At 43.1% G+C, this 226509-nt stretch overlaps 1 protein-coding gene across 2 annotated transcripts; it reads right to left on the reverse strand.

Annotated features, from left to right (window-relative positions):
* Window positions 1-35820: 35820 nt before the first annotated feature.
* Window positions 35821-164742, reverse strand: INTU (inturned planar cell polarity protein). 2 transcript variants are annotated; one of them, XM_068270205.1, is made up of 16 exons: window positions 164522-164742; window positions 103519-104072; window positions 86217-86302; window positions 80547-80750; window positions 64475-64593; window positions 63301-63390; window positions 60242-60319; window positions 59764-59953; window positions 51942-51995; window positions 51789-51851; window positions 47952-48170; window positions 44573-45076; window positions 43333-43433; window positions 42195-42384; window positions 40803-40948; window positions 35821-36343 (listed from the first exon to the last, which is right to left on the reverse strand). In XM_068270205.1, exons 1-16 carry the CDS (start codon window positions 164608-164610, stop codon window positions 36232-36234), a joined length of 2799 nt encoding a protein of 932 aa, XP_068126306.1. In that variant the 5' UTR covers window positions 164611-164742; the 3' UTR covers window positions 35821-36231. The 2 variants fall into 2 exon arrangements, with proteins under 2 accessions (XP_068126306.1, XP_068126295.1); XM_068270194.1 differs by lacking the exon at window positions 164522-164742 and adding an exon at window positions 143970-144242.
* Between the last annotated feature and the right edge of the window lie 61767 nt (window positions 164743-226509).

Genomic DNA, 226509 nt, shown 5'->3' on the forward strand with positions numbered 1-226509 from the left:
TCTCCTCAAATCTGCAGTGTCATCTCTGGCTTGCTTTCTAAACACGTGTGAGCACAGGATTAGGTTTCAGCCTCAGCCTGTCACACTGAACTGCTCTCAGCCAATCAGCGAGGAGCAAGAATGTGGGAGGGGAGATGACAAGCTTTCTCCCCAGCGATGGTGAGAGAATAGAGCCTAGTTGACTGAGATAAGATTTATTACTAAACAAACATTTCTGAATAGATTGGAATGCTTGCACTGCAGGGCAAGATTCCTGGCAGCATAATAAACACAGTGCAGTGGGTAAATGGAATTTGATTTTGTGGTTAACAATCCCTCAAAATGACACCTGAACTAAGAAGGATATGGAGGCGGCCATATTTATTATTTTGTTTATTTAACCACTTCCCGACCGCCCACTACACAGGGGCGGCGGGGAAGTGGAGCCCTACAGGACGGCCTCACCCACAGAGGCGGCGGTCCATTTAAGGGCATGGGCGGAGCGATCGCGTCATCCGTGACGCGATCCTCCGCCGGCGCCTGTCACCGCTCGCTCGCCGCAACATCCCGCCGGCTATACGGAAGCGCCGGCGGGATGTTAACCCCGCGATCGCCGCATACAAAGTGTATAATACACTTTGTAATGTTTACAAAGTGTATTATACATGCTGCCTCCTGCCCTGGTGGTCCCAGTGTCCGAGGGACCACCAGGGCAGGCTGCAGCCACCCTAGTCTGCACCCAAGCACACTGATTTCTCCCCCCCCTGCCCCAGATCGCCCACAGCACCCCTCAGACCCCCCCCCTGCCCACCCCCCAGACCCCTGTTTGCACCCAATCACCCCCCTAATCACCCATCAATCACTCCCTGTCACTATCTGTCAACGCTATTTTTTTTTTATCCCCCCCCCCTGCTCCCTGCCCCCTCCTGATCACCCCCCACCCCTCAGATTCTCCCCAGACCCCCCCCCCAGACCACCCCCCCCCCTGTTTACTGTATGCATCTATCCCCCTGATCACCTGTCAATCACCTGTCAATCACCTGTCAATCACCCGTCAATCACCCATCAATCACCCGTCAATCACCCCCTGTCACTGCCACCCATCAATCAGCCCCTAACCTGCCCCTTGCGGGCAATCTGATCACCCCCCCACACCAATAGATCGCCCACAGATCCGACATCAGATCACCTCCCAAATCCATTGTTTACATCTATTCTCTCCTCTAAACACCCACTAATTACCCATCAATCACCCATCAATCACCCCCTATCACCACTTGTCACTTTTACCTATCAGATCAGACCCTAATCTGCCCCTTGCGGGCACCCAATCACCCGCCCACACGCTCAGATTGCCCTCTGACCCCCCCTTATCAATTCACCAGTGCATTAATTACATCTGTTCTTCCCTGTAATAACCCACTGATCACCTGTCAATCACCTGCCAATCACCTATCACCCATCAATCACCCCCTGTCACTGCCACCCATCAATCAGCCCCTAACCTGCCCCTTGCGGGCAATCTGATCACCCACCCACACCATTAGATCGCCCGCAAACCCGCCGTCAGATTACCTCCCAAATGTATCGTTTACATCTGTTATCTTCTCTAAACACCCACTAATTACCCATCAATCACCCCCTATCACCACCTGTCACTGTTACCTATCAGATCAGACCCTAATCTGCCCCTTGCGGGCACCCAATCACCCGCCCACACGCTCAGATTGCCCTCTGACCCCCCCTTATCAATTCACCAGTGCATTAATTACATCTGTTCTTCCCTGTAATAACCCACTGATCACCTGTCAATCACCTGCCAATCACCTATCACCCATCAATCACCCCCTGTCACCCCCTGTCACTGCCACCCATCAATCAGCCCCTAACCTGCCCCTTGCGGGCAATCTGATCACCCACCCACACCATTAGATCGCCCGCAAACCCGCCGTCAGATTACCTCCCAAATGTATCGTTTACATCTGTTATCTTCTCTAAACACCCACTAATTACCCATCAATCACCCCCTATCACCACCTGTCACTGTTACCTATCAGATCAGACCCTAATCTGCCCCTTGCGGGCACCCAATCACCCGCCCACACGCTCAGATTGCCCTCAGACGACCCCCCCCCCCCCCTTATCAATTCGCCAGTGCATTAATTACATCTGTCCTTCCTTGTAATAACCCACTGATCACCTGTCAATCACCTGCCTATCACCCATCAATCACCCCCTGTCACTGCCACCCAACAATCAGCCCCTAACCTGCCCCTTGCGGGCAATCTGATCACCCACCCACACCAATAGATCGCCCGCAGATCCGACATCAGATCACCACCCAAGCGCAGTGTTTCCATCTATTCTCTCCTCTAAACACCCACTAATTACCCATCAATCACCCATCAATCACTCCCTATCACCACCTGTCACTGTTACCTATCAGATCAGACCCTAATCTGCCCCTTGCGGGCACCCAATCGCCCGCCTACACGCTCAGATTGCCCTCAGACCCCCCCTTATCAATTCGCCAGTGCAATATTTACATCTGTTCTCCCCTGTAATAACCCACTGATTACCTGTCAATCACCTATCAATCACCCATCAATCACCCCCTGTCACTGCCACCCATCAATCACCCCCTGTCACTGCCACCCATCAATCACCCGCTGTCACTGCCACCCATCAATCAGCCCCTAACCTGCCCCTTGCGGGCAAACTGATCACCCACCCACACCAATAGATCGCCCGCAGATCCGACATCAGATCACCACCCAAGCGCAGTGTTTCCATCTATTCTCTACCCTAAACACCCACTAATTACCCATCAATCACCCCCTGTCACTGCTACCTATCAGATTAGACCCCTATCTGCCCCTAGGGCACTCAATCACCCGCCCACACCCTCAGAATGCCCTCAGACCCCAGCCCTGATCACCTCGCCAGTGCATTGCTTGCATCCATTCCCCCCTCTAATCACACCTTGACACCCATCAATCACCTCCTGTCACCCCCTAGCACACCTACCCATCAGATCAGGCCCCAATTTGCCCCGTGTGGGCTCCTGATCACTCGGCCAAACCCTCAGACCCCCTTCCGATCACCTCCCCAGTGCATGGATTGCATCTATTTTCCCCTCTAACCACCCCCTGAGACACCCATCAATCACCTCCTGTCACCCCCCTAGCACTCCTATCCATCAGATCAGGCCCAATACAACCTGTCATCTAAAAGGCCACCCTGCTTATGACCGGTTCCACAAAATTCGCCCCCTCATAGACCACCTGTCATCAAAATTTGCAGATGCTTATACCCCTGAACAGTCATTTTGAGACATTTGGTTTCCAGACTACTCACGGTTTTGGGCCTGTAAAATGCCAGGGCGGTATAGGAACCCCACAAGTGACCCCATTTTAGAAAAAAAGACACCCCAAGGTATTATGTTAGGTGTATGACGAGTTCATAGAAGATTTAATTTTTTGTCAAAAGTTAGCGGAAATTAATTTTTATTGGTTTTTTTTCACAAAGTGTCATTTTTCACTAACTTGTGACAAAAAATAAAATCTTCTATGAACTCGCCATACACCTAACGGAATACCTTGGGGTGTCTTCTTTCTAAAATGGGGTCACTTGTGGGGTTCCTATACTGCCCTGGCATTTTAGGGGCCCTAAACCGCGAGGAGTAGTCTAGAAAACAAATGCTTCAAAATGACCTGTGAATAGGACGTTGGGCCCCTTAGCGCACCTAGGCTGCAAAAAAGTGTCACACATGTGGTACCGCCGTACTCAGGAAAAGTAGTATAATGTGTTTTGGGGTGTATTTTTACACATACCCATGCTGGGTGGGAGAAATTTCTATGTAAATGGACAATTGTGTGTAAAAAAATCAAACAATTGTCATTTACAGAGATATTTCTCCCACTTAGCATGGGTATGTGTAAAAATACACCCCAAAACGCATTATACTACTTCTCCTGAGTACAGCGGTACCACATGTGTGGCACTTTTTTACACCCTAAGTACGCTAAGGGGCCCAAAGTCCAATGAGTACCTTTAGGATTTCACAGGTCATTTTGCGACATTTGGTTTCAAGACTACTCCTCACGGTTTAGGGCCCCTAAAATGCCAGGGCAGTATAGGAACCCCACAAATGACCCCATTCTAGAAAGAAGACACCCAAAGGTATTCCGTACGGAGTATGGTGAGTTCATAGAAGATTTTATTTTTTGTCACAAGTTAGCGGAAAATGACACTTTGTGAAAAAAAACTATTAAAATCAATTTCCGCTAACTTGTGACAAAAAAATAAAAACTTCTATGAACTCACCATACTCCTAACGGAATACCTTGGGGTGTCTTCTTTCTAAAATGGGGTCATTAGTGGGGTTCCTATACTGCCCTGGCATTTTAGGGGCCCTAAACCTTGAGGAGTAGTCTTGAAACAAAAATGACCTGTGAAATCCTAAAGGTACTCATTGGACTTTGGGCCCCTTAGTGCAGTTAGGGTGCAAAAAAGTGCCACACATGTGGTATCGCCGTACTCGGGAGAAGTAGTACAATGTGTTTTGGGGTGTATTTTTACACATACCCATGCTGGGTGGGAGAAATACCTCTGTAAATGACAATCTTTTGATTTTTTTACACACAATTGTCCATTTACAGAGGTATTTCTCCCACCCAGCATGGGTATGTGTAAAAATACACCACAAAACACATTATACTACTTCTCCTGAGTACGGCGATACCACATGTGTGGCACTTTTTTGCACCCTAACTGCGCTAAAGGGCCCAAAGTCCAATGAGTACCTTTAGGATTTCACAGGTCATTTTGCGACATTTGGTTTCAAGACTACTCCTCACGGTTTAGGGCCCCTAAAATGCCAGGGCAGTATAGGAACCCCACAAATGACCCCATTTTAGAAAGAAGACACCCCAAGGTATTCCGTTAGGAGTATGGTGAGTTCATAGAAGATTTTATTTTTTGTCAAAAGTTAGCGGAAATTGATTTTAATTGTGTTTTTTCACAAAGTGTCATTTTCCGCTAACTTGTGACAAAAAATAAAATCTTCTATGAACTCGCCATACTACTAACGGAATACCTTGGGGTGTCTTCTTTCTAAAATGGGGTCATTTGTGGGGTTCCTATACTGCCCTGGCATTTTAGGGGCCCTAAACCGTGAGGAGTAGTCTTGAAACGAAATTTCTCAAAATGACCTGTGAAATCCTAAAGGTACTCATTGGACTTTGGGCCCTTTAGCGCAGTTAGGGTGCAAAAAAGTGCCACACATGTGGTATTGCCGTACTCAGGAGAAGTAGTATAATGTGTTTTGTGGTGTATTTTTACACATACCCATGCTGAGTGGGAGAAATATCTCTGTAAATGGACAATTGTGTGTAAAAAAAATTAACAAATTGTCATTTACAGAGATATTTCTCCCACCCAGCATGGGTATGTGTAAAAATACACCCCAAAACACATTATACTACTTCTCCTGAGTACGGCAATACCACATGTGTGGCACTTTTTTGCAGCCTAACTGCGCTAAGGGGTCCAAAGTCCAATGAGCACCTTTAGGCTTTACAGGGGTGCTTACAATTTAGCACCCCCCAAAATGTCAGGACAGTAAACACACCCCACAAATGATCCCATTTTGGAAAGTAGACCCTTCAAGGTATTCAGAGAGGGGCATGGTGAGTCCGTGGCAGATTTCATTTTTTTTTGTCGCAAGTTAGAAGAAATGGAAACTTTTTTTTTTTTTTTTTTTCCTCACAAAGTGTCATTTTCCGCTTACTTGTGACAAAAAATAATATCTTCTATGAACTCACTATGCCTCTCAGTGAATACTTTGGGATGTCTTCTTTCCAAAATGGGGTCATTTGGGGGGTATTTATACTATCCTGGAATTCTAGCCCCTCATGAAACATGACAGGGGGTCAGAAAAGTCAGAGATGCTTGAAAATGGGAAAATTCACTTTTGGCACCATAGTTTGTAAACGCTATAACTTTTACCCAAACCAATAAATATACACTGAATGGTTTTTTTTTTATCAAAAACATGTTTGTCCACATTTTTCGCGCTGCATGTATACAGAAATTTTACTTTATTTGAAAACTGTCAGCACAGAAAGTTAAAAAAATCATTTTTTTGCCAAAATTCATGTCTTTTTTGATGAATATAATAAAAAGTAAAAATCACAGGAGCAATCAAATAGCATCAAAAGAAAGCTTTATTAGTGACAAGAAAAGGAGCCAAAATTCATTTAGGTGGTAGGTTGTATGAGCGAGCAATAAACCGTGAAAGCTGCAGTGGTCTGAATGGAAAAAAAGTGGCCGGTCCTTAAGGGGGGTAAAGCCCTAGGTCCTCAAGTGGTTAAACAATAGCAGTTGCCTGGTATTCCAGCTCATCTCTAGCTGCAGCAGTATCTGGATTGCAAACCTAAAACAAGCATCCATCAAAGGTCAGCGCAGGTTTAGAAAGTCATTGTATGTAGGGAATGATAAATTCTTCACCACAATATATCAAATGCTCAGAGGTAGGTATCTGCCAAACATCAAAACTAGAAAAGGCTTACCAGCTCCCAACAACCCACATTATAAGGTTGTGAAATGGCTCAGGTCACAGATAACGTCCAGGGAACATCAGACGTCATGAAGATCCAGTGCACATCCGTATGGAGGTAAAGTTTCAGGAATTTATATAGGAAAACAAAAACGGCAATATCTAAGCATAACCCGTTTATTTAGATAAAACCTAAAACAAGCATGGAATAATCCAGTCAGACTTCAGTCAGAAACATCTGATCTGCATGCATGTTCAGGGCCTATGGCTAGACGTATTAGAGGCAGAGGATCAGCAGGACAGCCTGGCAACTGGTATTGTTTAAAAGGAAATAAATATGGCATATTCCATAACACTCACAAGGTCAGTTGTCCTTTAAGGATAAACAAGATCTAACCCAAAATGCAACAAGCTTGAAATATTAATGATATCACACTACCGAATAAATTGTACAGGGAAATAAGCAATAAAACACTGTGCCTTCAGAGGCCTGACCGTTTATGTACACAAACAAAGGGGATTAAATTAGCCCTTTTCCCCCTGTATTAAGGTGCGTACACACGCACTACAGAAGCAAACGACGGGTCCGTCAGACCCTCCCGCTGGGCGGACTTTCAGCAGACTGTAGTGCGTGTGTACGCACTGTCAGCGGACTGATAAGGCTGTTCCTGAACGATCCGCCCGGCAGTTGTATGGGGTGTAGCTGTCTCGCATATGTTTGCATCAGAAATGTCCTGATGGGCAGTGTGCTTGACCAAAAGAAGCCGTTTTTCTTGACTGTTTACATATATAGAACACCTGCCCACTAGGGGAGGTATACCATGTGGGTAAAGTCTGCCACTGATACTATTAGATCAGTTATAAACCCCATAGGGGTCAGGTATTAATACATCTTCATAGAAGGTAGCTGGGTATGGACATGAACCAAGAGTGTGTAAGTGAGACATAGGAGTACAAATAGGGTGCCACTCAAGATTACATTCAAAGAGGTGTGGGGAGGGGTTAGGTACCACCAGAGGGATTTGAGGGTCAGGCACCACCAGGGGGGATCTTAGGGTTAGGGGAGGGTTGTGTGTGAGAGTAGGGTTAGGTTTAGCAATAGTAAAATATCGGTACATAATACCAAAATTCTACTATAGAGATTTAGTAATAGAATATTGCTAACTTTAGCGAGATTCTACTACCAGCAAACCCAGCGCCCTTTTTTCGCAAGCTTTTTTTTTTTTTTTTCATGTATGCGTTTAACCACTTGCCGACCGCGCACTCATAACGCGCGTCGGCAAGGTGGCAGCTGCAGGACCAGCGACGCAGACTTGCGTCGCCGGCTGCAGCCTAATTAACGAGCGATCGCGCGGCTGTAGCCGCGCGATCGCTACGTCATACTATTCGGCCCCCATGTGACTTCAGCCCGCCGGCCAATCAGCAGCGCCGGCGGGCTGTAAAAATTCAAAACCACCAATAGAACGCGTATAATACAGTTTGTTTAGGTAACAAACTGTATTATACTGCCTGCCTCCCGCTGGTGGTCACACTTAGCGATCGACCACCAGCGAGGAGTGCAGGCATAGTATCAGCACACACACACACACATTAGGAGCCCCACAGACCCCCCGATCACCCGCAGCACCCATCAGACACCCCCCTGTACCCCCCTGCAGCACGCAGATCAGACCTAACCAACCCCCATATCACCCATCAATCAATCCCTGTCACCACCTGTCACTCCTATTGATCAGATCAGACCCCTAACTACCCCTTAGGGTTATCTGATCACCCCCCACCCCTTCAGATCTCCCCCCCGACCCCCCCCCCCCCTGTATACTGAACCTATCTATCTCCCCTGCATCTGTCTATCTCCCCAGTGATCAGCTGCCAATCACCTATCAGTCACCTGTCAATCATCCCTTGTCACCACCTGTCACTGCCCCCCATTAGATCAGACCCCCCAACTGCCCCTTAGGGGTATCTGATCACCCCCCACCCCTTCAGATCTCCCCCCCCCCCGTATACTGCATCTATCTATCTTCCCTGTAATTGCCCGCTGATCAGCTGTCAATCACCTATCCGTCACCTGTCAATCATCCCTTGTCACCACCTGCCACTGCCCCCCATCAGATCAGACCCCCAACTGCCCATTAGGGGCTTCTGATCACCCACCCACCCTTTCAGATCCCTCCGAGACACCCCCCCTGATCACATCAGCAGTCCATTGTTTACATCTGTTTTTCCCTGTAAACACCCACTTATCACCTGTCAATAACCCATCTATCACCCCCTGTCACCACCTGTCACTCCTATCCATCAGATTAGACCCCCAACTACCCCTTAGGGGTATCTGATCACCCCCCCACCCCTTCCGATCCTCCCCACACCGTCCTAGTTCATTGATTGCGTATATTCTCCCCCCTGCCATTGTGTATCTTATCTCCTGTCTGTAAGGCTTGATTGTGCTTTGTTTGGCTACAATTGTCTCAATTGCACTGTGATTGGCATCGATTGTCGTGTGATTGGCTTCGATTGTCACGTAATTGGGCTTCGATTGTCGCGTGATTGGCTTCAATTGCCCGTAATTGGTTTTGATTGTGCCAATTGCCCACTGATTGGCTGTTTTGCCCTGTGATTAGCATCGATTGTCGTGTGATTGGCTTCAATTGTCACGTAATTGGTTTTTGATTGTCACGTTATTGGATTCAATTGGTCCGTGATTGGCTTTGATTGCGCCGATTGCTGTAATTGTGTTGTAATTGTCTCGTGATTGTTTTTAAATATTTGTGATTGCTCTCTGATCCCCAACCCCCCCCCCCCTCACCATCACTATCACTATCCTAGTGATCTAAAAACTTTTTTAGTATCACTAGTGGTAACAAACAGTTAGGCCAGTTAGCTAAGCAAAAGGGTTGTTAGTGTCAGTTAGTGCTCAGCCCACTGCACCACAGTCACTAATTAGCGTCATCACTGTCGCTAATCAGCATTGGTACTATATAGTATCTGTAAGTGATTATTAGTGATCACAGTCAGATCTATATTAGGGTCTCTAGGATCCACAAAAAAACGCAGTGTTTGCCCGATCAGACCTGATCGTTCGCCTGCACTGCGTTCAGCCCGCCCCACCACAGTGACAGAAATTTCTTTTTTCTGATCACTGCAAAAAACACTGTACACAAGCTGTGGCACTGTAAACATCAGTTTTGATTTTTTTTATCTAAACTCAGTGACCACAGCTTTCTACCTCTCAAGTACTCCCTTTCGCTAGGTAGGTGCTCTTTTCCTGGGTAGTCTCAGAGGAATACCTCCTAAATTTAGCAGGCCACCATGGCAAAAAAGAGGTTTTCCAATGAAGACATCTACAGGTACATGGACCAGTCGGATGAGGATGATTGGGTCGACTTATTCGACGAATCTTCGGGTTCAGAGTACGATCCTGTAGACAGCAGTGGCTCTCTGACCGATAGTTCCGATGACGAGGTTGAGGTCCCGGCTAGAGCCAGGCGTACCACACCCCATGTCACTGGACTGCAGGTGGCGGAAGATCAGTCTCAAGGGCAGCAGAGTGGCGTTGATCTGATTTTTCTTGGTGAGGCATGCACCAGCAGCGCAGCATCTCCTGGACCTATCAACACCAGTACTTCCGCAGAAGACCCTGATGAAGTGGCGGACACCATCCTGGAAGTAGAAACTGGTTCGGTGGTACGTGAATTAAGATCCGATCCGCAGCCACCAAGTAGACGGGCCCGTACTCCCATTGGTTTTCCAGAGGTGCTGGCAAACCCTGATTGGCATTCCCCTGATCCCGCCGCACCCATACTGCCCCCTTTCACCGCCCAGTCTGGAGTCCAGGTGGAGACAGTTGAACTAGGATCGGCCCTAGACTTTTTTGAACTGTTCCTCACCCAGGATCTCCTTGACTTAATTGTGGCTGAGACCAACCTATATGCCACACAATTTATAACCGCCCATCCGGAAAGCTGCCACGCCCAGCCTTTTCGGTGGAAACCACTCCAAGTTTCCGAACTTAAAATTTTTTTGGGCCTTCTCCTCAACATGGGTATTACTAAAAAAAATGTATTGCGCTCTTATTGGTCTACACGCCAAATACATAACATGCCCGTGTTCTCTGCTGCCATGTCCAGGACGCGATTTGAGATCATCCTGCGCTTCCTGCATTTCAATGACAACGACACCTGTCATGAAAGAGACCACCCAGCTTATGACCGGCTCCACAAAATTCGGCCCCTCATAGACCACCTGTCATCCACATTTGCAGATGCTTATACCCCTGAACAGAACATCTGTGTAGATGAGTCCCTCGTACATTTTACCGGGCGCCTTGGCATCAAACAGTACATCCCAAGCAAGCGCGCCCGGTATGGGGTGAAACTGTATAAGCTCTGTGATAGGGCCACAGGCTATACATCTCGTTTTAGGGTCTATGAGGGAAAAGACTCAAAATTGGAGCCGGTCGGATGTCCTGACTACCTGGGGAGCAGTGGAAAGATTGTGTGGGACTTGGTGTCACCCTTGTTCCAGAAGGGGTACCATCTTTATGTGGACAACTTTTACACAAGTGTGGCCCTCTTTCAGCACTTAAAGTTAGAAGGAATCCGATGCTGTGGCACCGTGCGGCCTAGTCGCCGGGGCTTCCCCCAACAGCTCGTTAACACCAGACTTCAACGGGGGGAGAGGGCCGCCTTGTGTACCGATGACTTGCTCTCGGTGAAATGGAAGGACAAGAGGGACGTTTACCTTCTGTCTACCATTCACACAGACACGACAGTACAAATTACACGGGCAACAGAGGTCATTGAAAAGCCCCTCGCCGTCCACAGCTATAATGCCAACATGGGAGGGGTGGACTTCAATGACCAGATGTTAGGGCCCTATTTAATTTCCCGGAAAACCAGACGCTGGTATAAGAAAGTGTCTGTGTATTTAATTCAATTGGCGATGTACAACAGCTTTGTTCTCTACAGTAAGGCTGGGAGAACTGGATCTTTCCTTCAATTCCAGGAAGACATTGTTTCGGCACTCCTCTATCCAGAAGGTGACAGAGCCCAACCCCCAAATGCAACTAGCCGGCTGCATGGAAGGCATTACGCCTACCCGATTCCCAGTACCCCAACTCAACGCAACCCCAGAAAAAGATGTCGTGTCTGCAGCAAGGCTGGAATAAGGCGTGACACCCCCGTTTACTGTCCCCGCTGTCCTGACCAGCCTGGCCTATGCCTAGGGGAGTGTTATGAGAGGTACCACGAGAAGGCACACTTTTAGAACCTAGGGAAATACAGACACAGCAGTAGGCACACAAGGGTCTCTCAGTGCTATTTCACACTGGCGCGATGCGTTAGGGCAAATTGCCTAGCAAAAGTCACACTTTGCGGTCCCCCCCTACGCCGGAAGTGCTTGACTTAACGCTAGTGCATGCCTACGTTACTGCGTGGCTTCTGCGGCAATTTGGGTCGGCCCGGAAGTCATGTTAGTCTACGGCGACGCAGTTAATTACTAGGCCGAATGCTACTCTTGTGGTATTCCCTGAAGATCTATTTTGGGCGAGACGGTGCGGCGGGCTCGACCGACCGGATAGGCCAGTATGCAGTGTGAACCCAAACATCAGGTTTTGAGAGATCCAAATACACTGGCCTGCCAGAAACCTCTCCTTTCACTTGGGACAGAATGCATAATGTACTTCGCCACATATCTGTGCGATTTGCACTTTGCACATTGACCCATGGGGGAGGAGAAGTTTATCCTCAGCTCGCAGGTAAAAAAAAAACAAAAAAAAAAAAAACAGGTAAGCAAAAAAGTTAATATTTGGTTACCAATGTTATTGTTTGGTTTGAACATATTTAATAAAGTTTAAAAAGTTAATGTTATTGAAGTGCTTTGCTGCTTGCTTGCTTTTTTTTTTTTTTTTTTTTTTTTTTTTTTTTTTTTTTTTTTCCTTCTTCTCTCTTTTTTTCCAACCGACCAATCAGCTGCAGCACTGATGATGCATCCTGACAGAAGCATTGCGCTTCTGTCAGGTTACACAAAATCGGTGCATGCAGCGCTGTAGGACGAGATTTCTCCTCCACAGTAAAAAAGATACGTTTGCCGAGGCATATGGGCCAAGGTGTGGTGTTGGGGATTCATATGCTTTGGCAAGCACTTTGTATCAAAAAAGAACTCAAGCAATGATTTCTCCATTCACATCGATCAATGTGGATGAATAAATCAGGATTGCCTGGGCATACGAGCTGGTGGGTTTGGATTTTTGGGGTGGCAGCTCCTATGTCCCTCTTTCTTTTCTTTTTGTTTCACATTTTTTGGCAGATATTTGTTCATCCACATTGATCGATGCGAATGAAGGGATGTTTGCCGTTCATTTTTCCTTTCAGCCCAGAATGCACTACCTGTATGCCCAATATAAGGAGTATAGCAGAAATACTGGCCATACATGTAATGATTGCAGAGGCCCTAAAATGCCAGGACAGACCCCACAAATGACCCCATTTTGGAAAGAGGACACCCCAAAGTATTCCGTGAGGTGCATGGTGAGTTCATAGAAGATTTAGTTTTTTGTCACAAGTTAGCATAAATTGTTGTTTTTTGTTTTTTTTCACAAAGTATCCTTTTCTGCTAACTTGTGACAAAAAAAGAATTTTTTTTATAAACTCACCATGCCCCTCATGGAATACTTTGTGGTGTCTTATTTTTAAAATGGGGTCATTTGTGGGGTTTGTTAACTGTCCTGTCATGTGGGGGGGGGGGGGGGGGCTAAATTGTGAGCACCCCTGTAAAGCCCAAAGGTAGTCATTGCACGTTGGGCCCCTTAGCGCAGTTAGGCTGCAAAAAAGTGCCACACGTGCTATCGCCGTACCCGGGTGAAGTAGACCAATGTGTTTTAGGGTGTATTTTTACACATACCCATGATGGGTAGAAGAAATCACTTTGTAAATGACAATTTTTTGATTTTTTTTACACACCTTTGTCCATTTACAGAGATATTTCTCCCACCCAATATGGGTATGTGTAAAAATACACCCCAAAACACATTGTACTACTTCTCCCGAGTACGGCAATACCACATGTGTGGCACTTTTTTGCACCCTAACTGCGCTAAGGGGCCCAGAGTCCAATGAGTACCGTTAGCATTTCACAGGTCATTTTGAGAAATTTGGTTTCAAGACTACTCCTCACGGTTTAGGGCCCCTAAAATGCCAGAGCAGTATAGGAACCCCACAAATGACCCCATTTTAGAAAGAAGACACCCCAAGGTACTCAATTAGGAGTATGGTGAGTTCATAGAAGATTTTACTTTTTGTCACAAGTTAGCGGAAAATGATTGTTATTGGGTTTTTTTACCAAGTGTCATTTTCCGCTAACTTGTGACAAAAAATAAAATCTTCTATGAACTCACCATACTCCTAACGGAATACCTTGGGATGTCCTCTTTGTAAAATGGGGTCATTTGTGGGGTTCCTATACTGCTCTGGCATTTTAGGGGCCCTAAACCGTGAGGAGTAGTCTTGAAACCAAATTTCTCAAAATGACCTGTGAAATGCTAACGGTACTCATTGGACTCTGGGCCCCTTAGCGCAGTTAGGGTGCAAAAAAGTGCCACATATGTGGTATTGCTGTACTCGGGAGAAGTAGTACAATGTGTTTTGGGGTGTATTTTTACACATACCCATATTGGGTGGGAGAAATATCTCTGTAAATGGACAATTGTGTGTAAAGAAATCAAAAAATTGTCATTTACAGAGATATTTCTCCCACCCAATATGGGTATGTGTAAAAATACACCCCAAAACACATTGTACTACTTCTCCCGAGTACGGCGATACCACATGTGTGGCCCTTTTTTGCACCCTAACTGCGCTAAGGGGCCCAGAGTCCAATGAGTACCTTTAGCATTTCACAGGTCATTTTGAAACATTTGGTTTCAAGACTACTCCTCACGGTTTAGGGCCCCTAAAATGCCAGAGCAGTATAGGAACCCCACAAATGACCCCATTTTAGAAAGAAGACACCCCAAGGTACTCAATTAGGAGTATGGTGAGTTCATAGAAGATTTAGCTTTTTGTCACAAGTTAGCGGAAAATGATTTTTATTGGGTTTTTTTTACCAAGTGTCATTTTCCACTAACTTGTGACAAAAAAAAAAATCTTCTATGAACTCACCATACTCCTAACGGAATACCTTAGGATGTCCTCTTTGTAAAATGGGGTCATTTGTGGGGTTCCTATACTGTCCTGGCATTTTAGGGGCCCTAAACCGTGAGGAGTAGTCTTGAAACCAAATTTCTCAAAATGACCTGTGAAATGCTAACGGTACTCATTGGACTCTGGGCCCCTTAGCGCAGTTAGGATGCAAAAAAGTGCCACACATGTGGTACCGCCGTACTCAGGAGAAGTAGTATTATGTGTTTTGGGGTGTATTTTTACACATACCCATATTGGGTGGGAGAAATATCTCTGTAAATTGACAATTGTGTGTAAAGAAATCAAAAAATTGTCATTTACAGAGATATTTCTCCCACCCAATATGGGTATGTGTAAAAATACACCCCAAAACACATTGTACTACTTCTCCCGAGTACGGCGATACCACGTGTGGCACTTTTTTGCACCCTAACTGCGCTAAGGGGCCCAGAGTCCAATGAGTACCGTTAGCATTTCACAGGTCATTTTGAGAAATTTGGTTTCAAGACTACTCCTCACGGTTTAGGGCCCCTAAAATGCCAGAGCAGTATAGGAACCCCACAAATGACCCCATTTTACAAAGAGGACATCCCAAGGTATTCCGTTAGGAGTATGGTGAGTTCATAGAAGATTTTATTTTTTGTCACAAGTTAGCGGAAAATGACACTTGGTAAAAAAAACCAATAACAATCATTTTCCGCTAACTTGTGACAAAAAGTAAAATCTTCTATGAACTCACCATACTCCTAATTGAGTACCTTGGGGTGTCTTCTTTGTAAAATGGGGTCATTTGTGGGGTTCCTATACTGCCCTGGCATTTTAGGGGCCCTAAACCGTGAGGAGTAGTCTTGAAACCAAATTTCTCAAAATGACCTGTGAAATCCTAAAGGTACTCATTGGACTTTGGGCCCCTTAGCGCAGTTAGGGTGCAAAAAAGTGCCACACATGTGGTATCGCCGTACTCAGGAGAAGTAGTACAATGTGTTTTGGGGTGTATTTTTATACATACCCATGCTGAGTGGGAGAAATAACTCTGTAAATGGACAATTGTGTGTAAAAAAAATCAAAAAATTGTCATTTGCAGAGATATTTCTCCCACCCAGCATGGGTATGTGTAAAAATACACCCCAAAACACATTGTACTACTTCTCCCGAGTATGGCGATACCATATGTGTGACACTTTTTTGCAGCCAAACTGCGCTAAGAGGCCCACAGTGCAATGACTACTTTTAGGCTTTACAGGGGTGCTTACAATTCCGCACCCCCCAAAATGCCAGGACAGTAAACACACCCCATAAATGACCCCATTTTGAAAAATAGACACTTCAAGGTATTCATTGAGGGGCATGTTGAGTCCATGGCAGATTTCATTTTTTTTTGTTACAAGTTAGCAGAAATGGAAACCTTTTTTTTTTTCTTCTATGAACTCACTATGCCTCTCAGTGAATACTTTGGGATGTCTTCTTTCCAAAATGGGGTTATTTGTGGGGTATTTATACTATCCTGGAATTTTAGCACCTCATGAAACATGACAGGTAGTCAGGAAAGTCAGAGATGCTTAAAAATGGGAAAATTCACTTTTTGCACCATAGTTTGTAAACGCTATAACTTTTACCCAAACCAATAAATATACACTGAATGGGTTTTTTTTCATCAAAAACATGTTTGTCCACATTTTTCGCGCTGCATGTATACAGAAATTTTACTTTATTTGAAAAATGTCAGCACAGAAAGTTAAAAAAATCATTTTTTTGCCAAAATTCATGTCTTTTTTGATGAATATAATAAAAAGTAAAACTCGCAGCAGCAATCAAATAGCATCAAAAGAAAGCTGTATTAGTGAGAAGAAAAGGAGCCAAAATTCATTTAGGTGGTAGGTTGTATGACCGAGCAGTAAACCGTTAAAGCTGCAGTGGTCTGAATGGAAAAAACAGCGCTGGTCCTTAAGGGGGGGTAAAGGCTGAGTCCTCAAGTGGTTAAATTACCCATGTAAGTAAAAAAAATAATTACTCGTGTAAATCAATGTCATTTACAATGAGAAAATAAATACTGCCTAGAATTATGACCCTCGTAGAATATTTTGTTAGATGGAGCTGAGCAATATGGAGAAAAATAAAATCTAATGTAAACTGATAAATGTGTCATCACCACTTATTTGCATCTTTGTCAGAGAGTGATGTATGCTATTGGTAAAGCTATATGTAGTTAGGTTGGATAGCACTGGTTATGGGCTCTGCCTCTGACACAGTAGACCAGGGTTCGAATCTCAACTCTTCCTGTTCAGTAATCCAACACCTATTCAGTAGGGAGACCTTGGGCAAGACTCCCTAAAACTGCTTCTGCCTACTGAGCGCACCCTAGTGGCTGCAGCTCTGGCACTTTGAGTTTGCCAGGAGAAAAGCACAATATAAATGTTCTCTTCCTTGTCTTGTCTAGAATATGTACTTTTCATGGTAGTTGTAAAGTCAAAGGTCAGGCACCGAATTTTAATGTGCATTTAAAAAGAACATTGCATTGTATGGATTACGCATAAGATGTATGTAAAGCAAAACTGAAGCAAAAAATAAATAAAGTTTTTATATGTACCTATGTAGAGGGAAGGCTCTGGATACCATACAGCCTTCCCAGTACTTGCGCCGTCCAGTTGTTCCCGCAGCATCCATGTTTGTTCAAGTTAATCGTTCTTCTGGTCCTCTGCAGTGTCTGCATAGCCTTCGGAAGTACTCATGTCCCCAAGTACTTCCAAAGAGTAGCACATTCTTACCGCGCATGCGTGAGCTTTGACTTACAGGTGCACAGTACAGATGCGCTAGTCTTTGAAAGTACTCAGACTCGCGAGTACTTCCGAAGGCTGCATAGAGGGTGTCCAAGAGCTATTCCACCTAGCAGGTGAAATAGCTTCCACCAGGAACGGTGCAGGAAGGACAGGACAGAGTGAGGACTGGGGAGGCTCTGTGCTATGCAGACGGTTCCCATTACTTAAAGCAGACCAACTTCTCTGTTTTAAAAGATAAGCAACAGCATAATAACCATTAAAGAAAAAATGTATTTATTACGTCTAGAACTCCTACAATAACCCTGCAGTGTTTACTTTCTCAAATTCCTGGGAGCACAGAAAGAGTCAACTGCTGGTGTTTACATACTGTATTAGCACAGAACAGCAGCACACTGCAGCACAGCTGACAGCTATGATTTACACTTGCTGATTACTTTCTGATAAGGGGTAATTAGACAGGCTCTTCTCTCGAAACGCACACAGAGTGACTTTTCTCAGTAGCTTAATTTATTTTCCCTGTCTAGGTATGAGTCTAGGTACGCTTTAAGTATAGCTTTGATAACATTGCAGCTTTTGCAATATAAACGAGAAAAGTAGCTGCTAATTTACAACTTTGCCTCCTCAGCAATCTCCACCAGCCTGCACACTTGCCACTCAGTCTAGGATGATAGGCTGTCATTCTGCAGGGGGGGAGGATGCCTTCAGCTGACCAATCAACCCCTTCATTGACCCCATGTAACTGAAGGGAAGTGTTTCAGACTGGCTGGTTAAGTGGAGCAGGCAGCTGTCAGTCTCAGATTCTCTAACTTTTTTAGCTTAATTGTTTAACATAATTATAGAGCCAGAACAGTTTGATATAGTGCAATACAGGATGTTGCTGTTGAGAAAAAATGAAAACTGTAATATACAAAAAATACCTCCAGAGGGCAGTAAAGTAGCAGAACACCTGTATAGCCTTTGCAGTGCTGTACACTGAAGAATCCTACTGTAACTTCATGATTCATAATAAAAGTAATAAGGGTAAAAGTGAATTTGAGCTAATAAGAGTATGATGATTGCGCATAATAATTTGGAATCAGGCAGTTACAGCAGAGTGAAGATAATAAATAAGTTGCAGTGTTTTTTTCAGACTTGTGAATTTTGTTGGCGTTTGAATGCAAGATGTAATTGAGCCAAAGCAAAAAATTTGATTGGTCCAACCTTACAATTTGCATCAGGTCAGAAATAAATCGCATCTCCTTCATTATCTACAACAGAGTGTCGGTACCTTTTATATTGTGGAAGAGATCCTGGACAAACATACCAGCCACATATATTAAAGTAGATCTCTAGGGGTTATGCCAAAAATGCTTAAACAATATATTGATAATTATGAACAAACTGTGTATATCTTTTTAGCTTCCGGGAAATAGCAGTTCTTTTCTGCACTCCTTTTACTCCTCCTATTTCTGGCTCGTGTGGGTGAGCACACATGTCCAATGTTAAAGAGGAACTTTAACCTCAGATTAAACTTCATCTCAATCAGTATCTGATACCCCCCTTCCCATGAGAAATCTTTAGCTTTTCTCAAACAGATCACCCAGAGAGATCTGTATGGCTGAGATTGTGGTGAAACCCCTCCCACAGTACGATGTCAGGACCATGGTCTTGACAGTTTCCAATCTGTGAACCTCATTGCACTGTGGTAAATAACAGCTGTTTCCAACTGCCAAACATACGGCATCTTCCTTGAATGTTCCTCTACTGAGAGTTCTATGCACAGACATCACCCTGACAGGACTAAAGATTTTGCCACCTGTGATAAATTTCAGAACGTGAATGAGGGAGAGGAAAGATTTTACAATGGGCAAACACTGACTAAATCTAAAAGTGAAAAAGTAATCAATTTTATCAAGTTTTATTAAGTTATTGTCACTATATTTCTTCTTTAGTTCCTCTATAGACTCCATATGTCTTCACCAAGTACTGGGATAGGGACGTGTCCAGACAAAAAATCTTTACTTAGTGTGGAAGTCTTAAAGGGAACCTGAAGATAGAGGGGGGAAAAAAAGTTTCACTACCTGGGGCTTCTGTCATCCCCCTGCAGCCACCCTGTGCCTGTGCCGGTCCAAAATGATCCTCCGGTCCCCTGCCGTGGCTCAGTTTCGCTTTGTTGAGTCGCAGTCCCACTGGTTAGTAGATTTTTGGACATTACTGGTCCCAAACGATTATTTCCGATAATTCATACAAAGAATAGCTTGTAAATGTTTGTTCAGCAAATTGTATCATTAGTGGCCACCTTTAGACCAAAGGAGAAGAGGTTCAATCAGTACTGCTGTGTCTCTGAAGCTAAAGATTTTTTACGTGCTTTTCAAAAATGAAAGACCATGCTCACTTGGTAGTGTGAGAACATTCTGTCATACATGCACCGGAAAACCTTTTCAGATTCTACAACAGTGTGTGTATTTAGTCAATTTCCTGTGCTGAAGCGAATAGCTAACTTTGCCAACTTCTATAGTCGCTACTTGCTTAAAAATCACTCCACGCAGGATAGAATAAGGATTCCTTTGTACAAACAAGTGGTAGCTATTGACTATTCCAGATGAAAGACTGATGTGCATCAGCAAAGAAGGCAGCTGTGAATTCTCCCTGTTCTGTACAAAGTGGTATCACCAGCAAGAAGGCAGCTCCCATTTAGGCAAGTATGGGAAAGACGTAACAGTGGAAACATACTATGGTAGACCTCATACTTTAAAGAGCAGATAATAGCACACTCACTTGAAGCTTGTTGAAGTGATGGTTTGCGTTAAGTAGTTAAAGCGGACCGAAACTAAGAACTTCCTCTCTGCTCTAAAAGATTAATGTAACCTTTAGGGTAAAAAAATAAAATAAAAAAAATCTTCTTTACAATTTATGAAAATCCTAAAAAACCCTGAACATTTAACTTCGTATAACTTTCCTGGGAACACTGAAAGGGTTAAGCCTCAGTGTTTTCTGTATGGTCGGAGAGATGCAGTGCTATGATTCACAGCTGGTGGTAAGAGCTAATTGCACTATTTGATCTAGCTAAACCTAGAGCAGTGAATTTCTTTAGCAACTCTATTGAGAATAAAGACGTTTCATTGTGTGCTGTGCAAGATTTCTGGTCGCTTTATGGTTGGTACAGACATTGGGCCATTGTCTCATCCCTGCTCAGATTTTCCTGACCGATTGCAACTAAAATCCCCATCAGCAGGAAGCCCACTTACCTCCTCCATGGCAATGTGTATACAGATTCAGCTGAGCCTGGCTTTATGTCTGCATATGGATTAAAGTGGACCCAAATTAAAAATACAAGATTTCAGAAATAAAATCTATTTTCTAAATTATAATAATAAATAGCAGCCTTTTTTCAGCTGCATGATGACAAATATAACATATTTTACATTTAGTGGAGGAACCCCTCCCTTCCTTTCAAATTGCCAGGACAAAATCCGGCAAACTGGTGGAGTAGATGGTGTCCAGCAATGGAGGAATTGCTAATGGCTGCCACCAGTATAATCCTAGTTATGAAAAGAGAAGGGTGAAAAGCATGCACTGAAATGCTCATAGGCTTGAAGGAGTGTTTATTTATCTTTGTATGTATCAGAGTGGTGCAACTAAATATTTTTAATTAAAAAAAATGTTTGGTTTGGGTCCGCTTTAAGTGGTTGTATCATTTTGGTTGTCAGATCTTCACTTATCCAATAAGGTGCGTCCAGACTTTTCCAGCAGGTCAGCAGTCTCTTTCACACCACTGTATGTAGTGTACTCTCCAGAAAGAATCACACTTAAGAAGACAGAACTGATAATAGCCCACAACAGTATGGAAAGTATTTAGCTTTTCTGTCATTATTGCAGATGCTGCTTAAAGAGGAACTGTCGCAAAAATCTTAAAATTTAAAACACATACAAATAAGAAGTACATTTCTTCCAGAGTATAATGACTTTTATCCTAGGTTGCTGTCATTTACAGTAGGTAGTAGATATCTGACATTACTAACAGGTTTTGGGTTAGTCCATCTCTTCATGGGGGACTCAGCATGGCTTTTATTCTTTATAAAGACATTTTCTGAAAAAGATTTATACAATGATGCTGGACAGCCTCCCTGCTTACCATACACTTTTTAAAAAGAAAACCCTAAGAACCCCCCCCCCCCCTGTGAGAAGATGGACTAATCCAAAATCTGTCGGTAATGTCAGATTTCTACTACTTACTGTAAGTGACAGCAACATAGGAGAAAAGTAATTTATGGCTTATTTAACTCCGGAAGAAACGTACGTCTTATTTGTATATGTTAACATGCATTTTAACCACTTGAGGACCCACCCTTTACCCTCACTTAACGACCAGCGCTGTTGTAGCTGATCTGTGCTGGGTGGGCTCTGCAGCCCCCAGCACAGATCAGCGTGCAGGCAGAGCGACCAGATCGCCCCCCTTTTTTCCCCACTAGGGGGATGATGTGCTGGGGGGGTCTGATCGCTCCTGCCTGCGGGTGTTGCGGGGGGGGGGCACCTCAAAGCCCCCCTCCGCGGCGAAATCCTCCCCCTCCCTCTCCTACCTGGCCCCCCCTGGTAAGCTGGGCTGCACAGGACGCTATCCGTCCTGTGCAGCCAGTGACAGGCTGTCTCCAGTCACATGGCGGCGATCCCCGGCCGCTGATTGGCCGGGGATCGCCGATCTGCCTTACGGCGCTGCTGCGCAGCAGCGCCGTACAAATGTAAACAAAGCGGATTATTTCCGCTTGTGTTTACATTTAGCCTGCGAGCCGCCATCGGCGGCCCGCAGGCTATTCACGGAGCCCCCCGCCGTGAATTGACAGGAAGCAGCGACGCAATACTGCGTCGCTGGTCCTGCAGCTGCCACTTTGCCGACGCGCGTTATGAGTGCGCGGTCGGCAAGTGGTTAAAGGTCCTTTAAAGAGCAACTGTAACCAAGGATTGAACTTCATCCAAACCAGTAGCTGATACCCCTTTTCCCACAAGAAAGCTTTACCTAGGTCCTGACATCACACTATGGGAGCCTTGTTGCATTGTGGGAAGTAACGGCTGTTTTCAACTGTCAAGCAACCAGCATCTCCCTTTGTACATATGTATATCTATATAAAAACAGCCTTTTAGCCTATGCTTGTTAGGGGGTATGGTTATAAATAATGGCACTTGGTGCAGTCCGTTTTATTCCATGTCTGCCAGCAGTAAAAAGGATTATGTGCAGGCTGCTTGTGGATCAAACAACAAACAAATTACATGGCATAAATCAATCCATTCTTGATCTCTCTTCCATTTTTTTTACTTCTGGCTTTGCAATGTATTGATTTATTTCCCCACTTTTCACTACAATTCCCCTTAAAATACACATAGTAGAATTAAACAAGCATTCTTTACATAAATATCTGAAAATGAATCTAACAACTTAATTTGAAATGTTCAGATCCAATATTCTCAGCATATGCTGGACCAACCCAGTATATTCATAGGAGACATAAAAATCTAGGAGAACTTCAAGTGCTTCTTAGTTGGGAAACATTTCGCTGTGATTTTAGTACAGTAAGCATTGCCGTGCAAACTTAATACATGGTAGAGGTTTGCCAACGCTCAAATCAGCAATTTGTGGGAAGAGAAAATGGCTCTTTCCGCCAAACACACTGCCAACTTGGGAGCAACCAAAGTAAAAAATTACTGCATGGAACTACTAGAAGAGAGAGGTGCATAATTGCCAGAAAATATAGTTTCCAAATAAGAAAGTCTTAAAACAGACCTGAACTCAGAACTTCCTCTCTGCTCTAAAAGATAAGCAACAGCATGATAACATTGAAAGAAAAGCATTTGTTACAGCTTACAGCACTCCTGCAATAAATCTGCAGTGTGTCTACTTCCTGCTTTCACACAAGCAGACAAAGTGTTAACATCATGTGTTTACATATTAGGTGTGCCTGCCTAGGACTGCCACATTTCTGTGCTGACACAGCTGAGAGATCAAATTACACATGTGATTACTAACAGATTAGGGGGAACTATGCTCTTCTCTCTAAAAACACACACAGTGCATTTTTCTCTGTTATCTTTGTGTCTTGTGCAAGAGTTCAGGTCCACTTAAAAAAAAAAAAGGAAAGGATTCTTATTTTGCATAAAAATTATTAGTAATCTGAGCATCACTGCTTAGTTTTAATGTGACATGTATAACTGGTGGCTACAAGTTAGTTCACAGTGCTGATCTTCAGTTTCCTAGGCTGTTCGATATCCAAAAATGAAGGTCAATGCAGATTTTTAATAGTAAACATGAGCAAAGGTTCACTTTATAGCTCAACTCCAGGTAAACAACTAAACACCCCGTGAAAGGTTTTATCTAACAAAAGCTTAGTCTATCATTGAGATGCATCTGCAACACCGTTTAGCCAGTAATATTGTCACACGTTTTAATTAGTGAAGCTGGAAATAGAGGCGTGCGTGCAGATCCCATAGCTGAAGTCTTTAACTGAAAACAGTACATGGTACAGAAACTTAAGGTGCGTACACACGCACTACTTCTGCCAACGACGGGTCCGTCAGACCCTCCGGCTGGGCGGACGTTCAGCCGACAGTAGCACGTGTGTATGCGCCGTCGGCGGACTGATGAGGCTGTTTCCGAACGATCCGCTGAGCGGGATGGTCTGACGGACCGTCGTTGGCGGAAGTAGTGCGTGTGTACGCACCTTTACACCCTAAGCTGAGATACCAACGTTGGCAACCACGCTAGATTCTTGGACATCAGCAATATCTCCTATTGCAAATCATCTCTGTGGCCTAGTGGACACCGGAGCGTTTCCGCTGCGGTTTGCGATCCGCTTGCGGGTGCGGATCCGCTTGGGTAATGTGCACCAGGCCTTTGTGCTTTTAAGTAACTGTCAAGCATAAAATCAATTCTTTATTTTTATCTGGTAAACAAGTAATAAAGATGCTAACCAGGCAATCCAAAAGTTAAAATCACTATTACTTTTCTTGTTGATAAATGATCACTCCCCAGTTTACCTGACTCTTATTTGGTACACACAAAAAGGAAGTTGCTGGGCATGCTGGGTTGCTTTTTTTTTTCTTCTCTACTTCCCCTCAGACTTAACCTCTTGCCGACCGCGTCATGCCGATGGGCGTGGCCGCAGCCCCAGAACCGCCTAACGCCAATTGGCGTAAAGTCCTGGGCTCTGTTTTGCAGATTGCGCGCGCATCTCCTGCTTGGGGGGCAAAGCTCCGCCCCGCCTCCAGTCTCGGGAGACTAATAGACGGCGTGATCGCCATCTATTTGCATGTACAGCGCTGCGATCGGCTGCAGCACTGTACTGGGGACAGCCTTGTCACACGGCTGTCCCCCTGGGGGACAAGAGAGCGATCGGCTCTCATAGGCAGAAGCCTATGACAGCCAATCGCCATAATTGGCTGGCTGTGGGGAGGGAGGGAACATTTTTAAAGAAACTTTTTTTTTTTTTAAAGCGAACAACAATATTTATTTAAAAAAAAAATAAACATGGGGGGAGCGATCAGACCCCACCAACAGAGAGCTCTGTTGGTGGGGAGAAAAAGGGGGGGGGGGGAATCACTTGTGTGATGTGTTGTGCGACCCTGCAGCTTAGCCTTAAAGCTGCAGTGGGCTATTTTACTAAAATACTGGTCACTAGGCGGATTCAGCACTGCGGTCCTCAAGAGGTTAACTAATCCAGCCAGATTGGCTGAAGCCTCTATCCCTCCTGTTTTCCCCTTCCTCACCTCTGTTCCTCTCTGATTGCCAATATTTCTCATGCTGAGACAATGCACTTTCTATAATGAAGGGCCAGTAAATCAGGCAGAGGAGCGTAAGGGAGGAAATTACATCAGGATTGGCTTCAAAATAACAACACTTAAAACGGGAAATGCCAAGAAGGATTTTCTCTTTTTTTTACTGTAGAATCACCACTAAAATCAAAACGTGGACAGTGCAATACATATGTTATGCAAGTATAAATAGTATTTATCTACTTACAGATGTGTGTTTTCTGAGATAGTATGGCTGACAGCTCCTCTTTAAAGGGACTCCGAGCAGTGCAGAAACTATGGAAAGATGCACATCATTTTAAAGCTCTCTTTCTCCTCTTTCCAATGGTATATAAACCTCCGCCCTACGCCTTTTAGTTTTCGCTATTTTCGTGATTGAAATTGCCGCGGCCGCGATTTCGATCGCGAAAATAGAGAAAACTAAAAGGCGTAGGGCGACGATGTAGGTGTCGTCAGAAAGAGAGCTTTAAAATGATATCCATCTTGCCATAGTTACATTGTATTACACAGGGTGACTTTTTGTCAAAGTCAGCAGCTGCATTCAGCAGAATGGAGCTGCTGACACTGGGGAAAGTGTCGGCCTGTGTAATACAATATAACTATGGCTTGATGGATATCATTTTAAAGCTCTCTTTCTCCTCTTTCTGGCGACACCTAAATCGTTGCCCTACACCTTTTAGTTTTCTCTATTTTCGCGATCGAAATCGCGGCCGCGACAATTTCAATAGCGAAAACTAAAAGGCGTAGGGTGGCGGTTTATATATCATTGGAAAGAGGAGAAAGAGAGCTTTGAAATGATATGCATCTTTCCATAGTTTCTGCACTGCTCGGAGTCCCTTTAACCTCTTGAGGACCGCGGTCTTAAACCCTCCAAGTGACCAGGCCATTTTTTACAAAATAGGCCACTGCAAATTTAAGGGCTCAGTGCAGGGCCGTACAACTCAGCACACAACTGATCCCCCCTCCCTTTTCTAACCACCAACAGAGCTTTCTGTTGGTGGGCTATGATTGCTCCCAGGATGGTTTTGTTTTTTTTAAATATAAATATTTGTTTTTTTCATTAAATAATACTATTCCCCCCCCCCCCCCCCCCACCTATGACAGCAATCGGCTGTCATAAGCTTTATCCCATGACAGCGGATCGCTCCTGTCTTCCCCAGGAGAGCAGCCGTGTAACATTGCTGTCCCCAGTACAGCGCTGCCTTAGATCACATCACTGTACATAGTAAATAGACGGCAGTTTTGCCGTCTAACAGTCTCCTAGCGGTGATTGCCGCTGGGAGGCTGATGATGGAGCGGAGCTCCGACATTCAAGCGGGTATGCGTGCGCATGATCCCCTGCAATCTCCACCCCCAGCCATTCACACCAATTGGCGTGAAGCAGTCGTTAAGCAGTTAAAGGAAACATCAGGAAATTTCAGGAACATGAAAGCTACTGGCTTCCTCCAGCCCCTGAAAGGCTATTTGTCCCTCGCCACAGCTCCATTTCAGGCCAGTGCCCCGTGGTCCCCTCCGTAGCAGTCGCTGACCTGGCAAGGTTGGCGGCTACTGTGCAGACGAATGAGCGCCACTCGCGATTGCACTAACGTGGCCAGGAGCTTTGTGCCCAGGCGCAGTACTTTTGCCTCTGCTCACAAAGCTCCCAGCTACATCAGCGCGAGACACATAGCCTTCCCTGGGCTGGAGAAAGCCCTAGGTAAGTAGAGCTCATGTTCCTGAAATTCCCCGATGTTTCCTTTAAAGCGGATCCGAGATAAAAAACTAACTATAACAAGTAACTTGTCTATATCTTATCTAAAGTTTAGATAGGTTACACCGCACATCTAGCTGCAAACAGCTTCAAAAGTTTATGATTATTTATTCCTGTGATACAATGAGGGTAGCCATGTTCTGTTTGTCACATTGTCACAGGCTGAGGGCTGGAGATGTGATCAGCTTGCCTGTGTGTAAATTCAGTCCCCTCTCCTCCTCCCCTCTGCCTCTGAAATCTCTGGCTAGTAACCTCCTCCTCCTCAATGCTGGCAGCCTGCACATTAGGTCTTAAAGAGAATCTGTATTGTTAAAATCGCACAAAAGTAAACATACCAATGCGTTAGGGGACATCTCCTATTACCCTCTGTCACAATTTCGCCGCTCCTCGTCGCATTAAAAGTGGTTAAAAACAGTTTTAAAAAGTTTGTTTATAAACAAACAAAATGGCCACCAAAACAGGAAGTAGGTTGATGTACAGTATGTCCACACATAGAAAATACATCCATACACAAGCAGGCTGTATACACCCTTCCTTTTGAATCTCAAGAGATCATTTGTGTGTTTCTTTCCCCCTTCTGCTCTCATGCACTGAAGTTTCAGGCTGCTCTTTTCTTCCTGCAAACAGCTTTGCCCTTGTCTATAATTCCTCAGTATGTGAAAGCCCAGCCAGCTCAGAGGAAGATTTATCCAGCTTGTAAAAGATAAGAGAGAAGCTGCTCTAATCTAAATAATACACAGGCAGTGTGCATAGAGGGGCCTGGAGGGGGGAGTTCATAGCAGAACCACAACACTGAAGAACTTGGCAGCCTTCCAGACACAGGCCGACAAGTCTGACAGGGGGAAAGATACATTGATTTATTACAGAGACTGTTATAGTAGAAAGTGCTGCAGTAAGCCAGAACACATTAGAATAGCTTTTGGAACTTGTAGGATGATAAAAAACAGGATGCAATTTTTGTTACGGAGTCTCTTTAATGACACCAACACCACAACAAGCATTCACATCAACATACCTCTTCCTCTTTACCACATCATCACTGCTACCTGCATCTCAAATACTAGAGTGCATTGCCCCCCACATTCTCTGGCTCCTCTGGCAGAGGATTTCCTGGCAGCAAAAGAACATTATGGTTGTAAGCCTGGCATGAAGAAGGCACTAAGATGCTTGGTGAATGAGCCCTTATACACCAGGTGGTGGCAATGAAAAGCTTCATTATCTCCCTACTAATGGCTCAACACAAAAGGAAAAGTAGACAAAGAATAGCCATAAACAAAGTATATTTATTACAGATTATATTTTGTTTTCTTCTCATCAAAAGTAAGGTCACATCTTGAGCTCCACAACACCTTGTACATTTGTTTAAACATAGTACCGTATTCAAAACAACAATATCCGCTTTCAGTCTGTTAAATATGCATCATATAAGACATGTCCAGGAATAAAACCAGTATGAAAATAAACCTAAAATCTTGTGTATAAAATTATTCACATTTACAAGTGCAAAATTAGTTAAATATTTTCAGTCAAATCTACTGTACAGCTTAAGTAGGAAACAAAGTTACCATTTTAATCATTAGAAAAAAATGCAATACAATTTGTAAACATCAAAATATTAATTACATATTCTTTTAAATAAAAGAAAATTAATTTCACTCCATTGCAATCTCCAGATCCATTTTACTGGAGGATATTAAGCTATAGTGTCCCCTCTCCTGCAGTCCTGCACTGTTCTATAGTGTCCCCTCTCCTGCAGTCCTGCACTGTTCTATAGTGTCCCCTCTCCTGCAGTCCTGCACTGTTCTATAGTGTCCCCTCTCCTGCAGTCCTGCACGGTTCTATAGTGTCCCCTCTCCTGCAGTCCTGCACTGTTCAGCGCTCTATTTTGTTGCACTGGTGTTGAATATTGTGCAGCTACCGACAGATGACTGCTGTGGTTCACAATAACCCTTTTGAGTGACAGTCTATGTGTGCCTCTTCAGAAATCTGCCATGTTGGCCTTATTCATCGAGTTATAGCCCAGCAAGCATGTCTGTACAGGAATCGTTCCCACAGTGTCATGTGCAGATTGTTTTAAAGAAACAGAAATTACAAGTTTGCAAAAGTGGAGTCAGCATGGCTAAAGTTTAATATTTACACGTACCATTCGTATTGGCCGTTAGGGGATCAAGCTAAATTCTGCAGCAGCACTGCAGGGATAAAACACCATAGACAGAGTGATGCAAATTGTTGCTATGAGGAGGAATAAAGGCGTAGCGCACCATGGAGCAGCTTCTGGTAGACAGGGTAGGGGAAAGGAACATCGACCTCGAGGGTCACTCCAAAAGGTTAAACAAGCTGAATTTAACCCTTAAAATGCACTTGACTCTCGGCCACGTTTGTGTATAGCTTGTGAGCAAACTGAGCATGGTAGTGCTCAAAACAGGACCCAAAAACTCAGCATGACATAAAAGGACCACAGAAAGGAGATACAGCCATTGATGTGATGGGCCCAAGTAATTCCATGGCCCAAAATGTAAACGTTTATTTACAGTACAGATTTTCCTTATGGTCATTTAGCTGTATATTACTGCTCTAAAACCAGGAGAACAACTGTAATTGCAGTTATGTGAAATGTCTGGATGCACTATAAAGCTGCACTGTGATGGTTTTCACAGAGCTACCACAGGGGGGCATGGGACCCGACTTACTAAAGTTACTATGTGATGACAGGCAACATTAATCAGCAACAAGCCTGAAAAATTGTAGAATGCATACTTAAATATTATAATTCCTAATACACTTGATGCAAAAAAAAAAAAAAAAGTCCAAAATTATACTCATGGCACATGTGCATAAGCACACATGCAAGTCATTTGTGTTGCTTTTTTTGGATTCAACTGACTTTTTTCACAGTTTTTCCTTTTTTATAGTAGTGTAATTCTGGTGCTCTATAAAGTTTTCATGTCTGTTCATACATCATTTCTACAACACTACATGCATTTCTGTATGCACACATGTGGATGCAGACGTGTAGGTTTCCACTCGCCAAGTTTGGGAATCATATTACTACATGAAGATGGAAAATTCAAATGATAGAAACACCTGAACCTGAACACAAATAGCAACATTATTTAAATGTAGCGCTTAAAGGGACACTTAAGTCAAACAAAAAAAATGAGTTTTACTCACCTAGGGCTTCCAATAGCCCCCTGCAGCTGTCTGGTACCCTCGCCGTCTCCCTCCGATCCTCCTGGCCCCGCCGGCAGCCACTTCCTGTTTTGGTGACAGGAGCTGACAGGCTGGGGACGCGAGTGATTCTTCGCGTTCCCAGACACATTAGCACCCTCTATGCTGCTATATGGTATATGATATATGCTATAGCAGCTTAGATGGCGCTATTGTGGCCAGGAATGCGAAGAATCACTCACGTCCCCAGCCTGTCAGCTCCTGTCACCGAAACAGGAAGTGGCTGCCGGCAGGGCCAGGAGGATCGGAGGGAGCTGGCGAGGGCACCGGACAGCTGCAGGGGGCTATTGGAAGCCCTAGGTGAGTAAAACTCATTTTTTTTGTTTGACTTAAGTGTCCCTTTAAAGGAGTTATCAGGCAAAAAAAAAAAAAATTACATGAGTTTCACTTACCTGGGGCCTCTACCAGCCCCATGCAGCCATCCTGTGCCCTCGTAGTCACTCACTGCTGCTCTGGTCCCCCTCCGTCAGCTAGTTTAGTTTTTGCCGACCTCGGGGGTCGGTGGGCCGCATTGTGTACATTTTTACGCATTCCCACGGGCGCAGGAACATTAACACATACATTTTTACGAGATAGTGGTTCAACGCGTAAAATTTACGCGTTGAACCACTAACGCGTAAAAATGTATGTGTTAATGTTCCTGCACCAGCAGGAATTCATAAAAATGTACACAATGCGGCCCACCGACCCCGAGGTCGGCAAAAACTAAACTAGCTGACGGAGGGGGACCAGAGCAGCAGTGAGTGACTACGAGGGCACAGGATGGCTGCATGGGGCTGGTAGAAGCCGCAGGTAAGTGAAACTCATGTAATTTTTTTTTTTGCCTGATAACTCCTTTAACCACTTGAGGACCTAGGGCTTTCTACCCCTTAAAGGGAACCAGAGAGGATTCAATATACATACCTGGGGCTTCCTCCAGCCCCATACGCACGGATCGCTCCCACGCCGCCGTCCTCCGCTGCCTGGATCCGCCGCCACCGGGTCCCGTCATTGCCGCGAGTCGGCAAGTCGGCCGGCGGACGCGGCCAATTCTCCGCATTACAGGGTGCTCTCTCTCCATACAGATACGCATGTGGCTGCTTACTGCGCTGCCGCATGCGTACATGTATGGAGGGAGCCCCTGTGATGCGGACAATTGGCCGCGTCCGCCGGAAGTGACGGGCCCGGTACCGGCGGATCCAGGAAGCTGAGGACGGCGGCGTGGGAGCGATCCAGGCTTATGGAGCTGGAAGAAGCCCCAGGTATGTATAAAATCATTTTCTTTTTTCAACCCCCCGTTCCTCTCTGGTTCCCTTTAAGGACCGGCCACTTTTTTTTCCATTCAGACCACTGCAGCTTTCACGGTTTATTGCTCGCTCATACAACCTACCACCTAAATGAATTTTGGCTCCTTTTCTTGTCACTAATAAAGCTTTCTTTTGGTGCTATTTGATTGCTCCTGCGATTTTTACTTTTTATTATATTCAGCAAAAAAGACATGAATTTTGGCAAAAAAATGATTTTTTTAACTTTCTGTGCTGACAGTTTTCAAATAAAGTAAAATTTCTGTATACATGCAGCGCGAAAAATGTGGACAAACATGTTTTTGATAAAAAAAACCCCATTCAGTGTATATTTATTGGTTTGGGTAAAAGTTATAGCGTTTACAAACTATGGTGCAAAAAGTGAATTTTCCCATTTTCAAGCATCTCTGACTTTTCTGACCCCCTGTCATGTTTCATGAGGGGCTAGAATTCCAGGATAGTATAAATACCCCCCAAATGACCCCATTTTGGAAAGAAGACATCCCAAAGTATTCACTGAGAGGCATAGTGAGTTCATAGAAGATATTATTTTTTGTCACAAGTAAGCGGAAAATGACACTTTGTGAAAAAAAAAAAAAAAAAAAAGTTTCCATTTCTTCTAACTTGCGACAAAAAAAAAAAATGAAATCTGCCACGGACTCACCATGCCCCTCTCTGAATACCTTGAAGTGTCTACTTTCCAAAATGGGGTCATTTGTGGGGTGTGTTTACTGTCCTGACATTTTGGGGGGTGCTAAATTGTAAGCACCCCTGTAAAGCCTAAAGGTGCTCATTGGACTTTGGACCCCTTAGCGCAGTTAGGCTGCAAAAAAGTGCCACACATGTGGTATTGCCGTACTCAGGAGAAGTAGTATAATGTGTTTTGGGGTGTATTTTTACACATACCCATGCTAAGTGGGAGAAATATCTCTGTAAATGACAATTGTTTGATTTTTTTACACACAATTGTCCATTTACATAGAAATTTCTCCCATCCAGCATGGGTATGTGTAAAAATACACCCCAAAACACATTATACTACTTCTCCTGAGTACGGCGGTACCACATGTGTGGCACTTTTTTACACCCTAAGTACGCTGACGGCGGGTTTGCGGGCGATCTAATGGTGTGGGTGGGTGATCAGATTGCCCGCAAGGGGCAGGTTAGGGGCTGATTGATGGGTGGCAGTGACAGGGGGTGACAGGGGGTGATTGATGGGTGATAGGTGATTGGCAGGTGATTGACAGGTGATCAGTGGGTTATTACAGGGAAGAACAGATGTAATTAATGCACTGGTGAATTGATAAGGGGGGGTCAGAGGGCAATCTGAGCGTGTGGGCGGGTGATTGGGTGCCCGCAAGGGGCAGATTAGGGTCTGATCTGATAGGTAAAAGTGACAGGTGGTGATAGGGGGTGATTGATGGGTGATTGATGAGTAATTAGTGGGTGTTTAGAGGAGAGAATAGATGTAAACAATGGATTTGGGAGGTGATCTGATGTCGGATCTGCGGGCGATCTATTGGTGTGGGGGGGTGATCAGATTGCCCGCAAGGGGCAGGTTAGGGGCTGGCTGATGGGTGGCAGTGACAGGGGGTGATTGACGGGTGATTGACAGGTGATTGACAGGTGATCAGGGGGATATATGCATACAGTAAACAGGGGTGGTGGTCTGGGGGGGGGGGGTCTGGGGAGAATCTGAGGGGTGGGGGGTGATCAGGAGGGGGCAGGGAGCAGGGTGGGGGATAAAAAAAAAATAGCGTTGACAGATAGTGACAGGGAGTGATTGATGGGTGATTAGGGGGGTGATTGGGTGCAAACAGGGGTCTGGGGGGTGGGCAGGGGGGGGTCTGATGGGTGCTGTGGGCGATCTGGGGCAGGGGGGGGGGGGAAATCAGTGTGCTTGGTGCAGACTAGGGTGGCTGCAGCCTGCCCTGGTGGTCCCTCGGACACTGGGACCACCAGGGCAGGAGACAGCCTGTATAATACACTTTGTAAACATTACAAAGTGTATTATACACTTTGTATGCGGCGATCGCGGGGTTAACATCCCGCCGGCGCTTCCGTATAGCCGGCGGGATGTTGCGGCGGGTGAGCGGCGCCAGGCGGAGGATCGCGTCACTGATGACGCGATCGCTCCGCCCATGCCCCTACAAGGACCGCCGCCAATTGTCAATACGGCGGTCCTTGCGGGGTGCACTTCCCGGCCGCCAATTGTACATACGGCGGTCGGGAAGTGGTTAAATCACGTACAGTAGAATCATGCACAAATCTCCAAACCATTTCTATGTCAAAAGCATATATTGAAGCAATAGTGATAAAAATTAGGTTCCATGGTTGAGCTACCTGGATGCTACATGTAGTCCATGTAAACAGGGCAAATGGTTAGCAGTGGCTTTTTGAGTGTGATACAAAACTGATTTTTTCACCCTCATGTATAGATACATATCTATCTATCTATCTATCTATCTATCTATCTATCTATCTATCTATCTATCTATCTATCTAATAGAGTAAGTGCCTCAACCTTCAAGCAAGGAGAAGAAGTAGTAGCGCCCCGCCCTCAGGGCCGGTCCAAGCAAGACGAAGGGGTCGGTCCAAGCAAGAAGAAGAAGTAGTGCCCTGCCCCCATGGGCGGTCCTGGACTTGCCGCCGAGCTGGAGGGGGGAGCGGGCAGGAAGCAGGTATTGGGCACAGCGGTGGGGAGGGGGGTCGGACACCCCCCTCCCTCACCTAGGTCCCCCCATCTGTGCTCCACCTCTAGCTTAAGATCAGCAGCAGCCGCCACTATTAGTAAGAGGCAGTGGGCGGGGATGACTCACCTCTTCCGCGTTCCAGCGTGCATTCCACTGTCCTCACTCCCTGCAATGCCGTCCACTTAAAATACAGTGGGCGGCATTGCAGGAAGTGACAACAGTGGAACGCACGCTGGAACGTGGAAGAGGTGAGTCATCCCCGCCCGCTGCCTCTTACTAATAGCGGTGGCTGCTGCTGAGCTTAAGCTGGAGCGCACATGGGGGACCCAGGTGAGGGAGGGGGATCCTGCTGAGCTTAAACTGCAGGGGGAGCGCACATGGGGGATCCAGGTGAGGGAAGGGGGGGGTTCTGCTGAGCTTAAGCTGGAGGAGCACATGGGGACCCAGGTGAGGGAGGGAGGGGGTCCGACCCTCCTTCCTGCCGCTGTGCCCAATACCCCCTTATGCGGCATATGCTACGCCGCAGGTCGGCTAGTTTTTAATTTTAAGGCATGTACAGAAAATGAATAATGATTTAGGATGACTGTTTTAGGAAAGACTGCTGTACAGAAATGCAGCTCAGCTAGACCAGAAAAGTCCATTGTTTTATGCAGAGGGTGGAGAGCTATGGAAAAGTGGTAGGTGCCAAACAATAGAAAGGTGTAAATAGTTTGGTGATCACAATCGTCTCAGGTGACAAAATTCTATCATCTGTAAGGCGTCTGACTACTGTAAAGGCCCACACACGCGTCCGTTTTTTGCGAATGACGAGTCGTTTGAACGACAGCCTGTACACACGCCCAATTTAGCGGGCGAACGACTGAACGACGGGACGTTCAAACGACCCGTCGTTCACAAAAAACGGACGTGTGTATGGGCCTTTAATCTCCATGAACCAAATACTTAAGGTGCATACACACATCAGACTATAGTCTTTGGAAAATGAAAGATCACAGACCAATCTTACCACCCTTCATGTAGTATGAGAGCCATATTCTACACAGTCTTTTCTATGGAGCTGAACTCCACATCAGAAAAAAATCTTTGCAAGATGCTGCACACACAGATGCTGTGCAGACACAAAAGATCAGTATCTGCAAAAGATCTGTTCCTGCCAAAAATCCATTCCTGCAAAATGCAATGATAGTCTATGGGATCTGCAGATCATCATACACACATGATTTAACTGACATTCATCTGCAGATCAAGCAATCATCCGCAGATCTGAAAATCCATCCTGGTGGATCTGATCTGCAGATGAATGTCAGTTAAATCATGTGTGTATGAGGATCTGCAGATCCCATAGACTATCATTGCAATTTGCAGGAATGGATTTTTGGCAGGAACAGATCTTTTGCAGATACTGATCTTTTGAGTCTGTACAGCATCTGTGTGTGCAGCATCTTGCAAAGATTTTTTTCTGATGGGGAGTTCAGCTCCATAGAATAGACTGTGAAGGTATGGCTCTCATACTACATGAAGGGTGGTAAGATTGTTCTGTGATCTTTCATTTTCCAAAGACTATAGTCTGATGTGTGTATGCACCTTTAGGCCAAGTTATATGAGCAATAAAGTGCTAGGGACAAATCACTACCAAACTGCTTACTAGTGATTTCTTGCTTCTAAGGTTCTTCTACAGAAAACAACAATCAGCCATAACCAGCTCTATTAATAGTGATTTGAAGTAAAATTACATATCAACCATCACTTGCAGCAGAAAATCCATCTGCAGCAAAAATATTGTGGGGATTAAGCATTTAACAGCAGCAATTTATTGCTCTTGTGATAAAGACTGTAATCAGACTCACTAAGTAACAAAATCATTAACCAACCAGTCAAGGAACACAAACAGTCTTTGGTCATTCAACAGTAGAATCAGAAAGGACACTGGCAACATTGGTCTTTGTGCTGATACAAACATTGTACATGATGTAACAAAGTTATGTGCAGTGCAGTAGACATCACTAAACTGCCATCCCGAACGACAGCTTAAAGGCCAGTTCAACAGCTACTTCTGTCACTGAATCGTGGAAGCAAACATAGAACTCCTGAGGCTGCGGCTGAAGAAAGAGTCTCCTGTAATAAAAAATAATGGTCACTTTGAGGGAAGAGTCAGTGAAACATTCACATACTGGGCAGTGATTCAACATACAGCCTATAGATCCTGATGTCATCCACATAAGTGATATTCCATGCATCACTCCTCATTGTGCAGCAGAATTTCATTAACATTTTACTTTATTAGTCATTATTATTTTAACGGGAAAATTATGGTACCCACTACCCTTCCTGTCATAGCAACCAGGACATGGCTATTACATGAAGCTGCCTTTCTTTATGGATAATGACCTGCCTATACAGAAGTGTGGGATATTTTATGTACAAACCTGTCCATGCAAAACTGGTAAAAGTGACTATTACATGTGGACATTAAAATTATCAGCTTTTATAAAAGCTGCCAACAGCCAACTATGATAAATGAAAAAGAGTGGAAAACCAGTAAAAAAAAATAATAAGACATTTACTATATTGCTTTTACAGCAGTTGTGAACTTGTACAAAAATAATCTCCTGGAATATACTGCCAGGTGTGACTAATATTTACCTATTGTGATGCCTCCAGCTGGCCCAGTAGGGCTTTAACTTTAATATTTTCATCTCAAAACCTCGGTCAGGGGTGTCAAACTCCAATACAGTGGGCCAAAATTGAACAGTGGGACCAAGTCACAGGCCAACCTTAAAGGACAACTGAAGCAAGAGGGATATTGAGGCTGCAATATTTATTTCCTTTTAAGCAATACCTGTTGTCTGGTTGTCCTGCTGATCATCTGCCCATCTGCCTCTAATGCTTTTAGCCATACACCTTGAACAAGCATGCAGATGATCAGGTGTTTCTGTCATTGTCAGATCTGACGAGATTAGCTGCATGCTATTTCTGGTTTTATTTAGACACTACTGCAGCTGAATAGATCAGCAGGGCCGCCAGGCAACTGGTATTGTTTATAAGGAAATAAATATGACAGCCTCCATATACCTCTTGCTTCAGTTGTCCTTTAATGTCTAGTGTCCCCCTGCCGCTCCTATACAGCTCTCTGGAGTGTAGTGGCCCTCTTCCTTACCCGATACAGTTCCCTGGAGTTTAGTGGTACCCACCTCTCCTCCTATACAGTTCCCTGGTGTCTAGTGCCACCTCCCTCCCTTATATAGTTCCCTGGTGCCTAGTGGCGCCCCCTCCTTCCCTCTGATACGGTCTACAGTTTCCTGGTGTCTAGTGTCCGGCTCCCTCCCTTATATAGCTCCCTGGTGCCTAGTAGCACCCCCCTCCCTCTGATATATTTTCCTGGTGTCTAGTGGCCCTCCTTCCCCTATACAGTTTATTGGTGTCCAGTGGGTGGCCCTTTTCCTTACCCTACAGTTCCCTGGTGTTTAGTGGTCCTCCCTCCTTCTCCTATACAGTTTTCTGGTGTCTAGTGCTCCCCTCTCTCCCTTATACAGCTCCCTGGTGCCTCCTCCTTCCCTCCCCTATACAATTTCCTTGTGTCTAGTGGTTCTCCTCCCACTCCTAAGTAATGCCCTGAATTCTATTGCCCCCCCCCCCCCCTCGCACCCCTAAACCGATCCCTGGTGACTAGTGACCCCCTCTCCCTCATATGGCTTCCCTGGTGATCCAGTACTTCACCTACAATATAGCTTACCTTGTGGTCTAGAGTTGGCCAAACATATCAAATTTGATTGCTCTGCGAGCCAGTTTGACATGTACAGTGGAGGAAATAATTATTTGACCCCTCACTGATTTTGTAAGTTTGTCCAATGACAAAGAAATGAAAAGTATCAGAACAGTATAATTTCAATGGTAGGTTTATTTTAACAGTGGCAGATAGCACATCAAAAGGAAAATCGAAAAAATAACCTTAAATAAAAGATAGCAACTGATCTGCATTTCATTGAGTGAAATAAGTTTTTGAACCCCTACCAACCATTAAGAGTTCTGGCTCCCACAGAGTGGTTAGACACTTCTACTCAATTAGTCACCCTCATTAAGGACACCTGTCTTAACTAGTCACCTGTATAAAAGACACCTGTCCACAGAATCAATCAATCAAGCAGACTCCAAACTCTCCAACATGGGAAAGACCAAAGAGCTGTCCAAGGATGTCAGAGACAAAATTGTAGACCTGCACAAGGCTGGAATGGGCTACAAAACCATTAGCAAGAAGCTGGGAGAGAAGGTGACAACTGTTGGTGCGATTGTTCGAAAATGGAAGGAGCACAAAATGACCATCAATCGACCTCGCTCTGGGGCTCCACGCAAGATCTCACCTCGTGGGGTGTCAATGGTTCTGAGAAAGGTGAAAAAGCATCCTAGAACTACACGGGAGGAGTTAGTGAATGACCTCAAATTAGCAGGGACCACAGTCACCAAGAAAACCATTGGAAACACATTACACCGCAATGGATTAAAATCCTGCAGGGCTCGCAAGGTCCCCCTGCTCAAGAAGGCACATGTGCAGGCCCGTCTGAAGTTTGCCAATGAACACCTGAATGATTCTGTGAGTGACTGGGAGAAGGTGCTGTGGTCTGATGAGACCAAAATAGAGCTCTTTGGCATTAACTCAACTCACTGTGTTTGGAGGAAGAAAAATGCTGCCTATGACCCCCAAAACACCATCCCCACCGTCAAGCATGGTGGTGGAAAAATTTTGCTTTGGGGGTGTTTTTCTGCTAAGGGCACAGGACAACTTAATCTTATTAACGGGAAAATGGACGGAGCCATGTATCGTGAAATCCTGAACGACAACCTCCTTCCCTCTGCCAGGAAACTGAAAATGGGTCGTGGATGGGTGTTCCAGCATGACAATGACCCAAAACATACAGCAAAGGCAACAAAGGAGTGGCTCAAGAAGAAGCACATTAAGGTCATGGAGTGGCCTAGTCAGTCTCCGGACCTTAAAGTGAACCTTAAGTGAGAAAAAAAAATTGAGTTTTACTCACGTGGGGCTTACCTCAGCCCCCTGCAGCTGATCGGTGCCCACGACGAGTCGCTCTGATGCTCCGGGTCCCGCTGGCGGCCACTTCCGGTTTCGCCGTCAGGACCCGTCAGGCTGGGGAACGCGGCTGATACTACGCGTTCCCAGCCAAAATAGCACCCCTATGCGGCCATATGTCCGCATACGGGTGCCTATGCGGACATATGGCCGCATAGGGGTGCTATTTTGGCTGGAAACGCGTAGTATCAGCCGCGTTCCCCAGCCTGACGGGTCCTGACGGCGAAACCGGAAGTGGCCGCCAGCGGGACCCGGAGCATCAGAGCGACTCGTCGTGGGCACCGATCAGCTGCAGGGGGCTGAGGTAAGCCCCAGGTGAGTAAAACTCAATTTTTTTTTCTCACTTAAGGTTCACTTTAATCCAATAAAAACCTATGGAGGGAGCTCAAGCTCAGAGTTGCACAGAGACAGCCTCGAAAGCTTAGGGATTTAGAGATGATCTGCAAAGAGGAGTGGACCAACATTCCTCCTAAAATGTGTGCAAACTTGGTCATCAATTACAAGAAACGTTTGACCTCTGTGCTTGCAAACAAGGGTTTTTCCACTAAGTATTAAGTCTTTTATTGTTAGAGGGTTCAAAAACTTATTTCACTCAATGAAATGCAAATCAGTTGCTATCTTTTATTTAAGGTTATTTTTTCGATTTTCCTTTTGATGTGCTATCTGCCACTGTTAAAATAAACCTACCATTGAAATGATACTGTTCTGAGACTTTTTATTTCTTTGTCATTGGACAAACTTACAAAATCAGTGAGGGGTCAAATAATTATTTCCTCCACTGTATATACTAGGTCTCAAAATTAGCATGTTCATGTTGCCCTCACATGATAAAGCTTGGGCCTAGAGATTGGATGCATAGACCAATAGCTTCTGGATGAGGGGTGGGGCTTGCTGCTCACAGGCATAAAACCTCATAACTACAGTCCTGCTGATATATTTGGCTGAAGTAGTGTCTGAATCACACATCTGAAACACGCATGTGGGTAATTCAGTCAGACTTCAGTCAGAAACATCTGATCTGCATGCTTGTTCAGGGTCTATGGCTAGAGGTATCAGACAGCGGATCAGTTGAGCACCCAGGAAATGAGCATTGTGTAAAAGGAAATAAATAATCTGTTCTTAAAAATCAAGAAGATTATATACAAATCCCATGGCTAAGATAATATGGTTATATGATACAGTGCTATTGTATTTCTCTTTGGGAAATATCTAGCTATTTATATAAATGTTTTCGCTTATGAACTACTGTATGTTTCAATCATTCAGGCCAGAAACCCACTAGGAGCGATTTCTAAGCGCTAGCGATTTGAAAAAGCTCTTGCTAATAGAATGTTATGGGGAATTTTTATAAAATCACATCGCTCAAGTGGGATCACACTTATAGCATTACATTAGCAAGAGTTTGCTAATCACAAAGCGCTCAGAAAATCGGTTTCTGACCTGTCTGACTCAGACTAAAAGAAGAATAGATCTGCCAAAGCTGCATCTTACCCTATTGTCCAGTATGACATGGTGGGTGGGGCCTTCTTCTGGTCTGTCCAGTTCTCAGGGGAACATTCAAATAAAATGCCGTGTTCCTTGACTGGACCCAATCCTGAAAAATCTTTGCATGCATCCATTTTGGAAGGCTTCTGCTTCTATTGTTAAAGCAAAAAAAAAACAAAAAACAATTCAACATTCAGCACTCTTCTTACAACAGACTGGTAAATAAACCAAGCAATGCACAGTCCACACATTTAGAGTGGACCTGTCTGGTCTCACTGCTAAAGTGGAGTCTCTTTATACCGTAGTTCCTTAAAGTACCTGGAACAATCCAAAATATGGTTTCCTAAACCTGGAGGGCTTTGGAGTTGTCGGTGTAGCCATAAATCTAGACACCACATATCAACAATACATTCAAAAGGACACAGTGGCGACTGCCTGCAACTTACACTATCTGGACCTTGTGATGTCTGCTCTCCAGGGACCTGCAAAGCTGCTGCTGCTCAGGACACAGAACTTCCTGCTACACACATGCACCAGAAGCAGGTAATAGAACAACTGTGGGGGAGGGGCTTAGTCAGGGCTTAATCCAGGGACAAGGCGTCCCCCAGGACCAATGGCACACCAGGCAATGGTCTGTAATGCCTAAAAAGTCCCGGGTGAATTACTGTATATTCTGGCGTATAAGACTACTTTTTAAACCTTGAAAATCTTCTGAAAAGTTGGGGTCGTCTTATTCGCTGGGTGTCATTGATGCCGGATGATACGAGACGCTGATACCTGGTGCGCATATGCGACATGCTGATGTTTAATTACCAGGTGCTGGAGATTCACGCCGCATATGCTGGGGGAAGCTCATCGCTCATGCTGCAAGGTCTGGGATGCCTGGGTATGGAAGAAAGATTGCACTGTGCCCATAAAACACTCCTCTTCCACCAGTCTGGCCTGCCCTATCCTGTTACCGCAAGTGCGAGATCTGAGAGGCAGAGAAGGTGGTAAATAGGATACAAGGATAAGCCAGACCAGTGAAAGAGGCGTGATTTATTGGCACAGCGCAATCTATTCTTCCATACCGCTCTGATAAACAGGGAGAGCTGACCAATGCACTTGGAGACCGGTAGAGCTGGCCAATCAGCTTAGGGAGAGTTGACCAATCCAACCAGTCAATCACCTACATACTTTTATATACTGGGTACCACATACAGTGCAGCACCAGTATCTGTTCATCCATAGCACCAGTATATGATTTTTTTTTTAAATTCGTGTGCGTTGGAAGAGGGGTAGCCTTATCCGGCGAGTAATATACCAAACTCCATATTTTGACTGGAAAAGTTGGGGGGGGGGGGGGGGGGGGGGTGTTGTCTTATACGCCGGAAAATACGGTATATAAAACATTCCTACCTCGTCCATTAGAGTCTGCTGAAATAGAGAACGTATAGATAAGCAGCAACGATGGAAGTTCTTAATTAGCTGTGGATGAATGGATCCACTGAGCTCCTCCACCTCTCGATGTGTTGGTGATATGAAGACTCCTTGAATAGTTTCCAAGTATATGTAATGAAAGAGTGTGTTTTCTGGACCTGAGGTTAATCTGCAACACAGAGGAAAATATATAAACTACAACAGCCACAGCATTGAGGGACAGGGTAGCAAGACTAAGATAATGCCCCAGTTTTCATAAATCCTGCTAGGTACACGCATCCCCCTTGAGCTCACTGTTCCAGCACTGGGACACTCTGGACCTATTTGACGCATTGCTGTCAGTGTACGAGCGCAGCCATACTGCGCAAGATGGCCTGTGCAGGAGCATGAGGCGTATGACTTTTTCCTCTGTGCATGAGCAGCTCCGTGCTATTGTGCAAAAGCACTGAAGGCTGGTGCCTACACAGTAGAACAGAGCCGCTCATGGACAGAGGAAATAGCAATGCTGCCACACCCATTCATGAAGGGGTGCACGGCCCCAGACAAAGAGGGACTTGGCAAGGACTAGATTTACTTTGTGAGAGGCAAGCCTCAGGGTCCCAATGCTTCCCCATGCCACAATTTGGCGCTGCCTTTCCCGAATCCTCCCCCAACAAGCCTAACAAGAGAGGGATTTATTTATCTCTCCGGGTTCCAGCGCAGGCGCAGTAGCGGCTCTTCGTTCAAGCTAGGTGGAAATAGCCGAGCCTGATCGTATTCCCTCTACTGCGTAGGCACAAAGGGACTTGCGTCTGCGCAGTAGAGCAGATCGATCAGGTTTGGCTACTTCCGCCTTAACCTAAAAGAAGAGCAGCTACAGCGCAAGATCGCGGTAGGTAAATATTTACCTTGCAGCACTTCGGGGGACCCAGGCAGGCTAACAGAGGGATGGAGGAGGACGGTGGAAGCCTCGTTAGGATCCAGAGGCTTCCACCCCCCCCCCCCCCCTCCTGAGGCTAGACTTTTTCTTTTTAAGAATCACAGGTTTGCTTTAAACAATGTATTAGAAGCTGAAAAGCAGGATATATTTATTCTACACATACCTTTGTTGCTGTAATGTAAAGAATTAGATACTCACTTCACAGTGTTATACAGATCTTCAGCTTCTCGTTCTGAAAGATTCCGTTTTGAACTTCCTAAATGAAAAGGGTTTGGAAGAGTATATTTCTTCTTACTTATCTGAAAAGATAATTAAGATAACACTTAAGCAACTCAGGACTGTATAAAAAAGCACATTAAAGTGGTATTATCAAATTTTATCTAAAGTCTTAGGACCCGTTTCAACTGGCCCGAAAACCGGGCCGAATCCGCAGAAACTTCCTCTGCGGGGGACCAGAGCATCATTCCAGGATGGCGGGGCACAGGGCAACTGCAGGAGGCTGGTAGAAGCTCCAGGTAAGTGAAACTCCTTTTTTTAGTTGACTTAAAGGGACTCTGAACACCTCTCAGGGGTATGCCTTTAAGACTCTGACCAGTACTGCTAAGATGCATACCTTTCTGTAGCTTGTGCTCTACTTTTTCATTTGACGCATGAATCGCCGTTCTACACCAAATAGTTTTCGTTCGATTTCAATTTAAAAATCCCGGCTGCCATCTTGGCTCTGTTACAACTTCCGGGTCACCCCTGTCTTCTCTGTTAGAGAAGTGCATCACTGAATGAATGAAGCAGGAAGAGGAGGTGACACGCATGGCATGGCCATTGCAAGAGGCTTCTCCAGAGGGGTCATAGCACGAATTTGTTGTAAGTCGTCTGGCTTAAAGGCATGCCCATGAGAGGTGCTCGGAGTCCCTTTAAGGTTCCCTTTACCAGTTAAAACCATCTGACTAAGTTTCAAGGGTTAAAAAACTCATGCAGTTTACACACGATACGTTTTTCCACTCGATTTTACATCCGATCATTTTTTCCACTTGATTCTCTTATCTTCCGCTCATTTTTCTCATCTTTTTCTATTCACTTCTATGCAAAATCGCCCCAAAAAACGATCGGAAGGAATATCGAACATGTTGGAGATTATCTACTGAACCCACCTATCGAGCTGAAAAATGTATTGTGTATTCCCAGCATTATGCTGTAGAACTTTATCTCCTTTATTTGTACACCAATTACTTCTCAAGGCGTACATCGGAAAATGTGTCCTGCAGCTAACAAAGATATCAGTCAGCTTCAGTGAGGTGCAAATTAATCAGAGCAGTCTTATAGTGTTTTATATTCATTTTTTACGGTGCTTAATATTTTTGGAGGAAAAACATTTTTTTGATGGCAATACCAAAAATAAATGTACCAAATGTAAAGGAAGTAGCACACAAGCTCATCTCACCTTAAGAACATTCCCACTTCCTCCACTCCCTTCTGAGCCCCCAGATCCTTGTGATTCTCTCCTCCCAATCTTTCGGCTCATATCAGGGGTAGACTGGCAGAGGAAGTTTGTATTTTCCAAGACACCATCACTGCCATTATCCGATCCCCCGCTACTTCTGGAAGGGCTTGGCTTTCGAATCCTTAGAGAAGATGGGGAGTCTGCAGTCAGACCCTTTCTGCTCAAGCTATAATTTGCCTTCTTGGGAGTTGATAGTTTGTTCATCATAACAGAATTCACTACACTCTGGAATCTGTCTCGTGCAGAGGGAAGAAACCAGTCAGCACAGGATAGGCATGGGTTAGCGGAAGCATTTAGCCTTTCCTCTATACTGGTGTCCAGCATTTCCAGCTGCAGAAGAGATGCCTTTAACTGATCCACATATATGTAATCAGGGCCTGGATTTCCAACAGCCTTGGATGTACAACCTCCAGCCTCCAGCACAGAGCACAGCATGAAGTGTTTCTGTCAAAGGAAAACCAAGGGTTATAAATGAGCCAAAGCTACATTTTCAAATTGAAGTTCTCAATACAAACTGTACAGAGAACACACACACACACACACACACACACACACACACACACACACACACACACACACACACTGCAGGATGCCAGTAAGGGCCCATTACCACTAGGGCTGTCTGTCCAAATTCACGTGCATGAATACGGGGGATTGGGGGGGGGGCATGGTATAGGGTCTGGAATCTCAGCTTATTGAAATCAATAGGCTGCTTCTGAATTTGTGCGCATGAACATTTTTGAAAGCACTACTTCAGAATCATGGACAATCCATCCAAATCCCCATAGCCGTGCATGGCACAGCTACAGGGATGCGAATGGGTAATTGGCATGCGAGACGGCCAGCGGTCGTGGAAACCCACCCTTACTGTAAGTTCAGCAGCATCAAACATGAAATTCACTCTCCCTATCCCCAATCCCTCCAACTCATAGGTGGAAAGTGTGAGAATACTACAACAAAGGGATTGAAAACCTTGCAAAAAGATATGATAAAAGGTTAAAGGCTCATACAAACGTCGGATTTTTCCAAACGACCGGTCGTTTGGATGTCAAATCGGGCGTGTGTACAGTTGGTCATTCAGCTGATAATGCTGGTTTTGATGAATCCGCTTGGCGGAACGGTCAAAACCAGCGTTATCAGCTGAACGACCAACTGTACACACGCCCGATTGGACATCCAAAAATCCGACATGTTTATGTACCTATAAGAGAACCCCAGGTGGGTTTGAAAAATCCTATTAGGACACAGAGGCATATTCTGCATACAATACCCAGCATCTGTGTCTGTACAGTGTCCCCCCAGTCTCCCCCCCGTGCTCTGCTGTCCCCCATAAAAAAAACGCCAGGCTAGGGACACGTAGATTGTCGCTAGCCGGCTGTTTACCTAAAGGCTGTATGTTACCGCCGCTCCCCCGCCTCCTCTATAGCGTGGTTTCCCGCCTGTGTCCCTTCCCTCCCCACCTCCGTAAGCTTCCTCCAATCTGCTTACGGAGGCGGGGAGGGAACGGACACAGGCAGGGAGTCGGGCTATAGAGGAGGCGGGGGAGCAGCGGTGACAAGACAACCTTCAGGTAAACAGCCAGCTAGCGACAATCTGTGTGTCGGTAGCCCGGCGAATTTTTTGTTTTTGTTTTATGTGGGACAGCAGAGCACTGCTGGGGGGACACTGTACGGACACAGAGGCTGGGCATTGTATGCAGAATGTGCCTCTGTGTCCTAATAGGATTCTTCAAACCCACCTCGGGTTCTCGTTAAATAATGGAGGTGATTATGTGGAGAAATAAATCAGAAGATACACTTCCCTTCAGTTAATTAACCTTTTCTCCTGAATTTTTATATTGGAGATATTCTTTGATCTTCTCTTGAAATGAACTTTTCAACACTTTGCAATTTCAAAGGGAATAAAAAGCAGGTGAAAAACTACTATCAAAATTATTTTGAGTATTTTCTTGCTTGCTGATGGCAATTAATTGGCAAGCTATTAAAAAAAAAAAAAAAAAAAAAAAACACTGGAGAAAAAGATTAATTGCATACAGACTTTGCTCAATGGCGTGGGGAGGGGAGCCCAACACCGCCATCCTCTTCCTCCCTCTTTATGGGCATTTACCTCCTGTTGGAGAGTGTAGCAGTGTGGCATGAGTGATATATAGTCTCACCGGCTCATGATGTCCTCCCTGTCCATCCTCGTCAGTTCTGGACGGCTGCTCACCACTTCCTGCTCTCCTGCATGTTGTGATTACCCAGGACATGCAGAAAACAGCCAGCTGGAACGGACAAGGATGGATGGAGACACAGCAGATGAGACTATAGATCACCCAAGCCACATCAGACAACGCTGTGCTCTGCAACAGGAGGGGGTCTATGTGTCAGAGGTAACGTTTTCTGCAAATATTGTATAATTGCCTTCACGGTGACTTTGCCTAGCCATGGAAGAAAGTTGGGATTTGCATTAGTTAGCCATGCCCACATCCTGTCATGATTATGCCCATTTTCACCATGGCACGCTTTGCGCACCACACTCCTTTCCCCCTAAATGTGGCCACAACACAGCAACCCCTCAGAATTACCGTATATTCCGGCGTATAAGACGACTGGGTGTATAAGACGACTCCCCAACTTTTCCAGTTAAAATATAGAGTTTGGGATATACTCGCCGTATATGGCTACCCCTCTTCCAACGCACACCAAATTAAAATAAAAATAAAAAAATCGTATACTGGTGCTGTGTATGAACAGAAACTGGTGCTGTACAGTATGTCTTACCCAGTACATAACAGTATATAGTCAATTGACTTGTTGCATTGGTCAACTCTCCTTAAGTAGACTGGTCAGCTCTCCTTGTCTACCTGTTTATCAGAGCGGTATGGAAGAATAGATTGCACTCCCTCAGCAGGGAGATCTGAGAGGCGGTAACAGGATAGGGCGTATCACCCGGCATAAATGACACCCGGCGTATAAGACGACCCAAGATTTTCAAGGGTTAAAAAGTAGTCTTATATGCAGGAATATACAGTATATATTATTATTGGGGGGAGGGGGTGTCTAAATAATCAGCACCGGTTGTCAAATGCCCTATGTACGCCACTGATTTAATGTTTCCTTAACTGATTATCCAAAAATACGAAATATGTATGAGGGTCATCCAAAAAGTAACAGACATTTTTATTCAGATTGCTGCAGTGTCCTCCACAGTGGTCCTCTGTATAGGATTTTCTGCTATTATAGTTTTTCTTCTATGTGTGCTTTGTAACATTACAGAATCCAGCTACAATGTAATAAACACTTCATGCGCTAATCAGCGGGTCAGAAGAGCTCCTTACCAGGCCTACGATGAGAAGGAAGTACCTGGCCTCAGGTTCACTGTATTCCTCTTTACTTGGAAGCCTGGACTTCTCCACATGGCAAGGTGGATACACCTCCCTCCACACCACAAGCTGTCCAATCCGCTCAGATGACAATGGCAGAAGACAATAGTGCCGACAATACAGAGCGATGTCAAGGAGGTCTTCCTTTGGCAAGTGACTGGCCAACAGATATCCCTTTAAATAGCAAGCAAGATGCATTGTATAGTAATTGTACACTATTGCGCTATAATGGCCATTGCCCTCCATAATCACAATTAATAAAGTTCAATACACACTGGGAAGTCAAATGAGCTTGTGGGATGTATATCTCAAGGTCCACCACAAGTAGTATGTGCATACAATTTAAGTAAAAGTGAAGCCAGTTGTGTGTGGTCCGGTTTTAGTCATGGAGAGAATCCGAAGACATAACAAAAGTTGTTTAGGTGATACCTTTAATGACTAACTGTACAAGATTCCGTTGCAAGCTTTCAAAACTAAGTTTCTTCTCCAGGCATGTTTCAGAGCTGGATCAGAACCATACAAAGCACTGTTACATACACAGGCTTTATATATGATATTGTAGAGTGTCGTGCAATCTGATCTCATGTGAGTCTTCCTTTTTTTTTTAAATGTAAATGATCTCAAAGCAAAGATCTATTCACTGTTGGGCATAAAGGGTCTTGAAGTGCTGTAGGACTGCACTTCAAGACATCTGCCCACAGAATGGATGACTGGCTGGTTCAGACGGACGCTTGTGCAGCGTTTACCGCCAGCGTTCAGGGCTTGGCGTTAAACGCTCCCATTCAAGTGAATGGGAGCGTTTGTACCAAGCTTTTACGCACGTTTACACGAACGCGGCGTTCGGGTCACGATTTTCCTTGGCGTTTAAGGAGCCCCTGGAAGCTACATGTAGCTTCCAGGGGAGGATAACCGCGACGGGTAATGTCCCCCTAGGGTAAGAAAAAATGCGACCGCATCCGAACGCTGCTGAAAGTTCGACCGCATCACCACTACGAAGCCAACGAACGCAACGCCTCTGAACGTCTATCTGAACCAGCCCTTAAGAGTCACCATATTAAAGGAGGGATTCAAGTCAGGTAATGAAAGAAGGACATGCGAATATGAATTTATGAAACTGTTTGGGACTTTGAATCATGGACTTAATATCAAACCTGGGTTCATGGTGAATTATGAGCATTAGAAAGGCTGGTCCTGCCTGACAGGAAAGTAATTTGAACTTTCACAAATACCTATCTCCTGCAGCCCTCAGACCTGCCAATACATATGGTAATTGATGACGTTTTTCATTGTTTGATGCTTCCACTGGAAACAGGCACCCAATTTGTACATCACATGGTCCTGCTGGCAAACTTCCCAACCTTTTATGCCCTGTTGTATCACCTGTTACCACCTGTTGTTCTTTAACAGCTAATTTAATTAGAGCTTGTACAGGGAGGAGACTGCCAGCGCATACCACTAAGGCTGCATCTGAAATGACCACCAGCTCAGTGTGAAGTGCAACAGGTCTAGGGATGCGCAGCCATTCCCCCCACCTTTCCTTAACTTTGTAACTATTTAACTGTCAGGTTAGCTGCTCCCAGCCCCTCCTCTTGAGTTTCCTGTTTGCATGATAAGTAGTAGCAGATTTGCATATGATTTGCATCTGAATTGAATGCGAAGTGTGCAGAAAATCTATTTAGGTGCTTCACACTGAGCTGGTGGTCATTTCAGATGCAGCCTTAGTGGTATGCGCTGGCAGTCTCCTCGCTGTTCAACCAAATGTAAGTTACACTTTTTTTGCTTAGCTGCTCCCAAGGTTTTGAATTTAGGTTAGGTCACTTGCCCGGAGGTTTGCCTCACCGTGGCGCAAGTGTCTAGTATAATATACTTTGCATGCAAACCATATTGGAAGCTAAAGTTCCTCCTAGTTTAACCTTCCTGGCGGTAACCCTGAGGTTAGTTCGGGGTAAGCTGCGCAGGAGGTTCTCTCAGGCCCTGCAGGGCCGATTTGCGTAATTTTTTTTGCTGAACGCAGCTAGCACCTTGCTAGCTGCGTCAGCACACCGATCGCCGTCGCCCCGCGCCGATTCGCCACTATCCGCCGCGCCGCAGAGCCCCCCCCTAGACCCCGTGCGCTGCCTGGCCTATCAGCGCCAGGCAGCGCTGAGGGGTGGATCGGTACGCCCTTAGACGTCACGACGTCGGTGACGTCATCCCGCCCCGTCGCCATGGCGATGGGGGAAGCACTCCAGGAAATCCCGTTCATTGAACGGGATTTCCTGATCGCCTATCGCCGGAGGCGATCGGAGGGGCTGGGGGGATGCTGCTGAGCAGCGGCTATCATGTAGTGAGCCCTAGGCTCGCTACATGATTAAAAAAAAAAAAAAAAAAAAAAACCGCTGCGCTGCCCCCTGGCGGTTTTTAATAGACCGCCAGGAGGGTTAATAAACGTTAGCACTTGTCTTGGATGCAGGGCATGAATTTTTCAGTCTAGCAGAGGCGGTGTATGCCTGTGCGATTAACCATTTAATTGCAACATGTTTAGGGATGCGCAGCCTTTCCCCCCACCTTTCCTTAATTAGAGTTTGTGTATACCTGTGGTTAGGTGCTGGCAATTAGCTAATTTGTTTAACTTGTGTATAGGTGCGTACGCACTACAGACGCCAACGACGGGTCCGTCGGACCCCCCGCTGGGCGGACTTTTAGCAGACAGTAGTGCGCGTGTATGCACTGTCGGCGGCGAACAATCCGCTCAGCGAATCGTTCAGGAACAGCCTTATCAGTCCGCCGACAGTGTGTACACACGTACTAATGTCTGCTGAAAGTCCGCCCAGCAGGAGGGTCCGAACAGACCAGTCGTTGGCTTCTGTAGTGCGTATGTACGCACCTTATGTCTCTACCTATTGTACAGAGCCTTTAAGCCCAATCTACACGATACGATTCTTTGTGCGATTCAATTACGATTCTATTTACGTTCCGATTAAATCCAACATGTACGATCAGGATTTGATTCAATTCGCTTTGCCATTGCAAAACAATAGCAAATCGAACTGAATCAAATCGAATCACGATCGGACATGTCGGATTTAATCGGATCATAAATAGAATCGTACAAAGAATCGTATTGTGTAGAGCCTTTATGCCTAAAGAGTGAATAGCTCTAAGCTCTAAGCTTTGATGAGATCATTTACATTTCAAAAAAAGAGGAAGACTCGCATGAGATCAGATTGCAGGACACTCTACAATATCATATATAAAGCCTGTGTATGTAACAGTACTTTGTATGGTTCTGATCCAGCTCTGAAACATGCCTGAAGAAAAAACTTCGTTTTGAAAGCTTGCAACGGAATCTTGTACAGTTAGTCATTAAAGGTATCACCTAAACAAAGTTTGTTATGTCTTCGGATAAGTAAAAGTGGTCAGACATTCATTCCATGAAATATTACAAAAAGCAGCCAGCCTAAGGGTGTCCTGAATAGAGACTCTTGTGGCTTGTTTATGCAGGGCAGCTTTACACTCCGGTAAGACACCACTGTAATAAATCTTACGTCATAATCTCAGCTTCTGATTTCTTCATCTAAACCCAGATATTTTTTTTTTTTTAATGGTGCCCATACATGGTACAATTTTTTTCATCCAATCTTACCATTTCTATGTAATATAAAGGGAACTGCCTAAATTATCAATTCAATATAGTCACTTAATTTACCCTTATACTACATGGGAATGGTAAGATTAGATGAAAAAAAAAATGGTACCATGTGTGGGCACCTTTAGTGTGAGGTTTCAGGGATCTGAATAGTAAACGCTTACTTTGTAAAACAGACAGGTTCCCAAGATCATGTAGAGGCGCCTCATCTCATAGTAGTCTTCAGACTGGAAACACAGTGATGAGAGGCAATTCAATGACTTCATCTTAAAATGACAACCAATTTTATAATATTTTCAGGAATTTAACGTTCTTACCAACTCTGCAAAGTCAAGTGCCTCCAAGTCACTCAGAATAGTGTCAATCTCCATCTAAAATAAAAAGCCAATCAACATCTAGATAAGACCTTTTGTACCTGCGACTGAAAAAAACAAATCCTTTTTTAAAGTGAACGTGAGGTGAAAATAAACTGAGATAAACAATTGGATCTGTCTTCCTACTCCTAAAACTTACCTTTTTATGATGATATCCCATAGTTTTATTTTATATTTACTTACAAAGTAGATTGAATGTTTTGTTGTCTCTGCTCAACGGCAGTCTGTTAAAAGTCCCAGACTTACAATATATGAACTATGGACCTCTTTCTATCTCTCTCCAGCCCTCAGAAGTTGTATTCTGCCAGGAAACCCTATGGCTGTATGTCACTTGTATCAACTCTTTCAGGCAGCAAACTAAAAACACTTAAAAGCCTGGTTATTAAAGGGAACCAGAGACTAAGCACCCTCATGTATTTTACCATATAGATCAGTGGGAACATTAGAGAAAACACCTACCCTGCTCTCTGTTACATTCTGCACTGCACAGCTTGCTTCTAATCAGCCCTGATAAAATCCCTGACTCAGCATTCAGTCTGGCTTTGCTCAGGAATATTTATAGCTCAGTCTGTGTTCTCTGTGTCTTTTCAAGCCCAATCCTGCCCCCTAGTGACTCTGCTTAGTAATCATTATAGCTGAGTCATTATAGCAAAGCCAGACTGAATGCACAGTCAGGGATTTTATCAGGTCTGATAAGAAACAAGCTGTGCAGTGCAGAATGTAACAGAGAGCAGGGTAGGTGTTTTCTCTAATGTTCCCACTGATCTATATGGTAAAATACATGAGGGTGCTTTGTCCCTGGTTCACTTTAATACATTTTGCACTGTTCTTACCCATGTTTATCTTATGTCACATGTCACCTCAGGTACACTTTAAATGTAGTAGAAAACTTCAGTGAAGGCGTCATTTTTTAAATTTACACACACAAGTGTTGCAATAAATCTTTTTAAAAAGCAAAACAAACAAACCAAAAATCACAATCTACTACTATACAAGAGCACTGCCCATATGTATGAACCTATACTGGATAAGTAGTGATGAGACACACTATGCATGAATCTTATGGTTGCATGCCGTTGATCAAGTATTCACCTATGTCTTAGCCTCTATTGGCTGGGTGAATCCTAAGTTTCCATTGTACTGAGTTGATCTTTGAGGGGGAGCTTGCCTAAATGAGAACTACTAATAAGAGCCGTTAAAGTGCGCAAGTGGAGATGTGTTATTTAACTGTTCTTAAAGCGGTATCGTCACCATAAAAATCAAATTTCAACAGCAACTGGTCTGAGTGTATTAAGTGATAAAGATGCTAATCCTGCATTCAAAACTTTTTCTGCTGTTATGATTTGGAGTTATCACATACTTAAGGAACACTGGCCCTTTAGTAGTCGTGCCAAATAATTGCATGCTGGGGGTTCTTTTTATCTATAATCTATTCCTCCTTTTCCCTTTATTTCCCTGCCAGCTTCTTATCTGAAACCAAATCCCCTACTCACTTGTGTTTACAAGCAAGGCTGAGGTGACTCAGCGATTGGAGGAGACAAGAAAAAAAGTAAAGGGCAGAAATGACATCACGAGTTAGCCTTAACTGTGGGCAAAAGACATGGCCCCCACTAGGAACAGAATTCTCGTAATTTACTATACAACATTCACTGAAATCCAAACGTGGACAGTATAATACATGTGTTATGTAAGTAGATCAAGTATTTATCTACTTATATGTGTTTCTTTTTCCCTGGCATAGTATGGCTGATCCTACTGCTTTAATATACATTATAATGGCGGCATATATCTTCAGTTACAGTATGAAATACAAGTGTAATAAACCTTTCTAAGACCTATATGAAACTTAAGAGCAGTAATACTGTACATAGTGTGTACTGTTAGAGGAGAAAAGTAGAAAGAACAGCAGGAAGGAGTAGAGAGAATGGTAGAGAAGGGAAAAGAAGTCAAGGAGGTGTGAGATGCTCATGCTACTTCACTTTTAATTTGTATTCACATTGTTGACCTCTCACACTAAGATTAGTAAAGGTAGGGTGACCATATTTTGATTTCCAAAAAAGAGGACGATCACAACAGCATGTGGGCGTGATCATGGGTGGGGCCAAATATACAAGATCTTAGCAGTGTGCTGTCCAACTTCGTGGGCATGGAGGGACGTTTTTTTTTTCCAGACCACATTGTGGAGGGCCGGCCAACCACAAATGCAATCAGATTCGCAGAAGATTACCCCACAAAATGCAATGAGATTGGCAACAGATTTCCCCACAAATGGAATCAGATTGGCAGCATATTTCCCTACAAATGCAATGAGATTGGCAGCACATTTCCCCACAAATGCAATCTTATTGGCAGCACATTTCCCCACAAAATGCTCTTTCCCCCATGCTGCGTGCGGCTGCCTAAATATACCTCCCTCGTTCTCCCCTGCGGTGCAGCTGCCACCGCTAACACACCTCAGATCGGCGGTAAGCAGGAGATAGGAGTCAGCCACACCAGCCACGCGCCGGTGAATTTAAATGCAGGAAGTGACATCATCGGTCACGTCCAGCATTTAAAGTCCACCGTGCGGCTGCTATGCGCCGGTCTGGCTGGTTCCCAATTCTTATTCACTGCTGATCTGATGTGCGTTAGCGGTGATGAAGAGCCGTTTGGGAGCCGAACAAGCCAGTTCTTTGGGAACAGAGCGGCCGAGCCAGAAGAGCCGATGCTTAAAGAGCCGGACTTCCCATCACTAGACTGAGACTCAGTGTAGTGATGGGAATTCCGGCTCTTTAGAAAGCATCGGCTCTTCTAGCTTGGCCGCTCAGCTCCCTTTAAAGAGCCGGCTCGATCGGCTCCCAAACGGCTCTTCACTTACCCGGACATTTCTAAAACCCGCCAGGACGCCCCGGACAGGTCGGAAAAAGTGGACGCCTGGTCACCCTAGTAAAGGGCCTTCCAAATTCTCTACTAGTGGCTGCCAAACTTTCTGAGAAAATTCTACCTTATTCTACCTTATTAGTAAGAAGGTCATACTCTATTTCAGTTGTTGTGTAAATTGTACAGAATGTCTAAACATTCACCAGGAACGTTGTCGCCCGGAAAAGCGCATGCGCAGCAGACCGAAACCCAGATGGATCACAGACTTCACAACAGCACAGTAGATCAGATCGGGGGGACCTAGAGTCAGGGCCGGAGCTACCATAAAGGCAAAGAGGGCAATCGCCCCAGAGCCTGTAGGGCCCACCAAGGTATCTTCTCCCATCTTAACTGTTGCTCCCCGGGGCCTCTGCAGAGTTTTTGGCAGAGTAGCATCTCACCTGTGCTGGTGGGCAAGTGAGACACTACACTGCCTAAGACTCTGCAGGGGTCCCAGGGAGCACATTTAAGTTGGGAGGTGACTGGGAAGAAGGGTCAGCAGCCAGCTGAGGGTCCAAAGAGGGAAATTTGACTGCAACAAAGGGCCCCTAGTGCCGCTTTTTGGTTGCGGTGTCTGTTGGGGGGGGCCAGGATAATTTTGCCCTGAGGCCCAATTGTTGCTAGAACCGGCCCTACCTAGAGTGAGCTACAGGGGTCTGAAAGAAGCCCCAAGTAAATACTCCAGTTCCCTTCGTTACAGGTTTACTTTAATATGAGTCTTTAAAATCTCTAGCATGGTATAAGTAGAATGGGATAGGAGCTACCCTATGGAAAGAAAAAAAAAGTGGGAAGATCTCTGCATGCTCAGATATGAAACTACATACAATAGCAGCATTTTGGAAAAAGAAGGGGGAATGGAGTTCAAAGTGATGTTCTTTTAGTAATAAACATGATTTATTATATATGTGTCTCCCAGGATCCAGAATTAAATCTCTCCAACCTACTAGTTACTTGGAAAGATATTACTTTCCATTTCTTCACTAGGTATCAACTCCCACTCAAGGATTTTCACTCTGAACATTACAGTAAGGATGATAAAATACATCACAGAAGAAACTTGATACTCTTTCAAGGTGGGCTAAGAAGACAGGACATACTCCATGTCAAATAAGACCTTATGGTTTGTGCTTTTATGCAATATTTACTTGACAGTACAAAATATATGTTGAAGATACAACACACTTCAATGCTATTTTGTGGAGCGTCACCCCACTTAAACTGACAGTGCTCCCCAGGAGCCCCAGCACAGTAGCAGCAGCTGGTGTAATGTAATGTGCTGCTTTCTCTCATAATCGAAGTGCAGCATGTTATGACACTGGCACCAGGTCTCCACCCGCCACCCCTCCCCCCTAGAGTATAACCACAGCAGAGCGCACTCACCACTGCAGCCAGCACACTCCTGGTCCCTCTGTCTTATGCCCTATACTCATCGGTGGAGGAACCCACCTTCCATGACTCCGGCACACATGTGCAATTGTCCGCCATGTTTCTGAAGCTCTGTGGCCACCCTCACCTGTTGTCCCAAGCTGGGAATAACTTTCACAGCGGTTTACATTAAAGGTTTTACAACCTTGGTCCTCTAATAAATGTTATGTTGTAGTACTTATTGCAGATTACAGATCTACATTAACCTCCTTAACGGTAACCCCGTGTGTGACACGGGGTAAGCCGCCGGAGGGTGCCGCTCAGGCCCTGCTGGGCCGATTTACTTAATTTTTTTTTTGCTGGACGCAGCTAGCACTTTGCTAGCTGCGCCAGCACCCCGATCGCCACCGCCGCGCGCCCGATCGCCGCTATCCGGTGCTGCGCGCGGCCCCCCCCAGACCCCGAGTGCTGCCTGGCCAATCAGTGCCAGGCAGCGCCGAGGGGTGGATCGGGTCTCCCAATGACGTCCCGACTTTGAACGGGATTTCCTGATCGGTGATCGCCGAAGGCGATCGAAGCGGGCGGGGGGATGCCGCTGAGCAGCGGCTATCATGTAGCGAGCCCTCGGCTCGCTACATGATACAAAAAACAAAACAAAAAAAAAAACCTGTTGCGCTTCCCCCTGGCGGTATTTTTCATACCGCCAAGGGGGTTAAACACATTATTGGGCTATATTTGGCCATTTTCCTTGCATAGCCTAAAAAAGACTGATTGCATGTTTGGAGATACTAATGGAAGAAAACAAACAGCTAGTTTAAAAAGTCACTCTCACCCAATTTTTTATGATCTTTTCTAGGGGTACCAACAAATGTGTGCAGGCCATATTAAAATATATTTGAAGAATAAAAAACAGAAGTTTGACTTATTAAAACAGAAGTTATTTGCGATAATTCAGGTTGGAGTGAGTTGTGGTTCACCATGAGCTTTCTGGGCAACCTGTAACTTTGTAGAATATTTTTAAATGCAGACATGTTGTGCAGTTTGTCATTTAACTTGCCCGCATCATATTTTATGTGAGTTGGTTGCCTAGTTGGTTGGCGTGTGCGTACGTACTTGTCAGGTAAACAGCTTTTTGTGTAGTAGGTCATGCAGCATTAAGTTGGACATGTGTATGAGCCATACACACGACTAAGATTTAAAAAGTTGGAAAGTTACATCTTGGCGTACAAACAAGTGTTATACACACATAATGACTTGACGGACAACTTGACGAAAAACTACAAATTTACATATTGTTACTCAACTGATGAACTACTTATGTTATGTTCTAGTTAGTAATGGAAGTCATTGAAAGGTCATAGCGGACTTCTGTATACATTGCCATGTTGGACATAACTTCTCTCAGTTGTTCATCAAGTCAATCCAATGGACTTGAGCTGCGTCTTATCAGTTGTTGGTCGCCTCTTATCAGTGATAACGCCTTGACAAAACTTGCCCAATTTCTTCAAGTTGTTTGATAATTGTGCATTTAAAAGACTTTTGTTGAGCGTGTGCATGAGCCAGAATAGGTTGACAGATCAATGACATGCAGATATACGTGAGATAATTGATTTGCAAATCATCATTTAAAAAGAATTCTAGGAGCTGTAAATTTGTCCAGTGCACAGATAAGGTCCCATTGGCAGAACTACTACACAAAGCAGACAAAGGCCATGTCTGCAGGTAATAAATCCATTTCTAGTGTGAAATTCATCTGCTACCTTTTAACAACTTCAATTACTTAACAAATTGCAATAGAAGTTTTGGCACTTTTAACTTGATTTGAGATGAAATTTCATATTAGGGTTTACCAGAGAATGCCAAGAACATTAATCAACAACAGATGGCTTGAAAAGCAAAGAGAAAATATTTCCGCTTCAGCAGTAATGACAGGATAGAAGTGAAAATTCCGCAAGGCAAAGGCTTTCTATTTTTGATCAAACACAATGGCTTATCTGCTGGCTCCCGCTATGCAACCATACACGTATATGCAACTAAAATTAACATGGATTAGATCTTGCTTCCAAAGCAACAAGAAAAGGATGGAATTTGTAAAGCACTCATCCAGCACGGCCACCCCTCAGCTTTAATTAAGATCCTAAATCCCAGGAGGCCAAAGTGTTTTAAGAATAAGCTTGTGATTTCAGCCACAGTGATCAAGTTATAGAAGAGGTCTTTCTGTTTCCACTAGACGTGCAGGAAACACACTGGCTGCCAAACACAGGGAAAAGCAGCCAAACACATTCTGCACAAGGACAGGGATTTGCAGCTCGGCTGCACAGAACTTTTATGGTTTCATGTACACTTCTAATGCAAGATAAAGTCGTACTCAAAGCCCAGGACTACCAAGTGAATTCAACACTCCTTAGGCACAGATTTATTTTAATTGTTTGAGTTCCAAATGTTCTAATAAGCAAGATATTATTTCCAAATGTAAAAATGGAAATATTAAATATAGGAATTTGCAGAAAAAAGGCCTGTTATTTATAGAAGACCTCAATGTGTACATGCATAGCTATGTGTATCAAAAATTGTTGAGTAGTGAAGCAATTGCTTATCTTGAAGAGTGAAGTGAGAAGACAACCTGTTTAGAGACCAGTCTACTATTGTGCCACATAACACATTTTAAAATGTGTACAATGTTAATTTACAGGTTGTTTATTTTATTCTGGGTCACTAATGGTCTGCACACACTCACAAAAAAGTTTCCCATACATCCTGTGATTTTGGCAGCCTATTGACCAAAAGACAGACCTCTCTCCAATCAGAGAGATCTGTTGGCCGCCATAAACCACAGGTCAATTCCCAATTCAGGGCTGATAACAAGCAGGCTAAGCAGTGAATAATGAAACAGAGAGCAGGGTAGGTGTTTTCTCTAATGTTCCTGCTATATATATATGGTAAAATACAAGAGGGTGCTTCGTCTCTGGTGCACTTTAAAAGATTACACAGCGAAGATCTTGGCAGATGATATTGATTGGGCAAGGAAAGGAGACTGAGCTTGGGGAATGACAGTTGGTTCTTTAAAGAACACTAAGAGTTCCTCAAAAACGGATAGCAACGCAATATAGTGTGAACGGGCCCTTAAACCCCAACAGTAATCAGTAGTATGTGACTGGGATTTTATTTCACCACATTATCATTTTTAAATCATTATTAAGCTTTTATCAACCCAACTTGGACAAACATTAAGCCTCATTAGAAGGACAACACCTTGACAGATCCACTGAAGCTGTATGTACTGTAGGTTTTTAGCAAGAAGAGTACAGTGGTGGGATTACAACAGCAATGTATACAGTTCTCTGAACCTTTTGGACAACAGTTACTACCATATGCAGCACTTGCAAAAGGGGCAGAAAAATATGGAATGTGATGGAGAAAGGACAGGAAATCTATATGGATTACTAGAATGGTCACTCTGGAGACTGCATTTAGTGAAATCTGTATTGATTCGAGCATGTACCTTCACATCTTCAGGTAAGGAAAGCCACCACACTCCGGGTAGGTTATCCACAATGTGGGAGCTGCAGGCTTCATAATACTGAGGTCCATGGCTTGGATTTGCATTTAAGATAGAAAGCCTGACCACTCGCTGGAATACCAGGCTAAAGAAATGATCAAGACGAGGCACGTTTTCCGCCTGACAGAAAGCCCTGTAATACATACAAATGAAAACTTGAATCAAAGATTATACACATAAAGCTGGAACGGGGAAAGGGAAATTCAGGATGAAAAAAAACCTCCTCTTGGATATATCCCACACAGCACTCACAAAAACCCTGTAGGAGGGATGGAGGTCTTTTACCATCAGCCAAAAACTGCCTTGGTAATGAATCACAATCTTTACATATTTAGCATCACATTATGCACTTGCTTTTCACCACACACACACTTTAGTATAAAGCACATCTTGTTAAAAGGGGAAGACTTGGTATACTTACTTATCGAGAGAACTATACATGAACTTCAGTGTTCTGACCAGATCCGCAGTCATGTTCTTCAAATGTAAAAGAGAAGCTCTGAAAAATAACAGTAATGCATTTCAAAGTGACTCAATTCAAGCTTCTCAATTGAACCTAAAAGTTCTCTCCTATGTGGTCCTCCATGGCCATTATTTTTCACTTTAATGCTAGGTACACACTATGAGATTTTCTGGCAGATTTACTGTCAGACCAATTAGTTCCAACATGTTCAATCTGATTTTCGATAGACGTGAACAGAAAACAGTCAGAAATCGATCTGAAATTAGATCGGACATGTTGGAAATAATCAATCTGACAGTAAATCTTCCAGAAAATCTCATAGTGTGTACCTAGTATAATACCTGACATAATGACATTTTAACTTATTTGGGCGCCAGCCTCATCAGATTGTTCAAATGTAAAAATGGAAATATAAACGTAGGCATTTGCAGGGGAAAAAAACCCTGATATGTATAGAATACCTCAAAGGTATACCAAGGCTAAGGCATGAAAGACCCCAGGAGTGCCCTAAGAACCCAAGCTAACATTAACCACTTCAGCACCACAGGGTTTTTTGCTTAAAAACCAGAGCAATTTTCACATTTCAGCGCTCCTCCCATTCATTCACCAATAACTTTATTGCTACTCATCAGATGTAAATGATCTAAATCTTGTTTTTTTTGCCACAAATTATGCTTTGTGAGGGTGATATTTGCTTTTAGTAATTATGTTATTATCTGTGCATTTTAAAGGGAAAAATGAGGAAAAAAAAAAAAGAAAAAATACACTATTTCTCCATTTCCATCCACTAGTTTTTAAATAAAATCTTACCATAGGTAAAACCCACACATTGTATTTGCTAATTTGTCCTGGTTATCTCAACATTTAAATAATGTTCCTAGTACAAGGTATGGCGATAATATATTAGTTTCTGGTTTGTGTTTTTTGTTTTCTCATTGTACTCTATCAGTAATTAAAAGCCCTTATCTTCATGATTAACAGTAATACACTCTCATGGCATACATATTTTAAAAGCTAAGTCCCTAGGGTAACTATGTATTCTCTTTTCAATGCTTTCACTTTTGTTTTTTTTTTACAAGTATTTATTCAGGGGTATAGAGTACATGAAAACAACAGTTTTATTGCTTTTCATTCAGTTTTCCGGTAAAAAAAAAAAAAAAATCACATGACTTAGCCCTCAGTTGTCAAACAACACAAAATCTATTCTCTCACTTGTCACGGTTAAAATGATACCCTATATACATAATCAGATAGCTTATTGGGCATACAGCACACTGTTTACCACAAGTACGCCTATCTACTCCCCTGAGCTTCAGATAAAGTTTTGTGGGGAGTAGAGAAGCGTAGCAAGGGAGGTGAAGTGGTTAAGAAACCCACTAGGATTGGCATAGCACAGTTGCAGGTATGATTCGAAAACTATATTCCTTCTAAATTAGAGTTCATTAAAGACTACCTGGATAAGTCAAAAGGATACCGGAAGCATAATGGTTTTGGTCTCATGTTTAGATTAGGATCTTATTATCTACTTTGTTTTTGCTTTTTTTGTAAAAACAGATCATGCTTTAGTTATATCTGTACAGAATATTGAAAATTCAAGAGTTCACAAACTTTTAGGCTGGATTCACAGTGGTTAGTTGCATAATGCACACGTTATAGTGCATTAAAACGTATGTGAACTACAATTGAGACTGGGCATAGACTTTGATGCAAAGCCTGCACGCAGCGAGTTAGTAAAACATGATCAGTTACACCACTTTGCTGTGAACGGCCCCATAGAATTGTATGGGCAGTGAGTTAGTATGCAGATTTATTCTGCAACACAACTGAGCACTGTGAACCTAGCCTAAAGTACCACTGTACATATGCAAGATTAAAGTCAGCTAAGGCGACAGATAAGAACCGCCTCAGCAGATAAAAAGTGTTCTGCTGCCCAGAAAGTGATCTGCCAGCTGACACCTTTGTATCGCCGCATGAGGTCATGTCTTCACCGCTCAGTCTGCCCTCTGCCTCCCCACATTACAAAAGAACACGTCGCCAGCTGTACAGCTGATTCCATGTCTGTACAGCCTCGGCCAAGTCTCATCGCAAGAGGGATCAGATCCCTGTTGGGTGGCATCAGTCATGCATGTGTACGGGCCCTTTAGACTATACAACCAGATCATGTGGCAAGTTTTAGAACTAAGAGAAGCAGAGAATGCAATTTTAGCATATCTAGGACTTTTTATAGTAATCTTTACACTATTTGGGAAAGGAAGATTACAATGATATGCTAAAATGCCAGAATACAATTTTCTTTAGAACCATGGCACTGATTCCGGAACGCTCTCCCCCATTCGAAGGTAACATCAGCAATAAAGCATGCTAAATCCCTGCAAAGTCTTGAGGGTTGGAAAGACTCGCTCCCATTTACCATACTAATTGTTCACACGCATGAAAAACAACGATTAATTATTCTACAAAATAAAATAAATTGGCTAGGAGATTTAAATTATTAAGGCCATCATTCATAAAGCATTCCCGCATGCGGAAATGCTGAAAACAGCCGACTTTACCGAGCACATAGCAAAATGTGTATTCATAAAGGCTGTTTCCGCATGAAAAGCTGACATTCCCAAGCAGAGCGATAAATCACCGCCTTGTGTGGTGACTATCGTAACAAATGTAACAAAATGTTAATTCATAAAGAACACATGCGGTAGGAGGACAGGAAATACCGCTCCCTTGGATGTGGCGATAACCATGTTAAGTTAATGGAGACACAGACCTCCCAAGTAGCTGCAGTAGAGCGGAACACGGAGAAATGTATCAACTCTGCAGCTTCCTGTGTTTCCGCAGGCCTACCGCCTGCCTAGTTCGGGAAATCTCCGCACTGCTATTGCACCTGTACACCTTTTTTGTATGAATGACCACACAGAAGTGTATAATACCGAAAGCGGTGTTTTCCCGCACTGATTTTCAATACCGACCACACTTTTATGAATGCTAGCCTAAATGTCAAATAATTCATTCTTGTTTACCTTTCTGCTGGAAGTGAAATCAGGAATAAACGATCAGACTCTTTCCAGTATGATACATGAACCAGCTGCTTGTTTAAAATAAGGGATGAGCTAAAATAAAGACAAAAAAGAAAAAGAAAAAAAAAAAAAAAAAAAACTTATTCGGTTTCAAGATTTTGAATTCTCAATGGAGATTTTGTATTCCCAGTACAAGCATAACCCATCTACGAACTGCCCAATCATTGCTCAGGCCTGTCGTTTTAATTGTGTTACCAGGTGTTATCAAGAGTACAAATTTGTATAATTTTTCTGAAGAAATGACACTGGGAGGCATACATTCATGCTAGCTGCAAAGGAATTTAGTGCAAACTCTGCCGATAGTTCCAATATTGGTAACATACAATGAAATATCGCAGCCTTAATATCCCTCTCACTTCAGATGTTCTTTAAAGGGAACCCAAGGTGAGAGCGATATGGAGGCTGCCATAGTCATTTGCTTTTAAACAATACCAGACGTCTGGCTGTCCTCATAATCCTGTGTCTCTAATACTTTAGCCATAGACCCTGAACAAGCATGTAGCAGATCAGGTAGTCCGACTCAACTGACTCAGGCTTTACTGGATTAGCCATATGCTTGTTCCAGGGTTTTGACTCAGACACTACTTATGCCAGAAGATCAACAGGGCTGCCAGGCAACTGGCATGGTTTACAAGGAAATAAATATGGCAGCCTCCATTCATCCTCTCACCTCACGTTCCCTTTAAGGCAAAATGGTCAGATGTGACCTTGAAATTGGGAGGATCTCGTGTCGGCCCAGCCTGCAGGCTCCTTTCCATCTCACTCTAGACATGGCTCATTTCTACATTCTCTTTTTTTTACCTCCTTCCTAACCCATTTTTTTTACTCCCTCTACAAACGCACTCCCCAATATTCTATATAACCGCCTTTTGTCTTTAAAACGTTCTCCCAGGTATACTTGTACAAAATTAAATATTTTGCAGATGTACAATATAGTGCATAATTAAACTATTGCACCAAACAGGTGCTAATAATCAACAGGATAACCTGTAAGTTAAACACATTTATTATTATCTTTATGCTAGACATAGCATGACCTGGTCTTACATACACACAGTAAAGTGATTGTCATACATTTGAGATTGCTTAGTGTGACATTTAAGAAAGATGAAATTACCTAACAATGCGGGATCCAGACACATTTTGCAGCATATCGCTCAATGTCAAAAACAACCCTCTTATACTCTTCAGCTTGTGTGAGGCTTCAGACACTGGGTACTGATAGAGAATTTCCTGCTGTAGAAGAAACAAATTACAACATTAAAGTGTATTCCAGGTGACGTGACATAATGATATAGACATCTGTACAGTGCAAAGCATATGAAGACCTAGGCTGTGCTGCTTTTTGTCTTTTCCTGCCTAAAAGAATTAACCAGGTATGCAATTGACAGTTTCTCACTGACTGGACTATAACATAGCCCTTACTGGTAAAGAACTACAGCCATAAAACATTTTTCCTGGAAGAGAAGAGCTTCTGCATGCACGGGATAGATAAAAAAGTCAATATTTTAATCTCTGGGACATGGATATTATGTGAGACTGTCAAAAGAGACAATGGAACATTAAACATTCCTTTTTAAAAAGAAAATACATCTGGTATTCTAAAGAGTAAATTTCAGGAATAGGAGGATAGAAACAATTGTTTTCAGTTTAATTTTCACCTCCGGTTTCCTTTAATGAAAACAGAACACAACTATTACATGAAAGGCTTGACCTCTAGGTTTTGACACTTAGTGTCGGATGCTTTGCATATTTAGAGCAGAACAGGACCCACATCTTATAGTTTTTAAGTTTGTATTGGTACTCTACTGTAGAACATTTAAATTGGCTACTCCAGATATCCTATCCTCAGTAATAGAAAAAAAATGTTCAACGATGCTCCTCACAAGTATAATGTACTGTACATTTGCAGGTCCTACTTGCATAGAAATCCTACGTTGAACAAATTGGGTTATAATAAAAAGCAGAGTGTATTTTTAAAATAAAAGTGATTTTAGTGAAAACAGTATCACGCTATGTAAGGTTTTGTCCTGAGGTTCCTGTAAGGGAAAAGGAAAGAATCTAGTATCTGAAAGTGGTGACACCAGCATCCTGAAGTTCCCAGGCTTCCTGGACTTGTGCATGATTGGCCAGTCTAATAGTGGCCAATACGTCTGGCGAGTCTGTTTAACTTTGGGTGTCTATGGTGGAGGCTGCTGCTGGAAAGTTTTGCAAGACTCAGTGGTTTTTGAAGATTTTAATGAAAGTATGTGCACTGGACATTTATGTGTTAACTAACTTCGATTGATTATATCGCTTGTAAATGTGCTTTTTATTAGTTAGGTGAAAAATAAGTCATTTATGAGAAGTTTTTTTGATCCCAATACGGTGTTTGGAATACCAGGGTGGCTGTCCTAATTAGTATACACTGCTTAGAACAATGCAAATGCACTTTTGAGTGCAAATCATACAGCACTTTCTTATCTCTATGGACACTCCATTAGTGGGTCTATATCTCCATTATTCTCCAACAAGTAATTCATGCAGTTAGACTATTTGATATATCTTAATTGTGGAGAATACCGTATATACTCGCAAGCAAGCCGAATTTTTGACACCCAAAAAGTGGGTCAAAAGTTGGGGGGGGGGGGGGGGGGTCGGCTTGCTTGCGAGTCATGTGATAGAAATGAAGCTCCCCCGCGGCCGCTGCTGCTATTACCTTAGCTCGGCGCCGCTTCTATTCCCATGTCCTGCTCGTAATCCACAGCAGCGCGCCCCACGGCGACTGCTGTGATGAGGGAGTGAGCCGTAGAGAGAGAGAGCGGTTCCCATAGTAACGGCGATACACATCGCCGCTACAGGAAGCCGCTCTCTCTACGGCTTCCTCCCTCATCACATCACCCGCCGTGGGGCGCGCTGCTGTAGATTACGTGCAGGACAGGGGAATAGAAGCAGCGCCGAGCTAAGGTAATAGCAGCAATGGCCGTGGGGGGAGCGGGGGTGCACTATACTACCTACACTGGGCACTATACTAGCTATACTGAGCACCATACTAGCCATACTGGGGCACCATACTAGCCATACTGGGGCACTATACTAGCCATATTAAGCACTTCACTACCTACACTGGGCACTATACATACTAGCGATACTGGGGCACTACCTACCCATACTGGGCACTATACTAGCTATACTGGGGCACTACCTACCCATACTGGGCACTAGACTAGCTATACTGAGCACCATACTAGCCATACTGGGGCACCATACTAGCCATACTGGGGCACTATACTAGCCATATTAAGCACTTCACTACCTACACTGGGCACTATACATACTAGCGATACTGGGGCACTATACATACTAGCTATACTGGGGCACTACCTACCCATACTGGGCACTATACTAGCTATACTGGGGCACTACCTACCCATACTGGGCACTAGACTAGCTATACTGGGGCACTACCTACCCATTGTATGGTGAGTGGCAACCATAACTGGTTCTGGACCGACTCAGTACGAATCTATGTCCAGCAGGTGGTGCTGCGGCTCTGACTGGATGTAGATTCAACGTCGCAATGAACCGCGCGTCCCCGCCGATCTAGCGGCTTTGCATCCGCCACAATTCGCTTGCTCTGCTGTCTATAAGATGGCAGTGCTCCGTAAGCAGGTCAGGAGCCGCTTTCATTGGCTCCTGACCGCGTAATCACGGAGAGCCAATCACATTTGCTTCCATTGATAGACAGCCAATGAAAGCGGCTCCTGACCGGCTGACAGCACTCCGCAGTCAGAGACGGCAGAGAGAGGAGCCTGTGGCGATGGGGCAAAGTTGTGACCGGTGAGAGTGGCAGGTATGTGCGGCGATTCATCAGGAGGCAGCGTTTTACCGTACCAGCAGTCTCTAGTCCTAAGGGGGCAGAGACTGCTGGTACAGAAATGGTTAAGGATATGATCATTTGTTGATTAAATGAAATGGAAGACATCAATCAGAAACATCCTTTTTTACCCTCATCTAATCCTTTTGCAAGTACTGTTATTTGCTTTTCCGTAACTCAAACTTAAAAACTAAGTTACTTAATTAGCAGGGTTTCGGAATCAGCACTTACAAAGCGTACGAGTGGAATTGGCGCGGGAGACTTGGGCGCAGGAGAGGAATCGGCGGGGGAGACTTGAGCGCTGGATACAGCTGGTATAGCTTATTCTGCTGCTGCACAAGCCCCGGCCGTATTTACTACTATTCCCCCTCCAGGCCGCCATGGATAGTGGGGAATGAAATAATTCCGCTTCCAGCAATTGCTGGAGGCTGAACTAGTCTTTTAAAAGCAACTTCAGCTCAGTCTTCTGATGGCGCGGGAATTAACTCCCTGTGCGCCCCTATTGCCATCATTCTTATTACGGTATATGGTGGCGCCGGCTGCGCCCAAGTCTCATGCGCTGGATTCGGCGTGTTCGCTTACAAATCGGTCAGGAGCGACAATGGCAGCAGAGGGTGGGCAGGGCTTAACCTGTGATAAAGATCTGAGCGCTCCCTACCAGCAACAACCACCTGCTAGAAGAAACCTTTGCCCTGTGTGTAAGCGAGCAGCCGCCCCTGCCGCGGACGCGTGGCTGGGATGAGCGGCAAGCTCTGGAGGACGCCGAGATCATGAGATGTCATGAACTGGACTGACAGTGCCTAGGATTGGTGAGAAACTGGCAAGTCCGGTCACATTACAAAGGCTGACTTGGCTACCTCTTGAGGGCATCAGTGCATGGCAGACTTTTGTTGAGCTGTGTCAGCAGAACCTGGCTACCTCTGTCTCTTCACGCTGTGGAATATCGGGTGCGGTACCGGTACCAGTGTGATTGAGGAGTGTATGGTGGCTGGATTATGCGAGTGAAGCGCTCCACAGGTTTTACATTCTAAGCGATTTTATGGGCGAGCATGCCTAAATTTGCACATGAATTTGATACAATAAAGTAATTCTAAATGGTATCCCCTGGGCTATCGCACTCTGTTTTTGAGCAGCAGAGGGTATTGGGCCTGTAGCATGAATCACAGGGTAAATTTGCAGTGCACAAGCAGTGCACGGCAATTTTAATTAAACTAACGCTGGGGAGTAGTGTATTATGCAATTAGCGTAACTACTGGTACTCACCATGTGTTTGCTATGAGAATATGCAGTACGCTACTTGCGTAAGCAGCACACCTTACCTTACCATAGCAATGCACACTGTGCTAATTGTGTGCGTCAGGCAAATTATGCACATGCACCAGGCCTATTGTGTCATAAAAAATAACCTTATGGAGCCAGGTTTAACACTCCAGATTTTCTGCACTTTAACAGATTAAAACAAATTATGACTTGCAGATAAAGGGACAAAAAGGGTATCAAAATTTGCTGGACAATCTGCATTACATCTAAAGTTTAAAGTCTTCTCTCAAATGTTTACATTTGTACATATAGTTCCTATGCAATAGTCTGCAACTTCCATAAATACAGAAATGTACATACATCTTTAGTCTTCATTTTAACGTCTCTTGGAACTAGTTTAAAGTTATCAAAATAAACCCCGCAATTGTGGACTGTTCCAGATCCAAACAGCTATTTCGCAGTATGACATGGATTGAAATGAAATAAAAATAAAACAAAATGGAGATGATTCAAACCAGATCTTCAGGCAAGGACAAGACTGCTACTGGGTTAGTTCTACAGTCTATTTTGTGTGCTCAGCACAAATTCAGGCTTTAGTACATCTTTGAAACTAAAAATAATGTTAAATCAGGGGCACATGTCCCAATTCAGGGCTTCTGCTACCACAACTAACTAGTATCAGTACACCACTTCCTAACTAGCATTAGTACATTGTATGTGGCTCTGCAGTGTGCTGGACATACATATGGGCTAGCAAAGGTTTCTGAAAAAATTCTGCCAGTGGAACATATAGCTGGGAAACAAAAACACAAAACATTTTCCATACCAAAGTTACACTGCACTACAGACACACATTCATCAATTTCCAAGCGCCACAGCAATAACATGCCATCACCATAAACCTAAACCTGCTGCTTTATTCAATGGTTAACCATACAATATTCTGCTCCACTGGATTTAAATGCATGGTCGGTTTGTAAAATTATTTAGAACTCTGCTATCCCACTCTTTTTTCACATGGAAAATATAATGCACATTGACCAATCTTACAAAAGCTGGCATACCATGGTGGCATAGTGGTTAGCACTCTCGCCTTGGAGTGGTTCAAATCCCTATCTGCAAGGTGTTTGTATGTTCTTCCCCTGTCTGCGTGGGTTTCCTCCAACATCCCCAAAACATACAGATAAGTTAATTGGCTTCCCCCTAAATTGGCCCTAGACTAATACATACACTGCACTGTACATATGACTATAGCAACAAGAAACTTTGAATCAGGATGATACCATTTATTGGCGAACTTATAAGAATAGGAGTAAACTTTCGTCTGTGCAGCCTTCCTCAGACTTCAAACTTATTTGCTTATAAGATGTAGGAACAAAGAGCTATTTATATGCAACATAAAAAGGGGATACATAGATTTTTTTGCAAGCATAAATACGTGTCATTAAAGGACTTATGAGGCCAGATAGCCAAAAATAGATCAGTACCTGTCAGCTTTTTGATTCCATAGAGGACGCCATCCTCAGCCTCCGTTTGTTCTGCCACCATTATACTCCTTGTACTGGCCCTAGGTCTGGTCCCGACCCCAACCGTATGGGTCGTCTTATCACTCCCCTCCTAAGATGGCCGCTGAGCTGAACCGCGACTGCGCAGTGCGCATGGACGTGAGTGCGGCTAAGCAGCTCTCAGCCCTCCTCTAGGAGGAGGAGGGAAGCAAGTACACGGCTGAAGGAGGGCTGAGAGCTGCGCTGCCACACTCGTGTCCGTACGCACTGCGCAGCCGCGGTTCAGCTCGGCGGCCATCTTAGGAGGGGAGTGATAAGACGACCTGTATGGTGGGGTCGAGACCCGACCTGGGGCCAGTATAAGGAGTATAATCACGGCGGAATGAAACAGAGGGCGACGATGGCATACTCTATGGAATCAAAAAGCTGACAAGTAATTAACTATTTTTTGCGGTCTGGCCTCGAAAGTCCTTTAAGATGCCTTAAATGAAACAGAACATCTAAATTGTATGTGTTAGCTGATTTATGACTAATAGATAAGACTCCTTGTTTAGGGCCCGCTTTCACTACACGCGGATTCTGGATGCAGAAAAACTGACACCAATGAACGTCTATGGGCCTGTTACCACTAAACGCAATTTTTCTGATGCAGATTTCCCATAGGCATGCATTGGCATCCGTTTTCTGCATCCAGAATCTGCGTGTAGTGGAAATGGGGCCTTACTCAGTCCACACACAATTGGGACTAAGACTGTCACAGAGGCATCGTAAATTCCAAGTTTACAAGTTTTAGCTGCACGCAGAGTGCATACAATATTTGTCTAGCCTGGGAAAGAGTTACGGCATTAAATATCATCAACCTTATACAAAGATTTTTTTTTTTTTGTCCTTATTCAAGCCTTTGTCCCATATTTCCTCCAGCCCACCTGTGGTTGTTCCTAGTCATCATGTTCAGTACAAAGGATGAGAATCTGAAGATATTACTATACTTAAAGCAAGCCCTCCAAATCCTTTAAAGTAAGCAAATAAATGGTATCATCTTTAATAAAAAAACTTCTGCCATAAGGGCAGCGCTGCGTAATATGTTGGCGCTTTATAAATACAATAAACAAATAAAGGGTCGGTTTCCACTGCATCTTGCAGGATGCAAACCGGCACTTGTAGTCATTCGAGCGTGCAATGGAATCGTTTAGCCATGCCATGCACTGCTACAGGAATCTGGGTGCAGCATGCCCTCCATAATTGCTTGTGCAATGCAGTTCGGATGGTAACCCATTACAGGTATAGGCAGCGTTTCCCACCCAACTCGCCTGTGGGGAAATGCTGAAGATTCGGGCTGGATTAAGCCCTACTGGAAATAGGTCCTAACTGATGGCTACAAATGCAATACCCTACTACTGCAATATGAGTACTATTTTGCTTCTACTCCATCATGTTATCTCCTTCTGTTGGCACTTGACAGAAATGACTCAGCAGCAGCCCATTGTGTTTACAGAGGTCATCAGTACTCGATTAGAGATGATGCTGATTCAATTTAACTCCGTAGAGACCGTTAGGAAATTTTGAGACAGCAACTCAAGCAGAGACTGGTTTATGTACTACTACTGACCTAAGCCCGTTTAAAAACGGGCTCTAGGTCTGTCACCGCTACGTGAGCACACCCGCCGTGCGCGCACACATGCCCGTCCGCTCGCTGCGTCCTGTCCCAACGGCTGTCACTGCAGGACATGCGCAGTAGCACTAAACCACTTACACACGGATAGGACGCAGGGACACATTATTAGGTAGGATTTGTACAAGCACAGCGTAACAACTTCTAATAAACACATAGGCTATCATTCATAAAGCATTTCCGCATGCGGAAATGCTGAAAACCGCTGACTTTACCGACCACTAAGCAAAATCTACATTCATAAAGGCTCTTTCCGCATGAAAAGCTGACATTCCCGTGCAGAGTGATAAATTTCCACCTTGTGCGGCGATTTTCTAGATTTATCTAGAAAAAATAACAAAATGTCCATTCATAAAGATTACAGCACAGTGGTATACGGACGGGGATTACTGCTCCCTCGGCAGCAACGATAACCATGCGGAATACATGTAACTAAATGGGACAGACCTCCCAAGCAGCAGCAGAGAGAGCAGCGCAAGGAGGGACTCTGCCAGCTTCTGTTTCCGCAAGCTTACCGCCAGCCTTTTTCAGGAAATCACCGCACTTCTTTTGCAACTGGCAACATTTTTATGAATGACCACCCAGAAGTCTAAAATACAGACAGCAGTGTTTTCCCGCACTGATTCTCCTTACCGACAGCACTTTTATGAATGATAGCCATAGGGGTTGACAGGTCTCTATCTTAAAAAAAAAAAAATGTGAAAAACAAAGAATAATAGACTATTATAATCAGGGCCTCATTTGAAGTTATTTTAAGCACAATTAGTTAAAAAAAACCACATCCACTTTAAGTTGACCCCATGGTGAAATACCTAGGCTACAAATCGCAACACCTCCCTTGTAATCAGTGTGCCACTACTCTATCACTATAAAGCAGCTCTATGATAGCCATGGGGCTGGGGCTTCAGTATCCACAGCTGAATCATCCCTTAAGCAGCTGCTAAACTCATTGTGTGATGACAGCCCCAATGCCAAGCACCTGCTCACCACATGGAAGCCATTCCTAGCAGCATCAGGCTGATTACTTGAGTTTGGGCACAGATTTATTTCATGCGGATTTGTCTGGTCCTTCTAGTATATATGCACCATCAACACAGGCTACTGAAGCTGTACAGAGCCCTGATGGGTGACTAGACCGTTCTGGAAATAGCCATTATAGTTTGCAGAAGATGTGGTGTGTAGTCAGCCATAGCTGCAAACAGAAGTTTCTTTATTCTAAAACATTAGCCATCCTGAACATTCAAGAAACAAAATACTTTCTATGCAAAAAATAAAAAATAGGTTTAGGGCTTCCTTTATTATGGCATTATATTAGCTCCTCCATACATGAAAGGTCAAGCAGCTATGTGCATGCCTTTGGATTGAATTTTGATTATGGACAAGGTTTGTCTTACTATTCACACCATCAGCAAGACTTGGTCAAGAATGTGAGGAAAATTTCAGTTCAAACAGAAGCAGAGAGCAACGCCCCCGTTTATTAAGAAGATTGTCAAGGCCAATTCTAACAGTCTAAATTAACTAGCCCTTTCACTTTCAGTTCAATGCAACAGGGCCACATTACATCAGACCCTCGACGGAGAAAATCCTTACCAAACAACTGGAAGAACAATACAGACTTATCCGCTCAAGGAAAACTGTGCTAATCAGATTCCCAAGCAAAAAAAGTAGAGAATCTTCAAGCTAAAAACACAGAAAAAAACGAAATCATTTTAACTTGCAGGAACTGGAAATAAAACAATGTTACACAGAATATACCTCTGCTGTGAAAGAATTAATCAAGCAACATTCTGTTTTCAAGCAAAATTCATGAAACAGAAATGCTTAATTTTCAGATATTCCTTACTAGCTTCTAGATCTAGAATTGCTGCCCATTAGAGAAATACTGTCCCCATTATCAGGTATTTCTCATGCTTGTTCTGCATTAAATGGAACCTATCGGAAAATCATATGAAACTAACCATAAAGCCATACTGTACACGCTACTGCCTTTTAATAAGTGGTGTTGTCCGAATTAGGCATTATAATGTTCGGGACCCAAACACACGCATTAAGACCCGAACAGCAGGACGGGGTGCTTTTCATTTATCTCTGCTACTTCCTCCTTCCAGAATGGGCATAAAATATATATATATATATATATATATATATATATATATATATATATATATATATATATATATATATATATATATATATATATACACACAAAAGTGGGTGGGCGTGGGGGATGCTTTTGCAACTAATAGTAACCAGTCTATTCCATTCGTTTTCAATGGAAACTAGTTTTGGGCAGCACAGTGGCGTAGTGGCTAGCTCTGCCGACTTGCAGCACTGGGCCCCTGGTTCAAATCCCAGCTAGGGCAATATCTGCAAGTGTATGCGTGGGTTTCCTGTGGGTAATCCAGCTCCCTCCCACTTCCCAAAAACATACAGATAAGTTAATTAGCTTCCCCCTACATTGGTCCTAGACTTTGATACATACACTACACAATATAGACATGTGACTATGGTAGGGATTGGATTGTGAGCCCCTTTGAGTGGCAAGACTACATATACTCTGTACAGTGCTGTGGAAGATGTCGACGCTATATAAATACTAAAAAATAATAAATCCAGTACTATAAAAATGATAGTCGGAAACTAATAGGAATCCATAAGTTACATTTTTTTAACCATTTTTTGCGTGTGAAACGGTTGCTTCTAAATAAACATTGTACAAAAGAAAAGAAAAAAAAAAAAAAAAAAAGGACAGAACATAATAGACCAAAAGATTCCACAGAACTACTAATCCATTAACACAAACACATTTACCACAGACACAAAGTCAAATTCTAGATTGTAATCCCTGTGACCATGCATTCAGGTAAGAAATTTTAAATATATTTATAAAAAAAACACACCACAAAATATAGAAAGCAGGCAAGTCCTTATAATATTTAATATCAGTAGACTACATTTATTCAACTTATTAGGCATACATTAAAACAAATAAGAGCTGTGCTATATCCATGGGAGAACCCTTCACTGGCAGCAAATAAATGGAGGATGGTAATACCAGGTACATGGCTGTTAGCGCTTTGGGAAGATGCATTTGCTGTGGATCCCACGCTTCTGTTCTTCAGAAAACACCTCGAGGGTTATGTAACAAAACCATTCATTTTATGTTTAGCGAGGTGTTTATTATTTATGTTTAATCTGGAAAATATGAAAAATTGTTTCTACACGTTTTATATTTACTACTTGAAGCCAGCAGGCAGTGACCTACAAGCAAGTGCCTCAACTCTGTACAGATCTGTGCGACTGCTTGTGCTCCGAGTTTATATTAGCTCACACTGCAGACTCGCTCCCACAGCAGGGACCCCACCTCCTCCTCAGGGCTAGAAAAGTAAATCACAGAATTACATGGTTTACTCATTTATATGCAGTCTCCAGGCATGTAGGCAGTCCCAGGCTCTTCAACAGTTTCTAACTAGTTGTTTTTTTTAACTAGTAATTTTTTTCTAACAGAGTTTTCTGATATAAGATGTATGAGACTATTCAGGAAATTAATATTTTTATACAATTAGGCAGGATTGTAATAGTAATTTTATTAACTTCCAAAAGTAAATTTACATTACACTTGCCTTTACCACATATAAAATACAAATATAATTAAACATAATCTATTGAATATATGCATTTATTAATCCATGTACTAAAAATTTGAACTTTTGGATTTTCCCATTTGTTAATTTTAATGAGATTGCAATAAACTGGTCTAAATTTTGAGGTTTGGTTTATAATTGATGCATTTTCCCTGTCAAGATGATCGCTTCTTCATAAAACATGTTAACCAGACTATACAGCTAAAATGAGACATTACATGGATCCCCATCTGGTAACAAAAACAAAACTTGCCGGGCCTTTAGCTTTCAAGTCTCCCCACGAGCCCTGGAAACTTGCACTTCTGGAGTATAGACATCAAACAAATCACAGCGCTCATAGGCTGCAACTGAAATGAAGACCAACAGAGGCATGCAGAGCCCCACAGGGACTAAATACACACCTTGATTGCAAATCAGATGCAAATTATGTACTAGTCCCTAATCTAAAATTTGAATGCAAATTGAAGCACATGGATGCAGCTAGCCATCCATAAGAATACTCACAGTTTTGTACAGGAGTCATTGCCAGTGCTTCCAAATAGAAGCTGCAGACAAATTAACTACCTGCAATAGAGCTTCAGAGCTCTACAATATGGACAAAATTACACAACTTGCATTCAAAACAGGTATAGCAAAGGAAGGTATTAACTTCAGTATAAATATGTGCACAAATTATTCAAATAATTTGTGCACATATTATTTGTACTGAAGCTAACAACCTCCTTTTTTTTGTCCATAATGTGGAGCTCTGCACATTTATTGCAAGTAGTTAATTCGGGTGCAGTCTCTGTTTGGAAGCGCTGCCAATGTCTCCTGCTGTACAAAACTCATGTAAGTATACTTATGGCTAGCTGCATCCATGTGCTTCAATTTGCATTCAAGTTCTAGATTAGGGACTAGTACATAATTTGCATCGGATTTGCATTCAAGGCATGTATTTAGCCCCTGTAGGGCTCTGCATGCCTCTGTTGGTGTTTATTTCAGTTGCGGCCTAGGAGTGCTGCGATTTGTTTGAGGTCTGTGAAGAAATGTGTATACCATTTTATGGCTAGCAGCACTAGGAAAAAAAATTATATTTCAACGTGGAACAGAGGCGCCAGCAGGATAAAACCCTACCCTTGCTCTCTTCATGCTCTCCCACAATAAGAGTATACCCATGCTCACCCCACGCTTTCCCCCATTATTTCCTTAAACAACACATCACACATGTATGACCATATTCAGAATGTCATTAATGGTGTTTTATTTCATCTAGTAACTGTAGCTCTGCAGTGACTGTTTAGCCTTCCTCATTGCAGCCATTACTGTTTATTTATTGTTTTGTCTTTTACTTTTGTTCAGTTGTCCCCAATTTTGCCTGATGAAGCGGGCTTGACCTGCGAAACGCGTTGCATTTTTGTCTGGGGTACCATATAATAAATGTGTTATTTTGTATGAAAACAGGATGTCTTGTCTGCTTTTGTGAGGCAAGTCCACCACTTCCTCCAAGCATTTTTAAAGGTTTTAAGAATTTTTATCCTGCTGGCGCCTCTGTTCCATGTTGAAATATACTGTGTCCACTCCTGGTGGAGGGGAGTGCTACCCCCTATCTTGTTTCCTTTCTACAGAGAGCGACTTCTTAGCCCTGAGTGAGGACAGGCTTAGTCTCCTCACCTGCCGTTATAGTGGTTGCCTGTATGGTAACCCATATTTGTGAGTATAATTACCCTCACTTAACCATTTAACCAATTATAACTTACTACACCATATTGGGCTCTCGGTTTTCCCTTTTATATAGGAAAAAATTATGTTTTTATAGTTAGACTAGTGGTAGGTCTTCCCCGAGAGGGCCCGTCAACGCCGAGAGAAAGTCTTGTAGGGAATAATTTGTGCACATATTATTTATACTGAAGCTAACGCCCTTCTTTGCTGTACCTGTTTTGAATGAAAGTTGTGTAATTTTGTCCATATTGTGGTGCTCTGCACATCTATTGCAGGTAGTTAATTTGGGTGCAGCCTTTGTTTGGAAGCACTGCCAATGTCTCCTGCTGTACAAAACTTCCGGAGTATAGCTCCGTCCATTTGCAGCCAAGCAACATAGTGCTTCCGTGGCACTCTATCTCCAATACAGAAAACACCAGAGCACTCGCGGCTACACCTGTGTGTGGTTAAAAACGTTACACCTGTGTTTGGTTTAGAAAGATATGCAATACAACCATGAACAGGAAGAATATTTTAATGGTAGAGTTATGACACAGATTAAGAGCCAATAAACATGAAAATTCACACAACAGATTACCTGATGGTGAATACTTCCAGTCTCAAAATGCCTGATAAAATGGCTTTATTTATACTCTCCCTACTCCTGGCTCACATCTGCACAGCAGATTGCCCTTCTCAGGGCTACATCCAGACCTGATATTATGGAAGATTTCAGCTCAATATGAAAAACATTTAATACATCACTATCAGATGACTCTTAGTATGTCAGGTACATGCAAATAAAATGTGAAACAGTATCTGCAACTCGAGGAAAATCTGTTATTTACAGCATGATACAAATGGCAGCCAGTAGGCAGATGGGATGTATTATGAGATATGTGGTTGTAGTTAGTGGAAAATGTCTATACTTAAAAAGTGCATATCTGAATGCCTGCAATAAAGGAATCCATTGTACTGTCACTATATATAGGCCTGTCTTTGGCCACCGTTTATGGCTATCACATGTGGAGTACATTTTGACTGGTAAACTGCTGAACCTATTCAAAACCTAATACATGCAACACTGCTCAGGGTTTTCCCTGTATTCATCCATATCCAAATAAGTGCCATGGTGGAACGCTCCCATATACGCTGTCATTGCATCCACCAACCTCATACTCTAGTATCAGTAACAATTGTATCAATAGTTGCCCAAAGTCTTCAGAGAGGGAGGGGATGAAGCAAGATGCAACAGATGTGGATGGTATAAGTATGCAGCGGGTTAGCAGAGACAGTAGGTTGTCAAACTTGTAGAGCTGGATTGGACCTGCATGCCCCATCTTGGTGTTGCATGGGGATTTAGGGGTCCTGGGCGGTGGCAGAGCCCGGGGCCCCCATTTGTCATGTGCACCAGTGTTTGCGTTTTTAAATTTCTTTTGTGCAGCTTCCAGTATGCAGAATAGGGAATGTGGTTAGGGAGGGGGGCATTGAGAGGGTATACCTGCACATGGTGCCCCCTGCTGGTGACTGTCTACAATTATGTCCCACGAACCCTCTCACCTGAATTTTGCTGAATTTATGTAATTACTGCTAGATTTGGTACTGCAGACACGGGTGTATACCATTAGACTTAATTGGCTGACGGGCCGTTTGTGTTTTTGTAGACCATTTAAAATGGCAGATTGCTGGCTGGGAGTGAGCATTGGCTTCTCGTGTGTATTGCATTCAGCATTTACATAGAGGCAGTGTGGATGAATCCCCTGGTAGTGTGAGTACCGGGGCTTATTTACACTCCCCCTCTTGCTGTCGCATGGGGATTTGGGGGTCTTGGGCGGTGGCAGAGCCCGGTGCCCCCCGTCTGCCATGCGCACCAGTGTTTGTGGTTTTTAAAAAGCTGGAATGTGTCAGAAGACAGTCTTAACCATATGCAGTAACACCCAGGACTATCAGCAAGCTGATCATCAGAGGATAGGAGTTGGTTGTCATAAATCCAGTGCAGCTCTAGATGATTTCGGTTTGTCTGCGGGCTGCACGCTGTCACGATGGATCAACTTACACCATGCTTCATTGGCCAGTGCAGAGATGTAATCCCGCCCACCTACTCATTGCATCCACTCGAAGCAAGCTTCATTAGGGTACGCATGGGAGGGGATAGGTCAGATGTCTTTTCAATCAGAGCGGTGCCAGCATGGGGCGGCTACCTCAACACAAAGCTCACTTATTTCGCACGGCGTATAATCGGCTGAACAATGTCACTCATTTGCTGATAATTCCACCCAGTGGCTAGTGTATAGGCCCCCCATTGGTTACAAGCCAGATCACACACACACACTTCTTATATCAATACTATATAATATAATTTTGTAGACAAATATAAGAGGTGCATGAGTGGTCAGGGCACACAGCAAAACTGCTGAACCTATCCTAAAACTAAAGGAGCATAAGCTGTGTGTGTATGTGGGGGTGGGATGAAATAATTAATAAGCAGTTTCCTTATACTGTGTATTACAGCCCTCTCTTCTTCAGCCAGTAGAGCAAACAAATGAAATTGTGTCACATGCCAAGTTATTTTTGCTTGTTTTTCAACAGCTAGGCTTCTGTAGTGTGCAGAAGGTGCTGTATGCACTATAGGGGGGGGGGGGGGGATTATTATGCAAATCACATGACTGGAGACTATGGAAAAACAGAAAATGGGTTAATTTTTAAAAATCATTACACTGCCCTTTATGGCACATACATACATACATACATACATACATACATACATACATACATAGGAAGAGGGGGGGATTGTTCATGGAAATAGGGGTTTAAAGTGGTCTGAAAGCCAGCATTTCTACTTTGCTCTAAAAGATTCCTCACAGCTTGAAAAATTACTATCGCAGAAAAAAAAGATTCTAGCAGAACATCACTGAAATGGTTAAACAAAGCACTTTCTCCTGCTATTCAGCTTCACATTTGCATCCAAACTGAAGATAACAGTATCTTTACTTGTTAAACACAAATGTATCAACACTAGAATGCAAACAAACACTCTCTGAAAAACTGTCTGTGCTTCAGGCACACACAGTGTTCAGAATAGCTCATTAGAAGATTTTACTATATAATAAAAAGCAGTTATAATAGAAAAAGAATAAAATGCAATGCCAGCTTTCAGGGCAAGAAAAACTACACTTTGGAAACTTTTAATTTGTAAACAGGCAATATTAGGTGTGCACAAATGCAAATATGATAACTGTATGAATAATAAAAAGTAGGAAAACATTTTTATTGAATGTTAAGTCAGAGTTTCAGACCACTTTAAATATTGTAAACAGAAGTTGCATTTATAAGTCTTTAGAAACACTGCTGGAGAGCAGACAGGAAGATTCAGGGATTTCTAAGCGTAGGAGGTGACAATTGTAACTTTAGAGGCACCTTGGATACCAGACTCTAAAATGTATGCTGAACACCTTATATATTTACATCTGACAAATAACAGAGCCAAAGCAGTACTTTAGTGAGCCTCTACAGACATAACAGTGACTACTAGATTTAGCATGAGATCATGTAAGACGAACAGTATCTCTTACCTCTTCTTTAGAAGTATCAGATTCCAGTTTCAGAGTGAGGTACATTACTATGTGAGGCATGTCTTGCAGCACCTGAAGATGGTTGGCATGTTCTTCACCCCAGATAAGCTTTGACAGGTGGTTCATGGGTGGCTGCGTCTCATAATTTAACCTTAGAGGTGGGATTTGTGCATCAAAGACAGGTGTTTCAAATGTCAGTTTCACCTGGGAGAACAAAAAATCCATAGTATACTGGACTCCACATCTTAATCAGAATCAGTTTTAATCACCAAGTGCAACAGTTGTCACACAATGATGCATTTGTCATAGCGCAATTAACAGATAGTGAGTGACATACATAATAGACAGCCATATAGATTCAAGGCATAGGTACAAAGGAAACAAAGCTAATTAAGGCATAGGTACTATCTGTAGGGCAAGGATAACAGGGAGGCAAGGTAGAGGAAGCTAGGAGAATTTGCTGGGAAGGGGACTGATGTTTAGGATGATGACTGCTTCCTATGACTATGGTAGGTATTAGGATATGAGCTCTAGAGAGACAGCGACATGACTATATACCTTGTAAAGCATTGTGTAAGAGGTCAGTGCTAGATCATTGCACAAAAATAATAATGTACTTCGTTGTCATAATCAAGCTACGGTAAGTATCCAGCAGCCATTGGTCAGTGAAAAAAGGGCATCAATTTGTTACAAGCCCACTTATGGAAAACAGAATTGCGTACAACTATGAAAAAGCAGAGATGACCAGTAATAAACATGAGAAACAACAGAGATAAAATAATAGAGCATGTTATGAAAGTGAAAAAGTTGATAGCAAACTTCTTTGGGGCTATGCTTGGGGGCCTCACAAAACCTATTTTCAGACTGAACACATTATAATGCTCACTAAAAGAGAGAAAACTAAAGAAAGTGATGGGACTGAATGTTACAAGCAAAACATTAACATTACATTTCAAACAGGGGGATTAATTTGTTAGTCAGAAGACATTACTAGAATGCAATGTGGAAAGATTAGGGGTTACACAAATGCTAGGTTAACTTGTCTCCCTAAACACGTGTGCCTTTGCTGGCTTCCAGAACAATAAAGCCTCTGTGCTAAGAGTTTTACAGCTAATAACTTAAAGATATACATTAGAAACACCCAAAGGGACCATCACAGAAATCAGTCAGATTTCTGGCCAGAACTGGGGCTGATTCAGCAACTAGGAATACATTTTACTTCAGTAGAATGTTTTTTCTGCAAAGACAAAGCCGAGACATAGTTATAAATCTCAAAGTCTTCCTGTCAATGTGACTGTTCTACTGACAGAAGGAATTTTAATGCACCAGCTATAAGGGCAGTCACTGTTCAAACCAGAGTCTAGCAACACACCATAAACCTAATGTCTACTGCCACATGTAACTACACAGAGGGAATGCACTACATTAGTGTACATAAGCATTTAACAGCAAATCCAGCAGCCTACGTATAGAATTTTTCATCAACACTTTGCATGAAGTTTTGTTACTCTGCTTTAAAGAGACACTGAAGCGAAAAATTTTTTAATGATATAATGAACTGATTGTGTAATACGGATAGTTACTAGAAATATAAAAATATTATATATATAAAAAAAAATATATATATATATATATATACTGCACACCTGGGCGGAGCTACAAATAGCAAATCAGATTTCACCCATTCATGTCATTGGAAAAGGCTGCCATTCTCACAGTAATAAAGCCAGCGTCCCCACACTTGGCACAGTTGGTCACTTGGTGACCATGTTTTCAAACCCAGGAAAAGTGGGTGGAGCATAAAACATCAAAATCAAATTGCAGCCATTTATTTTAATTGGGAATATGTAAACTGCAGCCAATCTTAGACTGTTAATCGCAGGGTTTTCAAACTTGGCACACTTGGTCACTGGGTGAATGAGATTAAGATTCAGGAAAGTGGGTGGAGTCTACAACAGCCAATCAAAATTCACCTATTGATTTTCAAGGGGAATATTTACATTGCTACCATTCTTACTCTGTTAATTGCAGAGGCCTCAAACCTGATATAATCAATAATTGGCTGACTGGGGTCCAAATTCACTAAAGGGGTGGAGCCACAAACAGCCAATCAGATTTGTTAGATTGATTTCAGCCATTCTGTTACTGGCAGGGTTCTCAAACTTGACGCAGTTGGCCACTGGGTGACTGGGATTAATATTCAGGAAAGTGGGTGGAGCCTACAGCAGCCAATCAAAATTCACCTTTTGATTTTCAAGGGGAATATTTACATTGCTGCCATTCATACGCTTAACGGCAGAGGCCTCAAATCTGGTACAGTCAGTCACTGGGAGACTGGGATGCTGAAAACGCGGCGCGGACCAAAAACAGATTTGTTTAATTGCAATGGTAAATGCAACTTATTGGTGCCAAAGACCCCACATCTCATAAACTTGGTCATTGAGTGACTGCATGTGAAGGTCAGACACAGCCAAACACCTAACTTTTTACATGGGAAAATATAAACTGCAGCTATTCTTACACTGTTAGTAGCAGGGTTCTCAAACTTGGCACAGTTGGTCACTGAGTGACTGGGATTAATATTCAGAAAAGTAGGTGGAGCCTACAAGAGCCAATCAAAATTCACCTATTGATTTTCAAGGGGAATATTGAAACTGCAGCCATTCTTACACGGTTAATGGCAGAGGCCTCAAACCTGCTACAGTCGGTCATTAAATGACTGGGGTTCAAATTCACTAAAGGGGCAGAGCCACAAACATTCACATTTCTTTTCTGGATAAACTGCTTCCATTAGCACAATTTTGATGCCAGGAACCCGAAAGCTCACAAACTTGGTCATTGAGTGACTGTGTGTCAAGGTTACAAAAACTGGGTGGAGTCAAAAACAGATTTCCCCGGTAAAATATAAACTGCAGCCCTTCTTCACTGTTAATGGCAGGGTTCTCAAACTTTGCACAGCTGATTACTGGGTGACTCAGGTTATTACTCAGAAAAGTGGGTGGAGCCTAAAGGGGAATATTAAAATTGCTGCCATTCTTGCACTGTTGATCATTGGGTTACTGGGGTTCAAATTCAGAAAAGGGGACAGAGCCACAAACAGCCAATCAGATTTGTTTCATTTCACTGGGAAAATACAAATTGGTCATTGAGTGACTGTGTCCAGGTTACAAAAAGCAGGCGGAGCCAAAAACAAATTTCACTGGGAAAATATAAACTGCATCCATTCTTACACCGTTAATGGCAGGGTCATTAACTGGGAAAATGTAAACTGCAGCCCTTCTTCACTGTTAATGGCAGGGATCTCAAACTTTGCCCAGATGGTCACTGGGTGACTGAGATTAATATTCAGGGAAGTGGGTGGAGCCTATAATAGCCAATCAAAATTCACCTGTTGATTTTCAAGGGGAATATTTAAATTGCTGCCATTTTTACACTGGTAATAGCAGATGCCTCAAACCTGCTACAGTTGGTTATTGGGTGACTGGGGTTCAAATGCTGGAGAGGGGCGCAGCCACAAACAGCCAATCTGATTATATTATATATATTTTCATTCAAGTTCTAACATTACAACTGCATGTGTATGGCAGCCCCCGCTACCCCCTGATGCTTTGGCCAGAAATAAGCCCGGTGGATCAATTTGGCTGCACCCCTTCCTTTCCAATCTCCAGAGGCGCCAGTGAACAGATGCTCCACTAACTTACCTTGAGGAAGTGGGTATGCCCGCAAAAGGCATTGCAGTGGAATTTATGTTGATGTCACTTTTTTCTTATTGAATAAAGAATCGCTTTTGAATACTGACAGAGTGTCTGACTACTTGGAGGTAAGTCCACCACTACTTCCCTTTCAAACGGTTTTTAATACATTTACTCTGAATTGGCGCCTCTGTTTCACCTATGTTTACTGCTGCTACTGTCCACCCTTGGTGGAGGGGTGTATCCCCAATACCCTTCAGCTACAGAGAGTGACTTTATAACCTGAGTTAGGACAGGTTTATGACCCCCATCTGATCATTCAGTGGTTGCTTACGTGGTAACCCACCTTGTTGAGTATTTCTCCTATTCTTAAATATTTATTTTGTCCTGACTCTCCCCAATTTTTGTCTTACAAATTTCCCATGCAAGTTTGCTTCACCGATTGATTGGGCAGCTAACAAGCTGTGGATGAATAGCTTTACACAGCTCAGCCAAACCAGCAAATGAAGCACTAAACAAACATTTTCAACTGTGATATTTAATATTTTCCTTATTAAAACACTGTTTTATACTGAAAAATGTAATAACCTGAAGGAAAATACATCACAAAAAGATCAATACATGCAGTCATGAGACAAAGAAAGCACATCCTCTTTCAATATTAAGGTTTTATCAAAGAAAGAGCCAAGAGCTCAAAGCAAACGAGATTGTAATATCCTTATGCTGTGTTCAACTATAGGTATATTTTCTCTCCACACTATTTGTATTTGGGCTTGTTCACACTTCGAGCGATTTTGCTTTTTTAAGCACGGGCGATCTTTAAAATCGCCTTTAACGCGCTTATGCAATGTTGCTCTATGCGAGTGTTCTCACATGAGTGATGAACTTTCTTTTTATCCAAATCGTGGGTCCTGCACCATTTTCTGAGCGTTTGCGATTCAATAGAAGGGATAGGAAAATCAATAAGCGATTGAAAAAGCGATTTAAAAAAAAAGTTATTTTCCGAGTGCTTTTAACGAATAAATACATTGTATTTATTCATCTCTGGGGCAAAGAGTTCACTTCCTGACTTAAAGGGATACTGTAGGGGGGTCATGGAAAAATGAGTTGAACTTACCCGGGGCTTCTAACGGTCCCCCGCAGACATCCTGTGTTGGCGCAGCCGCTCACCGATGCTCCGGCCCCGCCTCCGGTTCACTTCTGGAATTTCAGACTTTAAAGTCTGAAAACCACTGCGCCTGCGTTGCAGTGTCCTCGATCCCGCTGAGGTCATCAAGAGCGCACAGCGCAGGCCCAGTATGGTCTGTGTCTGCGCAGTACACTCTTGGTGACATCAGCGGGAGCGAGGACACGGGCGTGCAGGCGCAGTGGTTTTCTGACTTTAAAGTCAGAAATTCCAGAAGTGAACTGGAGGCGGGGCCGGAGCATTGGTGAGTGGCTGCGCCAACACAGGATGTCTGCGGGGGACCATTAGAAGCCCCGGGTAAGTTCAGCTCATTTTCCCCCGACCCCTCTACAGTATCCCTTTAAGTCAGGAAGTGAAAAAAACATCGCTACACAAAAGTGCTTAGAAAACAGCTTTTCTAAGTGAAAATCGCTCTGAAAGCGCTTAGAAAAGCGATTTCAAAACCACTCACTAGATCGCTCAGTGCTTGCGAATTATAATGTGAACAAGGCCTTTTAGTTTTGGTTTCAAGGTGGATGCTAGAAAAGTGAACAGCCTGTTTATTTCTTCATGGACATAACTGACACTATTTCCCCAGCAAAGTTTTCACTAAGCAATCCCAATTACAAAGAAAAACATTGACATCTCAGAACTCAGTACTATTCATGTTAGATGGGTGAAGCCAGGGACTGTGAAGAGGTAGGATGACTATTTGATCACCAAGAAAAAAATAGTGGATAGTTCAAGCTGCAAACATCCTACCAAAAGTGAATTGGCACAAAAAAATAAATAAATAGATGGATGGAATTATACCTGCATGGGCCCAGGAACACAGGACAATACTCTCTCTATGTTTTCTGCATGGACTTCCACATCATTAACAGCAGCAAGAGCATCGCCTGTTAAAAGGAAAACAACCAACAGTTAGCAATAAACTCTTCCTTAGGCAAATTAATAGTTTAATAGTTAGTTAAAGGGAACCTGAACTGATCTAAAATCAATAGCCTTTCTTACTTACTTGAGGCTTTATCCAGCCCCCCGTAATTCGGCATCCTCTTTGTCCCCTCCGTTCTCCTGCTGGCATCTCCTTTACATCTGCGACCCAAACACGGGGCGTGGAGGCTGCACCTGAGTGCCACCTTCCATACACCCAGCTCGTTTGCACTCCCGGGCTAAGCCGGGTGCGCGGATGGCGCAGTTGCCTCAACCGTGCAGAAGAAAAGGATCATGAATACTTCCAACAGTCCTGGTGCAGGCTTACTTCCGTCTATTCTGAGTTGATATGGTCACATTTTCCATGTCTATAGTAAAGAAGATTTCCTGAAACCACTCGCTAATGTAGGGAATGGAGGTATTCTACCAATATCCTAGCTGCATTGATTGGATGAATAATAAGACTTTTTTCGTATGATTACATTGTTCTAACAATGAAATAAGACAAAAATGGGGACCTCAGTCGAGATGGTCAGTGGCATGCATTCACAATTTCACACAAAAATGTATATGCACCTTGAAAATTTAATCCAATCAAAATTGCCAGGAAGTCATTTTAAATTTATCCAATTTCAAGCAATTTTCATGAAATTTGAATGCAAGGTGAAATTACCACCACCACCACAGATGGTGATCGGTTTCATGCTGAAAATCGATTCACAATCTGTTTGCAGTAAAGGCAGCCATACGATCCCTCTCTGATCAGATTCGATCAGAGAGGGATCTATCTGTTGGTCAAATCTGATGGCAAATCGACCAGTTGGCTACTCTAAAGCCCCGTCTACACTATGAGAGATTGCAGCGATCCGGCGGCTCGATTAGCCGCCGGATCGCCTCTTTGGCGTGCCCGCCGCGTCCCCGCTCGCCGCGCGTGCGCCGCATTCGATTCCCCGCTCGTCCCCGCTTATCTTCCGCTCGATTCCCTGCCATTGTCCCCTAGCGGGGAGCGAGCAGGGAATCGGCGGTGCGGAGATCCGTCCTGTCGGATCTTATCAATCGAGCCGCTGATTGATAAGGAGCATCGCGGCCGCATCTACTCGTGTAGATGCGGCTTTAGGGTTTAGATTATTGAATTTAATTCCAGCATGTTCATCAGGTCAAGGTCAAATTGATGACAGCACACTCCAAATACTCATTATACAGATCACAAAAGAAAAGAAAATAGAAAGCCAGTACGGTAACCCTCCTTTGCATTCCATTTCTGCTGGATTACTGTGCAAAAAGTGGTTCAATTTATTTTCATGAAATTTTTGAATGTAACTTGCAAAATGTGTCAAGCAAGGTTCTAGAAAGCCTTTTAACATAATAAAGGTTTCAAGCACAAAATCATTTAAAAAAAATTAATTTTCCCGAACACTTCAGCTTTCTGGCGGAAAACAGGCAGTTTTTTGCATGCATATTTTCACATTAACATTCGCATTTTCACATGCATGTTTCCAGAGCATAAGAAAATTTGCATGCAAACGCAAATTTTTATGTGAAAAATACATGCAAAAAATGTAACCCTGCCTTAGAAATGCTGGATAAGCTTGACTGATGTTAAAAGACAAACTGGAGGGCGACCAAACTTCTCTTCTCCATTCAATACTAATGTAGATGTTAGTCAAAGTAAAAATAAGCAAAAAATAGATATGCTTAAAGGGAACCTGAAGCGAGTAAAATTATTTAAAATAAACACATGATGTAGCTGCAAATGAATATTTCATACTTGCCTCACTGTCAGTTCCTCTCAGAGGCTCACCATTTTCTTCTTACAGTGATCCTTTCTAGTTCTGACAATATTTTGTCAGAACTGAAACATACCAGTTGCTGTCAGTTATATATCAGCAGCTGTCAGTTACAACTGAATGTGCAAGGTAATGTCCATGTTTCCCTATGGCTCAAGTGGGTGATATTACAGTTTAACAGTGTGCTGACTAGGAAGCGGTTATGGGGTAATGGCCATTTTTAAGATGGAGGATGGAGAATTCCATTGATCACAGTGGACAATGGTATGCAGGAGAGGAGAAAGAGATTGAGTAGCAGACTACACATGAAATAAGTATGACCGATGTATGGTTATTTTGACACTTTATTTTCAGTTCAGGTTCTCTTTAAGTTAAAGATTTTTACAGAAGATTTCTTTAAAAAAGGGAAGGCATATTCATAATGAATGTCTTTCACACCTATAATCTCATAAAAACTTATGATTCACCATGTATTATAACTCCACTGACATCAAAGTTTACAAGTAAAAAAGGTGTCACATTAAAGTAACCATTCTTGGCATGGTTTGTGGCACATTTTTTTGTTTCAGATGCCATAGGTAAGCAAGTTCTACTGTCGATTATACATTTGTATTTTATTTGTGATTACTCAATCCCTAATGATGCAAGGCCATTGTGCTAGAAGGTGGATTGCTGCTATGTAGTAAACAAAAGCAAATGCTGGTAAAAGCCTGGTGATACAGTGCTTGTGCTCCTCTATAAGCTTTGTCTCATCCAGCTTTCTAGTGCTTTCTTTTGCAATCTATTGATCAATGCTTTCTAATGTATGAGTTAATAAACTGGCAATTTGTATTTTTTTCTAAAGGGGCCCATACACTGGTCGATTTCAGCCATCGATCGATTCTATCGATCATACAACGATTCAATCAAATCTACTCGATTTGTGGCAGATTTCGATTGATTTGATCTATCCAATAGGATGGAAAATCTAGGTCGATCTGATCGCGGCAGCAGATCGATGGCCCATAGAGTTGCACTGGCTGTAATAGTCCAATAATGCATTTAGATTGATTTCCAATAGATTTCATACTGAAATCTATTGGAAATCTGTTCCTAGTGTGTGGCACACATCAGATGGATTCCTGTCTGATTCGATTTGACAGGCATCTGACAGGAATCTATCCGATGGTCGAATCTGCTGCAAATCTATAAGTGTATGGCCACCTTTAGGCATATGGGCAGCACGGTGGCGTAGTGGTTAGCTCTCTCGCCTTGCAGCGCTGGGTCCCGGGTTCGTATCCCAGCCAGGGCACTATCTGCAAAAGAGTTTGTATGTTCTCTCCGTGTCTGCGTGGGTTTCCTCCGGGCACTCCGGTTTCCGCCCACATTCCAAAAACATACAGATAAGTTAATTGGCTCCCACTAAAAATTGGCCCTAGACTACAGTACTTACACTACATAATATAGACATATGGCAATGGTAGGGATTAGATTGTGAGCTCCTTTGAGGGACAGTTAGTGACAAGATATATATATATATACTCTGTACAGCGCTGCGTAATATGTCGGCGCTATATAAATACTAAATAATAATAATAATAATAATAATATGGGTCAAACAAGGCCCATACAGCTACCCTCCTCATCTGTTGTGATGGTAAGCATTTAAAAAGCATGGCGTCTTCGCCCTTCCTGCGCATACTGCCAAAAGCTGGGAGCAAGCATTTTTAAGGGAGAGCTACCATACTTTTCACTACAACTCCATCCACTGGCCTGGGTTTCCCGCAATACACATGTAACATCTAGTTTGCTGTGAGCAGATTTGTGGAATACACTATAAAGCAACATCTGCTGCTCTCCATTGCGCCTTTTAGGGGGCCCACATGTTACGAACAATGTGGCCTGAAACTAAGACCAGGTTTCAGATTTTGGCTCCATGCTTTTGACACCCCTGTTCTAAGGCAATTGTTTCTGCTAAGGAGTTCATCACATGCCTGGAAAGGTTAAGTATATTGGAGCTTTTAGTATTCTAAATTTCTATCCTACATCTCATTTCTTTAAAGAGGAGCTGTCAGCCATACTATCTCAGGAAAAAAACAAATATATAATAATAATAATAATAATGGCAGTATTTGTATAGCGCCTTTCTCCTGTCGGACTCAAAGCGCTTGCGAGGCAGCCACTAGAGCGCACTCAGTAGGCAGTAGCAGTGTTAGGGAGTCTTGCCCAATGAACTCCATACTGAATTACTGGCTTACTGAACAGGCAGAGCCAAGATTCGAACCCTGGTCTCCCATGTCAGAGGCAGAGCCCTTAACCAGTACACCATCCAGCCACTATATAAGTAGATAAATACTTGCTCTACTTACATAACAGATGTATTGCACTGTCCACATTCTGATTCCTGCGAATTTTATAAAGGAAAAGTAGAGAATACTATTCTAGACAGTTTCCATATTTACTGTGGCTATTTTGAAGCCAGTCGTGATGTAATATCCGCCCTAAAGGCTCATACACACATCAGACTATAGTCTTTGGAAAATGAAAGATCACAGACCAATCTTACCACCCTTCATGTAGTATGAGAGCCATACCTTCCCAGTCTTTTCTATGGAGCTGAACTCCCCATCAGAAAAAAATCTTTGCAAGATGCTGCACACACAGATGCGGTACAGACACAAAAGATCAGTATCTGCAAAAGATCTGTTCCTGCCAAAGATCCGTTCCTGCAAATTGCATTCCTAGTCTATGAGATCTGCAGATCCTCATACACACCTTGTTTAACTGACATTCATCTGCAGATCAGACAATCATCTGCAGATCTGAAAATCCATCCTGGTGGATCTGATCTGCAGATGAATGTCTGTTAAACAAGGTGTGTATGCTGATCTGCAGATCTCATAGACTATGAATGCAATTTGCAGGAACGGATCTTTTGCAGGAACAGATCTTTTGCAGATACTGATCTTGTGTGTCTGTACAGCATCTGTGTGTGCAGCATCTTGCAAAGATTTCTGTCTCATGGAGAGTTCAGCTCCATAGAATAGACTGTGCAGGTATGGCCCTCATACTACATGGAAGGGGGTAAAATTGGTCTGTGATCTTTCATTTTCCAAAGACTATGGTCTGATGTGTGTATGAGCCTTTAGTCTCCTCTGCCTGATTTATAATGTGAAAGAAGCCTTAGCCAATAATCTAGCATATTCATTACTGAAGGTTCATTTCTATCTTCTGGCAGCATTTAACCTTCTGAAGAAACATGTTCTTTAACCTATTTTGGTTCCTGGACGTAGTTTCTACGTCCAGGAACCATGCGCACTACCGCGGACGATCGCGCGCGTGCACGCGCACTCCCGGCCGCGGATTCGGTAGCCAGGGAATCAATGTATCGGGCTATGGTGCCCGATCATTGATTCCTCTCCCCCGCTGAAAAAGCGACAGCTTCTCTCGGAAGCTGCGCCTTTTCTGGCCGCTCCCTCTCCGATGAGTCACTCTAAGCGTGTTACGCTTAGAGTGACGTCATGTAAACAAACTCATGGCCGCCATCTTGTGGCCAAAAAGTAATACTACACCTGTAAGGAAAAAAAAATACAAATTAACAGACATTTACATTATAAATCTATTGTTTACCTCCCACCCTCCCAAAACTACCCAAATAAAATGTTTACTATAAAAAAAAACAAAAAACATTACAATAAAAAAAAAAAAAAAACATGTAAATATTTACCTAAGGGTCTAAACTTTTTAAATATCAATGTAAAGATGAAATATTTTTATTTTTTTTATTTTAAACTTGTAAATAGTGATAGATGCAAAATGGAAAAAATGCACCTTTATTTCCAAATAAAATATTGTCGACCATACATTGTGATAGGGAAATAATTTTAACGGTGTAATAACCGGACATATGGGCAAATACAATACGTGAGTTTTAATTATGGAGGCATGTATTATTTTAAAACTATAATGGCTAAAAACTGATAAATAATGAATTTTTCCATTTTTTTTCTTATTCTTCCTGTTAAAATGCATTTACAGTAAAGTGGCTCTTAGCAAAATGTACCCCCCAAAGAAAGCCTAATTGGTGGCGGAAAAAACAAGATATAGATCAGTGCATTGTGATAAGTAGTGATAAAGTTATAGGCTAATGAATGGGAGGTGAACATTTCTCACGTGAAAACGACAGAACCTGAATGGGTTAAGCTTTTCTCTGGCAACTGTGAAGCAAACCACCTGTCTTCAGTGGCAGCCATGCACCTCCCACTTCCCTGACCAATCACAGTCTGCCCAGGCAGAGGTTACATGCAGTGGAGAAGTATGCAGTAGCGTAGCAATAGGGGGTGCAGAGGTAGCGACCGCATCGGGGCCCTTGGGCTAGAGGGGCCCCGAAGGGTCCACCTTATATCACAGTATTAGCTCTCTATGGATTCTGTGCTTGTAATAATCACTTCTATAGATGCCTTGAATAGTAGTAATCCTTAACACAGTTTTCCATCCCCTACCTGCTCCTCTGACACTGCGATTGTCCTTGGCAAGTTTTGGTGTGCCGTGTCAATTGTTATGTATAGAGAGTGGGTTTTGGGGGGGGGGGGGGGCTCATGTAAAACTTGCACTGGGGCCCATAGCTCCTTAGCTATGCCACTGTAAGTATGATATGGATTCGAACTTTATGTGTCTGCTGGGGCTCAGAAGAGAGCCAAATGGAGGCAGCAGGCAGTGTTGAGTAAGCGCAAATAATATGCAGCTTTTATAGAAGTTTCATTTACAGCAATTCATTGGCGGATAGCTAAAGCTTCTTCAACACTTGCCAGATTAAACATGTGCCTTAGCTTGTCAAAAGCATTGTCAGCTTGCTCAACCTGATCCCCTCAGTGCATTCAGAGGATGCTTGATCTGAGCATTACAGAACACCATCTATGCATCATCAGCAATGAAATGTTTTCTGTGTGTCAGCTGGGTTACTGAGGCAGAAAGCGTGCAAGTTACCAGGGTGCAGTGAAGCCAAACATTTGCTCATAGGAATGTACTGTTTAAAAGGAGATGATTTTACTGAGTACACAAATACAAACATTTTTCTTCATCTTTATTACAAAGTTACAGAGGCTGTTAATATACTACAGCAAATATAATGTACATAAAATATGTACTAAATATGCCTTGGAACTCTGCAAGAGTAACAGCGCAGCGACCTTAACCACTTTGAATCCCTTGCTACGCTTATCTACTCCCCACAAAACTTCATCTGAAGCTCAGGGGAGTAAATATGCGTACTTGTGGTAAACAGTGTGCTGTATGCCCAATAAGCTATCTGATTATGTATATAGGGTATCATTTTAACCGTGACAAGTGAGAGAAAAGATTTTGTGTTTGACAACTGAGAGCTAAGTCATGTGATTGTTTTTTACCGGAAAACTGAATGAAAAGCAATAAAACTGTTATTTTCATGTACTCTATACCCCTAAATAAATACTTGTAAAAAAAAAAAAAAAGTGACAGGATTGAAAAGAGAATACATAGTTACCCTAGGGACTTAGCTTTTAAAATATGTATGCCATGAGAGTGTATTAGGCCAGAAACCCACTGGGAGTGCTTTCTAAGTGTGAGTGATTTGAAAAAGCTCTTGCTAATGCAATGCTATGGTTTTTTTTTTATAAAATCACATCACTCTAGTGGGATCACACCCATAGCATTACATTAGCTAGAGCTTTTCAAATCACAAAGCGCTCAGAAAAGCTCTCCTAGTGGGTTTCTAGCCTTACTGTTAATCATGAAGATAAGGGCTTTTAATTACTGATAGAGTACAATGAGAAAACAAAAAACACAAACCAGAAACTAATATATTATCGCCATACATTGTACTAGGAACATTATTTAAATGTTGAGATAACCAGGACAAATTAGCAAATACAATATGTGGGTTTTACCTATGGTAACATTGTTTATTTAAAAACTATAGTGGATGGAAATGGAGAAATAGTGTATTTTTTTCTTTTTTTTCTAATTTTTCGCTTTAAAATGCACAGATAATAACATAATTACTAAAAGCAAATACCACCCTCACAAAGCATAATTTGTGGCAAAAAAACAAGATATAGATCATTTACATCTGATGAGTAGCAATAAAGTTATTGGTGAATGAATGGGAGGAGCGCTGAAATGTGAAAATTGCTCTGGTTTTTAAGCAAAAAACCCTGTGGTGCTGAAGTGGTTAAAGCATACCAACCAACTTTTTGAAACCAGAAAGAGGAACATGTTCAGTGCAAAAATACGGTAGTAAGGCAAGAACACAACAGAATACTGTATATACTGTACACACTTATATAAAAGTCAAATATAAACTAACCCCCCAATTTTCCCTCCTATTGATGACCACAATACCCACAACTGAATATGTATATAGTCAAATTGTGTAATATAGTGTAAGTGTAATATAGTTAAAATCGTATAAAACCAAGACCTCATTTTTATCTGAGAACAGAAAAAAATGTGGGGTGCTGCTATAATGTCAGAACATGGGGCTTATGAGTGGACACAGGGCTTGGTAGACTCAAACAGCTTTAAAGTGATCCAGATAGAGATTTTCCCAAAGCCATTATTTCACAAATAAAGATACAATCTTAGGAAAAGTTGGCTAATCATCACGGAGATATTTTATACAATAATTAAAAGTTACGTTTTAATATTCAGTAAAGGATCAATACTGTGTTTTCTAATCCCTTAAGTCATATATGCAAAACTGAACAAATGTATAGATTATAGGGTGGAGACACCACAAGGAAGGTCAGATGTTGAATAGTTTTGAGTTATTACAGACACATGGAGGGTGACTTGCACCCTGGACATTACCACCAAACAGGAGTGGACACAGCTGCCATGACAATGAGAACTTGAGGTTTCAATTTAGTTACTGAAGAAGGGTTGAGAAGTGTTGACCTTGAGCTCTTTCATTTAATTCTAAGAAAAAGATCCCAAAGACTATATTTCAGGCACAGACAGCCCATATCCTATTCTTGCAAGAGCTCAATGATAAAGGAAGGTTATACCCTGCACAAGCTCTCGTTTACACTACTCCTCAAACTGGAATTTAAATAACTGTCCTGTCTACAAGATATGGTCCAAGTTGAAAGGGGTTGCTATAGGTCCTACCTGACTAGAAATGACAGAGAACAGAAATTTACAGTGAAATATACCCAATGGTAAACTCGTACCTACTGAACCAATAGATGGCTGAATTAAAAATTTAAGCAATCAGTTTAGAAGAGAGATCTTAAGGAGCCTATACACTCAGCCAATTAGCGGCCGATCGATAGCAAACCGATTGCCCGATCATACTGAAATCTATTGGAAATCGGTTCCTAGTAAAAAAATGTTCCTAAACATCAGATAGATCAGAAAATCTAACTGATAATCTATCTGCTGCTAATCTAACGAGTGTATGGCCACCTTTAGGGAACCAGTGTGTCTACTGGAGCAAAATGTCAACAGCGACTCTGTGTGCATCCCTAACAATTTTTCTGACGGTTGGTCTATCTGACCGTGCTTTGGTTTCAACAGAACCCATAATTTTCCACTTCAAAGGGTCCCATGCATTAAGCCGATTAGCGGCCGATCGATCTAAATCGATCGATTGCAAATCGATTGACCAGCCGATCGATTTGCGGCTGATTTAAATCGGTCTGACATGCTGGAAAATCTAGGTCGATCTGTTGAGATTAGGTGGGGGGGAAAGGCTGCGCGTCCCTAAACACATGCTGCAATTGAATGGTTAATCGCACAGGCATACACCGCCTCTGCTAGACTGAAAAATGCATGCCCTGCATCCAAGACAAGTGCTAACATTTATTAAACTACGAGGAACTTTAGCTTCCAACATAGTTTGCATGCAAAGTATATTATACTAGACACTTGCGCCATGGTGAGGCAAACCTCCGGGCAAGTGACCTAACCTAAATTTAAAACTTTGGGAGCAGCTAAGCAAAAAAATGTGTAACTTACATTTGGTTGAACAGCGAGGAGAACGCCAGTGCATACCACTAAGGCTGCATCTGAAATGACCACCAGCTCAGTGTGCAGCACCTAAATAGATTTTCTACACACTTTGCATTCAATTCAGATGCAAATCATATGCAAATCTGCTACTACTTATTGTGCAAACAGGAAACTCAGGAGCAGGGTCTGGGAGCAGCTAACCTGACAGTTACAAAGTTAAGAAAAGGTGAGGGGAAAGGCTGCGCCTCCCTACACACATGCTGCAATTTAATGGTTAATCGCACAGGCATACACCGCCTCTGCTAGACTGAAAAATGCATGCCCTGCATCCAAGACAAGTGCTAACATTTATTAAACTAGGAGGAACTTTAGCTTCCAATATGGTTTGCATGCAAAGTATATTATACAAGACACTTGCGCTGAGTTTCCTGTTTGCATAATAAGTAGTAGCAGATTTGAATATGATTTGCAACTGAATTGAATGCAAAGTGTGCAGAAAATCTATTTAGGTGCTGCACACTGAGCTGGTGCTCATTTTGGATGCAGCCTTAGTGGTATGCGCTGGCGTTCTTCTCGCCGATCTGTTGAGATTGCTTATCATTTTGCATTGGACCTAATGGAAATCTGATGGCAAAAAATGCCACCAGATCGATTTTCAACACATTTCATACTGAAATCTATTGGAAATCTGGTCCTAGTAAAAAAAAAAAAAAAAAAAAAAAAAAAAAAGTTCCTAAACACATCAGATAGATCAGAAATCTATCTTATGATCTATCTGCTGCTAATCTAACGAGTGTATGGCCACTTGAGTTTCAACAATGCCAATTGGCATTCTCAATTCCTTGAATATTTTCTTATATCCTGTCCTGTTTTATAGAGTTCAGCTACCTTTTACTGTAGATCCTTTGACATTTCTTTTGCTTTCCCTTTGACTTAGAACAGGGGTCCCCAACCTTTTTCGTCCCAGGGACCGGTATCCAGATCAAACTCTCTCTGGGGCCCAGGGGGAAGGGATTAGGGGGTGGTGTTGCTCGGATGGTCGTGGCGGTTTCCTGGGGGCGGGGGGGGAATTCTCAGGTCGGGTGCGGCGGCCAAATGATTTGAAGTGCATAAGTATGTAGGTAGCCAGGTACAGGTAGGGTATCTAGGTATAGCTGCCCCTGTATAGGCAGTATAGATGCCCAGTATAGGCAGTATAGATGCCCAGTATAGGCAGTATAGATGCCCAGTATAGGCAGTATAGATGCCCAGTATAGGCAGTATAGATGCCCAGTATAGCTACAGTAGTATAGATGCCCAGTATAGCTACAGTAGTAAAGATGCCCCTGTATAGGCAGTGTAGATGCCCCTGTATATAGTTTCCCGCAGCCGCCGCTGTGTCACCTTAGCTGGCGGCCGCTTCCTCTATTATAAATGCCTGGTCAGCCCCTCTCGTTCATGCCCCGTCTCCTTACACAGCAGCGTGTCTCCCGGCTGCTGTGAAAAGGCAGAAGCAGGAAAGCGGCTTCCTGCAGCGGCTATGTATTTCACCGTTACCAGGGGAACCGCTGCCCTGCTTCCTGCTTATTCACAGCAGTCGGGATACGCGGGGGGGGGGGGGGGGCACGAGAGGCCAGACAGACTCGCAGTCCAGCTGCAAACGACCCACGGACCAGCAGTGGGCCACGGACCAAGGGGGGTTGGGGACCCCTGACTTAGAATCCAAAAAGCTTTAAGGTGCGTACACACGCACTACAAAAGGAAACGACGGGTCCGCAGGACCCTCCCGCTGGGCGGTCTTTAGCTGACAGTATGCGCGTGTGTACTAGCTGTCGGCAGACTGATAAGGCTGTTTCTGATCGATCCGCTGAGCGGATCTCATTATGTCTCTCACATCAGGTTCACATTAAAGAAAAGCTAAACATTTGTTAAAAAAACTGATACATCAAAGAATTGACAGATTACTGGGTGGGGCTGGGGAAGACCCGGCTGTCATGGTACACATTGGCACCAATGACAAAGTTAGTGGGAGATGGAAGGTCCTCAAAAATGATTTTCAGGTACTTGGAGATAAACTTAAAGCAAGGACCTCCAAGGTGGTGTTTTCTGAAATACTGCCAGTGCCACGTGCTACATCTGAGAGACAGAGGGAGCTTAGGGAGTTAAATAAGTGGCTGAGAAATTGGTGTAGGAAGGAAGGGTTTGGGTTCCTGGAAAACTGGGCAGACTTTGCAGTCGGCTACAGGTTCTACAGCAGGGATGGGCTGCACCTTAATGGGGAGGGTGCAGCTGCATTGGGGGAGAAGATGGCTAAACGGTTGGAGGAGATTTTAAACTAGGATCTGGGGGGAGGCGGGAGGATAAAGTCTCAATACGTAGACAAGATGAGGTAAAAAGACAGTGGGAACCTATCATCATGGAGGGTGGAGAGGGGGGTGGGGACAGTGTAAAGATTAAGGAGGTTGGTAAAAATTCAAGTAGCCCAATTCATGTAAACAAAATTGGTAAATGTGGTGGTAAAAATATAAAGTGCATGGTAACCAATGCTCGGAGCCTTGCAAATAAAATAGACGAACTAGAGTTCATTCTGAATGACAAAGGCTATGACATTGTGGGAATAACCGAGACATGGATGGATGAAAGCCATGACTGGATAGCTAATTTAGAAGGATACAATGTGTTTAGGAGGGAGAGAACAGGGAAAAAAGGTGGAGGGGTTTGTCTCTTTGTTAAGAATTCTCTTACAGCTGTCCTCAACGATGAGATGGAGGAAGACTGCGAAGATGTGGAGTCCGTTTGGGTAAATATTCATGGTGGAAATAAAAGTTGCCAATTGCTTATTGGGGTATGCTACAGGCCACCTCTTATTAATGAAGCTGCAGAACTGCGATTACTACAGCAGATTGTAAAAGCTGCAAGTAAAAATGAGGTCATAATTATGGGCGACTTCAACTTTCCAGACATTGACTGGAGTATTGAGGCTACCCATTCTGGTAAAAGCAGCAGATTTCTGGCAGCACTACAGGACAATTACTTGACTCAAATGGTAACGGAACCAACTAGGGGGAATGCGTTACTGGATCTGATCATTTCTAATAGACCAGATAATGTATCAAATGTGCAGGTTCAAGAACATTTGGGAAATAGTGATCACAACATGATAACGTTTGATCTGGTGACTGATAGGCCACGGGGCAGCGGAACCACTAAAACTATGAATTTTAGAAAAGCAAAGTTCAATCAAATTAGGCAGGCACTAAGTTTGGTGAACTGGGATAATGTACTACAAGGGGAAGACACTGAAGGGAATTGGCAAGCTTTTAAACTTATACTCAATCAATATTGTAGTATGTATATCCCATATGGAAACAAAATGTCTAGGAATAAAAAAAGGCCTCTATGGATGAATAGAAAGGTTAAAGATAAAATGAAGAGGAAAAAGAATGCCTATAAGGTCTTAAAACAGGAGGGGACCGAGGCTGCACTAAGCAATTATAAGGAGTGCAATAAAAATTGTAAAAAAGAAATTAGGCAGGCAAAGATTGAAGCTGAAAAACAAATCGCCAAGGATATCAAATCTAACCCAAAAAAGTTTTACAAGTACATTAACTCTAAAAAAAGAAAGGTTGACTGTATAGGACTCCTAAAGGATGAGGATGGGAACTCAATGGTGGATGACCAAGGTAAGGCAGAGTTATTAAATGCTTTCTTTGCTTCTGTCTTCACAAAAGAAACAGCACTGTTGCAAACTACAGAGGCGGAAGAGTCTCAATCTTCTAACTGTAATATTAAATACTTAACGCAGGAAGAAGTGGAGGCAAGACTAAATAAATTAAAAATAGACAAGGCACCTGGCCCGGATGGCATGCATCCTCGGGTCCTAAGGGAATTAAGTTCAGTTATAGCTAAACCCCTTAATCTTATCTTTTGTGACTCTCTTGCAACTGGCAGAGTCCCAGTGGATTGGCGTACAGCCCACGTTTTCCCATTATTAAAGAAGGGCAAAAAATCTGATCCAGGAAATTATAGACCTGTAATCTTAACATCAGTTGTATGCAAACTATTTGAGGGGTTACTAAGAGATACTATACATGACTTCATAGTAGAAAATAATCTTATTTCTCAGCATCAACATGGGTTTACTAAAGACAGGTCCTGTTTGACTAACATGCTCAGCTTTTATGAGGTAGTGAATGCTAATATGGATATTGGGAATGCTGTAGATGTGATATACTTGGACTTTGCAAAGGCCTTCGACACTGTTCCCCACAAAAGTCTGGTGCAAAAGTTGAGGATGCAAGGACTGGGGAAGAGTCTGTGTTCATGGATAGGGAACTGGCTAATGGACAGAAAACAAAGAGTTGTGGTCAATGGATCATACTCAAAATGGGAGACTGTTGGCAGTGGGGTCCCACAGGGGTCTGTTCTGGGTCCAGTGCTCTTCAATTTATTTATTAATGACCTAGTAGATGCAGTAGTGAGCAATGTTGCTATTTTTGCAGATGATACAAAATTGTGCAGAATCATCAACTCTCAGGAAGATAGTGTCATATTGCAACAGGATCTGGATAGGATGGCTATATGGGCACATACATGGCAGATGAAATTCAACGTTGACAAATGTAAAGTCATGCATTTTGGACGTACTAATGGACTAGCACCATACAAAATAAATGGGATACAGTTGGGGACATCAAACTTGGAGAAGGACTTAGGAGTACTCATTGACAACAAGTTAAATAATCGTACTCAATGCCAAGCAGCTGCAGCTAAAGCTAACAAAATTTTGGGATGCATTAAAAGGGAAATAAAAACTCGAGATGCTAGCATAATATTGCCCCTGTTTAACTCTCTAGTAAGGCCACATCTGAAATATGGAATTCAGTTCTGGGCACCACATTACAAAAAAGATATTGCAGTTTTAGAGCAGGTGCAGAGATGAGCAACAAAATTGATACGTGGGATGGAAGGTCTCACTTATCAAGAAAGGTTAGATAAACTGGGTTTATTTAGTCTAGAGAAAAGACGCCTTAGAGGGGATCTAATTAACATGTATAAATACATCAGAGGGCAATATAATAGCTTGGCGGATGAGCTTTTTGTCCCTAGGCCTTCTCAAAGGACTAGAGGACATGATCTGCGCATGGAGGAAAAAAGTTTTAGCCATTTATTTAGGAAAGGGTTCTTTACAGTTAGAGTGATTAAGATGTGGAATGCATTGCCACAGGAAGTCGTTATGGCAAACTCTATACCTGCATTTAAAGGGGGCTTAGATGCTTTCCTTGCGTTGAGGGCTTGTTTCCACTGTTGCGACGCGATTTCGCCGGCATTCCGACGCTTGTAAAAACGCATGCGGATGCGTTTCCGCATGCGTTTTTACCCGCGATTTCGCATGGCAGGGTGCCATGCGAAATTAACCATGACACTGCCAGGGCAAAATAAAATTGAAAAAGGGGCGAAATCGCACGCGAAATCGCGGGTAAAAACGCATGTAACAAACGCATGCGTTTTTACTATTAAATACATTAGCGGCGATTCGCATGCATTCCACTCGCAGGCGAATTCGTTGGCTCTTTTGTGCGTTTTTTTACCGCTGAAAAAAACGCACCTCAACAACGCTACAGTGGAAACAGGCCCATCCACTTGCATTACATGTGCGAATCTGCATGCGTTGGACGCATGCAGATTCGCGATAGTGGAAACGAGCCCTGAAAGACATCCATGGCTACAATTACTAGGTACTGCCTAATGATGTTGATCCAGGGATTTTATCTGATTGCCATCTGGAGTCGGGAAGGAATTTTCCCCTTTAGGGGCTAATTGGACCATGCCTTGTAAGGGTTTTTTCGCCTTCCTCTGGATCAACAGGGATATGTGAGGGAGCAGGCTGGTGTTGTACTTTATACTGGTTGAACTCGATGGACGTATGTCTTTTTTCAACCAAAATAACTATGTAAGAGTTACATCACATTTCCAGACATAGGAAATTATTCAAAACAAGCTTGCTTGCAGACACAATAAGCCCACACTGTAGAAAGACACACCACCTTGCAGAGTCTAAGCAATTAATCTGCAAAAATGCACAATACAGCTTTTTGTAGTCACCTAGTCAGCCTAAAGGTGCATACACACATCAGACTATAGTCTTTGGAAAATGAAAGATAACAGACCAATCTTACCACCCTTCATGTAGTATGAGAGCCATACTCTACACAGGCTTTTCTATGGAGCTGAACTCCACATCAGAAAAAAATCTTTGCAAGATGCTGCACACACAGATGCTGTACAGACACAAAAGATCAGTATCTGCAAAAGATCTGTTCCTGCCAAAAATCCATTCCTGCAAATTGCAATGATAGTCTATGAGATCTGCAGATCAGCATACACACATGATTTAACTGACATTCATCTGCAGATCAGATCCACCAGGATGGATTTTCAGATCTGCAGATGATTGCTTGATCTGCAGATGAATGTCAGTTAAATCATGTGTGTATGATGATCTGCAGATATCATAGACTATCATTGCAATTTGCAGGAATGGATTTTTGGCAGGAACAGATCTTTTGCAGATACTGATCTTTTGTGTCTGTACAGCATCTGTGTGTGCAGCAGCCTGCAGAGATTTTTTTCTGATGGGGAGTTCAGCTCCATAGAAAAGACTGTGTAGAGTATGGCTCTCATACTACATGAAGGGTGGTAAGATTGGTCTGTGATCTTTCATTTTCCAAAGATTATAGTCTGATGTGTGTATGCACCTTTAGGAGGGATCTTTTTTTTCATAAAAGTTTAGTATTTCTTTCTGAATGAAACTCCACAAAAGGAAAAAACGAAACAAAAACATTCTTATGGTTCCCTACTTCTAAAGTAGTTACCTGCCACAAGGTAGAGTAGAGTCCAGGTGGCCAGTTTAGTGGAATTTCCTGTTTCCAGCTCTGTCCCCTATTTGATGTGATTGGTATGATCACGTGACTTGGAGAGCTTAGACTGGCTGCTCTCCCTGAAGCTATGGAACTTGTAGGTCTGCAAAGATGAACTGAGTGGGTCTGTACATGCCAACTCATGCAATTCCTGCCATCCCAATAGCAACTGTCTGCAATACTAGGCAGCTACAGTGGTGAAGATGTTTACCGTTCAAGAACAGTCGCCAAACAAGTGCTGTATGTGTCTTTCATTTAGGGATGATTTCACCTAGATTGATTTTAAGCAAAGAAAAAACTAGAGATACACTTTAACAGCTTTTGTTATTGGACGTCAAATTATTTTCAGCAGTGATGCACTGGGAGACATCTCAAGCTCATTCCAACCTGAATTATATCAAATTATTTCTGTTTTAAGAAAGCAAACTTTTGTTTTTCAAATTATTTTCCAAAACTGCATATCAGCATTAAATACTGTAATAAAAAAAAAAAAAACCATTAAAAAAAATAAATAAATTCTGTTCTTACCAATAAAGATTTGTTGGCATCTGGAAGCTGGGCTATCAGGGATAAAACCATGAACAACGAGTTTCTCCTGGCTTGTCCATTTATGAACAGGCTTGCCTTGCTTTTCCATTCGCTTACTGGTCCTTGAAGACTGATGCACAATGCCAACTAGTGCCTGCAGTAGGCTGAGCTTCTCATATGGTCCATTTTCAAGTAAACTGTTTGGATTTACATACAAAAAGATATCCTTGTAGTGCTGATGTACAGTCATCCCAGTTTTATGGCTTGACTGGTGTTTAAGGATAGATGTGGGCCCTGCTTGGCCATTTAATCTTGTAGATCCTTTCTTGCCAATGTGTCTACTTTTTAATATTTTTGCAAGCCTTTTAAACCGTGGCTCAGTCTTCTTGTCTTTCTTCATTCCTTCCGAGATCACTTGTGCTTCATTTTCAGAAAACCGGACATGGTTCACAGCTTGTGAATTAAGGAGAGATTCTTCCTCACCTTCACTCAGTTCAAGATAGAAGAGTTCCCCGTTTCTCTGCACGCTCTCCAGCCACTCTGGCTCTAGGTCACTGAAAGAAAGAGAAAGATCATATTTAATTAGAATAAATAAACTTGGGAAGAAAGAACACTTGATTTCATGAACACAGAAATAAGTGGCGAGTCACCCTGGACTTCAAGGACAGCTATTATGAAAAATTGTAAAATTTAAAATACATGCATATAAAGTTTACATTTCTACCAAAGTAAAATCAGTATAAACTATTATATATTTTTCATATGTTGCCGTCCCTTACAGTAGGTAGTGATCTACAAAAGCACTTCCTGAATGGCGGTAGCTCAATCCAACTGCCAAAATAGTGTGCAAACTAGTAGGCAAGCTGGCTGAAATATTCGCATGGATCTTTACAAAGTGCTTTTGTAAACATCAAAATACCATGATCTGCCATGAGGAGGTGGACTAGTCCAAAATCTCTCAAATCTGTCAGTATTTTACTACATACTCTATGTGACTGCCACATAGGGAAAAAAGGTAATTTATAGTGCAGGTTACTCTGCGAGAAATGTATATTTTTGATTAATGCATTTTTAAATTTTACAATTTTTCACTGCAGAAATGGTATGCTAGCAATAGTTTCTCACCTTCAGTAACAGCAGGAAACCACTTTTTGCCCAACTAGTTACAGTACTACTAATTACTTGACGTGTGTTAAAGAGGATGTGTGTTAAAGCAAAACTGCTTTTTTTAATAATAATATTTATTTATAAATTTAGTCTGTGTTTGCCCATTGTAAAATATTTCTTTACCCCGATTTATATTCTTAAAGTAAACCTAGAGGGACTAAAAAGAGCCCAATTTGAGTATGTATCTCAGGAGTGAAAAGTCTCTGGATCCTTCAGAGGCTTCCCCCGTTGCCCTCACTGTTCCAACACAGAGACTCTTCCCACAAGCCCATGGAGAAGGGGCTTGTTGATGGAGCTTTATGGCACTGTATGGAATGGGCTCGGCTATTTCCAGCAAGCCCGAGGGGCAGCTGCGTGCTACTGGGTAGGTGCAAGCTATCTGTGCCTGTGCAATGCGGGTGAGCTCCATGGAGCTTTGGGGGTCCCAGCAATGGAATAGTGAGACGCGAGGGAAGCCTCTGTAGGATCCAGAGGCTTCCCTCTCCCAAGGCAAGTATCCAAATTTTCTACCTAAGGAACTCCCAGCTTTCCTTTAACTCCATCACAGGTGGCAACATCTTTACTGCTGTCAAGGTGCATCACTGTGGTGTGTGATTGTGGTGTGTTCAGAAGCGAGAAGTCTCCCAGACTGCACTGGGAGGAGACGGCATGACATCATTGCCTTAGACTGATGATAACTGGGAGGGTGGGAATATTTTTCAACAATCTATAGATATATTAATATTCTAGATATTGTTTCTGATGCTGAAACCAGGATAATTAAAGCAAAATTGTGCATCCTAAAAATGAAGAACATTCTACTATAGGTCATTACTCAGAACTTCCTCTCTGCTCTAAAAGATAACACCATAACATTTATTTTTGTTACAGCTGATACAAATCCTGCAACACATTTGCAGCATGTCTACTTCCTGCTTTCAAAGAAGCAGACATGTTAAAATCCTGTGTTTACAGATTAGCTGCTCTGCCAAGGCAGCCAGCTGACACAGCTGAGAGATCAAATTATGACACTGTGCTTAGTCACACATGAAGGGGAATTAGACAGGCTAAACTCTCTAAATAAACACAGGGTGCATTTCCTTCTGTCCTGGGCAAGAGTTCAGGTCTAAGTCATTAAGATTCATTGTCAGAGAACATATGGTTACACTGACAGTAACGGATCGTGCTCAAACACCTTATACGCCAGCTGAATAGGTTTAGCTCTACTGGCCTGTCAGCTCCTGGGAATTGGGCAGTCTTGCAATGAGGAATGGTAAAAAGAAAACCTGGAAGAACAAATATGTGTCGCTGACAATTACACACTGAGAAATCTATGTAGAAAAAAGGCTGCTCCTGCACATTAGAATCCAAACACAGACTGGTGCTCATTGTAACACAGTCAAGCTGAGAAGACTACTTGTGGTCTAATTGTCTGAATGTGCCGTACTTCTGTACTGTAAATTAGAATTTTGTCATCTATGAAAGACCCTGCATGAGCATGACTGGCTTTTCACTCCTGTGTACATAGCATTTCATTACATCCTTGTACAGTTGATTTGAGGCTTCTGCCACTCAACACTTCCTCAGTACTCAGCTTCACAGAGAGGGGACGAATTATACAGCATGAAGATTTGGCTTACTTTTTTTTTTTTTTTTTAAATAAACCATGGGAATGAAAAACAGATGCCCCCTCCAGAGACAGAAATAGCTCATATAAGCGTTTTAGTATGCAACCACTGCTAGGGCAGCGTTTACACAGCGCAGCCTCATTCATTTGTGGCTTTCAGATCGGAGACTGAATAAACAAGCATATCCACAAGGGCTGGAGTTTTCTTTTCAAATGTAGGACATGAATGACAGCTCTCTAATTCTATTGCTGCTTTCTACTTTACAATTGGTAGACAGGATCCCGCTGAAAAAAGAACCTCAGCCTGTGTCTTAGGGCACGAAGACCAAGTATATTCAGGGTTTTGTACTAAGCTTATCCGTTTTGACATCACAAATAGTTTAAAGAACTGGATACCGCTTATTATATATTCAAAGACATGGGATGTACATAAACTGTGCATCTGTTTTAAAAGTCCTGTACTAATCACAGTTTTTTATTGAATTAAACAAAGTTGCTGCAGATGAAATCCTGCATTTTACTGAAAACAATGTACAAATACATATGTTGCAGTTTTGCCAACAGCGCTCATCTCCGGTCTCCCCGACCCTCCTCATACGGACCAAGCATCAGTATAGATGTGAAACAGCCAGTTCCAATCGCACCATAGCACCCACCCTCCATACACTGCACACCAGCATATTGAGTCAAGCATGCAATGTTTAACCATGGTATTAACACAGCCTGAATTCTCCAAACCAGCAAATGCCAAAACTTCCGCTTTTATAGAGGTAATGACTGGTGAAATCGTCACACCTGTTGACAATGACAAAATCAAGTACATTTGATCAGCACCTGGCTGCCACTTCTACTGTCAATGCCCATGGTAGTGGCAAAGGTGTACAATGCCAAGCATTGTTCATCTGAGGCTGTATGCATCTAACTGTAAGGCTTGGGTTCCCATTAAAGGACACTCGAGGTGAAAATAAACTAATTAAACAATTGTATCTATGCTCCTTTTCCTAAAAATGACTTAAGATATTCCACAGTTTTTAATTTAAAATTTAAATCTACTTTTTACATTTTTACTGTTTTATTGTTTTTGCTCAATGACACATTCATTGAAGTATGCCAGAGCTAAAATCTAAGAACTATTGACCCTTTTTTTTCCCCTCTTTTCTGCTCTCAGAAGCAATTTTCGCCTTGGAAAGTATATAATAGTTGTAATTTGTTATCAGTGAGGGTCACACTGTAGTCTCACACAGTCCTGACAGGAACTGCCACTTACATACCTGATATTTAACTCTTTTAGACAGAGAAAGGAAAAAAGGAACACGGCATAGTTATTTGTGTGCTAGGCACTGTATATACACAGGTCTATCTCATCAAGTTACATATCACCTCGGGTATCCTTTAAGAACACAACTGTTGGGCACAGAGGGAAGCGGACCAGTTCAGCTTCCGCTCAGCTCAATTTTAACATTGTGTTTGCATCAGGGCAGATGCATTGCACCATAGGTGGTTCTGGGCAATGCATCTGCTCAGCAGGAAAATTGTAGCCATCGGGACTCTGCAGTTTTTCTTTAACAATTGGAAGCAGACCCTGCATTGAGCAGATGTGTAGAAAACGTACACAACAGGTACATTTTCTACACAAGTGTAAACAGAGCCCAAGAGCTGCTAAAAATGTCATCTGGTGCCTAACATTTAGGTTTTTCTCTAATTGTCAATGCTGATGGCTTATACACATTTCACTTTGGCTGGTAAACCAGAACTCCTAGTAGTGTGTAAGGGGCTACAAAAGACCAAAAAGCCCTCTAACTAAAATGTTTTGCAAAACAGAAGTTTTCCTTCTTAAAACAGAAGGTATTTGCGATGATTCAGATTGGAGTAAGCATATGATGTCTCACACGATGCTTCACAGCTGAATATGCCAATCATCCTTTGTTGTCCTTGATAACTAAAACCGCCAGAACCGCTGGAATGCAATGATGTGTTAATTGTACAGAGCCACAATAATCCAACACGCATACAAGCTAGTGAGACAAACGAACACACGGCCACCGGGAGCCCGATATGAGAGTCTAGGCAAAGCTAAAATGTATACTCACAATTGTGGGTTGCTACTAGATGCAACCACTCATACGTGCATGTGGAGAGGCACCCCACTCGGCCTCTGGTATTCGGCTGATGGTCGCAATGTCCAAAGATTTTCGTGCTCGACTGAAGTGTAGCAATGAACCCCACAAAAGGACCTTGGGGTAACAGACTAAAAACACATGCAGGAGGCGCTCCAAATGTTATATTGAAAAACGGTTCAGTAGTAGAGGTGATTGGCACAAGATGCTAAAGTCCACAGACACATAGGGGGTAGCAGGTTGAAGCAGTCATGCCTTCAGATCAAATAGCCATCAATAGTAAGTAGTAAAATAAAAGTATCCGGGCACCAGTCGCAGCAATTGATGCTAAACAACCTTTAATTCATCCCCAGTGGTAATGACATACAGCGTGTGGAGGCCTTCCCTAGTGGTAATGACATACAGCGGGTGGAGGCCTCCATACTCTGTATGTCATTACCACTGGGGATGAATTAAAGGTTTAGCATCAATTGCTGTGACTGGTGCCCGGATACTTTTCTTTAACTACCTATTATATTAAAAACAAAATAAGATAAGAATTTCAGGTCTTACCTGATAGAAAGATTCACAGGTCCTTCATTTTTAAAAGGGTATTGTCATTTATTAATCACATAAGACAAGGTCGCTTCATCAGCTCAAATAGTGTGCCCAGAACCCTGCGATCTCTGCCCATGCGCAGTCACCTCTGATCTCACACTCAGTCTCATGCATACAGACTGTTTGGCTCTATGGGGTTGGACTTGAAGCACCCAGAGTAATGCTGCGTACACACTGGCGACTATGGTCGTTTGAAACAGCTCATTAATGATCGTTCCGCCGAAAATCGGGGAAAGAACTTTACCCAACGATCATTAACACGAACGACAAAAGAACGACATCGGGGAGATGGAAATATCCAACCTGATGGATCATATCTTCCGACAATCGTTACAAAACTATAGTGTGTACAGACATCGGCCGAGAACGATCGTTACAAGGGCCAATGCGCCTGCGTTGAATTCTGCCCGGCTTCAGTACTTCCTTTGTAGCGCAGCCGTAAAGATTGTTACATTGTCAGATTGTCAGAAAAGCACTCAGAAAGCGTGCACATTGTGTCTACAGCCTTACAGCTCACAGTGTTGCTGGATTAAAACGACATTAGTGGACCAAACAGAAAAAAAAAAAAAAAAAACATCCTGCTTACATTACATAAAAATAAATGAATCCTTCATTGATTACGGTAACCCTTTGCCCCTCCCCCCCACACACATACACATACATACATACATACATACATACATACATACATATATATATATATATATATATATATATATACACACACATACATATACTATATACACGTGTGTGTGTGTGTGTGTGCGTGCGTGCGTGCGTGCGTGCGTGCGCACACACAGTGGTGTGAAAAACTATTTGCCTTCTTCCTGATTTCTTATTCTTTTGCATGTTTGTCACTCTTAAATGTTTCTGCTCATCAAACACCGTTAACTATTAGTCAAAGATAACATAATTGAACACAAAATGCAGTTTTAAATGATGATTTTTATTATTTAGTGAGAAAAAAAAAAAAAACAACCTCAAAACCTACATGGCCCTGTGTGAAAAAGAAATTGCCCCCTGAACCTAATAACTGGTTGGGCCACCCTTAGCAGCAATAACTGCAATCAAGCGTTTGCGACAACTTGCAACAAGTCTTTTACAGCGCTCTGGAGGAATTTTGGCCCACTCATCTTTGCAGAATTGTTGTAATTCAGCTTTATTTGAGGGTTTTCTAGCATGAACCACCTTTTTAAGTTCATGCCACAACATCTCAATAGGATTCAGGTCAGGACTTTGACTAGGCCACTCCAAAGTCTTCATTTTGTTTTTCTTCAGCCATTCAGAGGTGGATTTGCTGGTGTGTTTTGGGTCATTGTCCTGCTGCAGCACCCAAGATCGCTTCAGCTTGAGTTGACGAACAGATGGCCGGACATTATCCTTCAGGATTTTTTGGTAGACTGTAGAATTCATGGTTCCATCTATCACAGCAAGCCTTCCAGGTCCTGAAGCAGCAAAACAACCCCAGACCGGACTTCCGGTTCCGGCGCTGAGAGGGATGGAAGCTTAACTGCTGAGCTCCGTCCGTGAACCTCCTGAAAAGCCTCCCCGACCGAGTTTTCAAGTCATTAGAACCATGACAGAGGCTGTGGAATACCAGACAATGGACCGGTACCTTACCAGATCCACCAAGGACAAAGAAAAACGTCCGCCGAAAGTACAGCGCGGTAACCCCCGCGACTCCAAGATGGCGGCGGCAGGATCAGACCACGAGGCCTCGGACACAGACACTGATAGTGTCGCCCGTAAGCCAGCGGACTTGGACTACCGACAACTGGCCACGGAGGTAGTGACTCTCCTACGCCCTGAATTATCAGCTATGATCTCGGAGGCCCTCGGGCAACAAATGCGTAGGCTTCAGGAAGAGATCGTGGCACAACAGGCCGCAACAAAACACCTTGAGACACGAGTAGACGCCTTAACTGAGAAATGTGAGGAGGCCCAAACCCTGGCGCAGACGACATCCAACAAACAAGTTATAATATTTGACCGGATCGATGATTTGGAGAACCGTTCGCGGAGAAATAATCTAAGGGTTATCGGGCTTCCGGAATCAGTAAAGTCAGCGGAATTGCCAGAGATCTGCGCCACGGAGATCCCGAAGGCCTTGGGACTGAACACTGCCCTTAAAGTCGAACGAGCACATCGGATCGGGCAACTGCGCCCTGAAAGAAAGTCTCCCAGACCGGTGATAGTAAGGTACCTTGATTACTCAGAGAAAGTGGCTTTATTAAGAGCATATCGCAATCAGAAGGTTTTAGAAATACAAGGACGTAAACTGCTTTTGTTTGCGGATTACTCCGCAGAAGTCAATAAAGCAAGAAAGGCGTTTAATCCAGTTTGTCAGACTCTGGTAAGGCGGAAGATTAGATTCTTTCTGAACTACCCAGCTACTTTATTCATACATGCTGATGATGGAAAACCAGTGTCATTTACCTCACCCTCTGATGCGGAAGCTCATGTTCGCCTCCTAACAACTGACATTCCGAGCTCACAAACATCAGAATCTCAACGCCAACAAGAGATGACAAGCTTAGAGCGACCGACTACACCTAGGTTGGGAGAACCTGGTTCAAGCCAAGACTCTGCTCCTTGGGAAGATTGAAACTTACAAGCCTCGGCTTTTCTGAGGGTAATGTTCTTTTTAAAAAACAACCTGGAGTCTATTCCAAGGTCGGGGACATTAAGCACATTAAGTATACTAAGTATCCTAACTATGCTATCTTTTACAGTTTCTTATTCTGTTTAGAAATCTATTTTATGCTTAATGCTATTTCTGCTTAATGACATGTACATGTTAGGGAATCTTATAAGAGGGAGGGATATTTGCGGACCAGCTTAGCAGGATTGGGGGAACTACCCCTCTATTGCAACCTGGCGGAGAAACGGTGCTGGGCTAGATTGTTGCCCTGCATCGTTTTTCTGATCAATCTGATTACTTGCACACTTTCAGAAAAAAGGAAGTCAGTAAAAAGAAGAGATGCACACAACAAAAAATTTGATGGTGCACTCACCTTAAGGTACTCATATAAGTGCCTAGAAGGAAACTGTTTTCTTACTCGGTTAATTTGTTCTTCATTAATGTTTCAATATTATGATGAATGTTTGATGATAATTGCTCTCCATTTGATCTCCTTGCCATATAGGCCCTGTTCCTCAATTGTAGGGATCCCTACCCCCCCTCAAGCTATGCGAGTGATGTGGTGCTGCTGGGACACCCATCACTCGATCAACGATATGCGTATTTACTTCAAACACCCATTTCTTGAAAAGTTATTCCAACCACCATGAAAATTGTGACATGGAATGTGAAAGGTTTAAGAACTCCCCAAAAACGCACGCAGGTATTAAGACATTTGCACAAAATGAAGGTTGATTTGGCAGTCCTCCAGGAAACACACCTCCGGAAGGAGGACCTAAATTTAATGACAAAATTCTGGGTAGGTCAAGTGATAGCAGCACCATCGGAAGGTCGTAGGGCAGGGGTATTGGTCTTGGTTAACAGGAAATTTAGGGGGGAAGTCTTGCTTCATGATTATGATAGTATTAATGGCAGATGGGTGAAAGTCGAGATAAAAGCTGATGGAAAATCACTGTTCCTATGGGGAATATATGCTCCAAACACAGATAACACAGAATTTCTCCAAGATTTGGAGGAAGATATTAATTCTATTCCATCAGCATCTAGAGTAATGATTATTGGAGATTTTAATTCCGTCATAGTCCCTCAATTGGATAGATCTGCATACTCACAAGATAGCACATCTGCTAGAAAACAGGATAAAAATTTAAAAACTTTTTGCAGACACTACTGGGCTAATTGATATATGGAGGCACCTTCATCCTTTTGATAAAGATTTTACACATTATTCCCAGGTCCATGCTTCCCACTCTAGAATAGACAATATATTAGTCTCTGCCAACATAGTAACATCCTTCTCAACAGTAGAAATCAAGGCTTTAGTGATATCAGATCATGCCCCTTTGCTAACAAATATCACTTTCCCTCCTATAACACGAGGAAGTGAGTGGAGATTCCCCACATTTTTGTATACGGATGAACAGTTTGCACCAGAATTAATCAACTGGTGGCGGGATTATTGCTCTAATAACAAGCAGCATTGGCAGACTCCCACACTTTTTTGGGAAGCAGCTAAAGCTGTATTAAGAGGACAGATCATGGCATACGCCAGCTCTTCTAGGAAAAAAACCTCAACCAGATATCAAGAGACATGCGATCAGGCACGTCAGGCTTACGTTCAGTACCTACAAAACCCTAACCTGGAGACCAAACAAAAGTGGATAGCTACTAAAAAGGAGGCAGATGTCTGGCTGGAAAAATACGATAAAACATTCAGATCTTTTTGGGCAGCAAGATTCTACAAGCTAGGTAATAAATCGGGGAGGATCTTAGCCAATCTCTCAAAACCAAGATGGACATGTTCGAATATTTTGCAGATCAAAAATACTTCTGGGAAGATTATTACAAAACAACAGGAGGTCCTTGACATCTTTCACTCCTATTACAGGCAACTATATGAATCTAAAATGCCTCCAAGTACAGATTTTGCTCAGTACTTGTCTTCAATTAACCTCCCTACACTCTCCGATCAAGATATTATCTCCCTTAATGCCCCTATATCACCTCAAGAAGTAACCCATGTGATTAAGAAAATAGCCTTAGGGAAGGCCCCAGGACCAGATGGTCTTTCTGCTGAATTTTTTAAATTACTTAAAACAGAACTCCCCAAAACACTAGCAGCCCTATATAACCGTATATTAAAAGACAAAACCTTTCTACCCACAGCAAATGACGCCCGTATAAAATTAATTCCGAAGCCTGGAAAAGACCCATTAGATCCCTCATCTTTCAGACCCATTTCTTTACTAAATTTAGATTTTAAAATCATGTCTAAAATAATGGCTGAGAGATTGGCGGAGGTCCTCCCAGATCTCATACTTGAAAATCAAGTGGGATTTGTAAAGCAGAGAAGTGCAGTAACTAATGTAAGAAAAACATTGGCAGCTCTTGAACATTTCAGGTTACAGGGAAAAGCTACTGGAAGGGAGGCCTTCTTGGCACTTGATGCCGAGAAGGCCTTCGATAGTATTGAATGGCCCTGGTTGTTTGCGGTTCTCAAAGCATATGGTTTCACTGGCAATTTCTTTATATATATTCAATTAATGTATTCTTCTCCGGTGGCTCGTATTTCTATTCCGGGGGGTCTGGGTTCCTCCTTCTCCCTGGGGAGGGGTACGCGACAGGGATGCCCTTTATCTCCATTATTATTCAATTTGGCTATTGAGCCCCTGTCGCGTGCCCTTGCTCTTTCGGATATTTTCGAGGGATTGCAGATTGGAACCCAGATCCTTCGAACATCCTTATTTGCGGATGATATATTATTATACATGGCTAATCCAGTAAGGGATTTGACAGGGGTAATCCAGTATATAAATGACTTTGGTAGATTTTCAGGCCTAGTAATTAATTACCATAAGAGTGAACTTTTATTCTTAGATCATAGGAGATCTACGAGAGAGACGGCTCAACTCCCAATTAAGATTGCTTCTTCTTACATTACTTATCTGGGAATTAAGATCCCAAGGGAGATTAGCCAACTTTACAATTTGAATTTCTCCCCAGTGGTTGCTCGTGTAGTCAAGGAACTACAGGAATGGATTTCCTTACCAATTTCATTGATGGGTAGAATTCACTTGATCAAAATGATGAGTTTTGGCCGTTTATTATACCAAATCCAAACGTTACCCCTTCTGATTAAACATGCAGACATTAAACGACTGGAATCTGCTTTTACCAAATTTATATGGAATTCCAAAAAACCACGTATTGCTTTAACTAAATTAAAGCTTCCGCTGACCCATCTAGGCCTTAACTTCCCTGACGTCCGATTATACAACCTAGCAGCTATCTTTCGCCATATTAGGGACTGGTTGGGAAACACCTCCTATGTGACTAACACTCCATTAGATGTAGAACTAATAGCTCCTTACTCTTTCTTGGGAATCTTACATACCAAATTGGGGGCTCTCCCAGGGTATATCAAGCAAAATATATTAATAAGAGACACAATAATTTGTTGGAGAGAGATAAGGAAAAAAATGGGAATGATAGGACATCTTTCAGCCAGAATGCCTTTCTTGGCCAACCCGGCTTTTATCCCAGGTCTTCTGCATAAAACATATGAAAAGTGGGCTGACCAAGGAATACTCCAGTTAGCAGACCTTCTTTCTCCTGACTATACACTTCTATCCTTCACTGAACTAAAAACAAAATTTTTCATACCAGAATCCCACAATTTTTATTATAACCAAGTAAAATCATATATAACCCAGACTTTGGGTAGAGAGCGGAGTTTGCTTTCAAGCAAAATATTTGAGGACATTTTAAATCAACCTCAGGAGCAACGCTCACTCTCATGGTTGTATGCGGTTGTCAGGGAATCAGCCAAAGTCTTAAGTAAACACACAATTTATATAAAAAAGTGGTCTGAGAAACTCTCAATTTCTGAGGAGGAATTCAAGGAAGCCGCATGTAGTGGTTGGCTGGCAGTCAGAAAGGCTATGCCGAGCGAAAACTGGAGAGAGATGCACCTCAAAGTCGTACATAGGGCTTATATCCCCATTAAGGGCCCATTTATACATGAAGCAGAACCCAAGCAAGCAACTCCAGTATGCCCTAAATGTTCTAGTGACCTTCCAGACTTAAATCACCTCCTATGGGACTGTGGGGAAATACAACGATTCTGGGAAAATTCCTTAAGGGAAATGAACAGAATTTCAGGTAAAAAACGAAATTTAGATCTCATGTTATGTTTATTTCACGCCCAAGATCTTCAGGAAGATCAGGATGCCCCTCCTATCACAAAATTTGAACACCTATTTTTATTGGCTACCCAGAAAGCCATTCTAACTCACTGGATAAACCCGGAACCTCCCACAGTCTCTTTAGTCCTTGAATTATTAAATAAAATAATGCTAATGGAGCAATTAAATCTAGAAAAAGAAGCCAAAAACAAAACGGCTAATTATTTTAAGACATGGCGCATCTACATAGAAAAAACCCTTACAGATACTCAAATATTTCATATAATGAAGGCCTTTGAGAATACTACATGGTATTTAAAAAGTAAAATAGCAGGTACCTTGGGGAGATTGGAGATCAGGGCATAATATATTGGAGCGGAAGGGGGGGGGGGGATCCAGAGGAGCGGGACTGATTGAGGGCACAGGGAGAGAGTAGAATAGGATAGGTGGTAGTTTATAGTAGACTAATATAGTCATGAGGTTTATTCTTAGTACATAAATAATCTGTAGAGAGACGAAATGTTTTCTAAAGAATATGTATGTTTATTATTATTCTAATGCATGCTTTTCAAAAATTATATGCACACAAAATGTATATGCACTTTTTCAATATGTGTTAAAATTTCTCCTTGAGTGCTTCAATAAAAATTACTTGAAAAAAAACAACCCCAGACCATCACACTACCACCACCATATCTTTCTGTTGGTATGATGTTCTTTTGCTGAAATGCTGTGTTACTTCTACGCCAGATGTAACGGGACATGCACCTTCCAAAAAGTTCAAATTTTGGCTCATCGGTCCACAAGGTATTTTCCCAAAAGTCTTGGCAATCATTGAGATGTTTTTTTGCAAAATTGAGACAAGCCTTAATATTGTTTTTGCTTAAAAGTGGTTTGCGCCTTGGATATCTGCCATGCAGGCTGTTTTTGCCCAGTCTCTTTCTTATGGTGGAGTCGTGGACACTGACCTTAATTGAGGCAAGTGAGGCCTGCAGCTCTTTAGATGTTGTCCTGGGGTCTTTTGTGGCCTCTCGGATGAGTTTTCTCTGCGCTCTTGGGGTAATTTTGGTCGGCCGGCCCAGTGTTGCCAACTCATCCCTTTAATTACTGACACATCTAAGTTATACAGGTTCTGGGGCTATTTGTACAGAATCAGTGCCTTAGCTGCATCTACCTAGCCACAAAACCTGTATAATTCATATGTGTCAGTAATTAAAGGGATGAGTTGGCAACACTGGGCCGGCCACTCCTGGGAAGGTTCATCACTGTTCCATGTTTTTGCATTTGTGGATAATGGCTCTCACTGTGGTTTGCTGGAGTCCCAAAGCTTTAGAAATGGCTTTATAACCTTTACCAGACTGATAGATCTCAATTACAGTACTTTTGTTCTCATTTGTTCCTGAATTTCTTTGGATCTTGGCATGATGTCTAGCTTTTGAGGTGCTTTTGGTCTACTTCTCTGTGTCGGATAGCTCCTATTTAAGTGATTTCTTGATTGAAACAGGTGTGGCAGTAATCAGGCCTGGGGGTGACTACAGAAATTGAACTCAGGTGTGATAAACCACAGTTAAGTTATTTTTTTAACAAGGGGGGCAATCACTTTTTCACACAGGGACATGTAGATTTGGAGTTTTTCTCCTCACTAAATAATAAAAACCATCATTTAAAACTGCATTTTGTGTTAAATGATGTTATCTTTGACTAATAGTTAACGGTTTTTGATGAGCAGAAACATTTAAGTGTGACAAACATGCAAAAGAATAAGAAATCAGGAAGGGGGCAAATAGTTTTTCACACCACATAGTTACCTTAGGGACTCAACTCAGCCTCAAGGGTGCCCTTAGAGGGGCTCACCATAGTTTAGGGACACTTTTACCAATCTGCCTAAAAGTAGGACTGTGGGATGTCGATTAAAATCAACGTGTTTGGAAAAAACCCACACAAATGTAAAGTACTAGCCCCTTAGCTACAATGCTTACAAAATATATATATTTATAAACAAAAAAAACCAAAACAAAACAAAACAAGACAAAACAAAACAAAACAAAAAATCTTACTGGCTTTCTACTTCTAACTGTGATAATTTCTACTGCACAAAAAGGCCTATTCACTGTGCAGTTTGGGTGAGGAAGTGGTGTCTCATCTCAGTCCAGGATATTGCCATTAATAGCAACATGGCAGGGATCACAGACAGCAGCGAGAGTCTTGTGGCATTTTATTTTGATTACAGGTTTTTGTGCCCATAGCCCAAAACATGCAGCAATAAAGAAACTAAGCCGCAAGACAACTCCATTCTCCATATGCCTCTGGATCATTGCTTCATTATAAATAGCTAGACTACACTACATCTGTGACAAAATAGTTTGTAAGGTGAGACATTCTTTGTACCGGCAGCTGAAAGGTACCCATGTATATCAGATATTTGATACATGCAATTTCAGTAACCTTGTCCACACGCCAAGACCCGAGTGTCTGAATTCACAAATACGCCCATACTCCTAAGATGAATGCTCTAATAATATGTAGAGAGCCTGAAAGTTTTAGTATGTAAATGACTACAAATACCTAAAATTGCTATTAACGCATAGCGTATGTCCGCTGATCAGTGGATATAGAAGTAATCAGAATCTACATCAAGGCATGATATCCTGATTGACCGATCACTACATTTAGGGTTCTCTGTTAGGGCTGGTGCACACCGAGCGGCTTTTTCAGCGTTTCTGCAGCCGCTTGCGGCTGCGGATACGCTTGGCCAATGTATCTCAATGGGGTGGTTCACACCAGAGCGGGAGGCGTTTTGCAGAAACGCATACTCCCGGGGTGAGGCGTTTTTTGGATTGTGGATGCTTTTCTGCTTCAATGTTAAAGAGAATCTGTATTGTTAAAAATCGCACAAAAGTAAACATACCAGTGTGTTAGGGGACATCTCCTATTCCCCTCTGTCATAATTTCGCCGCTCCTCCCCGCATTAAAAGTGGTTGAAAACAGTTTTAAAAAGTGTATTTATAAACAAACAAAATGGCCACCAAAACAGGAAGTAGGTTGATGTACAGTATGTCCACACATAGAAAATACCAGGGCTGTGGAGTCGGTCCAAAAATCCATCGACTCCGACTCCTCAGTTTAGGATTCCACCGACTCCGACTCCACGACTCTGACTCCTCTAATTTGCATATTACAATTTTGTTGATTAAAAGTATGTAACATGAAATTCGTCTCTTAACTGCCAACGCTTAGGAATTTTACAAGACAACTGAAGTGAGAAGGATATGTAGACTACTATATTTATTCCCTTTAGACTAAAACTAGTCCTTGGTAAGAGTACTTGTAAAAGGTACAAACCGGAACAAAGAACATCTATCAGGACCTAGGCAATGTAAGTGTGGGTACATGTAAGAATGATGTGCAGGTACTCTGCAGGGGAATGAGGAGATTGTAAACAGACAACACCTCTGTGTTCAATGTGCACAGCATTCTCAGTGGATCCCCTGCAGCTCTGTGGAGAGTGCATATGTAGAGTATAGTACTACTGTATAACAAAGTAAACCTGAGACAGATGAAATTAAAGTTTTATACATACCTGGGGCTTCCTCCAAGGCTCCAGCCGCCTTCAGGATAATCAGTCCCTCGTTGTCCTCCTCCACCACCTGGATCTTCTGCTATGAATCCAGGTACTTGAGCCAGTCAGGCGTAGTGCGCATGCACACACTCTGCCGCCAGGAGCATACTACACCTGTGCAGCACTATTGCGCAGGTGCAGAATGTTCCTGGCTGTGGGAGCGGCATGCGGCCGGACAGCACTGACTGGCTGAATTACCAGGACTCATAGCAGAAGATCCGGGTGGTGGAGGACAGTGAGGGACTGATTAGCCTGAAGGGGGCTGGAGGAAGCCCCAGGTATGTATAAAACTTTACTTTTCATCCGTCTCCGATACCCTTTAATTTGTAGTCACCAAACCAAATTTTAATAACATATCAAATTATTTTATTTCATCAGCAAAGGGAGTGCATACATTTGCATAAATCAGCATCAATGCAGAATTATTTCCATCTCGTTGACCATCTCCATTAGTGACATAGCTACACATCAGGCTTTATTCTTACAGCATAGATGTTATTTAGTATATATAAGAGATTCCTGTGTACACATATGTACAGTCACAATCAGATATGTATATCTGACCTTAAAAATACGGGTACTGCTTTATTAAAGCAGCACAAGTAACTAATTTTGATTGGTTTATTTCATTTTTGTGGACTAAGCACAGCTATTACTGTATATATACACTGTATATATACACATTATTTTTAATGACTATTATCTGAGAAATAGAACATTTTATCATATTTTCTATTTTAATCACAGTTACAAATTCATTAGGATTCGGAGTCGGTGCATTTTTTCCCGACTCCAACTCCAGGCACCCAAAATTGCCCGACTCCACGACTCCGACTCCACGACTCCGACTCCACAGCCCTGGAAAATACATCCATACACAAGCAGGCTGTATACAGCCTTCCTTTTGAATCTCAAGAGATCATTTGTGTGTTTCTTTCCCCCTGTTCTCATGCACTGAAGTTTCAGGCTGCTTGTTTCTTCCTGCAAACAGCTTTGCCCTTGTCTGTAATTCTTCAGTATGTGAAAGCCCAGCCAGCTCAGAGGACGATTTATCCAGCTTGTAAAAGATAAGAGAGAAGAGAGAAGCTGCCCTAATCTAAATAATACACAGGCAGTGTGCATAGAGGGGCCTGGAAGGGGGAGTTCATAGCAGAACCACAACACTGAAGAACTTGGCAGCCTTCCAGACACAGGCCGACAAGTCTGACAGGGGAAAGATACATTGATTTATTACAGAGACTGTGATAGTAGAAAGTGCTGCAGTAAGCTAGAACACATTAGAATAGCTTTTGGAACTTGTAGGATGATAAAAAACAGGATGCAATTTTTGTTACGGAGTGTCTTTAAGTATAGGAAAAACGCAAACCGCTCTGAAAAACACCTGTTCAGAGCGGTTTTGCCGGCGTTTTTGTTACAGAAGCTATTCAGTAACAGCTTTACTGTAACTATATATGAAATCTACTACACCAAAACCGCTACACAAAACGCTAGCTGAAACGCTACAGAGAAAGAAGAAAAAGCGTTTCAAAATCTGCTAGCATTTTGCGGATCTGCTAGTGGTTTTTGGTGTGCACCAGGCCGTAGAGTGTATAATACCAGTACACTGTGCACACTGCTGACAATACATTTCTATCCCCATATGCAGGAGAAATTTGGAGCCCCCATGTTTGAGGCTCTATCTCCTGGAGCAGTACAAACCATAAATAGTCTATAACATGAAGGGGATCCTTACAAAAGGTTGAGGCTAGGTTCACAGTGGGATGTTATTGTCCTGTGTGAATAAAATCTTATAACACAGTTTGGCGTCAATTCACCAGAGGTTACCAACCTATTTATCTCTTGGGAGGTAATTTACCTCCTGTGATATCTCCAGATAGCAATTCTCCAGAAGTATAGGGGAAAATATCGACAGAGAGAAATGCAAGAGATAAATGTGAGATAAGTATGAGATAAATAAGTGATAGTAGTTTTTCTCCAAATCACAATTCACCAGGGAAGAAAGGGGGTGTGGCCATTCGTTATTTTTTCATCTCTTTATCCCCTGAATGAACCTGGAGATATCGTGGTTTTCACACAGCAGCTGCTGCTGTGGAAGATGGAGCCTTTTGAGCTTACTCTGTTAGGCCTGGTGCACACCAAAAACCGCTAGCAGATCCGCAAAATGCTAGCAGATTTTGAAACGCTTTTTCTTATTTTTCTGTAGCATTTCAGCTAGCATTTTGCGGTTTTGTGAAGCATTTTTGGTGTAGTAGATTTCATGTATTGTTACAGTAAAGCTGTTACTGAACAGCTACTGTAACAAAAACCGCCTGGCAAACCGCTCTGAAGTGCCGTTTTTCAGAGCGGTTTGCGTTTTTCCTATACTTAACATTGAGGCAGAAACGCCTCCGCAATCCAAAATCTGCAGCAGCCCGGGAGAATGCGTTTCTGCAAAACGCCTCCCGCTCTGGTGTGCACCAGCCCATTGAAATACATTACCCAAGCGTATCCGCAGCCGCAAGCGGATCGCAAAACGCAGCCGAACCGCTCTGGTGTACAATAGGCCTTAGAGCTTGCTTCTATTATGAGGAGACGAAGGCGCAGGAGGAGGGTCTGTTTAATCGTATTTTTCGTGAGAGAACAGTTCTTGATAATTTTACTGAGACAGAGGTGGTGAAGAAGTTCAGACTCACTCGTGATATGATTTAGGATATGATCCGGCAGTAAAAGGCGGGAATACTCTGGTCAGGTAGTGGTAAAACTCCGCCTCCTACCCACAATGCTTCACTTTCAAGCTTACAGAGAGGAAAAGTATCCCATGTAAATCATTAATACCGATTACCTAACTCTCTGCTTTCTCACACTTTCCTCATACATATCTCTCCATTATCCCCTGCTATCGAACACTTTTCTCTCTGCCCTCTCACACTGGTGAATTGACTCCAGAGTGTTAAAATACCTCATGAGATAAACTACCTACCTTTTTTCTCTTAGTAAATCCTCTCTGGTGAATTGACGCCATTATCGCACTGCAATGTTAACCCTATTGGACGTTCACAGTTCGACATTGAAGTGTCACATTTAAATGTTGCGTTATAGTAACGCAATTCTGCAGTGTCAGTGTTCTCCCCAGAATTTTTTTTCCAGCCGGGCGGCATGAAAAAGTAGCCGGGTGATGCAAGATGAGAATGCAGGGCCAGTGCTTCTGTGAGCAACTCTGCTTACAGCATAGGAGGAGGTGAGCCGATAACAGCCGGGTGGTCACTAAAAAAAGCTGGGTGGAGCACCCGGCTAAAAGAGCCTGGGGAGAACACTGAGTGTGTTACCTCTAAACGCACACGTTAACAGATACAGGAAAGCATATTTTTCATTGTCTGCATGCTCCACTGTAGCTACTATATGTGACGGTAACACAGCATTAGTGTGCGTTACCACTTTTTTTTGCATTGCAATGCTTTGCTGCAACTTTAACGTTGCATCACAACGCAACATCCCACTGTGAACCTAGTCTGACAAATGCTTCCCCTTTGTAAAGCACCATGATCCAGTGTAAAGGACAGTAGACTCATCCCCACTTCAGTTTGTCCCGATGCATTTGGTAAAGCCACCACTACCAAATGATATTAGCAACAACTAAAAAAAATAAAAATAAATAAATCTTAAAATGTGCAGTGTCAGAGCCCAACCACGTATCTACCCAAATGTATGTACTTTATTCTACAGCGTGTGTGGAGGCAAGTGCAAGTATGTGAACCATTCACACTGGCCTGGTGGCCATTAGAATATATACACAAATGACAATGGGGGGACCCAGAAGACACAGAGAGGCCTCAAAGACCATGGGGGGGGGGGCGCTGGAAGAAGCCCCAAGGAAGCAATAGTCAACTTATTTGCTTGAGTTTAGGATCCTGAAGCTCTGCATACGGGGCAATGACAAAACGGAACGTTTCTTCACACTAGTGAAGAGACGGACTATTCTAAGCAGAAAAATCCACTTTGGGAATGGGGGGGGGAAGGGTTGGTTGGGATGTGGGGAAACAGAATGGAAGCAGCTAAAAAAAAGTTAACAGAGTGAAAATGGATCCGTTTGACCGGTAATCAGATCAGTTATCATGGATCCGTTTGCCACTTAATCGCAAGTGTGAACCAGGGCAAACTCTTGCACAGGAAATCAGGAAAACATAGAAACATGCACCCTGTATGTATTTAGAGAGTTTAGCCTGTATAATCACCCCTCATTTGTGTCTAATCACGAGTTGTAATTTGATCTCTCCCCTGTGTCACGACTGCCATGGCAGAGTTGACAGATAAGCTCATTTCAAAGCACAGGCTGTTAACAATTGGTCTGCTTCCATGAATCAGGAAGTAGAAACTTTGCAGATTTATTTTAGGATTTGTATCAGCTGTAACAAAGAAACAGTTTTTGTTTAAAAGGTTATTCTGTTGTGCATCTTTTAGAGCAGAGAGGAGTTCGGAGTTCAGATACCCTTTAATCCTAATCTCAGCTGTGAGCTTCTTCCTAAAGTTCACTGGAAAAGCCATTTCTACTTATTTTACAGAGGTGGAAGTGACTGCTCTCAACTGCTGCTTACACATGCCAGCACACCTTCCTCAAGTACTGTATAGTCTACTTTTTAACCCTTAAAAATCATCTGAAAAGTAAAGGGTCGTCTTATACGCCGGGTGTCATTGATACCGGGCGATACTCCCTATCCTGTTACCGACTCTAAGATCTTGCTGCTGAGGACTGTAGCGGAGCAGTGCAGGCGCACATGTGTGAGATCTGAGAGGCAGAGGAGGTAAATGGGATACAAAGGTGGGCCAGAAGGGTGAAAGAGGCGTGTTTTATGGGGACAGCGCAATCTATTCTTCTATACCACTCTGATAATCAGATAGACAAGGAGAGCTGACCAATCCAACCATTCAATCGCCTATATACTGTTATATACTGGGTACCACATACAGTACAGCACCAGTATAATGTTTTTCTAATTTGTATTTGGTGTGCGTTGGAAGAGGGGTAGTCTTATATGGCGAGTATATCCCAAACTCTATATTTTAACTGGAAAAGTTGGGGGGGTCGTCTTATACGCCGGAATATACGGTAAAATGAAAGTGTAGAGGGAGCAAAACATTTGACTTCCTACTGTGCAGAAACTTATGCACATCTAACACTATGCCATTGTTTCCAGCAAATGTCCTAGCTGTAGACTGAAACCAAAATATTTAAAAGCATTCAGTTATAAAATGAATAGCATAGTGATGGTATAGGTTATACAGATATCTGCATTACAGTGAAGTGTAAGGCAAGTGCATGCCACCACCAACCATGCATAACAACGGCATAGTGAGAGATCTTCCAAAGTACTAAAACTTTGCAAATCTGCTACAATGAGATTTTCACTATTTACACAGACCGCATTTGCTACCGTGATTTGCGACGGGAGTAAAGACCACTGAATGCAAGTAAAATGTAGCATGCAACGTTTTTTTTTTTTGTTTGCGGAAAAAGTGCACCAGTGGAAAAAGGGGACCACGATTACCATGTTATCACGGTGCCCTTGCAATTGGCGGCGTTCCAAAAACAAAAAGGCACTAAAGGCTTATACACAGACTGTCACATAGCAGGGATCGACCCTTCGAGCGACAGTTCGGGGCCGATGCTCTGCTATTACTATGGAGAGGTGTGAAAGGATGAAGTGCAGCACACAACAGAGGCGGTTGCAGTGGGTAGGGTGAGCTTTAGAACAAAATGCAAAATGCTGGGGGGGGGGGGGGGGGGGGGAGGGGTGATACAACTTAATAAAAATGGGAATGGTTGGTGATATTAACTACCTGTTTGTGGCACATTAGTATAAGTGAGGGGGGGGGGGGGACTTTTCAAGATGGGTGGTGACCATGACGGCCATTTTGAATCCAACCTTTGTTTTTTCAACAGGAAGAGGGTCACGGGACATCAAACTTACTTGTTTACAGCCATTGACATGTCGCCGAGGTTAACACGTGAGGAGCGGATAGAAATTTTTCTGATGTCTGGTGAACGCAGTAACCGGGTCATTGCAGCAGATTTCAATGCAAGACACCCTACGAGACCACCCATCTCCCATGCTGCAGTTAGCAAACTGCTTGCTAAATTTCATGAAACTGGTTCAGTGTTGGATTTGCCAAAGTGTGGACGCATGAAATTTGTCACTAATGAAGAAACATCAGTGGCTGTCCTGGCTTCATTCAGCAAGAGCCCACAGCGTAGCACTCGCCACATGTCACTGGAGAGTAGCATTAGTCGAACATCCTCTTCGGCGGATATTAGCTACTCACAAATGGCACCCTTACAAACTCCAGCTACTGCAGCATCTCAACGGGGATGACCCAGATCGGCACACTGAATTTGCAGAATGGGCAAAACAAAAATTGGAACAGGACCCTCACTTTACGCAGAAGATTTGGTTCAGTGATGAGGCAAACTTTTATGTGAATGGTGAAGGTAACAAACAAAACCACCGCTATTGGTCTAACACTAACCTACATTGGATAGATCCCTCCAAGACTGTTGGAACAAAAAAAATGGATGGTATAGTGTGGTATATGGGTAAAACGATAGTGGGGCCATTCTTCATCAATGGAAACCTCAAGGCCACTGGATATGCAAAATTGTTACAGGATGATGTGTTTCTCTCTTTATGCACTGAAGCTGGCACGTTACCCGAGTTTTTCCAGAAAGATGGTGCACCACCACATTATGGGTGTCAGGTCAGAGCATTCCTAGATGAACAGTTTCCTGGAAAGTGGATTAGTCGTCATGGGCCAGTTGAATGGCCTCCAAGGTCTCCCGATCTGACCCCATTAGAATTTTATCTTTGGGGTCATCTGAAGGCAATTGTCTATGCTGTGAAGATACAAGATGTGCAGCACCTGAAACGACGGATACTGGAAACCAGTGCTAGCATTTCTCCTGCGGTGTTGCTATCTGTGTGTGAAGAGTGGGAGAAGAGGGTTGCATTGACAATCCAACACAACGGGCAGCACATTGAACACATTTTATAAGTGGTCAGAAACTTGTAAATAACTCATGAAAGAATAAAGTTACATTAAAACCAAGCACATCATTTTTTTCTTGAGAAATTCCCAATAAGTTTGATGTGTTATATTATTATTATTATTTTTTTATTTATATAGCGCCAGCATCTTCCGTAGCGCTGTACATAATACAAACAAATAATGGGGAACAAATATACATAAGAAATACAAGACACTGTACAGTCATGACATTGAATAGAATAAATATAGATACATACATAGTTGATATGTAGTTGGTACATGTACATATGTTAAAATAACATCAGTATGAGAAAACACTTGCGGGCTTACAATCTAGAGGGTAGTGGGGAGGAAACAAGGGAAGGAAACACAAGGATTAGTGGGTGAGCCAGTGTGCCTTCAGTGCTGCCTATAGCAAATTATAGGCTTGTCTGAACAAGTGTGTTTTCAGAGTACGTTTGAAGGTTTCCAGGTTATATGACCCTCTTCCTATTGAAAAAACAAAAGTTGGATTCAAAATGTCCGACTTCAAAATGACCACCCATCTTGAAAAGTTTTCCCCTTCACATATACTAATGTGCCACAAAAAGGAAGTTATCACCAACTATTCCCATTTTATTAAGGTGTATCCATATAAATGGCTCACCCTGTATAATTCTTTCCATGAGTTTAGTGCTATTACATGCCCTGGCTGTATTTACATTCAGATACACAAAGGCTATACAGTAGGACAACAAACAGCAAAGAAGGACACCATCTATACATCGAGTTCTCAGAGGTTGCAGAGCATCGGTAGATATCCTGGTTGTGCTCATTCCCACACAAGCATGTGCAGCACAGTGAAGGGAGAGGTGAAGTTTACAAGATTGTGGAGGGTTTTCAAAGCTTGAGATACAACAAAACTGAGCAAAGATGAGGTACAGAGCCTCAAAATCGAGTCGGGAAACACAGACAGATGTACAAACCCAGGGAGAAAAGACAATGCCAACACTGAGCAGAAGACCCTCAAAGATAAGAATCACTTCCTGCTGCACTGCCCCAAGTATACTGCAGAATCAGAATCGCATTTATTTCGCCAAGCATGACTGGGTCATGCCCGGAATTGGGCTTGGCACATGAGTACAGGGCACGTACATAGAAACATAAGAGGCAGCATAGCATAGAGCATAGTGGCATCACTACATATTAACAAACATATACAAAAAAAAAAACTTTCCAAACAACTGGATCCAAACATAGAAATATCCATATACTTTTACTTTTCAAAACACATCTGTCCCATGGTTTGCATGCAGAAAGTCAAGGGGGAAGGGGGGGGGGGGGGAGAGCATGGGCAGAGTTAATGGAGTTCAGTGAAATTACAGCCGAGGGGAAGAAGCTGTTTTTGTGTCTCGTGGTCTTTGTTGAGATGGACACATGGTACCTCAGATACCTCCGCCCCAAGGGTAGCTGGTTGAAAAACTGGTGGCCAGGGTGGGAGGGATCCTTGGCAATCTTCAGTGCTCTGGAGCGTAGTCTGGCATTGTAGAGGAAGTCTAGGGCAGGGAGTGTGTTCCCGATGATCCTTTTCACTGACCTGATGGACCCTCTGTAGCTTGCGTCTGTCGCCTTCGGTGGAGCCAGCGTACCAGACAAGGATGGAAGAGCAGAGGACGGATTCGATGGTTGCGGTATAGAAGTGTGTCAGGAGTTTACATGACATGCCAAAATTCTTCAGTTGGCGAAGGAAGTAAAGCCTCTGCTGGGCTTTCCTCTGGATGGAGACAGTGTTTGCCTTCCATTTCAGTGTGTTGGAGATGGTGGTGCCCAGGAGGCGGACACAGGGCACTTTCTCCACCTCCGTTCCTCCATTGTGCAGTGGAGGTGGGGAGGAGGCATGTTTTCTAAAGTCTAAAGATTATCTAAATGATAAATCTCCACGGTTTTTGCATTGTTGAGGACCAGCTTGTTCTCTTTGCACCAGTGGCAAATCCTGTCCACTTGCTGGCGGTATGCCTGCTCGTAGATTATTTGAGATCAGGCCGACTATGGTGGTGTCGTCTGCAAATTTGATTACCTTGACAGAGCTTGCTGAGGATCTGCAATTGTTTGTGTACAGGGAGAACAGGAATGGTGACAAGACGCAGCCTTGTGGGGCCCCCGTGTTGGTGGTCTTTGGTTGCGAGGAGGTGGGGCCCAGCTTAACCACCTGGGATCTGTTTGTAAGGAAGTCACTGATCCACAGTTGGAGTGTGGGGTGGACCCCAAGCTCAGCCAGATTTTCTTGTAGTATATGGGGGCTAATGGTGTTAAAAGCCGAGCTGAAGTCGAGGAGGAGGACCCTGGCGTATGAGTTTGGTTTGTCAAGGTGATTGTTGACAAGCTCCAGACAGATGTTAATGGCGTCGTCAGTCGACCTATTTGCCCTGTATGCAAATTGATACGGGTCTAGCTGGGTTTGTTTTGTGTTTAAGGAGAGGCAACCAGGGAAACCACCTTTAAGAAATTGATGGAATTATCTCCAGACTTTCACTTGCTACAGTATGAGAGAAACTACATTCTACTAGGAGAAGGGAACCCACAGGGACACTGAGAGAAGCATAAATGAACTGTAAACCAAAAAAGTCCACAGACTGCTTCATTACCCATTGTACCCCTAGCCAGGGGTGTAGCACCGAAGGCCCCCCCCCCAACTACAGTATTAGCTCTCTATTGGTCCTGTGCTCATAATAATCACTTCTATAGATACTTTGAATATTGGTAATCATTAAACTTTTCCCCACCCCCTTCTTGCACCTCTGACACTGTAGTTGCCATTGGCAGGTTTTGGTGCGCCATATCAATTGTTATGTTTAGAGTGCTTGGGGGGGGGGGCATTGTAAAACTTGCATACGCCACTGCCCCTAGCCCACCCCTCTTCCATGTCCACCATTTCCCCTTACTTTGGCAATGACTGTATGAATCTTGGTCATGCCAGTAAAGCTATTTTCGATTTGATTTGTGTGGCTGTCTTTGGAAGTGAAGGTAAAGCACCACTGCAAGAGGTCAAAGAAGGAGGTAAGTGAAAGAAGTTTAGTGAATGTGGTGTCTATAGGATAATACTTAAGTCTCCAATAATAGAAAAGAAAAAGTAATATCAGTGGAAAGTAACTGGAGAAGCCATGCAGAGAAGCTGTGTGTAAACAGAGACTGGGCTAGTAGGACAGTAGATTAATACAATCTAGAAATGATAAGAAGAGTAGACACAGAGACAGTGTTCACCTACTGTAACAAGCTGAGAGAGGAAGACATGAGCTCTAAAAGCCCATACACACGTCGGATTTCCGTGGACGGGTCGTTTGAACGTCCCGTCGTTCGCCCGCTAAATCGGGCGTGTGTACAGACTGTCGTTCACTTAATAAGGGTGGGTTTGAGCGATCCGCCGACAGTCTGTACACACGCCCGATTTAGCGGGCGAACGACGGGACGTTCAAATGACCCGTCGTTCGCGGAAATCCGACGTGTGTATGGGCCTTTATGGGCACTGGATAGAGAATAACTGGGAAGAAGAGGAACGTTAATCAGCTTATTCAGGTTACAGGAACATGGAAGCTGAAATTTACTTCCTATTAAAAGGATACATGAGGCCCCCCCAAAAAAAAAAAAAAAAACACCCCCCCCCCAAAAAAAAAACCCCCCAAACAAACAATACTGTGCCTGCACAGAACGCGACTGGGGCGTGGGTGTACCCGTGCATACACAGAAGTCGGCGGTTTCTATGGAGGCGACAAAAGAAGACCTGGTGAAAGTGGAACTGCAGTGAGGGACACACAGCTTTTTAGGAGTTAGATAGAGGAAGCCCCAGGTAAGTAAAAATGCGTTCATTTTTTGGCCTCATGTATCCTTTAAGAAATGCAAAGTGCCTGATTGTCCTAATTAATACTTTTAGCCATAGACCCTGAATGAGAATGCAGATTACAATTTCTGACTGGATTAGCTGCATGCTGTCCCACTGGAAATCAGTTCACCGCACAAACAACAGTGCGAAAGCCCCCATTTGAAAAACATTTGCAGCAATTATTTCCTCCATTGCACCACAACCCAAAGGACACAGTGTGAAAGGAGCCTAAGGCCATGTTCACAGTGGCCGTTGTGCTCCCTGTAATAGCAGGAAAACAATGCGCTGCACATTATGCTTGTGTTGCATCGGGTACAGTGAAACATACAGTTAAAGAAAAGTATGTTTCCCGTTTACTGCTAACATGTGCGTTTAGCAGTAACACACTGCATGCTGTGAATGTGGCCTAAAGCTGGGTCTACACGGAGCGATCCGGCGGCTCGATTAGCCGCCGGATGGACTCTGCCGCATCCCCGCTCGTGCGTCAGATTCGACCCCCCCTCGTCCCCGCTTATCTTCCGCTCGATTCCCCGCTATTGTTCGCTCGCGGGGAATCGGCCGCGGCGAGATCGGACCTGTCGGATCTTATCAATCGAGCCGAAAAGACACATCGTGCCGTGTAGACCAGGCTTTATGCCGGGCATACACGGCTGCAATTATGCGACGGATCGAGCCGCTGGCTCGATGCCGGCACATCCCCACGCGTGCGCGCGGATCGATCCCCGCTCATCCCCGCGGGCGGCTGCTAATCAGCCGCTCGTTTATTCTATTGTTCTCCCCGCCGGTATCGAGCAAGGTATCAATCCGGCGGGGTATCGGACACGTCGGATATCAATCGAGGCCATCAGGCTTGATTGATAATCCTCCTCAGCAGCCGTGAATGCCCAGCATAAGGGAAAGTGGTGAAAGTGCGTGCTGGCTGTAGAGATGACCAGAAGAGAGCGAGGTGTGAGCAAAAGCCCCAATTGTATGATTTGATGCCAGCAGCAAGAAGTAAGCAGCGAAAGGAGGAGTGGGATGTGCAAGTGACATGGGGGGGGGGAGGGGGTGTATGAATGGTGAATGTGACAGTGGGCCTCTCATATTCAGCAGCCTTCTACTGTACTAGTTTCCTAGCTATCAACCTGGGACAGCAGAATTAATGTAAAGTGCACACGCAATCTTTGCTCAGCTCTTTAGAAAGATTCAGAGCAGAATAAGACACAAAACACAAGATGTGCCATTTCCATGTTAACTGTATTGGGAAACACCACTGGCCCTAACAGTAGACACTGCTAAACAGAAGCCCTTTAACATTGCCAGCACAGGTCAAATTACTGCATACTACTATATCTCAGTGAATCTCTAGAATAAAACACTGTAGGGTCACGAGAGACAAAACTGTCATTCCAGGTGCATACAGTGAGTCTCCTCACATTCCAGTATGATCAATATACCTGGCAACCTTCTGCAATGCCAACAAAACATCCAACCATACTAATACAAACTAAACACTATGCAATCCTCCTGCCATCAGCAAGTATAATTCTATTATATTTTGTATCTGTTGCAAAACAAAACCTTCCCTTTGGTAAAGTAAATACTTGTATTGATTTGAGCTCAAGCTTATGCATGCTGCGTGTACTCTCTCTAGAACACAGTCTAATAATTTTAGCTTTACAGGCCCATTCGCACTTAAAAAGCACCAAATGTTTTGCGCAAGTTTACTGTGCTTAGCACGATAAAATAAATCACTGGACACTTCCATAATTTCACAGCGATCGCAGTCAGCGCTTTATAAGCACTGTACCGCAATCGCTCCAGAATCACTTCAAAACTGCTGCAGGTAACGCATTTGCAATTGGCACTAATCGCAAAATGCCCGCGATCCGCGCCGATCGCGGCAGTGAGAACACTGCTATAGGGTAACAAAGCACTAGCACTTGAACCCGAGGTGGGTTTGAAGAATATTATCTGCATACAGAGGCTGGATCTGCCTATACAGCCCAGCCTCTGTTGCTTATCCCAAACCCCCCTAAGGTCCCCCTGCACTCTGCAATCCCTCATAAATCACAGCCACGCTGCTGACAAACAGCTTGTCAGAGCTGGCTGTGTTTATCTCTATAGTGTCAGTCTGCTGGTCTCCCCGCCTCCTGCAGAACTCCAGTCCCCGCCTGCATCCCTTCCCTCTATGCTGATTGGAGGGAAGGGACGGGGGCAGGGACCGGAGCTATGCAAGAGGTGGGGGAGCAGCTGAGACTGACACTACAGATGTAAACACAGCCTCACAGCACGGCTGTGATTTATGAGGGATTGCAGAGTGCAGGGGGACCTTAGTGGGGTTTGGGATAGCAACAGAGGCTGGGCTGTATAGGCAGATCCAGCCTCTGTATGCAGATAACATTTTTTAAACACACCTCGGGTTCTCTTTAAGCAATTAGTGGGAATCGCCCGCTAATCGCTTAGGTGTGAATGGGCCCAATCAAAATAATTTGCAACTAAATTACAGATTTGCAGCAGCATGTTTTCTGAGGTATGTGTATGAAAGTTTGCACGTTGTCTTCATATTGATCCCCTTTTACTGGACTTGCTATGTAATGTTACTAAGATTTTATAATGTTGCATTTAGTATAGTCTTAATATGTCGAATTTCAGCTTCATTTTTGTCCCAAAAGCCTACCGGTTCTGGTTTGCCAATTGCCACTAGTTACTCTTTGCCAACCAAATGGTGCTCTGACTGCCAAAAAAGCCAGAGAAATCTCTAAGGGCCCGATACCACTAGCGTGTAAAACAGGACGATTCTGCAGTTTTCCCGCAGGCAAATCACGCAGGGAAACTCTGCCATAGGGAATAATGGTGCCGCCGGCCAATTCGCTTGCCACAGAGATTCAGCTGACAGTGCTGTGCAAGTGGCAGCGAATTCCATAGCCGTGCATGGAACGGCTTACAGGATCCTGCTGTGCACTCACAGAACAGGAAATACTGCCGTGTGTCTTGTAGGACATGGGGCAGCTAGTGGAAATACAAGTGTGCAATGCACTAATCTGACACTCTGAAAATTCCCTATCATGTATGCACACGTGTGCAGGACATTAGACTGTAAAGACATTTGAAAGAATACACTTTAATACCTCTGATAAAAAATAAAATAAAAAAATTTAGTGTTATGCAAATGCGTTTGATGGTCACATACTGATAACTTTGCCACAAAGTGGTCTTGTCTTGTAGTAGTCTTGATGGATACTTCTGCCAAATAAAGACAAGACAAATAACATTTATATCGCGCTTTTCTTCTGGTGGACACAAAGCACCAGAGCAGCAGCAGCCACTAGGACGTGCCCTATAGGCAGTAGCAGTGTTAGGGAGACTTGCCAAAAGTCTCCTACTGAATAGGTGCTGGCTTACTGAACAGGCAGAGCCGAGTTCAGTAAGCCGAGGTAGCGTGCTATAGGTGACCAAGTATAGATAGCTAAGTACAGGTGGTGCCCCAGTATAGATTTGCCAGGTGCCACCAAGGGTGTCTTTCTTTACAATCAGGGTGTTGGATACCACACACAAAAAAAAGTAAGACCAGATGATAAAATAAAATATTACAAGAAAGTACTTACTGTATTCCGCTATTTGGAGGCAAGTGACCTCCTTCCAGAGTAATGATACAAGAACACAGCCAATCAATCGTTTCCAATAATTATTATGATCAATTGGAAATGGGCAGTCATGCCCACTAAAGGCACGTACACACGCCATATTTTTACAAACGACGGGTCCATCGGACCCTCCCGCGGGGCGGTTTTCCTGCCGACAGCAGCACGTGTGTACAAGCTGTCGGCAGACTGATAAGACTGTTTTTGACTGATCCGCCCTGCTGGAGGGTCTGACGGACCGTCGTTTGTAAAAAAAAATACGGCGTGTGTACGCGGCTTAACAGCCAAAAACCCGCTAACCAATCTGATCGGATTGCTGGGATTGATCCGAAAAACATTGATTCCATTAAGCTGATCAAATTTTTTTCTGATAAATCATAACTATGATTGGAAATGATTGATTGCCTGTAGGAGTGTATCGTTAATGGTCACCTTTAATTTTAGTTCATACAGCAAAACACAATTGTTTAGTGACTGCCGTTTTGCAAGGTGATTTTTAAAGGAATGTGCATTTTTTGCACAATACTTTAACAAAACCGCTTTAAAAAGTTGTACAGTTGGCAGCAAGATTTTGATTTTCTAAAAATTTAAACGTTGCTGTGAGAACACCCTCATAGGGTGCACTAGGGTTTTTCAAATCGCTGGAGATCGGCAAGAGCAGCCCTTATTCCAGCTTTGGATGAAAATACAGTGACAGCACTATGTAAGAAAATGACAACACAGTATGCCTGTAACCCATATTGATATAGCAGGTCAAAGATGCGAGTGATGCTGAAGTGCTCTCATCACAATGGCGAGATGTAAAATGATTTGAGGATTTTTGTTCAATTGCAGAACGCTAGAATGCAAAAAATGCAAAGAAAATTTTAGTGCTATTTAAAATAAATTATATTTGACAGAGAAGTTGATGGCAAAACCAAATTTTAAAAGGTTGTTGCTACTTTAGTACTTAAAGGCATGTTACCAAGTACAGAAAAACAGAACACGCAGCAAAAAGGTAAAACATTTACTGCATAAAGCATTGATGCCGCTTACATCAAACACTTAAAAATACACTAACTAGTATGGCAATGCTGAATCAATAGCAACTATTGCCTAGTTCTTTTGCACAGGAGATCAAGTACATGCATAAAAAGTCACTGAGACTAATTGTGCATATATTCTTTTTACTAATCCTCTATATTTAAACTGACTGCTTCAAAGGATTCTTGTTACAGCCATTACAGGACATCAGAGGTGAAAATAAACTAATGAGATAAAGAATTGTATCTGTCCTTCCATCTAAAAATGACTTTTTTTAGCTATACCACAGTTATATTTTATAGTTAAATCTCCTTTTTTAAGTTTTTACTGTTTCATAGCCTCTTCTCAATGACACATTCATTGAAGTATACCAGAGCTAAAATCTATGAACAATTGATCCCTTTCATCTCTTTCCTGCTCTCAGAAGCTTTTATGGCTGCAATTCACTATCAGGACTCATTCACACTAGGGGTGTTTTTGGCCTTTTTTCAAGACCAGGTGATTTTTAAAACCATTTTTGCTATAACGCAGGTATAGGAAGAGCGCTAAACGCTCACAAATCCGCTTTATGCGGCGATTGCATTTGTGTTTTTTATAATAAATACATTGTATTTATTCTTTTCCGGGTCAAAGAGTTCACTTACTGAGTTGCATCAGGGTGTGAATGACAAAACCACTCTGGAGAAGCACTTAGAAAAGAGCTTTTATCAAAAACGCAGCGCGCAGGGGAGCGCCGGGTGGGGTAAAAAGAAAACCGCGCACAAACTGCTTGTTTTTAGGTTTGAATGAGGCCTCAGTAAGGGTTAGGTTATAGTCCAACCCAGGCAGAAACTGTCAATTGCATACCTGATTTTTAACTCTTTGAAGCAGGGAAAGAAAAAAAAGCAACATAGCATAATTATTTGTGAACTTGGCACTGTACATACACGTGTATCTCATGTCACTTCGGATGTCCTTTAAGTAAAATGGTCACTGATACAAGGAGTCTGAAGTGCTTGCACAGTTTGATTCCTGCAAGGGAGGTTTCGCACATGCACGTTATTTTCCCACACACCATGCACATTGTCACAGGAGCCCTAGTGGTCGGAACGCGAAATGCCTTCCAAACGGTGCCAGCGCACGGATCGTGCGGACTCTGGTCGCAGTCAATGCGTAGGAACCGTTGGGAATTGGCCGCAGACAAACCAGAAGGGAGCCTGTGAGGTACGGTAATTACAACTTACACACGATTTCAGGGTATAACTGCCACCACCACTGGTATGGGCCAGTGGACCCGACTGACTGACTAGTCCTGCGAATAAAAAAAACGGTTAAACACACTCTATTCTGTCTAGATATCAACAATAGTAGTAGCGTCTCTCCAGAGACCGGGGATCAGTTTCTGTGTATGGCTGAAAAGCAGGGTAGCGGACAGTGAATGACTTTGATAAAGTCTTTTATTCACGGCAATATAAATAATTAATATATACAGACAATTAATTATTAAAACAGTAATAGCCAGTATGAAATAAAAAAAGGAGAAAATACTTAGGGTTTGTGGAAATACGTCCATTCTGGGAAAAAAAACTTGTAGAGTTCCTTTTGTTCAGTTTCAGCAAAGTTTAAAATCCAAGCAAAATGGAAAATGTCCTTTGTTTCAGTTCAGACAAGATGGCCGCTAGCCATGTGTCCTTTGTTTCAGTTCAGACAAGATGGCCGATCAAGATGGCAGCTAGCCATGAGTCCTCTGGCTAGCACCAGACAGCTCTCATATAGATGGAATGTGGAGGACTGCAGGAGTGGTCCCTTGCAAACACTTTTGAACAATGCCCACCTTTGGGTGGAGCCTCAAGTACAGCCCAGGGGTTGGACAGGGGCGGTGAGCTCCCTGGAGGGGTGCTCTATGCCCACCAAATATGACATTTGCCATATCTCGGCTTACGCTTTCCGCACACACATGACCATCACATATTCAATTTTCTCACACTAGGACAGTTCATATGATACCAAACTTGGGCATGTTTGCATGCCCGGTTAAAAACCGGTGGAATCCCCCGAGTTCTGGTTATGCCAGTGGCCCCAATTTAATATCAAAATACTCACAAGATCCGGACCAGCAGAATGATATAACTTTCACATTTCTCACCTGAACGGTATTGCTTAAACATGCTCAAAATCCTAAACGCCATGTTTTCTTATTCTGCCTATATGGCTCCGGCCAGTCTGGGGGGAAAGCAGGTTTTGAATAGCACCCTGCTGGGATTAGCTTCCTGAACACAAGGGTTTGTTCCTGCTCATTAGCATTTCAAAAGAGCCATCCTGAAGTTAAGCTGATACTATCTCTCTGCTGAGAAAAGACTGCAGATGCTCCTACACAATCAATCCAGATTCAATTGATCTGAAGCGCAATCGATGCAGAGAATCGAGTGCGATCGCTTTTTCTTCACGGGCGGTTCCAGGACGCGTCTGCGGCCCCGCAACCGTCCGTGACACACATCTTTTGTCTGTTACAGCAAGCAGGGTTTGGAGGGCAGAAAAATGCTGCATGTTGTAATTTTTTTTCTTTAAACCTGAAAGCAGAAATTTAATTAAATGTGATTGAACTCATTAACCCTTTCCAATCAAATCCTTTTTTTTTCCATAGGTGGGTGATCGTGAGAATGCTTTGTGGCAGGGATCTCGTAAGATTTCTACCTCTTCACATTATAGTGAGGAGGCGACCAAGCATCAGCAGGGGGAAAGGGGGTGGCCATAGCTAGCGAACTATAGATGCCCCAGTATAGGTAGCCAAGTACAGGTGCCACAGTATAGGTGGCGAGCTATGAGTGCCCCAGTATAAGTAGCCAGGTACAGGTAGTGCCCCATTAAAGATTAGCAGATGCCAGAGTATAGGTAGCAAGCTATAGGTGGCCCAGTATAGCCAGGTACAGGTATAATATCCAGCCACAGTATAGGTAGCGAGCGATAGGCATAGATAGCCAGATGCAGGTGATGCCCCAGTATAGATTTGGCAGGTGCCAAAGTAGAGGTAGCGTGCTATAGGTGACCAAGTATAGATAGCCAGGTACAGGTGGTGCCCCAGTATAGGTTAGCCAGGTGCCACCCTAACTGGTGCCCTAGTATAGATAGCCAGGTACAGGTGGTGCCCTTAGTGTAGGTTAGGACTCTAACCGACTTACATAGCCCTGTTCCAGCGTGGATTCCTCTCGCCGGGTTCTCCTCCTCTCCCTGCGGCGTCCTACCACTACGGTTACATCTGGTGGCACCTCTGACGTCACGAGAGGCGCCGCCAGGTAACCAAGGAAAAAGGATGTGGCGAGGAGAGCGAGGTGAGATGAGTCCGCACTGGAACGGCAGGTGCACAATCCATTATGAATTCACACTTTACAGCATGTCAGACTTTCTGCTCACTATAATTTTCAGTTTGTAAACAGAGATGAGAGAGAGAGTGAGAAATAGGAGAGAGATGTAAAGAGCATGAGTGAGAGATACAGAGAAAGTGTTTTGTCTAAAAACCATCAGCAACCATCAGCAAGAGGTGCAAGAAGCTACTCTATTCTGAATTTGCGGCTCTGCCCTGTATTTACTTGTAGCAAAAACATTTTTAAATTCAGAACCACCAACAACTATTAAAAAAAAAAAAATGTTTCCACTGTAGGTTAGTTCATATGCCTAAAATGACACAACTGCTCAGGTGGCTGCAGTAATCATCACCATGACCTGATATCATCCTGGCAAGTGAAGGGATGTAAACATTTGCCCCCCAAAAGTTACCAACTGCCAATAAACCCAGGCCATGATCTATTCTCAGGAGAATCTTACACCAGGTACACAGGGCTGTGGAGTCGGAGTCGAAGTAGAGGAGTCTGAGTCAGAGTAAATTTTGGGTACCTGGAGTCTGAGGTGTCGTAAACTGAGGAGTCCGAGTCGGGAGTCGGATCATTTTTGTACCAAATCCACAGCCCTGGTAAGTGTTAGACTACAGAGTCAAAGTCGAGGAGTCTGAGCCATTTTGGGTAAGTGGAGTCGGAGGTTTCATAAACTGAGTTGCCGGAGTTGGAATCCGTTGATTTTTGTACTGACTCCATGGCCCAGCAGGGCACATTCAAGATTTTTACAGTCATGAGAGTGTTAAGTGACAATCTAGCGTTTGTACAGGCATGCCAATGTGCCCGCACTTTGATAACCAAATTTTAACCACTTTGTCCTCCTTGACGTATAAAAACGTCAAGGAGGACAGGCGCGCTCCCGCGGCCGATCGCGCGCGTGCACGCGCACTCCCGGCCACGGAGTCGGTAGCCACGGAATCAATGTATCGGGCTGGGGAGCCCGATCATTGATTCCTCTCCCCCGCTGAAAAAGCGACAGCTTCTCTCGGAAGCTTCGCTCTTTCTGAAGCTGTGCCCCTCTAAGCGTACATTGTACGCTTAGAGTGACGTCATGTAAAAAAAAAAAATAAAAAAAATCGAGATTGCCATCTTGTGGCCAAAAAGTAAAACTACATGTAAATGCCCAAAAACTATACAATACACCAATATTTCCCCAAATAAAACACTTTTAAAACTCACCCTCCCAAAAATGCCCACATAAAATGTTAAATAAAAAAAACAAAAAAAAACATTACTATAAAAAAAACAAAAAACACATAAATATTTACCTAAGGGTCTAAACTTTTTAAATATCTATGTAAAGATGAAATATTTCTCTCTATTTTTTTTTTTTATAAGCTTGCAAATAGTGATGTATGCAAAACAGAAAAAATGCTCTTTTATTTCCAAATAAAATATTGTCGCGATACATTGTGATAGGGACATAATTTAAATGGTGAAATAACCGTGACAAATGGGCAATAACAATACGTGGGTTTTAATTATGGAGGCATGTATTATTTTAAAACTATAATGGCCGAAAACTGACAAAATGAATTTTTTCATTTTTTTTCTTATTCTTTCTGTTAAAATGCATTTACAGTAAAGTGGCTCTTAGCAAAATGTACCCCCCAAAGAAAGCCTAATTGGTGGCGGAAAAAAACAAGATATAGATCAGTTCATTGTGATAAGTAGTGATAAAGTTATAGGCTAATGAATGGGAGGTGAACATTGCTCGGATGCATAAGCTGAAAACGACTGAGATGTTAAGTGGTTAATATAGGTTTAATATTTTCTTATAAGTTTCACACTGCCAGGGCTGGCCTTAGGTTTCACAGCGCCCTGAGCGAAACCTGATTTTGGTGCCGCCCCCCCCCCCCCCTTCATACTCTTCTTGCGTGCGTACACACACATGCACGCACACCCACACAGGCCCATATGAAATTCAACTTTTTTGCTGAGTTCAGTGGGACAGTTACCCCCCTCCCCAAATTTGTAATGATAGCACAGCACTGACAATTTGCACCGCGCGTTATACCTGCAGTGCGCCCCCCTCAAAAAACAAAAACTGCCCTCAGACTGAGTATAGGTAGGTAGATAGCCAGGTACAGGTTCCCAAAGTATATAATCTCATGTGTAAGGTAGGTAACCAAGCATCGGTGCCCCCAGTATAGGAAGTCAGGTGTAGATCTCCTCCCATAGGTAGCCAGGCGTAGGTGCCCCCAGTATAGGAAGTCAGGTGTAGGCGTCCTCTGTATAGGTAACCAAGTATAGGTGCCTCCAGTATAGGAAGTCAGGTGTAAGTGTTCTCAGTATAGGTAGCCAAGCATGGGTTCCCCAAGCATAGGAAGTCAAGTACAGGTGGATCAGTATAGATATCCAAGCATAGGTTCCCTCAGTACACAGGGCTGGTTTAAGGGGACCCAGAGCCCTGGAGCAAACTGAAGTGTGGGGGCCCCTCTGCCTGAGACACAACCCCTCCCTCCCACCCCCCCCACCCGCAAGTCCCGGCTGGTGGGAGGGCAGCGGCTGCACAATGCATGCACTCTGAGGCACGCTGTCTCCCTCCTTCTCTATGGCCCGGTGCCTTGTGTGTAAACACGCGCCGGGTCATAGAGAAGGAGGAAGACAGCATGCCTCAGAGTGCACGGATTGTGTAGCTGCTGCTGCCCTCCCGCCCGCTGGGACAGATAATTGCCGCAGCTATTACACTCGCAGGGACCCGGGGACTCGCACTGACTGTGAGGGGAGCACAGCATTTGACAGAGTTGGCGGTGCGGAGCCCCTGCAGAGGTCGGGGCCCTGGGGCAATTGCACTCTTTGCCTCTATGGCAGTGCCGGCCCTGCCAGTATAGGAAGTCAGGTGTAGGTGGGTGAGTATAGGTAAGCAAGCATAGGTGACCCCAGTATAGGTAGCCAGCTCTAGGTGCCTCCAGTACAGGTAGCCAGCTGTAGGAGCATTCAGTATAGGTAGTCAGCTAAAGGTTCCCGTCAGACAGGGCATGTGCTGGCGGCAGATCACTCACCATCTCCTCACGTTCCAGTGCCGACATCACTCTTCTCTCCCCGCCTCTGCTCCATCTGTAGTTAGTGCAGGGCTAAGAAAAAATGGCAGCCAATGTTCGCACTTGTGGACATCGGTGGCCATTTTCTTGTAGCTCTGCTCTAATTACAGATGGAGCAGAGCTGCGGAGGAAGGGAGAGACCGAGCGGGGCAGCGAGCAGCGCCACGAGCAGTGACACTGTGCTGTGCACGTACGCCCTTGGAAGCCGGCGCAGTGAGCGACTGCTCTGGTCGCTCAGGTCACTCAGGTCAAAGGCTGGCTATGCACACTGCCACAGAAGTGGCTGATACTGGAGTGCCAGTTATTCCACCCACTTTCAACCCTAGTATCCTGTCACATGAGTGTGTGCTCAGTCAATGCAGAGAAGGCTACCAGTCCCAATTATATCATTCTATGTATGCACAAGCATCAAAGACTCAAGGACCACAAGTCTTGTGAGGAAGGGAGCGATCAATATTATTGAGGCAGATGATGTAGATCCACTTTTTACGTCACAGGAAATAAGACCCAGCAAGACTTTTTATAGAGAGCATGAAGGAACCCAAACTTAAAAAGCAATGCCACATACAGTTCTGCCTTCTTAATTTAATCACTTCAGGTCTGCTTTAAAGGAATACTGTAAGGGGGGGGGGGGGGAGAGGGGGAAAATGAGTGGAACTTACCCAGGGCTTCTAATGGTCCCCCGCAGACATCCTGTGTTAGCGCAGCCACTCACTGATGCTTCGGCCCCGCCTCCGGTTCACTTCTGGAATTTCAGACTTTAAAGTCTGAAAACCACTGCGCCTGCGTTGCCGTGACCTCGATCCCGCTGATGTCACCAGGAGCGTACTGCGCAGGCACAGACCGCGGGAGCGAGGACACGGCAACGCAGGCGCAGTGGTTTTCAGACTTTAAAGTCTGAAATTCCAGAAGTGAACCGGAGGCGGGGCTGGAGCATCAGTGAGTGGCTACGTGGGCACAAGATGTATGCGGGGGACCATTAGAAGCCCCGGGTAAATTCAACTCATTTTCCCCTGACCCCCCTACAGTATTCCTTTAAAATCAAACAGAACTGGAAATTGTCCTTTTCACAGGCTCTAAATGCAACAAAGAATCCTAAAGGTTCTGAAACTAAATACAGTTAAATTGGAATTGCATATGCATAGTATACAAATGTGAATTATTGATAAAGCATTGACATCTTCCACGGCACTGTACAAAATATATTGACCAGTCACAATCTGATCCCTACCATAGTCATATGTCTATATTTGTACCATGCTGTATATAAAATGTATACTTACCTTATTCTTTCCTTTGCACCCCCCCCCCCCCTGTATAAAATTAGAAAAGTGGGTTTGACAGCGTGGCACTATTCAAAACTTATGCAGGGCCTCATCTGGCCATCTATGCTGTAGGGGTGGGGGGTCATGTGGCCACTTACACTCTAGGCTGGGGGGGGGGGGTCGTGCAGCCACCTATACCGTGGGGGCATCCATCCACCTATACTGCAGAGGGTTTGGTATCCGGACCCCTACACTGCAGAGGGTTTGGTATCCGGACCCCTACACTGCAGAGGGTTTGGTATCCGGACCCCTACACTGCAGAGGGTTTGGTATCCGGACCCCTACACTGCAGAGGGTTTGGTATCCGGACCCCTACACTGCAGAGGGTTTGGTATCCGGACACCTACACTGCAGAGGGTTTGGTATCCGGACCCCTACACTGCAGAGGGTTTGGTATCCGGACACCTATACTGCGGGGGTCCAAAAGTTTTAGGGCCGGTTCACACTTGCGGTTTTGCAAAAACCGCACCGGATGTCCGGACCGCACCGGAGCCGGATCGGACCTGAACCGTACGGTTCCTGTCCGGATCCGGTCCGGTTGCATACGGTTTCCGTGCGGTATGAACACGGTTGCGGTCCGGATCCGGATTCTTAAAGAGTAACAACCTGTAAAAAAATGTTGGGGTCTGGGAGGTCAGCAGAAGGGGGACCTGTGGAATCAGGCCCTCTGCTGTTTAGCACTCACCTCCACCTCCGACATGCTGCCAACATCTCCGGATCCGGATCCAGCTGTGCTGCTCCACTCCAAAATGCTTGCCCATGTGTCCCCAGCCAATATCGCCGCAAAAATCCGCATAGGAAGTGGGGTAGAACATCCGGATTTTTTGCCAGTGTGTTGTGCGCTCTCCGGTTCTCATTGGTTTCCATTGGCCGGATGGTGCAGTCCGGCTCCGCCCCGGATACGGCTGCCGGAGGAGCCGGACCAAAAAATAGCGCATGTTGGAACGGACACCGGAGTCCGGATCCGGTCCGGCTCCGGTCCGGACGAAACGGACACATCTGAACCCTGGCATAGATTTATATTGCTATGCCGTGCGTCCGTTTCGTCCGGCCAGCATGCGGTGCGGCTCCGGCACGGCTATTCCGGATAGCCACCGCTAATGTGAACCGGGCCTTACACTTGCGCTGAATGATACATGGTACTTTAAGTATTGCAAAGCTTACACATGACTCTTTATAAAAAAATAAAAATTACACCATAGAAAGTTCGCACATTTTTTTTCGGAAAGTAATGCAAGTTTCAGGACTAGGAAAACTATGTTACCTTGAGCAGCAGCTACTGCAGTCAGTGAAGGATGATGAGTGGCTGTCCCATCCTCCTGCTTCCTCATCTTCCTCCTCCTGAGGAAGGGTCCTGTCCCTCACTCCCTCCATACCCAGCAGCACGCTACACCCGGACACTGCTCATCCTCACCACACACACACACACAGGCAGCTACCATACACACTCACAGAGCCATCAGACTACACATGAGCACCAGCCACCGTCACTCCGCGCAGCACACCACAAACCACCCGCCTAACAAGCGTTTGTAGCAACAGTTTACAGGTAAGAGAGTAACTCCGCCTCCCTCGGACTGCTATACCAAAGACTGGTGTAGCAGAGCGTATGACCCTACTGCAGGAAGCTTTGTGGGAGTTGCAGTGCACTTTCCGCAGCTTGTAAACACATGAGGCCCCATCAAACTACACTTCCCAGAATTCCGTGCACGTGCTTTCCATATACGGTACAGCGCTGCTTACATCTGTTTCGACACGTAAAGTACCTCCACCTCTACATTGTTATGTCATAAAGTAAAAAATATGAAAACACGGCAACCTGTGATTAGCAGTTGGTAACATTCAAGGGAACCATCCAATAGCTGAAATGTGTGTTTGCCAGCTATTTATGGACAGACAGTTGTTAGGAAAAGCAAGCCATCAAAGAAGTACCTGGACAAATGGAGATGCGTTGCATTCCTTGCAAAAACGGGAGTGGAAGGGTCACATTGCATGTTATGTCACCGTTGCATTGCATGCATACAGTCAATGAGAAGTATGTCACTGCCACTGTTAGGGCTTATTCTCGTTCACATTGCATTTCGTTCACGTGACTGTCCACGTTGGCCAGTTTTTGATACAATTCCCCCCCCCCCCCATTACTGTGCGTTTGCCGTTTTTGTGAAGCACTTTTCTAAGCGCTTTTGCAGAGTTATTGCATTTTTTCACTTCCTCACGACAGTCAGAGAGTGATCTCTTTGATCCGGAAAAGAATAAATACAATATATTTATACCTAAAAACGCGATCGCTGCACAAATCGAATTTGTGAGCATTTTGCATTTTCCTATACCTTCCATTGAGGAGGAATCGCCTCAAAAATTGCCCATGCACCGCTTATCTGAGCGGATCGGAAACGAACCGCTCAGATGTGAACTTTCTCATAGAGAATATTGCACAAACGCTTTCAGGGCGATTTTGAAAATCGCCAGCGCTTAAAAAATGCCCAAAACGCCCCTAGTGTGAACGAGCCCTCAAGAGCTCATTTCCATTCTAATGCAGGTGGTCGTGCATTAGCGCGACTCTGTGTTGCATCATGGAATTCCCAGAGGCGGCGCTTGCAATCCTCTTTCATGATAATGAATGGGATCGCGGGCACAATCGCCCCAAAATGCGTGCAACCATGCGCTGTGATTCCGTTGTGAATCGCAGTGCATGTATGGAAAAATCAAACAGTGCAGTCTATGCGCTCTCTGATGTCCCTGTGATCGCATTTCCATAAGCACGGCTAAATGCGCGCATATGGAAACAAGCCCTAAAGCATATGTTATATTTAACACGCGCTACGTTGGGCAACTGTAGTCCTTTTGACATCATCGTACATAGTGCACTCTGAACGTCGTATTGAGAACCAGTACACTTTTTTTTATTACAATGAACCTCCCCATAAGGTACAGTGACCAGATGTCCCAGTTTACATGGGATAGTCAGGTCTCAGAATTAAAGTCCCCTGACTAAGACGCAGATATGTCCCAGGTGGGCCACCGGTCGTCCTAGCCGCTGCACCTTTTGAAAACATTGGCATGCCCGTAAATCAGAGACGCAGCTGGAGGGCGGGGGGGGGGAGGGGTTGGACAGTGGAAAGGAGTGGATTAGTGGGTGGCGCAGGAAAGGCTGGTCACTAGAGGGTCTTTGTCGATCCTTCCTCCTCCAATGATGTGCGGCAAGTGGCTGCAAACCCTAGCAAATCACCTGGGCACAGCAGGGCAACAAGCCTTGCTGTTTGTTGCCCGCTGTGCCACATTAGTGTGGCTCTGTAAAATTAACAAGCTGACATATCACTTCATTCCATACTTCATTTGCATATTCAGCAGGGATGCATTGATTATCATGTGACGCTTGGTGTAATGGAGCGCACACACAGCCCAGAGTAGAAGCAGGGGACAGCTTGCTTCTGAGCCGATAGCTATGCGCCGGCCAAAAGTGAAGAGAGGAAGATTTATATCTAGGTCAAGGGTCAAGCAAGTCGCCGGGACACCGGCATGAATAGTCCACGAACGGCAGCAGACGGAAGGGGCAGGAGGAGGTCACAGTATGTACTTTTAACCCCCTACACACTGGATCTTTCTGTTTGTTCAGCTGTGGTATCCGTTAAGGGCCCTTCTCCCATGCCTAATTTGCTGATATTTTTTGGTACCACTATATGCAGCAATGTTAATAGCAAGCACAGAAGCCATCTACTACGCAAACTGCAGCTACAAATAGTACTATTGGTAGCAGCAATTTGCATAGCGGTGATCTCAGTGCTTGCTAATTTATCATGCGTCTGAGGCACCCAAATTACCGCTAATAGATTGCTGCCTTTAATGGCTTCCTTTCTACCTTTTTGGCTCCCACGCCTTATTGCATACAGTGTATTTAATTGGCTGAACAGCCCTATATCATGCAGGTGCGGCCTGGTTTCAGAGGGCTTTAGTTCTTACTGTACTCAGGATGATTTTCGATTCTAGATGCGCAACTAATAGGATCAGTTTCCATGGGCTAGATGTAGTAAACAACTGTTATAAACTGTTCTAATCACCTTTTTTCCGGCACCAGCAACTCATCAGCAAGAGTTGCACACACGACTCATCACAGCAAGCAGGAGATAGACTTTCTCAGGCTTCTTCAATATTCACGTTATTTATTCAGGAAACAGAAATACAGATAGATACAGTTCATCATATCCTAGCCACGCCAATCTTCATGTTGCGTTACAAGCTTCTTGATTAAACTTCCCGCTGAAGTCAATCAGGTACCTTCTTTCTAAACTATGTTACACTAGACTACCTATGTACAGCATACATTATATCAGATTACATATAGAATGAAAATACTTAGAGGTCCTAGTCAGCATTTAGAGCTAGCGTGAAAGTAAGAAGCAGAGTGAGCTCTGATCGCCCACCTGGGTTTTAATACCGACTAGGAAAGAGTCAAATGTGACATCATCTTCGCCATCCCCTAGACCAGACTATTGATGGGCCCCCTCGTGGTGTCATAATACCCACCTACTCGATTAATATTCAATGTCACCTTTCCTTTACTTACTGGAATTTGGGTATTTTGGTAAACATGGCCTATGTTGATTGTTCCTGTGGTGTACGTGTTGAGGTCAGAGTAGGCCTGTGGCCTTCTTTCAGGAACATGTTCTCAGTATCTGCGTGTATCCTCTGCTACACGCAGACCCTGAGATGCCTCTGCCTGCATCACAAGAACTCTATTTATTTTAAAGGCATACACTGCGGACAAGCCTTTTACCTAAACTCAGGCCAAATAACTGAGGCCTACTTAAATTATAACAACAACGTCAAGTTGCCGTGTGCAAGGACAAATCGGATGCAGTATCTGTTCTCACTAGGCTTGTCGCTGCATACTTTCTTGCTCTACCCACTTCTGTGTCTTTGGTCATCTGGTGTCTTCCACCACTGCTGCCACACTGCTTGGCTCCACTGCACGGGGCACTCTACCGGTATAAAGATCAAAGTCTCAGCAGAAGCAGGCTCCCATTGGACTGCAATGAACAATGAGAATCCTGCTTAGCAACAGGGAGGATTCTCATTGGTTCACTAAATGGTGGATCAATGAGAATCCTCCCTGTTGCTAGGCAGAATTCTCATTGCAATCAAATCAGAGCCTGCTTCTGCTGTGACTCCTAAAGTGGAAGCTAGATTATAATACCAATTATGGAAGTAATTGAAACAGTTACAGAACAAACAGCTGTTGGTATGGAACTAACAGATACAGACAATTACAGTAAATGTATTACTGGCTTATTGGCTGGATGAATGCAAGTCCGCCTTGGCTCTTCTGATGACTAATTAGCTACCCATTAGCTACCTACCTGACGAGTGATGACAGAAGATATCCACAGCGTTGCAGGGATAGTCTGTGGCATAGAAAGGGGGCATGGGAAAATGGGAAAAATGTCTGCTTACAAGGGTAAGGCAATACGCTGAAACACATGAGTCCAGAATAGCCTGGAATTAAGGTCTGGTTACTTATTACCAAGTCTGCACTTCCAATAATCAACCATGTTTTAGCTTAATTATTTTAGTCAAACTCTGGCTCATGGACCCAAGAACGTGCAAACTGAACAGCAAAGCATATGAAGCAAGGATGATTATTTAACTGTCTACATTCTCTATATGTGTCTAAAAGCTTCAAGCTGCATTATAAGTCCCTCTAAAGATGTGCAGACACACACTGACTATAAGCTGATTTGCTAAGTGGAATGATCCCTCCTTTTTTAAAGAGAATATTTATTGGTGTTTTAAAGACCAAAAACAGTTACAAACAGTAAATAAGCATCAAATACAGAGTCATATATGCAGTAAAAAGAAAAAGGAACAAGATATTAGTCCATATATTGTTGATACAACATTATGTCAAATAAAGCAGGTAGCAAACAATATAGTATATAGCTTATCCAGAAGAATTAACTAAGTGTAGGTTACACAAGATGATGAGTAGCAGATCAGATTTATTGGGTTCAAGAAACCCAGAAACATGTAGCTAGTAGGGCTGATACAGGTCTTGTACCGCTACATTAATGTCAAGATTAGGAATTGTGGTTTTCGAAGCATCTATACACTTATGCCATATTCTATCAATTTTTTTAACTGGTTGCGAGATTGATATGCAATTTTGTATAAGGGAAGAGCTAAATTGACAAGTTTCCGCTAATCTAATAAAGTGGGGAGCGTGGGTAATTTCCATTTAAGGACTAATGATTTTCTAGTGTAATATAAAAGGATACGCAGTAAAAGTATTTGATTTATGTTACATGCTATGTCACCCACTATTCCCAACAAAGTTTTAGATCAAGTGTAACTGGCAGATTTAGAAAGTCCCTCATAAAATGTATCACAGACTTCCAATATTTATGTACCAATGGACATAGCCATACACAGTGAATAACGTCAGCTTTGGAAATTTTACATTTGAAACAATTAGCTAACATCTTAGCTAATTTTACAGGTGTAAGATAGGCTTGATGGTACCACTTGATATTTGTAAGTTTATCACATGAGGCAATAACAATTTTGTCAAAAAACTCTGAGTGTTCTTTCCAATGTTCCGGGTTTAAATCTGGAGCAACTGCCTGCCATTTTTCTCTAGGTAGGTGGACTTTTTGTGTGTTGCTGCTTGTCATTAAAAACTTGTAAAAAGTAGAGACCTGTTTTGTTTTGTCTTTTTTTTAGGAGCATTTGTTCTAGTTCTGAAGGTACCAGAGATATTAGTTAATCCTAACTACCGTTTTTAGAGCATGGCTCAACTGGAAATAGTGGAATAAAGCTTGTTTAGGGAGGCCAAATTCTGATCGTAAGGTTAAGAAATCTTTGAAACTACCCCCTGTGTAAAGTTGTGATATATATTTGATTTCATATTTGTACCAAAAATTTATATCTGGAATTGAGTGAAGTTCAGGGAGATTTAGATTAACCTAAAGAGGAGAACTTTGAGAGATACAGCTAATAGGTTTCCCAAGTAGTTTACGTGTTCTTTTATATACTTTGATAGTATTATGGAAAAGCTTTGTCCCCACATGACTATTGGATACTTTATATCTGTATATTGCACCACAAAGGGCTTCATAGGAGCCTGCTATATCTGCTTCTGTCTGCAGGCTGGAGTCCAACCTATCACCTCCCAACCAACCCTAATTAGGTACCAATTGAGCCGCTAAGTGGTATAAGAAGAAATTGGGGACCGCTAGTCCTCCCAAATGTGTAGGTAGTTGGAGTGTGGACTGAGAAATACGTGGTGAGGAACCAGACCATATAAAAGATATCATAATAGAGTTTATACGTTTGAAAAATGACTGTGGAATCCAGACTGGCAACATCTGTAACACATAGTATATTGGGGGCCAATATCATTTTAATCACACATACTCTACCACAGACATTTAGAGGAAGAGACGCCCATTTTTTAAGTTTTATCTCGATTTATTCCAGCACCGGAATGAGATTGGTATTAATAAAGGATACTGCAGGGTAATGTATTTGTATTCCTAAATATTTGAAATCACTAACCACTTTTAGTTTTGATTGTTTAGGGAATTATCCCTCTTTGATCGAAAAGTGAATGATTCCAACACCACACTGCATGTTAATTTTCAGAAGATCTGTGCAGAAATGTGTTGAGCATCAATCAAAACACTTGATGCAGTGCAAAGCAGGCCATCAATTCCCTGCCTCTCCTCCCACACCCACTTGCACAGAAAGTTGCCTGATCACATTTTGGATTCATAAACTGCCCAAAGTCAATTGAAAGTGTTGGGGGCAATAGACTTCTGGAAGATTCAGTCAACGCCAAATGTAATTTTGCCTTCTTAAAACAGAAGGTATTTGTAATAATTCAGCTGTAAGTCAGCAACTGTGGTTTCCCATGATGCATCACTCCCAAATTTGCCAATTATCTCTTTATGCCCTTCAGTAAAAGCGATACAATACTCGTGCCTAATATAATATTGTTAGGAAACATAGAGGAAAACATTTCCTTTACAAACATTCACTGCTATGGATTTGTGCATATTTTTTAGCTCCATTATACTTTGTTTCAATGATGTAGTCTAACAGTAAGTTTGAGCGTGGAGTCGCACTTGCTTGGCTTCCATCAATTTCAGATGGTCAGGTGTGCAGATCTAATAGTCCCGGACACCATGGGACTCAAACTGTAGCAAATGAAGAAAAAGATCCGCACCACCTTCAGAAAAGCTTAGTCTGTTTTATTGGTAAAAGACATACAAATTTAAAAAGAACTTTAAGACAGGACAGTCCACTTTTTCAGGCTCCTGCCCATCTTCATGCTGCCTAGTTCTGAAGTAGCATACAAAAACACCAGCATATATGCAGAGAAACAACCAATCACTGAGTATATACTAATTAGAGGACCTGATGGGAAACAGCCTATTTACATATCTAGTCACACCTCCAACTCCCCCATTGGTGGATCTGAGCAAGATCCAAACATTCAAAAAATAACAATCAATTATGGCTGAATAAAAGATCAGGCATACCTCTAAGATGTATTGGCAAAATATCAGCCAAAACGCCATGGTGGAATATGCTGATTCGCAGAAAAAAGAAAAAATCCAAAAAGTAACATTTTATTAAAGAAAACAAAACATCAAAATACGCATGGAAATGACGCATAAACGCGTCAATAAGACGCGACGCCATGTCCGCATACGCGTACAGATGACGCAATAATGCATATCCTCTATCTAGACTACTGATGACCAAAAATACGCATCTATGCTGGACGTTTATACGCATGAGACAAACGCTCAAAAAATGACGCATGAACGCATCAAAAATTACGCATCAATAAAACAACCGCCTAGAAAGTGCCACATGAACACGTCCTAACTATACGCAATCTTTGCGACTAAAAATACGCGTCAAAATTAACCAAACACCAAAAAATGTCAAAAAAATGTCAAAAAATGCCAAAAATGGCAAAAAAATGGCAAAAAAATGCCATAAAAATGCCATATATGAAAAAATCAATTCAGCAATTTCCACCAATAGTATACAAAATCAGATGATTGGTAGTATAATAAAAATATCCAATAAAAGAAAGCTAATAAGGCCTATAAATATATATCTATGAGTTTATCAGTATCACCAATCTAGTCTCAAATCATACTCTTTATTTAACCCACTATTCACAGTGTCAAGTTCTCTGACCCATTTAGATTCTAGCTTCAATAATCTAGACAATCTATCGCCCCCTTTGTTATCCTGTTTAACCCCATCTATGACACAAACCCTAAGCTGACTAACATTGTGCCCAAAGGTAGTAAAATGCTCTGAAACGGCCTGATCCATATTCTTTTTACGAATGGTAGATTTGTGTGAGGCCAAACGATCTTTCAATCTCTGTGTCGTTTGGCCAACATAGCACTTACCACATGGGCATTTAAGCATATAAACCACCCAACAAGAATTACAAGTGTACCTATCTCGTATGGCATATTATTTACCACTCATTCATTACCTTATATTAAAGCCGTATTGTCACCATAAAAATCAAATTTCAACAGCAACTGGTCTGAGTGTATTAAGTGATAAAGATGCTAATCCTGCATTCAAAACTTTCAAAACTTTTTCTGCTGTTATGATTTGGAGTTATCACATACTTAAGGAACACTGGCTCTTTAGTAGTCGTGCCAAAGAATTGCATGCTGGGGGTTCTTTTTATCTATAATCTATTCCTCCTCTTCCCTTTATTTCCCTGCCAGCTTCTTATCTGAAACCTAATCCCCTGCTCACTTGTGTTTACAAGCAAGGCTGAGGCGACTCAGCGATTGGAGGAGACAAGAAAAAAAGTAAAGGGCAGAAATGACATCACAAGTTAGCCTTAACTGTGGGCAAAAGACATGGCCCCCACCAGAAACAGAATTCTCATAATTTACTATATAACATTCACTGAAATCAAAACTTGGACAGTATAATACATGTGTTATGTAAATAGGTCAAGTATTTATCTACTTATATACAGTGGTGTGAAAAACTATTTGCCCCCTTCCTGATTTCTTATTCTTTTTCATGTTTGTCACACTTAAATGTTTCTGCTCATCAAAAACCGTTAACTATTAGTCAAAGATAACATAATTGAACACAAAATGCAGTTTTAAATGATGTTTTTTATTATTTAGTGAGAAAAAAACCTCCAAACCTACATGGCCCTGTGTGAAAAAGAAATTGCCCCTGAACCTAATAACTGGTTGGGCCACCCTTAGCAGCAATAACTGCAATCAAGCATTTGCGATAACTTGCAACAAGTCTTTTACAGCGCTCTGGAGGAATTTTGACCCACTCATCTTTGCAGAATTGTTGTAATTCAGCTTTATTTGAGGGTTTTCTAGCATGAACTGCCTTTTTAAGGTCATGCCACAACATCTCAATAGGATTCAGGTCAGGACTTTGACTAGGCCTCTCCAAAGTCTTCATTTTGTTTTTCTTCAGCCATTCAGAGGTGAATTTGCTGGTGTGTTTTGGGTCATTGTCCTGCTGCAGCACCCAAGATCGCTTCAGCTTGAGTTGACGAACAGATGGCCGGACATTCTCCTTCAGGATTTTTTGGCAGACAGTAGAATTCATGGTTCCATCTATCACAGCATGCCTTCCAGGTCCTGAAGCAGCAAAACAACCCCAGATCATCACACTACCACCACCATATTTTACTGTTGGTATGATGTTCTTCTGCTGAAATGCTGTGTTACTTCTATGCCAGATGTAACGGGACACGCACCTTCCAAAAAGTTCAACTTTTGTCTCGTCGGTCCACAAGGTATTTTCCCAAAAGTCTTGGCAATCATTGAGATGTTTTTTTAGCAAAATTGAGACGAGCCTTAATGTTCTTTTTGCTTAAAAGTGGTTTGTGCCTTGAATATCTTCCATGCAGGCCGTTTTTGCCCAGTCTCTTTCTTATGGTGGAGTCGTGAACACTGACCTTAATTGAGGCAAGTGAGGCCTGCAGTTCTTTAGATGTTGTCCTGGGGTCTTTTGTGGCCTCTCGGATGAGTTTTCTCTGCGCTCTTGGGGTAATTTTGGTCGGCCGGCCTCTCCTGGGAAGGTTCATCACTGTTCCATGTGTTTGCCATTTGTGGATAATGGCTCTCACTGTGGTTTGCTGGAGTCCCAAAGCTTTAGAAATGGCTTTATAAGCTTTACCAGACTGATAGATTTCAATTACAGTACTTTTGTTCTCATTTGTTCCTGAATTTCTTTGGATCTTGGCATGATGTCTAGCTTTTGAGGTGCTTTTGGTCTACTTCTCTGTGTCAGATAGCTCCTATTTAAGTGATTTCTTGATTGAAACAGGTGTGGCAGTAATCAGGCCTGGGGGTGACTACAGAAATTGAACTCAGGTGCAATAAACCACCTTTAAGTTATTTTTTAACAAGGGGGGGCAATCACTTTTTCACACAGGGCTATGTAGATTTGGAGTTTTTTTTCCTCACTAAATAATAAAAACCATCATTTAAAACTGCATTTTGTGTTCAATTAGGTTATCTTTGACTAATAGTTAACGGTTTTTGATGAGCAGAAACATTTAAGTGTGACAAACATGCAAAAGAATAAGAAATCAGGAAGGGAGCAAATAGTTTTTCACACCACTGTATGTGTTTTTTTCCCTGGAATAGTATGGCTGATCCTACTGCTTTAAGGAATTTAATCGCCCCCCTATGTTCTGTTACAAAAGAGCACCCTCCCTTAGGAGTAAATTGGTTCATTCTGATATCAGTATTAATAAACAACCAAAGCAATGTGGCATTTTTCCCTGTTTACAATGTCATATTTGTAATAGCCTCATTAAGGGTGATACCTTTTTTCACCCTATGAGTGGTAAACGATATGCCATACGAGATAGGTACACTTGTGATTCTTGTTGGGTGGTTTATATGCTTAAATGCCCATGTGGTAAGTGCTATGTTGGCCAAACGACACAGAGGTTGAAAGATCGTTTGGCCTCGCACAAATCTACCATTCGTAAAAAGAATATGGATCAGGCCGTTTCAGAGCATTTTACTACCTTTGGGCACAATGTTAGTCAGCTTAGGGTTTGTGTCATCGATGGGGTTAAACAGGATAACAAAGGGGGCGATAGATTGTCTAGATTATTGAAGTTAGAATCTAAATGGGTCAGAGAACTTGACACTGTGAATAGTGGGTTAAATAAAGAGTATGATTTGAGACTAGATTGGTGATACTGATAAACTCATAGATATATATTTATAGGACTTATTAGCTTTCTTTTATTGGATATTTTTTATTATACTACCAATCATCTGATTTTGTATACTATTGGTGGAAATTGCTGAATTGATTTTTTCATATATGGCATTTTTATGACATTTTTTTGCCATTTTTGGCATTTTTTGCCATTTTTTTTGACATTTTTTGGTGTTTGGTTAATTTTGACGCGTATTTTTAGTCGTAAAGATTGCGTATAGTTAGGACGCGTTCATGTGGCACTTTCTAGGCGGTTGTTTTATTGATGCGTAATTTTTGATGCGTTCATGCGTCATTTTTTGAGCGTTTGTCTGATGCGTATAAACGTCCGGCATAGATGCGTATTTTTGGTCATCAGTAGTCTAGATAGAGGATATGCATTATTGCGTCATCTGTACGCGTATGCGGACATGGCGTCGCGCCTTATTGACGCGTTTATGCGTCATTTCCATGCGGATTTTGATGTTTTGTTTTCTTTAATAAAATGTTACTTTTTGGATTTTTTCTTTTTTCTGCTAATCAGCATATTCCACCATGGCGTTTTGGCTGATATTTTGCCAATACATCTTAGAGGTATGCCTGATCTTTTATTCAGCCATTATTGATTGTTATTTTTTGAATGTTTGGATCTTGCTCAGATCCACCAATGGGGGAGTTGGAGGTGTGACTAGATATGTAAATAGGCTGTTTCCCATCAGGTCCTCTAATTAGTATATACTCAGTGATTGGTTGTTTCTCTGCATATATGTTGGTGTTTTTGTATGCTACTTCAGAACTAGGCAGCATGAAGATGGGCAGGAGCCCGAAACAGTGGACTGTCCTGCCTTAAAGAGACTCTGTAACATCAAAAACCTCCCCTGGGGGGTACTCACCTCAGTGGGGGAAGCCTCCGGATCCTAATGAGGCTTCCCACGCTGTCCTCTGTCCCACGGGGGTCTCACTCCAGCCCTCCGAACAGCCGGCGACAGACCCGACTGTAGATTCAATATTTACCTTTGCTGGCTCCATCGGGGGCGCTGTGGCTGCTTTCGGCTCGGAAATAGACCGAAATACCCGATCTCCGGCAGGTCCGCTCTACTGCGCAGGCGCCGGAAACTTGCGCCTGTGCAATAGAGCAGACCCGACGGCGATCGGGTATTTCCGCCTACTTCGGAGCCGACAGCCGTCGAGGAGCCGGGAAGGTAAATATTGACGTCACCGCTGCACGGAGGGCTGCAGCGAGATCCCTGAGGGACGGAGGACGGCGTGGGAAGCCTCATTAGGATCCGGAGGCTTCCCCCACCCGAGGTGAGTACCCCCAGGGGACGTTTTGACGTTACAGTTCCTCTTTAAAGTTCTTTTTAAATTTGTATGTCTTTTTCCAATAAAACAGACTAAGCTTTTCTGAAGGTGGTGCGGATCTTTTTCTTCGTTTGCTGTAGTCTAACAGTAAGGACATTTATGTCTTGTAAATGTTGTTTTACCCCCACTCCTTTCCTGCACTATGTCTCATGTATGCTAAGAACAAGGTAATTCAGTGAATGTCAATTTCTTATACAGATAAAATGACTATTAAATAACATAAGTAGGCTTCAGTGAATAATAGCTGTACAGCTACTTGACAGAATAATTGCATCCTTTCAAAATTTGTATTATTTCTCATCAAAGGCCTTTTCTGAGGAACCTGCATTTTTTTCCAAACCATTTAAAGAAACTGCCTTTAGACTCCTAGATGTCCTCAAATATAAAGTAGGAAACACAGTATTATTTATTCACAAAATCTTTTACGCTGAAGGCATTTGTTTTTCTCTTAAAAACTGATCTCTTTTTAAGGCCTGAAACCTACTAGGCGCTCTTTTCTGACCGCTTTGTGATTTTTAAAAGCTCTTGCTAATGTAATGCTATGGGTGTGATCCCACTTGAGCAATGTGATTTTATAAAAATCCCCCATAGCATTGCATTAGCAAGAGCTTTTCCAAATCACTAGCGATTAGAAAAGGCTGCTAGTGGGTTTGAGTCCTAAAATATGCAGTCATGTGCAGTTTGAACTTCTATACCCCCTAATGCACATATCTCAGTAGCACACCCCCATTGTCTGGGCAGGTAACATAGACTAGCTGTGTACAGAAGCTGTATAGGTACTTATGTGCTTCAACTTTTTGCAGCTTTTTTGATTTACTGTTTGACCTAAAAGTACTCCACTAGGTCTCAGACTTATAAAATAGTGTGGTGAAATTTAAATCCTGAGATGGACATTGTTTTCTCTCCTGCACCCTTCATCTATGATCTCTACTTGACAATTTTCTTAAAGTTTCCCTTTAAAGCAAACTGAGCACCAGCGAAAATTTTATTTTCAATTGAACCTTTCAATAAGGGACGTTCTTAAGTGTGTGCTGTAGGGAGGGGGTGGGGAGGTCTGGGAGAACGACATTACTTAACAACTATGGGGAGGGGCTGCTCCTGTGGCCTCCCATCTATATGGAGGTTACTATCTTTCCAGTAAAAGCCCACAAAGCTCCACATTTTCATTTTCCCAGCAGTGTCATGTGCGAACGCCTGCCGCAATGCATAATAATAATAATATATAATAATAATGGCAGTATTTGTATAGCGCCTTTCTCCTGTCGGACTCAAAGCGCTTGCGAGGCAGCCACTAGAGCGCACTCAGTAGGCAGTAGCAGTGTTAGGGAGTCTTGCCCAATGAACTCCTTACTGAATTACTGGCTTACTGAACAGGCAGAGCCGAGATTCGAACCCAGGTCTCCCATGTCAGTGGCAGAGCCCTTAACCAGTACACCATCCAGCCACTTGCATGGAAATGTAGTCCATGGGTGTAAGTACATCTTCTGATCTCGTAATGAGCCTCTGGCCTCCAGAACAGAGATGTCCAGAGGGAGGCTTAGAGGAAAATCACTTTTAGTAGGTGAGTATGACGTTTTTCTGTACCAGGTTTTATGTAGTCTACCTAAGAAGATCCTTCTTACTTTCAATTGGAAGTCAATTGAGGTGCATAAATACAGGGCTGCACAGCCAGGATGGACAAATTGCTGATACAGTATCCAGGGCTCCTTAAAAATTGCAGCCATCACTGAATAGAGGCAGCCACTCGCTTCCTGTGATTAGCTCTGATACCTCCAAGGGCTGGACTTACAGCACCAGCCTGGAGACCATAGGTTTTACACTGACATATGATACATGCTCCATCCACTTTTTACTATATCCTGAGTCCGCATCACATAGGGGCCAAAAAACAAGTTTACTATAACAGAAGTTTTATTATATCTGGGTTTACTATACCAGGTGTCGCTCCCATAGACTTAAAATGGAAAGTGGCCAGGACCTGAAGAGGTAATTTACTACACTCAAATGTTTACTATTCCCGATTTTAATATAACAAGATTATACTGTATTCCATGTACTGGTACATTTTAACAAACAGTAAACTATGGCACAGCACATCTTGTGTGTTCTTTCAGCCCACACCTTATCACACAGTGTTTATTGTTATCTTCTTGGGTTATGTTTAACCACTTCGGGACCAGCACCCTCTGTCCCCTTAAGGACCAGAGGGTGCTGGTACAGTAAACCACCGCTTCCTGACGAATCGCCGCTAAAATCCGCCGCTCCTGCCGGTCATGGCGCTCTGTCCCCGCCGCAGGCTGCTCTCTCTGCCGTCACTATGACGGCAGAGCGCTGTGCGCCGGTCAGGAGCCGCTTTCATTGGCTCCTGACCCTGTCACTCAATGTAAGCCAATGGGAACGGCTTACAGGAATGACAGGGCCAGGAGCCAATGAAAACGGCTCCTGCCCGGCTTACAGTGCTCTGCCGTCATAGAGGCGGCAGGGCAGCACATTGCGGCGGGGGCAGAGAGACGGGGATGGGCAGGGGCGTGCAGTGAATGGGACGTAGAGTTTACGTTCGGTCAGAACCGCAGCGCCCCCTGCCCGACGTAGAATCATACTGCGGCCGTCCGCAGGTAGTTAACAATCAAAAATCATAGGAATCTGTGCTTCTGTGGTCTGACTCCAGCACTTGAAAACATGATGGGTTGCTCAGGTGACTTCATTGAGCACTTAATCACTACTCTTCCTTTGTCATTCAAACCTTCACAGTATATCAGCTTGTTGTGGATGCAGTATAACGAGCAGTATCTGTCAAAAAGTGAATTCTTCATGAAACAATATTTTTTGTGCTTTATATTTAGCTGCTGATGACAAAAGGTTGTATGTTTTTGCGTACAAAGACTGCTGCCTCAGCTTCAATTGAAATGCATGCAGCACTCGTGCTAGGCTGAATATCTTGTAACACATCATTTCATGAATGAAGGCAAAGCATTCTTACTGAACAACAAAGTCTATCAATCATCCTATTAGAGATAATGATGTAGAAGAAATGCGTACAGCTTCTGGTATAGGAATTCAGCCACCCAAGTAATTGTATTATCTTCTTAGAGTTTTGTTTCTTTTTCATTGAAAAACATCTGCATACATTTTGTGGCTGTCACAGGACCTACAAAAATGGCTTTATTCTGGTGTATTGTTTCTGCAGGAGGCTGGAGGTGTGGCCTGTATTCAGACAACAATAATAACTTCAAAATACTCAAAGGCAGCAAGCTCAAGGTCAGACACATTCCAAGTAATAATAAACTTAATGGGTTAGTCTACACAAAACTGATATTTCAGTATTTCCTAAAAACTACACAGAGAACACAGTAGCCACCTGCTTCCTCTCTGGGAACTGTGAATGGGTAGAGTTACATATAAAAAATAATTGCAACTGATCTGTTCTTGTCTGTGACCTGAGGAAGGGTCTGAGCATCCGTAACATGTGGTGGGCGTTGCTCAATAAATATTTCAATGCTTTAAGCCTGTGGAGTGCCTTCTTCTACAAATATCAAGTTTACGGGTTTGTAGAAATGGTGTACCTGCTGAGAAAGTTGCACCAGCAGTCGCCTCCATTGCATTGGAGTAGAGACATCTGAGTGGATAGATAAGTACTATAGATAAGTACTACTATAAGTACTAATAAGTACTATTGTCTCCCATGACAGAAGATGGCCTAGCATCTGGTAATAAGAACTTTAGTGAAGGAGCACCCGCTGATGCCCAATAGCAGTGTGCGCCAAGACCTGCTGTTTCTCCCTGAGAGGTCTTTATCAAGCTGCTTACATCAGATAAAGTGCATATGGCCATTTTGTGCAAGGCAACTCGGTCCTTAAAGAGAATCTGAAGCGAGGATAGATTCTATTTTTTAACTTGTATTACTGTTAATGAATATAACAGCTGCTAAACCGCTGCTATCCCGCAGCAACACGAGGGGTCTATACCCTCCAAATCCCCTCTGCTAGGTTCCGGGAGCGCTTCCTGCTTGAGGCAGAGCTAATGGCTGTAGCTCTGCCTCTCAGCATGTCAATCCCGGCTGATCGCCGCCTCTCCCCGCCCTTCTCAATCTGCCTTCACAGAGAGGGGCGGGGGAGAGGCGGAGATCCGTGTGGCGATTGACGCGCATGGAGGCAGAGCTACAGCTCAGTAGCTCTGCCTCCAGGAGCAGCAAAATCCACGACCAAGAAAGTCGTGGATTTTGCAAGGGGATTTGGGGGGTATATACCCCTCGTTTTGTCGCGGGATAGTGGCGGTTTAGCAGCTGTTAGTCATTGACAGTAATACAAGTTAAAACATAGAATTTATCCTCGCTTCAGAGTCTCTTTAAGGCGCTGGGTCCTCATCCTAACATAGCATTACTGACGGGTGAGTTTCAGCTTGTGCTCTTCCTCATCAGGTCTGCACCGTAGCTCCAGCTGGGTGTGGTGGCTTGTTTTATATAGTTGCTGTTTTGTATATGCACTTTATCTGACGTGAGCAGCTTGATAAAGGTTATTGCTGCGGTCATGTAATTGTACACTATGGTGTTCAGTAAAGTTTTAGAGCTTGCAGATAATTACAGATTGTGGTGCTGACCCTCTGATAGACTTGCAGATCACATCATGGGCTTGATTCACTAAACCGTGATAACTCATATGATTGGCTATTTTCGCACACATTTTCACATTCGCAATCGCGAATTTTCACGCGCAATAAAAAGGGGAGAAACAGTGACTGCGTCTAATATGCCAAATACAGGGACTTCACTGTTCCCCTAGTGCCGGCTTCTGCTGGGAGTGAGTGACAGCCATGGGAGCAGCCTATTAGCAGCCAATGACTGCTATTTAGGCATGCTTCTCTGTCACCCGGGGTGCCCCGCCCCTTACTGCATCGAAAACATTTGGGGCGCTGTTATGGGTACTCTGTGTTCTGACAACTGGGGCACCATGATCAGAGATTCGTGGAAGTGCCCTAAGGATGCGCGTGATTGTGATGTGTGTGGATTTCCTCTGAGGGCTTCAGTTTCTGCTCACATTAAAAAAAACAACATACTGTTAGATTAATTGGAAATTAGTAAAACTTGACTTTGATTATGGGAGGGAGTTTGTGAGCCCTGTTGAGAACTGTCTCTTATGTCAATTGTTCAAAATTCTCTCTGTACAGCACTACATACAGTAAATGCCTTTAAATAATAGTAAATAATCACGTGTCATAAAATCAGTATGCTTCTATCTGTGGCTGATTTATGTTGATGATTTATTAAGTAAAAGTGATCAAGTTAAGAGCAGAAACTAGTCCTTGCACGCTATGCACGCTATTGGCAGCATAGCATACTTAATCTGGGAGTGGGCACTCTGCGCGCGCTAGGCTGTTGAAGTGCACCATAGCGAGCGCTAATAACTAACCGCGTTAGATATTAGCATTTGCTATGCTGCAATTCAGCAGCATAGCATGCCCACTCTGGAGACTGTTAGATGCTGAATCCACCATCTATTTACAGGGTACAGCGCTGCAATCTATGGCAGCGCTGTACTGGGGACAGCCGTGTGGACACTGCTGTCCCCCTGGGAGACAGGAGAGCGATCAGCTCTCATCGGCTGGAACCTATGACAGCCGATCGCCGTTATTGACTGGCTGGGGGAGGGAGGGTGTTTAAAAAAATGTTTTAAATAAATAAGGAAAAATGTATTTATGAAATAATACAATACATATTTATAAAAAAAATATCCTGGCAGGGATCAGACCCCACCAACAGAGCTGTTGGTGGGGAGAAAAGGGGGGGAAGGAGAGAGGGGGAAATCACTTGTGTGCTGAGTTGTGCGGCACTGCAGCGAGGCCTTAAGGCTGCAGTGGCCTATTAAAATCTGAAAAATGGCCCGGTCTTAAGGGGGGTTTAACACTGCGGTCCTCAAGTGGTTGAAGTAAACCTGAGTCGAGAAGCGTCTCAGGTTCCATAATTACCCGGCGCTTCCTTAAGCCCCCTTAAAGAAAACCTGAACTGAAAATTATAAGTCAAAATAAACAGACACATGTCATACTTACCTCCTGTGTAGTCTACTCCTAAATCTCTTTTTGTTTTCCTGCGTCCTGTTTGTCCACTGTGATCAATGGAGTTCTCCGTCCTCCATTTTGAAAATGGCCATTACACCATAACAGCTTCCTGGTCAGCACACAGTTAAACTGTAACATCGCCCACTTGAGCCATAGGGAAACATGGACACATCAGTTCTCCTCTCAGCTGTAACTGACAGCAACTGATATATAACTGACAGCAACTGATTTATTTCAGTTCTGACAAAATATTGTCAGAACTGGAAGGGATCATTGTCAGAAGAAAATGGTGAGCTTCTGAGAGGAACTGATGGCAAGGTAACTATTTAATATTCATTTGAAGTTACCTCATGTGTTTATTTTAAATAATTTTACTCAGTACAGGTTCTCTTTAAGGCTGTTCCTCTTTTGACGTTTCCCAGGGTGGCTACGGTCCCCCGCAATTCAGCCCGAAAGCTCGCTCATGGACCGGGCAGGCTCACTCCCCTGTTGCACTCTTGTCCCCGGGAGTGTTCTGCGCCTGCGTAGTAGCACTGCGCAAGTGCAGAACACTCCCACCCGTGGGAGCACGACTGGCTGGGCCACGCATGCATGATGAAACGCAACTCGGCCAGGCCTACTCGTCTCAGGTACACTTTAACTGTTTGCATGCTGTTCTGCTACAATTTTTTTTGTGCTAATAGGTTTAAGGCTGTAAGGAATGTTTTAGAGCAAAGAAGAAATGCTGAGTTCCAGACCACTTTAAGCACAACGGCAGGAAAACTGCATCAGGTTTGTAGAGTGATTTTTACCTGTGCGCAATCGTACATTGCACATAGGCAAAAAATAACCTCACATATGTCCGCTGAAGTGGAAAAAAGGCACTAAGATTACAGTAATAATCAGGATACCTCTGTGGATTCCGCAAAGCTGCAAGATTAAGATTGATCCGAATTTCAGATCAGAACATATATCGTAAAAATGGGCTCTAGAGCAAACAAGCTTGATTATTTTATTTTTGTGTAGACATAAAACACAGCCAGTCCATGGTGTTTCAAAAAGAAATTGGCAGATGGTTTAGTCACAAGGCATGTAAGGGTAATTTGGGGTTCTGGGACCCGAATTACATCTCCCTCCGACACAACTTGGAAAGGGAATAGTATTTAATGCTTCTGCGGATTTGAGCAGCAGCAGGGTGAGCCGTCATTTCGCCATACTAATATATATGCAATGGGAGTGGCAATAATAACTAGTGCATTAGAACAAAATGAGTAACAGTGACCAGGCCCGGATTTACCTCATAGGAGCCTATAGGCTTAGATTTCCTGGCACCTTTGACTTTGCTCTTCATGAACCTACAAACCCCCACTGAACTGCACCGCAAGTGTACTGGCTGGCCCAGCTGTCACTTCTTCCTTACTTCCCCTGTCCATCATAGGTAGCTAGAGGTGCCCCCAAGTATTAGGTAGCTAGAGGAACCTCAGTATTAAGTAGCTAGATGTGTCCCAAACTGAAGGGAGATCTCGTCAGTAGAATTCCCGAGAGCCAGGTAAGTAACCTCTAATTTACGCTCATCAGAATTCTGCATAGGGAAGGAGGCGCTTTGGGAGGGAAGTGAGCCGCCTTTCCATCATCAGGCACCTGTGCAGTTTATTACTTTCATGACAAGGCACAGTTAATGGCCAACCTGTTGTCTGAACAGAGTACCGTTGCTATGGTTACAAAGCAGCTCGATTTGAACTTACCATTTTGGACATTCTTAGCTGGGTTTACATTGAAATGGGGGAATATTTCATAACGTTAAATTACAGAAAGACGGATGCATTAGAACAACAACAATTTTATAGCAAAAATTGAATTTCCCTAATTCTTCACTGGTTGTTGCTAGCAGCAGCTTAGTTAGCTATACAGTAAGCATTGGTGTGCTCCAGAATGTTACCACCTCTGAGCCTCACTTAGTGCATGCTGATACTAACATATCCATTCACAACAAACAGCATAAACAACGAATGAATTCATAGTTTGTGGAATGTCGGATAAGGCATGGAAAGATGGTATTACAGAGAGTTAGTGTATTTATGTACTGCAATGTAATACAACAGTATAGTAAAACAGCATATCCATTACAGAAATACATTGGTACAACATGATCTAAATAAAGGAAATGTGACTTCTGTGACCTACCTGTGCAATAAGATGCTTTGCACAGAGTCCAGGTCTTCCAGATTCTTGCTGACAGTCCTAGGGATGATGCGACTGCCCACATTAAACATGGTCCCCAGGAGAGTGGCACAGCTGCAGAGGTGATTATTAATGAATGCTCATCTTGGGTGGATGTCCTCCTGATGGATACTGTGATTGCTATCACATCATGAAGCAAATGCCTGACACATAACAATCCTTTAGCTGGATTTCCTTTATCTTTTTATAATACAGCCTCCTCTGTGCTCCATTCTTTATTGCAGCTACAGCAAAGTTTGAGTGGTGTCTGTGAAGTGGAGGTCCCTTGTCCCCTCCTCCTTTAGGGACCCTACTTGCTGTGCTAGCAGCTACAAGCAGTGCGGTAAACTCTGCCATCCTCTCTCCTGTCTCCCAGCAGCTCATACTTGTGATCTTACTAAAGCCTTAGCCCTCCCACCATCCATTCATCCCACAGACGTCAGACACATGAAAAAAGACTGTAGAGGACTGGAGACAAATCAGTGCTGCTTTGAAAAGTCAGGTATAATAAACTAAGATCTCAGTCGCCATACATAAAAAGATAGATTCATTCAGAAAGTTATAATCCAACCTTGTACTTTTATTTAATACACTTTATTTTTCATTGCCTGTAAAGGAGTGTGTCATCCTAGAAATAAAAAGCATTGTTTGCAACAATCAGGGCATGTAAGAGTTAACATCAGAGTGATTATGAGAGCTTTCTATAATGCAAAATGTGGGTGAGATTTATAGGTTGGGGACTTGGTGGCTGCCGAGAGTTTAGGGAAAATTTGGCTGTTTGGACATTTCTGTATTTACAAAAGCTTTTTGATCAATCAGAATTGGAGTCGTTACCTTTTTGTTTTTAATGTTGATGGTTTTCCCAGTATTTCTGTAAATTTAAATGTGATTTTTACAGTTTTACATTATTTCTGAAGGTGTCAGTTTTTGTTGCTTTTTACATACATTAACAATGATACTCGCTTTAAAGGGAGCTACAGGTTGTTGTGTTTTTAATTAGGAAAATATGAAATATAACACTTAAATCATTCTTTGAAAGCTCCTCAATCTTTAGTAGTACTAAAGAAGCCTCTTATATTCGAAGGACCTTATTCCTTAAAGAGAATCTGTATTGTTAAAATCGCACAAAAGTAAACATACCAGTGTGTTAGGGGACATCTCCTATTACCCTCTGTCACAATTTCGCCGCTCCTCGCCGCATTAAAAGTGGTTAAAAACAGTTTTTAAAAGTTTGTTTATAAACAAACAAAATGGCCACCAAAACAGGAAGTAGGTTGATGTACAGTATGTCCACACATAGAAAATACATCCATACACAAGCAGGCTGTATACACCCTTCCTTTTGAATCTCAAGAGATCATTTGTGTGTTTCTTTCCCCCTGCAGCTATCTTCCACTGAAGTGTCAGGCTGTTTCTTCCTGCAGAGTGCAGACAGCTCTGCTTGTATGTAATTCCTCAGTATGTGAAAGCCCAGCCAGCTCAGAGGAGGATTTATCCAGCTTGTAAAAGATAAGAGAGAAGCTGCCCTAATCTAAATAATACACAGGCAGTGTGCAGAGAGGGGCCTGGAGGGGGGAGATGCATCACAGAACCACAACACTGAAGAACTTGGCAGCCTTCCAGACACAGGCTGACAAGTCTGACAAGAGAGAGATACGTTGATTTATTACAGAGATGGTGATAGTAGAACGTGCTGCAGCTTTTGGAACTTGTAGGATGAAAAAAACAGGATGCAATTTTTGTTACGGAGTCTCTTTAACGTTGAACTAGGCTGTGCATTAATTAGTGCTAAGTACCTCACCATAATGACAGCTTAATTGACTAAATTAATGTGAGAATTATATCAATCGTGTGTGTGAGAGAGAGAGGGGTGCTGTAAGCCACCTGAACCACCGTTATCTGATTCCAGGCACCATCTGAGCACATAGACTCAGTTACTGCTGAGCAGGCACTTTCCAAGGTACTGAACATGCGGTGAGGCTGCCATTACATGTTCAGCTCTGAGGAATGCTTCATTATTGTTATTTATTTATTCTAAATATAATTAAAGAGTAAATGTCCTTTTATTGTCACTGATGTCAGAGAGGAAATCTTTGGATTCCCACCACATTGGAAAGGTATTTTAAGGGAAAAAACAAGAGGCACCTGTAGTTCCTCAAATAAGATTTTAATTAACATCAGAACATACTTCAAGCTGTTCACTTAAAATGAGAAACCTCTACAAGCAAGAGGAGGACTAGGATGAGGAAAAGGACATTCTGGGATCCTGAACTGACCACCTACTAAAGTAAAAGGGTGAAGAGAACGGTTAAGGTTTGAATATGGTTTACTAAAGATGGTGTCAGAGTTTTATTCAGGTAAATATGTAAAACGTTTATTAGGTAATGGATCTGGAAATAATCATGTTACTGTTCTGGCAATGATGGGGCTACATAGGTCCTGCATGCCGTTGAATATCTTCCTATTCGCCATCGCCACTAGCTCTTTTGAAGCTGGTATCTGTATGCCAACAGACTGCCACACTGTACATTTTATCATTTACAATAGAAAAACGCATCCTGTCTGAGTGGTGCTTTTGTTATATGTCAAAAGCACAGGCTGGCTGTATGATAACAGTTAAGACCTTCCTGCATACCTAATTTAGTCATACATTAACACATGAGCAACACTCTGACAGAAGCTATCTTACATCATTTGGTAACACCAAATTAGATCATATTTGTGCCATTTTGCATGTATGCATTAACTCATGCGCAAAATGAATGCACTGCTTGCTATTATCTTTAAAGAGAACCCGAGGTGGGTTTTTTAAATCTTAAGAGGACACAGGGGCATGTTCTGTGCACAATCACATGCCTATGTGTCTATCTATTGCCACCGCTAGTCCCCCCGGGGTCTGCTGTGCCCCCCTGAAAATATTGCCAGGCTAGCGACAATCTGCTTGTTGCTAGCCTTCTGTATACCTCAAGCTTGTCAATCATCATCGGCTTCCCCTGCCTCTGTCCCCTTCCCTCCCTGCCTCTGTAAGCTTCCTCCAATCGGAAGCTAAGGAAGTACTAGGGGGCCACATCCTCAAGGTAAGTGCCTTGACCAGAGTCTACAATATGGTAACAATCTGCCTTGATAGTATAATGGCTCTGAAGTCTGAGTTTCTGTGGCCATAAAGCCTATTTCACTTATAACCTTGATCTTTATTTCTCTTGTGATTCTGAATGAAATCCAAAGTATTTGCAGTGGAATGTAACAAATATACATAATCAGGCAAGACGTTAGTGCCCATCTGGCAATCTTTAGATGCATGCTGCTATCTCCAGATTACTAATGCGCCATTTGTGTGTGTGTAATTTTGGTGCAAGCTCCAAGTACACACTCTTCAATGACAGATTCAATGTGGCACACTCTTCAATGACAGGTTCATTATTGCTCCCTTGTCATTTAACTTACCTAACCCTAGCCACTCTACTGGAAATGAACCATTTCCTGATGCCTAACACCAGCCTACCCTCTTAACTCCTTCCTGATCCTGACACATAAAATCTTCTTTGCTTAACATTAACCCTTTCCTAATGTATATCCCCTTCCTTAACATTAACCCCTCCTGTCACTCAAATCTCTATCATTTAGATTTAATCACTTCCTCGCACCCAACCCATATAACCCAATGAAAGTAACCTTCTCCTAAACTATGCCCTAACACTAACCTAAATGAAGCCAATAACCTAAACAAATATTCATCTTCCATCACCTTCATCCCCTGCGCCACATTTAATCACTGAGCCAATATCTTAACACTTGGAGCTTCTGCTATATAGTAGCGGAATACCAGTGCCAAAAAGAATCCCCTCCCAAAGATAAAAACAGTATTCCTGAGGTTTCAGCTATGTAATAGCCAAATGCCTGGCACCAGATTCACCCTAGTTGCTGAGGGCGGTATTGGGCTGGCTGGAGTCCTTTTTCCATAGGAAAGTATATTATTTAGTTTTGAGAAGGCCGCTTATCACACAGAAGTCTGAAAATTAAAATAAAATGTTTAAATTCAACTGTGAAATGTAACGATTTTCTTAAAATTGTGATTATTTAATTTCAACTACTGCAATTTTTGTTGACATGTCTGTGTCAGAACAGACATATGTATAAAATGACTCAAAATTATTCTCAGGATACTTTAGAACTTGTTCCCACTGGTGATCGCAGAGCACACAGATGAACACTAATGACTTTCCTGTGCCCTTGCCATGCAATATTTGGTAAAACTCACAGTACTGAATAGTACACAAAAAAGCATTCACTCCAAAACTACAGCATGCAATGTGCTTGCAATTCATCAAGCATTGCACCAGTGGGAACAGCAACATGTTTCCCATGAAAAAGTGCTTCCCATACCAATCCCCAATTATGGGCTATCAGAAAAGCAGTTGAGATTGTGTGCACTGGAATAGGCCTTATGGTGCCCATACATGGTACCATTTTTTCTTTTTTTTTTGAGATTAGATACATTTCTTCGATCATCCCGTTAGATGAAAAAAATCGCATAGTTGTTTTCGAGGTACCATATACGAACGTTCAATTAGGCTGAAAATCCAGGAAAAATGATCGAATATGCCGAAAATTCAAGTTGAGAAAAAAAGATTGAGAGAAAAAATAAACTTTTCAATCTAATGGTTTATTCAATCGGACGTGACCTTTTTTTCCACCGGAACCTCTTTTTTTCAGCTCGAGCTGTATTTTATCTCATGTTGTTACCTTATGTTGTGACATCCAACATTAACAGTAATGAAAAATATGTTTTCTTTCAGTACAAACATGCCTATACTCTAGCCATGTTCTACATCTTCTTCATGACATACAACATGGCACCTGTATAAACAGATAATATATCGTACATTGCAACATGCAGCAGACAAACTTAACAGGAATTGTTACAATCATTCACAAAAATATGTACGCCACTGGCAGAAGGGTGCCATAGAGGCCACATAGAAAGACACTGAACAGGCACAGAGACATTCCAAAAGAAAAATAAGTGTCATGAAAAGTAATTTCGTTGTGTTACACAATGACAATAAAGTGAATTGAATTGAATTAAGTGAACACAAAGAAAACATAAGCTGTCACAGAGAGAGAGAGAGAGAAAAAGAGACAAAGAGCACACAAAGAAACACAGATCGGCCACAAACAAATATACATAAAAAACTTATAGCAACACACACAGCAGACAGAAACAGAGTGTACAAGAGAAGCCACATAAAAGAACCAGAGGGGAAAACAAAGACATCCATAGGATAAACAGAGATAGAACCAGAAGGGGAAAATAGAGACTACAATTGAGAGACATGGGCTAAAAGAAAACACACAGAGGCGGAGACAGATTTTTTTCCCCCCCATAATAAGCCTTTCTATTAAAAATATTTATTTGCTATACAAACACACCATTTTGGGAAAAAACAAACACTACAATGATTACAACAAAGAAATAAGCATTCAATCTTTCATAATGTTATTTTTAACAATACAAATAAAAGATAAAAAACTTTGAAACATTTCTAACAATTTAAATCTGAAAGATCTTTTCATACAATTTAACATACATGATACAATTACAACACACGCTCATCAAAATTTTTCTAGCATGTCCGATCAGATTTTTCTCGAAAAAACAGGATAATGGTTCAAATTTCTTCATCGAAATTTTTAAAAATTATTTTCGACATTTATTCAATTCGATCGTTTAGATTGAATAAACGGGAAAATCAAACGTATTTATTGTACCGTGTATGGGCACCATTAGTCTGTTTCTAAAACTGGCAAGTTGTACCACATAGAGTTCACTAGCTTCAACATATCTTTAACGTTAATGAAGAAAATGAAGGTTGAAACTGATAACTTATGGGTAAACGGATGAGTCATATTCAGAAGACCATGTGACTGCTTTAAATTAACCAATCTAATACTCCATACCAAACCTGTCATGACAGGATGTGTCTGGTATAGGCAAAGTCTGTCTGGACTTGGGTCATGTTTTTTTACTAGTTTTCTTGTTTTAGATGTAAAGATGTCAGTAGAATGCACAATTCTTTTTGATGAAAAGATGATGTAAGCAACATTCCCAGAAGCATTAGTACCAACAACTTGAAAGAGCAGTCCCAGGATTTGTATCAGATATGTGGCCTAAATAGAATATTCACCTCATTTCCATCTTTCTAACTCTGCCCATTCACAAAGGATTAAAGATGACCTAACATAAATTGGGGAGGTTTAGTTTTTGTCACTCTGGCACATAACGCCAGTCCTGCACTCCCTTCACTGGCTACCTATAGAATGGAGGGTCCTATTCAAGATCGGCCTACTGACATTTAAATCCCTGAATAATTTAGGCCCTGGATACATGAAAGATATGTTGCAGCTGCGTAGCAATCCCCGCATTCTCAGATCAACAGGTTCTAATAATCTAGTCATACCCAGAGTCCACTTGGAAACTTTTGGTCCCAGAGCCTTCTGTCATGCTGCCCCTACTTTTTGGAACTCCTTACCTCAACAGATCAGGACAGCTCCATCCCTGGACGTGTTTAAATCCAGACTGAAAACCCACCTGTTCAGTTTGGCATTTGCAGAAATATAACTTTTGTTGTGTGAATACTTCATCCTACTAATTACTGAATCTGAGAGAGCCTAAGCGCTTTGAGTCCTATGGGAGAAAAGCGCTATAGAAATGTTATTGTATTGTATTGTATTGTATGTCTGACATCTCTGAAAGCAGTTTCCAGACATAGGATGTGACTATTATCTTAATCTGTTATCTATGATATTTTAACTAAAGGGAAAGATAAATTAAACAGATTTAATAATTACAATGGTTTATCCTTTAGCATTAGACTGTTCTTCCACTTTCTCCAAGTGCTTTTGTCGGAGCAAATGCTCCTAATTCAATAAACTTTTTTCCTGACTCTTCTCTCAGAAGATCAAGATTTTATCTAACAAAAACCAAAAGAAAAATCCTTTTCGTCAAAAAAGTACTAAAAATAATAATAATAATAATAATAATAATCCGAACATTTATATAGCGCTTTTCTCCTGTCGGACTCAAAGCGCTCAAGAGCTGCAGCCACTGGGACGCGCTCAGGAGGCCACCCTGCAGTGTTAAGGAGTCTTGCCTTGAACTCCCTACTGAATAGGTACTTGACCTAGCCAGGATTCGAACCCTGGTCTCCCATGTCAAAGGCAGAGCCCTTAACCAGTACTCTATTCAGCCACTACAAAAATAGGTAAGAAATCTATATCTAACTTTAGTTAATTTAGAAAAAACTTATTTTGAGTACTTTTTAATTTGTATGGTGGGTGCTGAAAAAGTATTTTTTATAAGGTATGAAGAAATCTCATGCGAGAGAAGAAAAAATGTTTATTGAATCAGTGCCTGGTTTGTTCATTCATTTAGACACTGTTACAAACTAGTGTGAGACTTATGCTGGGTACACACATTACGATTTTCCATACAATAGATGCATCCGATTGATAAATTCCCTCATGTCCGATATTACTCCCAATCGATTCTGCGCTTGATTTGTCATAGAAGTGAATGGAAAAAGATAAGAAAAACAAGCGAAGATAAGAGAATCGAGCGCAGAATTGAGTGCATAATCGAGCGGAAAAAAACGATCGGGTGGGAAAATCGAGCGATTTCCCTCACACATTGCACTGTCTGTGTAACCTTCCTAACTCCTTCTATTTAAAGAGAACCTGAACTGAAAATAAAAAATCAAAATAACCATACACAGGTCATACTTACCTCCTGTGTAGTCTACTCCTCAATCTCTTTTCTTCTCCTGCATCCCATTTATCCACTGTAATCAACGGAATTCTCCATTCTCCATTTTAAAAATGGCCATTACCCCATAACAGCTTCCTGGTCAGCACACTGTTAAACTGTAATATCACCCACTTGAGCCATAGGGAAACATGGACATTACCTTGCACATTCAGTTGTAACTGACAGCTGCTGATATATTTTTACACGATAGGATTTCCCCTAACTTAGAGGACTAAAACGTAACTTTTATTGGGTTACTAAATAAAACATGACTACTCACATAAACAGGGAAGCTAAAAAATTATTAATTGCTTAACCCATTCGTGTTCCGTCGTTTTCACTTGAGCAATGTTCACCTCCCATTCATTAGCCTATAACGTTATCACTACTTATCACAATGAACTGATCTATATCTTTTTTTTCCGCCACCAATTAGGCTTTCTTTGGGGGGTACATTTTGCTAAGAGCCACTTTACTGTAAATGCATTTTAACAGGAAGAATAAGAAAAAAACGGAAAAAAATCATTATTTCTCAGTTTTCAGCCATTATAGTTTTAAAATAATACATGCCTCCATAATTAAAACTCATGTGTTGTATTTGCCCATATGTCTCGGTTATTACACCGTTAAAATTATGTCCCTATCACAATGTATGGCGACAATATTTTATTTGGAAACAATGGTGCATTTTTTCCGTTTTGCATCTATCACTATTTACAAGTTTAAAATAAAAAAAATATAGAAATACTTCATCTTTACATTGATATTTAAAAAATTTAGACCCTTAGGTTAATATTTACATGTTTTTTTTTTTTTTATTGTAATGTTTTTTTTTTTTTATATTAAACATTTTATTTGGCTATTTTTGGGAGGGTGGGATGTAAACAATAGTTTTATAATGTAAATGTGTGTTGTTTTATTTTTTTTACTTTTAGTTGTAGTTTTACTTTTTGGCCACAAGATGACGGCCATGAGTTTGTTTACATGACGTCACTCTAACCATAACATACGCTTAGAGAGAAGCATGCGGGACGTTGCAGCCAGAAAAAGCGAAGCTTCCGAGAGAAGCTGTCGCGTTTTCAGCGGGGGAGAGGAATCAGTGATCCGACACCATAGCCGGATTCACTGATTGCCTGGCCAACGAACCGCGGGCCGGGAGCACGCATGCACGCGCGCGATCGGCCACGGGATGCGCATGGTTCCTGGACGTGGTTTCTACGTCCAGGAACCAAAATAGGTTAAGCTGTAGATAATAAGGTAAGTATATATATATATAAGAGTGTGGGGCAATTACCCCAACAGACTACCAGCTAAGCAGGATAATACACAAGAACTGAGATAATGCAAAAGCTGTGGATACTACGGTAAGTATATAGGAGTTGGAGAACTAGAGGGTACATCACACCATCAGCTTATGCATAAACAGCGTATAATATACACTACCCCCACCAACAACCCAACATGTTTCACTTCCTTAAAGGAAGCTTTATCAAGGGAAAGCGCTGCATGCAAGAGTGCCAAATTTACAAAGTGATAAGGTGCATGATTATCGCATAAAACAACAGACAATATTCAGTTCATAGTAAATAGCATAGTAGCTGTATGGTAGCAGCCATGAGAATGCATCCTCACACTAGCCCTTTTATCCTAAGAGAGGGGCTGGACCTCAGGAGAGGGACTGGACCTCAGATTCTCCACCCACCCCAAAGGGGTATCTAATTGGTTAACTTTACCCTCCATCAAACAGATAATATCCATAAACAGTAATGGATCTGAAAAGGTCCCCTTAGAAAAGGCCTACGTTATTCAGAATAGCATCTATACAGACAAGGACTCACCCTTTAAAACACGAGCGCTGTGCCGTTTATGCAAGGCAGGCAGAAAATGGAATATCGGTAATGATCGTATTTGTCAGGACCTGATTGGTTCTGAGATAGTCATATGTTCCCCAGGTGTCGCCAGCCAATCAGAGGAGACAAGACGGAGACTGTCCCCCCGCATACCCAATCAAATGCGCTGTGATGAAAACACGCTCCCTGCGTTCCACATGAGCGGGGATGTGTACAGAGAGGGGGCGTGTATGCCGCACTAGGAAGTCTTCCGTACGCTCCACTGAACTGCACTACGTGCTGGGGGTGGGTGAGAGGGAGAATATGTGTACCTTGGGTGAGAGCGGAATAATATCCGCATGAATGCGCACTTGTCCTCGCCCTCAGCCCAAGTCAAATCCACCATCCTCCGTTGGTAAACATTAATGGTGGAGTTTACTTGTTGCTTAGCAACCAGAGTATTATATTAGATAAGGACTATAGGCCTTATAGTAGGGAACATATGAGGTCTTAAGAAGATATAGGAGGGGAAGGTAAGTAAGGGATAATAGGCTGAATGCCTTGAAAGAACATGAACACAGTGATTCAGCTACCAACGGTCAATTAAATAAAGGGAGTATATGTGAACCCCTCATTCAGGCCACCAGGACTAAGGGTCCCCAAATGATAAATCCATTGTGATTCTAATTGCCTTAGCTTAAGATCAAGATTGCCACCTCTAGGGCCCAATCTCCATTGTTGGATGACCCAGTATTTAAGGAGAAGGGGATCACCATTATGTACTTCCACAAAATGTCTGGCGACAGAGGTATTTCGTTTGTGTTTGATGTCACCCAGATGTTTTAACTGCACGAGTAGTCTCGCCGATATACAACAGAGGACAGGAACATTTGATAGCATAGATAACGCCTTCTGTCTCACAATTGTAAAAATCCAAAGTCTGGAAACTTCTGCCATTTTGTTCAAAAGTCCGACATTTTTCTACATGTACGTATGTTTTACATCTACCACACCTATGCATACCTTTCAAGTCTGAATGTAATCAGGTTTTCTTTTGAGATGTGTTCACAATATTGCCCCTCTTAATAGGTAAGTAAGAGTGGGTCAGGGTATCTCCCAGATTCCTACCACGTCGGTAGGTAAAACTCGGTCTTTTAGGCAAAAAATCCCTTAGTTGGGGATCAAGTTGCAATATTGCCCAATGTTGTTCCACAATACGTTTCATATTTTTTGACTGGTTGTTAAAGATACTTATAATTCTGGTCTTACCCTGATTAGTGTCTTTTGTTCTATCTCTAGGTATAAGTAATTCTGATCTCTGGACACCCTCAGCCTTAGTCTTAGCTAGGTCTATAACTTTTTTAGGGTACCCTCTTCTCCGGAATCTATTTTCCAAAACAGTGCATTCATCACTGAAATCACTGGGTCTCGAGCAATTCCTTCGTGCTCTCAAGAACTGTCCTTTGGGGATCCCTCTTTTGATGGGTTCAGGGTGGTAACTGTTCCAGGATAGTAATGAGTTTGTTGCCGTTGGTTTCCTGTAAATACAGGTTTCCAAACCACCCTCAGAATTTTTCCTGATTTGTACATCCAAGAAGTTCAATGAATCTGCACTAATTTCGTGTGTAAAAAAACATCCCAATCTCATTATGGTTCAGATGAGCCACAAAGTCAACAAAAATAGATCTGGGGCCGTCCCACAGTATGAAGATATCATCTATGAAACGGCCCCAGAATAGTATATATGGTGCATATGCTGCCAGGTCGTCACCAAAGACCACCAGATCCTCCCACCAACCTAAAAATAAATTGGCATAAGATGGCGCACAGACTGTGCCCATCGCACAGCCCTTCGTTTGTAGGAAATATTGATTCTGAAATAGGAAATAATTATGTGTAAGGATAAATTCCAAAAGTTGGAGGACAAATAAGGAATGATCTTGAAGATGTATACTACGTGTTTTTTAAAAATGATCAACTGCTTTGAGTCCTAGGTCATGGCGTATGTTATTGTAGAGTGACTCTACATCCAAGCTAGCTAGGAACACATTTTTGGTCACCTTAATGTCCTGTATCCTATTCAGAAGATCCATCGTATCTCTGAGGTATGAGGGCAAACTCAAGAAATAGTCAACATATTTACTGGCCCCCTTAGTTAGACAATTATTACCAGATATAATTGGTCGGCCAGGAGGGTTGGAAATATTCTTGTTGATCTTTGGTAATGCATAGAAAGGGGAGGTGGTGGGATGTTTATTGATGATGCAATCAAAATCAGTTTTATCAAGGATACCTCTGTTCCGTGCAGTCTTAAGTAAAAACTCCAGTTCTCCATAAAAGCATTCTGTAGAGTTGCTGGGAAGTTTTCTATATTGGTCCTTCTCGTCTAGGAGTTTCTTACACATATTAATGTACATTTCCCTCATCATTAAGACGATGTTACCTCCTTTATCTGACTTTTTTATGACCAGGTCGTCATTTTCAGACAGACTTTTAAGGGCACAATGTTCAATAGCAGAGAGATTGGTTTCACCCTGCAGGGTGGTTTTTCTAGTGGTTTTAGCCAGGTCCTCAAGATCCTTAACAACCACATGAACTAAGAACTGAATAGATGGATACGAGCTGATGGGGGGGACAAAATTTACTTTTGGGATTCAAATTACTTTTAGGTGCCACCCGTATTAATCTGACCTGTGATATTCTCTTCCAATAGGTCGTTTAGGATGTTCAAGGTGTTTTCATCATTAGCATGTAGGTGACCAACTCCTATATACTTACCGTAGTATCCATAGCTTTTGCATTATCTCAGTTCTTGTGTATTATCCTGCTTAGCTGGTAGTCTGTTGGGGTAATTGCCCCACACTCTTATATATATATATATATATATACTTACCTTAGTATCTACAGCTTAAGCAATTAATACTTTTTTAGCTTCCCTGTATATGTGAGTAATCATGTTTTATTTAGTAACCCAATAAAAGTTACGTTTTAGTCCTCTAAGTTAGGGGAAATCCTATCGGGAAAAAAGCTGCTGTTATATAACTAACAGCAACTGGTATATTTCAGTTCTGACAAAATATTGTCAGAACTGGAAGGGATCACTGTAAGAAGAAAATGGTGAGCTTCTGAGAGGAACTGATGGCGAGGTTAGTATGTAATATTCATTTGCAGCTACGTCATGTGTTTATTTTAAATAATTTTACTCGCTTCAGGTTCCCTTTAAGAACAGTTTAAGAAGAAAACTGCACAATCTAGTAATTTCTCAAGATATCTGAGATAGTTCTGCATGGATCTGTAAAAATCTACCAATATTTTGTGTGAGACATTCTTGATCAATGTCCCCCTCAGACATCTTAAAAAATAACTAGATAGTGCAGTTCCTTCTAAAACTGTTGTAAAATATGAGAGGTTAGGAAGGTTTCTCAGACAGTGCAGGATGTGAGGGAAATTGCTGTTGCTGTATTGATACAGGTAGGCTTTGGGGGACATTTATCAAGAGTGTCTGGGGGATATTTATCAAGAGTGTCTGAGACAAAATGTTGGTTAGTTTTTAGAAATTCATGCAGAACTGTCTCAGACATCTTTAGAAATCACTAGATAGTGCTGTTTCCTTTGTAAACAGTTGTAAAATAGGAGGCGTTAGAGAGATTTCTCAGACAGTGCAGTGTGTGAGGGAAATTGCTGTTGCTGAGGTAAACATCTGCTATATTGATACTGGCAGGCTCTGAGTGAGAAATTCAGCAAGGGGGAGGGGCACTTCACAAACCATGTCTAGTCTACACTGCTCAATCTGTAGAAGTGATATTAAGCACTTCTTAACTACTTCTGTACCAGCAGTCTCTGCCTCTTTAAGGACCAGAGACTGCTGGTACAGTAAAACTGCACTTACCGACGAATCGCTGCAAGAATCCACCGCTCCAGCTGGTCACGCCGCTCTGTCCTCACTGCAGGTCCCTCTCTCTGCTGTATCTATGACGACAGAGCTGTGCGAGCAGGTCAGGAGCCGGTTTCATTGGCTCCTGACGCTGTCAATCAATGTAAGCCATTGGGATTGGCTAACAGTGATGACAGGGTCAGGAGCCAATGAAATCGGCTCCTGACCAGCTCACGCAGCTCTGCCATCATATAGACGGCAGGGCGAGTGATATGCGGCAGGGAGACAGCAGCGCAATCTGCGTGATCGGGAATGTGCAGCGACCATTGTTGAAATCTACATTCTGTTAGACCCTCACAGCCACAAGCAGGACATAGATTTCAGCTGCGTCGGACCGGAACCAGTTAATCTGCAGCAATTTAGGGATGGATTTGCACTTTTTCCATAAAAATCACATTTCAACAGCAACTGGTCTGAGTGTATTAAGTGATAAAGATGCTAATCCTGCATTCAAAACTTTTTCTGCTGTTATGGTTTACCTTACGAGCACTAGCCCTTTAATTGCCTATTCTGTCACAAGTGTCTGTTGTGCATGAGGTACCCGTCCTTAGATCCAATCTGTGTGGATGGCGTATCTCCTTGCTGAGTAACACAGGGGCAGATGGCTTACTCACAAAGAAAACTGTTTGTAGGTTCCAACGATTCTTTAATCCAGTTGGGAATGTACAGGATACAAGATTTCTTTGAGTTATCTTTGAGTTATAGAATCCTTAGTAATATTTGAGGTAAAAAACAATAATTCTACAGCCCTACTGCTCACTGAGGCTGGGACACTGACATATCTAAAATGGAGGAGACTGAGAACAGGGAGTGGCTGGTGGGGCATACTATGTAACTAAAATGTGCAGGTGGAGAAAGGGCATACCAATACACATAAAAATAAACAGGCTGTTGTGACAGCACACTCCCCGCCTGGCATCTATAGATACCACTATCTATATAAAACTTTTAACATATATTAACAAGACAAGTCATACACATTTCTTGTTCCGAGGACCTGCAAAACAAAGAGAAATGCAAGCAAGAACATAATACTTGATCTTCTTTGGAGTTGTCTCTAAAGGTGTAACTTCTATGGCTTTAGATGGCTTCAGTCGCTGGCATAGTATCAGAGACCTTCTCTAGAGGTAGAAGTGGAACAGTCTCTATTACTGGTCTAAAGAAAGTTTTCACAACTCCATCTCTGACAGTCCCAACTTCCACCTTACAGACCTCTCCATCTTCGCTTCCAGTGGACTGTGACCATTGTGATGAGACCCAAAGGCCAGTTTCTTGCATGTATGCCATCTGTGACAATTCAACATCTTAGATTTAGAGAAACTTTGAGCAATGTGAGTCAATAGTTCTATGGCATTTACAAGTCTTGTCCATGAAGAAAAGCATTCAAATCGACTTGTCCCAAAGCTACAGCTTGAATGAATTTCAGAGGTCATTGAAGTAACTTGTTGGTGAATCTCAGGATCAATGTTTGGGTCGAAGAGCTCAAAGACAGGGTTACTATTAAATGTCGAAGGACATTGAGCCGATAAAAATTCTGGCCCGGAAAACCAGTATCTTCAAGTTTGGCAGCTGCAACTGACCTGGTTGCGAGAGCTGCAGGATTCAACTCAGCAGGAACATAATGCCATTGTTCAGATTCACAAGATTTTCTTATATGTTCCACTCTGTTGGCCACATACATGTAGAATCTTCTAACTGTGTTACGTATGTTTCCCTGAACAACCTTACTGTCTGTAGAATTAAAAGGCATCATTAGGAACATCCATCTCATTCTTCAAGAAGTCTGCAATTTCAATAGCTAAAGTTACCCCGCATAGCTCAAGTCTTAGGATGGTGTGCGCAGCTTTTGGTGCTAGCTTGGCTCTTCCTAAGATGAAGCCAACTAGTGTTTGTCCAGTAGAATCGATCGTCTTAAGGTAAGCAACTGCTGATATAGCTTCATAGGATGCATCAGAGAAAATATGAATCTCCCTTCTTCTGCTATTGGTAAGGGAATTTGAAGAATAACAGCATAGCATAGAACTTCAAGCTTTTCTAAGGCCTTTAGGGACTCTTTCCACTTCTCCCACTTTGGCTGTAACTCTGCTGGCAGTAGAGCATCCCAGTCTATTATACTTTTAGTAAGTTGTCTAAGTATGCATCTTCCTTGTACAGCGTCTGGTATCACAAAGCCTAACGGGTCATACAAGCTGTTTATGATTGACAAAACTCTATGCCTGGTGAAAGGCCTTTCTGCTGCTGAAACCTGGTAGTTAAAGGTGTCTTTTTTCACCGTGATGTTGCGCTCAGTCCTCACTCTCCTTGATAGGCTGCTGACTATGCACAGAGACAAGTCCCAGTCACGTAAATTATCACACTATAGCCTTCCATGAATTCATTCAAGAGGCTAATAGCATTGAAACTAACATAAAGCTCACTCTGGAATGTAGCAGGTACAGAATCCACTTTCTGGACCTGAATATATTCGTGGAGGGCCAGACATTGAAAACGTAATGCTACTTTAAGCAAACTGATAGAAATGGATTTATACCTACTAATAGCTGCCACCACCCCAAATGGCTGCAAGGAATCCCAAAGGGTCAAATGGTACGCATCCGAAGAAACTGTACTGATGTAGAGACGTACGATAGGCAGGCAAATATACTAAAGGAAAGATTCATGCAAAAAGGGTATGATGCAGATTCATTGGAAAATACTAGGAAAAATGTCAGAGAAATGGATAGGAATATGCTGGTGGGTGGGGGTAGAGCAAAGAGGCAGAGAGAGAATGAGATGGCCTACATAAGTGAGTACAACCTTCAACATAGACAGGTGGAAAAAATAATTAAAAAACATTGGCCGGTTTTGATGTGTGATCATGGGCTAGCTAAAGCACTGCCAAGTAAACCATCATTCATATATAGAAGGGCGCCGAATTTAAGGGACAGTTTGGTGCCCAGTTGCGTGGATCCACCCAAGCTGAATAGAGACAACGAGTGGCAAAAACCTGGGTTCTACCCATGTAGAAGCTGTTTGGGTTCAGACAGAATGTAGTTAACAGAAAAAAGAAATACGAGTTTGAATCCAGTGTGACCAAATGTGAATATAAGATAAAATCCTTTATCACATGTACAACGAAATATGTAGTTTACCTTATATGGTGCAAGTGTGGAGTACAGTACGTAGGAAGAACTACAAGAATGTTAAGTTAGCGTATTGATGAACACATATATAAGGTGAAAAAGGGTCATGAAAATCATAGTGTGTCAGCTCACTTTAAGAAATATCATGAGTGTGATCCTTCACAAATGTATTTTTGTGCAATAGAAAAACTGCATCCACAATGGAGGGGCTGTAATAGAGTGCGTGAAATCTCTAAAATGGAAACACGCTGGATCTATAATCTGTACACTATGAAACCAGAAGGTTTGAATATTGAGATCGACCTGAATTGCTTTATTTCTAATGATTAAAAAGAATATGGAATGTCATTAGATATTCTGACACTAGATGGCAGTATATAAGTAAACAATAGCAGCGTGATTTAACCACTTCACCACTGAGGGGTTTTACCCCCTGACCACCAGAGCAATTTTCACCTTTCAGCGCTCCTTCCATTCATTCGTCTATAACTTTATCATTACTTATCGCAATGAAATGAACTATATCTTGTTTTTTCCGCCACCAATTAGGCTTTCTTTAGGTGGGACATTATGCCAAGAATTATTTTTTTCTAAATGTGTTTTAATGGGAAAATAGGAAAAATGTGGGGAAAAAAAAAATTATTTTTCAGTTTTCGGCCATTATAGTTTTTAAATAATGCATGCTACTGTAATTAAAACCCATGAAATTTATGTGCCCTTTTGTCCCGGTTATAAAACCGTTTAAATTATGTCCCTATCACAATGTTTGGCGCCAATATTTCATTTGGAAATAAAGGTGCATTTTTTTCAGTTTTGCGTCCATCCCTAATTACAAGCCCATAGTTTATAAAGTAACAGTGTTATACCTTCTTGACTTAAATATTTAAAAAGTTCAGTCCCTAAGGTAACTAATTATGTATTTTTTTTAATTGTAAATTTTTGAATTTTTTTTTAATTACAAAAAAAAAAAAAATGGGGAGTGTGGGAGGTAATGAGTTAATTTTTTGTGTAAAAGTCATTTATTTGTATGTGAAAAATGTGTAGGGTGTAGTTTACTATTTGGCCACAAGATGGCCACAGTAACTTTTTGCTTTATTGCGACCTCCAAGCCTCCTTCCGGAAGCTTGGAGGAAGAATAAGGAGGCTGGACACGTGAGTTGCTTCTCACAATGATCGCGCTGCCCATAGGAGAGCAGCGGGTCATTGTGGGGCTTAGATCAACGAACGGGAATGGATTTTCCCGTTCATTGATCTCCGGGCGAGCGGGCGGCGGCGGTTTTACTAGCGGCGGGCGGCGTGTTTACGAGCGGGAGCGCGGACAGCGTCGGGAACGCGGAAAGTACGTGTTTCTCCGTCCCTGGTTTTTAAAGGATGGAAAAAGGGGCGGAGAAATACGTACGCGCGGGGGTAAAGTGGTTAATCAGTATGAAAACATTACAAAAAGGGATATAAATTGATGCTAATACTGAGAGCGACATTAAGGTTCACAAAAGGTTGATGAATATAAGTTTATTTGTGGGTGGTATTGAGTAGTTCACAGAGGTGAGGAGGATACGAGCATAGGGGGTGGGAATCACTGGTGAACTGAGGATTCTGGGTAGTGTAGTCCGTATGAAGAATTATCTGAATCTACACGTGGTGGGAGGGGATGGACGTGGCTTCTATGCACCACGCAGTGTTTGCTGGGCAATGGAGTTGTGTATGCAGATGCACAGGATCAGAATGTTTTGATAATACAACTTCTGCACACATCATGTGCACGGAAAGAGGAGAATTTTGGGTAATGTAGTTTTGGATGTTTATAGTTATACGTAGGTAGCAGGCTACACATATGTATTTGGAGAAGTTATGGACATTTAGGGGAGTGTATATGTCAGTTTTAAGTAAACTATGTATTGTGTGAGCATTTTATATGTTTATTTTAGGTTACTATGTAAACAGTACCGGCCCGACCTCCCATGATGTCCCGCCCAGATCTCTTACACCCTAGAGGTTGGCCGGGGTGGGAGGGGAGGGGGCGGGGTTAAGCATATATATTGCTACAGGGAACGTGCGCACTCCAGCCCCTGATGAGTCACAACCTGGCACGTGACGAAACGCGTAGGGCGGAGCTTGGAGGACGCACACTGTACTACCATTGATCGAAGGAGACGCGGCCTGGGCATGTGAGAGGTGACCGGAGCTGGCGGCGATGTGGTATTGTGATATGCTAATATACAAGAAAATTTTATGTACGCAGTTTTAATTTGGGGGCCATTGGGAGCCTATTAAAGCGGTTTTATGCTATGAGAATACGCTTGATGTTTTTAAGGTTCTTAACGGCATGGATGTTTTGTGATATGCAGTATTGACAAGAAATCTTCTGGTGAGCAGGGAAGGAAAGGGGGGACGTGTGATCCCCATCTACCCTGGTGATAGCACTTTTCATCCCTCACGCAGTGTGTGCGATTGCACAAGGGTGTCACTGATGAGACGATACTCACTATGAGAAGGCCTGGTCTGCTGTGTTTTTACTTCTAGGAATTGCTTGGATCACAAACGGTGATACAGAATACTGGCGCGGCTATAGTGTGATAATTTAGGTAAAGGTGTCTGACTTCACATCCCAGTGTAGGCCAAGACTTCTTTGTATGGGTAGCATATCTTCTCCTAGATCTAGATTCTTCAAATCTGATGCATGGTCTTTAGTCAGTATCTTCTGCATGAATCCTACAAAGTCCTGTTTCATATCAGGCTTGGTTTTCAGAGTTCTTTTGAGTGAGGCAAACCTGGACATGGCCTGCTCTTGATTGTTTGAAAGTGTAATTCTTGGGCTTCGAATGGGCAAAGGGACTATCCAGCTATTAGAACTGTCCTTAACAAACTTATTGTCCATCAACTTCATGAATTCTTTATCTTCAATAGATGGAGCAATTTTATTATCATCACAAGTAGTCTGAAATACTGTGCCTCCGAAGTCCTTGTGTGGCATGGACTGATGTCTTCTTATTGTAAAGTGGACGTAGGCTTGGATTAGGCTTGTGCTTCACATGAGGCAGGAACATTGTTTTAAGTAGGAAGGATGTGTACTTTCTATCAGATTTGTTTTGCAGGAGTTCACCCTGTAGGACCTTTGTGACTTGTCTAAGCAAACCTCTCCAATTATTACCCATCCCAAATCGAGCCTCTGTGCATAAGGTGCATCGTTGGGTCCATTGCACGACTGACGTACCTTGTGAACTCTTGGGATGTCTCTGCCCAGAAGAATCAAGATTTTGGCATTCTTTTCAAGTGGAGGAATGTAGCTAGCTATGTGCCTGAGATGATATTGGTGATGTGCAGCTTCTGGAGTGGGAATTTCCTCCCTGTTACTTGGCAGCCGATCACATTCAATCAGTGTAGGAAGAGGAAACCCAGTGTTTTTGTAGACAACGATCGGTGTCAGCACACAGAGAGAATCTGATTATTGGTGATCTGCAGTATCACCAAGAATACAGATTTATACCTGATTATTAATGATCTGCAGAATCACCAATAATACAAGTATAACTAACCTCTGGACACCTGATAAGTGTAAGTGTTTGGTGCAACAGTATATGAGGCTGGATCACCTGAGGAGCAGGTGACCCTAGACCATATAATGAGTATCTCCTGGTATGTTGGAGATACACAGAGAGTCAGTGATTCCCTGAACAGCTGTGAATCAGACTCTTCTGCAGTCAAAGGACTCCTATGAGATTGAGTCCCTGACAGGATTGCAGAGAGGTCCCTCTAAGAGACAGGGGGTCCCTGCAGCTACTGGACACCCCACCAGGGTGGGGTATTACCTACAGAGGGTGGGGACCGCGATGGGGACGAGGTTCGCGCCGGGGTTCACTAACTTATTTATGGCCTACTGGGAGGAGACTATTTTGGGGGGGCCGGGGGGCCCCGGTGCGGACCTCGTCCTTTGGAAGCGGTTCATAGATGACACGCTTTTTGTATGGAAGGGGGGGGAGGAGAAACTGAAGGTGTTTGTGGAATGGTTGAATGTGAAAAATGATTTCAATTTGAATTTTGTTTGTGAATATAGTGAGGAGAGGGTTAACTATTTGGATCTAGAGATTTATATTGAACGTAATGAGGTGAAAACAAAGACTTATTTTAAAAGGGTTGACACAAATAGTTATATTTTGAGAGACAGTTGCCATTTATTTAAATGGTTGAGCAATGTTCCGAGGAATCAGTTCACTAGAATAGGACATTAGGAAGGTAATAGAAACCCATTGGCATATATTGCAGCAGGACAAAACTTTAAATGGCATACTGACAGAGAGACCAAAGTTGATTTTTAAGAGGGCCTCTAATTTAAAGAATATGATTGCCCCAACGGTGACTGAAATACAACCAACAGTGGTGAAAAAGGATGGGACATTTAAGAGATGTGGCTTTTGTTTTCCGTGCAGGAACACGAGAAAAGCAGCACCAATCAGTGGTTTTACATCCAATGTTACTGGGGAGGAGTTTAAGATAAGCGGAAATTTGAACTGTGAAACATCTGGTGTAATTTACGTTATAGAATGTGGATGCAAAAAACAGTATGTGGGGAGGACTAAGAGGAAATTATTGGAAAGAATTGGAGAACACGTTAGCCACATTAAAGGTGGTAAAAGTAAACATCCGCTAAGCAAACATTTTAAAGATTGCCCTTTGGGTACACTAAATACCTTGAAGTTTTATGCGCTTCAAAAAGTAGAGAAGGACTGGCGAGGAGGAGATTATATTAAAAAAAATGTCCCGAGCCGAATCACAATGGATATTCACACTAGACAGTCTAGCGCCGAAAGGGTTAAACTTGGATATAGAATTGTTTGCATTTTAGCAAACAAGGCGGTACCTATGTGAGGAGTTGAAGGAGGAGGCATGTCCCAGTGGCTATTAAATAGCGGGGGAGTATCCAATAGAGCAAGCCCTGACGAAGGTAGGCGTGCCTACTGAAACCGGTCGGCAATTGGAAGCAGAGTGGTGACGTCACCCACAACTCCAAACACGCATATCGGAGCTCTCCCCGTGTGCTGCACGAACCTCAAGCAGCGGGTCTCCGGCCGGGACCTGTGTAACAACGATCGTTAGTCACTGGGAACGCAGCCTGACCCACTCCTCCCCAGTCTAGAAAACTGCTACAGACTTGAGTGGACGAACACTAAAGAAAGTATCCAAACTAAGCAACGGAACCGTGAGTGTGTGGGCTATCAAAAGCCTTAACCCTACCATTGGAACAACTGATCATTTTTAGAAGAAGTTGCATGTCAGCGAACTATATAATACCAAACTGATTACTCTCAGAAGAAGCTGTATGTCAGCAAGGGAAGAGACTTCAGTCATTTTCTAGGCATTTTTTAGGCATTTTTTAGTCATTTTCTAGGCATTTTTTAGTCATTTTTTCATCTTTCACCTTAACCCTACCATTGGAACAACTGATCATTTTTAGAAGAAGTTGCATGTCAGCGAACTATATAATACCAAACTGATTACTCTCAGAAGAAGCTGTATGTCAGCAAGGGAAGAGACTTCAGTCATTTTCTAGGCACTTTTTAGGCATTTTTTAGTCATTTTTTCATATTTTAGCACTGCAGTGCACAGCAAGTTCTTTGATACTGGCCAGTATTGATTAGTGCATTTATTGAATAGGTATGAATTTATGTGTGGGATTTATTGAGATCAACTTTTAAGACTACTGGTGTATTTTGAATAAATTTACATTTTATTAACTCCAAATTGCATAATTGATATGTAAAGGCGCAGGTATTATATATATTTTTCTCATATATGGCTCGAAGGGGATGAGAGTGTAAAACCCCAATTAATTACCTTGCTGCCAATTAATTGGAACTGTTTCACATTGAATTACAGCGCGGCGACATAACATTTTTATTTTTACATTTTTTGCTCTCATACTGTTGCCAGCAGCTGGTATGATGGAGGACAATTCCAATAATATTTTTGACTATAGCTCAGACCTGTGGAAATACAGGGAAGATAGATTGAATAGGATTGAATCGTTTTTCCATTCAGGGAATGAAAGACCAATTAACAATCATGATGATGATGTAATTAAGTACAATTGCCGCAAACTTGAGAAATTACTAACCCAAGAAACTAAGAATCTTTGGGAAATTTATACACTTGATAGATACAGGGAGCAGGGGAAGTGTCCACCTGGTTTAGAAATTTATAAAAATTTAGCTTATGATTTACACACAGAAGAAATTCAGGAAAGTTGGGACAGGATGTTTAAATCATTTTCTATGCAAGTACTGGAGTTTGTTAAAGAAGTGCGGGAGATGCAGGTAATGGCGAGAAGTGAGGAAGTTAGGAGTCTCTATGGGAAATTAGAATCGTTTGCAGATAACGAGACCTTTAAGAATTTAGATTGGAGTATACAGGGGAGGTTAATTAGAATGGAGGAAGAGATTATGCAGAGGAAATTAAAGAAATTCACAAGAGATTCAGTACATTGTGAAGATTTGCAACCATTTAGGTGCAGGGGAGGTGAGCAGGAAGTGGACAGTCAGGAAATACAAGACACTAGTGAAACACAGTTAGTGGTCTTAGATGAGTATGTAGCGACACCAGACCAGACACCAATTGGGGAGAAGAATTTGAAAACAGGGAGCACAAGCAAGGAAGATCCAGAAATTAATGGGGAGAAAGCCATCTCAGAACAGTACGAATTGGAGACCAATCAGGGGGAGGGGAGGGGGGAGGGGGTTAGAGTACAGACACCAAAGAAGGTTGTTAGAACAGTGGAGGAAAAGAAGAATAAGACGAGTAGCAAAAAGACAAAGGGTAGAATTAGCTTTGGCAGTAAAGACCATTTAGTGGATATAACGGCTATAGGGTTGGACAAACCACCAATACCTTTGGAAACCAATGTAATTGTACAGATTCCAACACACAATAAATTTCAACCCCTAACTAATACTCAGGAGGCCCCGAGGAGATCCTTAAACTTTATAGATTATATAACAGTGCTAGACCAGTGAGGCAAAGCCCCAGAAAAAAGAAAAATGGAATTAAGATCTAACATGAAAACGCCACATTATAGTCAGAGTGGGGTGCAAAGTAATAGAATTACGAACCATTTTTTACACAGGGGAAGGGCAGAGGAGCCAAAGCTAGAGGCAGTAGGGGGAGGGGCCGTGGTAAAAAAGAAAAAATAAATAAAAAGGATGAAGTAAACATGGGACCAAAAGAAATAAGAAATGGGATATTTAATCTCAGCAATCGAGGTTTGAACAAATCGGAAGTAACACTGCTAAAGAAAGGACTGAATTTTGCCCCAACTAATAAACTGAACAAGTTTGACACTTTTGTCGGCATTAAGAAATACATGCGACAATTGTGCCTAAAAAAATATTTTTTAAAGAAAGAACCAATAATGAATTTAAATAGAGACGTTTATATGCACACCAATTTGAAAGAAAGATCGAAATTTAACCCCACTTATGAAATGAGTGACTCTATGATCACTTTTGAAAATATGGTTTTGAGAGATATGAGGAAAATTAAATTAAAAAAGAACTCTAATTTGACAGCCGAGGAAAAGAAGGCAATTAAAACTTTGAGAGAGGATCCATCCATAGTGGTAAGACCTGCAGATAAGGGGGGGGGGGGGGGTTGTTATTCAAGACACCACTGAATACATGAAAGAAGCGAATAGACAACTGCAGGACAAAAAAACATATGAGATTCTTAACAATAACCCCAGTCAGAAATTCCAGGGGGAAATGGAAACCCTATTAAGAAAAGGTAAAGAACAAGGTATATTAATGGAAAAGGAATTTGATTATTTAATCCAACAACATCCGCGAATACCGGTATATTATCATTTGCCGAAAATACACAAGAGGGTCAGTGACCCACCCGGGAGACCTATCATCTCAGGGATTGGGTCACTGACCTCAAATTTATCAGAATATATTGATGAATACTTGCAGAAAGTAGTAATTAAGACTGACTCATATGTCAAAGATACCGGACATATTTTACGGATTTTGGGGGATATCGAATGGAAACCAGGGTACATCCTGTGTGTAGCCGATATAAGTTCATTATACACAGTTATTGATCATAAGTTGGGAACTATGGCAGTGTCACACTTCCTGGAAAAAATGACAACGATGCAAAAAGAACAAATTGAATTCATAGAAGAAGCTATATTGTTTATACTAACTCATAATTATTTTATGCATGATTCCAAATATTACCTACAGAGGGTGGGGACCGCGATGGGGACGAGGTTCGCGCCGGGGTTCGCTAACTTATTTATGGCCTACTGGGAGGAGACTATTTTGGGGGGGCCGGGGGGCCCCGGTGCGGACCTCGTCCTTTGGAAGCGGTTCATAGATGACACGCTTTTTGTATGGAAGGGGGGGGAGGAGAAACTGAAGGTGTTTGTGGAATGGTTGAATGTGAAAAATGATTTCAATTTGAATTTTGTTTGTGAATATAGTGAGGAGAGGGTTAACTATTTGGATCTAGAGATTTATATTGAACGTAATGAGGTGAAAACAAAGACTTATTTTAAAAGGGTTGACACAAATAGTTATATTTTGAGAGACAGTTGCCATTTATTTAAATGGTTGAGCAATGTTCCGAGGAATCAGTTCACTAGAATAAGAAGGAACTGTACTGATGTATCCATTTTTGATGAACAGGCTGATGTATTGAAACAAAGATTTGCTGAAAAGAAGTATGATGAGCAAAGGCTGCAGGATGATATAAGAAATGTAAGAACTCTGAATAGAAACGATTTATTGAAAGAAAAAAGTAAAATTGAATCCACACCCCCATTGGGGATTTTACTGCAGTACAGTGATCAATCGAGGGACATTAGGAAGGTAATAGAAACCCATTGGCATATATTGCAGCAGGACAAAACTTTAAATGGCATACTGACAGAGAGACCAAAGTTGATTTTTAAGAGGGCCTCTAATTTAAAGAATATGATTGCCCCAACGGTGACTGAAATACAACCAACAGTGGTGAAAAAGGATGGGACATTTAAGAGATGTGGCTTTTGTTTTCCGTGCAGGAACACGAGAAAAGCAGCACCAATCAGTGGTTTTACATCCAATGTTACTGGGGAGGAGTTTAAGATAAGCGGAAATTTGAACTGTGAAACATCTGGTGTAATTTACGTTATAGAATGTGGATGCAAAAAACAGTATGTGGGGAGGACTAAGAGGAAATTATTGGAAAGAATTGGAGAACACGTTAGCCACATTAAAGGTGGTAAAAGTAAACATCCGCTAAGCAAACATTTTAAAGATTGCCCTTTGGGTACACTAAATACCTTGAAGTTTTATGCGCTTCAAAAAGTAGAGAAGGACTGGCGAGGAGGAGATTATATTAAAAAAATGTCCCGAGCCGAATCACAATGGATATTCACACTAGACAGTCTAGCGCCGAAAGGGTTAAACTTGGATATAGAATTGTTTGCATTTTAGCAAACAAGGTGGTACCTATGTGAGGAGTTGAAGGAGGAGGCATGTCCCAGTGGCTATTAAATAGCGGGGGAGTATCCAATAGAGCAAGCCCTGACGAAGGTAGGCGTGCCTACTGAAACCGGTCGGCAATTGGAAGCAGAGTGGTGACGTCACCCACAACTCCAAACACGCATATCGGAGCTCTCCCCGTGTGCTGCACGAACCTCAAGCAGCGGGTCTCCGGCCGGGACCTGTGTAACAACGATCGTTAGTCACTGGGAACGCAGCCTGACCCACTCCTCCCCAGTCTAGAAAACTGCTACAGACTTGAGTGGACGAACACTAAAGAAAGTATCCAAACTAAGCAACGGAACCGTGAGTGTGTGGGCTATCAAAAGCCTTAACCCTACCATTGGAACAACTGATCATTTTTAGAAGAAGTTGCATGTCAGCGAACTATATAATACCAAACTGATTACTCTCAGAAGAAGCTGTATGTCAGCAAGGGAAGAGACTTCAGTCATTTTCTAGGCATTTTTTAGGCATTTTTTAGTCATTTTCTAGGCATTTTTTAGTCATTTTTTCATCTTTCACCTTAACCCTACCATTGGAACAACTGATCATTTTTAGAAGAAGTTGCATGTCAGCGAACTATATAATACCAAACTGATTACTCTCAGAAGAAGCTGTATGTCAGCAAGGGAAGAGACTTCAGTCATTTTCTAGGCATTTTTTAGGCATTTTTTAGTCATTTTTTCATATTTTAGCACTGCAGTGCACAGCAAGTTCTTTGATACTGGCCAGTATTGATTAGTGCATTTATTGAATAGGTATGAATTTATGTGTGGGATTTATTGAGATCAACTTTTAAGACTACTGGTGTATTTTGAATAAATTTACATTTTATTAACTCCAAATTGCATAATTGATATGTAAAGGCGCAGGTATTATATATATTTTTCTCATGGATTGCAGAGAGGTCCCTCTAAGAGACAGGGGGTCCCTGCAGCTACTGGACACCCCACCAGGGGGGGGGGGGGGTGTCACAGGTAGAAGGGTCGGTCAGGCCGGGTCGGCAACACGCGAGCAGATAACATACAGAGACAGAAGGCTGATTCGGTAACCAGGGACAGGCAGGGTTGGCAACGGGTAATCAGATAAGCAAAGGTACCGAATCAGAGAGCAGAAGCAGAGTCAAGAGGGCAATAGGTCATAACAGATATCAAGCAGAGGCCTAGTCTAGAGTGTGAGGTCCGTGGTCTCAACACTCAGGGACTGATCTACAGAATAACACAGCAATGACACAGTATCCCTAATCTTGGGTGTGAGGTCCGTGGTCTCAACACCCTGGGACTGATCTAAAGTATAACACAGCAATAACACAGTAATCTGGCTAAGTGTGAATTCCCAGGTCCACCTGGTTCTAACACACTGAAGGATCTGACTATGGTCTGAGTGCTAACACATAAGCATTCGCAACGACAGACAACCAGCCACTGACAGGCGAGAAGTATATATAGCAGAGCGCTCCTCAGCGCCGCCCAGTCCCATTCCGCTGGTCTGAATGCTGATTCAGCCGCCCCGCTGTCAGAGCGCGCGGCGGTGTCTCCGCAATCCATTACAGCACCCCCCCCCCCCCCCCCGAGGAGTGGACTCCAGACACTTCCCACCAGGTTTCCCAGGATGTAAGTCATGAAACTCCTTTTTTAGTTCCTCCGCATGCATGCGGCAATCTGGCACCCAAGATCTTTCCTCTATGCCATATCTTTTCCAGTGGACCAGATATTGCACAGAATTCTGCACTAAGCGAGACTCCAGGATCTTTGCAATTTCATACTCTGGTTGGTCATCCACCAACACAGGGGGAGGGGGGGGGGGGGGGAGAGGAATCCACGTGTACTGCTGGCTTCAAAAGAGACACATGGAATGATCTCACACCTCTCATACTGGCTGGGAGATCAATTGCGTAAGTGACATTATTGATTTTCTTGGACACTGGGAATGGTCCTATAAATCTAGGGCCCAGTTTGGGGGACAGTTGTTTTCAGGCCAAATGTCGAGTGGACACCCACACCAAATCTCCTGGAGAGAACTCCCACTCCACAGACCATCTTTTATCTGCCTGTCTCTTCTGGGTTTGGAAAGCTTTCCCCAGATTCCTCTTAACCATTCCCCAAATCTCCTTAAGAGCCCTCTGCCAATCCTCCAGGGCTGGGAATGGTGTAGATGCGACCAGCAACGGAGCAAACTTAGGTGACCTTCCTGTCCCTACCTGGAATGGGGAAAACCCAGAAGAGGAGCTTTTCAGGTTGTTGTGCGCAAATTCCGCAAATGGCAAAAACTTTACCCAATCGGATTGCGCATCTGCAACGTAACACCTGAGGAACTGTTCCAGGGATTGGTTAACTCTCTCGGTCTGGCCGTTGGTCTGTGGGTGGTAGCCTGATGAAAATGCAAGATCCATGTCCAACTGATGGCAGAAGGCTCTCCAAAACTTTGAAACAAATTGGACTCCCCGATCTGACACTACATTCTCCGGAATGCCATGCAGCCGGAAAATGTGCTGGATGAAGAGATCAGCCAATTCCTGGGCCGAGGGGAGTCCTTTCAAAGGGACAAAATGAGCCATCTTACTGAATCTGTCCACTACCACCCAAATGACCGTCTTGCCCTCAGACCGAGGGAGCTCACCCACAAAATCCATGGAGACATGGGTCCATGGTTCACTTGGAACTGGCAAGGGCTGTAAGGTGCCAACAGGGGCTTGACGAGAGGGTTTACTCCTTGCACACACTGCACACTCTCTTACAAACTCTTTACAATCTGTTGCCAATGTAGGCCACCACGCACATCTGGCCAGTAAATCCTGAGTTCTGGTGGCCCCGGGATGACCAGCATTCTTGTGGGAATGGAACATTTGCAAGAGTTGTAAACGGAAAGGCAGTGGTACGAACATGACCCCATCAGGCTTCCCCTCTGGAGCATCCTGTTGGTAAGGACTCAGAGTGACTGTCCAATCCCTCCAGGTCTCAGTGGCTGCCAGTACCTTCTGAGGTAGAATGGTCTCAGGGACTGAGGGCTGTACTGTTTCAGGTTCAAAACACCTGGATAAGGCATCGGCTTTGATATTTTTACTACCAGGGGTATATGTAATTACAAATCTGAATCTTGCGAAGAACAGGGACTACCGGGCCTGGTGAGGGCTAAGTCTCTTAGCACCTTCTATGTACTCCAGATTCTTATGATCTGTATAAACTGTGATAGTGTGTTCTGCACCTTCTAGCCAGTGTCGCCATTCCTCAAACGCTAACTTGATGGCCAAAAGCTCCCGGTTGCCTATGTCGTAGTTTTTCTCTGCGGGTGAAAACCTACGAGAAAAGTAGGCACATGGGTAGAGTTTGCCCTGCAAGCCTGACCTCTGAGACAATACAGCTCCTACCCCCACCTCGGAAGCATCAACCTCCACAATAAAGAGAAAGGTGACATCGACATGTCTCAATATAGGTGCGGAACAGTACAGTTTCTATAGTGTGAAAAAAGCTGCATGAGCCCCTTTTTTTGTGAGACTGGTGAGGGGCGAGATGATGGTAGAGTACCCCTTTGTAAACCTTCTGTAGTAGTTGGCAAAGCCCAAAAATCTCTGGAGCGCCTTCAGTCCAACAGGCTGAGGCCACTCCAAGACAGCGGAAACCTTCCCTGGGTCCATTGAGAGGCCAGAGGTGGAGATAATGTAGCCCAAGAAGGCAACTGAGGTTACTTCGAAGAGGCATTTCTCCAGTTTAGCATAAAGCAGATTCTGTCTTAACTTTTCTAGCACAAACTTAACATGCCTGTGGTGTTCAGAAAGATTGGACGAAAAGATCAGTATGTCGTCCAGATAGACTAAGATGAACTTCCCCAACACCTCCCTGAATACCTCGTTAATTAACTCCTGGAAGACAGCCGGAGCATTACACAACCCGAAGGGCATCACTAGGTACTCGTAATGCCTGTCGGCGTGTTAAAGGCTGTCTTCCATTCGTCACTATCTCTAATACGCACCAGATTGTATGCACCTCTCAGATCTAGCTTTGAGTAAATCTTGGCGTTGGTCACCTGCGTGAACAAATCGTCAATTAAAGGTAAAGGGTAGCGATTTTTCACCGTGATCTTATTTAGGCCTCTATAATCAATGCAAGGGTGAAGGCCTCCATCTTTTTTCTTTACAAAAAAGAATCCTGCCCCTGCTGGTGAACGGGAGGGACGGATGAACCCTTTAGCCAAGTTTTCTCTGATGTATTCCTGCATAGCTAGTTTCTCAGGCCCAGACAGATTATAGAGGTGACCCCTGGGAAGCATACAACCAGATCTCAAATCAATGGGACAATCGAAGGTACGGTGGGGGGGGGGGGGGGAGTTTATCTGCTGACTTGGGACAGAAGACGTCAGCAAACTCTGCGTATTGTTTTGGCACACCTTCAACCTGAATGCTGGTATAACCCATGGTTACTTTCGCTAAGCAATGATGATAATAATGGGTCGACCAGCTCGTTAGCTGACCTGAAACCCAGTCTATCTGAGGGGAGTGAAGTTGTAACCTGGGCATGCCAAGAATGATGGTGGAGGTTGCCATATGCAAGACCAGAAATTGCAGATTCTCCTCATGCAGTACCCCAACACTGAACCTCAAATTCGGAGTACGGGACAGAGGATGTCTACTTTGCAGAGGAGAGTCATCTACAGCAGTGACCAAAATCGGTTGGTCCAATGGGAGTATAGGAATTCCCAATTTTTTTGCAAATTCGTAATCTATAAAGTTAGCCGCTGAACAAAAGCTTCAGTGGTAACAGTCTGACCCTTCCATGTGACAAAACATGGAAGGAGCAAACGATTGTTGTCTAGAGGTAAAGACTGCGCGCCTAGGGTATTACCTCTGACTACACCTAGGCGGCAGCGTTTCCCGACTTCTTGGGGCAATTCTGTACTCTATGGCCCTCCTCTGCACAGTATAAACAGAGCTGTTCTGTTTTCCTGCGATTCCTCTCCATCCGTGTCAACCTGGACTGACCAATTTGCATTGGTTCTGGCGGAGGTGAGACGGGTGGAGGAGAGGCGTAAGAGACATATCTGACCACGTTTCTACCAGGTTTGCTTCTGATACCGTAAACGGCGGTCAACCCGTACTGCTAACGAGATTGCCTCATCAATAGTTTTTGGTTCAGGGTGTCCCAACATCAACTCTGAGACTGCGTCTGACAACCCTGATAAAAAACAATCTAACAGTGCAAAAGCTCCTCACCTAGCTGACACAGACCACTTTCTGAATTCAGCCGCATAGACTTCTACTGGATCCTTGCCTTGATGCAAGGTTTTTAGCTTTCGCTCAGCAGTAGAGGCAATGTCCGGATCGTCATAAATTATGGCCATGGACGTAAAAAATGCCTCTACTGATGTCAGCGCCTCGTGCCCTGTCTGTAGGCTATATGCCCAAGTTTGAGCATCTCCTGACAGCAGGGTCTTAATAAATGTAATTCTCTGTGCCTCTGTTCCTGACAAGTTAGGTCTCAGTTCAAAATACGACATTATACGATTCTTAAAATTCTGAAAGTCACATCTATGACCAGAAAACCTTTCGGGTACAGACATACGTAAGTCTGTAACTGGAGGAGATCGCACTGAATTTACAGCCGTCTGAAGGATCTGTAAAGACCCAGATAAGGCAGAGATCTGGGCCTGCTGACCATCCAGCACTCTGATGAAATTTTCCACCGAGGTGGTGAGTGTATCAAGACGGCTGTTAAGTGCGTCTATTTTGTTTTTCAGGTCTGCCGTTCTGTAACGATCGGTGTCAGCACACATAGAGAATCTGATTATTGGTGATCTGCAGTATCACCAAGAATACAGATTTATACCTGATTATTAATGATCTGCAGAATCACCAATAATACAAGTATAACTAACCTCTGGACACCTGATAAGTGTAAGTGTTTGGTGCAACAGTATATGAGGCTGGATCACCTGAGGAGCAGGTGACCCTAGACCGTATAATGAGTATCTCCTGGTATGTCGGAGATACACAGAGAGTCAGTGATTCCCTGAACAGCTGTGAATCAGACTCTACTGCAGTCAAAGGACTCCTATGAGATTGAGTCCCTGACTGGATTGCAGAGAGGTCCCTCTAAGAGACAGGGGGTCCCTGCAGCTACTGAACACCCCACCGGGGGGGTGTCACAGGTAGAAGGGTCGGTCAGGCCGGGTCGGCAACACACGAGCAGATAAAGTACAGAGACAGAAGGCTGATTCGGTAACCAGGGACAGGCAGGGTTGGTAACAGGTAATCAGATATGCAAAGGTACCGAATTAGAGAGCAGAAGCAGAGTCAAGAGGGCAATAGGTCATAACAGATTTCAAGCAGAGGCCTAGTCTAGAGTGTGAGGTCCGTGGTCTCAACACTCAGGGACTGATCTACAGAATAACACAGCAATGACACAGTATCCCTAATATTGGGTGTGAGGTCCGTGGTCTCAACACCCTGGGACTGATCTAAAGTATAACACAGCAATAACACAGTAATCTGGCTAAGTGTGAATTCCCAGGTCCACCTGGTTCTAACACACTGAAGGATCTGACTATGGTCTGAGTGCTAACACATAAGCATTCGCAACGGCAGACAACCAGCCACTGTCAGACGAGAAGTATATATAGCAGAGCACTCCTAAGTGCCACCCAGTCCCATTCAACCAATCACCTACTGCGCTGGGATCAGCTGATCCCTCTCCTATTGGCATAAAGGGCCTGCCTGTCAGCACGCGCGCGCGTAGCTCTCCATCTGTGTGCATTACTAGGCTCAGACAAACCAGACGCATGCCGCTGTGGAGAAACCGCCGGTCTGAACGCGGATTCAGCCACCCCGCTGTCAGACCCCGCGGCGGTGTCTCTGCAATCCATTACACTTGCACTGCTCTTCCTGAAACATTCACTTGACCAGCACATGTTCGCAGTGTGTAAGAGTGTGATTCTCCTTCAATGCTGAAGAGGTCAAAGAATTCTGAACTTGCTAGTGATCGATTGCTCTGCTCATCTAAGATAGCATACATCTGGACCGCTTTCTCTGGCTGTCCTGCAGGGAAGACCTTGACCATGCATATCTTAGCACAAGATTTGCCATACAGTCCATTGCCACATATCTCAGTGCATTTGGAGGAAAAAGGTGTAGTCTGCTGCTCCACATTCACCCTGCCCTGAATTGACGGGGGCCTTCCATCTTTAGGGAATTGAAGCTCCAGTTTGGATAAACCTGGGTGATAAGTTGTCACATGCCTATCACTGTTACCATCAAAGCATTTAATAACAGCTTTACAGTCTCTGGCAAGGTGTTCAGTTGATGCACAGCACCTGTAGCAGATGTAATGGTTTTTCAGAAATGTCTTGCATTCTTCCAATGGTTTTTTCTTGAACTCACGACACTCACTGAGGGAATGTGGTTTGGTATGGATAGGACATATGTGTAACGATTGTGGAACTTTCTCCATGATCAGCGCGCAACGCGTGCGCTGACACGTCGGAAATCCTCCACAAGCGTATATTTGCAGGCACCCAGCAAAAGGTGCTACACACTCGTAGAGGGAAAATTCCTGTCGGGAGATGGCGCTGGGGAGTGCAGAGGAACCAATCCTCTGTACCTCCACAAATGCCAGACAGGAATTGTACGAAGCGCAGAACGCAATCGCAAGAGAGGCGATTGCGAATGAGACGAGCAAAGGGACAGGTTGTATGTGTGTGCGCCAACCTAGTCGCCACCCCGCGACAGTGCACACACAACAGCAGATATGAAACAGGAACGCGATCGCGAGAGGTGCGATCGCCAGACGTGACACAAGGCAGATCAGAACAGAATACGAGGTTAGCAAAGGCACAGCAAATAATACAATGAGGAGATACGGAAAATAACAAACGCTAGCTAACCGCGAACACCGCACTCATTCGCAACAGTGCACGCGGTTATGCGCGGTCTCCACGTGATAAGCACAATAGAGACAAGCACGCCTAACTAACCATTGACAGACAAACATGAAACAGAGGACGCGAGCGCTTGCTCAATGGTTACCTCACCGAGCCTCCAGCAAGCGCTTGTAGCAGACAAGACAGACACACGAAAACAGGAACAGGCGGGAGACAGGATCCACAGCACCAGCGAAAGTGACTAGCGCGATCCAGGTACAGAGTAGCAGAACAGAAGGATCCACAGCACTAGCGGAAAGTGGCTAGCGCGATCCCGGTAGACAGAACAGAAGGATCCACAGCGCTAGCGAAAAGTGGCTAGCGCGATCCAAGGAGACAGAACAGAAGGATCCACAGCGCTAGCGAAAAGTGGCTAGCGTGATCCAATGAGACAGAACAGAAGGATCCACAGCGCTAGCAAAAAGTGGCTAGCGCGATCCAATGAGACAGATCAGAAGAGATAGCTGGTAGCAACCGCTGCACCAGCTATACTCCAAGAACAGAGATCAGAACCATTTCCTGTCGACCACCGTTGGGACAGGACAATGGCAACAGAACAAACAAACAGATAAGCAATCCTAACTGCACTAAGTAAACCTGCCTAGTGCAGTTTTCCAGGAATTACTCTAAGCTGAACTTCAAACAAAGAGCATGGCTGACACTCTCCAGAGTGTTTCACAGGAAGGAATCCATATGAACAGCAAAGCATTGTGGGAAACACATAGTACTTATAGTACACGCCTCCAATGAATGTGGCCAGGCAATTTGCATGACAACGTATGCAAATTCCTCAGCAAGCACAAGCTGCAAAACTGACAGAAGCTCTTCTTTCCAGAGTCCTGCAGCATGCAAACCTACACAATGGTCAAAAAGCTGCCTGCCTGCACAGGCAGCTGAGCAAATCATCACAATATGATGCTAAGATTATCAGATTTCTTATCCTTTCTGTCCCCACCTGTGGTAGATGTGCTAGGTTTAATTCCAGTTTTCCTGACGGAGACAGCTCTTCTCATATCCTTGTGCCTGTTGCTTGACACGTCACAAACTGTAGATGTGTTGGAATTATTTGAATCAAGAGATGAAAACCTGGGGTCATTTTTGGCTCTAGCTATTTTTCTGATGAATCTACAGAAGAAAGAGAAAGGTGGAAAGCTAACCTGATGCTGTAGCTTGTATTCTGAACCTACGATAGTCCATTTCTCTTGAAGATGATGAGGCAATTTTAACACCTTGAGCAGTATCTAAATACTGTAACTAAGGCCTGGAAGGTGTGGATCTAATTTAGCACTTTCCAATTCAAGAAGAAGGTCACTTAGCTCTTGCAACTTGAGATTATCTTTGTTAGACAATTTTGGGAAATCTCTCAGTCTTTTAAATAATGCACCTTCAATGGCCTCTGGGCTGCCATAGACTTGCGCAAGTCGCTCCCATACAAGATTAAGACCCAATGTTGGTGCTTCAACATTTGCAGATTTCAGTCTCTGAACCTGACTTGAAGACTGAGGCCCTAACCACTTGATTAGCAGATCAAGTTCTCCCATAGGCTCAATATCTAGGTTAATGATTACTGCTTTGAACGTAGCTCTCCAACTTCTATAGTTCTCTGGACGATCATCAAACTTTGAGAGTCCAGTGCTAAGGAGTTCACGACGGATCATGTATTTGGCAAAGTCAGCTATATCAGTCTTTTCAGTCTTTCCCTCAATGGGCTAACCCGGTATTTCTCTCCTGGAGACAGCTGCTGGCCTTGCTGTGGAATTGTGGGTAAAAATGGTGTTGCAGATGGGTTCAATTCAAGTAGAGTTTTTGAGTTGGGGGTTCTTTGAGTGTCTTGATGTTCTTTGTTCCTGAGGGATGATAGTGGTGCATAGGCTAGTGTACTGAGTCCAAGAAGTTGAGAAGTTGCCTGGCTGTATATTTCACTGGTCTGACTATCTCGTTCTAAAGATATGACATCTTCTGTCTGGTGCACTGGAGGGCTATAGGCAGTGTCCACATTTGAAAGATTCTTTGCAATTATGGTGTCCTGATCAAGTACAAACTGTAAAGTCCATTTCACAGGATCTTCAAGGGTTGTCAGTTTAGGTCGGCACACTTCTTGTTCTTCTTCCTCAGCAGCCCGTTCCAGGATACTCAGTTTAGCTATTGTGACTGCCTCCTCTCTTTCTTTCTGGAGAACTTCTAACTGAGCCTCTACTTCTGCCTGTCTGCGAGCAGCTTCTGCTTGTGCCTCTGCTTGTTGGCGTGCTGCTTCTGCTTGAGCATCTGCTTGTTGGCGTGCTGCTTCTGCTTGAGCTTCTGCTAGCCGAGCCTAAAGTGCAGCTTCTTTTTTGATGCAGCGAGCTTGGGCTTTGGCTGCCTCTGCTTCTGCTCGGACTCTGATCAGCTGACTGCTCAAGGATGATCTCTGGGAGATGGATCCAAATGATTTGGATAATCCTCTAGATCTTCGAGAGAGAGAAGAAGAGCAGGATGCAATTTACTGCAGTTTTGCCAGTCTGGCATCTAACCCTGATTTTGCTTGTAAGAATATGATCTGCCTCTGCTGATCAGTGATGGTAAAGTCTTTTAACTCTTTCATTGCTTCTTCTATTCGGGCATTTGACAAGAATAAAGAACATTTTTCAGCAAATCTTTTGTAGTTGTCATATGCTTTATTGAGCCTTGTGAGTGCATCATTTAGTTGCAGTGCAGTATTACCTGCTTCATCTGCAATGGACATACAGTGTTCTGTCTTTTTCCATAAGTCTGACAAAGAGCCAATCATTTCTTCCCTTTGAGCCTCATATGCTTCTATCCGCCTAGCAGATGGCTTTGCTTTACGTTTGGATGCTTGCTCCTCTTCTTGTGTGTCAACTTATTCAACAGGGATAGCTAATAATCCTTCACTTTTCTGTTGTGGATCCATTTCAGATGATTTGAGAGAGTTTTGATATTGTATAATATGCAACAATGATATTCAGCTATGTGAGTCTTGGCAGCGAAACAGTTAACAATGTAGCTTAGAGAGCCCAGGCTGTATTTGTTACATTCTCTGAGCTGCTCTGATTCCCTCAGAAAGTTCTGGAAGGCCCTAGAAGGCACAAAGTATTCTGGTAGATGTAGTTTTACATGCAGTTGTACTCTGAAGAGAGTTCAGTTACTTGAAACAGACACAGCAGATCACTTTTCCAATAATTAAGAAACTTCTACTTGTAGGACAATTCCACAGTACAGTCTGACACTTCAGCTAGGAAAGGTTTAGCTTGATTGCAGCTCAACTTAATATGTTCACACAAGCAATGCAGATTTCAGAGCAGATATTAAACTTGATAGCTGACAGAAAGCATGTAAATGCAGCTGTACAATCCTTTCTCTGACAAACCATTCACAGTACAAAGACAGAGTTTTCAGTGAGTTCTGTACTCACAGTATCCAGCAGATGGGTTTCAGAGAGATTCACTTTTCTGGGTATCTGTCTGTAGAGGCAGTGTGCTGGCAAGGAGATCCAGACTTACTTCAGTGCTGAGCTGAGGAGGTAGCAGGGCCCGCAGGGTAGATTGTTTTTTACTATTCTGTCACTATTAAGTAGGATTTGAGAAGTTTCTTATTATCTTGCATAACAGTTCCCCTGCTGGATTGGAAGAAAAAACTGTTGGTAATCTTTTGATAAACATGGCGCAGTGAGTTTTGACTCACTGCACATAGTGTGCATTTTTCATGGGAACATGAAAATCCACAGACTTCCATTTTCTCATTCACACTACAACAGTGCATTTCAACTCGTCGGAAGTCAAAACTCATGGAAATGCACAGCAACTCACAAACCCATTCATGAGTTTTTATTCATGCAACTCACTGACTAGTGTGATTGAGCCCTAAGACTTGGACTGCCTGGCTTGCGTGCACTGGCTTATCAGTCTCCCTATTGGAGATTAAGTAAGGTATAAAAGCCCAGCTGAAAACATATCAGTTTATTAACCCTCCTGGCGGTTTATTAAAATCCGCCAGGGGGCAGCAAAGCCGTTTTTTTTTTATTTTATTTTTTTCATGTAGTAAGACAAGGTCTCACTACATAATAGCCGCTGCTCAGCGGCATCCCCCCAGCCCCTTCGTTCGCCAGAGGCGATCGGAGATCAGAAGATCCCGTTCAAAGAACGGGATCTCCTGGAGGGCTTCCCCCGTCGCCATGGTGATGGGCGGGATGACGTCACCGACGTCCTTGACGTTGTGACGTCAAAGGGGACTCCGATCCACCCCTCAGCACTGCCTGGCACTGATTGGCCAGGCAGCGCACGGGGTCTCTGGGGGGGGGCGGCTGCGGCGCGGCGGATTGGCGGCGATCGGATTGCACACGCAGCTAGCTAAGTGCTAGCTGCGTGTAGCAAAAACAAATTATGCAAATCGGCCCAGCGGGGCCTGAGCGGTGCCTTCCGGCGGCATAGCCCGAGCTCAGCTCGGGCTTACCGCCAGGAAGGTTAACTTACTGACAGCTGAGAAGCAGCTTTACATGAAATATGTTTTAAATCATGTAGGTCTTCATTCTTTTCTTTATACAAAGCTGTAAGGCATTATCTTGCTAGTATGAGGTGCTCCAGACTTAAACAACTAAAGAAAAAAGTTTAAACCATTCCTGTGTCCTTTATTTCAATGTGGTTATCATCTCTGAACCATATAGTCCGTGAAGGACCAACACAAATCCATGGTGTAAGATCCATCCAAAACTTATAACAGATGTACATCTTAAATACCAAAAGGAAAGCCAAAGTAACACACTAAGCACTCCTTTTGAAGTAGCATAATCCAGTATTATTGATAGCTGATGACTGAAATACTGGACTGTGCAAACAATTCTCAGTAACTTTAGACCTGTGTTAAACCATGGCATTGTGAACCTTTCAAGTGTTTGATACTAAATATGTTATGAAAGACACAAGCACAGCTAATTACAAACTTGGAACTATATAATTAGAAACGTGAATATGGTCTTTAGAGTTTGTATGCTTATTTAGAGATTAGTAGGATAACTACAAGCAGGACCCTGTGTGTAGCAAAATATCTCCTGGCAAATCCCCTTAACAGTTTAACATATTACTTGTGGTTATGCATAGTCAGCAAGACATGATGCATTGCTGCAAATTATATATACACTATGCATGAATAATTGAAATCCTTTGCATGACTGTGGTCCTCTTTCAGAGATTTTCCATTCATCTTGGTTGAAGAACAGAGCGGTAAAAACCTACAGCTTGCAGTTATTATGTTAGAAACTCAGTAAAAGTTTTTTTTTGTTTTCAACATACGGATATGGCAAACAAACTTAACCCATTCAGGTTCCGTCGTTTTCACGTGAGAAATGTTCACCTCCCATTCATTAGCCTATAACTTTATCACTACTTATCACAATGCACTGATCTATATCTTGTTTTTTCCGCCATCAATTAGGCTTTCTTTGGGGGGGACATTTTGCTAAGAGCCACTTTACTGTAAATGCATTTTAACAGGAAGAATAAGAAAAAAATGGAAAAATTCATTATTTCTCAGTTTTCAGCCATTATAGTTTTAAAATAATACATGCCTCCATAATTAAAACTCGCGTATTGTATTTGTCCATATGTCCCGGTTATTACACCGTTAAAATTATGTCCCTATCACAATGTATGGCGACAGTATTTTATTTGGAAATACAGGTGCATTTTTTCCATTTTGCATCTATCACTATTTACAAGTTTAAAATAAAAAAAAATATAAAAATATTTCATCTTTACATTGATATTTAAAAAGTTTAGACCCTTAGGTAAATATTTACATGTTTGTTTGTTTTTTATTGTAATGGTTTTTTTTTTATACTAAACATTTTATTTGGGTACTTTTGGGACAGTGGGAGGTAAACAATAGACTTATAATGTAAATGTGTGTTAATTCTTTTTTTTTTTTTTTTTCAGGTGTAGTATTACTTTTTGGCCACAAGATGGCGGCCATGAGTTTGTTTACATGACGTCACTCTAAGCGTAGCACGCGCTTAGAGTGACGCATTGGGAAGGAGACGGCCAGAAAAAGCTCAGCTTCCGAGAGAAGCTGTCGCTTTTTCAGCGGGGGAGAGGAATCAGTGATCGGGCTCCATAGCCCGATACATTGATTCCTTGGCTACCGAATCCGCGGCCGGGAGTGCGCGTGCACGCGCACGATCGGCCGCGGGGGGCGCGCGGTAGCACGCATGGTTCCTGGACGTAGAAACTACGTCCAGGAACCAAAATAGGTTAATATATATTTATTTTGTCATAAATTACTTCTTAGTGTATTTTTTAAATATATCTGAACTTTTTTGTTTTTTTAAGTGCGCAGGGCCAAATCTAATTTACTTTTAAGTTTCTCATAGGAGATCATTTTCATTTTCTTGTTCTGTTTTAATGTCCCAAAAAGTACACACCACGCGCCCGCCCCTTCTGGCCCTGTCCTCCCGCTCAGTGTCTCTGCGTCTCTCCCTGCACATGCTCACTACAAAAACACACACACAGGGACATGGGACGCAGAGACAATTGCTTTTTTTTAAGTAGGATTGTTGTACACAGAAGCAGTACTAAACAACAAAGCCCACATAAAGTGCAAAAGACAGCAACAGGTATTACTCTTCCATGCACAGAGTAGTCCACATAAAGTTAACCCTGGTAGATAGGGATGCTGGCTGTATCTATGTGTCTAGGGCCCAAATGCAATTAACTATTTCTCCTGAGTTGTCTACTAGGAGATAATTTTTCATCTTCTATTTAGATTAACTTTTCAGCACTTTGCAATTGAAAAAGTATCAAAAAGTAGGTAGAAATGTACTATCAAACTAGTTTAAGTATTTTCTTGCTTTCTGCTTATTTAAAAGGCATTTTATTGACAAGTCTGAAAATATCACAAAATTCACAATTCAAAATTCACTATCGAAGTTTGAAAAACCACAAAAATTGCACATGGGACCTGGTGCTCAGCATATATGATATTCACTTACTTTTGCCACATGCAAATAAGTTACTGGATCTTCCCCCCCCCCCGTCACCACCACCCCTACGCCACCCCCCGCCTCCCCTACGCCACCCCTTCCCACCAGTAAATTCATGACAAACTATAACAACGTTTTATTTGTTTGACTAGGACTTCTTCACAGGACAGCATCAGAGTTCTTGATTGTTCAGAGCTGTTTTGGTGTGTAGAGGAGGAGGGGGGGGGGGGGGGGGGGGGTGTTATGCTAGTCAACCAGTCAAGTGGCGTTAATGTTTTGGCTAATCAGTGTATGTTTCTTAAAGTGAAGATCTCAGCTCAATGTGTGTTTCTACATAAACATCGCTATATTAAATCACTTTTTTGTCAGAAAATTAATTGGCAAGAATAAAGAGTTAAGCAGCAGCCTTTTTTTTCTTTTTTTTTTACTTCAACACATGAGGTCTCGAAGCATACAAAACATTTTACAGTTCTGCATGGAATTATGAGGTCTTTAGATAATCAAAAATGAACAAATCTCATTAAGAGCTTAATTAGGGCATTATTAAAAACAGCACATGATGCTTATCAAGTCACCACTGTTGTGCCAGTCACTGGCTCACATTTAGGCTTTAAAGGACCCCTGTCATGAAACTCATGTCAGAACAGCATAGTACATTTCTTAACATTCTCTATTTAAAAGCAAGTCAGAAAAGTGAGATTTCAGTGCCTCCGTGCAGAGGTCTTTCCCAGCTACCCGACATTTGGTACAACTGTCAGAGTGCTGAGTTCTGGTGACTGTTTCCCAGTACCTCATCAAATAGCAATCTCTCTGAGTGCTCTTTACAGACATAGTCAAACATATGACTGGTTTATCACTTGTATAAATAAGGAGCCTACAAGCTGTATTGTACTAGATGACATTCTGCAGATCAGCCCTCAAAAGAAGCATTTACCTTCATGTCTTACAATTACAATTTTGTTTTCAATTAAGGAACTGGGTATAATCTGCTCAGTTATTCATATGAAATATAAGCTGCAGCTTTGGTGCTAAACTTGAAAATCCATATTTATGTATTTCTGGGGCCAAATAAATATAATGCTGAGACACATCACAGGCAAGAATTAACCTCTTAAAGACTACCTGGTTGAATCATGAAAAAGTTAGATACCTCAGTAGCGTGAAGCCTCTGGATTGTCCAGAGACTTTCTCGATCCTCTTACAACGCTGTTGGAGCGCAGTTCCCTCATTACCTACTGTATTTGACTCAGCAAGTCGAACAGGGTTTTTTTGGCGTACCTATGTGTACGCCGCCGGTGAGCTGGGTGCAGGGTCAGCCGAATGATGGTTCGCCCTGCTGCCGCTCAAATACCCGGCGGCATTAAATACTGTTCCCCTTCCAAATCGTCACAACTCAGAAGGAGATGTAATTCGGCGTCCAGCGCTTGCCGGAACCCTGATTTACCCTTTTGTGCCCCGCGCACTATAGCATAGCTGCTATAGCAGTGCCTAGTTTCAGCGCTCAACGCTGAGTGCCATGCACCGAAACAACCTGCTTCATTTTTTGAGCCATGAGCATGGCTGGGTACAAGCCATCCTAGCTTCTTTTTTCCACCCTGAGCTGGACTCATGATAACTGCTAAGGAGGTTAATCTAGCTTTCTTATGGCTCCTCTTTGCAGCAATTGGCCTCCCTTTTCCATTTGTACCCTCCTTTACCATATCCAGCAACAGGGCCGGGCCGAGGCATAGGCTGGAGAGGCTCCAGCCTCAGGGCGCAGTGTAGGAGGGGGCGCACAATTCATTCAGCTGTCATCCCTAATTGTGGATGAAGCAGAAAGAAATAAGAAAAGGGGATACATAGCAGCGACTGCAAGCCAGATAACTAGATATTAAGGTGTTGGGGAGGTTGTGGGCCCTGTGGCCCTCTTAGTCTAATAGCAATCCGTGTGTGACAGTTGAGGTGGGCGTGATGGAGGGGCGCACTTTGGTGTCTCAGCCTTGGATGCTGGAGGACCTTGTCCCGGCTCTGTCCAGCAACCCCTTTTCTGTGTCGAGTTGCCCCTTTGGGCAGCAGCTGCACTAGACCCAAACCATTGTGGCTTTTGCAGAAATCTGGCATAGCCCTTTAGCTACAGTGGTACTGTAGACAAATAGAGAAGTCGTATCATAGGCCACCGTATTTAGGCATGGAATGCCATGGAGTTTTCCATGTATTGCAGAACTCAACTGCAGAAAGTAGTGGTAGAGCGTGGTTAAACACCTGGTTTAGTTGCCTCATAACCAGGCATCTGACCTACAAATGTAAACTCAGCTAACTGGTCCTGGAAAGGAGTGGTCAGAGGCCCTGTATACAGTCTCATAGGCTCGCTGAAGAGGTGACATTTTTTTAGTATTTTTTCAACACAACACGTTGACCTAGCGTGATAAAATATACTATTTTTACGAGTGGTCCTTTGACAAATTATTGGACTGAATAGGTGTTAAAACAAATCCTGCAAAGATTTCACGTTTGCTACAAACTTCAGCACGGTTCCATGATTGAGTGCTTTCCATCATATAACCAGCACCTGTGTATAATAATTCCATAAAGCACAGTGTGGTATAGATCTATGTTATCACCTACAGTGGGTAATGCCCTGAGTAACTACCTAGATTTACCATGCCTAACAACAGCCCTGGATGATCAGCAGGCCTGATCTAATCCTATATTTTCTAGATATGAGACTTGCCAGTCAGACAAATCTTGGAACCAACTGAAAAAGTTATAAACCAGGAACCTTGCAAATACTATCCCTAGCAGCCTATCTATGGCACGTTTGCTGGGTGTACTAGCCCATATGGATTTCAAGTGGACCAATTATACGAACAGCATACACACACAAAAAGAGATGTACAACGTATACTGGCCAAACAGCCTGCTCTCTTCCATATAGAGGGGAAGGAAATAAATGAGGGATGTCCAAATGTGTAAACCAACCTGATGGATCACTAACAACAATAAAAGCCTTTCAGTGACACTGGGGAACACCTGTACACAGTCTAGATTTTCAGCCAAGATCACAAGCAATATTTTGGCCATACAAAAGCATAGGTGTGTGTATATAGTTAAAGCTAGCCATACACTTGTAGATTGCCACCTGATGTGGCAAAATAATTGATCTGTCTCCATTACAGAAGTGATTCAGGCAGTTGCCATTTTTCAACTCCAAATTTCAGTGTAATCTTTGGCAGTTCAAGAGTTCTGTAAAGTTCTGCGTAAGATGATACTCTACATAAATACACAAATGATAAAAAGAAGATATGCATCTGCGTCACTGGTTGCTAGGCAACAGGAACTGTGTATAAACCTATAAATAGACTTTTGCTGCAAATACTGTGAAAATGAAAAGCTCTTATCAGAGAGCTGATATATCCATAAAGAGCAGCTATCAATACACTGCCAAAAAGGGTCAATATCTATCTTGAGAGAGAAATAAGGGGACAAGGCCGGTGACCATCCACAGATGTGACAAGTTGCTTTTTTCAAATGGGTGGTGTGTGTGTGTGTGTGTGTGCGTGCGTGCGTGCGTGCGTGTGTGTGTGTGTGTGTGCGTATGTGTGCGTGAGTGTGTGCGCGCGTGTGTGTGTGTTGAAGTGCCTGACAGATCAACCTCCTGCGAAAAAGGGACCTAACTGTGAATTATAGGTGAACTTTAAATTTGACATTACATGCAAATGTACTGTACTCTTTGTTGAAAGTGAGTCATTCAAGCCCTGTAGCTGGTTAATTATCCATTGGCTATTGAGCTTTACTGGATTTATCTCAAGTCTGTGCAAGTTTGCAGATAACTCTAGATGCAAGCACTGAATAGTGTTCTTTTCCAATGAAATGGTGCCACCTTCTGGTTCTATTTGAAAATCATTTTGTGTGTACATAGAATGAAAGTACACATGTGAAGGAATGCAGCGGCTTCTGAAAGGAGAAAGCGGAAAGGCTTTTTGCACTGTTTCAGCGTTCTTCATCATAATCTTTAATGGAAACTTGAACTGAGTGGAATATAGAATATGCCACTGATGATTTCCTTCTGTGTGTTGTGCTTATCCTGTGCCTCCAGCACAGATTTGGACTGATTATGCACATCAGGTTTTCAGACTTTATTTTGACCCCATTGACCTATTTTTGCTCATGCTACCACCACAGAAGTAATGTTACTATGTCTATAGTGGAGCAGCGGCTTTTAAAATGTAATTCAGGTCGATGCGATTGCTACCACTCCCTCTGAGTTGCTACGACTCAGAGGGTGAATAGTATTTAACACTGTCCGGAATTTCAGCATCATTTGGCTCACCTTGTGCCCAAGTAATTGGGCAGCCAAATAATACGTATGACCACTGGCTGCACTCTTGTTCCAGATGTGTGACATAGACACTGCTGGAGCCAAAATATCAGCATAAGGCCTCTTTTTGATGGACTGCTGAACTGCTCATTTGTTGAGCAGTTCAGCTGTCCAGCTTCTGGCCACAAGCGAACATTGCATGGAACCCATTTGACACGCAGTGGCATTACCAGGCGGCGAAAAACCATCTCCAAGGGATGGCTGTCTATCTACCGCCTGTGTCGAGCACTAACTAGCGCCTGGCCAGTGAATGGAAACAGGAGACAGGCAGTGAATTCACCACCTTCAGCTGCTCGTGGAAAAGAGGTCTAAGGATCAGCAAGCTGGCATTCCTTAAAAGATAAATAAGGTGACAGCCTCACATTTTCCTCTCAACTCAGTATCCTTCAGGCCTTTTTTACACTTGCAGTTCAACTAGTTCCTGCACTGTGGGCGGAATATCTAGGCCCTGCAGTACTTCATCTGAAGGTCCAGGGACATAGATATTAGTTTATCACCGCAATCGCTGCTGTGCTCGCTCCTGTTGGCTCCTGCGCTCCATTCTTATCGCGATCCATTAGTATATAAATCAGTGAATGGGAACACACACTGGCGCATTTAGACGGGGGTTACGGATGTATGGAATCCCCTCTTGAGACTCCTGTACCTTTAAAAAAGATTCCCTGAAATCACTGAAGCGGGTAAGCTGGTAAATATACAGAGGCTTGCCTCCTGCAGGCTCTGTGGGAAAAACTCAGCTCTCCCACCATTGTAAAGACTGATGTGGACAGCTACATAAGGTATTTCACAGGATGAAAAGTTTTTGACAGTCCCTAAACTCCAGGAGAGGCTGACAATCCCTTACATCCTCCACACACCTATGGATGGTATACCTATATCCTTCCCTTATTCCCCCCCCCCCCCCCCATGTTGTTAATGTTTTGTTATTGCTTTGGCAGTGCTAAATGTATTTGGTCCTGCCAATAAAGCTTTTTTGGATTTGGCTGGAAGGGACAGGAGACACATTACAGGCAAGTAGACTGTGTGATGTGGGACTGCAATACAGATAAGCTCTCTGCTCTATCTCAGTCTCTCCACTCCTCCTCTCTCCCTCATTCACCCTTGTTTTCCCCCTTCCCCTAGTGCTGGCTGGAAGGGGGGAAATCTCCCCCCAGGCCGCCTTTTTATTCAGTGATTTAGGGCCAGTGTCCCAATGGTGTATTCAGGTTTGTTGTTGTAAGGCAATGTGAAACACTAATAAAAGTGCAATTAGAGGACAGGCAAGCTGGTAAATATACACAGCATGATGCAGAGCTTGTCTGGAGAGTCTGTGGGAAAACATCTGTCTGGTCTCTCCCCATTGTTATAATGACTGCATGTGTGGATAAGGTGTTAAACAAGTTGAAAAGTTTTTGACAGTCCCTAGACTCCAGGAGGGCTGCTTACTGACTTGTGTGAGAGACTGTCAGGGACAGGAGTCCTATTACAGGCAAGTAGCCTTTGTGTGATGTGGGATTGCAATACAGATGAGCTCTCTGCTCCATCTCAGGCTATTCTCAATTTCTCCACCCCTCCTCTCTCTGGGCTAGTGCAACGCCAAAATCACAATAGCAATCGCTAGCAATTTGTGAGTGCGATTTTGTGAGTGCGATTTTCAGAGTGATTTTTGAATGAATCGCTCAAAAACATGCTACATGCAGTATACTTGCGATTTTATAAAAATCACAACGTTGCTGTGGGAACACCTTCATAGGGTGACATTAGCCAAGCACTTTTCAAATCACTGTTGATTTGAAAAACGCTCAGAAGCACTCTTGGTGTGCACCAGCCCTCCCTCATTCACCTTTGTTTCCCTCTTCCCCTAGTGCTGGGTGTCTGTGTCTTCTTGTCATACAGGAAAGCTAAATAAAAGTGGAATCCTGGTGAGGCAAATTATTATTATTTAGTATTTATATAGCGCCGACATCTTCCGCAGATGCATGTATTTCTGCATCATATGGCTATCGCTTGCGCTATGTGACACTATGTGGCACTATGTGGCATATTCCACTGAATTGTCCAAACTAAGTCTATCTCCCGTTCCTCTCTCGGGGAGTTCTTCCAGCGCTGTCCCCGTTCAAATTTGCTGCTACCAGAAGTCCTCAGAAACACTCGTGTCCTTGAGTACTTCCAAAGATAGGCAGCTCCGTAACACGCCAGCGCACTTTTGTGCATGGGCAGTATGGAGCCACCTGTATTCGGAAGCACTTGGAGACATAAGTACTTCTGGACCTTTCAGGAATCCCCCCTTAAAAATCCTGCATTTGCCCCTGACACAGTTCCCATTCACTAATCTAAGTCCCCGAAATCAATGATTACCAGAATCAATACGATGTCGGCATTCATTGACAAAAATGAACGTTAGCATACACGCATTACTTTCTGTAATTCGTGTATGCGATCAAAAGTAAATACTCCTAATAAAGTGTGGGGGAACATCTAGTGGTCAAAAAGTAAAATTACACCTACAAATTTCCCAATAAAGAAAAATACTCATAATATAAAAGTAATTAAGCCCTTATAGTAAAAAAATAAAAATAAAAATACATACATAGCTAACTTAGGGACTAAACTTTTTTAATATGTGTATATTTCTGTTTTTTTTTTTTGCAATTCTGGCTTGTCATTGGTAATGGACGCAAAACTGAATAAATACATCTTTATATCCACATAAAATATTGTCGCCACACATAGCGATAGAGACATAATTTAAATTAAAAAAAATAATAATTATGGTAGCATGTATTATTTTAACCACATAACGACCGCCTTCAGGCGGCGGCAAAGGCTGGGCCTAAACGACCGCAATACGCCCATCGGTGGCGGCTCGTTCTGTGGTGGCTAGCTGGGGATTGCGCACTGGTATGCGCGCGCATCCACCGGCAATAGGCTCCACCCACCCACGACGTCAACCCGCCGGCCGTTTGTAAGCGCCGGCGGATTGTTAACCCCTGGATCGTTGCATAGGAAGCGTATAATACGCTTTGTAATGTATACAAAGCGTATTATACAGGCTGCCTCTTGCCCTGGTGGTCCCAGTGATCGAGGGACCACCAGGGCAGGTTGCAGCCCCCCCTGTCTGCACCCAAACACACTGATCCTGCCCCCCCTGCCCTCTGATCGCCCACAGCACCCCTCAGACCCCCCCTGCCCACCCTCCAGACCCCTGTTTGCACCCAATCACCTCCCTAATCACCCATCAATCACTCCCTGTCACTATCTGTCAGCGCTATTTTATTGATTAGGTCCTAAACTGCCCCCTGGGGGCTCCTGATCATCCCCCACACCCTCAGATCCTCCCCAGACCACCCCCCATGTACTGTATACATCTAACCTCCCCTGTAATCACCCACTGATCACCTGTCAATCACCCATCAATCACCCCCTGTCACCACCTGTCACTGCCACCCATCAGATCAGACCCTAACCTGCCCCTTGCGGGCATCTGATCACCCACCCACACCATCAGATTGCTCGCAGACCCACCTTTAGATCACCTCCAAAGTGCATTGCTTACATCTGTTCTCCCTTCTGATCACCCATCAATCACCCCCTGTCACCACCTGTCACTGCTACCAATCAGATCAGAGCCTAATCTGCCCCTTGGGCACCCAATCACCCGCCCACACCCTCAGAACGCCCTCAGACCCCTCCCCCCATACCCCCCCCCCTGTGTACTGTATACATCTATTCTCCTCTGTAAAATCACCCACTGATCACCTGTCAATCACCCATCAATCACCCCCTGTCACCACCTGTCACTGCCACCCATCAGATCAGACCCTAACCTGCCCCTTGCGGGCATCTGATTACCCACCCACACCATCAGATCGCCCGCAGACCCACCCTCAGATCACCTCCAAAGTGCATTGTTTAGATCTGTTCTTCCCTCTAATCACCCACTGAACACTCATCAATCACCCCCTGTCACTGTTACCCATCAGATCAGAGCCTATTCTGCCCCTTGGGCACCCAATCACCCGCCCACACCCTCAGAACGCCCTCAGACCCCCCCCCCCCCCCCCCGTGTACTGTATACATCTATTCTCCCCTGTAAAATCACCCACTGATCACCTGTCAATCACCCATCAATCACCCCCTGTCACCACCTGCCACTGCCACCCATCAGATCAGACCCTAACCTGCCCCTTGGGGGCATCTGATCACCCACCCACATGCTCAGATTGCCCGCAGACTCCCCCCCCCCCTGATCACCTCCAAAGTGAATTGTTTACATCTGTTCTCCCCCCTAATCACCCACTGAACACCCATCAATCACCCATCAATCACCCCGTCACCACCTGTCACTGCTACCCATCAGATCAGACCCCTATCTGCCCCTTGGGCACCCAATCACCCGCCCCCACACCATCAGAACGCCCTCAGACCACCGCCCTGATCACCTCGCCAGTGCATTGCTTGCATCTATTCTCCCCTCTAATCACACCCTGATCACCTATCAATTACCCCGTCACCCCCTGTCACCACCTGTCACTGCTACCCATCAGATCAGACCCTAAACTGCCCCCTGTGGGCACCCAAACACCCGCCCACACCCTCAGATCACCCTCAGACCCCGCCTGAACACCTCTCCAGTGCATTATTTACATCTGTTCTCCCCTCTAATCACCACCTGAGACACCCATCAATCACCTCCTGTCACCCCCTAGCACTCCTATCCATCAGATCAGGCCCTAATCTGCCCCCCTGCGGGCTTCTGATCACCCGGCCAAACCCTCACCCGTCCCACCGCAGTGACAGAATTTTTTTTTCTGATCACTGCTGGTTTCTACGACTTAATTGTGGCTGAGACCAACCGTTATGCCACACAATACACAACCGCCAATCCAAGAAGCTACCATGCCCAGCCTTTTCGGTAGAAACCGCTCCAGGTTTCCGAACGTAACATTTTTTGGGGCCTTCTCCTAACATGGGTCTAGTCAAAAATAATGTATTGCGGTCTTATTGGTCTATGCACCCAATACATCACATGCCCATGTTCTCTGCTGCCATGTCCAGGCCACGATTTGAGAACATCCTGCGCTTCCTGCACTTTAGTGCCAATGCAACCTGTCATCTAAAAGGCCACCATGCTTATGACCGGTTCCACAAAATTCGGCCCCTCATAGACCACCTATCATCAAAATTTGCAGATGCTTATACCCCTGAACAGTCATTTTGAGGCATTTGGTTTCCAGACTACTCCTCACGGTTTTGGGCCCCTAAAATACCAGGGCAGTATAGGAACCCCAAGTGACCACATTTTAGAAAGAAGACACCCCAAGGTATTCCGTTAGGTGTATGGTGAGTTCATAAAATTTTTTATTTTTTGTTACAAGTTAGTGTAAAAAAACAATAAAAATCAATTTCCGCTAACTTGTGACAAAAAATAAAATCTTCTATGAACTCACCATACTCCTTACAGAATACCTTGGGGCAGGGGTGCCTCTAGCCATTTTGTCACTCCAGGCGAGAAAACCTGTGGCGCCCCCACATAATCGTAATTCAGATTCGTTTCACCAGAAAATAATCGTAATGTGGCAGTGTTTCACCAGAAAATACACTTATTGCAGCAGCATTTTTTCACTAGAATTCAATCGTAAGGCGGCAGCGTTTTGTCAGAAAATAATCGTAATGTGGAATCGTTTCACCAGAAAATAATTGTAATGGGTAAACGTTATGTTAGAAAATAATCGTAACGCGGAAGCTTTTCACCAGAAAATACACATAATCCGGGCAAAGGGAAAGAGAAGAGGGGGAGTGGCAGTATAAGATGAAAGAGGGGGGCACAGGAACAAAGAGGGGGAGGGAGAGACAGCATCAGATGGAAGAGAGTGCAGAGGAACAGAGGGGAGAGACAGCATCAGATGGAAGAGAGTGCAGAGGAACAGAGGGGAGAGACAGCATCAGATGGAAGAGAGTGCAGAGGAACAGAGAGGGGGGAGGGAGAGACAGCATAAGATGGAAGAGAGTCCAGAGGAACAGAGGGGAGAGACAGCATCAGATGGAAGAGAGTGCAGAGGAACAGAGGGGAGAGACAGCATCAGATGGAAGAGAGTGCAGAGGAACAGAGAGGGGGGAGGGAGAGACAGCATAAGATGGAAGAGAGTCCAGAGGAACAAAGAGGGGAAAGGAAAGAGACAGCAAAAGATGGAAGAGGGGGCAGAGGAACAGAGAGGGGAGAGGGAGAGACAGCACTAAAGCACATGTTTACAGCTTTACCAGCCTACAGCCTAACCAGCTTTTAAAGAAAACTCTAGAATCAAAAGAGCAGGGCACATTCTACCAGTTATAACAGTAATGGGAGTCTGCACACAGGACAGGAAGTGTTCTCAGCATACCTCCTCTTCTGCCTGTGCATGCAGCTTATCTCTGGAGCAGAAACTTCCTGGCTCCCGGAGCTGTGTTGATGTCTTGTGCGGGGGGCGGGGCTCTAACAGGACACTTCACATTCTTCTCTCTCTCAGACTGCATCGGCCCCCTTTCTGTCTCGCTCCAGTGTCTGTGTGCAGCCAGTGACAAAGGTAGGGGGTCAGACTGTCGGGGGCATAAGCTGGCTGGCTGCTGGCTCCTGGTTTGACTGGCAGGGGGCGGAGTTAAAGGCTGGGCCACACAAGGTAAACACTTTACCCGTGTGGCTACTGAGAAGAAGGGGCGCGGCTTTAAAGGAGGAGCCTGGCGGAGAAGAGCAGTAATAATTGCTCTATTGGCTGGGGAGAAGGAGGGGGCGTCTATGGAGGTGGAGGCACTGCTGAGCACATGGGGGTAGCGTGCCGAGCACCGGAGTCGGGAGGTTATATTATATTTTTTTTTAAAAAAAACATGGTCTCGGTAGCAGCAGCGGGGGAATACGCCTGACCACCTCATGGCGCCCCAGGCAACCGCCTATACTTGCCTGGTGGGTGAGACGCCCCTGCCTTGGGGTGTCTTCTTTCTAAAATGGAGTCACTTGTAATGTTCCTATACCGCCCTGGCATTTTAGGGGCCCTAAACCGTGAGTAGTCTAGAAATCAAATGCCTCAAAATGACCTGTGAATAGGACGTTGGGGACCTTAGCGCACCTAGGTTGCAAAAAAGTGTCACACATGTGGTATCGCCGTACTCAGGAGAAGTAGTATAATGTGTTTTGAAGTGTATTTTTACACATACCCATGCTGGGTGGGAGAAATATCTCTGTAAATGACAATTTTTTGATTTTTTTTACACACAATTGTCCATTTACAGAGATATTTCTCCCACCCAGCATGGGTATGTGTAAAAATACACCACAAAACACATTATACTACTTCTCCTGAGTACGGCGATACTACATGTGTGACCCCTTTTTGCAGCCTAGGTGCGGTAAGGGGCCCAACGTCCTATTCACAGGTTATTTTGAGGCATTTGGTTTCTAGACTACTCCTCATGGTTTAGGGCCCCTAAAATGCCAGGGCAGTATAGGAACCGCACAAGTGACCCGATTTTAGAAAGAAGACACCCCAAGGTATTCCGTTAGTTGTATGGTGAGTTCATAGAAGATTTTATTTTTTGTCACAAGTTAGTGGAAAATGACACTTTGTGAAAAAAAAAACAATAAAAATCTATTTCCGTTAACTTGTGACAAAAAATAAAATCTTCTAATAACTCACAATACTCCTAATGGAATACCTTGGGGTGTCTTCTTTCTAAAATGGGGTCACTTGTGGGGTTCCTATACTGCCCTGGCATTTTAGGGGCCCTAAAGCATGAGGAGTAGTCTAGAAACCAAATGCCTCAAAATGACCTGTGAAATCCTAAAGGTACTCATTGGACGTTGGGCTCCTTAGCACACCTAGGCTGCAAAAAAGTGTCACACATGTGGTATCCCCGTACTCAGGAGAAGTAGTATAATGTGTTTTGAGGTGTATTTTTACACATACCCATGCTGGATGGGAGAAATATCTCTGTAAATGGACAATTGTGTGTAAAAAAATCAAAACATTGTCATTTACAGAGATATTTCTCCCACCCAGCATGGGTATATGTATAAATACACCACAAAACACATTATAATACTTCTCCTGAGTATGGTGATACCGCATGTGTGACACTTTTTTGCAGCCTAGGTGCACTAAGGGGCCCAACGTCCTATGAGTACCTTTAGGATTTTACAGGTCATTTTGAGACATTTGATTTCAAGACTACTCCTCATGGTTTAGGGCCCCTAAAATGCCAGGGCAGTATAGGAACCCCACAAATGACCCCATTATAGAAAGAAGACACCCCAAGGTATTCCGTTAGGAGTATGGTGAATTCATAGAAGATTTTATTTTTTGTCACAAGTTAGCAGAAAATGACACTTTGTGAAAAAAGAGCAGTAAAATTCTATTTCCGCTAACTTGTGACAAAAAATAAAATCTTCTATGAACTCACCATACTCCTAACAGAATACCTTGGGGTGTCTTCTTTCTAAAATGGGATCACTTGTTGGGTTCCTATACTGCCCTGGCATTTTAGGGGCCCTAAGGTGTGAGGAGTAGTCTAGAAACCAAATGCCTCAAAATGACCTGTGAAATCCTAAAGGTACTCAGAGGACGTTGGGCGCCTTAGCGCACCTAGGCTGCAAAAAAGTGTTACACATGTGGTATCGCCGTACTCAGGAGAAGTAGTATAATGTATTTTGGGGTGTATTTTTACACGTACCCATGCTGGGTGGGAGAAATCTCTCTGTAAATGGACAATTGTGTGTTAAAAAATCAAAAAAATCTCATTTACAGAGATATTTCTCCCACCCAGCATGGGTACGTGTAAAAATACACCCCAAAACACATTATACTATTTCTCCTGAGTACGGCAATACTACATGTGTGACCCCTTTTTGCAGCCTAGGTGCGGTAAGGGGCCCAACGTCCTATGAGCACCTTTAGGCTTTACAGGGGTGCTTACAATTTAGCACCCCCCAAAATGCCAGGACAGTAAACACACCCCACAAATGACCCCATTTTGGAAAGTAGACACCCCAAAGTATTCAGAGAGGGGCATGGTGAGTCCGTGGCAGATTTCATTTTTTTTTGTCACAAGTTAGAAGAAATGGAAACTTATTTTTTTTGTTTTATTTTTGTTTCAAAGTGTCATTTTCCGCTAACTTGTGGCAAAAAAATAAAATCTTCTATGAACTCACCATGCCTTTCAGTGAATACTTTGGGATGTCTTCTTTCCAAAATGGGGTCATTTGGGGGTTATTTATACTATCCTGGAATTTTAGCACCTCATGAAACCTGACAGGTGCTCAGAAAAGTCAGAGATGCTTCAAAATGGGAAAATTCAGTTTTGCACCATAGTTTGTAAACGCTATAACTTTTACCCAAACCAATAAATATACACTGAATGGTTTTTTTTCATCAAAGACATGTAGCACAATAAATTTGGACAAAAATGTATACAGAAATTTTACTTTATTTGAAAAATGTCAGCACAGAAAGTTAAAAAAAACCATTTTTTTTTTTTACAAAATTCATGTCTTTTTTGATGAATATAATAAAAACTAACAATCGCAGCAGCAATCAAATAGCAACAAAAGAAAGCTGTATTAGTGACAAGAAATGGAGGTAAAATTCACTTAGGTGGTAGGTTGTATGACCTAGTAATAAACCGTGAAAGCTGCAGTGGTCTGAATGGAAAAAAAAGTGTCTGGTCCTTAAGGGGTAGAAAGACTGTAATCCTTAAGTGGTTAAAACTATACGGTAATAGCTGAAAACTGAGAAAAAAATATTTTTTTCTATTTTTTTCTTATTTTTCCCATTAAAATGGGTTTAGAATAAAATAATTACCATCGAAGGAAAACCTAATTGGTGGTGAAAAAAAAACAAGATATAGATCATTTTGTTGTGATAAGTAGTGATAAAGTTATTGGCAAATGAAAGGGAGGAGAGCTGAAAGGTGAAAATTGCTCGGGTCCTTAAGGGGAAAAACCCTTAGTGGTCAGCTAGTTAAACCTGCGTTGGGCTACCCTATTTCACAGCAAGGGGCCGCAAAAAACAATTAAAATCTATGGAGACTTTCACACCTATTGCGGTCTGTTGTGATGCACAAGGGGTGCAGAGTGTAGCTACAAGCATGGCGCTTATCACATGGTGCTTGGAGTAATGGAAGTCTATGGGCAATGCAGAAAGTGTAAACACCGGAGCGCGGTTCATTGGGGCGTGTATGCGTGGACTGATGGGAGTCCCAGTGACATACACCTTGCTCAACAGGGTATGTCACTGAATGGGGACGGCACTATTGGAATAGCATTGGAATAGCCATAGAAACTATAACAGATGGGGTAAGGGAGCCCAGTTTGTTCCAAATCTACTCCTTTCTATTTTTTTTCTATTTCTATATATTACCGTATCTTTAGCTGTGGTGGTTACTGTATATTGTCAGGGGAAGGGGATGACCTTTTCCACCTAAGATCTGTGTGAAAATGCATTCAAAACTGCAAATACATGGTGGTGTAGTAAATAGCACTCTCACCTTGCAGTGCTGGGCCCCTGGTTTTAAGGAAACTATCTGCATGGGGTTTGTGTTCTCCTTGTGTTTATGTGGGTTTCCTCCAGACACTCTGGTTTCCTCCCACAAAAACATACAGATAAGTTAATTAGCTTCCCCCCAATTGACCTTAGACTATACTCCAAAAATTCACACGTCACCCACCTTCTGGGCCCAGGATAGACCCTCGTGCCGGTGCACTTCTCCTGCAGGTACACCACTCCTGCTTCACTTAGCGTAGAAATTCAAAAACGGAGACTGCACACAAAGGGCTTTAGCAACAAGCTGTATTAGTGAGCATGTCGAGGCACATACACAACATGTTTCGGGCGGAGCCCTTCCTCAGGTGTGCCACACCCTTCACCAGTGACACCTAAATACCTTCCCACACACAGGAAGTCATGTGACAATCACATGACCCAAAGAAGCAAATAAACACATCATTTAACCATTAAGGGAACTACACCAAAGGTGTCTACCCCAATAAAAACTGAGGAGTAGGACACCCAGACATAGTCGATTTATATAGTAATTCTTTCAATAGCAATATAATTTCATCATATTTAACGATACCAATCTTGGAAAGTCCTTTTATAAACATTCTGCGCAATCCATTTCATCCTAGGAGAAAAACATCATAGAAAACATCTTAAGCTCAAATTTTCGTTTAGACCATTAGGGCATACACAATCAAATTTTCTTATCCATTTAGCCTCACACTGCAGCAGCAGTTTCTTTCGATTACCACCTCTCAGGAGCTTTGGCACGTCCTCAATCACAAACCAACGCAACTGACTTGCTCTATGGCGAGATTGTAGGAAGTGCCTGGACACCGAGGTTTCGTACTCTTTTTTACCCATAGCAAAGTTTGTAACATCTCGCTTATGCTCCTGTATCCGCTCCTTCACTGGTCTCTCAGTCTTCCCAATGTAAACATACCCACAGGGGCACTTGAGCCCGTACACCACATACGAGCTCAAGCAGGAAAACCTGCCCCTGATGGGCATGCTAGACCCAGTGGAAGGATGAGAGACACTGTTGCCCTTATTGATGGCTCCACAACAGTTGCAACCTAAACAGGGGAAAGTGCCTTTCCTGGCACCTAGGGTCATTTCTTTCTTTTTAACAAGGATATCAGATTTACACACCCAATCCTTTATTGTTTTACCCCTGCGGTAAGCAAACACGGGAGGGTCAGTGAACAATCTTCCAAACATCTTATCCTGTTCAAGGATAGGCCAAAATTTCCGCACCACTGAACGTATTCGTTCAGACAGATAGCCATAGTTGCACACAAAGGGCAACCGATCCGAGACTCGTTTTTCCTTAGGCACCAATAAATCCTCTCTGGCCATAGATCTCACCTCCCCACTGATCTTTCGAAGAGCACGTCCATCGTAACCCTTTTGAGACATTTTCTTAATCAAGCCCTCAGCGGCAGTGTCATAATCTTCGATTTTCGTCGAGATGCGCCGGGCCCTTAAAAACTGACCCTTTGGAATGCCCTTTTTCACCGTAGTCGCATGAAAACTATCGGTGAAATTTTGAACAAATTTTGAACAAAGGCAGCTTGGATGTAATGGTTCTTACCATTGAGAGACTGCAAGTTCAGATCGTGGATATCAAACATGAGGTGAGGAAGCTGCAGAGTGAACTTATTGAGGCCCTCCCACCATTGGATTATACTACTCTGAATACAGAACACAATGTGCAGATAGCGGCCTTAAAAAAGGAATTAGCCGCTGTGAAAAATACAAAGATACATCGGGACATTGAAGATTACCAACTAGGTAGAGTGTATACCTGGCAGAAAGAAAGGCGTGCTGCTCGGGGAGATCCACAGCCGGCACCAGCTGATCGAGGATCGGGAGGCAGACCGCCGCGTCATCCGACACCCGGAAGTGCTCCGCAGCGACCCGGAAGTGGTCCCTCTGGCCGGCCGAAGCCGGTGAAACATCGCCGCCGCCCACGACAGGGGCGCCCGCAGGGAGGGGGACAAGGTGGTACACCGGCAGGTACCTCAGGCGAGTCTCAGCCGGAGGCCTCTAGTGCTGGATCCTCACTGGATTTTCAGGAGGCGGAGACAGCTTCCGACACCGGAGGCATCGGCGGGGCAGGAGCTCCCGCAAACCCAAAACGCAATTGGAGACAGCCCCTACCCCGGGACGAGTACCCGAAACGAGGAGGCAATCGTTAGAGGGGGTAAGCAACCCTATTGTTAATATCTCCCAATATAACCTGACCAAATCTGAAATGAATGTACTGGCTAAGGGGTTGGGCTTCGTCCCCACAGCTTCTGGTGATTTATTTACCTGGGAAGTAGACTTTTATAAGTTTGTTCGGTCCATTAAATTAAGAATGACTTTTGCGGACAAACCCAGTTTAACCAAAGGACCTTTCTTTAAAAAAAGCAATTGGGAGCCTGATATCCTGAACACTTCGATCGATCTGTTCGAGGGTGCAGTATTACATGAAGTGCGCTCTCTTTGGGAACAATTTGATAAAAAGAAAAAGTCTTCATTGTTTAATAATCTTTCTTCTATGGAGCGTGAGGCATTGAGGAGTTTAAAAGAAAATGATGGTATTATTATCTGTAAGGCTGATAAGGGAGGGGCAGTTGTGGTGCAGGACAGATGCCAGTATATACAGGAAGCACAGCGTCAGTTAAATCAGGAGGGACACTATAGATTATGTGATCGTGATCCAACACTTGAGATAAAAAAGAAAGTCGATGTGTTAGTGCAGCAAGGGCTTGAGGATGGTATTTTAGATGAGAAAACAGCTGCTTTTCTAACTGTTGAAAATCCTCAGACACCAATACTGTACCTTTTGCCAAAGATACATAAATGTCTGGACACACCGCCTGGCAGGCCGATAGTGTCGGGCATTGGTTCAGTACTTTATCCCTTAGCTAAATATGTCGATTCTTTTTTGCAGGGGTTAGTAGCTAATGTGAAAACATGTCTGATAGACACGAAAGATTTGCTGTGTAGATTGGAAGAACTGGGTACTGTCCCAGAGAACCTATTATTGTGCACATTGGACGTCCAAAGTCTTTTTATTTCGATCCCTCATGAAGAGGGCATGCGACGGATTGAGGAAAAACTTTTGGAGACGACGTTGTCTAATCCCAAGGTTTTTTTTGTCTTGGATGCCTTGGAACTCATTTTGCGTTCCAATTATTTTCGATTTCTTGATCAATTTTACGTCCAATGTCAGGGCACAAGTATGGGTTCCCCGGCAGCTCCCTCCTTCGCCAACTTGTTCCTCACTGATCTTGAGAAGAGCATGTTCATCGACCATGAAGTTTATGGAAAATATATTTTTCGTTTTTTTCGGTTTGTGGACGACATTTTGTTGCTATGGAATGGCCCGGTGGAATTGTTTGAAAAAATGGTGGAAGAAGCCAACTTGGCACACTCCACCATTAAGTTTACTGCGGATTGTTCCTTGGATAGTATTCACTATCTGGATGTAACAATCAGCAAAGAAAGAGGTAAATTGATTACGCGTTTATATCAAAAACCTACGGAGCGAAACAATTTATTGCGTACCGATAGTTTTCATGCGACTACGGTGAAAAAGGGCATTCCAAAGGGTCAGTTTTTAAGGGCCCGGCGCATCTCGACGAAAATCGAAGATTATGACACTGCCGCTGAGGGCTTGATTAAGAAAATGTCTCAAAAGGGTTACGATGGACGTGCTCTTCGAAAGATCAGTGGGGAGGTGAGATCTATGGCCAGAGAGGATTTATTGGTGCCTAAGGAAAAACGAGTCTCGGATCGGTTGCCCTTTGTGTGCAACTATGGCTATCTGTCTGAACGAATACGTTCAGTGGTGCGGAAATTTTGGCCTATCCTTGAACAGGATAAGATGTTTGGAAGATTGTTCACTGACCCTCCCGTGTTTGCTTACCGCAGGGGTAAAACAATAAAGGATTGGGTGTGTAAATCTGATATCCTTGTTAAAAAGAAAGAAATGACCCTTAGTGCCAGGAAAGGCACTTTCCCCTGTTTAGGTTGCAACTGTTGTGGAGCCATCATTAAGGGCAACAGTGTCTCTCATCCTTCCACTGGGTCTAGCATGCCCATCAGGGGCAGGTTTTCCTGCTTGAGCTCGTATGTGGTGTACGGGCTCAAGTGCCCCTGTGGGTATGTTTACATTGGGAAGACTGAGAGACCAGTGAAGGAGCGGATACAGGAGCATAAGCGAGATGTTACAAACTTTGCTATGGGTAAAAAAGAGTACGAAACCTCGGTGTCCAGGCACTTCCTACAATCTCGCCATAGAGCAAGTCAGTTGCGTTGGTTTGTGATTGAGGACGTGCCAAAGCTCCTGAGAGGTGGTAATCGAAAGAAACTGCTGCTGCAGTGTGAGGCTAAATGGATAAGAAAATTTGATTGTGTATGCCCTAATGGTCTAAACGAAAATTTGAGCTTAAGATGTTTTCTATGATGTTTTTCTCCTAGGATGAAATGGATTGCGCAGAATGTTTATAAAAGGACTTTCCAAGATTGGTATCGTTAAATATGATGAAATTATATTGCTATTGAAAGAATTACTATATAAATCGACTATGTCTGGGTGTCCTACTCCTCAGTTTTTATTGGGGTAGACACCTTTGGTGTAGTTCCCTTAATGGTTAAATGATGTGTTTATTTGCTTCTTTGGGTCATGTGATTGTCACATGACTTCCTGTGTGTGGGAAGGTATTTAGGTGTCACTGGTGAAGGGTGTGGCACACCTGAGGAAGGGCTCCGCCCGAAACATGTTGTGTATGTGCCTCGACATGCTCACTAATACAGCTTGTTGCTAAAGCCCTTTGTGTGCAGTCTCCGTTTTTGAATTTCTGACCTTAGACTATGATAAGAATTAGAATGTGAGCTCCTCTAAGGGACAGCTAATGACAATATATTGTGAAAAAGCACTGCAGAAGATTTCTGGGCTTTATAAATAATTAATAAATAGCAATTAAAATGTATGTGCACTGTCTGATGCTCCTACAGACTTTTTGTACTGCACAATTTACCCTGCATATGATGTGACTAGTGCCACTGAAATGCACTGGATGCCTAGTCATTAGAAAACCGTATACATTAATGCTTGAAATATCGTACACAAAAATGCATCACCACACTCAGTAACACATATAGGGCTTGACCACCATGATCTTCACAACCATGCAAACGTAGCCACAAAAACACCTCAGCTGGAGGATGCATCTCTGTATCAGAAGAAAGAAAGGTTGAGGCCCCCACAGCTCGGGTCACCCCTGCAGTCACAGGGGCAGCTCCTCTATAGTTATGCCCCTGGTAGTAAGCATGCACAGGATGCATGTTTACTTTCACTGAATACATTTCAAGTTCAAAAATAAGGGGTAAATCTCGAGAGAGGTTAGGATGGAGACCGAAGAGAAGCCTGCATGCGGCGTCTCTGCTAATGTAGAGTACAGTATATGAAATTTTCAGCTTCTGTGCATATGTGCTGGGAAGTGCATAAGCTTAGTCTGTGCGTGTATAGCCATCTTGCCAACATGTCTATTCAGTACCTGTGCAAGGTATATTCTCTGCGTGATCATATTGCTGGCTCTATGAAATTCAGCCCTGAAACAGTTGGTGGTTTGCTGTGTTTGCAGTTTTCCCTCCAACATCTAGATGGAGAATTCTTGTCACCAATGAGAGAGCAGCTTTAATACTGTGGATATTTGTAGTCAATGAGAGAAAGTCTTAGTCCTAGCTCTGAGAAGATGGAAGGGGAAGACATTCTGGAAAGAGAAAGAAACAGGCCTGATGGAGATCTGAAGAGGAGAGCCACACACTGAGCTGAGCTGTCTGTGAAGTGAAATCCTTTCTCCACAGTGACCAGTGAATCCATGCTTTCTGAAGCAGTGTGTCAGACTACTTCACATGGCTGCTTCATTCTGCCTCATCTGAGGGAACTGTAAGCAAGCTACTTTATTACTACAGTGACCGGCTGAAAATGAATCCAGTTTATTGGTATGTTT

This window comes from Hyperolius riggenbachi, chromosome 1 (genome assembly GCF_040937935.1).
Source record: "Hyperolius riggenbachi isolate aHypRig1 chromosome 1, aHypRig1.pri, whole genome shotgun sequence".
Classification (NCBI taxonomy): Eukaryota; Metazoa; Chordata; class Amphibia; order Anura; family Hyperoliidae; genus Hyperolius; species Hyperolius riggenbachi.

What these genes read in the sequence shown, in the direction of transcription:
- INTU (XM_068270194.1), bottom strand. Translation starts at nt 144,079, where the DNA reads ATGGAGGGAGTGAGGGACAGGACCCTTCCTCAGGAGGAGGAAGATGAG. An exon ending in CCTTACCTGAAGATGTGAAG is followed by an intron (nt 51,996 to 59,763) that starts GTACATGCTCGA and finishes TTTTTATTTTAG; the next exon opens with ATGGAGATTGACACTATTCT. An exon ending in GATCTGTATAACACTGTGAA is followed by an intron (nt 42,385 to 43,332) that starts GTGAGTATCTAA and finishes TCTGTGTTGCAG; the next exon opens with ATTAACCTCAGGTCCAGAAA.